This window comes from Miniopterus natalensis, chromosome X (assembly GCF_054644295.1).
Source record: "Miniopterus natalensis isolate mMinNat1 chromosome X, mMinNat1.hap1, whole genome shotgun sequence".
NCBI lineage: Eukaryota > Metazoa > Chordata > Mammalia > Chiroptera > Miniopteridae > Miniopterus > Miniopterus natalensis.
The window spans coordinates 103,983,670-104,270,983 of NC_142103.1; the positions used below are offsets into that span (position 1 = coordinate 103,983,670).

Sequence of the window (287,314 nt, forward strand, 5' to 3'; positions counted from 1 at the left end):
GGCTCTCACGGTGAACTCCACGCTTTATGTGGAGATAGCTGGGTGTCGGGGGACTTAACTCTTGAGAGAAAGCCCCTGGGCCTCTCCCAGCGGTGAACGTATCCACCCAGGTGGGAGTGGTGACTGTCGAGCGAAGGGAAAGCCAGGCTCATGTGGGAGGCAATCAAGTGATGTTTCTCTCTCACATTGATGTTTCTCTCTCTCTCTCTCTTTGCATCCCTCCCTCCCACCCTTTTACTCCATCTAAAATCAATGAAAAAATATCCTCGGATGAGCATTAACAACAACAACAAAGAAATCAGGTCTTACAACTCTCCTTCCCCAGCTTGGCTCCAGGCCCCTCTGCAGCGCAGTCACCTGAGCTGATCCAGCATGAGACTCTCATCGGCAGCAGCTTCCTCCCCAAGGTGATTCTGGCCACGGATCCCTGGGCAGCCGGGTCCCCGGAGCACGCAGGCTGCCACACGGGGGGCAGCCGGGTGGGTCTGTGCAGCTTGGGCCCAGGGCAGAGGCTGAAAGGCAGGGACGCCTTTGCAGGGAGCGGCCACCCAAGCCCTCGGCAGTAGGGCAGGCAGACAGAGGCTCACTTTTCATTTTCATCTTTCAAAGCGCATTCCACACACTCCCCTCCAAAAACAACCTCTGCTTTCCAAGAGCAAGACAAGAGGAGATGGACGGTCCAAACTAGTCAACAGGCTCCGTGCTTATGAAAGACTAGTTTGGAGAGCAGTTCCGTGGGGTTTTCTATTGTTTGCACGCAAGTGAGTAACAGGGAAGAGCGGTGAAGGTTTGACAATGTCGGTCTGTTCTGGGCTCTATCAAAGCAGCTGCCGGGCTCACAGGCAAGTGGGGTCGGGCCCTTTTGAAGTGGTGGCCTTCATGGCCTTTTGTTACGGGCCCTGCTTCCCATCTGGCAGCTTGGGCCCGTCTGCCTTCCCCCAGCAGGTAGGACGCCCGGTCCCCTGGTCCTCAGGAAGAAAGCACAGGCGCAGAGCCCAAAGCTGCCTCAGGACCGCAGACCGCGAAGCTGGGGTGGGATGTGGGTGAGCCAGGGGCTGGGAGGGCACCCGAAGCGTTTGCTCTTAAGTGTTTAATGAGAGGAGACAGAGGAGGACACCGTTGGGGACGCCTCGCCGTCAGCTGATGGGAAGAAAACCCAGGGAGGGGCCCATTGACGGGGGGAGAGGTCAAAGGGTGTCTGCTTCAGGGTTGCCAAGGGGCAAACACTGTTTATTGATGATGATAAATCTAATAGACGTGGGGGTTTTTTGCTTTTGTTATTTTATTTTTTAAAAGTATGTTTTTACTGATTTTAGAGAGAAGGGGAGATAGAATCATTGATGGCTGCCTCCTGCACGCCCCCTACTGGGAATCGAGCCAACAACCCCGGCCTGCGCCCTGACCAGGAACCTCCTGGTGGTGCTCAACCACTGAGCCACACCAGCAGGGCTGTGTTTTTTTTTTGTTTTTTTTTAAATAAAGCTTTGGTTAGTCACGCCATAACCTGGAGGCGGCTCTTTCATTTTTCAACCATGAAAAGCTTTTTTCTTTTTAAGCTTCGCTCTCATTAGTACTGATACAATATCTCATTAGTACTGATACAATATCTCATTAGTATTGATACAATTTTGAAACTTTTATGCCTATAGAATCAAGCACGATTTCCAACGTATCATGAAACACGTAGAAACAGTATAGCAGTTAAGAACATCTGAAAACACTTGAATAGCATTTCTTTTTTTTTTCCTAAACAAGGTTACTCTTGAAAGTTCCTTGAGAATGTCAAAAACAGAACCCTACCTGGTTGAGCTGAGTAAAAAATGGAACAGACCTGGAAGGTAGGGTGCAAATGTGTGTGTATGTGTGTGTGTGTGTGTCTCGCTAGGCCAAGCAGTCTCCCCTTCCTTTCAGATTCACTTGTTGATTTTAAATGAAAGTCGACCTTCTGTGGGATTGTTTCCTTGAGGGAGAGGGACCATAATGAAGCACTATTTTAACACCAACCACACCAGCCGCAGTTTAGGAGCGTGTGTGGCGCCTGTAATGCATTAATTTAGGGACCTCAGAGGCCCATCAGCGAGGCAGGCTTTTCTGGAAGATCAGCTGAGACGAGCTGGCAGTTTGGGGGCCCCGATTCCGGAGAGTTAAGCCGCTGGGCAAGCTTGGTGAGGGGAGGAAGCTGACCTCCGCCCTCGGAGCGCCTCCGCCCGCCCCCCTCCCCGGTCCAGGCGGCACCCTCGTGAGGCCTCGTGGCCTTTGCAGAGGGCGCACAGCCGCACCGAGCCCAGAGGCCTTTCCGCAGCTCGGGGGAGGGGCGGGGGCCGGGCGGGAGGCAGAGGCCAGAGCACATGATGCCCCCCGCCCAGCCGCCAGCACATGACCCAGGCGGGCCGGCGGGGTCCTCGGCAGACCTGGGCCGCGTCCTCCGGCACAGGCCATGGCCTCCCCGCGCCTCGGGACCTTCTGCTGCCCCACGCGGGACGCCGCCACGCAGCTCGTGCTGGGCTTCCAGCCGCGGGCGTTCCACGCGCTGTGCCTGGGCAGCGGCGCGCTCCGCCTGGCGCTCGGCCTCCTGCAGCTGCTGCCCTGGCGCCGGCCCGCGGGCCCCGGGGCGCCCGCCGCCTCCCCGCCCGCTGCGTCCCGCGCCCCGGCATCCACCCGAATCCTACGCGCCGTCGCCGCCTGCGACGTGCTCGGCTGCCTGGGTAAGGGCGCACGGCCCGGGGCCCTGGTTCGCGCCCACTTAGGGGCGCGCGGCCCCTGGGTGGAAACCTACCTGGTGCCTGGGTGAGGGCGCGCGGCCCGCGGGTTGCGATTTGCCCGGAGCCTGGGTGAGGGCGGGGGGCCCGAGTGTTGAGATCTGGTTGGAGCTTTGGTGAGGGCGCGCGGCCCGCGGGTTGTGATTTGCCGGGAGTCTGGGTGAGAGCGGGGGGCCCGTGGGTTGAGATCTGGGTTGGTGCCTGGGTGAGGGCTGGGGGTCCGGAGTGTTGAGATCTGGTTGGAGCCTGGTGAGGGCGCGCTCCCCGCGGGTTGAGATCTGGTTGGTGCCTGGTGAGGGCGCGCGTGGCTTGGGTTGAGATCTGGTTGGAGCCTGGTGAGGGCGCGCGGCCCGCGGGTTGAGATCTGGTTGGTGCCTGGTGAGGGCGCGCGGCCCGCGGGTTGAGATCTGGTTGGAGCCTGGTGAGGGCGCGCTCCCCGCGGGTTGAGATCTGGTTGGAGCCTGGTGAGGGCGCGCTCCCCGCGGGTTGAGATCTGGTTGGAGCCTGGTGAGGGCGCGCGGCCCGCGGGTTTAGATCTGGTTGGTGCCTGGTGAGGGCGCGCTCCCCGCGGGTTGAGATCTGGTTGGAGCCTGGTGAGGGCGCGCTCCCCGCGGGTTGAGATCTGGTTGGAGCCTGGTGAGGGCGCGCTCCCCGCGGGTTGAGATCTGGTTGGTGCCTGGTGAGGGCGCGCGGCCCGCGGGTTGAGATCTGGTTGGAGCCTGGTGAGCGCGCGCGGCCGGCGAGTGCGCAGGGCATCTGCGTGCTCGGGGAACCGGCTCCCTAGGGACCCGGCAGCAGGACCAGAGGGTTTTGCGAGACGAGGTGGTCCACAGACATTATGTCGGAGGGACAGTCGTTCCTAAAAACCAGTTTATTGTGTTGGTTCTCGCAAGTTCACTACCAGGGGGCGGCGACCCTCCACCAGCTGAGCCCCAGCGGCCAGGGCTGGTGTGCAGTTTAACAAAAGGTACTGTTAGCTGACCAGGGACCTCGGTCTGTACTCTAAGCTTGTGTGTTTTTGAGAATTAGGTATCTGGGTCTCATAGGAAAACAAACAGTAAATGTCAGAAGGAAATGACCCACAGCTAATGGGTGAAAACCTTCAGTGTATTTGTTAAAACAATGAAACAAGTGTCTTTTTAAACTCCAAAAGTGTGTTTTTTCAACCATTCCTTTTATTTTATTTTTTTGTCGAAATAAAAGTTAACGCAGACATTAAAATAGAGCCGAGAAGTGCTGGTTGTTATTTACATAATCACTTCTTAACGCCAAGTAAACACAAAATACAGGGACACGGTTATCGCTGCTGATAGTTCAGTAGACATGCCAGGGCCTGGATGTGTAGTTGTTTTCTGAGTAACTCTGTCTTCTGCTTCCCTCCCTTCCTCCCTCCCTCCCGCCTTCCTCTCTCCCTTTCAATCTACTAATCAATCTATCTGTCCACCCATCCACCCACCCATCCATCCATCCATCCATCCATCCATCCATCCATCCATCCATCCGCCCGCCCGCCCGTCCGTCCTTCCGTCCGTCCGTCCATCCATCCATCATTTTTACAGAGCGACAACTCAGCTTTAGACCGGAATTAGGACCAGGTACAAAGGATGGTCTCATTCTCGCATCTGCTTCTCGCTTAGGTATCGTGGTCCGGTCGGCGGTGTGGTTAGGCTTCCCTGATTTCGTTCAGAACGTCTCCCCCGAGAACAGGACGGACATTTGGCCTGCGGCCTTCTGCGTGGGGAGCGCCGTGAGTATGGCCCCCTTTGCTCGCCCCTCCCCCCTCGCTGTGCTCCCGGCAGGCTGGGGTCCTCACAGAGCGGTCTCACCCCACCAACCCACCCAGGAATGCAAGTCCTCAGCTTCAGCTCCCTCCCCAGGCCTGATGACCAGGGACCCTGGGTGGGGGCCTGGGCGATTTAGTGCCGTTTCCCACTCCCCTCCCCTTCGGCAAACAGGTCCAATCCTACAAGCCTGACCCCAGGTAGAGCCACAATCAGAACCAGCCGCCAGAAAAACAAAGCTATTGACTTCTCGGATGTATTTTACTTAATGAACTACAGATCCGTATCTATCTAGATTGCTCTGCCCACCGAGTGAGCGCTCCAGTGAACGCCCCCAGAGCCCACGGATGCTGTGTGGACCCCACTGTCTGTAGCACAATTGCCAGCCTCTCCCTCTGTCCCCAGTGAGCAGCTGCTTCGGGCCACAGCGGGAGGCATCCTGACCCCTGCTGTTTCTCACTAACACAGAGCCCTCCCTCCCTGCCTCTGGGAAGGCCCATCTGTCTTTCCTGCCCGCGCTCCTCCGCTCCCAGCTAAAGAGCCTCCTGTGCCCACACCCTGGGAGCCCTGGAGCCAGTTTGAGCCTCACAGCTGAGACCCTGCCCTGCGTGGTACCGATGCGTGGTGCCCTGCATGGTGCCCTGCGTGGTACCGATGCGTGGTGCCGATGCGTGGTGCCCTGCGTGGTACCGATGCGTGGTGCCGATGCGTGGTGCCCTGCGTGGTACCGATGCGTGGTGCCCTGCGTGGTGCCCTGCGTGGTACTGATGCGTGGTGCCGATGCGTGGTGCCCTGCGTGGTGCCGATGCGTGGTGCCCCGCGTGGTGCCGATGTGTGGTGCCGATGCGTGGTGCCCTGCGTGGTGCCCCGCGTGGTGCCGATGCGTGGTGCCCCGCGTGGTGCCGATGCATGGTGCCGATGCGTGGTGCCCTGCGTGGTGCCCTGCGTGGTGCCCTGCGTGGTACCGATGCGTGGTGCCCTGCGTGGTGCCCTGCGTGGTACTGATGCGCAGTGCCGTGTGGTGCCGATGCGTGGTGCCGATGCGTGGTGCCCTGCGTGTACCAGTGCGTGGTGCCCTGCGTGGTACCCACGCGCGGAAGGGGAAGGCAGGGCTCGCTAGTGCAGTCAGCCGAGCAGGTGGGAGACAGAGGCCGCGCCTGTCCCGGGCCACACCCGCCCTTGGTTCCCAGGGCAGCCCGCGTGTCCCAGGCTGTCCTGCGCGGCCTCCAGAGGTCGGGGCGGCCGCAGCTCCTCTCGCCCCTGGGCGGCCTGGCGCCCACGCCCCGCGCTGATGCCCGCTCGCCCCGACCGCAGGTGTGGATCCAGCTGCTGTACAGCACCTGCTTCTGGTGGCTGTTTTGCTACGCGATGGACGCCTACCTGGTGATCCGGAGGTCGTCGGGACTGAGGTAGGCGGAGGAAGGGGCGGGCTCCCTGCCCTGGTCCCTGGTCCTGGGAAAGGCGTGCAGAGCAGTTCCAGCCGCCAGCCCGCCCCACTGAGCCAGCCTGGGACACGGCCACGGCCACGGCCGCAACCATGACCACGGATCTTAATCAGAGGCCATCGGCAGAGTCAGAATAGTGAGGATTTTAAAACCCTGACAGCGCATAATTCAGTACATTAAATATTTGGACAAATACCAAAAAGGAATTGGCTTGAACATAAAAAAATTTGATTGAATCTAAAGGTTAGAGGGAAAAGGTCTTCAAGGTCTGTATTGTCACTTTATGTTCAATACGGACCCCGAGAATGCTGGGGCCACAGGGGCTGCCTGGTGACAGGTGACCCGGTGGTCAGTGCCTGGGTGCCCGTGGGTTTGGGTCCTTGCCCAGCGACTGTTGGCACATTGCTCAACCTCTCCGGCCTTCAGTGTTCTCCGCTGTGAAACCATCCCCGCCTCAGAAGGCTCTGGAGGAATAAGGGTGACAGTGTGGGTAAGTGGCCAAGCACGATGCCTGGCATGTGGCAGGTCTCCATGGCTGTCAGCGGTGCCCACGAGCGATGGGACAGAAACGTAGACAACGTCAGTGACAGAGAAGCAGGGGGACGGGGCAGGGTGTGTGTCCCGGTCTCCTGGCTGCTGGCTGCAGGTCTGTCCCTCACCAAGTTCAAGGTCCACTCCCATCAGTTCCCCTTGGATGGAGCCCTGCTTGCTTTTTAAAAAAATAGCTTCATAAAGTCTGCCTGTTTACATGTATAAGATCCATTGTCTGAAATTTTAGTGTTTTCACAGAGCGTGCACCAGCACCATCATCTAGTTTTATGACACTTTACACCCCCCCAAATCTCCATCCTAGTTAATAGTCATTCCCCATTCTCCCCTTTTCCCCAGAGCCCCGCCAACTACTAATCTTTCTGTCTCTAGATTTGCCTGTTCTGGACGTTTCCTATCAATGGAATCGTATAACATATGGCCTTTGGTGTCTGGCCTCTTAAACTCAGCATGACATTTCCAGGGTTTATCCACGTCGTTGCATCTGTTGGTACTTCACTCCTGTTCCGTGCTGCGTAATATTCCACTGTCAGGACCAGGGCACTTTATCCATTTATCCGCTGCTGGGCATTTAAGATGTTTCACTTCTTTGGCTGTTAGGAATAATGCTGCCTTGGAGATCTGTATGCAAGTGAGGACATGTGTTTTTATCATATGCTCAGGGTGGAAGCTAGGAGTGCAATTCCGGGGTCACCAAGTAACTGGTATAACCTTGTCAGGTGCTGCTGAGCTGCTTTCCAAACAGGCCGCACCGTTTTCCTTTCCCGCCAGCAGCGAGCGATGGCTCCGGTTTCTCCACATCTGTGCCCACAGCACGTGCTGTTTTCTGTGTGTTCGTCTGGTTTAAGATGTTTAGCCATCCTAGTGTACGTGAAGTATCTCAGTGTGGTTTTGCTTTCCCTGCTGGCTCACGATGGTGAGCGTCTTCTCCTGCCCTTCCTGGCCACAGGTGCACCTTCTTTGGAAAAATGTCTGTTCAATCCCTTTGCCCATTTTTTATGGGGCTCTTGGTCTTTTTATTATTGCTCTGTAGGAGCTCTTTATATATTGTAGCTCCAAGGACCTCATTATACGCATGGTTTACAAATATTTTCTCCCGTTCAGGAGGTTGTCTTTCCACTTACTTGATGACATCTTTTGAGGCACAAACGTTTTTAATTTTGATGAATTCCATTTTTGGGGGGTGGTTGCTTGTGGTTGTGCTGTCATTTAAAAAACCACTGCCTAACCCACGGTCACAAAAGATTTATACCTGTTTTCTTCTAAGAGTTTTATGGTTTGAGCACTTTGAATGAGGCCTGTGATCCATTCTGAATGGACTTTTGTCTGCAGGTGAGGAAAGGCCCACCTTTATTCTTTTTTTATGTAGATATCCAGCTGTCTGAGCACAATTTGTCGAATGAATTCACTTTTAAAACCGAGTAATTGAGGACACCATGAAGCTGCAGAACACACTGGGCGATCTTGGTAGATGCCTGCTCCAAAATTGATATGCTTTATGTCTATGACGTCATTAACTTTGGTCTCGCCGGCCTGGAGCTTAATGCTTGTTTCACGTTTGTGCTTGTTACTTCCACCTTTTTACTTGATTTCCACGCTCGCAGGCATCTGCATAGAACCTACCTGTCTCTGACTGTGAAACTCTCTAGCGAAGATTGTTAAGGGCAAAGGTAGCCAACCAGGCGTGTCAGTGAGGATTAGTTTTGGTTCCACAAAATACATGATGACTCAAACGAGATAGGAATTTCCCTCTGATGCTAAAAGGGGCCTGAGGTCGGCAATCCAGGCCTCGCCATGGACATTGGTAGCCCAAGCTCCTCCTATCTTCCTGCTCCACCATCCTATTGTGTGACTTCCACCCTCAAGGTGTCACGGCCCGAGGTAGCTGCTGACGCGCCAGCCGTCGCATCTGCATTCCAGGCAGCAGGAAGGGGAAAGGGAGCAATGCACCACCTGCCTCCCTCTCAGCAGCCTCCCTGGGAGCCTCACACAATCCCACTTTCACATTATTACTTTCACGGCCGCGCTGAGCTGCAAGGGGAGGCAAGAAATGTAGTCGGTCAGCCAAGCGCGCTGCAGCTGTGTGTGCCAGCCAGGTTATGTTACTAAGAGAAAAAGGGAGATCAGAGCTATGACTCAAGCGGAGATGTACAAACCGCCAGTATGGAGATAAGAGGAGCCTTTGAACACTGAAGGGAAGCTTGAGAAAGTGGCGCCGTATGCTTCTTGGAGGGTGCACTGCTTCACCCGCACCCTGGGGGGCTGGGGCGGGACAGGGCGACCCGAGAGCTGTCTGCGTCTGGGGATGGGCAGAGCCCGAGGAGCCCAGACTGGACACCCAGGAGAGTGCTAAGAACTCACCCGGGGCCTGGGTGTGGGCATGTGCCGGGCGTGGCTTCCAAGGGGGCCCACCCATGATGCGGGAGGCAGATGCCCGCGGATGCAAACCAGGGGGTCGTCTCCAAAGGGCAGGAGCAAGGGCGAGGTGAAGTTAACCTGCAGGTGGCGAGGAAGAGACGGCAGCTGGCGAGGAGGGGCCCTGGGGAATCCCCGGGCAGTGGGCCAGGCTGCAAGCAGTGCCGGACGAAACCCCACATGCCCTTCTCGATCCTTCCAGGCCTTGGCTGCTTTCTTTGTTTTAAAACGGTTAGCTTTATGTTACGTGAATTCCACCTCAGTTAAAAAAAAAAACCCCAAAAAGCTCAGAGGCAAAATAGGGCCCGAGTGCTGGGCGCGGGGGGCGTGGGGCGCCCGCGGCCGGCCCCCAGCCCCCCGCTGTGCCGTCTGCCCCCAGCATCATCGCGCTCTACCACGGCATGGCCTGGGGCCTGGGCCTGCTGCTCGGCGCCGAGGGACTGCTCATGCTGTACCACCCGGCCCTGTCCAGGTAAGCGCGCCGGGGACCCCCTCCCTGCGGGGGACGCGGGGGCTCCCGGCTGGGCGCCTCCCCGGCCACGTTCCCACCCTCACAGCACTGCGTTTTCCTACCCAGTTTTTGGCATCTCCTGCCGTTGTCCCCCGTCGGGCTCGACCAAACACAAGAGCCTTTGTTTCCTTTTTTTGTTATTCCACCTGCTGTGGCTTTTTTTTTTTAAAGAATAGTTTATTGATTTTTAGAGAGAAAGGGAGGGAGAGAAACATCCATGAGACAGAAGCATGGATCGGCTGCCTCCTGCACGCCCCCTGCTGGGGGTCGAGCCCACAAGCTGGGCACGTGCCCTGAATGGGAATCGAACCTGCCACCTCCTGGCTCCTAGGTCGACACTTGTCCACTGAGCCACGCCGGCCACGGCCCCAATCTGCTTTTCCATCTCCTCCTTGGGCCTGAGCAGTCCTCCCCCCTCTGCCCTCCAGTTGTTTCCCGGACCTTGTGCCTTTCTCGCCTGCTGAGCTCCTACCTGGGCAACACACCTGTGTGTGGCGCTGCGCCACGGCCTACGGGGTCCTGACCCGCCAACAGGCGTCCTGGCCCCTCTCCCAGAAAAGAGGCACTGAAATGACTTCTCGTTAACCACGGGGACCGCTGCCCACTGAGGCATGAAGTCTGGTATCGTGGTTGCTCAAGGACGGGACCTGGGCCTCTCCACGGTGTCGGCCGGGTGAGCCCGGCACCGTGCACAGGACACGCTCAAACCCTGACCAGCTCATGCAGTGTCCTTGTCTCAGTGCAGTTCTGTTTTTTCCTCTTGGGCAGAGCCCGTGGGGGAACCCGCCATCCCAGTGTCTTTCCCTTTCTTTCCCGCTTCCCAGGGGGACTGTGGAGGCTCCCCCGGGGGCAGCCTTAGACGGCTTCCCACGTACGAGACAAATAGAAGATCCACGTCCCTGTGCTTCTGCGACTCGTTGCAGGTTCACAGGCCTGAGATCTGAGCCAGGCCCGTGCTTTCTGCGGAGCCGGGAGATCCGTGCCGGTCCCTGTTGCTCATGAGCCCGGCTGGGCGCAGGCCCGCAGGCATCTCCCGGAAAACTCGGTCTCCCCCCCGCAGGTGTGAGAGGGGCCTGGAGCACGCCATCCCCCACTACGTCACCACGTACCTGCCGCTGCTGCTCGTCCTGGTGGCCAACCCCATCCTCTTCCGAAAGACAGTGACGGCAGGTAGGTAAGAGACCACGGGGTGACCACGGGGATGGCCGCCCCGTGGGTCCAGATAATGACAGGTGTTGTCCTTCTGGGATTACCTGGGACCGTGGGCCCCATTCATCCTCCTCCGGAGACGTAAGCAAAACACAGCTGCAGAAACGGAGCAGCTTCCAGACAGGAGGGGGAGCGAGCGGGCTCAGCCGCGGGCCACGCAAGGCCTTTGCCGCGCCTGTGGGCTTTCCCCTGCGCCCGGGCTCATCCCGGGCCCACCCGGTGCGACTGGAGGCCCCGGCAGTGGCCTCGGGAAACGGGCCTGAGGCAGGAGCAGGAGGAGAGGAAAGGGCCCAGGAGGGTGCTCTGGGGGCTCGGGGCCTGCTTACTCCTGCAAGGAACCTGGCCCTGGCCCGCGTCTTTGCCCAGCGGAGCAGGAAACAGGAGTAGAGAGCGCAGGAGATGAGTCCGACGCAGCAGTGAGGACCGGGGCAGAGGGAGGTTGTGGGTCAGCAGGACGCGTGGGAACACATCTGGGCTGAGGCCAGGGGACATGCATTCCAGCCCCACCCCGTCCCCCAGGCAGCAAAGCTGGGGTGCGTCTCCCGCCTCCAGCCGCAGGAATCTCGCAAAGTGAGGACGGACTGGGAACACGGACGGACTCCGAGTAACGCAGCCTCCCACTGAGAATAGCAAAGGATCACGGCTCTTGGGGTCACTCTTTCCATCTCTACGTTTTATAGTAGTGTATTAAATATAGCAATTTTTTTATATGTTTATTGATTTCAGAGAGAGGAGAGGAGAGGGAGAGAGAGAGAGAGAAACATCAATGATGAGAGAGTCACTGATCGAGCCCGCAACCCGGGCCTGTGCCCTGACCGGGAATCGAACCCCAATCGCCTGGATCCTGGGTCGACGCTCAACCGCTGAGCCATGCCCGGCCGGGCAATATAGCAATTTTTAACAAAATGGCATAAAAATAGTCGGATTCAGTGACATCAAATGAAACTGACAAGCAAAAGACAGCAAAGAGACTCACTATGATGCTAACAGTTGCTGCCACGTGGACCGTGGCTCATTCATTCTTGAAACTTTTTTAAGTCTTCCAACTTGCCCATAAGGAGAAACTCTAAATCTTTCCACGTTTTATTTATTGTTAATATTTTTATTGATTTTTGCAGAGAGAGGAAGGGAGAGAGGGGGAGAGACAGAGAGAGAGAAACATCTGCCTCCCGCACGCCCCCTACTGGGGATCGACTCACAACGCAGGTCCGTGCCCTGACCGGGAATCGCACCTGGGACCTTCCAGTTCGCGGGACGAGGGCCACCCAGCTGAGCCTCACCGGCCAGGGCTACGTCTTTCCAGGTTTTAAAACAAGCGCGCATCATTTTTCCAATAGAAAATATAAATCTTTAAGAACACGGTCCCTGAACTAGTAAAATCCAAGTAAAATCTGCAGTTTCATTCGCGGTACGGTCCCGATGTTCATTTCTTTCGGGGACCTCGGTCCCCACGGTTGCGCAAGATGTTAGCTTTGGGGGCAGGCGGGTAAATATGCACAGAAACTCCCTGTGCTCTATCTGCAAATGTCACGTCCGTCTAAAATTGTTCCAGCCCGGCCGGGCGCGGCTCAGCGGTTGAGCATCGACCTGGGATCCAGGCGATCAGGGTTCGAGTCCCGGTCAGGGCACAGGCCCGGGTTGCAGGCTCGATCAATGGCTTTCTCATCATGGATGTTTCTATCTCTCCCTCTCCTTTCCTCTCTCTGAAATCAATAAAGATATATTTTTAAAAATTAAAAAATAAAAATAAAATAAAATTGTTTCGCCCCCTGCCCTGCCCCTCGGCGGGCATGTCGCCAACACTGCGTGCCCGCCCCTCTCGTCTTCGCAGTGGCCTCGTTACTGAAAGGGAGGCAAGGCGTCTACACGGAGAAGGAGAGGCGGATGGGAGCCCTGATCAAGACCCGCTTTTTCAAAATCATGCTGGTGTTCGTGGTCTGGTAACGAGCCTTCCTCCTGCTCACTTTCCCCGTCCCGGGAAGGGAGGTGCAACCAACCTGCTCCCTTGCTTGTCCACACGGGGCCTGCGAGTTGCGAAGGGCAAAGCCTTTGGCGAGGAAACCTTGGAGTCCGCGCTAGGAACCCTGGAGGGAACGCACGCGGGACCGCGAGGCAGGTCCGCAGCCCCCGAACCTCTGGGAAGAGCCAGGCCTACCGAATGACACGCGAAACCCTTGGCACAGCCGCCCCGGGGCGGCTCCCACGGTCCCGGCCACGCGTGCCCCTTGCCAGGGTTACCACGGGAACAGCCCCGGGCCGCCTTTTCACTCCGCCCGCTGGCATCAGTCCTGGCACCGGGATCCCGGGCGGCCCAAGGGCAAGGCCACGTCCTTGGTGTGGCGACTCAGAGCTCGGGCCCTTGGGTAGCAGCAGCTCCCCCGCAGGTTCGCCCCCCACGTGGGTGCCTTCGGAACAGACCTGCCACCCGCGCGCAACAGACGGCTCAGAGAGCCCTCAGCTGCCGCCACGGGGTGCTTCTCGGGACGGGCGGGTCAGGGACCTGACACCAGGAGGTTCGGACACTGTCCCGCGAGGGGCGCCCTCTCTCTCTCTCTCACGCCCGGCGCCTGCCCTGTCCGTCCCACTGGCCCCCAACCGCAGCAGCGAACAATGCGAACATCCCGTGTCAGGATGAGGCTCGCCCTGGCCTCCCTCCCGACGCCAGGCTGCTCTTCAAGGGGAGGCCCCGGGTCAGGCGGTGGGGGGTCTGTCTGTCTGTCTGCCTGAGGCTGAGAAGCAGCCACAGCTCTCCCGTCAAGTCCCCACGTGCTGGGCCGTCCCTGCGGCCACCCCTGCGGGACCCTTAGCGGTTGGACGGCCCTTCCCCGGGCCCCGGCATCTAACAGCACCCCTGCGGGCCGGCCCCCCCGCCCGCGGGCCGTTCTCCCCCCAGCTGGCTGCCCAACGTCGTCAACGAAGGCCTCCTGTTCTACCTGGAGGTGCAGCCAGACATCAGCACGGGCGCTCTGAAACGCGCCCGCAGCGCGGCCAGGGCCACGTGGTTCATCATGGCAAGTCGATTCCCCGTCTTAAGTTTTCTTCTCGGGAAAAAAAATCAGACCGGGCCTGGCCGGCGGACTTCGGGCCCAGGCACCCGAAGGTTGCTGCTGCTCTTCGGGTCAGGGCTCAGGCCCGGGCCGCGGGCTCCATCCCCAGCAGGGGCCTGCGGGAGGCGGCCGGTCCATGTCCCTCTCCTCGACGTTGCTCTCTCCCTCTCCCTCCCTCTAGGGGTCAATATTAAAAAATATTTCTCCTTGAAAAAGAAACCAGAAGGAACAAAACCCCACTCATAAACATGAGTCGAGCACGTCTCCCGACACCACAGGCACGCCCGGGTGTCACTCATTGTTGGGGACGTTATTAAATGGGTACAGCTCCGGTAAATCGATTTGGTGCAGGTATCAAGTCTCTCGGGCAGACTCGGATCCCAGGGAACTGTCTCAGGCTGTGGAAAAGCCGTAGGGCTGATGGTCTCCCTTATGAAATTGTCCGTAATTATAAAGCATTAGAGCCCCGAATTTTACAAAAAGTAATCGTTAATTATGGCCTTTCATCTCGATGGAATATTATACAGGCGTTAACAATAACAATTAGGAAGTCTTCAGTATTACGTGAAAAATGCAGGAAATAAAAATTATACTCGCCCGGCCTGTGTGGCTCAGTGGCTGAGCGTCGACCCATGAACCTGGAGGCCACGGTTCGATTCCCGGTCAGGGCACGTGCCCCGGTTGCAGGCTCGGTCCCCAAAAGGAGGCAAACCAACTGCTATTTCCATCTATCTCTCCCTCTCCCTTCCTCTCTCGGAAATCAATTTAAAAAAAGATTATAAATTTTAAAAATTATACTGAATACAGGTACATAACGTGCATAAAAAACTATTGGCTAGGAATACATGCAGTGATCCCCTCCCAGTGTTTCCATCACATTGCATTTATAATAAAAAATACGTTCATGAGCTGTTAGTGCGGAGGCACAGGGACCTGCGTTACGTCCCACGGACCTGCCGCTCACGCGAGGCAGCCAGTGGGCATGCTGCGGGCACGTCGCCGCGAGCACCCGGGCTCGGAGCCTGCTTCCCGCGCTCACCCGAGGTCTCCCCCCCGCAGGGCGTCCTGAACCCCGCCCAGGGGTTCCTCCTGTCCCTGGCCTTCTACGGCTGGACCGGGTGCCGCCTGGACTTCCAGCCGCCCAGGAAGGAGCTCCAGTGGGAGCCCGTGACCAGCTCAGCCGCCTGCGCGCCCCGTGGCAGCCCGGCCCCCAGGAAGGCGGCGCGGGCCGGCGGGCACACCTCGGACGAGGCCCTGAGCATGCTGTCTGGGGGTAAGGCTGCCGAGGCAGGCGAGCCGCGGGGCCCTGGGCTCCCCGGGAGCCCTTTAGCAAACCCGGTGACTGGGGTGGAGGTGCTATCCCTGACATCCGTCCCGCAGGTCCCGGTGCGCACGGGGCGGCCGTGTCCCTCGCTGACACTCACCTTGCGTTTCACCATCCGCCTCTCCTTGCAGATTTTAATGGTGCCTTCTGCTTGGTCACTGAGCCTTGTATTAATTCTAAATGGGCCCCCGGGCTGGATGGCATTTTGAATAGATCCGTTGTCACGGGGACCCCTCGGGAACATCTGCTGGGACGCGGTGGACAGCAGGACCCGCCCCCTGTGGGTCACAGCTGGTTTGGTTTATCCCCTCACCTGGGGGCATCGAAGAGAAGCCGGTGAGCCGGCGTGGGCTCCTGAAATTCGTTTTCCCCGATCGCCCGGCCCTGTGATCCTCAAATTGTGCCCTGCGGAGCCCCTAATGCGCCCTCGGGCATCTAGGAAATGACTCAAATCCCATCCAAACGTCAGATGAAAACCTGTGGGAAGTGTGTTGGGATCCAAATACTATCCCCGGATCCACCAACCCTTGACCTGTCCGACCAGGGTAGCTCAGGCCTGGAGCTCAGAGTGGCGCTGGCCCCCCCGCGTCGTCTTGGTGACCATCCCGATGGCACCGCGAGCTCCCCAGGACCCTTACATTTCAGCTCCTTGGCCGTTCACAACCAAATTCCCCTCACACGCTGCAAGGAAATAAAAACACAAGCAGCTGGATGTCTGGGTTGCTGGAGACATCTCCGACACCTCCAGCTTTGGGGTACCGTGTTTCATGCCGGCTGAAGCAGCCCTACTAGTTATGATCACATTTGTTGTTTCCTACAACCCACGTTGTAACTTACGAAACAAACTCTGGCCAGTGGGCTCCTCTCTTCTGTTTGTTAGGGGTCCCTGTAAGGTTTCGTCTCGGCAAAAACGTCTTCTGATGACACACGTTTTGAGAGTCACCGCCCTGACGTCCGTGAAGTTTTAACGGACTGCCGATTTGGGAGGGACAGGCAGAGTGAGCCCCGAGAGGGCGTCTGTGGCAGCTGTAGTTCTAGGGGAGCCCAGGGAAAAGAGGTTTTGGGAGGCTGAGAGTTAGGGTGATGAACGGCGTGTCCAAGGGGTTGAGGCGGCTTTTCCTTCATCAGCTGGCACTGGGTAGATGGACCCGAGTTCTCTGTTCAGCCCCATACCCATCCCGTCTCTGCCTTCGAGCGGTTCTTGCGCTCAGAGCTCGGCGATTCTCTGGGGCAGGGTGTCCTGTGCACTGGGGGGTGTGAGCAGCACCCCTGGCCGCCACCCACCAGATGCCAAGAGCACCACTCCCAACTGTGACGACCAAAACTGTCCCCAGACAGCAACCAGCGTCCCCAGGGGAGCACAGTGACCCGAGGTCACGACCAGTGTCTCAATAATTAGGCTTTCCAAAGCTCCAAACCCCAAATTTCCTTTTCCCATGTTGTCTGAGCTAAATGCATTGAAGGGCGGTTCGTGCTCAGGTGACCAGCTTGGTTTACTCTCAGGGCCCAAAAATACGGTGACAAATTTGACTGCCTCCCAGAGAAGGGTCTGGTGTGGTTGCAATCGGCATCTGGAGGGGAAACAGTAGTTGTCGCTGAAGCTGGAAGACAGAGATCGTGTGTTTACCGACCATCTACCTCCTGAAATCCTCCCTCGAGGATGAGGCACCCACCGAGGCAATTGCTGTTAGCGTGGTGCCCCCTGGGGAGGAGCAGAACATTTTATCTTGAAATATTAGGTCCCCGTTATTTGTGGCTTCCATCTGTGCATCCCCTACAAGCAGCCTAGAACCTGGCACCCAGCGGGGTATTTGCAGAATGAAGGAGCAATTCTGACACCTGCTCCAAAGGACGCGCGCAGGTTCTGAAGGCAGGCGGGTTCTTGGAGTGATCACACAGGCCCCCAGGTCACTCTTAGCAGGAGGAACGTTTGCTTTTATTCTACTGATAACCCACTACCCACCCCCCAAAACCATGCAGCAGCATCATCTATGGAAAGACCACTCAGAGGTGTTCCAGCTTGACAGAGGGTGTCCCCCCTGTCTTTGGGCACCTCCTGGAGTCAAACGCAGGCCAGGCAGCGACACAGTGCACTGCGATCTCCTTCCTCAATGCGATATTGCTGAAGCTGTGAAACACCTTCCAGGACATCAACACCATCATGATCTTTTCTCTTCCCCTCTGCAGGTTCCGATGCCAGCACAATCGAAATCCACATCGCAAGTGGGTCCCGCCACAGGAACGACGTCGAATCTGTTCCAAAAGTCCAGGGAGACCTGTGAGAGGGACATGGCAGGGTCCCGACCCGATACCCTCCCACTCCGCATCGCTCATTATTCAGAATTGTGTTCTCGCCTTCCCATCTCCGCTCTGTCAGGGAGTATAGCGTCCCCCAATCTCACTCTCTTTGTGAAAAGAGAGATGACCCATGAACGTGCACTTGGGAATGGAAGACTTCTTTCTAGAACAGTGATTTTCAACCAGGGCGCCACAAGAATTTTTAACACATGCAACACCTGACTATTTAGTCAGGGGCACTGATCTCTTTTCCCTTAGACTGTCAAATAAAAAAATGACAGCCAGCACAATAGCCACTCAGTGTGCATGAATTGAAATTATACCTGTTTTTATGTCAGATCTGCAAAAAATATATTTTTTGGTGTGCTGTAGAACTTTAGTAATTAGTTTAGTGCCACGAGATGAAAAAGGTTGAAAATCGCTGCTGTAGACCAAATGCTCAGCAGCTTCTGTAGACGCTGTAATGTAATGCCAGGTCCAAATCCCTGGGAAAGTTAATAAAGCTGTTGTAACCAAGCTCCCGGTCTCGCTTAGATTCTGTCTGAAAAGCACTCCCAGCAAATGCTCTTGGGTAAAGTTACTGATGATGCCAAAAGGGCGGCAACGTGGAGAAGCAGCTGGTGAGCAGGGCACATGGACTGGCTGTGCTGCATGTTCTTGGTGCATTACAAGAGGGCACAGAAGAGACAATTCTCATCAGGAATTCAGCCTTTGGTCCCCACAGCCCTGCACATTCCTTGTGCACAAGAGGGCATGGAACAGACAGCTCCCATCAGGAATGCAGCCTTTGGTTTCCAGGGCCCGGCATGTCCTTCATGCACCACAAGAGAGCGCAGAAGAGGCAGCTCCCACCAGGAATTCAGCCTTTGGTCTCTACCTGGTGCTGCAACTCCTCAGTGCGCCACAGGAGGGCGCAGAAGAGGCAACTCCCACCAGGAATTCAGCCTTTGGTCTCTACCTGGTGCTGCAACTCCTCAGTGCGCCACAGGAGGGCGCAGAAGAGCCATCTCCCACCAGGAATTCAGCCTTTGGTCTCTCCGTGGTGCTGCAACTCCTCAGTGCGCCACGAGATGGCGCAGAAGAACCAGCTCCCACCAGGAATTCAGCCTTTGGTCTCTACCTGGTGCTGCAACTCCTCAGTGCGCCACAGGAGGGCGCAGAAGAGGCAGCTCCCACCAGGAATTCAGCCTTTGGTCTCTCCGTGGTGCTGCAACTCCTCAGTGCGCCACGAGATGGCGCAGAAGAGCCATCTCCCACCAGGAATTCAGCCTTTGGTCTCTCCGTGGTGCTGCAACTCCTCAGTGCGCCACGAGATGGCGCAGAAGAGCCATCTCCCACCAGGAATTCAGCCTTTGGTCTCTACCTGGTGCTGCAACTCCTCAGTGCGCCACGAGATGGCGCAGAAGAGCCATCTCCCACCAGGAATTCAGCCTTTGGTCTCTACCTGGTGCTGCAACTCCTCAGTGCGCCACGAGATGGCGCAGAAGAGCCATCTCCCACCAGGAATTCAGCCTTTGGTCTCTACTGGTGCTGCAACTCCTTAGTGCGCCACAAGAGGGCGCAGAAGAGGCAGCTCCCATCGGTTGGGGAAAAATACCCATGTTGGCAGAAATACTGTGCCATGCATTGGCGTTGTTAGCCAGCCAGGTGTGTGCAGCAAGGCGAGAGCATTTTCTGAGGACAGTGCAGGCAGCTCTGCCACGTGAGACCTTTTACACGTGGTTAGGACCTGCTTTCACTTTGGAAAAGCTCTGCACGGAGCTTCTGGATTTGTACTTCTGGAGTCGCGTGGCCCTAGACGGGGTCAGGGCACTGCCACCACGCTGCCCAGGCCTGCACATTCCTAAGCTGGGAGCTGATCCAAAGGGACAGGGATGTGCGAGGGAGTCAGTTTTGCTGAGTGGCATCTGCATTCGCTCTTAAAATTTTGGGGTTTTCTTAGAGGAAGGGAAAGGAAGAGAAACATCAATGAGAGACATCATTGATCACCTGCCTCCTGCATGCCCCCTACTGGGGATCGAGCCTGCAACCTGGGCATGTGCCCTGACTGGGAATTAAAACAGTGACCTCTTGGTTCCTGGGTCGATGCCCAACCACTGAGCTGCACCGGTCAGGTGGCACCTGCATTCTTAATCTGTGTTGACCTTGTCTGCCCCCAGCCGCGAAAGCCCCTTCCATCTGAGGATCCCCCACCTGAAGGGGCACAGCCCCACCCTCACTCCAGAAGCAAAGTCACCAGCTGCTCGCCTTCCCAGCCTCCTCTGTAGCTAGAGGAAGGCACAGGACTCTGCAGAGCCCGTCAGATGTGTCTAGAATCCAGTGCCCAGAGCGAGAGGGGGGGACTACCCATGGCTACTCCAGGCACCGAGCTACTCCCGGGCACTGGGACACACACGAGCATCGCGGACATAGTGTCATCACGCCGGGGAAGCTTTGTTGTTCAGACGGCAGGTAGCGGAAACCGCTGGGACGCCGAGGACAATGAAAGCCATGGTGACGGGACCAGGGGCAACTCCGGAGGGAAGCTCTTGAAGAGCGACCGAAACCCGGGCCCCACACAGGAGTTTCAGTCGACAGAGACACGCGCAGCTGGGGTGGAGTTTGCGTGGTAAGATGCACCTACGGGGTAGCTCCCACTTCGTTTTAACTTGGTCAGTGCCTCGCACCACAGAAGACTCTTGTATTGTTATTGTTGGTAAGTCTCCCCCAAGGATAACTTTCCCATTGATTTTCGGGGAGTGAAAGGGAGGGGTGAGGGGAAGAGAGAAACACTGACGTGAGACGCCAATTGGTTGCCTCCCGCACACACCCCAACCGGGCCTGGGACTGAACCTGCAGCCTTGACGGGGAATCGAACCCGTGACCCTTCAGTGAGCAGGTCAGTGCTCTAAGCACCGAGCCACGCCGGCCGGGGCCGTAAGTGCCTTTCGTGTGAGGACAACCATTGCCACTCAGCGCCCCCATTTTCCAGAGCAGGGTCTTCGGGTTTCCGAGGACGTAGCTCTGGAAAGAACCCCGCCCCTCCCTCTGCCCTCTGCCCCCCCAAGCCCCCCGGCGGCCAAGCCCCCGTCCAGGTGGAGCCCACCCTCCTGCCTCCCTTCCCTTGCAAGTGGATGAGACCCTCAGAGAAAAAAAGAGCCGGGCTGGGGGAAAAGACCATGTGGCCACATCCTGAGTGTTCTGTAGAGGCGCCTGCTCCCCCGCCCCCCACGCAGCTCACAAAGCGACGCCCGGGTCCCCGCGCACAGTACCCAACAGCCAGCCCCAGGCGTCACCTTCCCATGAGCACGAAGGACATCCGCCATCGCCCGCAGGGACAGCACCGAGACGCGGGCCACGGACAAAAAAGGCCTCTGCTCAGTGCAGGGACCGGTTTGCCTGGCGCCCAGCGTTTGCTACAACTTCCACTCCCTCCCAGGGCCCCCCGGAACCTCCCCCCAAACCTCCCCGTGGGACCGGGCTAGGTCCACAGGGCAGGGGTTAAAGGGAAGCAGAGTGAGCCGCACCCCAGACAGCCTGGGGCCAAAGGGGCAGGGAGGGCCCAGGGCCAAAGGGGCAGGGAGGGCCCAGCCCCCAGCCCCCAGCCCCCAGCCCCCGCTGCAACCCGGGTTGCAAGTCGAGGAAAGTGACACCGTGACCAGCTCTGGGACTCACCTGCAGAGCAAAACGGAGCCTGTGCCCCCGATACCACTGTGTCCCCCGCCCCAGGGCCGGATGCCCGTTAACCAAGGAACCGACGCTACACCCACTGGCGACGAAAGGGGCGTCGATGGAAACGCCGGCAGAGTCGGGGGCAGAAATGTTGGCTCAGCGGCCGTCGGCACCGCGGTGCAGGAGTCAGCGTCCCGAGTCCCCCGAGCCTGTGCTCTGCAAACCACTGAGTCCCGCCCGGAGCCCACGCTCCCAGCAAACCACCCGCGGGCACGGGGAAACTCACCCACTTGGACTTTTTCAAGCAGCCGGCCGGAAATACCAGCATAAAAAGAAACAGACTGCAAAACACACCCCTCCGCCCGCCACCTTTTATATCCCCCGCGCTCCGGTCCTGCGGCCCCAGGGACGCGCGAGACCCCTTCCCGCCCGGAGAACCCGCCTGGCTCCGCGCCTGGGTCTCGGGCCCGAGCGGGACCAAGAAAGCACACCCGTCACGTCCTCTCGTATCAAAATAGAGCAATTTATTCAAGACACTGAATATGACCTGCTGATTTCCTCTCGAAACAGATGGGCTACGACAGGCAGGTGGTTCTCTTTGCCGAGAGCGTGAGGGCCAGCGGGGCGGGGGGACAGGACGCGCGACGCGGACGGGCGGGGTCGGGAGGTGCTGAGGGACGACATCTGGCTGGCACGTCTGACACAGACAATAAAAACCGCAGAAGCCAGAATCCAAACCCCCGGGGGGCGGCGGAAGGAACTTTTCTGCATTGGACAAAAGACCATTTAAAAAAAAAGGTGGAAGAGGCTTAGAAAGAGGAGACACCCCAGAGCGAAGCCGACACTTGCGGTGGACAAAGTGCACGTCCCGTGGCCGTGGCTCCGTGGCCGATGTCGACCCCGTGGCTCCGTGGCTGATGGCCGACCCGTGGCTCCGTGGCTGATGGTTGAGAACAGGAGGAAACTCGAGTCCCCGGGCCGTGCGCGGTCACCTGCCCTCCTCACCCTCCGTTTCCAGGGCGCGCCCTGGATCCCTTCAAACCCAACCGAGGACACCGGGGCCTTCGCGTGGGACACCTGCTCAGAACCAAGGTCCTCTTTGGCCGCTAACAAGGAAGGGTCACTCGCAAAGGTTAAGAGCTCTAAACAGGGCAACGGGTCACAGGACACGCGGGGCCCCTGGGTCACACAGGTGGCCCGACTTTCCCAGACAAGTGCTCCTGGCGCGGGCGTCTGAGGGGGTCACTGTGCCCAGAACAGCGGTGGACGCTCACACGTGGTCCCCCGTGGCCACGGCCAGCTCTTCTCTCACGGCCAGTGGTCCGGGAAGCTGGGGAGGCGACCGTCGGCCTCCATCACCGCTGGGCTCCCCGCCGAGCACGGGATGGAGCCCGTGGGGCCCAGGGCCTCAGAGACCTCGGCTCCAACCTCACCGTGGCCAAGAGGTTCGGGTTTATCTGGCGGCCCTGGCTCCCGACCTTCACGTAAGGAGCGTCTCCTGAAGCTCTTCCGCGCGGCCCACAAGTGCCGACGTGTCTGGACCACGGGCCGACCCTGGGCGGCGATGCTCCGCAGACCAGCACGTTTCTACCCGAGGAGGGGTCGGGATGGTGGTCGCCTGCACCTCCACAGACTGCACCCCAAACCTAACGATTTCTCAGGGCCGAGCGATCATCGCAGCGGGTGCCGGCCGCCTTCCGAGATGACGTGGCGCCTCCAGAGAACTCGGACCTCCGCCAAGCTCCAGGCCACGGGGACCAGGTCACACACCCAACTCGCACACGGCGCGCTTCTCGGTCGTCTCCGCCAGGACCCGAGGAATCCACGTGTCCCGGGGAGCCCGGCGGTGACCAGATGACGGGGGCCCTGGTGTTGCAGGTGGTCCCGGGACGGCCGCCACCCTCCAAACAGCATCCTGCCTGCGGCTGGAACAGAGGCGGCCGTCGCTGCCCACGGCCCGCACCCCGCTCGGCCGCCTCCCGCCCCGGCTGACCCACAGGGAAGCGACCACCGCCTCCCGGGGCTCGTCTCAAACACAGGTTAGGACAGTGCAAAGGGTCACCTCAGCCAAGGCAAGGAAACTCCCTCGGGAACAAATACAAAGCCATTTTAATTTCTTAAAAATGGTAAAAAGATTCATTGTTTAAAAAAAGAAAAACCTCCCAGTGTCTCGGCAGAGGAAGGAGTGACGGGCGCGGGGCGGTGGTGGGCCACACTCTACCCGAGGGCCTTCAGGATCGAGGGCCCTCCCTTCCCTGTTCATTTCCCTCACCTCCGGCCGCGTGACACCCGGGCCGTGGGGTCAGCTGTGCAAGGACTCGCCCAGCTGCTCCGGGGGACTGACCGTCCCGTGAACAAGGTGTCGCCAACGGGAGACACGGGGCCCGGCGGCTTCGTCAGGGCCGCCTGGTTGGGGACGTGCTCCTGGTCGGAGTTCTCCCTTTTCATTTCCCTCCCGTGGCCACAAAGGCAGACACCGAGGTCCCACGGGGCCCTCCGGCCGACAGCGGGGACTTGTCCCTCCAGCCGAGGGACATTCGGCTGCCGTCCGGGGGGCCTGCCCGCCACCCTGCGCCCGCCCACCCGTCACGCCGCCCGAGGCCACGGGAATCGCCCCGCCGGCCCTGCCTGCGTCTGTCTGTCTTCCTAGAACATTTAAAAAATACGAAACCACACAAAGCTCTCTCTGTCTGATGGCCATTTTAGGATTTTAAAATTGTTTTAACATAAAAATATTTTTTTTTCTTTTTCCAAAAATACTCCGGGCTCTTCCTCTTATAAGTCATTTTTTTTTTTTTCTCCTGTAAAAAGCCCCCCAGCCCCCTGCCTTCTTACATAAAGCACTTATTTCTCGCTGAAAGTGCCCGTGAGACCTCAGATCTGAAGCAACTTTGAGAAAGGAACCGAGAGAAGGGGGGACGGGGGGGGGGGGGCGAGAGCCGTCGGGCAAAGATTGAGTCACCGCGCCCCCAAGGCCGCATCGACAGCAAATCGGGACACACGGAACAGAGGACGGCCGGGCGAGGACAGGGCAGGGGGACAACGCGAAACCGGCCCGCGGACGCAAGGCCCGGATGGCTCCAGCCAACACAAACGCCACCGGACAACGGCCGCAGGAAGCGGGACGTGGCGGGACGACAGCCGCCGCTCCCGGCTACGGGCTCCTCTCTGAGCTTCCTTGGCGAGAGCGGCGACCGCAGCGTCCCAATCGCCCGGACACACCCGGCCCGCGGAGGAGAGCTTCGCCGCCCCACTTTCTGTTTTTGGCACAGCTTCTTCCCCCCGCCCGTCTCAGCCGTCAGAGCCCGTCGGCGGGAACCGGACCTCGCGCCCCGCCGGCCCGTGGCTTCGGGCTTCCCAAGCGGACTGTCCCGTGGAAACCATCTCCCCCCTCGGGCAGGACTGTGTGTGTGTGTGTCTGAAACTTTTGGATGAGGACTACGAGAAACAGAGGCTCCCGCGGCCGGGGAGGGGTCGACTTCAGAGTCCACGCCCACGCGCCCGCCAGCCCGCCCGCCCGCGCGGGGTCCGGAGCCCGCGGGTCGAGTCTCAAGGATGCCGCCACCCCCCACGCTCGTTGCTGGTCCGTGAGAATTCTCTTCTTTCCCGCAACATTTCGGGCTTACTTCCGCAGATCTAACACACACACCTGCAAGCGAAGAGAGGGCCCGTTAGCTTCAGAGACAACAGAGCTGAGGCCGGCACATGATGCGGCCCGAGGGCCGAATCAGGCCCACCGGTTGTGCTTTATAAATAAAGTTTTATTGACACACGGTCATGAACGTTCAGAGGCGCTTTAACAACAGGCTAGCGGCTGAGCCTCTGACCGACCCACCCACCCCACGTGAACAGCACAGACGTGAGGAGCCAGGTCAGGGGCAATGCCGGGGGCCAACGTGGTGACAGCGGCCAGGGCAGGTATCACGGCCCAGACACCGAGTGGCTGGGCAGATGACAACCGAAGCCTGAGCTCGCGGCCTCTGGGAACCCGTGGGGGCGACATGGACACTCGGGAGGCAGCCCCCCCAACCCCGGCCTTAGAGCTCGTGGCATCTCAAGCGCAGGGGAGAATCGAACAGCCGGGCATCTCACGGGGACCACAGTAGGGCCCGGGGACCCAGCGGCCCGCGGAACGCAGTCCGGGCCTTTGTCAGCAGAGGGCCCGGGCTGGGGGCACACACAGGGGGCCGAGACGGGAGCGAGTGTCTCAGCCTCGGCATCCGGGGTCAGCGACCTGGCTCTGCCCCCCCCCCCCGCCCGCGCCCCCCACCCCCAGCGAACCCCGGGCGCTTGCTGCTTACGGAGCCGTCGGACGCACTGGCGCCCACTTTGTCCCCTCGGGCGTTCCAGCAGACCTCGAAGATGCCGCCGGTCCCTCGGTAGCTGTGCACGAGGCTCCCGCTCTGCAAAGCAAAGCGGTCGTCACGGTCGATGCGAGGGGCCCCCCGGCCCCCCAACACGGTACCATGAAAACTGTCAAACACGCAGGAGGTACGGAACCTCCAGCGAACACCGTGGTGGCCGCAGAAACACGTCTCTCCGACTGCCCACCGCCTGAGCGAGGCCGACCTGTGACTGCCCGCGGACCCGCCTCTACCTTTCAGCCGGGGACACGCCTTCTAGGGCCATTCCCAGCCAAGGACTGATGGCAGTCAGGACACTGAGGTGGCCAGGAGCCGGGGAGGGAGCCAGGCAACAATATTATATATATTTTTTTATATTGAGAGGAGCCTTCCTCTCACTGAGCATGAAAGAGGTTGTGATTTATAAAAAAAGGGCTGAAATAATTGGATGCAGTTTTGACCTTCAGCAGCACCCAATGTCATTTTTCTGCGAGGGCGCTTTACAAATCCACCACCACCGTCTCTATGAGCAGAGACGCCCGCACCTTCTTCCGGGGAGGCGCGCCCTCCGGTGGCGTATCCGCTCGGGGGCAGGGCCCGCGTGAGGCAGAGCCTGGGGAGCCCCAGGTCTCAGGGGCCTCGTGGCCCCCCCGGGGGGGGGGGAACCTGGCGCACACACTACCACCCCTGCCACAAGGGGGCGCGGGCTCCACGCCAAGGCACCTGTCGACCCAGCCACAGGGGCTCAGGAAGGCACAGTGGGTTAAGGGGAGAGGGGAGGCCATCGATGCCACCCCCAGATCACACAAACGGGATCGCTGGCTGCCTGCATCGGCTCCGACCCCCTCCCCCCATCAGCAGAACCAAGGGCTGGCCCCCGGGAGAGCGTGAAAGGCATGGCACTTGTCACCCCAACCTGAGCGCATCTCTGGAGAGAAAAGATGGGTCACGCTCTTCCAAGGTGACGGCTCGTGCCCAAGAAAAGGCTGAGGCAGGAAAAGTAACAGAGAAGGGTGGGCGTCCCTGCGGGCAGACCCCTGGCCCATACGGAGCCCAGGGCAGACCGCACCCGGCCTGCGGTCCCGCTGGGGAGTCCGGTGCCTCACACCCATTCCCCGGCACAGACCCCCCGGCTGCAGTTTCGAGCCCGGCCACCGAAACGGGAGCGGGCGTTGCTCGGGGAAAGGAATCGGGGCTCACCTGCGTGTTCCAGATGTGCACGCACTTGTCGAAGGAGCCGCTGGCCAGGTGCTTGCCGTCGGGGCTGAAGGCGACGCTGTAGACGGGCTCCTGGTGCTTGGTGAGCGTGTGGATGCACACGCCGCGCTCCACGTCCCACAGGCGGACCGTGGAATCGAACGAGGCGCTGGGGAGACAGGAGCAGGCGTCACCACAGGCACACGGCGTCCCTGCGGCTCCCCCCGAGCGCTCTACCAAACACCACTGCGTGGCTTTCCTTTCGCAGCTTGTACATTTCCAGAGACGACAAACAGGCACGCTTTGTCCCGTCTAAAACGTGACTCAGAGCCCAGCCGGTGGGGCTCAGCGGTTGAGCACCGACCTACAAATGAACCAGGTTGGTCACGGATCGATGCCCGGGTTGCGAGCTCAATGCCCAGTAGGGGGCGAGCAGGAGGCAGCCGATCAATGGCTCTCATCATTGATGCATCTATCTCTCCCTCTCCCTTCCTCTCTCTGAAATCAATAAAAACCTATTAAAATGGGACTCAGATGCATCGACGACAAAGCCATTGGGGAGCTGCCATCTGCCGTTCTCTCAACGGGGACTCACCAGGCGCTGCTACGTCCGTTTCACATTTGTCGACTAAAAGGACAATTCATGCTCGTGACGCAAGAGCACTGTGCAGGCCACCAGAAGGTGATTCTGCCATGTTCTATACCAGTCATTCAAGTGGCTTTTCAGAAATTACGGGAGACCAGATACATCGTGGCCTTTGTGTTCCAGGATTCGGCCACTCAGCTCACGCAGGGATTCCCTCTTTCCAGCGTTTTCTAAGCAACGGCCTCGGGTCGAGCCATTTCTGCAACAAGGGTCGTTGCCGCGAAGGCTGCCAGGCCAGTGCCACGTGGCAGAGACGGAGGGTCCCTCCTTATCGCCAGGACTGGGCCACCCGCCTCCTGTCCCCATCCTTCTCTGCAGCTGCACAGAATAAACCACCGCTGCCTCCTGGTGACCAGACGTCCCCCACAAATGCACTGTTTCCTGGCTGAACACGCGCACACGTGTGTGCACCACGGACTCTAGAGCCCCAGGGAGTCCGGCACCAGCTCAATCTCTTTAGCTTGTTTTTTTAAACATTCTTATTAAACCGCAGGAACGAGAGTGAACGCTGTATCCTGACCGGGGTCCCGTGAGCACAGGGGCGAGACAATCCCGTGCCCGGCAGCTGAAGCGGTGTGGCTCGGGGCAGCCCGCGGGCCACTCACACCCCCTTTCCCCAGTTCTGGGAAGAGCCTGAGTGGCCAGTCCGCCCCTCCAATGCTGCTGCCTTAGGGGTTCCCCATATAAATGGCTTGGTCAGGCCTGGCCAGGGCGGGTGGGGGAACGCTTTACGGCCCCTCAAAACTCTCGCCACCTACAGCCCCAAGCTGAGGTAACTAAACCAAGGCCACGGTCCAAGCTGAACTCTGCATCCTTCTCTGTCGTAATGAAAACGTTCACAAAGCCAAACGCTGGAAGCCGGACACATCACCAGCCCTCGCAGGGCCTGCTGGTTACAGGGACCTAACTGTACCTGCAGCCAGGGCTCATTTCATAGCTTGTCTGCGGCCCTATCAAGGGGAGCTACCCTTGGTATTGCCTGGAAGAGTGTAAACTCATTCACGACACACCTTAGCAAGACTTTCTGTTTCCTTTGATACAAGTAACATTTACTGGCCACGTTTCTGTCCTCTCCAATACAAGTAACATTTATTGGCCACCTTTCTGTCCCCTCGATACAAGTAACATTTACTGGCTACCTTTCTGTCCCCTCAATACAAGTAACATTTACTGGCCACGTTTCTGTCCCCTCCAATACAAGTAACATTTCCTGGCTACCTTTATGTCCCCTCGATACAAGTAACATTTACTGGCTACACTCCTGTTCCCTTCGATACAAGTAACATTTACTGGCCACGTTTCTGGCCATAACTTTTACAGAATAACTTTTCTGTTCCCTTGGATAAAATAACATTTCCAGTCACAGCGAGCAGGGCTGCTTTGGGGAGTCGTGTTCGACTAGGCCGCCGGCCACCCCCCGCTTACCTGGCGAGCATGATGCTAGAGTTTGGGTTGCTGGTGGCTGGCCCGGTCGGACTCCACTTTATGGTATAGATCTCTTTGCTGTGAGCTTGCAGGTCGTGGACACACGTATCCTGCTTCATGCTCCAGATCTAGAGGACACAGCAGGGAGACCGTGAGCCAGCGCTGCTCCTCCCGCCATGGATGGTTCAACATCGGTCACTCTGTGAGCGCTCATTAGGTTTGGGGCCCTGGGGGAGCTCGCCGACCAGCAGGTTGCTGCCCAGGCAAAACCCTGGGGGCGTCAGTGGGAAGGGGAGGTTCTCAGCTCGATCCTCAACTGATCAATAAGCGTTAACTGGATGACTGTGAGTCATCGAGTCGCAACGGGGAAAACTTATAGCAGCAGGAAGAGTGTTTGTTATAAAATTACGGGCTAGAGCAGCCGTGAACCTCAGACCAGCACTCAGTACGCGGGGCTGCCTGGGATCAAAGAGCACATCCTTCCCGACCATGACCACGACCACGACCACAACCATGCTACCTTTAACGTCATGTCGTCCGAGCAGGATGCTAGCAACATTCCCGAGGGGTCCCACTTGATGGCGTTGACCTCATTCTGAAAGAGAGCAAAGGATTTTACAAAGAAATAAAGGCCCGTGAGTAGGTACCGCAACCGTCCAGCAGGGGGCAGGAGCGCTCCACCCTCTCTGCAGAGTTAACTCAGCCACGCTGGGTATGGACCACCCCCCTATGGACCACCCTTCGTGGTCTTACTCTGCCTTCCTCATTTATGCAAAAGCAAGGCCACATACCGCGCAAGGCCAGTCACCCGCATGCACATTTCTCTAAGCAAAATCACAACCAGGGAGGCCATGCGTTTACACGTAATAAGCGCAGCCCAGAAAACCAAGACGGCCACAGGTGCTTGGAAACTGACAATGAAAATCCGTTTCCTATGCACTTGCACTAGCTCAGTCCCTGTACATTTGTAGAAGGCAGTTCTCTTTCCGTCGTGAGTGGAGGGGGAGGGGGAAGGGGGGTTGGGGGGAGTCAACACTGCTTAAAACACTGCAGCGCAGCAGAGTGGAAACCTCCAGCAGACGGTGGGGCGTCTATGGGGGGGAGGCAGCAAGGTAAGAGCGACTGGCAGCCTTCCCGGTCCAGGTGCCCCGGAGAATGAAGGAAAACACGCTTCATGGAGAAGAGAAAGGGGCTCCCCCGTTTATACAGGCGCCGCAGTGTGGAGGTGGGGACGGCGTGTGGAGCATGGAGAGCTGGGGAATAAGGTAGGAGCAGGGCGGCAGGTGGGGGGGCTGCTCCCAGGGCCTTCCTGTGGGGTCCGCTTTGCCCAGGACAGCACCGCTCGTCCTGCCGCCCGGGCCTAACAAGTTCACACTCGCAATGAGTCTCCACTGCCACGGGCTCTGGTTTGCATGGTCACTCTACGGTCGCGACACCCGCTAAGGACACGAGTTTGGAAGGATACGAATCGGAGCGGTGACAAGGCCACACCTGTGTTCCAGGTGGTGCCCAGGGTGGACGGCCCGAAACAAAGGGAAGAAGGAAGCTTGGAGTCCACGGAGGAGGCCACTGGGGACGTGGGGGGGGGGCTGGAAAGGGCTGTGTGAGGGACGTTACGAGTCGGAGGCGGGAGCGCTGCAGGCGGGAGGTGCTCACGCAGGACGCCCAGGCGCGCGGGGACAGGGGGTCGGACACCACAGGGATGGGCCCCAGGGAGGCCCTGCGGAGCCTCGGGTGCCGCTCCGACGAACTCGGTGAGACGCCAGCTGGCGCCTGAACCGCCTGGACTGAAGGTTGCCGTTTCCCACCAAATTTGGGAAAACTGAACCCTTCCTATGATCTCTTTCGAGCTCGTTAGCCTCAGTGCTGCAAACTGCGATCTGCCGTGAAACCCGCCCATTAAGATTTTCATTTCAGACGTTATTCCTCTCAGTTCTCAGATTTCCATTTGACCGTTTTAAAAAATGTTTCCTTTCTCCGACGACATTCCCCATCTATTCACTCACTACAAGCATCCCTTCCTGTATGTCCTCAAACATGTGTCTAATAGCCGCTTTAAGTCTTTCCTCTAAAATCCAACATCTGGCTCCTCTCAGGACCTGTTTCCTCCACTGCCTGCCTGTAACTGGGTTAATCCAAGCACCTGAGATACCACAGCAGCCCAAGCAGCAAAGGGCTGCAAAAGAACTGCTCCGTGGCCCCACCGTCGGGACTCGCGCTTACCGTGTGTCCTTGGAAGGTTTTGACAGGGCGGTCGCAGCTGAGCCTGCAGACGTGAATGCACATGTCTGTGCTACAGGAGGCAAAGGTGGTGTTGTTCTGCCAATCCACGTCGAGAGCGGGGGCTGGGGGCACAGAGGGAGGGCGTCGGCGTTTACTAACCGCACGGAGCTCAGGTGATTAACAACCATTAAAAGCATAGTCAAGCCCGGCCGGCGTGGCTCAGCGGTTGAGTGTCAGCCTATGACCCAGGAGACTGTGGTTCGATTCCCGGGCACCCCGGGGTGTGGGCTGGATCCCCAGCCGGGGGCGTGCAGCAGGCAGCTGATCAATGACTCTCATCATGGATGTTTCTCTCTCTCTCGCCCTCTCCATTCCTCTCTCTGGAATCAATAGAGACATTTTAAAAATAATAATTGGAAAAAAAAAATGAAGAAGCACAGTCAGGAAGCCTTGCCCAGCCGGTGTGGCTCAGCTGGTTAAGCATCATCTCACGCACCAACGGGTCGCCAGTTTCATCCTGGTGGGGGCTGTGCAGGGGGCAGCCGATCAATGCTTCTCTCTCATCAATGTTTCTCTCTTCTCTCTCAAAGCCAATAAAAACATATATATTTTTAAAAAAGTGTTAGAGGAACCTTATTGCTGTTTACCTTGGGCGGGTGATTGTCTGAAAAACAGCAGCCAGAGCTCCCTGAATCACAGACACCCCACGCCTCAGGATCGCACACCTGGTGTAACAGCCTCAGGATCGCACACCTGGTGTAACACAGCCTCAGGATCGCACACCTGGTGTAACACAGCCTCAGGATCGCACACCTGGTGTAACAGCCTCAGGATCGCACACCTGGTGTAACACAGCCTCAGGATCGCACACCTGGTGTAACAGCCTCAGGATCGCACACCTGGTGTAACAGCCTCAGGATCGCACACCTGGTGTAACAGCCTCAGGATCGCACACCTGGTGTAACAGCCTCAGGATCGCACACCTGGTGTAACACCCTCAGGATCGCACACCTGGTGTAACAGCCTCAGGATCGCACACCTGGTGTAACAGCCTCAGGATCGCACACCTGGTGTAACAGCCTCAGGATCGCACACCTGGTGTAACACAGCCTCAGGATCGCACACCTGGTGTAACACAGCCTCAGGATCGCACACCTGGTGTAACAGCCTCAGGATCGCACACCTGGTGTAACAGCTTCAGGATCGCACACCTGGTGTAACAGCCTCAGGGTGAAGGTTCCCACCATTCCCTATCTGATAAGAACTTCTGTACCAAAACTGTGTGGACAACGCAGTTTACCCTGGTTTCCTCGTAGGAGCCTAGAATGTGGGTACAGCCAGGCAGACAGTGCCCGTGGGACCGGCCCCCAGTTACTGTCCTGGACACTGAGTCTCCACGGAGCTTCCCTGGAGGATGACCCTCCACGGGGCCGTCACCACTTGTTTCTGGGGGAATCCGGCCTGTCCTGGGGGATTCCGCAGGGAGAAAACCCTGGGACACGCTGGATTTCGCCCTGTGCACCTTTCCCCCTTGGCTGATTTCGCTTGGTGATAAACCTGAGCTGTGAATCGCCAGATCTGGGGGGGTCTCAGGGACTCCCAGCACAGCCCCCGTGGCTGGCAGGAGAAAGGGGTACACACTGGTCCCGGGATAGGTTCCCTGTAGTTTTTTTTAATGTTTCGACACTGGGGAATCTGTATCTTGTAGGCCTAAGAGCAACGCTCACCACGCTGGATTCCACAGACGAGCTGCTCCGAGCATTCAAGGTCACCTTGCGGGACATTTCACAGGGACCCTGAGTTGTTATTTTCACGTTACAAAGGAAAACAAGACTCACCAGAATGAAAGGGAAACTGCTGTTTGGCCTCTCCCGTGTGCGCGTCCCAAATGATCGTGGTCTGTGCTCCGCAAACAGAAAGGACACGTTAGGGACCATCCTTCTTGCCAAGGTTTTTCCAGGAAAATTCATCATATGAGACAAGGCAGTGAGTCCCTGCTCCTTCCTCAACGCATAAGACAGAGGAGAGTGTGGGTGACACTTGAATTAGAGCCGCTCGGCAGAAATCCAACGGTCGTCCGGCGAAAGGCTCCATCCAGTGTGCCAACCACAGCATCTCCGCTTTTCATATTAGATCTGAGGCTGCCAGTGTGAACGAAGGGTTGATTGGTTTAAAGAGAGAGAGAGATAAAAAATGCACAATTTGCCCTGGCCTGTGTAGCTCCGTGGTTATGGGGTCGGCCTGCACACCGCAGGGTCTTGGGTTCAATTCCTGGCCAAGGGCACGTACGTACTTGGGTTGCAGGCTCGAACCCCGGGCCCAGTCCAGGCAGGTGCAGGAGACAACAGATCTGTGTGTCTCTCTCACATCAATGTTTGTCTCTCTCTCTCTCCCCCCTCCCTCCCACTCTCTCTAAAAAGTAATGGAAAAAATATCCTCACTCCTTGAGTCAAGATTAAAAAACAACTCACAATTCACTGCCTAGTGTGGGGCTCAGCAAATTTATTTTTTCACCAAGGCCCAGGTGGTCACCATTTCTGGCTTTGAGGCTGCCGCTGACTACGCACCCCACGGGAATGGGGGACCTCCGCACAGGTCTGCGGAGCCGGGGAACATGTTAAAGAGATGCTGGGCTGTGAACGAATGGCGAGGTCACAGCCCCGAAACCCACCAAGCGCCGCACAGGCTGCCTCCATTTCCTAAGGGGGAGCAGAAAGGCTCAGGAGGCCAAGAAGCCGGTGCCCTCTGAGACGCAGAGCCAACGGGCACCTACACTGGAGCAGATACTCGCCTTGTCCACACCCGCACTCAGAATGTAGTTCCCCTTCTTGTTCCACTTCAAGGCAAAGATGGGGCCTTTGTGTTGGCCCAAGGTGCTGGCCAGGTTGCCTGTTGCGCAAACAAATAACAAACACGCTGAATTCAAGGTCACGACCCGTTTGCGCCCCGATTCCACCCCAAAGCGGCTCCCGTGCCCCCCCGGCGCGAGCGAGCAGGGCTTACCGTCTTCCGTCCATATTCTTGCAAAACCGTCGTAGGAACCGGTGGCCAGCAGCGTCCCATCGCTCTGCGGGGCAGAAAGAGACGGGCCAACAGGGAGCTCAGCAGGGACAGCTCTGACAAACCGAGGGGGACCCCTTACCCAGGGCTGGGCCACTCTGACCTCATCACTCAGCCCCCAGTTAGGGACGCACCAACTCCATCTCCCTGCTTATCTCACATAAAAATATATTTTTAAATACATATTTTTTATTAATTTCAGAGAGAGAGAGACAGAAAGAGAGAAATATCAGTGATGAGAGTCTTAGATCGGCTGCCTCCCGCACGCCCCCGACTGGGGATCGAGCCCGCAACCCGGGCCTGTGCCCTGACCGGGAATCGAACCGCAACCTCCTGGATCCTAGGTCGATGCTCAACCGCTGAGCCACGCCGGCTGTAAGGTGCCACAACCAAGCAGAGGAGGGGGGCAAGGAAAACGCGTTGAGACCATTCGCCCCGATGACAGAATTAGAAACGCAGGTGAAAGTTATAATGGGGCTTTGGAGACTTTAGTGAGCTTTAAACAACGTGATTATATGTACAAAAGAATACAGTTTGTGGCCCTGGCCGGTGTGGCTCAGTGGTTAGAGCACCGGCCCGCACACAGAAGGGTCGTGGGTTCGATTCTCAGTCAAGGGCACGTACCTGGGCTGCAGGTTCACTCCCCGCTCCCGGTCGGGGCAGGTGTGGAAGGCAACCGATCGATATGTCTCTCTCATATCAATGTGGTTTTTTTCTCTCTCTCTCTCTTCAATTTTCTCTCTGAAAAGCAATGGAAAAAATATTCTCAGCTGAGGATAAAAAAATAAAAAGAACAGTTTGTGATGAAATGACAGAATGTGCAGAAACGCTACGAAAGGCAAGAGAGAGTCAAAGGAAGGAGTAAAGAGCAGGGTGTCCCCCGCGTAAATGCACGTAACACCCGCCGTGGAAATGTCAAAGCGGACAGCCCCGTGTGCTTGGCCGCAGGACACGAGCGGCCACGGGGCAGCCAGCTAGCTGCCTGCCCGGCATGACCGGCTTGGTGCTTGGGCACGAAGCCCCCACGACACCCGCAGCCCGGACGGTCGCGCTTACGTTCCAGTCCAGCGAGGTGACGTCCTTGTTGCTGGGCACGTCGTGGCCCCCTTCTCGGATACAGTGCCGCAGCACGAGCTGGGTGGAGGCCCCGTTGCTGTTCTCATTCAGGTTCCAGATCCGGGCAGTGGAGTCTCCGGACCTGCGGGGGACACGCTGCACTCGGCTTCCGGCCCACCCACGGGGTGTCTCTTCTTCCCACTGGGCCACGGCTTCAGTGCCTGCGGCCACGGCCACGGGCAGAGGCCAGTGTGCTCTGGCAGGGGACACGGTGAGGGGCCCGGGGGTGGGCTGCGTGAATCCAAACCCAGTACTTGTTTGCTACTTTCACCCCGTCTTTGCTGCACTGAGTAATTCTAATGCCGGCATCAGCCCCCACCCAGGGAGAAAACAGCTCTGCACGAGGCCTTCTCCACAATCTGACCACAGCTGGAGGTACCCAAGGGAGGGTGGCAGGGTCCCCCAGGCCTCGGTCTGCACACCTGGGAAGGTGTCCCCGGCAGGCGAGAGGGAGCAAGCTCGTGGCTCCACGAGCGGGAACTTGGTGCACAGCGAACAGCTCGGACCCGGGCCCTGGAGCCCCCCCCACGCTGCTGTTCTTACCCGGAGGCGAGGAGGTCGCTGACAGGGTTCCAGGCACAGATGAAGACCTCAGACTCGTGGCCCCGGAGGACCGTGGCTTTGTTGGGTGGGATCTCGACGTCCCCATCGATGTCCATCGGCTTCGAATGATTATCTGCCGTAGGAAACAGGAGAAGACCCGTGGCCGAGCAGCCCAGGAGCGCGGTGCGGGCCCCGCAGCTCCACAGCCAGCCTCTTTCTGGGTCACGTTGCCTCTGGCGATCACCACTGAACCACGGCTGGCGTCACTTAGTGAATACGTTACCTTCACTTACCAAGGACAGGGAGGGGCAAAGGAGGTCGACAGTTGTAAACACGTGAAAGTTTACTCTCGTACGATTATTTAATTACTGTTTTATTTTTCCATACAAACTATAACTCACTTTTGCCCCACCCTGTATATTTATTCCAAGTTTGTTTTTTATTAATTGATTTCAGAGAGAGAGAAGGAGAGGGGGAGAGAGGAACATCAATGCTGAGACAGTCACTGATGGGCTGCCTCCTGCACGCCCCCTGCTGGGGACCGAGAGCATGAGCCCTGACTGAGAATTGAACCGCGACCTCCAGGTTCATAGGTGGCTGCTCAACCACTGAGCCGCGCCGGCCGGACTCTTTATTCCAAGTTTGACAGAGGAAGAGAAACAGTTATTTATTCTCTGTACGTAGGTCCAGTCAAATATCTAACAGCCACCGGAATTAAAGGGGACAGCCAGCTGGCTTGAGCCGAGCCCCGAGGCTCCTGTCTCTTGATGAGACTAGGTGTCCCATCTGGGAGCACCTTTCTGAGATGTCACCTCGTCACCTGTGAGGCTGAGCGTCAGATGCCACCAGTCTCTCAGAATGCCTGCCCCCACGCACCTCCTGCCTTCAAACGCCCTTGTTTCCTTGGGACTCAAGTGCCGTTTTCCGATTGGGGCCACCTTCATATCAGACCTCTCACGCCCTGCAGGATCGCCAGGCTTTGTAGCCGAGGCAGCCTGTCCTGGAAGGACCCTGGTGGCCAGGTCCCGGGTTTCCGGGTGGGCATGGTGACGGAGCAGACATGCAACACTACATGACACCCTCGAGAGAGCATCTTAAAGAATGGCTGTTTCCCCCCAAGTGGCAGAAGGAAAAAAAGATTAATGAAAGTGAGAATGAAATGTCGGTTCGGATACCCGGTCTGGCTGTAGCTGGTCTTACAGCGGTTGGAGCCAAAGGAGACAGGCCCAGGCCTCAGGGAAGATGTATATGATATATTCACATCTACACGTACACGTGTACACACATGCACACATCCGCACGCACCCACACATACACATATGCACTCAAATGAGCACATGTACCCAAAGGCACAACTCACATGTGCATATTCACACGCACACACACATTCACACACGAACATAATACACACTCACATGCACACACACATATTCACATATACATGCACACTCATGTGAACACACTCATGTGCATTATATATACACACACATATACATACACACACACACATGCATTCTGAACTCAGACCCAAAGCCGTCCCTGAATGTATAAGCAGCCTGTGGAGGTGCAGTCGGGTTCTCTGAGTAGAAATTTGGCTCTCTGACCTATTTGCCACGCACTTTTGGGCAACCACCTAACAGGGATGAACCTCCTGGGATTTGCAAAGACCAAGTAAGCCGGCACCCCCTCCCTGGGGCCTGGGGCCCGCTCAGTACCCAGGAGCTCAACTGTTACATGAGACTTTGGCCGAAAACCCTCCCACAGAGACGGGATCGTGGACTGGGGCCGACACCACGAAACTGTATGTCGGATGCGGATCACGTGGTACGTGTCCCTGTTACATGCAATCAGTCCTCAGAGCAGCAGTTTCCTAAAGGTGGGGGCCTCATGCCTGAGGGTTCTGAGGAGACTCGGGCGTGAAGCCCTGCGGGCCTCAGGGGAGCAGACGCTAGGACGCGCTCGGAAGACCGTGCAGCCGGCAGATCCCGGCGGAGCCTCCGGACTCAGACCACAGAAACCGCCAGAAGCTCCCAGAGCCCGGGGCCCCCCTTACTTATTGCATGTGCTCCGTTCTCCTCGCCGTTCACCGTGGCCTCTCCGTTCTTTGGTGGGTTGGGCTGGGAAATGGCCGCCGGGGTGGCCGTGGCCGCCGTGGGCCCCGTGGCCGCCGCCGTGGCGGCGCTGGCCTGCTGCTGAGCGAGCTTCTCCCGGAAGGCCTGCTGCCTCGTCTGCACCACGTCGGGCATCACCGCGTCGATCAGGGACAGGGACTCTATGGGGCGGCCATCAAACACTGTGCCGTCCTGGGGAAGCCACGGGAGAGCCATCAGCCCTGCGGCCCCAGGCAGGGCAGTCTGCACTCCGGGCAGACAGGGGCGGGGCCGGGGCGCGGAGAGGGTGGCACGCAGGGGCCTGAGGCAATGCCAAGGCGCTGGGCCGACTGGGGCGGGCGGGGGTGAGCATGGGTGCAGGACAGGGTAGACCCGCTGTCCTCAGTGGGGGCACAACACGTGGTAAACACCACACTGAGCTGGGCCATGAGGGACGTCTGCACCCTTCTATCGTATTTCACATAAAAGGTGCTCTCTCAAATGCAATGATTCTCAGGGAGGCAGGGGCTGTGCCCCCTCAGGGGAGTGGCAATGCCTAGAGACCCTCCTGGTTGTCACCGCTGGGGCAGGGGATGCTGCTGACATCTGGTGGAGACCAGGGATGCTGCTCGACACACGACAGCGCACAGGACAAAGAATGAACTGGCCCCAAGCGTCCAGAGCACCCCGAAGCCTGCCCAGGTGCCAGGACAGTCCCTGCGAGTAACTGCCCTTCGGCGTGGGAGACCGTGTCTCAGAAACCTCGAGCCCGCATGAGCGATTCCTGCACCACAGGGGACTTGGCTCCGCGAACACCCGTCCAGCTGACGGAATGAAACGCCCACGAGCGCCCTTTGAAATGCCTCCATGCCCTGGCCGGGTGGCTCAGTGGTTGGAGTGTGATCCCGGGCACCGAAAGGTCATGGGTTCGATTCCTGCTCAGGGCACATACCTAGGTTTCGGGCTCGATCCACGCTTGGGGCACATACGAGAGGCAACGGATGGCTGTTTCTCCCCCTTCCTCTCGCTAAAATCAATACACACACCCTCAGGGGAGGGTGAAGGAAGGAACGGCCTCCGTGGGTCAGGGAGGAGACGGGACACAGCCTCGGCCCGCCCACGGCAGCACCGTTTACTTCTGATCCCCCCTTTTCAACTTCCCTTCGTCATCTCTCTCTCCATCCACAGGGAACAGGTTCCCACATGCTTCACAGCGCAGGAGAAAGGTCCTTCCTTAGACAGTGCCCCCGGGTCAGCCCCCCAAACCCAAGGCCTCGGGCCGGCTGCTGGGAGGGGAAACCGTGCCTGTGTGCTCTCGACAGGAGCCCCAGGGAGAAGGGACAGCTGCGGGGAAGCTGGAAACACAGCATTTCAATCACCCATCACCCTGGTTGCCTTCCGGGCTGGGCCTGTTTGCAGAGCCCCGGGGGGGGGGGGGCAGCCAGGGCCAGGTCTCCCCGCCCCGCCGGGGGCGCACCTACCTCGTTGATGCTGATCTCGGCCTCCACATACTGAAGCCCCTTCTGCAGGATCGATATGAGCGCGGCCGGTGGCACGAGCGTCCCGTTGATGTTCGACTGGCTGATGTGGCTCTCGATGCCGAACGTGAACGCCGAGTGGGAAAAACCTGCGGCGACGGGGCAGGCGGCGTGAGGCCTGGACCGCGGGCGGGGGACGGCCACGGGGACCTCAGGGGGCACCGCTGGCCTCAACCGCGGACGCCCGGCTTCTGGTTTGGGGGGAAGCAGGCGGGACGGGGGGGGGACGGAGGGAGATGCAGACCCAGGAAGGCCCACGTTTCCACAGCAGGAAAAAACAGCTCGAAGGGCACAGCCGGCTCAGCATTATTAACAAACAGGGGACAGAGTCTGCCCGGTTAGATGTGTCTGTGGCTGAAAGCTGGCCCCGGCTTCCCCCTGGGCGCCCACCACTCCTGGGAGCTCGGTGCTGAAGCCTCTCTGCGCGCATCTCTGAAAGCTCTAGCGCAGGGCGACGCCCCGCACAGTTATCGATAAAAACCACAACAGCCTCCCTGCCACAGCACCTCCCGCTGGCCAGGCCTTGCTCAAGGAGTTCACAAGTCCACTGAAGGCCCAGTCACCACGCGCAGGCATTTCCTCAACACCGCCTCTCCCTTCCCCAGAGGAGCTCCGGGGTAGCTGACAGGCCCCAGTCTTCCAGCGCGAAGGGCCGGGGCTGAGCGCCCAACTCGGACAGCGGGCCGCCACGCCATGCCACGCCACGCCACGCCACGCCACCCAGGAACAGCCACCGAGAGCCGCGACTGGAGCACAGCATCCGTGGCTGACAAGGGCTCCTCGCAATGAAATCTCTGTGGCCGGCGACGCCGCTGGGGAAGAAACCTCAAGCCGCTTAGGTCGGCTTAGCTTACGTATGTGCCCCGGGCCTCCTGGCTGCTGTAACAAAACGCCACAGACCAGGTACCTAAGCAACACACGTTTCTTCCCCTCGCTCCTGCAGGCCGGAAGCGCAAGGTCAAGGTCAGGGCAGATTACGTGTCTGCTGAGGGCCCCTGCCCGGTCCGCAGACGAATGTCTTTTTCCTGGTGAATCGGAGAGGGGCTCCCTGGGGTCTCTTTCATACAGACACCGACCCCATTCATGGGGGCTCCCCCCTCAAGACCGAATCAGCCCCCAAAGGTCCCTCCTCCTAATCCCATCACACTGGGGATTAGGTTTCAGCATATGACTTTCTCGGCCAAACATTTACAGGAGTGTCTCCCTCCCTCCCTCCTTCCTTCCTTTATCCCCACGAGCAACACCGGGCCACTAAATTGCTTAAGGCCCACGAAACACAAGAGATTCTGACCACAGGACCCCCTTTAACCAAAGCCGGGCACTCTGCGTCCACCGTCTCCGTCGGCACAGCCGCCGTTCAGACTCGGCGCCGTTACTGTTTTACACACGAGGAGGGCAAACATTGGGGAAACCGGATCACTCGCCCGAGGTTCACACCTGGGACGGGAGGCCCAAGGAGGCCTTCAGCTCTGGACCGTGTGAGGTTCGCCTTCCTACCCTACCTACCTTCCGAGACCCGCAAGCACAGGAGCCAAAATTCTTAGGTTCTCCGGGCAATGCCAACTGCCCGCCCTCCCAGCTGGACCCCCCGGCGGCTCTGACCTGCAGCAGCCAAGAATGCAGCTAAGGCAATTTGCCAAAAAAAACCCACAACTAAAGACCAAGGTGCCAACCCACTTGTCATCCAAGGCTGGACACAATGTCCTTCGCTTATCTTGGTTTACAAACGTTGCGTATGCAGTTTGGCGCCACAACTCTCGTATCTCGATACGATATCGCTGTTCAACCGCTGACTCTGTTTCTCAAGCAAGCCCATCACGGCGTTCGGCGAAGGGGTGCTGCGAGAAGGGGTGAGGGGTCCAAAGCAGTCTGCTCCAAGCATCCGCCCGCCGGAGCGAGTGGATGGATATGCAGGAGAAAGCTGTTTGGGGCACTGTGACCTTGAACGTCCCCGAGTACGCGCTGTTCCGGAGCCGTCCCACGTCACCGCTGGAAGGAGCCCTCCCACGGTGCAAACTCACGGGAGGCGCAGAGCACCGCCCTCCTCGGGCGCCAGGAAGGACCAGCGGGCGCAGGAGAAAGACCCCTGAGGCCGATTTAAATCAAGAAACTGAACCAAACCGAGTCCTCGCTCCTCTCCCAATGAAAGACTAAGGGCAGGAACTGAATTAAGGATTCAGGCCGCCCCTGAATCATCAGAGAGCGGCCACCGCCGAGGAGTCCGTCCGACTAAACCCACGTGACAGATGGGGGAAACCGAGTCACAGCAAGGGGCCCGCTGACCAAGCCCACGCTCTCAAACCCACACGCCCCCGACACGGATTTGCAAATCTCTACGTGACCCAGGAGGCGCCCTTTTAAAGAGGCCAATGGAAATGATTCCTGAGCAACACCGCTGACGTTTCTCAGCACGCAGTGAGCTTCAAAGAAGCCCAAAGCCAGCCCGAATCCTCTCCACATTAAAACGCCAAACGCAGGCCAATTGCCCATCCTGACTATACTTGCATGAAGAGGGCTGTGTCAGGAAGGCAAGAAACACACAGAGCAGTGAGGGAGAAGTTGGGGGCCTCTTTGGGCTCATAGAGAGCCGCCTCCCCAGGCACCCCGAGGCCTGGGAGCTCTCATCTGCTCCCACGTGTCCTTCTCTGCCCCACGAATGGGCGGACGGTCCCCCGAGGTCGCCTCAAATATTCTCTGGAGAGAAAAGAAGGACCTCACTGCCCCAGGGAAACGCACAGGATTTTAATTTATGGGGGCAACCGAGGGATGACACGCAGGCCTTGATGCCACTGAAAGAAAAATCGATCACTTACAATTCCCGGGAGGAGGGGCTGTGTCACCCTCGCAGGGACAACACCGGAGCCTGATCACAGGCAGGGATCAGGGAGCCGAGGCAGGAAGAGGAACTGGGACGGGGCCCTGTGAACACAACCGAGGTGAGTGGCCCGGCGGGGGTGCGGCCTCTCGGTCAGGGGCCGGGAAACCAGAGCGCACGCTGGAGCCTGCGGTCGTGAGGTTCCTAAGGTGACGCTCGCCCGCCCGCTGGGGCTGCCTTGGGAGGGACGGGGAGGCCCGGGCCCTGGCGTGGTCCTGGCTGAGCAGGTGCCAAACAGCCTCCTGACCACTCATCCCACCGAAGCGGCTCCAGAGACGGCAGGTGCCCACGGAGTCGCCCTGAAAGCAAGGCCGAGGCTGCTGCTCGACACCCGGGGCCTCCCTCTATCTCTGCAAATCCGCACGTGCCGCCCAGAGCCGGTCCTGTCCTGTCCGCGGCGACGCCTGGACTGTTGGGCTTCCCGCGCCGGGATGGCGGGGGCGGGGGCAGGGGTTCGAGACGGTGGGCGTAGGGATGTGCTGATGACAATAAAGGCGGAAGGGAGGCGAGGGGAGAGAGCAGGTAGCTGGGTCAAATACACCAAACCTGGGAGCGGACGCGCACACACGCAGTCAGAGCAAAGGCAGGGAAATAAAATTCCCCTGCCTCTGCCCTGGCCGGTTGCTCCGCGGTGAGCGTCAGGCCCCCGGCGGAACGTCCCGGGGTTCCACGCCGGCCAAGGGCACGCACCTCAGGCGCAGGCCTGACCCCCGGCCCCAGCTGGGGCATGGCCGGGAGGCAACCAGTCGATGTCTCTCCCTCACATCCACGTTTCTCTCTCTCTCTCTCTCTGAAAAAAAAAAAGCAATAGAAAAAATATCCTCAGTTGGGAATTGAAAAAAAAAAACACACCAAAAAACCAGTTCCTCCTCTTTAGGGGCCATTGTTTCATTACTTCTTTCTTCTGTTCAGAGGGGATGCGTGAGTCTCACCAGACGCCCCGATTCCCGCCCGGGGAAGCCAGTCCTAGCCGTGAATTCCCGCCGGCCCGCGGTAGGAAGCGCACAGGGACACGGGAGCCCTTCTGGGTTCCCCAGGCTGCACGGATACGCGGGCTCCCGCCGGCTTCCCGGTGCCAGGCGCCCCCAACGACGCACCCTCCACACCCACGCGCCCCCTCCCTGCGGGGCGGCCGCCCTCCGCCACGGAAAACCGAGCGCAGGGGAAGGTTCTGGATGACCCGCCAGAACAGGGAATTCGCTGGAAACAGAAACGCCCTGGCGGGTGCCCAAACGAAACCCCAGAAGGACCTCGTTAAAACAGGGTTTCGCTTTCAACGTCTGGCCCGGACCAGGGGTGGCAGCTGAGCGTGGCTGGGCCGCGATTGCAGAGCTCGAGCCCCACCGAGCCCTTTAAAGTCCCCTAAAGCTCGGTCACGCCCGGGAGAGGAAGCATTAGTCAGGCTGTAAATCAAGGCTGCGACTTCTTCCAGGGCCAACAACCGGCTGGGGCGAGGCAGCTCCCTGGGGGCTGCTTTCCTTGAATCGCTGGCTGGGGCGCTGGCCGGATGGAGGAGCCAGGAGAGGCCTCAGCCCAGCTGGTGGCCACGCAGGAAAGACAGGCTCACACAGGCCCCTCCGGCCCCTCCGCCCCCCCAGTTGGGAACCCTCGGGACCTCTGGACTTGACATTTGGAAACTGGGGAAACAGACGCACAAACTCCAAACTGGGAGATTCACAACGGACGGTGCCATTAAAAATTACGGTAGAAACTGACACAGGACTCCAGGAAAAACGGAGAGAGCAATTTGCAAGACAGAGGAAATGACTCATATCACTGAACACTTGACACAACTCCCCTCCCAGGGGGAGGTTTCCTCCGGCCCCTTTCCCCACGCACATGCGTTTTCACACCTCATTCTGTGGTCCTAGAATTCGGTGTCCCTGCTCTTTTTTTCTTTTAAATTAATTTTCAGGGGAGCGAGGAGGGGAAAGACAGAGAGAGAGAGAAATATCGATGGGCTGCCCCTGAACGTCCCCTATTGGGGATCGAGCCTGAAACCGGGGCATGTGCCCTGACTGGGAATCGAACCGGCGACCTTTCCACGTAGGGGGCATGAGGCCCAACAGACCGAGCCACACCGGCCAGGGCTACGTCCCTGATCTTTCTTTTTTCATCTGAGGATGTTTTTTCCATTTATTAAAAAATATACATATATATCATTTATACATATACATATATATATACTTAGTTTTTTAAAATTATTTTTAATATGTTTTTATTGATTTCAGAGAGGAAGGCAGAGAGAGAGAGAAACACCAATAATGAGACTCATGGATCGGCTGCCTCCTGCACGGCCCCTGCTGGGGATCAAGCCACAACCTGCAAGGCCACTATCAGCGTGAACCTTCACGAGTGTCCTGCGGAAACACAGGGTGTCCCACCAAAATGCAGACGCACTTTGAATGACTACAAAGTCAGTGTTCGTGACCACGCAGTTCATTCTCAACATTTAAAAGAATCTCCAGAAATGAATGATTATTTTGGTCGACGCCTGTTTTCAAACGGACGACCGTTCGGGTCCAGGCCCTGCTGACAACGTGGAGCAGTGGAATCGCAAACATAGGGAAGCATCTCGTTTGGTGCCTGTGTGCCCGCAATGCGTCGACGGTTGCCAGGTTTGGGCCGTAAACTTGATCTCTTATGTGTCCCCATAAAAAAGACTCTAGTGGGCACTTTAGGATAAAATTTCTTTGTCCAAAGCTTAGTCTGGCTTCAGCCATTATTTCAAATCAGTTAAACCTGAAAAGGGGTGAAAATTGAGTGAGTTACCAGCTGCTAGAGTGTGTGTACATGTTTCTGGGACACCCCGAATGTGCCGGGGCTGAGGCCTGTGCCTCCTTCCCACACGCCCCCTGCTCAGAGCGCCCATCAGCCCAGAGGCGCAAGTCAAACCTGGAGACAAGCCGCCGTGTATGAGGCCTGCGGCCCCGTGAGGAGGGGGTGCAGCGGCTTCCGATAAAGTGAGACCCACAGGGACACCCCCCCGCAACCCCGACTCCTAGATACGGGCCCGAAACGAAAACCTGTGCACACACAAAACACCTGTACACGGACATCTCTCACAGTTTTAGAGGAAACGGTCAAAACCTGGAAATAACTCCAATGTCCTTCCACAGAAAAATCGAGAACCCACGGCCATGTATCCTTAGAAGGGGATATGACTGAGCAATAAAGAATGAACTAGGGTCGTCCCCACTTATTCCCATGTCCCAAGACCCCCAGGGGATGCCCAAAACAAAGGATAGGACCAAACCCTGTAAATACTGTTTTTTCCTATATAGACATACCCATGATAAAGCTTAATTTATAAATTAGGCACCGTGACAGATTAACAATACCTAGTAATAAAATAGAACAATTATAACAAACTGCAATAGAAGTTCGGTGAATAGTCTGTCTGTCTGTCTCTCTGAAGATGTCTTCCTGCACTGAACGTGCCGCGTGGACACGCTGGACAGAGAGAGGACTCCCGGGCCGGCCGGGAGGCCAAGAGACTTCATCATGCTAGTCAGGTGGCACAACATTTAAAACACATGAACTGTTTATCTCCGGAAGCTTCCATTTAATATTTTTTTTGTACCTCGGAGAAGGGGGACGGGGCTACTGTCTACGGTTGGGCGAGGGCCACAGAAGAACCTACGAGGACGTGGATTCTGCCTCCCGGGGGCGGAGGAACGAAATAAGCCCATTTTTGAGACTGTTTCCTGAGTGTGAAGAGATGAACGCTCCCAACGCTTCGAGGGAGGCGCCTTCCCACCCTCGGAGACGCCAAGTGTCCCACCGGGATTCTCGCACCCGCTGCCCAAAGCACCCTGCTGACACAAGTGCCTGTGTGTAGGTGGGGGTGGGAAACAGCGGGCAAAGCTGGGGGACTCAGAAGGGACAGGAACCATGTCCCCGGGCCCCGAGCAGAGAAGCAGGCCTCTCTCCACCAGGTCGGGTGGCTGGGACCTGGACACCGTGGTTCAGGGGACGTGTCCCTCCCGGCACCCTTAGGTGGGGAACGCTCTGGGCCTACCCTGGTGGGTGACGCACACCGCAGGGGTACCACAGAACCAGCTGCCTGTCACTGCGAGGCCACCCCCGCCCCCCGTCTGTCTCCCTCCCTCTAGCCCCACTTTCTTCCGCACACAACACAAAGCAGAGGTGGGACCCGGCCACCAGGACCTGCTGGCTCCTTACGGTGGGGAAGGCAGGCTGGGAGGAGTCACGGACGCAGCACCTACGGGAACCTGGGGCTCACTTCCAGGAGTCTGACGGTGGTGAAGATGAGATCACGCAGATGCCTGATGGGAGCCCTGACCAAGGGACAGGCTTTCTCTTTTTAAGCTAGAAAAAGACCTGCAGACGGCGGAGAGGGGCCTCCTTGCACTCGGAAGGAGCCCAGTATTTGCTTGACCAGCCCTTGAGAATTTGAGATACACGTATAAAACCACCCTCGAACGCGCATTAAACATCGGGCATTTCTTCCCTCCCTTCTTTAGAAAGCGTCCCCTGGGGTCCTCCGATCGATCGCGTCCAGGGCGCACACAGGCCTCGCAGGAAGGTGCAGTGGTCTCCTAACACCCAGCCAGCCCGTGGGACTTACCCTCAGCGCTCTCACCCACGGGGCATAACTGGCACTGAGGAAATCCTATACGTCGGGGCCTCCCGGCTCCCGCTAGGTTGCCTGGTTACTGAAACCATCAACACAGGGAGACAGAAGTTCACAAACACCAAATAAGGAAGGCCCGCCCGGCCGCGTGGGGGAGGGACGGATGTTTGGGTGAATTCAGAGGCCAGCAACCGGTCCTGCGACGCTCGGCCTGGGCCCAAGGGACCAGGCCCCGCAGAGCCCTGCACCGACCTCTGTCTCACACCCTCTATTTGTCCCGAGGTCCACTAACACGGGAATAACAGCGTCACTAGTGATGGGTTCACACCCCTGGACTGTACTTGTGCCGTGATCTCATCTTTATGTGGAGGTGTTTCTAAAAAAAAGGGGTCTCATATACAACGCTGAGCCCCGCCCAGGGGAGCGGGGCTGGGTGGGTGGCATTTTCATTGGCAGATGTTGCTGGGCAGCTACGAGCTCTGTGACAGGAGGACACCTGTGCCCCAGGCGAGCCACTTCTGTCAGCTCCGAGGCTAAGGTTTCAGAGCAGAGCTGGTCATTGCCCTGGTTCACAATTTGGCTTTGTGTATCGGTTTCTTTTTTTTTTTTTAAATCAAGTGTTTTAATTTATGTATATACATATACATAGATATTTACTGATTTTAGGGAGTGAGAGAGATAGAAACATCAATATTGAGAAAGTCATTGATTGGCTGCCTCCTGCAGGCCCCCCACTGGGGATCAAGCCCATAACTGGGGCATGTGCCCTGACCGGGTATCGAACCACAGTCTCCTGGTTCGTAGGTCGATGCTCAACCGCTGAGCCATGCTGGCCGGGCATTGGGTGTCAGTTTCTTGCACTATGTTCTGGCAACAGCTAGGCCACAATGTGCCCGTTCCATGCACGAGGCTAACTCAGGGCACAGAGACCCAGGCTTGACTGGGAGAGGCCTTTGTTCATAATGAGGGACGTCACCACTCTGCCCAGGGTGACCCTGTTCAGCGGAGAAGGGGAGTCTCCGATGGAGTAAGTGACTTGTTCGAGGCTCAGAGCTTGAGCCCTTGGCTCTGGCTGCCCTGCCGGCCCAGCTCGCCCTTTCACAGGCTCAGAAAGAGCCCGGTCTCCGGGCTCACGCGGGTTCCCCTCCATCTCCAATTAAATACCGTCAAGTTTTCCAAGTTAAAGGAGCCTTCGCTTTAGAAACTAACAAAAAAAAAATGAATAAAGTAAACGTAAAAAGAATTAAGACTCAAGAATTTAAAAAGACACTCACAAGCGATTCTGTGAACTGGGTTTAGGCGGCACTGTTGGGGGCACCCCGATATTGTATAAAGGGGAAATCAAGGCGAGGTGGCATCCCAGGCGCGTTCGAGGAATCCTGCTCGAGCAGACAAAACCGTGCTAGGGCCCAGGCCCCGTGGCACCCTCGGTCCCTGTCCCTGCTCCCCGAGGACGGCAGCCACTAAGCACAAGGTCCCCTCTGTCGACACCTGGCCTGCATATCACTCACCACCAAGGAAACGCTTGGTCATAATCACCAGTATTGGAAGAAACAAGAACTATTCTCAAGTGTCAGAAAATTGCACGGGGCCCCCGTTTTTGGGGGGAGGGGCAGTGTAGCCTCAATAAATCAAAGGTCCTTAGTCTAAGGGGCTGCTACGCACACAGCAGCCCCTAACTGCCCTCACGATGGCCGGGGCCAGAGCGCCCCCTGGCGGCGGCCACATCCACCCCGGCAGCTCCAGCCTCAAGTCCAGCGTGATCTCGTCTGAACAGAAAAGCCGGGGGAAGAAAGACCGCAGTCCCTCGTGCCACCCGGGGACTGGACGGTCCCAGAGCCTCCCCTGTGCCCTCGAACACTCCAGGTCCCGCCTGAACCCTGGGTCTCCCAGCCGCGGTCGATGGCTTCCCCTCGGCCAGGCGCACGCACGGCCCTTACCTGACTCCTGGAGGTAGCGATACACCAGAAAGTTCACCTCGTCGCTGGTTACGCTCATCTTAGCCTCACCTGGCGGCGATGAGGGCCTGAGGAAGCGGGGGCCACCTGCTGTGAAAAGCGAGAGCAGAGGCTTTTCAGACGCCGCCTGCGTTTCTCCTTAGAGGCGACCGGAAAACACACACGCCCGTGACGTTAAACCCAAAGCTACCGCAAGTGGGATTCGAGTTATACTCTGATCACGTACTACGTACAAATTCCGTTATTATTTATACAAAAAGGACACATCCACCCCGGCCGGTGTGGCTAAGTGGTAGAGCGTTGGCCTGTACACCCAAGGGCCATGGGTTCGAGTCCCGGTCAAGGGCACCTACCTGGGCTGCAGGCTCATTCCCCGGCCCTCTGTCATACTTTTTCTGTGCTCAAGGCAGATGAGGTTCGAAGAGATGACAGAAAAAGTGACTGAGTGCCAACTATACTGAAGGCGTGGTGCTTGGTTAACCACCAATCAATCAATCAATCATCAATCAATCTCTCTCTCTCTCTCTCTCTCTCACACACACACAGTGCGAGACTGATTCTGACTTCTAACCATGTACCAAACGCCCCCCTGGCCCTCGGGGCAGACAGCCCGCCCTCTGCGCCGGCTGTCGCTGTGTACGGTGTGGGGGAGACGGTGGCCTGTGTCTTCTCTTCAGAAGGGGTTTAGTGAGCACGTGATGTGGAGCCCGAAACACCCGTGCTGGCTGCAGAGCTGGGGCAAAAGACGGGGGACCTGGGGCCGCGTGCTCAGAGCCGGCCAGCCTGACCTCTAACCAGCTCTAGACTGGAGGGCAAGCTACGCGACTCCGATTTATCTCCGTATCAAGGGCACTAGCAGCCCCCGTATGCGGGAGAGGGCGCGAGGTAAATGCTTGATATCCAGCCCCAGAGCAGACGGCAGGCACAGCAGGTGCAGAACCAGCGGCTACGCACTTTGCTCGGCCAACTGTGCGCATCCCCCAAAGAGCGACCTGCAAGGACCTCCGGGGGGGTCAGTGGACACACCACCTTTGCAAAATCCACCCAGAGCTGGTGGCCTTGGAATACTTCACCCGTGACCGGACCACGCAAGCCGCACGTACAGAGCTCATCAGGAAAAGCACTACCGCCCGGCTGCTGTGGCTTTAGTGCATCATCCCCTGCACCCAAAGGTCACCAATTCGATTCCGGGTCAGGGCACATGCCCGGTTGCAGGTTCGATTCCCACCAGGGGGTGTGCAGGAGGCAGCTGATCAGCGTTTCTCATCACTGACGATTCTCTCTCTCCCTCTCTCTCTGAAATCAGTAAAAGCATATTTTAAAAAACAAAACAAAAGAAAAGCACTACCCCAGAGGCTGCATGTAGGTACATGTTCTTTGAGAGGGACAGCTGGGTTCCGAATGCCACTGTTCCCAGCTCAAGGAGACGCTGTCCAGCCTCTCCCAGCCTCTCCTTCTGGAACAAGAGAACTTTTGCAGCAACACTGTGTACCCCTTGGCCTTGAATAGGAGGGAAAACCAAACCAAACCCAGAACCCCAGGTCTAATTAGTGAGCTGTGATTATTTTATTTTATTTTAGTTTAGTTTAAAATATTAAGAAATTGATTTTAAAAGCTGCCATCCTTTCCCGGGAAGACCCAGAAAAGTTGATAACAGCTCATTCAGGACCCAAAATTCTTGGGAGGCAGGTAGAGTCCAATTCCTCATGTAGAATGGGTGATCCAGCCCATGACGACTTAACGGTGCTCTAGCTACCCTACCTTCAAGTTCAGCAAGGACAAAGGCCTGCATCTTCCTCCTGACAAAAATCATTATAAAACGGAAGGCATGCCCTGGCTGGTGTGGCTCAGTGGTTGGAGCGCCAGCCCTGTGCACCAAAGGGTCGTGGGTTCGATTCCCGGTCAAGGGCATGTACCTGGGTTGCAGGTTCAATCCCTGGTCCTGGGCACGGGCGGGAGGCAATCAATCGATGTGTCTCTCTCACAATGTTTCAAAAATATCCTCAGGTCAGGATTAACAAAAACAAAGAAACGAGAAAAACAGAAGGCACCCGGTTTTGGGAAAACGCAGTTAATCTTGCAAGCAGATTTCGCGTGTAAAAAGACAGAGACCCAGTGGCGGGCGGGCGCTTACCTTTACGGTGACTTCATGTGTAGACCAGTGGGCTCCCCAGCATCCGACCATAGAAACTGCAAAGCGCCTGCCTGGCGAGAGACGGGGAGACTTGTAAAAACAAAAACAAAAACAAAACCCAACCTTAAAAACCTTCGGAAACGATTCCCCTCTGACCGCTCCCTTTCCTCTCTTTTCTCCTTCAAATCGATGGCAGTGTTTTTCTTTTTCTTCCTCACTCAGACTTAACCCAGTTTACGGTTTCACCATCTCCGCGTTCAACTCAAACGCGGACGATGTTGTTTTATTTGCAAAGCGAGAGGAGAAATGAAAGCGGCGAGTCAGGTTATTATCGTTCGTGTACAAATTCTGCAAGCAAAGAGCCTCCAAGGAGAGCCAACTCCTTTTAGCTCCGATGTGACTACCCTTTACCGATAAATGAACGCGCCTCTGAAATATCTTTAAGAACCGTGCCATAGGCTCCGGTAACCTGGGCCCCACACACCCTCCCGGGAAGCGAGCGTGATCCAGCGGAACTTCAGGCCCGGCCCGGGCGTGTTAGTAACAGTGACAGGCACGCTGCGGGTGTACATCCACCTCACACACGCCGCGCTCAGAGAGACACAGAAACCCAATGCAAATCTTTGTTCCCCTTTGGCCGCCCTAAAACACAGCGAAAGAAAGGCACTGACACGTCTCAACCTTGCATTTGTGTGTGTTTTTTAAAAATCGATTTCAGAGAGAGGAAGGGAGACAGATAGAAACATCAATGATGAGACAGGAACATCAGTCGGCTGCCTCCTGCCCGCCCGACTGGGGATCGAGCCCGCAGCCCGGGCCTGTGCCCGGACCGGGAATCGAACCCCGACCTCCTGGTTCATGGAACGATGCTCAGCCACTGAGCCCCGCCGGCCGGGCACAACACCCCGTCCTTGTGCTCACGCACTTGCGCTCCCAGGGCTTCCGTCTGGGCTGATTGCGGACGACACCAGGCTTTCATCTCGCGGTAACCCTTCCGATCAGACCCATCTCCCCCTTCAGTCAGGCCACGCTCGGGCCGTGAGCGAACCCAGCCTCCCACCGTTTAAATAGTCTGTGCTCATGAATCTACAAGCTCGAGAACTCAAGAAACGAAACGCCTGCCGTGTCCTCCAAATTCTCCTTCAATCCTCTTAAGTGATTAAAAAAAAACAAAAACAAAAACGGGTGCCAGGTTCAACAGAATTCGAATCCATACGCATGAAGGTGCCTCTTAGGAGAGAAATGAGGCGGAACCTCATGAAATGTTTTAAGGCAATTCGAGTTCTTCCCGCCCGGCCGTGTCTATAGTTACGCTGTTTAAAGAAAGGAGATTTAAAGGGTAACACAGTACATTTAAAATAAAAACATCAGCTCTGGCCGGTGTGGCTCAGTTGGTTGAGCGTCGTGGGCTTGCGCCCCGAAAGGCTGCTGGCTCGATTCCCGGTCAGGGCACGTGCCCAGGTTGCGGGCTCAAGCCCGGGTGGGGGGCATATCAACACTCTCACATCAATGTTTTTCTCTCTCTCTCTCCCTCTCCCTTCCTCTCTCTAAAAATCAATAAAAAAATCTTAATAAACATCCTCTAATAATAACAATAATAAAAGTATATATAAGGCAAAAGAAACGACCAGGGCAATTAAAAAAAAAATCTACCACTGGGGGAAAAACCCCCACACAATGATATTTAAACATTTGTCTACAACTCTTAGACTAGAAATTATGATGAAACTGCTAAATACCCTAAAGTGTCAAAATATGAGCAGATGTCACCACGCTAAAGCCCCAAATTGCTTGACAATGAAAACACTACAATCCATAATAATTCAATAAGTGGTTAATATATAAACAGCTCTTATTACAAGCTGTTTGGGAAAAAAAGCTTCAGAATCAAATTCTTATTCTTCGGTCCAAAAACAGATGGCAACTCACAAATTAGAGTCTTGGACGCGAAGACTATCTTTTATATATGTTTTCAAACTCATTAAGCGCAATTAACATCATCTATGTCTTATAAATGCCAAAAAAAAACGGGAAACAGGGCTTTGGTTAATGACATTCTTCTGGTTACGCAACGCATCAAAATTAATTAGTTTATTGCTAGAAACAGTATGTTAAAATGCGGAATCCGGCCGTCCAATCAGTCACTGCTGATTTGCCCGCTATTACTACCCAAACAGAATGGCTATCAATAAACAGTGCCGGCAAAAACTTTATGTGCTGCTGAGTATTTCTGTGAAATGCAAGACACTCTAACAAAGGCAATATAGTCGTTATTCTTAAAGATATTCAATGTACAAAGGACGCCTTTTCTGGTAGCTGTCGCTCTTGGCACGGCCTGGCGCACACGGAGGCACTATAAAGCCCTTGGCACGTTAACAACGTTGTGCAAATACCTCCTGTGTCAAGTTCCAAAATAGCTCCATCGCTCCAAAAGGAAACCTGTACCCATTAAGCAGTCACTCCCTAATCTACCCCCCCACCCCCGGCAGCCACCAGTTTGCCTTCTGTCTCTATAGGTATGCAGATAACACTGCATATAAATGGAACCGGACAATCCCTTTTGTGTCTGGCAGCCAGGATCAGTACCCCGCTCCTTTTCCTGGCTGAGTAATATTCCACCGCGCAGATGGACCACCGCTTACCAGCCACAGGGCATTTGCTCGTGTCCGCCTTGTGGCTACAGTGAGCAGTGCTGCTCTGGGCATCTGCTGACCAGCACTGAGCCCGTCTCCCATCCGTCGGGGTAACACCTCGCGGGGGAACCACCCTGTTTACCTTTACCGTCCTCTCCAGGACTGAGAGACAAAAACAGGGCGGGTGGAGGGAGGCTGAGCTGGAACAGGCCACGTGACCTGGGAACACAGGGACCTGGGGACAGAAGCTCACCGTCTAGCTCGTGGCCCACAAAGGGGAGGGCACCGGGAACTCGCCAGTGTCAGAGCCAAGGCCGGCCAATGCGCGAGAGCCGGGAAGGATGGGTAACAGCGGACAATTGCCCTACCTGGACCCAACCGCCTGACTCTGCACACAGAAGCTCTTCAAAGCCGGTCAGGCAACCAGGGGCGCTGGATCTTCTATTTTACTTTTTTGCCTTCAGCCCCGGCGGCCATTCAAACCCCCACCCCCACCCCCACCCCTGTGGTTTTAGCACCAACGTTTGAGTTGCTGGTTGGACAGTGGCTGTCCAGGTACCTTCCGACACTGCGATTTTACCATGACTCACGTATGTAATCCCTCAGACAAGCACAGGCTCACTGCAGAGTGTCCGCACTTGAACACAGCGGTTCTCAACCAGGGACAGCCGCGCCCTGCGCGCCAGGGGACATTTGGCGATGTCTGGAGACACTGGGCACAGCTGGAGTGAGGGATGCCACGCTATCGAGTGGGTAGCGACCAGGGATGCCACTAACCAGCCTACAACACACGGAGTAGCCTCCCTGCGAGAAAGACTGATGGGCCCCAAAACGTCAATAAGGCCGAGGCTGAGAAACTTCATTTTATATTTAACAGAACGGGTTGGAGAATCGCTCCGTCTGTCTCTTCATGACTTCTGCCTGATTCTCACTGGGAAACCTCAGAAGGTGAAATAACACTTTCTTTCCTACAGATCTTAGATTTAGGAAGAGCTGTCTAAGGAATATGTTCGTAGGTTGTTACAAAGCTCCCCTCTTGCTTGCCCAAGTGGAGAAAACAAAGCAAAAAGCTCTCAGGAATCACTAAGTCAAAAGGTTAAACATGCCCTTTTACTGATCATAAATGAAACGCGTAAGTCTATAAATATCGACTCCATCTCTTGCTAAAATAGGATCAAACCTGCGTGATGAAATCCCCTTAGCTGCCCGCGGAGAGGCCAGCGTGAGGCCGTGCTAAGGCCTCCTGCCTACAGCGGCCCCACCGCCCCGCCAGGCGAGGGAGCCGCCGAGTGCACAGTGCACAGCCCCCGTCAAGCCATCAGACGACAGCAGCCCCAGCGGACAGACGCCTTGTCTGCACCCTCAAGAGACCCCCAGCCAGAACCACCCAGCGACGTCACAGCAGCACCGCCGACCCTCAGGGTCTCACACGTTGCAAAGGACGGGTGGGAGAGATACCTGGGGACAGAGGCTGTTTCCAGCAGGGCCTCTGCATCATTCCCGAGGATGGGGCACCGATGGGCACGGGGCTGCCAGAGAAACCCAGAGCCAAAGGAACCCCGAAGGCAAGCGACTGGAGGTTCAAAGGCAGGCAGGCCCTGGCCGGTGTGGTTCAGCGGTTGGAGCGTCAGCCCTCGCACTGCAGGGCAATGGGCTCCGTTCCCATCAAGGGCGCACACCCAGGTTGCAGGTTCGATCCCCAGCCCCGGTCAGGGTGCGTGCAGTAGGCAACCAGGCGATGTGTCTCTCTCACATCGATGTCCTCTCCCTCCCTCTTTCCCTCGCCCCACCGCTCCCTTCCACTCTCTCTAAAAAAAACTCAATGCAAAAAATATCCTCGGGTGAAGATTCACCAAAAAAACCCAAAAACCCACACACAGAGTATGTCCACCAAGCACAGCTCCACCATGATATTTCCCAGGTTGTTAGCACGCATTTGGTAAGCATCACCTGAAAATGGTTCTGAAATCCAGCGGGATCAGTCACGCCAGCTTAAATAAAGTTATTAAAAACCAATCACATAATTATACCGACTGTCTGCCTGGCTCTGTTCTAAGAGCTTGAAAGTCATTTAAATCCTTCGAATAAATGCAAGAACTAGGCTGCCGGATTGTCACGGTGTGTTTGCCCGGATGTGTCCCAGGCACGACCAGCCACAGGAGCACACAGCAGGGACCCAGCCACAATAAATGATCACACAGCCCTGGCCCGTGTGGCTCAGCGGTCGGGCATCGACCCATGAACCAGGAGACTGCAGTTCGATTCCCGGTCAGGGCACATGCCCAGGTTGTGGGCTCGATCCCCAGTAAGCGGTGTGCAGGGGGCAGCCGGTCAGTGACACTCATCTCCCTCTCCCTTCCTCTCACTCTAAAATCAATCAAAACATATTTTTTAATTTTTTTTTTTAATATATCTTTATTGATTTCAGAGAGAGGAAAGGAGAGGGAGAGAGAGACAGAAACATCAATGACGAGAGAATCATTGATCGAGCCCGCAACCCGGGCCTGTGCCCTGACCGGGAATCGAACCCTGATCGCCTGGATCCCAGGTCGACGCTCAACCGCTGAGCCACGCCCAGCCGGGCAATAAAAACCTATTTTTAAAAAATAATAAAATAAATGACCACGCTACTGTTACGGTCTTCTCACGGCTCCGAGCCACAGGCCCAACTTTTCCGGTTCGCTTGGAGCACACCAGTCACTCAGGACACGGGGGTTTTGCGTTGGGAGACGATGTCGTCCAACAGAAATATTAAACCAACGCGCATTTCTGTAGACACTGGAAGCTTGTAATCTAACGACAGGACTTCGCCGAAGCAAACGCAGGCGTGCCGCGATGGTAACGAGCTATAAAAATTCACGTTACTTGAATACTGCGGGGGTGTCAGGAAGTAGGGCAGTTCCGGCCGCGCCTCCCTCCCACGGGAATCAAAACCAGGACATCGCCTCCTTTCTCTTCTCTTACCGGTGGATCTGGGCAACGGAGCCTGCGAGGTGGAGGTCACCACGCGCTGACCACGTCCTCACAGCTCACCGCCGCATCTTTTAAATAAGTGTGCCTCGCCCAGCCGGTGTGGCTCAGTGGTTCGAGCGCTGACCTACGAACCAGGAGGTCGCTGGTTCGATTCCCGGTCAGGGCACATGCCCGGGTTGTGGGCTCCATCTCTAGTAGCGGGCGTGTAGGAGGCGGCCCATCCAGGATTCTCTCTCATCACTGATGTTTCTATTTCTTTCCCTCTCTCTAAAATCAATAAAACATATATATTTTTTTAATTAAAAAATGTGTGCCTAGCCTTAGCTGGTGTTACTCATTGATTAGAGCGTCGCCCACAGGGCATCCGAAGGGTCACGGGTTCCAATCCCAGCCCCGGTCTGGGTGTGTGTGGGAGGCAAGCTATTGATGTGTCTCTTTCTGCCCCTCCTCCCCTTCCATTCTGTCTAAAATCAATGGAAAAATATCCTCAGGTGAAGATTAACGAAGCAAACAAACAACGTGTGCCTGATACTATTTGTTTGACGGACCCGCTGAGACCGTTGAGCAAGCTCGTGTGCACACGGCCAACAGATGTGAATGTTCTTGTCTGACCTGCGACTCGTCAAACCGGAGGTTGGCCACCTGATTCTCAAAGGGTCAGAGACTAAACACACTCGGCTTCTTGGGACACACACGTCTCAGTTACGATCGCGCGATTCTACGTTTGCAGAGAGAAACGGTCACGAACACGACACACGTCTATGGGTGAATTCTGTGTTTCAAAGAAACTCTATGTACAATGACATTGCAGTGTCACAGAATTTTCAGGTAATCCTGACATGATTTTTCTTTCCCTGTTTTTTTTTTTGGTGTTTTTTTTCTAACCATGTACAAATGAAAAATCCACCCCGTAGCTTGTCGGCTGTACGAAAGCAGGCACTGGGCTGAATCTGGCTGGCGGGCCACAGTCTGCTACCTCTTTGTCGGAGAACTTGAGTCAGGCTCAGATTCCATCTCTATCCTATCTCGCAGGGACTCCTCAAAAACGAACTTCAGGAGAACAGCACGAATGTTCCTCAAGAAATTAAACACAGAATTGCCATGTGATCCACCCATCCCACTTCTAGGCACACACCTACAAGAACTGGGAAAAAAAGGGTCCCGAACAGGTATTTACACCCAAGGTTCACGGCAACATCACTCACAGTAGCCAAAAGATGGAAACCACCCCGATATCCACAGACAGGTGGAGGGATAAAGTGTGCTGTGTGTATGTGATGGAACGTTATTTAGCATTTAAGAAGAATGAACTTGGCCCTGGCTGGTGTGGCTCAGCTGGATGAACATAATGCCATGCATCCGGAGGCACCAGGTTCGATTCACGACACAGGCCTAGGTTTTGGGCCCGATCCCCAGGACGGGGTGTGCAGGAAGCAGCTGATGGATGTTTCTCTCTCATCGATGCTTCTCTCTCTCTCTCTCTCTCCCTAAAAAACATCAATGAAAACACTTTTTTTTTTTTTTACAAAAATGAAATTGTTAGCTACCAAGTAGAACCTTGAGGACATGGTGTAAACTGAAATAAGCCAGACACAGAAGGGCCAATCTTGTATGATCCCAGCTATGGGAAGTGTCTAGAATTGTCAAATTCAGCCTGGCCAGGCGTGGCTCAGCGGTTGAGCGTGAACCTAGGATCCAGGCGATCGGGGCTCGATTCCCGGTCAGGGCACATGCGCGGGGTTGCGGGCTCGATCAATGACTCTCTCATCATTGATGTTTCTATCTCTCTCTCTCTCCTACTCATTTCCTCTCTCTGAAATTAACATATATTTAAAAAAAAAAAAAAATCTCATTAGAATCGTCAAATTCAGAGACAGGAAGTAGAGTGGTGGGTGCCAGGGGCCAGAGGAAGGCGGGACTAAGAGAGCTATTATTTAATGGGGACAGAGTTTCCACTCGGGAAAATGAAAAAGTTCTGGAGATTAATATAGTCAGTGCCACTGAACCGTACAGTTAAAGATGTTTAAGAACAGTAAATATTCCCTTACGTATCGGGAGTGCCCCCAAAATGCATATGCACACTTTCAATAACGATAAAGGCAGTATTTATTAAAATACGTTTCATTTTCAAAATGGAGCTATCAGCTGTTAAAGTGCGTGTACATTTTGGGGGGACACCCTGTATATTTCCCTATAATAAAAAAAAAAACTTGAAGAAAACAAACCCTCAGTACAAATCTATTTCTTTCAAAGGCCCTGCTGTTGATTAAAGGAAAACTCAGAAGGATGTGGCTGTGACGGTCCAAATGGGCCGCCCGCCGATTCACTCCACAGCCTGCGCGTCGGGGAGCAGCGTCGCTTCCCGCATGAGCCAGTTTCGCCCTTTGTCTGTGGAAGTCGGGGCGCTCTCAGCTGTCTCATTCACAGGCGACGCCGGGAGGCTGCTTCTCAGCAGAGCCCGGGCCTTGCCTGGGAACAATCTCAGAAGCCCGGGCGCTTCTGGGGGATCTAAACGGGAGTGAAAGCGGGAAGCCCGCGGGCCAGCTCCTGACCCGGCAGAACCCGGCCACCCGGGAGCAGAGTGATCCATTTCGGTTAATTAAATCCACATTAATCTTTGCGGTTGGGAAATGGGACGGACGTTCTTGCTGAATCAAGGTTAATCATAAAAGTCGTTCGAAAACGGAACACGTTCCGCTGCTGCGTGTCCTTGTGACCGGCTGTCGGCGGAAACGCTGGGAGCCCGAGAGAAGGGACAGGTAGGGAGGCCCACTGGACCTGGGCTCAGCCACCGCTCCCCACCTCGGACGGAAGCCATGGGGTCGGACGAAAGGAAACTGAAGCGTAACCCTTAGTGGAAGCTGTTTTCCTTAATTAAAAAAAAAAGGTAGGGGGGCCCTGGCCAGCGGGGCTCAGTTGGTTGGAGCATAATCCCATGCACCGGAAGGTCTCGGGTTCGAGTCCCAGTCAGGGCACTACCCAGGCTGCGGGCTTGATTCCCGGTCAGGGTGCATATGGGCGGCAGCTGGTGGTTGTTTCTGTCTGTCTCCCTCTCCCCCACTTCCTCCCTCTCTAAAATCAGTTTTTAAAAAGGGGAAGGGCAGTTAGTAACGTGACATTAACACATTTTCTCTCAAAAAGTTCCCCGGATGGCAGACTCACCAAATTCTGATCTACGAGCTTGAAAATCTAAGACAACGCAAGCTGTTATCTAACGACTTGGACACTTTGGGGCACTTCTGTTTCTGAAAGGCATCTCGGTGACTTTCAGGCACCTCCCGTGGGCTGCGAGGCGTGTCTCCGGGCAGGACCACGCTTCTGCCCACCTGTCCACGAAACTCATCCAGTCCCTCCCGGCGCCACACGCCTGCAGGACGTGTCCACCCAAACATCCAACGGGCATCTCCAACACAGGACATGGACATGGAGCCTTTCGCCCACCCGCCCACACCCACATCCACACCCGCAGGTCCCTCCTCCGGTAACCAACACCTCCCTCAACTCAGTGCCACACCCAGGGTCACATGCCAGAGCCTGGCTCCTTGGCCCAGGGCATTTGCCCGTCTATATGTGCCAAAGGCTGCCCTGAATCTGCTTTCTTCTTGCTCCCTCTGCCCAGCTACCTAGTGGGACGGGAGACTGCATCCTGCCTGGGGCCTGCCTGGAGCAGCCACAGTCCCTCCCGCTCCCAGCAGCCAGCCGCCTGCCAGCGGGGCGGGAGCCACTGCGTGGTTCCAAGTCCAGCGTCATCACTGCTAGTATCATGTGCCGCAGAACCGTGTGGCCGGTCCCTCGCACACGGCTGGGACCCGCCCTTGGCACACGCTGTTCCCTCTGGTTCTTCCCAGCTGCGTCGTTCAGACTTCAAGTCATGTCTCCTTCCCTCTAGTGCGCGGGACCCCCTCCAGCCAAGTCCCTCCTGTCGCCGCCCACGGAACATGCGTGACTACCAAAGTACCTCGCTCCGCGTTTCCCTGTTCCCCGCGTCGCCCGGGGGGGGGGCAGCGGCCTCCACAGCGCCACCCTCAAAGGGGGGCCAGCTCCCTCTGTATCCACAAAGCGCAGCTTCGTGTCCGACGAGAAAGGGAACTTAATAAACAGCTTCGTGCGTACAGGTGAGTGGGCAAATACGTGAACTTAAAAAAAACGCAGACTACAGTAAGGCGTGCACAACCCCAGGACGCCACTGAACACCGCATTTCCGCCTCGATGACGCCTGAGCCACTTTCAGGTCTCTCTGGGCCTGTATTTTAATTTAATTTTTTAAAATTCTCACCCGAGGATATTTTTTTCCCATTGCCTTTCAGAGAGAGTGGAAGGGGGAAGGGGGGAGAGGGAGGTGGGGCGGGGAGAGGGAGCGAGAGAAAGGCGCTGGGAATCGAGCTGCCACTGAGTTAAGTGCCCTTGGCTGGAATCAAACCCAGGACCGAGACTCTACATAAAACTTCCAGCCGAGTGAGTCCAACACATACGCAGTCACTAGACTCCGTCTTTACTGAGAGGCCGAAGAAGCACAAGATCAATGGCAACCAGTTCTAGTGAAGGCTTCTGCCCGGGCCAGGGCCTGCTCGCCGCCTCCAGGCCCCGACTTACCCGCGCCCAGCCCAGGGAGCGGGCGCAGGAGCCCAGGTAACCCGCACGCGCGCCCTCGCTCGGCAGTCCTCCGTCCAACACGCTTAAAACCAATAAAAACATACATTTTTAAAAAAGGGTATCTTGTACCTATTCATTCACCTCCCCCATTGCACCATTCCTACTGGATTTTTAAAAAATTTTAATGGTTTTATTGATTTTAGAGAGAGAGGAAGGGAGAGGGAAGGAGAGAGGGAAACATCATCAAGAGAGAAACAGCGATCGGCTGCCTCCTGCACGCCCCCGACTAGGGATCAGCCCGCCACCCGGGCCTGTGCCCTCACTGGGAAGTGAACCGGGGACCTTTGGGTGCACGGGATGGTGCTTAGCCACTGAGCCACACCGGCCGGGGCATCCTACTGGATTTTAACGGCTGTTCGTCACAACGGTGTCATATAGATGACGCCCACATTTAAGCACTCGTCCTAGACGGTTCTGCTCACACGTGCCCGCCAGGGGTGTAAAAGGCCACCCTCGCCTGTGACGGGGAACTCACCGCCTGCAGCACCCTGGCCCCGCGCGGCCTGCCTGCATGTATCTCCTCCAGGCCTCCGCGGCCGGACCTCCGCGTGACAATGCCATTCTCCCTGAGTGGAAACTGATCACAGCCGCTGGTCAAGGGGGCCGTTTAGAACCAATAAACTGGGTGAAAAGAATTACGGTGATTTACGAAGCTCCCCGGGAAGCATGACTGCAAACGGCTTCCTGATAACGTTAAGTGTTCCATTTGCGTAAATTGTAACCGCACAGCCACGGTGAGAAAACAGTTTACGTGTTCCTTATTGGGCCAGGACGTGCTATTAAAGCACAATCGGGGCCTCCGATCAATCCGCTTCGCTTTCCTAAATCGTTCTCCACCCATCTCAACCTGCTTCAATAAACCTCTCAGAAGTTCAAATGCAGCCAGGCTCAGGGAGAAGCAGCATGTGGGCTCATTTCTACACAACCTCAGGACGAATCCATTTCTACACAACCTTTCTAATTACCAACGGTGCGCTAAAAGGTTGTTTTTTAAAAAAATATTTTTTTAATTGATTACAGAGAGAAGAAGGGAGGAAAGAAACATCAATGATAAGAAAAAGTCATTGATCGGCTGCCTCCTGCACGCCCCCGACTGGGGATCGAGCCCGCAACCCGGGCACGTGCCCTGACCGGGAATCGAACCCGCCACCTCCTGGTTCATGGGTCGACGCTCAACCACTGAGACGCACCAGCTGGGCTTGTTGTTTTTTTCAACCAAGTACTATTATTATGTAAAGGAAAACATCGTTTCCATCTGTCTCAAAAGCAAACAGGAATTCAAATGAATTTTAGTTTTCCCATTACAGAGCTCGACATTATACACAAATAATTCAAATATACCATAATGACATAAAAATATTCAATCAATACTTCAACACTCTTACTGGACTCTTCTTTGCGGGTTTTGGGCGTGCGCAGGATCGTTAGTAGCTGCTTTTTGGTAAATAGTGCCGATCTCTGAAAATGATAAAGTGCAATAAAAATGCAAATATCAACGGAATTTCACGTGCTCTCATTTCTGGCACCAACACACCCACTAAACCATACAGAGCCCATATTTCCACACAGCAGAATGGAAGGGTGCTTTGTCTGGTTCGCTCACTGCCAGACTCCTGAATCCAGAACTCCGAATGCACGCAGTAGGTGCTCAATAAATACCCGTGGGCCCTGCCTTGGGGGCTCCGTTGGTTGGGGTGTCACCCTGTACACCAAAAGGTTGTGGGTTCGATCCCTGGTTGGGGCACATACAGGAGGCAACCGATTGGTGTTTCTCTCTCACATCGATGTTTCTCTCCCTCTCTGTCTCCTGACCCCCCCCCCCACTTCCTCTCTCTCTAAAATCAATAAAAACATACCTTCGTGTGAGGATTTAAGAAAATATCTGTGGGTTAGCTGAGTGTTGGGTTTAGTCACCAACCGAGAGTCTGTCACGTCAAGTGCTACTTCCTTCCTCTGTTAGGTGAGAACTGTGATGGAGATCTGAGCTGTCCAACAAAAACGGAAGGTGCGCTTATATATGGTTTTAAAATTTAAAAACACAGACCCGTGTGAAGTGAATTTTCATAATATATTTACATTTAACCCAAGAGATCCCCAAAAGCATAATTTCCACATGTACTCCCCATAAAAAGTTACTGAAATCTTCTATATTCCTATTTCCTGTGCACTCTTCACAAATCTATGTATTTTCCACTTAGGACACAGCTCAACTAGAAAACCGAATTTTCGCTGGAAACACCTGACTGCTACCACATAACGCCTGGACGCAGACAATAGCGAGGTGGAGGCCGGGGGGTGCAGGGGAATCCATGGGGGAAAAAGGGGGACACTTGAAATACTTTCAACAGTAAAGATAAATTTAAAAAGAAAACACAGATTCACATACCCATGCGGTTCCCAACAAGCTTAAAAAGCTTCCCAATGACTCAAGGAGTGATGTTGAAATTTAAATCAATTAAAAGGAAATAAAATTTTGCAGTCTGTTCCTCAGTGACACTGGCCACATTCTGGGCGATCCCCAGATCCCCGTGGCCCGCGGCCACCGCAGTGGACAGCACAGGTCACCGTGGTTACTAAGAGGCCCCAGCAGCTAACATCCTTTGATCGTATCTGCAGGATGGAGGGAGCCACGCAATTCCGCTTTGATGGGTCCCCATGCCAATCTTTTAATCGTGTGCCCACATTTTTCCCCGACCAATTTCAAACAGATAAATACCCACAAACTGTCCAAGTTTAAAATGATCCCTTTCTAAAAACAGGATGACTCTGCTTGAAAATTATTTTTGAAATTATGAATTGATTTCCCTAATTGTAGACTGACATTGGAGCTTGGTGTCTCAAGCCTGGACTGGCCGATGTGATTGAGACATACCATAAATTTAAGTTACGCACAATTTCGCAGACAGTACAAAAGAAAAGAAAGAACACTTAATATATTGTGTATCTTATTTAAAAAAATAGATCACTTGTCAAAATGATTTTTTTTCTATACAGGATAAAACAGAATACTTGATTGAGTTGTTATATATTAAAATACATATTGCAATAGTAACCTGATGTAGATTAAAATATATTGCAATGTTAATTTCACTGGTTTGTTTTTACTTTTTTTTGTCAATCTTCACCCGAGGATATTTTTTCCATTGATTTTTAGAGAGAGTGGAAGGCAGGCAGGCAGAGAGATTGATGTGAGAGACACATGGATTGGCTGCCTCCCGCACACGCCCCAAGTGGGGCTGGGGATCGAACCTGCAACCCAGGTACATGCCCTTGACCGGGAATCGAACCCGACCCCCTTCAGTGCACGGGCCAACTTCTGACCACTGAGCGCAGGGCCAGGGCTTGCTATTATCTTATATTAAATCTCCTTTCAGAGGTAACGTCCCATCCTCACCTTTCCAGCTGCCACTCACTCTCAGATTTCATTCAGTCCCACCCCCCATAAGCATCGTAAATCACGGCCTCCCGATGGCTGGGCATCGAGCACCCGGGAGCGGCCTGCATCTCACCAACGGTGACACAGTCAACACCTGACCGTCCTTGTTTGACCAAGAGGAATATTATGACCACTGTGACTTCTCTGTTGAACTAATTTAAAAGCCACCCATAAGACGGGTTGGCATTAAGGAGAAGCAAGTCATTGCGTGGGGTAGAAATTTATGCAACACAGCAAGAGCGCTTTTTACTTTTTCTGTGCATCTGGCACAGGGGAGAAAAAAGAAAACGATTCTGTGGGGGGTAAAATGCATCCTGAGTCCTGGGAAGATGCCCGGTATTAAAGAAATAAGAGCATTTCTCCAGGGCTTAGCTCATTTACCGAAACCTGGCAGGAAATGATTCCTCCCAGTCCTGGCTAGAACGCCACCTCGTCAACATACCTGCAAGCAAAAATAGACAAACATCACGAAGAAGCTGCACCTGCTATTTGGTAAAACGACAGGCACCCCACCCCGAAAGTATCACGGCACTTGTTTTTAGTAAGTATCAACAGTTTCTGAATCACCTTCTCCCTCCCCATCCATCTCAAAGCTTGGAAAGCTTTCTCCAGAGAATTAACAAAAAAATAAAAAATAGTCTGGCCGGTGTGGCTCAGTGGTTGAGCTGACCTATGAACCAGGAGGTCACAGTTCAATTCCCGGTCGGGGCACATGCCCGGGTTGCGGGCTCCATCCCCAGTGGGGGGCGTGCCGGTCAATGACTCCCTTATCATTGATGTTTCCATCCCTCTCTCCCTCTCCTTTCCTCTGTCTCTGGAATCCATAAAAGTAAATAAAAATTAAAAATTATACTTAAACACTACAAAGAGAGAACTGGAAGATACTCGGAAAGCTCTGGGCGTGACGTTATAAACCCGTAAAGGGGAATGTAACAGCGGAGGCGGGCAAGTCCGAGTGATGACCGCAGAGCCTCGCAGAAGACAAACCCTCCTCTCCTCAGTCAACAACTCGATGCCTCAAGGACCGCCCGGGGCTGTCACATAACAGATGCTGAGCGAACTCATGTGCACAACAGGACGTATGTCACCCACCCCCATTGGTACACGAGCACACAGGCCTGGGAAACAGTCACCTTGGGATCATGACAACTAGGAACACAGAAGCTTGCCAACTGACACTCACATTCTTTTTTAAAATCTTTTATCGGCTAACATAATCTGTGCTTTTCCCCGCAGCTCTCGTTCCACAAAAACACTGTCTTTTGATAAGCACAGTACCGAACACATGAGAGGAGCCAACTCCACGCACCCGCATGCCATTCAAGCGCACCCGGTCCCGTTAACAAGCGGTCACAACGCTCCACGGCGCCGGTGCCTTCAGGGAGAGGCGGCCGGACACCCGAGGACACGCGCCCCTGGGAGCAGGACCGCAGTGGCCGGACGCCCGAGGACACGCGCCCCTGGGAGCAGGACCGCAGTGGGGGCTCCGCGTCGGAATCCTGAAGTGAAACCGCAAAGTGCGGCGCGCAAACTGAGATGTGCCTTTGAGCCAGACGATGTAATTCACAGAAAACAAAACGTGAGCGACGGACGCACAGGAGGAAACATGCCACCTCGTTAGCAACCAGAGAAACAGGAAAAAGGGATGCCCCGCGGTCTCGGCAGGCTGGCCACAGCCACGGGCGCTGTCTGCGGGGACCGTCCCCTGCCCCCGGCAATAGGAGACAACTGGCACAGCCTTTCTGGAAAGCCATTCGGCGACGGGCCCTGGCTTCCAGCGGCCCAGCCTAAGGTACAGACCGGAAGCTGTGTCTGTAACTGTCCTTGCCGTGCTACACAGACGCGGACGCAGGCTCAGAAACACTTCCCGTAGACGTTCCCAGGCGGTGAAACGCCGACTGCGAGGTTGAGGGGAACACAGGTGCTATAAGCCGAATACACAGTTTGTCACACACACAAACATACCAAACACGGATGGGGAACCGCGATGGGGGGGTTTAGGGGGCGTCGCTTTCTTTCCAGGCTTAATTTTTTGTTTTGAAATTGCTCACAACGCATTATTTTTATTTTTTAAAAAAAATACATTTATTGAATTCAGAGAACAGAGAAGAGAAAGAGAGAGATAGAAACATCAGTGAGCCCGGCCGGGCGTGGCTCAGCGGTTAAGCGTCGACCTGGGATCCAGGCGATTGGGGTTCGATTCCCGGTCAGGGCACAGGCCCGGGTTGCGGGCTCGATCAATGACTCTCTCATCATTGATGTTTCTGTCTCTCTCTCCCTCTCCTTTCCTCTCTCTGAAATCAATAAAGATATATTAAAAAAAAAAAAAAGAAACATCAGTGAGACGGTCATTGATCGGCTGCCTCCTGCACACCCTTGACTGGGGATTAAGCCCGGAACCCAGGCATGTGTCCTGACCGGGAATCGAACCGGGACCTCCTGGTTCATAGGTCGAGGCCCAATCACTGAGCCACACCGGCCTGGCTAGCACATGAGTTTTAAAATCATAATAAAATTTAAAATTAAAATAAAATAAATAAAATAAATAAAATAAAATAAAATAAATAAAATAAATAAAATAAATAAAATAAAATAAAAATAAAAATAAAATAAAATAAAAATAATAAAATAAAATAAAATAAAATAAAATAAAATCAGGAAAGAGTTACGAAAGCCTGGCAAGCAGAGAACAATCACGGACTCCTCCTCTGGCCAGTGTCGATGGGGCAGCTGTGGACCTAGTCGCTCCTCTACGGCCGCCAGAGAGGCCGTCCCTCCACGGGGCGCCCCGCCCTGCTGGGGATTCTTTGCCCCCGCAGGTACACGGACACTCACCCACCTCCGAGTCACCTCCTTACGGTTTTAGGATGCTAACGTCTATAAACACAACATTAAATATTTACGGTTGATATTTGCTGCTTCTAAAAATACTACGTGAAGGACGGCTCTCAGCACGGCCCCCCCCCCCCCGACCTTCCTGCTGAATTAACCAAGACGCCGATTCTGCCGACGCGCTGACAGCCGCCCACCGGGCCTGGAGCTCACGGGGTTGGCGCCCCTCCCTTCCCGGGCCCGAGGCCTTTCCGCCTGATCCAGTTACCTGCTTACTTCAAGGTGTCGGGGTGTCGCCTGGCCAGTGCTGCCCAGTGGCCGCACGCTGGCCCACGCACCGAGGCTGCTGGTTTGACCGCCGGTCAAGAGCACATACCTGGGTGGCAGGTTGAATCCCTGGCCCTAGTCGGGCCTCGTGCGGGAGGCAACCAATGTGTGTCTGTCCCATCTGTGTCTCTCCCCCTCCCCTTCCAGTCTTTCTTGAAAAGCAATAGGAGCCCGGCCGGGCGTGGCTCAGTGGTTGAGCATCGACCTAGGATCCAGGCGATCGGGGTTCGAGTCCCAGTCAGGGCACATGCCCGGGTTGTGGGCTCGATCCCCAGTCGGGGCCGTGCAGGAGGCAGCCGATCCGTGACTCTCTCATCATGGATGTTTCTCTCTGTCTCCCTCTCCCTTCCTCTCTCTGAAATCAATAAGGATATATTAAAAAAAAAAAAAACAGGAAAAAACATATATCCTCAGGTGAGAATTAACAACAAAAAAACACTTAAAGAAACAAACAAACAAACAAACAGACCAAGGTGTCAACTGGCCCCAAACCCGCTCACACCAGTGGACGTTTTTACACGTGTGGATTCTGCCCGAGGAGGGTTTGGCAAATCTCCTTAAACCCCCCACTCGACTTTTCCGAAACCAACCGTGGGAACTGCCGGGGTGCAGCCTGGGTACAGGGCCTGAGGAAAGTTGGCCCCAGACTAGAATGATTGGATCCACAGTCCAAGAAAAAGCTCCCGGTGTGTAAGGCGGCCCGCACACACTTTCACGTAAAATAAAGCCAGTCCCGGGGGGGGGGCCGAGTCTGGGCCTTGAAGGGCAGTGCATGGGAAGGAAAACCCGTGACGTGAGAGCGGAGACACCGGCTCTCATCACCTCACGCAGGGATCAAGTTCAACTCCTCAGAGGTAGGTCCTGCTGACAGCATCCCCCCAGATATGAGGTCATCAGAAGGCACTTGGTCCCCAAACCCCCTTCACCCCAGTCTAATCGTGTAAAAACAGAGGCCCGAGCTGAGGGAAGGCCAGCAAAACTCATGACCAGGGCTTCTTGGAACGTTCGGGGTCACGAAACACAGGGACCGCCTGAGAAACCGGCCCAGCCCGAAGAAACAAGGAGACGTGACGCCTGCATTCAAAGGCGTGTCCTGCATGGGATCCTGGGACAAAACAAGACATTTTGGTAAAATGGGTGAAACCTGAAAAAGTCTAAAATATTGTGTTGTTTTAAATTGATTTTAGACAGAGAAAGGGGGGCAGAGAGAGAGAAACATTGATCGATTGCCTCCTGCATGCGTCCCGACTGGGGCTCGAACCTGCAACCTGGGTATGTGCCCTGACCGGGAATTGAACCCAGCACCTTTTGGGGATCCAGACGATGCTCTAACCAACTGAGCCACACCGGCCAGCGCTAAAATATTTCTAATAAAATTTTAAAATCACGTAACTGTCATTTCTATGTGTCCCTAATTTACCCCGCGCCTTCTGAGGAACTGGGTAGCGACGGGTCTCAGTCTTCCAGCTGAGCCGGCTGTGAGCAACTCTGGGGGACCCGTGGCAGAAGCCGCGGTCCCCGGGACCCACGCAGTCGCCTGCTTCTCTGGATAGGACGCCCGGACAGGTAGATAAACAAACCAACCCCATCCGGGTCAACAGCTGTTACTGTGGCAGAACCAACAATAATGCGTTTGCATCGCCGCAAATCTTCAACCCGTCGAAAATCATTAGCCTCGGCAGCCAGGAGGAAACGCGCACACACGGTACCGTGAAGCCGCGACCTTTCTAAAGCAAACGCACAAACAAAAAGACCCGGCCAAGAAAGGGATCCATCCTGCCACCATCAAACACGTCTCGTTTGGTAACCTCTGGGTCTCAGTGGGGACACCGTTCACCCCCCAGATTTATGCAGCTTAGGAACCAGACTGGTATTTCCCCCGAAACACCCAGCAAATAACGTCCTCCCCTCGGCGAAACACTCCCGTGTCCAAACGGGACAGACGGGTCTTTTTATTAGACGAGAGGAAAGTTCCTGCTTAAAGCTGTTGATTTACCAGGAGGTAAATCCTAAACGCGCCTCATTTACTTTAGCAAATTCCTGACCTACGGCTGCGAGGAGCTGTGGCCTGTTCTACATTCCCAGGGGAGAGAGTCACCTGAAAGAAGAGTCCCTTTGCGGCTTTAAGCTCCTTATATGACCTCATGTAACAGAGTTTAGATTTTTTTTTTCCCTCCAAAGCAGAAGTCCAGTTTCTGTCTGGTGCCACGAGTCTGACGTCACTGCGCGAATTCCAGGAACCGCCGGGTGCGCGTGTGCTCGCCCTGGACCCGGTCTCTGCACATGCGCGAGTCCATTCAACGCACCCAGGCCCCGGGTGGCGTCTCCTCGGTTCATGGAAACGGACGGGAGGAGGGATGCTGTACTTCGGTTAACTTAGCTCCTTCTGCGAAGACCCTCTTTCCACATGAGGCCGCATTGTGGGGTTACCAGGGGTTAGGACTGGGACGTCTATTGGGGGGAACACAACTCAACCCATAACACTGTGAATGAGACGGTTGTCTCATGGTCGACGGCACACGGTCCGGTTGGCAGAAGTGCCCTGCAGGTGCCGGTGGAGGGGGGGCTCTCTCAGTGGGGTTCGGTCGCCACAGAGAGAGACGCAGGGACACACAGAGCACGTGGCTCCCCTGGCCGAGGCTGTGAGCCCCGCGCCTGAGTTTCTCTAGGGAGCCCACTGGTCATTTTCAGACGGTCCCCTTGCAAGTCTCTAGTCTTCTTGCGTTTACCGTCTGCTCTTTCCTTGTGCAAACCTCTGGCCGAGTCACCGCGTCCGGCCCAACTGATTCAATGACTTGTCTGTAACCCAAAATTTGGTTTTGGATATAGGGCTCCCCAAACCTTAAAAAAAGATGATTCCCCATGAAGATGGTCTACACTTTGTCCACAGATAAGAATACGTGAGTGAGTCAGTGGTTAGAGCACTGGCCCGTGCACCGAAGGGTCTCGGGTTCGATTCCCGGTCAAGGGCTCATCCCCGGCCCTGGTTGGGGTAAACGTGAGAGGCAACCAGTCAGTGTGTCTGTCTCACATCGATGCCCCCCCCCCCCCCCCCCGCTGCTTCCCTCCCTCCCTTCCACACTCTCTAAAAATCAACGGAAAAAATATCCTTGGCTGGGGATTGACGACCTCAACAAAAGGACATACTGGGCTCAGGGACTGCTTGAGCGAAAACGTCCCCATACATTTTCGGCATGTTGTGCATTTCTTTCTTTCTTTTTTTTTTTTTTTAAATAAAAGCACTCTGTCCCTGCCGGTGACTTTTGCCATTTCGGAGGGATTCGGGGCAGTGGGTGGCTGATTATGCGTGTGGGCGGGAGGGCCGTGAGACAGCGGGCACTCACTATTGTCCCAAATGAATATCTTGGGAGCAAAAACACTCACGGAATTTCATAAAGAAAACGAAAGGCCAGGGATTCGGTGGCGTCAATGGGAACTTGAGTGGCAGAGGCCCCGGAAACAGATAAACCCGCACCGAAAACAAAGCGGCAGCTAGGCATAGAGCCCGAGGCTTTTAAAACACACTTCCTCTCCTTGGATCGGCGTTGAATCCGGACTTCTAACTTGTTTTCCCCTGAATCTTCGGTCTACTTAGGTCTCAATCATCTTCTGGTTTTTTAAATTCTCATTCAAGGGTATTTTTCCCATTGTTTTTTCAGAGAGAGAGAGACACATCGATAGGTTGCCTCCGGACCGGGGCCAGGGATCGAGCCCAGGACCCTCAGCCGGCGACGCTCTAACCACGGAGCCAAACTGGCCGGGGCTCAGTTCTCTTAACGACTAGTCTCATTTATGACTTTTTCCTTATAAATATTTGGGAAGCAATGTCACAAATTGACAGCCTCTCCCCAATTATTTATAACTGGATGCTCCAGCAACAGCGAGGGTTACAGGAAACCACAGGCCACGGGGCCTCTTCCCACGTCTTCCCCAAAAGGCTCAGGGGACACGCACGGAGACTGTTCGCGATTCCATCGGCTCTCTGCCAGGCCCGGACACCCGCACCTCGTGTCACTTTAGTGAGGGGACACACGGCGGCAGGACAGCTCGGGGCAGACTACGGGTCATTACGTGACCCTTGGAGATCACCTGGTCTGCACGTGGGCTTCCATCAGCAAAGATCTATGACGACTTTTCATTCTTCTCCACTCTCGTGCAAGCATACGTCGCGCGTCCACCCGTCTCCACGAACGACTTGAAGATGGCATCTGAGATAACGTAAGACTCACGCAAACCGGACAGGCTACCCTGAGACGCTACCCCTGTGTGTTTCCAGAGACCACGACGGAACCGGGGCGCTGAGTCCATGGAGGGTGGTCATGACCTTGAGGCACGAGAACTCGGGGCGCTATCTCTGGCCCTGCCAGCTCAGAGGGGCCCCTTTACGTCGCTGAACTCAAGAGGCCAGGGTGAGAGCGGCTTCAGAGCCTTGGAGTTTAGGGCGATGGTTCCCAAACAGGGGCGAGTATTTCGGGGATGTCTGGGGACACTGGGGGTTGTCACAGTGGCACAGGAGGGTGCTCCTGGCCTGCACTGTGTGGGTAATTCTTTGCAGTGGGGCATCCTGTGCCCTGTAGGATTCCCAGGCAGCCACCCCCTAGATGCCAGCAGCACCCTCACACCCAGCTGTGCCAACCAAACATGCCTCCAGACATTGTCCCCCTCTAAGAAATGTCGGTCTAGGTGAACGGTCAACTTTGCCGACTCTTGTTTTCTGTGGCTACTCATCTTTAGAGGGTTGGCCACATGGGAGCCTCTTTACTGCAATACTTTCAAGTTGTTGTTTTTTAAACTTCACGCCTAGCCCTGGCTGGTGTGGCTCAGGGGTTAGAGTGTCAGCACTGGGCCTTGAGGGGTGTCCGGTTTGATTCCCAATCAAGGGCATGTACCTGGGTTGCCAGTTTGATTCCTGACCCCAGTCAGGGCACACGTGGGTGGCAACCAATCGATGTGTCTCTCTCACACCTAAGCTTCTCTCTCTCTCTCCCCTCACCCTAAAAATCAATAAAAACATATCCTTGGGTGATGATTTAAAAAAATAAAATCCGATGACCAAAATAAAATCACAGCTGTCCTTCAGGTGACCAAGTGACTTGGTTTTATTCATTAATAAAGGAGCAGGCTGGTCCCCCGCCCATCCTCTACGCCAGCCCTGATCCCCTGGGCATTTTGCCTTGTCCCAGCTACACCACAAAGAGCCCATTTCCCAGACATGTCCTAGGAGGTCACACTCTCAGCCAAGGGCATCGTCCTCTGAACTCCAGAAATCTCCTCTTCATCACTGTGCTCTGGCTTAGAGGGACCTCCCTAAGGCCAGCAGGCCGGTGCAGCCCCAGAACCCACCCTCACACAGCAGGAGAAGCCCAGGGTCCTCCAGGCCCAGGGGAAGGGGCGTGGCTTTGCAGAAGGGGCGTGGCCTTGCAGAAGGGGCGGGGCTTTGCATCCCTTCATCACCTAGCAGAAGCCAAGGTCCTCCAGCCCCAGCAGAAGGAGCTGGACTTGGTGGAATGGGCAGGGCTTTGCATCCCCTCATCACCCAGTAGGAGCCCAGGTCCTCCAGGCCTGAAGGAGGGGCGGGGCTTTTGCAGAAGGGGCGTGGCCTTGCAGAAGGGGCGGGGCTTTGCATCCCCTTATCACCCAGTAGGAGCCCAGGTCCTCCAGGCCTGAAGGGGCGTGGTCTTGTGGAAGGGGCGGGGCCTTACAGGAGGGGCGGGGCTTTGCATCCCCTCTGGGCACCAGCTGCTCTGTTCTCTGCACTCCCACTATCATTTCAATAGCAATAACCAGCACAAAGCCAGCAGTGAGCAGATCATCCTGGAATGAATACACACATTTCAGGATAACAAGGATTTATTGTGAAAATACTTAAATATATCAACAGTAAGAGACAGCTTACATCAGCTGGGACCAGGAAAAGCAGTAAATTGGGACAGAGATCATGACATCTGAGAAAAGAAAGGCAGACAGCGGGCCGTGCCATTCGGGGATCTGCTTTGCGTTATCAAACGAGGACGGGCGGAGGATAACATCATCGAACTGGCAGAACATCTGCTGAAGCGCCCGCCAGCACTGCGGGGCGCTTTCCCTGGACAAGCCCGTGGAATCCTCCGAGGGCGGGAAACTGCTCGCAAAGACACCTGCCAATAACCCTAATCAACGTAACGTGGGCCGCGCCGGGCGGTGTGACCGTAACATGGGAGATACTCTTAAAGCTACCAAGAAAACCCTCTTTAAACCTCCACTTGCTGCTCTGAAGCAATAATTAAGGGCCTGACTATCCTGGCTGGGAACCTTGAAACATTGCATCAGTGTAACTGAAGCCCCAGTTACTGGTTACAGGCCTCCGGCAATGCTCCGGGAAATGGTTAGCCACATTCTTGCAAAGATGTTGACATTTCTTGATACATTTATTTAGCAAAGGCTCCGCCTGACTCTCGTAATCCCTCCGCAGGGAGTGCTCGGCTCCAGCTTACCGAAACTGCACTGGGAAGAAATGAAATCGGGCATCCTTCAGGAGAAGCCCGGGTGGAATCGGAATGAAAAAAAAAAAGAAACACAGCTAGGACCGTGAGGCGGGGGCCGGTGGCCTCCCCAGCTCTCAGGGGAGTCTCATTCCTTCTGCGTGCAGTCGGCTTCCTTTGAGTTGACCCTCAGATTTCCAACTTTCTTTCAGAATCTGGATTCCCGCACCTCTGGCTGGTCCAGGGACTTGGCCCTCACCAAGGAGACCATCTTTTGGCAGATAACAAACGCTTCCTACAGCGCCAGCAAGTGACAAGTACCCTAGAGCAGGTTTCTCGGCCTGGGCACCACGGGCCTTTGGGGCCAGGTCTTTCTCTGCGGAGGGGGATCCTGTGCACTGCGGGCTGGTGAGCCGCAGCCCTGGTCTCCGCCCACCAGGTGTCAGGAGCACGTCCCCAGCGAGGACAACCAAACACGTATTTCGACATGGCCAAGTGTTTTCTGGGGGGCAAAAATCCCCCTTCCATGCAAACCGGAGTCCCAGAAAGCTCCTCACTGAGCATGTATGTGACTTTTAAAAAATAGGTTTTTATTGATTTCAGAGATGGAGAGAGAAACATTGACGACAGAGAGACATTCATCAGCTGCCTCCTGCACTGGGGATCGAGCTCACAACCTGGGCATGTGCCCTGACCGGGAATTGAACTGGCAACCTCCCGGTGCGCAGGATGACACTCAACCAACTCAGCCGCACCGGCAGGGCCATATATGTGACTTTTACTGACTTCACAGCCAGGACTAGCAAGGTTCTGTATCTTCAGGAACCCACAGGAAGATTCCCTCAGTCATCTCTGTCTCCCCCGCGTGCTTCCTGGATTTCCTTGCAAACACTGAAAACCCAGCAGCAGGAAACAATGACTCTGTGTTCCCTCCTCTGGGGCTTTACCCAGGGGAAAGGGCTGGAGGAAATGTGCAGAAACGAAAAGGCAGGTGCTGGGAGGACACAGTTGGAAACAGCATTCTCGTTGAACCCGCTCACTGGTCCTCCCTGTTGCACGCAGCTCAGCCTCCCACCGGGTAGGAGAAAACACAGAATTTCCCCGGCAGTGGAATATGAGGATGGGACGTGTCCCTGCTGGACCCTGCGCTGGGTGCAGGAACAGGACAACAGCCCCTCGGCGGTCACTCCCCACGGGTCCCCCCGGGCCTCGCAGGAACACTCGGGCCTGCTTTCAATTAACTCCCTTCGGAGCTCACGTAGGGCGTCTGCAGAGCCAATCTCATTATTCTGGTTCCAATTTCCAGCTCTATCAGTGAGCACTGATGCAGGAAACGTGACAGCCAGGCCCTCCAAGAGGCAGAGCTGAAATCCTGGGGCCTTGCGCCTGCTGCCCACGGCCAGGTGGCCTGAGGCTCCCACCGTGCCCAATTCAAGGCCAGTGCCTGCACCCCGGCCAGCGTGGCTCCCTTAGCGCGTCGGCCCAAGCACCGAAAGGGCACGTGTTCGATTCCCGACCAAGGGCACGTACGTGGTCTGCAGGTTCAACCCCCGCCCACAGTCGGGGCCCATGTGGGAGGCAACCAATCGATGGGTCTCTCTCTCTACTCCCCTCCTTTCACTCTTTCTAAAAAAATCAATGGAAAAAATATCCTCGGGTAAAGATTCACCAAAAAAAACCCAACTAAAAACCACACCAGACCAGGGCCTGCGATGACTCCTCTGAGAGGGTCCCGCAGTCACACAAGGGTGCGGGACACAGAAGTTGCTCATTTCAGACCTGTTACACTTTCCTGCGTCTTTCTGTTGTTGAGATGGATTCTGTTATAACAGGATGCTTCCACTCTCCGCTGAAAAGGAATTTATCCCTCCCCTTCTCTGTGGTTTTACTTTCTGTGGTTGGCACACAGGGTAATTCACATACTCGCAAATATTTGGCGGGGGGAGAACAATAAACTGCCTGAAACCATAACAAAGTGCCTGCTCCGAGGAATTTCGCGTTGACTGTGATCTGAAATCCCCCTGGGGCGTTGGGTTTGCAAGGGAGCTTACTTTGGGGAATGATTTCAATTTAAGCCCCAGGAAAACTGTCTTATTAAGTTGTAGGCACATCGGTCCTACTTAAACCTGCGGTTTCTGCCAACAGGATAAAAAATGAGGTTCGTGGAACAAAAGCATCAGGGTTTTCATTTTTTCATTGTCATCGATATTATTGGTTTTGCAAGCTGTCTGCGCACCCTGATAATAGATGCAGTAAAGATGTAATCTCCTAAAAGCAGCGGCCGATTCTACTCCATTAGGACAGGGCCCCTGTGCCTGCCAAACCCGTCCCTGCATCTGGTCACAGGCGACCCTGTCCCCCTGCAGCACCCCTTTTCACCTCATGGCCCCCACGGAGCTCCGGTTCAGCCCTCCACCTCTGGGGGTCCTGTCTGCTCCCACTCAGTTCAGCTAAATCGCAACCTCAGCCTCAGACGCGTTCGTATAACTAATCAGGACACTGATGACTCGCATGTCCCAGCGTCAGGGCCACCTCGGCCCGCAGTGCTTTGGTTTGGGGGGCTGGGAAGTGAGAAGTGGGGGCAGGTTTAGTGGTTAATATTAAGAATTTCATCACTTCACCCAACATGAAGTCTGTTCTGGCCAAGTTCTGGGAAGGGACCACCCAACAGACCTGGGGTCCACGCTGCAGGCACCACCCACAGACCTTGGGTCCACGCTGCAGGCACCACCCACAGACCTTGGGTCCATGACGCACTTGCCCTGACCAGGGCCGGGGATCGAGCCTACAACCAAGGTACATGCCCTTGGCTGGAATCAAACCCACGACCCTGTAGTCCACAGGCCAACGCTCTAACCCCGAACCACTTTGCCACCACTTTCAACAGTCCTGCAAGGCCTGCTCACCTGCCTACATTCTGTAGGTACTAAGACCCTCCCTCACTGGGGGGGGGGGGCCTCTCCTGCAACCCCCCAGCTGGCTGCCACGGGGCCCAGGGTACAGACTCTCTTCAACCTCGCCAGACTGAGCAGACCCGAGATCTTGCTTTTCCACTGGGCACCTGGACAGCCTTGCCCGGGCCTGGGCTCCCAGGTGACGTAGGCATCTACCATTCCTCTCTCAAAGGGAGCCTCGCCTTGCAGTCACTGAGGATCAAACCCACACCAGAGAAGGCACAGGGAAAAAATATCTCCCTGACAGCATGATGCATTTTGTGGCAAATCTGGCCGCGCCAGCCCTTGCCAGCCACAGCCTGGAATTTCTTTCCTCAGAGGTCGACAGCTCCCCACAGCTGCTGTTCCGAGGTTTCGAGCCAGAAACCCATCTGCTCCCTGCTTATCTGCATTCATCCCGGATTAATATTCCACCTCCATCTGCTGACAAAGACAAATGCTTATGGAGTGCAAAAGGATAATATTCTACATAAGTCAACACCGTGACAAGGACTCCGCAGAAAACGTGACATTTGCAGCTAAAACAGGGCTTTCGCAGGCATATATATATTCCCTAAACCAAACACTGTGGTCACCGGGAACAATGTCTCTAGGGTAGCTGTAAAAAGTATTAAAGGCCAGTAAACACGCTGGCCTTCACCGCTGAAAACGCAGGGCCTCCCATGTGAAAACCTGTAACAAGCAGCCAACGCCGTTAATTTGCAAAGAAACGATAAAGGTTTGAATCACCTCAAATGAATCGGGAATATTCAGACTCAGCGCAGCCCAGCGGCCGAGCCAGAGTCCTCCTGCCGTGAGCACGGGCCCGACGCCCGAGGCTCCGCTTTAGGTTTTGCGAAACAGAGGGGACCACAGAGCTTTAGTGACTTAGAAATAAGTAACAGGGTAGATGTTGTTTTGAAGGATGTATAAGTGCCACGGAGCTCTATGTGGACTGACGTAAACTGCCACAGATAATAGAGGTTTTGTGACAGGGTGTTAACTGTCTCAATGAGCTCACTTCAAGTCCCACCCTGCCCCCTACCTATTCCATCCCCTACCAAGAAGCAAGTGAAATCTTTTTATGTTTACTTTCTGTTAATCTCCACCCGAGAATATTTTTTCCATTGATTTTTAGAGAGAGTGGAGACAGAGAGAGAGAGAGAAAAACGTCCGTGTGAGAGACACATCAATTGGTCGCCTCCCACACGCACCCGGATCGGGCCTGGGGACTGAACCTGCAACCCGCCAGGTACATGCCCTTGACCGGGAATCCAACCCGAGACCTTTGGGTGCACGGGGCGACGCTCTAACCACTCGGCCACACCGGCCAGGGCAAGCACCTGAAATCCGTGCCGTGGCAGGGCTCACGAAACACTCGGTCTCCGCAGAACAGGGAACAGGTAAATCAATGCCAATTCTCTTGGCCGGCTTTGCACCCAAATGTCGAAGAAATCCACTCGAGTCTTCGGCCTCGGCTTATAAAGTCCTCAGGGCCGAGCAGCCAGCGCCCTTGAGTTCATGGCAGCCGCGTCGGCATTAAGGCCGCGCCGCCCCAGGACAGTCGGACCCCAGCGCTGGGCGGACGCTCCCGTTACCCGCTCACATTTCGGCGGGACAGGGACAGGCCCTTCCCCTAAAGACAAGACTTCACCACGCTGATTGCAAAGTGTCTCGAAAGTTTATAGGCTTTTTAAAAAATATGTTTTTATTGATTTCAGAGAGGAAGGGAGAGGGAGAGAGTGGATGGACGCTCAACCACTGAGCCACACTGGCCAGGCAAAAGTTTATACACTTTTGAGCCAAAGTCCCAGCATGTGGGAGGCAAATGCAGGGGCTCACGGGGGGCTGTTCCACGGGCCCGTTACCGGGAGTTGTGGCCACAAGCTAAGGCATGAAGACGAAAGGAGCCCGTCGAACCCTTGCTGTTGCTCACAAATCAGCCTTCTGAGGAAAACCAAGCACCCCAAGCGCACACGGCAGAGAACACACGGTGCCTTTCTAGGGAGCACACATTGCGAATGATCGTCTCCACTGTCTTTCCTGAGACTTCTGACTTCCGGGAGCTAAATGCCGCATCTATCGCGACGAGCCGATGCCACCAAATCACCCAGCACAAGAAACCAGGGGCACTGTTTCCGGCGCTCGTCACGCAGTGAGAAAGCCCTCCGCAGCTTCACTTACTCAGAGCCGGCCGCGGGCGAGCCCCTCCTTCCTCCCAGGGTCCGTGTTCAGGCCCGTTCTGTCTACAGCCGCCTGTTGGTGAAAAAGACCCAACGTGAGTCAACAACGGCCACGCAAACAGGCTGAAGCACATTCTGGGCGGTTCTGCAGAGCAGGCAGACGTCGGAGCTGGGGGTACAAGGACCGGAAATAACACCCGTGTCAGGGGGTAGACACCGCCACTCGTGAACGCCAGGCTCACGTCTGCATACAGAACACGCGGACATCGCACGCACAGCCGTCAACACTCTCGTGAGACCGGGACTGATCACATCATTTCAATAACTGAAAACTCTGCTCCAGCGACAGGCACGTTTCCCCCGCCATCCCCAAGCGCGCTCAGTGACAACAGGCGCTTCTAGATTCGGCACAACCCGGCCAACTTTCACCGACGACAATTCCTCCTTCCGTCGCGTGGAAAACGGAAACGATGTTCGATGCCGCTCTGGGGTTGGGGACGTCGAAGGTCTCTGGTCTTGGGGGATTACCCGTCTGGCTGGCAGTGAGAAGGGGACCTTGGTGACGGAACAGCAAGGACAATAAACTGTATGCACATGCACAACGGGATCATGTAACGTGGGAGGCGATGACAGTGAAGCTGGGTAGGGTGCCAGAAAGTGTCAAGGGGCAAGGAGTGTGCAGTGGGGGCTGGGGCAGAGCACCTGCACGCGGTGAGAGACGCCAGGCTGCGGACACAGCAGGTGCAAAGGTCCTGCGGTGAGCACGGCCTTGAGAGGGAGGAAGGCCGGGGGCTGGGCAGCAGAGGGCGCGAGGGCAGGTCCTGGATCAGAAAGGGCCTTGCAGCCTGTGGGGAGAGGAAGGGGGAGTGCACGCGTGTGTGATGGACATGGGAGGAAAGAACTGGGGCGGCTGCTAGGTTCGGGCTTGGGCTGGCGCTTGAAGGCCGGGCCATGCCCTGGGATGCGGGAAGGAGAAATGAAGACGTTTCTTTTTACGTGATAACTTTGAAATGCCCATTCCACCTCCAAGTTAATTTGGTAATTAGAGAGATAAATCCACAAGTCTGAGCAAGGGGGAGAGGTCGCCGTTTCCGCTGAGTCTGGGAGCCATCCGGTAACCACAATCGTTAAAGCTACGCTCCCGGCCAGGAGCCAGGACCAGAGCAGGTTTCCCATGCCCAGCACCACCGACATTTCAGATCACGTCACTCTCCGTGGAGGGGCCGTCCTGTGCATTGTAGGGCGCCCGAGCAGCATCCCTGGGCTCTGCCCACTAGATGCCAGCAGCAATCCACCCCCTCCCAGTTGTGACAATCAAAACCAACCACACACACTGCTCAGTGTCCCCTGGAGGGTGCATTCACCCTGCTAAGAACCACTGGTCTAAAGACTAAGTTGAGGATCAAAGCCCAAGAGAAGGAGCTGGCCAACGAGACAGGCAAGGAGTGTGCAGGACGTAGGACGCAATCCAGAAGGGCAGGGTGTCCCTGTCTTCTAGTGACAAACGTCTCTCAAAAATCAGGGACTGACTAGCAAGTGACTGCCGAGAGATGAATCACAAGGTCTCTTCTTGGCATGTCTGTTGCGTGGAAGAAATCTAGAGAGGCTTCCTGGAGGTGGCGGCACTCCCGTTGGTGCATGAAGTCAGGCAAGGAGCTAAGAGAAAGGGGCAGCACCTTGTGCTGGAGGCAACAAATGGGGGCAGGAAGAGAGCACTGAGATTTGTAAAAATGCCGGGTGATGCTCTCATGGTGCTCGGGAAAGAGGATTCTGGTGGCACAGTTACCGGAAGGCTGGTGGGTGGACAGGGGCTGCCCCGTCCAGCAGGGGGAAGAAGGAGCCCCCTGGGCAAGGTGGCCCTGCAGATGGCACACTCCCGGCAGGGACGACTCCCCAATACAGGACAACCTGCAGAATTCCACCCAAGCGACAGCCAGGGCCCCCCCAGCTGGGCCAGCCCATAATCCCCCATCTGCTGGACCATGTGGAGCAGGGAGGCTCATCTCAGGGGAGCAGACAGGCTGTCAGGATGCAGGGACAGCTAGGAGGAGCTCCCGGCTGGACCTCACGGTTTGGGCCCCAGTGTGAGCAGCGGTGACGGTGCTGACGGCTGGCGGAGACCTGGCTCAGCCCTTTCTGACCTGCACCTCATCAGCGGAGCCCCGAGCCCCCAGAGCGGTGCAGTCAGGACCAGCAGGAACTGGGCAAAAGGGGTGCTGCATGGAAAGGTAACAGCCCTTACTCTTCCTGCCTTTTTTAAATTAAAAAAATAAATGTTTTTATTAGTTTCAGAGAGAGGAAGGGAGAGGGAGAGAGAGACAGACAGAAACACTGATGAGAGAGAGTCATGGATCGGCTGCCTCCTGCACGCCCCCGACTGGGGATGGAGCCCGCAAACCGGGCACGTGCCCTGACCGGGAACTGAACCATGACCTCCTGGTTCATAGGTCGATGCTCAACCGCTGAGCCACACTGGCTGGGCCTTCTTTCTGCCTTTTTCCTTTCCTTTACTCTAAGCAATCAAGGGCCCATGCTCCCCGCAGAGCACGCTCAGAATACCTAACTGGGAGGGGGCGGACAGCCTCGCCAGATGCCTGGCCCGCGTCTCTGCCCCATTTGGTCTTCACGCCACAGCCTCACTGCGCGCATACGGATGGCATCAAAACCAGGAAAAAGTTAAAGGAAAAAGCGGAGTCATGGGCCTCGCTCTGCTCCTAATTAATTACAAGAAACTCTCTCTGGACCAGAGTGTCCTCAGCTGTGAAATGAGGGTGTTCAATTATTCATGAGGTTTCAGCCACATCACAAAACCCAAGGCACCGTGTTCCTGCCTACTCCCCTCGTAAATTCAAGGCACGGCACGCGCGAAGACCCGAAGCAAGAACTTGCAAAGCACGGCCCAAGGAGGGGGGAGACAGCAGGGACGTGCGTCTCTGTGTGTCCTGAAGCAGCTGGGCACAGGAACACACCCAAACGGGGCGACATTTCCCCCCATTGCTACCATCGATCATGATTAACATTCCCACTCCAGAGAAATTCAAGCTGTAACATCACAAAAACAACGTGAAAAACCAAAAACGAGTTTTCAGAACCACTGAGCATGACCTCTCGAGAAGCTGCAGTTCCCTCCGAGTCCCCTTCTGTGTTCAGTGAGCCCTGGGCTAACTGGGCCACGGGCCAAGGCTGAGACGGTGACTGGCAGGTGACCGGGCGCTCGGGGGCGCGGAGATTTTGAGCCACGTCACTGGCTACAGGTCCAGGTCTGCACCGCAGCCTGCGTTCCAGACTGAGATCCCCGCAGTAACAGATTTTCAATCCTTTCAATGAGCGGTTCTCCAGTGGGGCTGATTTTGGCCCCAGGGACACTGGGCAATGTCCGGAGGCATTTCCAGTTGTCAGGACTGGAGGAAAAATGCAAAATCTCCTACGGCACACGGGACAGCCCCCCTTAGCAAAGAACCGTCTGGCCCAAATATCAGCATTGCCAAGGGTGAGTCATACTAAAATTTCTCTAATTTTACAGGAGGTATACGGCCCATATTCTTTCATCTTCCAAGCCATTTCTATTCTTTGCAAAGCAATACACGTACAGAGTTTTAAAAACAAAAATACAGTTGAGGCACAAGGCTCCTCTTTTCAATTACAAGCTTTTTAGCACCACTGACCCCCATTTCTATTCCCCAAACCAACCGCTTTCAAACCTCAGAAGTGTTTTTATTACCGGCAAGGCTCCCTGGTACTGATTCCCATGTTTCTAAACAACCTACTTACACGATTCCCTACCAGCTTTACGTAGGACTTACTTGATTTTCTCACACAGAGATGGGGACTTTGGTTTTTAAAATTCAATAGAGCTCCCTCCCCCATTTTCCCAACAGTATAAGTGTTCAGGGTTAAATCCATACCCTATCCGTGCTATTCTGATTATGGAGCGGACCCTGCAGAGAAAGCAGTATAAATAGTACGATTCTGATTCCCTTCTTATACAGCTTTTGTGTTTTCCTGGAGTTATGAGTTGCCTCTGTTTTCATTCCTTAGTTTCCTTTGTATTTCTTTGGTAATTCTTCCAACATTCTCCACAATCTTTCAATTTAATTTTTGCCCATGATCAAAACTCTCACATAATCTGTCAATTCCATGTCTTTCTGCCTGTATACACACACACACACACACACACACACACACACACACACACACACACACACTAGAGCTTCCTCCTGGAATTTCTTGTCTCTCGTCCACTAATGAGCCCTGAAGCCACACCAACGTCTTGAGGATTCCTTCTGTCTCTTTCTCTTTCTGGGATCCCAAACGTCCCCTTTCTTGGGCTAGCTACTCTCTCATTTTGGTGGGACACATTCTCGAGTAGCTTCCTGACAAGTGATGTGTGAAAAGCTGAATTTTACTGATCTACTCCATACAGGGTGGGGCAAAAGTAGGTTTACAGTTGTTCACATGGAAAATAAGACAACAATTAATAAATATAAACTGTTTCACGTACTCACAACTGTAAACCTACTTTTTCCCCACCCTGTATATACAGATAATTTTATTCGATCTTAATTAGCAACTAGTAAAAGAATGACCTAAAAGTTTTGAGTGAAAATTATTTTCAGACGTCTATGTTCCAGCTGTTTTCCAACCTCCAGTGTTGCTGTTAAGAAATCTGATGTCGCCCGGCCAGGGTGACTCACTGGCTGAGCATCAGCCTAGGATCCAGGAGATCGCGGTTCGATTCCCAGTCGGGGCACATGCCCAGGTTGTGGGCTCCATCCCCAGTAGGGCCCATGCAGGAGGCAGCCAATCAGTGTTTCTCTATCACTGATGTTTCATTCTCTCCCCCACCCCTTTCCCTTTCTCTCGGTCTCTAAAGTCAATAAAACAAGCTGCTACCTAGACACGCTATTAACAACGACAGAGAACAGAAAACCAGCCGCAGTCCTGTGCACCTCACAGAGCCAGGAATCTCTTATTTCCTCGGAATCACCAGGAACCACTTTCATTAACGCTTAGAGTCCAGAACACAGCAGGCACGTAATACGTGAGCATTTAAAACAAACAAACAGCAGGATCCAAACCACAAGAGAGCGACTCCTTTTTATTTCAACTTTGAAGAAAAACATACTAGCACTGTAGGTATAGAGAAACAAACGTTTGGGGGAAACGCTTCATTTTTTAAGTTAAGGATCAATGCAAAGACTCATTTTCCCTGTCTATTCTTGAGACAAGTTACTTACTATCCATTTGTTCCTGCAAAATATGCCATTTTATTATGGGTGTAGGTTTTACGGTTCAGGGTACAAGTATGAGCTATTTAAATAAAGAGAAAGAGAGCGACTTGACAACACATTTGCATGGACTCAATTTCTTCTTTAATGTATATGAGGCTGACTAACAAGTATTTCACGCTTGTTCAAGTGGCAAAGTCAATCCTTATAAACGTGCACTGATGTCCATGAACGCACGATACAGACACGTGTACCATTTACGCACACCCCACGCCACCAGGGACGTCTGCCACACGGGACAAATAAAACCCACTTCCCAGTTCACACCAGGAAATGCCAGATAAATTCCAAGTAAAAAAGACCAAGACGTGACTTGTCACATGGAAATCTGGCAGGAGATGAGGTAATAGCATAAGCCAACTGGGCTCAAAATTATATAATCCATCTGAGCTAAAATTAAGGCAGGAAAACCAAACACAGGGCGAATTTTAATCGGTTAGCCGCCGCACAATACTTGTTTCTAAGCATTTGTGATTATTTCCATTAAGAGTAATACATTACACTGTATTTAGTGGCATGAAACTAATCTTCAGTGAGAGGAAAAGAATGGAAACACTTAAAGATACATTAATATCAACAGCAACATTAACGTGCCCAGATACAGTGCCCCGCTATATAAGATGACGCTCGTGACACTAATCACATTTTTGTGTCTGGACGACACAGTCCACCTGGACACGGGAAAGAATCCTAACTGCTCTCTTCCTCGACTCCCAAAAGCACTGTCTCTACTTTCTACAATGAACATTACGCCTAATTTTTTTTGTTAATTTTTTTTTTAGAGAGAGGGGGAGGGAGAAAAATATCGATCAGCCACCTCCTGCATTCCTCCTTCTTGGGATCAGGCCCATAACCCGGGCATGGACGCTGACCGGGAATCAAACCAGCAACCTTGCAGTGCCTGGAACGACACCCAACCAACTGAACCACAATGGCCAGGGCAGGCCTAATTTTAAATTATTGACTCACTGAAATTATGGCAAAAGTATGAGAACACCGTAGACAGCTCTGGTGTGCTCCCAAAACTTTATCCTGCAGTTCTCAAGTGGGGGTGGCCGTGCCCCCCTAAGAGAGAACTAGCAATGTCTAGAGATATTTTAGGCTGCTACAAATGAGGGGCGATGTTCCTACAAATGAGGGGCATGTAGTGAGTAGAGACTAGACGTATTAGGCACAGGTCAGCTCCTATATCACCTCAAGAACTACAGAACTCATGGGGGTGGCCAATGGGAGGAGTTGAGAAGACAAGTGGGCAGGTGTCATTTGAGGTCAACAGGAGGTGGGACAAACATATCACACTTGTCTTTCCCTGACTGGCTTATTTTACTTGGTATAATACTCTCCAGGTCCCTCCATGCTGTCGCAAAGGGTAACAGATCCTCCTTTTTCATGGCTGCATAGTACTCCGCAGTGTACATGCCCCACCGCTTTTTTACCCACTCATCTATGAACGGGCAACTTGGGCTGTTTCCAGGCCTTAGCTACTGTAAACAACGGTGCAATGAACACAGGGGTGCATAGATTCTTTGTGATGGGTGTTTCGGGATTCTCAGGATATATTCCCAGAAGTGGGATGGCTGGGTCATCAGGCAGTTCCATTTTTAATTTTTTTGAGGACCCTCCATACCCTCATTTTCATTTCCTGCTTTTTCAACCAACATTATGAAGCATATTGAAGTCTCTGGGCCTGGCTGGCAATGGAGTTTAGAGGACACGCCTCCTCCAACCACCCTGACAGAGACAGAGCGAGAATGTCCGCTCCATTCAGTGCCTTTGAGCCCCAGAATTTATTTTTAAAATGCCCCACCGCCACCTGCTGAGCCTCAGTGGTTAGAGAGTTGTCCTGCTCAAAGAAGGGTCTTGAGTTTGATTCCTGGTCAAGGGCAGGTGCCCGGGTTGCAGGTTTGATGCCCAGCCCCAGTCCGGGTGTGTGCAGGAGGCAACCAAATCGATGTGTCTCTCTCACATCAACGTTTCTCTCTCTTTCTCTCTCTGCACTTCCCTCCCTCTGTTCAACTCCCTGTAAAAATCAATGGAAAAAATATCCTCAGATGAGGATTTAGAAAATAAAAGCCACCCCAACCCCCCCAGTAAAAACCAATGACTCAGGAGCTTTGCTAATTGTTACGCATCTTTCTTCCCTAAACCGACTTTAAAGAAATCTCGTTTCAGACCCCAAAGGCCTCGAAAGCTGTGCCCTGGCTCTGCTCCCAGCCGCTTTGCATCCAGCCCTCGCCGCGCTAAATTTAGAAACGCACGCAGTCCTGACGCACACGGACAGGAAGAGGCGCGTTAAAACGAGACGCCGCTAACACACCCGGACCCAAGTCACTGCAGCCCACAGGCCCCAAGGATCCGGCCGGCCCTCCGCACGGAAACACTAACCTCCCCACCCGGGAACAGGCAAGGGGAGGAAGGTTTCGGGTGGGTTCCAAACCACACACATACAGCAGCGAGTATCAGACGACGCCCCGGCTAGGTCAGGCCAGGCAGCCGCCGTGGCACAAACAGGAGGCGGCGCTGCGGCGAGGACGGGACCGAGGCCGCCGTGCAGTGGGCCTGCGGCCGCTCAAGACACCCGGCCACGGGGCTGAGCCTCCTGCGCTCCTGCTCCAAGGGACAACCAGGCCGGGCGCCTGGGCCACAGACCCAACGGGTAGAACAGACACAAGCGTTAAAAACACAGCTTCCAGCGCGTGCACGCACAACTCCTGCCACGGCTCCCAGGGCGTCCAGCGGCGGACAAGCAACATGGTGCCGGCGGGCGGCTCCGCAGCCTGCTTGCCCCCGAGGACCCAGCTCAGAGGTGCCCCTAGTCCCAGCCGGGCCGCGGGTCCCCTGGGGCCGCAAGAACACGTTGCCTCCAGCGCAGACACACTTCGGTGCCGGTGCCCCCGCCGCTTCTACAGCATCGCTTCAACGGCCGCCTAAGGACCACTGCGCGGGCCAGGTGACACTCAGCGCCTTCTCCAGCGCCTTCACCTCCTTGCTATTGTCGGCAATGCCTCTGTTAACAAGACCCCCCACTTTTTTTTGGCTAATCTTCACCCAGGGATATTTTTCTTTTTTTTTTTCCTAGAAAGTATATCTTTATTGATTTCAGAGAGACGAAGGGAGAGGGAGAGAGAGAAACATCAATGATGAGAGAGTCATGGATCACGCGCCCCACTGGAGACAGAGCCCGCAGCCCGGGCATGTGCCCTGACCGGGAATCGAACCCAGTTCTCCCGGATCCTAGGTCGACGCTCAACCGCGGAGCCAAGTGCCCTTCCTCTAATATCAAAGCATAACTCATTAATGGAAGTTGGTAAGGGGCCTACGGAATGTCTTTCTAATTCAAATTACCCCTGAACAATAGCTTTCACGGAATGGAATCCTACTGGCACATACCATGGTTTTCAGCCGGTTTAGGATGAAAACTGAGACGCGTAAAACATTTCTTGCTACAGTCACCACAGCATCCGGGAGACGGAGCTCACGGAAATATGTCCTTATTGGGAGTCAGACCACCAACATCTGCAGCCCGGGTTAAGCGGGCCTCTAATTCAATATGACTGGGTCAGGAAATCCAATTGAAATTCACTGTCGTCACCCGTGACGAAGGCTTCCAGCGTGAGACAGGGAAATATGTTTCTTAAACAGGCAGCTGCTAATGAACCTGTTGTACAGCTTTGTCCAGAGAGCGCTAGAAAGGAGCCGGGACTCAGGTACCTGAACTTCAGCTCATCTCGGCGAACACGCCCTTCCACTTGGGACTGAGCCACTGTAGAATCAGAGTTTCGTAGGGCTGTGATTTTCCCAGGTCCTTCCGAACAACGTGCCCAAACGTGGCCCGTGTTGGTGGCACATGTCATACTGGTGGGATGAGGGTCCGTGGAAACAAAAATCGTGGCACGTCTCCCCGTCGGGCTGAATTTCTCGCTGAAACAGGAGGGGCCGGCGAAAGTCCTGGAACCCGACCTCCGGCCAGCCGCTTGGTGGCCACACTCCCTCGTCCGGGGGTATCAACACATGCAAAACGAAACCACGTGGGAAACGCCACGCTAAAGATCCGAACCCTGCAAGCTACATTTCCAAATTATGAAGTCAACTCTACTTGGGACGCTCGAGCAGGACCAAAGGGCGCCCGTTGGTCTGACCGTCGCTGTCACCAACATCATCAACACGGCATATGCAGCAGGAACAAGAAGTTACAACCCCCTGAGCAAATGTTGAGAGTTCATTTCAGAACCGGATCCCGGGCCCGGCCGGGCGCGGCTCAGCGGTTGAGCGTCGACCAGGGATCCAGGCGATCGGGGTTCGATTCCCGGTCAGGGCACATGCCCGGGCTGCGGGCTCAATCAATGACTCTCTCATCGATGATTCTATCTCTCTCTCTCCCTCTCCCTTCCTCTGTCTGAAACCAATAAAGATATATTTAAAAAAAAACAAACAAAAAAAACGGATCCCGGGGCACAGTCCCAGGCCACAGCCGTGTGTGCAGAGAGCAGTGTGTGTGTGTGCGTGTGCAGGTATGTATACGTGTGTCCACACACATATAATGTGTTACATTGAAAAACCAACTCATGGCCCAGCTGGTGTGACTCAGCATCAACCTATGAACCAGGGGGTCACGGGTTCGATTCCCGGTCCGGGCACATGCCCAGGGTTTGGACTCAATGCCCAGCGGGGGGCGTGCAGGAGGCAGCCGATCAACGACTCTCCCTCATCACTCATGTTTCTATCTCTCTCTCCCTCTCCTTTCCTCTCTCTCTGAAATCCATAAAAACGCATTTAAAAAAATACACTTAAAATACTTTTTTTAAAAAAAGGGGCCACAAATCCGGCCTCACGCTTTTTTTGACCTACATTCTGATAAAATAACCAAAACCTAAGGCCCTGCAGAAGAAATCTATAGAAGTCATTTTCCCCCCCACACACAGTCAATATTTTCCCAAGATGATTTCAGATGCCATCTGTTCCCCGTTGGACCGAGATTTCTGTAGGTTACTTTAAATGACTGTTTATTTTAACTCGGCGGTGGACAGAGTCAAGTGCATTGCCGGGAACGGAGACTCCATCACAGCTTGTAAGTGCTCCTTTTAACTAACCCCATCGAGGATTTCCCTGCTTCCCTCTCTCCCCGCTTCCCTCCCCCCCCTTCCCTCTCTCTCCCCCCGCGGTCACCGCTGGAACCTGGAGGCAGAATCGGAGGGGGGACCTCTGGCCTCCTAGGCCGGCTGCTCCTCCTGAAAACAGCTGAGATCAGAGGTAAAGGGGCGCCTGGTGGTTCCTCAGGCCGACTCTCCAGGCTGGGCATGGAGCGAGGGGCGCCCCTCGCCTGCCCCTTGGGCCCTGCATCCTCGGAGCGCGGTGCGGCCTGGGCCGCCTCTCTCCCGGGCACGCATCCCCACGCTGCAGGCCGGGCCACAGGAAAGCATCCTCTATGCCGCTTTTAGGACCTGAGCAGAGGGGGGCCGACTCCGTGTCCTTGTTTTCCGAACTTCCGAAGCGAGTTAACGCTCTGCATCGCTACGCCCAGACCTCGGGGTGTCCAAGGACACCGGACACACACATCCCCACGCTCAGGAGCCACTGCTGGCTGAAGGCGCCACAGGCAGAACTGTGCGGAGAGCCCAGCGGATGGGCCTCCGGCCCGCAAGGCTGGCTACAGAGGGAGCGGACGAGCCCTCTTCTCTTCAGTCGCGAAACACGAGAACTGGAGCGGCGCTTGTAAACAGCCGGGGACGCGCGCCCGGACATCCCTTCGGAAGGTCTCATTCCAGAGCCGGGGTCGGCGAGCTCTGTCTTTGGAAAGGGCCCCTCGGGAAATACTTTAGGCTTGGCGAGCCGAAAGGCAAAACCAAAAAATGTGACGTAGGCCTGGCCAGTGTGGCTCACGGGTTAGAGCACAGCCCCGATACGCCAAGGTTGCAGGTTCGATCCCCGGTCGGGCCACATCCAGGAATCAACCAGTGAATGTATAAATAAGGGGAACAGAGATTCGACGTCTCTGTCTCTAAAAATCAATGAAAACATATCCTCAGGTGATCAAAAAAAAACCAACCACCATGCACGACCCCTTTAAACAGGTGAGTTAAACCTCAGTGAGGTGTGCAGAGCTTGCAGTCATCAGCTGTTCCCACTCAGGCCTCTAACCTGAGTGCCTGCGGTTCTCCTCTTGGGGAAAGCGCTTCCTCTAGACAAACCCAACAATCCCGCAAGGCTGGACAAGCCCCACCCCCTGGACGTGAGGAGGGGTCCGTGTTGGGCGCTGCCCTGGGGAGCAGGTTGTCCCCCAGACCCTCACGTGGCCTTCAGCTCAGCGAGCCCCTGGCTTCCCTTCAGTTCCCCCCTGAACCTCGCAGCTGGGCGTGGAGCGCGCACCTGGCTTCTCCTGTCTTCACCCTCGCCGGGCGCTCCTGCCGACTAAACACCGAATTTCCCAGATCAGCTTTTACTCCTCACGATTCAGGTTTCTCCCAACGCGCTTGGCTGGACGCGGCGCCACCTGGACAGCTTCTTCCCACGGCGGCTCCGAGACTGGACGCCGAGACGCGGCTGTGACCGGGAAGAGGGTACACGGCTCCTCGTTTCTGTGCTAGGATTTTATGGGAGGAATGTTCCATTTCTCGCTGCAGGCACCATACCGGGCACCCAGGAGATTTCAGGGAAGCTCAGCCAGATAGGTTACTTATCGGAGTCAACGCGCAGTCCCCGTATTTGTCCCGTGCCACCGGGAAGGCTGCCGAGGGGCCTCACCGTCACAGTCAAACACACAGTCCCAATACTTGTGCTTTCAGTTTTTATTTACTGATTTTTTAGAGAGAAGAGCGAGTGAGAGACCTAGAGAGAGAGAGAAACATCGATCGGCGGGCCCACTGACCGATGCCCTCACTGCTGATTCTTGCACGTGCCCTGATCGGGGACGGAACATACAACCTAACCACCGAGACCCCGGCCAGGACCCGCACTGGCCCTTATCACCGACGGTCACCCTGAGAGCTGCAGAGCCGCGAGGCGGTGACCTCACACCTCACGGCGCAGGTGGCACATTTCAGCGTCTCTGCTTCCTCCTCCCAGCCTCTAATGTTTCACTTTCAATCCACTGGGGGGAAGAGGGGGCTTGAATACCCCTCGGGGGTGTAAGCGGGCAGGAAGAGACCGAGAAAGGAGCCCGGGCTCACCGTCGGGAAATCACAATCTGATTCCCACGTCCCCCCGCGTTCCCGCTGCCCCCGCCGTGAGACGCACAGAAGGCTTTACACTGGCCAAGAGGGGACGGCAGACGCACCCAGACTCCCGGCCTCCCTTCGGCAGCTGGTGTCCTGCTCCGTCCGGCCCCAGGCCCTTGCTCTCTGCCTGGCCCTGCTCCAGCCTGCAGACGGGCCCGTGACGACAGCTCCGCCAACTGGATGTGTCCGTCACGTGTGCGCTCTCGGACACACACGTGCGCGCACGCCCACGCCCCTTGCGTGCCGGAAGCTGACACAAGAACAGAAAGGCATCTGGAGTTTCTTCGTGGTCTCGGTGACACCTGGAGATGGTACCCAGGCCAGGTGGTTCCCAGCGCCCTGAACGTCACTGCCACCTGCTCCACCCTGCAGAGCTCCCTTGACGCCTGGGGCTCCAGGCCGGGCCTATGCCCTCTGTCACCTCCTAGGGCCCATCCGTTCCAACAAACTCACTCAGCTCCAGGTCCTGCCGTTAAAACCCGAGAACCGCCCTGGCCGGTTTGGCTCTGCGGTTAGAGCGCCGGCCGGCAGACGGAGGGATCCCGGGTTTGATTCTGGTCAAGGGCACGTATCTCGGTGCAGGCTCGATCCCAGGCCCCAGTCGGGGCGCATGCGGGAGGCCACCAATCCATGTCTCTCTCTCTCATCGATGTTTGTCTCTCTCTCTCTCTGTGTCCCTTCCACTCTCTGAAAAGCAATGGAAAAAATATCCTCGGGTGAGATGGAACAAACAAAGAATTAAAACCGAGAACCTAACGGGCACGCATTTGATCTACGAGGGGATACATATGACTACCACACCGACATCCCAGATGCGCGTGCACTTTATTTATAGCCCGGCTTAAATCCAAGCTGTAAATAAAGCCCGCGCGCTGATAACAGCCCATCAAACATCTGGAGAAAGACACAAGCCGGTTTGAACGCCGGCTACCCTGGGAAGTGAGATTAAGAGAGAGAAAGCGGCGTTTATTTCTTACTCCTACCCTCCCGCCGTCTTCCAACTTTAAAAATTTTTAACTAAATAAACGGCATGTGCTGTAATAAAAATAAACAGATGCAAACCTAAGAGGCGGGCCAAACCCGGAGAACACTGTCTCGCCCGTGAGAAACGCTCCGTCTCCCGCTGCATTGTGTTTCCTTTCCTTCTAAGGCAACTCTCGGGCAACGTCCACCCGCGGGCCCCTCCGTCTCAGGGCTAAAGGCCATCTAGCCACCCCGCGTCCCCACAGGCAACGCACAAACCTCTCCCTCCGCCCAGACGCACAGACCCGCGTTGCCAACTGGGGCCCTGGCAGCTCAGGCCCAGCGCTCCGACATCCCACACCCGGTCCTTCACCCCGAGTGACCAGGAAATTCACGAATGAGGGGGTCACACGCCACGGTGGCCTCAGGATCCCGTTTCTACGACACGGAACCGGTGTGGTGACGGCGAAACCCCGCCAAACACATGGCTGCCTCTCCGCTTGGTTTGGTTTAGCTCTACCGCCTGATTCCCAGGCCCCCGCCTCATCTCGGCGAGCGAAGTTCTCCCTCTAACTGTGCCCTTTATTTCTAACTCCTGCCTTCATTTCTAATTGGAAAGCTGGACGTTGGAAGAAAATTCATGCTGCAGTCGCATGATTAAAATGACAGAAAAGGCATCCTTACAGAATCTTAAACAAGATGAGATGGACACAGGAAAAAAGACCGGATGTCAGACGGGCTCATAGTAACACTCCCGGGCCCATCACTCAACGGGAGGTTTCCCAAGGCGCACCGCAGGCGGCCGTGGGCGCAGGGGCGTGTTCCCTCCCACGTTTATTCTGAATAACACGCAGCGGGAAGACTTCACCTTCAATGAAGCGGCCACCGCCGGAAACACAGTTCCTCTCGGGCTTGTTTCCACCTGCCAGATGAGGCCTCTCCAACGCGGCCGGGGCGGGGGAGGGCACCGGGAAGGCCCGGGTGCCCGCCTGGCTCTGACCTGTGGCCTCTGGTGGTGACCGGGCGCAGCAGGACTCAGTCACCACCCGGACTGTGAGTTCTTCTAACTTGCCCTCCATGCCCGAGTCTCAGTCTCGCTAACCCAACTCTACACCAGACCCTCTGGAACCTGAATCCTGCCTGGCACATAGTAAGTGCTCAATTAAGTGTCAGCTCTGCCCCGGCCAGTATTAGGCATTGTCCTGTGCACCACGGGGTCACTGGTTGGATTCCCGGTCAGGGCACATACGCAGGTTGCAGGCTCCATCCCCAGTAGGGGACGTGCTGGAGGAAGCCGATCAATGTTTCTCTCTCTCTCCCTCTCTCTACAAATAAGTAAATAAATAAAAATATATATATTTAAAATAAACAACAAATTATAGTCTTAATCTTAAAAAAAAAAAAGAAAGAAAACAGGAACAAATACCACCCAGACACAGAAAGCTAAGACAGAGCCAGAGCCTCCCATCAACCCTTGACAACAAGAGACGTAATGTAAGAACCGGGGGTGAAATTATGAAAAACTAAAGAGCAACACGCTTGCCCCTGAGACCTGAACCTGGGAGGGAGGAACACAACACACAAATATTAACCAGACAGATTGCATCTAACCTCCACGAATCACTGTGTTTAAATTATTAACTGAGCCCGCAGACATCAAACAGCACAAACCTCCCGAGCCGTGAACCTGAACAAACTCCTCGAATCAGCATCCCGGCTCCCCCCCCCGAGGCCCTCGATGCCAATGACCCTGATCTCAGCTGCCCTCTGACCACCTCAAAAAGGTGCACACGGGCCTGCTTGTGGTCACAGAGAGTCGCTTTCCCAGGACCCTGCCCTCATCTCCCAACGAGCCAACTCCCCTCTTACCGGAGGGAGAAAACATCTCTTCTAGGCCGTCTTCTCTCCAATCCATCAGGGCGCTGGGCAAACTGCTTCGGGCCAGGACCAGGTAATAAGAACAGTGGCCTTTCTGGATCACACACAGTTTGTACATTGCTCTTTACTTCTTTTACAACTCTTTAAAAATAATAAAAACCAGCCCTGGGGGGTGTTGCTCAGTGGTTAGAGCCTCAGCCCGTGGACCGAAGGGCTGCGAGGTCGATTCCTGTCAAGGGCACGGATGTACCTCGACGGCAGGCTCGACCCCCGGCCCCAGCCGGGGCGCGTGTGGGAGGCGACCAATCGATGTGTCTCTCTCACATCGATGTTTCCCTCTGTCTCTCCCTTTCCTTCCACTCTCTCTAAGACAAAATCAACGGAAAAAAATATCCTTAGGGGAGGGTTAACAAAAAAATAAAATAAAAATATAAAAATCAGTCCAGGTTCCGGGACGCAGCACACCAACTGTCAGATCATTCTTTCTCGGGTTGTTTTTGAAGTGTCCCTCCCCCGTCCAAAGAAACAACGCCCAATGGTCCCCCCTCTGTCTACAGAATATGCCCCCTGCTCCAACGGCCGGCCTTCAGGACCTCCATCCACCCTCTGAACGTCCCAGCTGCCTTTTTACCTTCAAACATCTGTGACACCCGAAGCAGCGCCCCTGCGCCCGCTCTGTGCCCGCCTGCCTCGGAGCCCTGCCCCCTGGCGGGTCTAGCGCCCCGGGATCGCTCTTCCCTGTCACCCCATGGCTACTCGGCCACAGCCGACCTCTCGCGCCGAGCCCAGGCCAGCCACAGACCTTTGCCTGCAGTTGACGTGACCTTCCTGTACTCACACTGACCCGAGATCCCTCACCTGCAGTCCCCTCTCCCTAAGACACCGAGACTAGTGACTCCTGGTACCTGGAGCTGCTCAGGTTTCCTTAAACAACGAGAGCTCTCCTTTCGAACGTGGCGTGAGACGCAGAACAAGGAGCTGTGCTCGCCTCGATCACCAGCAGCCACCATCGCGGCAGGTTTGCACGCAAGGACGTCAGAGTGCAAATCTGAGAACCGGCTTCGCTTACCGTGTCCACTGGGCTCATCTCCCAGGACGTAGCACGCCTGACAGGTCATCGCCAACGTTGTCTTATTCTGGTTTTTGGGTTTTTTGTATAACCGCTGCTACGGACTGAATGTGTCCCCCCTAAATTCGTATGCTGAAAGCTAATGCCCAATGTGACAGTATTTGGAGGTGGGGGTGTGTCTTTGGGAGGTGATTAGATCATGAGGGTCGAGCCCAAATGAACAAAGTTAGTGCGTTTATAAGACGCCCCACAGAGCTTGCCCCTTCCACGATGTGAGGACACACCCAGGAGACAGCCAACTGTGCTGGTGTGACCCGGTCGGTTGGGCGTCAAACCCTGCACCGAAAGGTTGCCGGTTGGATTCCCGGGCAGAGCACATGCCCCGATTCCTGGCTTGATCCTCAATGGGGGGTATGCAGGAGGCAGCCAACCACGAACTGGAAAGCAGGCCCTCACCAGACACCAAATCTCCCAGGGCCTTCATCTTGAACTTCCAGCTTCCAGAACCATGACAAATAAAGGCCTGTTGTTTATTATAAGCCACACGATTCATGGTATTTTGTTACAGCGCCCAAATGAACGAAGACAACCGCCCCTGAAGGAATTCGAAACTCTTAGGTGTTTGTACATTAATGTCACGAGCAGTGGCCGCAAAATATCAAGGCAGGTGACAGATTTCACAAGGCAATACAGGCTGCCTCCCGGTCCACGATACTGTTCCATGCACTCCCACCTGGAACAGCAAATTCTGCGACGTGCCCAAACAAGAATGCCAGGACGTTTCTGTGGCTAACAGACCGCTCAAGACAGTAGCTCTCTCAAGGGCAAGAACCAAGATCCCTTAGACTCCCCGCCCGCGCACCACACTGTGCTTCGCTCAAAGTTATCACTCCATAAATGAATGGAATCCAGTTCCGAATGATTGCACGCGGGTCTCTGGTCACTCTGGAAAGAACTAGTGGGCTGACCTCCCCATAATTGCTTCAAGACTGAAAAAGAAAGAGCAGTAACGTCGTCTCAAACCCCCTCTAGGAATATTCATAATAAAACCTCCAGCAAACAGACTTGGCACCTCGGTTTCTGTGAGAGGGAGACCGCTCCTGTTGCAACACCAGAAGAGAACTTAGAGTCACGGCCTCCATGTGACAGCTGGAAAATGTTGTCTTTATCGTGAAAATTCAATTTGCAGCCTCCGACCTCCATATCGCGGCACACGCTTTACTGTGCGGCTGTGTTTCCTGTGTGGGGAGGCCAGACACCGGGCTCTGACTTAACAGGACGCCAACACGGCTGCTGGGCCACCGTGTACACTCAGACCCACGGAAATGATTTTGAAATTATTACCTGCCCATAACAAATGGAAGTGTATTTATTTATTATTTTTAAAATATATATCTTTGCTGATTTCAGAGAGAGAGAGAGAAACATCAGTGATGAGAGAGAGCCATGGATCGGCTGCCTCCTGCACGCCCCCGACTGGGGATCGAGCCCGCAACCCGGGCATGTGCCCTGACCAGGAATCAAACTGCAACGTCTTGGATCCCAGGTCGATGCTCAACCACTGAGCCAGCCACGCCGGCCAGGCAAACGGCATGTATTTAACTGCACAGGGCACTGTGAATATCATGCTTAGGCCCTATGGTAACAGAGCTCAATTCTTTTTTTTTTTTTCTAAATCCCCACCTGAGGATATTTTTTCCATTGATCTTTAGAGAGAGTAGAAAGGAGGGAGGAGGGAGAGAGACGGAAACATCTACGTGAGAGACACACATCGATTGACTGCCTCCTGCACGAGCCCCCACCGGGGCTGGGGATGGAACCTGAAACCGAGGCGTGCCCTTGGCCGGAATCGAACCCGTCACCCGTCAGTCCTCTGGGTCCACACTCTAACCACTGAGCCAAACTGGACAGCCAAGAGCTCAATTCTGACGCCGGGCAAACAAGAGTCGTCCGAGACACAGTTCCCTCGCTCTCTGTAACGGCCGCGTAACGCAGGCTCACCAGGGAGTTTAGACACACAGCAGGTGCGCATAAGTCATCCCGGGACGCGAGGACGCCTGTAACTATGAACTTCACGTCGCCGTTGTTGCTCATTAAAAACCACGGGGCCCCAGCACCCGTTAGGGCTGCAATTCGGACCCGCAGCCACATGGGCGGATTCAGCCACGCAGTCCTCCCGTGAGGAGTGACTCGCTCAGAGACGTTCAGGGGACGCAGGGCTCGGCCCTAAGCACTCGCGTTCCCTCCCGTAATTCCACCCACCTTGGTCACCGGTACCCGCTGTGACCGAAACTCCATTGCTTTATTATACTGTGCCCATAATTCCATTAAAACATCAAACTCCAGCCCGGCCGGAGTGGCTCGGTTGGTGGAGTCGCCGGTTCGGTTCCTGGTCAGGGCACATACCTGGGTTTGATCCTTGGTCGGGACACACGGAAGGCAACTGATCCATGTTTCTCTCTCTCTCCCCCCGACCCCAAGCATATCCTCAGGTGAGAATAAAAAAAAAAAACTCACTGCTATTTTTTCACAGTAACACTGTAGAGAGACTGCTAGAGAGTGAACCTGGATCTAGCCCACACCGCTCTGCTCTTACCGCTGCGGGATACCAAACGTCAACAACGGGCAGGTTTGTGTCTAAACAGATAACAGCCCGGCCGGGCGTGGCTCAGCGGTTGGGCCTCGACCTAGGATCCCGGAGATCGGGGTTCGATTCCCCGTCAGGGCGCAGGCCCGGGTTGCGGGCTCGATCCCCCGTCGGGGGCGTGCGGGAGGCAGCCGGTCAGTGACGACTCCCATTGATGTTTCTCTCTCTCCCCCTCTCCCTTCCTCTCTCTGAAACGAATAAAGATATATTTTAAAAACAATAATAATAAACAAACAGGTAACATACAAAGGCCGCTGTTCTCTATCGTTAATTCTGACAAGAAATCAAAGCCAAGTCCCACCATGTGGGCATACTAGAAGAGCACATGGTTATTTCCACAAAACCAGAGGTATTTTAACCAAGGATAGGGGCAATTCCCTGACGACCGCGGTGTATTTTCCAACTACTGCGCACTCATTTTCCAAAACCTGACCTCTCCCCAGCCTCCCGCCTCCACCTGGCCCGCGGGGAAGGGAACCCGTGCAGGGCGCGAAACCGCTTCCCCAGCCTGCTCCCCGCGGCCTCTCATCTCTAGAATCTCAGGGAGCCGCTATCCCTGGCCCTGACATGACTCACACCGAAAGCCGGGGGTCTGCACGGATTCAGCGACCAACAGGTGTCTGCAAAATCACCAAGTCAACGGACCACAGGGCTAACGGAGCGAACACGAACCCGAAGCACGAAGCACAGCTTCCTCCCAGAACCCGCAGGTTCTCAGACGCGCCGTCTCTGGACCAGGACAGCGGGTCCCACGCCCGTCCAGGTAATGGGGGGGACGGGTCTGAGGGACGGCCGGGCCCGAGTCCCTGCGCCGCCAGGAACCCAGATCTACACGGTCAACAAGCGGGAGGCCAGAGGTCGCAAACCGCAGGCCTCCGCTAAGGATGCTTCTCGTGGTTTTTAAATGCCTGGATCGGAAGACGAAGAATCTTTCACGAGGTGTGAAAATTATATGAAACTCACATTCCAGGGGCCCTAAATGGACATTTCCGGGGCCAGTGCCACACCGGTCTGTTTCCACAGCCCTCGGCCGCTTCCCAGCACCAGGCAGGGCCGAACGGAGGCACGCAGGCCGCCAAAGGCTGGGTACACGCGGTCCTGCCCTCCGCAGAAAAAGGCTGCCACCCCTGCGTAGATGAGAGGTCCCCGGGCGGCGGGACAGTCCCGGCCTGGCCCCAGCTCTGCCTCTGAGTGACCCGGCGGGTGGCGTGGCCTCTCCCGCCCCCGTCTCCACGTCTCCGAAGGAAAGAGCCTGGACCAGGCGGCCACCAACCCTTCTCCCAGCTGAATCCTGTCCGATTGGTTCTGAAACCCATCTTCCGCTCAGAGAGGATTCAAAACACAGAATGGGGGGGGGGGGCTGAAACGCAGGCTTAATCTAGAAAAGACCTCGGCTATTCCGCTATTTGTATTTATTCCGAACGCCACGTCCTGTCCCAAAGCTGGTTGATAGAGACAGTGGTCACTCTCCCCCGTCCGTCTCTCTCATCTCGATCTCGCTCGGCCACAGCCGCCCTCGTGACTCTTGCTTCTTACACCGAAAACGGAGCGAGAAGGAAAAACCAGGCAGGAAAGCTCCCGGCCCAGTTCCAAAAATTATTTTCTCCGCGCAAATTAGAAAAGACACAGAGAGAGGCGCGCAGGCCCAGAGGTTGGACTTGGGGACCGCTGGAAACGCCGGCCAAGTCACCGTGTCACGTACACTTTAAATAACAGCACCCGCTTTCACGGCAGATGGAACGGGTTGTTTCCTCCTGCTCACGGCCAGCTCGCACACGGGACAGGACCGAACATTCCGGGGACGATGTTTCCGTCACCGTCAGGATAACGTCTTTTTCAAAAGCAAAGCTCTGTCACGCAAATGTCGGCAAAAAAAACCCGCCTCCGCGTTAAGCAGTTCCATAGCGCTGGGATGCTCCAGAGACGGACGCGAGCCGAGTTCGCAGCGCGCAGGGGCTCCCCCGCGTTCGCCGTTTCGATCGTTACCGTTACCTTTTCGCTTCATCACGGAGAAATCTGTGCAAACGCCTAAGAACGGCAGATCCCCCAAAAATGAAAAATAAAAGCATACACTCAGGTCAACAATTAGGCACAATGTTCTGAATTATTCAAGGAAAGAGCCAGCCTCTGATCCGCGTCTAACGGGGCTTTGGAAGGCGGCGCACGCGGGCCCGGCCGCGCCCTGCACGCCGGGCCTGGCTCCGGTGCACAGCAGGTCCAGGGGGCCCGCGAGTGGGGCGCGGGCGGAGGGGGCAGGGAGCAGCGACTCTATACTCGCTGACCGCTCCAAGTCCACTAGGAACACGGGCAATAGGCCCCGGGGCCGAGGGGGCCGGGCCGAGGGGGCTGCAGGAGCGTGGGGGTCCCCCAATCCCACGGTCACGGGTGCGGGGGTGAGAGGGAAGGGGGGAAGGCACAGGCCGTTTCCTCGGAAGGGATCCGGTGACAGGGAGAATCACAGAATTAGGGCAATAAGCCGCCGGCTCCGGTGGAGGCTCTGCTGACTTTGGGGAAGGCTCTGCCTGTGTTTTTTCAGCGCCAGACCACAGGCAGGTGTGTGCAGAGGACAGAGGTGACCGTCAGCTTTGCTTTCCGTACAAAATCCGGTTTTTAATTAAATCCCAAAGCACACGAATTCCTGCTGAGCTCAGAAAATGAAGGCCACGCTTTCAACCCGTTCAGAAAACCCCGCTCAGGGGCGGAAACTCTTGAGATGCCTTTTCCTTCCCCAGAGTTAATGTCACCAGAGAGGGGAGAGGCTCAGTAAGAGCGCTTGTCAGGGGCGGGGTGGGGAGTGAGGGCGATGGAAGAGGCGTTCCTGCCGCGGAGGGGGTCGCTCGCCCTTCCCCAACCCTGTCATTAGCGTCGTGGGATGAGCAACTGACAGTCATCAAAGGGCTGCCGACGGGATCGCTTTCCCAGGCGAAAGCGATCAGGGCTTCGTCCAAGAATGAAAGGAAAAAAAAAACCCACAAAAAGTCACATAGTCCCCAAACAGTGTAGTTAGTTAGTAATAAAAAACAGAAGTAGATCAACTATAGGGAGCTCAGCGTTGGGTCATGGGGGCCTGAGCACGGGACCTTTTCTCTGCCCTCACGGTGCCGTGGCCAGGTCCCCACGGGCCACGGTCAGCCCAGCCACACCACCACACCTGGAGGCGCTGCTGACAGACTGACTACCTGCTCAGACAGACAGAGGCTCCCCCGGCCTTCTCATCAGAAGCCCAAACAATCCATGGCCACACAGGGCCAGTGTCCCCCACATTGGCCTGTCCTCATAGGGCCAGGGCCCCCCATACTGGCCTGTCCTCATAGGGCCAGTGTCCCCCACACTGGCCTGTCCTCATAGGGCCAGGGCCCCCCATACTGGCCTGTCCTCATAGGGCCAGTGTCCCCCACACTGGCCTGTCCCCTACTGTGGACATGGGTCATCTCCATCTCGGTAGAAAGTTCTACTGAACAGCATCACACCAGACCCTCCTTAAGACGGCCTCAGTCCGCCCCGGTGCATGCCCAAGTCCGTTGCTTTTTAAAAACCAAACGAATTCGTTTTCATAACCTCTTAAAACAGAAAGCATGTCTAACGTTGACTAAATGAGGCCTCTAGAGCGGTGCTGGAGACAGGGGAGCGTGTCGAGCAGAAAGGGGAGTCGCCCTTGGCCACCTCGCTCCCCACCCCAATCTCATCTCATCCCAAGCACAGGCTCCGAGCCTGGCGAGCCTGGCGAGCCTCCGGCATCCGCCCATCCCTCCCTCTCGCGCTTTCTCTGAGTGGCAATTCCCTGCTGCCTTAGAAAACCGACCCCTTCGCACTGGGCCGCCTCTGGGTAAATCTCAGGAGAACCACCTTCCTTTCTGCTTCCAAAAATTCCACATTTTCCGGCCTTTGTATCTGGGTCGAAAGAACTGTCTCCACTGGTCTTTCTGCAAGGCACAATTTTCCTCCTGCAAGAGCCCGACCCCTCCTTTAACCTGTGACACTCTCCCTTCCTGTTACTTTCACTCAACCATCACGTCTGTTCTCTAAAAACCTTTCCAGCCACTGCAGCGTCCCTGCCCAAGGCTGCCCGCCTTGTCCATAGCCTCAGGGCGGGGCCTCCATCCATCCATCCATCCACCCACCCACCCATCCATCCATCCATCCATCCATCCATCCATCCATCCATCATCGTCCCACAGTCTCCACCGTCACCCCCTGCAGACACCCCGTGCCTACACTTAGAGCCAAACGTGGATCCTCAAGCCCCCCACGGCTGTCCCACCGATGCAGCCCTGGCCACACGGTCTCTGGCCCCCCCCCCCCTCGCGACTCCTTGGGCTCCTGCAGACGCCTCCTTCATACCTCACCCCCAGGCCCCCCATCGTTCAGCTCTGCCTCTCGTCCCAGCCATGCCATCAGCTCTCAGCCCGTCATTTCAAATCCCATCCCCAGAGCCCCCGGGCACTTGCAGGTAAATGAAACTCAATCCCTTCAGGGTATCGCCCAACGAAACCGCCGGCCTCTTGGGGTAAAATATGTGTCTACTTATCCTGGAAGAGCAGGCCCGTGATAAACAGTAACCAATGCAGTCCAGCCCCAGCCGCTGGGGCCCAGTGGTTAGAGCATCCACCCGCACACCAAGGGGTGGCGGGTTCGATCCCCGGCCCTGGTCGGGGGCGTGTGGGAGGCAACCAATCGATGTGTCTCTCTCGCATCCACGTCTCTATCCCCGACCCCCTCCCTCCATCCTTCCACTCTCTAAAAAACACACAAACAAACCCACACAAAAACAAACGCAGGCCCCTGGCTCTGGGTGTGAAGGCGTCATCTGTCTTGCCTGGGTGGCCTGCAGACGGAATATTGAGAGAGGCAGGCCATGGAAACCAGGGACAGACCCACTAGGTCCACGGAGCAGGAAGGGGACAGCAGCCGCCCACCCGTCCGCTGCAAGCCCCCAGCGCTCACCGAAGATCACCGAGTCCCCGTGGGCCCTGCTCCTGCCGAGATGCCGCAGGCCGAGGCGGTCCACGGGCCCTGCCCATCTCCTCAGTGAGTTCCTTTCAGACCCTGAGAGGGCAGGACGGGGGATACGGGAGGCTTCCCATCTCGAACTGCGCTGGGTTTGAGCCTCCAACACGGGTTAGCACGAAAACCGACCCGGCCTGTCGCTGCGGCTTTTCAAGTCCAGCCAGTTTCGATCCCTTCTCCTCCCAACGCCCTCCCCGTGCCAGTGCCCAGCCGCGGAGGGGACCGCCCGCGGCGTCTTTTCATCCCGCTCTCAGGCGCCAGGGAGCGCAAGCCAGCGGCGCAGCGGGCCCCACGGGCAATGCGGCCTCGGCCTTGTCACTGTGCGCAGCGCAACAGGCGTCCGCCCTGGTCGCTGCGGCTCAGTGTTAGGACGTCGGCCCGAGCACCAAAGGGTCCTGGGTTCGATTTCCGGTCAAGAGCACGTAGCTGGGTTGCAGGTTCGATTCCCGACACCAGTCAGGGCCCGTGGGGGAGGCAACCAATCGATGTGTCTCTCGCATCAATGTCTGTCTCTCCCCCTCTGCCCACTCTCTCTAAAAGGCAACGGAAAAAATATCCTCAGGTGACAATTAACAAAAACAAAAGAACAGAACAAGTTTAAGGAAGAAACCTTGAAATTAAACCGGCCTCCAATGACCCGTGGGACCCAGCCCGAGTCCTCACTGGTTTCTTACTCGGAAACGTCTATCTCCTGGGTCCAGGACGGCCTCATAAAGCTGCTATTGAAACTGCAATGCAAACGGGCCGTGACAGACAGACAAGGCGGACACCCTGCTGTGCCCGTCGCAGGGGGCGGCATGTGCACCTCAATCCCGGCGCTGTTTCTGGGGGGCGATGGAGATTTTCCCACATACGGGGATCCACGAACCACAGGCGCATAGAAACCGCGGGGCATGTGCCACACGTCTCACCCCTGGCTAGGCTCTAGCAGGAGCCACCGTCGTAAACAGTGGCTAAAAAAGGCCAGAAATGAGTCATCGCCCTCTGCGTGCTAAGCCGGCATTCCACAGAAGGTGCTAGAATGTAGATAAACACCAGGGGATGCAAGACTATCCCCACGAGATCCCCTCCGCCACGCCCGGCTGTAGGCCCTGTCTGACAGCTTCGCCCGGACCAGTCACGGCCGCAGCTGTCGCCTTTGGTGCTGGGGCACCCTTGGGGCCACGTGGCTCTGGTAGCGACCGTTCTCGGTGAAGCGCGTACCTGTGGACTTTGCCCGGCGACACTTCCAGCCTCTGGGTGACTGCCCGGGGTGGGGGAGGGAGGCAGACAAAGTGAGCAATGAACAAACAAAGGTCACGTCTGGGTGACCCAACCTTCCCTTTTCTCCCGCCACACACAGGGGCATCTGTACCCCCTCATTTTATGCAGAGCCCTGCTCTGCTCCAACAGAATCAGCACCAACCCCTCCCACCCTGTGGAATAAACAATTGATAAGGTTTCCTGCATTACCTGCCCCCTGTCGATCAGCATTCTAACTGTAACAAAGTTCACGTCAAAGAAGTGACTCTCTAATAGTAAAATACCTGGCATCCGCCAGCAAGGTGAGGTGGGAACAGGGTGCAGATGAAAAAGAGATCAGGAGGAAGGGGGAGAGTGCAAGTCGCACCTGGAAGGCGGCAGTGCCCTCGAGCGGGCAGGACTGCGCTCGCATCGGTAAGAGCCGGAGATTAAATACCTCCGGCTTCCCGGGGCCAGAGGGGCTCCGCTGCAACATCGTCTGTATCAAGAGAGCGACCGTACGCACACGTGAATGGGTGCAGCTATGTTCCCATAAAACTCTGTGGGCCCTGACATTTGATTTCCTATCATTTTTATGTGTCACAAAAGATTCTTTTCTTTTTGGCCATTTAAAAATACGCTCCCAGAAGGCCCAGAGACAGCTGGCCGGCCTTCAAGGCAGCCAGTCTCACGTTCTGGCTCAGAGACCGTCTCGCAATCAGACACCGTCATTTTTTTTCCGGGTTCCCAAGCACACAACCCTGACCTCTACACACTGAGCTGTCCCCTGCAGACTCCCGACGGGGCTGTGGGATCCTGAGGCTGAAGAGTGCCATGAAATGGGGGGACACGGGGGGCCGTGCAGCACTGGGAAGCATAGTCGTGCCCTGGAAAGAACATGGGTTTTAAAGTCACACGGAGCCACCTGCCACCTCGGTCCTCAACTACACAGAGCAGAGCTGTGAACCTGTCCCTCACCGCCTTGGCCTCAGTTTCCCCTCCTGCAAGGCAGGAAGAGCCTTTCCACGGTTCCAGCGTGCCGTGCAGGCTCAGAGGTAGTAGAAAAAGCACCCAGTACGCGGCCCTGCAGAGCGGACACCCTCCAAGGGACCGGCTCCAACACTCATCTCCCCGCAGGCCGAGCTGCAGTCCTGCTCACGCCCCAAAGTCCAGGTTCGGGGGTCGGGCTGGGGATGTGGCCCGAGTCCCGGGAATGGACCGGGTCCGGGTGAACGAAGCCACAGTTCAAACAGCGAGGTCAATGGCCGGACCGGCCGCTCGGGTTTCGGCGCAGAAGTCACAGAGATGTCCCCTCCCTGCAGGTCAGACTCCAGCTCGGAAAAGGAGCGCGGTCCCACGGGGGGCGGGGGGTCCCCTTACCCCTCTCCCCGGCCTCTTCCCCCCACCCTGCGCTGTGTCCCCTCTCCGCACCCCAGCCCCTCTCCTAGTCGCCCCTGCAACTATGTGCAACTACTCACGGCCTGCAACAAAGACGCGCACCACCTGCGGCAACCGTTACCACGCGCGGTAACAAAGTAGCAGAAGAGCTGTTTAGACGACTTCTTTTTTTTCTTTCGGGGAAACTAAGCGCTGATGGTTTTCAAGCTGAAGTGCAATTTCAGTCCGTGTTCATAGTTTAACTAAGCCCGGGGCCAGTTCTACAAAGCTCAGGGCAAAAGCACTGAGCACTAGGAAATAGTCACTACCTGCCTGGATGTCGTAAGTTTAAAAAAACAACAAACAAAACAAAAAAATCACTTTTTCACCAGCACTGTGCTTTTTATTTCACTACGTTTACGAACAGAAAAATGGCTCGTATTGCTGAAAATGATGGGCTTCTGGCCCTGGCGGGCATTCTCAATGGTTAGAGTTGGCACATGCACTGAAGGGTCACGGGTTCAATTACGGTCAAGGGCAGGTACCTGGGTTGCAGGTTCCATCCCGGGGGACGGGGGGGGGGTAACCAATAGATCTGTCTCTCTCACATCAATGTTTCTCACATTCCCCGGACCTCCTCCCTCCCTTCCACTCTCTTTAAAAAAAAAAATCAACGGAGCCCGGCCGGGCGTGGCTCAGCGGTTAAGCGTCGACCTGGGATCCAGGCGATCAGGGTTCGATTCCCGGTCAGGGCACATGCCCGGGTTGCGGGCTGCAGCCGATCAATGACTCTCTCATCATTGATGTTTCTAGCTCTCTCTCTCCCTCTCCTTTCCTCTCTCTGAAATCAATAAAGATATATTAAAAAAAAAAAAAATCAATGGAAAAAATATCCTTGGGTAAGGGTTAACAAAAACAAAAAACAGAAACAAAAATCCCCCGACGGGCTCCTGAGCATCGCCGAGCAGGGTTCCCGGGCCAGCAGCACAGGCCGGGTGTCCGTGAGCGAGCCCGCGGGCTCCTGATTCCTCCGCCGTCTCCCTCAACCTCTATCAGTTCCAGCAAAGATGCCTCGGGTGATCTGAGGGGCCAGATCTTCCCAATTCCGCGCCGCTCTGACGTTGCCCTGAGGCCCTCGGAGGTGCCCTTCGCCGTGACCGGCACCGTCCTAGGCCGGGCGCTCAGAAGCTGCGAGCGGCTGCTCCTCCCATTAATTTCCCTCCCGAAGCGTTGGCTGCGCCCCTCACGCCCAGGGTGGGGTACAGCCCGCCCGCCGCGCCACGGGGTCTGTCACGCTCTCGTGGGCTTGTCCGGGGGGCGGTGGACAGAAAAGGGCACCTGTGAGTAAGGCCCCGCATCCTCTGGCACCAGCTGCCTTTCACTGCTCCCTGGACGCGTCCTCACGGGGGCGGGCGTGACGGTGACAGGCCGGCCACGGGTTCTGGACCCGGCCGCGCCGAGACTGCTCTCTCTTCACCCTGCACGTTACAAGGTGTCCGCGCGCCGGACGGGGCGGCGACCGCAGGAGGCCCCACGAGGCGCGGGGAGAGCAGCTCGAAGGCGCAAAAGCAGCGGGGCCGAGCCCTTCTAGAACAGCGCTGCTGAGACACGCATCGCACGCCACACGGGTCCCACGCTGCCACGGCCACGCGACCGCCTCGAGAACATCGGAGCCGTGCACCAGCAGCAGCACCGTCGGCCCCCGAACACTGTCACCGCCCCCGGGGAAGCCACGTACCCCGTCGCTCGCTACCCTGCGCGGTCCCGAAACCTCAGTCCTGGGCAACCGCCAGCCTCCTCTCTCTGTTCAGGCCCCGAGCCTCCGTAAATGTCGGACCGGCTCTGGGCACCGGTGACACCGAGGTCGAACTTCCAGTCTTATCGCATCTCCCAGTGCGAGCCCGGAGCCGAGGTGGCCGCGCATGCTGGGAGTCCCCAAGGTGTCTCAGGGTCACCCCGGGCCTCACGCCACGCGGCTGCTCAACCGACAGACCAGCAGCTCCTGTCCTGTGCTCCTGACCAGCCTGTCCTAACCCGGGCAGGGACGTGACCACGTGGCCCTGGGGACCCAGCGAGGCCACCCCCCACGCTGCGCCACACGACCCGGTGCCTTCCCACCATCGCTCACCATCCCTGGCACACAGACAAGCGGGCCGGGAAGGCCACCCTGGCACGCTCCGTGTGCCCACTGCAGGAGGCGTTCACATGCCCACTCTCCCGGCAGGACAAGTGGCAACCGCCCAGCAGAGGAAACAAGCTCCAAAGCGAGGTCTGAGGGGTGGACGATTCCCTACGCAGCGTGTGGACCATCAAGGGGGACCAGGGCCGTTTCACCCACTTACCAAACGTGACCCCTCAACCTGCCGTGGCCAGTGATTCCAGCTTGTGGGAAACTGGGGTTCCCCACCTCCTCGCTACGCGCTCGGTCAGTCGGCAAGGAGCTTGGAGGGGAAATGGTTTCTCTTATTCCCGCATCGAAAGGAAAAGGAGCGAGCCCCTGGCCCCACGGGTGGCACACATCCGCTTGTTAACCACGGAAACAATCTCCCGCCATCTTCAGCTCAAGGGGATGCTTCCTGAGGGCCCGGGGGTAGCCCGTCTCATCCCTACTACTCACGCTTGTCTCCAATGCGACCCCGCGTGCGCGCAAACGGGGTGACGGGAGGGCCGCGGCAAGCGCGCTGGCTCGAGCCTCGCTGCCTCCGCCTAAGGTTGCGGGAGACGCCGCGGGACGCGCACAGCCCCTCTCGGCACTATCTGCGCAACTCCTGGTGAGCCTACCATGAACCAAAGTAAATCGTTTACAATAAAACACGATTAAATAAAATTTCCAACACCTAACACAGCCCCTGCTCCTGGGGCATCCCCCTGGTGCTTCAGAGAACTAACACCGGCAACCACGCGGGACACAAGTGAACCCCATAAAAGATAACTGCCGCAAACGCAGGCCATGAACCAGGACAACCTCTTCCTGTGATGCAAACAGATTTTTCAACACCAAATAAGTGGTCCATTTATGAGCCTGAGCAATAGTAAAGAATTAATAAAAACTTGAATTAATGCAACACAAAGCAAATGATTAAAACAAACAAACACAGAAACCCTAGAAACCTAGCCAGGACCCCTGAACCCGGCTCCGCCTCCAGGACCATGAGATTAGAAAGAAGCTGGTCTCCCATCAGCATCAAATGCTCACAGGTGACACCAGGATCCCTCGAGTGGCTACAATGCAGGATTTCAGCCACGAGTGACTACAAAGGCCTTTCGGGACGGTTCTTTTATTTGGCTGTTCCCGGTACCTGAGTCCGCGATCCATTCACCCGGCCACCCGTCTACTCCGTCCGCCAAGCACGTACTAACCTAACGTGCAGGCCACGGCTATCAACAGCCGGGAGCTGGCCTCGCGCCCACGGCGAGGCTGTGGCACCCTCCCCTTAAAACAGGAACAATTTCCGAGACCTCCGCCTCACCCCGGGACCCGACTCCCTCCCCCCTCCCCCAAACCAATGCACAGGAAAAACAAACACACAAAAGGTAACCGAACTCCTTGCTTCCATTCAGATGGTGCGCCTGAACTTGACTTTCTCTGATACGGCCCGAATCAGCCCGTCCACCAGCTGGCCGCATCTGCGAGGTGCCCAGACCTCACCCTGAGGCAACCCTGCACGGCGGAACCTGCTGGAACGTGGGCCTTTCCTGCTCCTGTTCCAGGCAGTTCAGTCACTAGGAGTTGCAGTGAACACAATCACTACAAAGAATCCCCTATAAGGGTGTGAGAAGGTCCGGGGACAGCTCTCTAGACCCTCGGTGGCTCCATGTGTAATTTTTACCCCCGTGACAGCCGCCCCACTAGTCCCAACTGGGGGCGTGGACAGTCTTGGGAATCGACCCATCGCGTTCTGCTGAACCCGGAGCGCGTCTGGGCCAAGCCCTCAGCTGTCGGGAGAAAGGGGACATTCCTCTATTCTCTCGGGGCCCGTGTCATGTGGACAATTAATGACAACATTAGGGCTAAAATTCAACAATTCTGTTCCCACTCATCGCTTCCTTCCAGAAAAACATCAGTGTAGGCTGGACCCAAACAATGATAACCTACCATTCCACGGGCCTATTCTGATGTAATCCAGTAGGTCTCAGGTGAGGTCAGGCACTGACTTATTACAGCGGCTCAAACAACCCCGACGACCACACAGGAGAGCCGACGTATCTCTAAGTCTCCATTTCCCCTTACACCCGTTGCACAGGTGACCACGGGGGCAGGGGCCCTGCAAGACGCTGGAGTAGGCAGGAAAGTCGTGGAAATCTCCCAGAAAGGGCGCTGGAGACTGCTTCTCTGACCATGCCAGTCCCAGCTTCCTACGGCCCCGTGAAGCCAGAACCACCTCATCTCCGAGGAGCAGAAAGAGCTCCGGAGAGTCCTCTCTACAGCTGAGCGGAGACACTGCCCCGGGGCGGACTGAGGCGAATGGCCACGGGAACCTCTCTCCCTGGATCACAGTCAGTCACAGGTCACAAACCCAGCCGACCGCCAAACTGTCACTGTTTGTCCTCACAAACACGTCTCTAATGCATGCCTGCACTCACTGCCAATGGTCACACTGGCCTGTCCTTTTGTCCCCTTAAGGCACACACACCCTACTCCCAACCTCAGCAACCTTCTCAGCGGGTGAATGATCACAGGAAGCCCCTCCTGCTGCGGGGCCGGATTCAATACTCACAACGAGGGGACACAGGAGGCAGAACACGATGAGAATTTCTCCGAGTGGCTTCCAGCGCAAATGGTTGGACGCAAGTGGCATTCCAGGTGCCTTCAAGAGGGACGCACCCGCGAGGCGGGGGTTCCTCTCCCCAAAACAGACCCTGGCTTTCTAACTGCTCAATTTCTACATTTTAATACATATTTCGTTCTAGACCGAAACAAGGTTGGAAGTGACTGCGTCGCTAGCATGACGAGAGCCGAGACGGCTAGGCCTGCACGCAGCCAGGTCAGCATCCACGCTCTCCGGAGCCGCCGCCAGCCCGGGTCCCGTCCACATGCTTCTATTTCCATCTCCCCTCTTAGTACGTGTGACTGTCAGGTCATCAGCTTGTAGACACACCAACGTGGTGTCCAGACTGTGTAGGAGATGAGAAGCAAGGCAAGATGTAGGCAAAGAACCACTGAACTTGTAGGTACAGAGGACAGACCGGGGGTTGCGGGGAGATGGTGGGGAGAAGATGGGTGAAGAGGGTCTAAAAGAACAAATGTCCCGTGATAAAATCAGTAAGTCCCTGGGATCTAGTGCACAGCACGGGGATGACAGTTCACAACACTATTTGAAAGTTACAAAGAGAGTACATCTTAAAAATTCTCATCACAAGACAAAAAAAAATTGCAACTATGTGTGGTGATGGATGTTAACTAACTTAATGGAGCGATCCTTTTGCAATGTATACATAATGTATCAAATCATTATGTTGTGCACCTGAAACTAATACTTATGTGTCAATTGCATCTCAATTTAAAACATTTTTTTACTGTTGAGACTATTATAAACGACCCCCGTTTCCCCCCCTTTTCCGACCTTCACCCACCCCCACCCATCCCACACCTTCACCACATTATTGTCTGTGTCCACGGGTTACACATATATGCATATAGGTTCTTTGGTTAATCTCTTCCCATCCCCCCCGAACCCCCCTACCTCTGCCATCTGTCATCTGTTCCATGCATCCATGCCTCTAGACCTATTCTGCTCATCATTTTATTTTGTTGATTAAATTTCACATGTAAGTGAGACTGTGTGGTATTTCTTTCTCTGCCTGGCTTATTGTGCTTAGTATAATATTCTCCAGGTCCCTCCATGCTGTCCCAAAGGGTACGAGATCCTTCTTCTTTACAGCTGCATAGTATTCCACGGTGTAAACGTCCCACAGCTTTTTATCCACTCATCTACGGATGGGCACTTGGGCTGTTTCCAGATCCCGGTTATTATATTATAAATAACGCTGCTATGAACGTAGGGGTGCATACATTCTTTCTGATTCATGTTTTGGGTCTCAGGATATATTCCCAGAAGTAGGATAACGGGGTCAAAAGGCAGTTACTTTATTTTTTGAGGACCCTCCACACTGCTTTCCACAGTGGCTGCCCCCCATCTGCATTCCCCCCAGCAATGACCAGGGTTCCCCTTTCCCCACACCCTCGCCAGCACATGTCCTTTGCTGATTTGTTGATGGAGCCATTCTGACAGGTGTGAAGTGACACCTCATTGTGGTTTTAATTTGCATCTCTCTGAGGATTAGTGACTTTGAGCATTTTTTCATATCTCTTGACCATCTCTGCATGTCCTCTTTGGAGAAGTGTCTATGTAGGTCCTTTACCCATTTTTTAATTGGATTTTTGGTCTTCCTTTTGTTAAGTTGTATGAGTTCCTTATATATTTTGGAGATTAGCCCTTTATCAGATGTGTCATTAGTAAATATGATCTCCCATACAGGGGGCTCCCTTTTCATTTCGTTAATGGTTTTGTTTGCTGTGCAGAAGCTTTTTAGTTTGACTGTCAGTATGCTCAGATGACATGATACTGTACACACAGAAAACTGTAAGGACTCCACCAAAAAACTACTAGGTTTAATAAATGAATTCAGCAAAGTAGCAGGATACAAAATTAACACCCAGAAATCGATGGCATTTTCATACACCAATAATGAACTCTCAGAAAGAGAAACTAAAAAATAATCCCATTTACCACTGCAACAACAAAACAACTGATAATAATAATAATAAGGTACCTAGGAATAAACTTAACCAAGAAGGTAAAAAACCTGTACTTGGAAAATTACAGGACATTAAAAAAAGAAACAGAGGAAGAGCATAGAAGGGGGAGCATATACCACGTTCATGGATTGGAAAAATTAACATCATTAAAATGTCCATACTACTCAAAGCAATCTACAGAGTCAATGCAATTCCTATTAAAATACCAACGGCACATTTCACAGAGCTAGAATATTCTGAAAATTTATATGGAACCAAACAGAGACCCTGAATAGCTGCAGTCATCTTGAGAAAGAAGAACAGAGTGGGAGGGATCACATTACCAGATATCAAACTGTACTACAAAGCCACTGTAACCAAAACAGCCTGTACTGGCACAAGGACAGACATATAGACCAGTGGAACAGAACAGAGACCCCAGAAACAGAACCACGCCATTATGGTCAGTTAATATTTGACAAAGGAGGCAAGAGCATACACTGGAGTAAAGACGGTCTCTTCAATAAATGGTGTTGGGAAAATTGGACAGGTACATGCAAATAATGAAGCTAGACCACCAACTTACACCGTACACAAAAATAAACTCAAAATGGATCTTAAATGTAAGCACAAAACCATAAAAATCCTAGAAGAAAACACAGGCAGTAAAATCTCAGACATCTCTCATAGCAGTATTTTCGCCAATACATCTCCTAGGGCAAGGGAAAGAAAGGAAAAAAATAAACAAATGGGACTACATCAAAATCAATTAAAACATTTTTAAAGAAAGAACAACTAAAGGATTCCCGCCCTCCCTCCCTATGGGCCCCAACCCTCTCCCTGCATCCCACCAGCCAGGGAATGGCTTTTCCCACCTGTGGAATCCGGAAAAACAAAAGCCTTGTGCCCACACTCCTGTACCACAGATCCACACACAAGAACCATTCCAGTTCATCACTCCTAAACCGAAAAAGAAAGTTTTTTATAACAAAGTTGCTTCCCTAACTTGCTGGGAGAGGCAACACTTGGCTGATCTGGTCATAACAAACTCCAGGGCTGCAGCGTGCTCTAGACAAATGCTTCCGCGCTGTCTTTTTACAGGAAAGTGTGTATCCGCTTGCTCTGGGCAGCGGCGGTGGGCACAGAGCTTGAACTCATCGCATGGCTCTTTGGTTGTCTTGCCAGCGAGTAATCTGCCTAATTTTTTTTTTATATCGCTCCAATATTCCCATCTCTAAAATCAAACAATGTACACGCAAGAGGAGAAATGAGGCTGTGGGCCTCTCCGGGCCCGGCTCCCTTTGGCTAATGAGGCCAAAGATTTCTTTTTGCCACACACCAACCTGCTGAGCATCAGCCGTGGAGACAGGGAGCACGATTTACAGCAAGGTACAAAAGGCTGGTCTGTGGATGCCTGATAAATGACCCTTAAACACAGTGGGCCCCGCGGATGGCTATGGATACCCTTAGCAACAGACCGTGAACCCCATACTAATCCCGTGCGCGCACTCTCGCACACAGCAAAAAGCAAAGGTTTGGCGTGATCTCTGCTGTAAGAACTTGCTAGTGAGGGAAAAGAAACTTGCTTAAAAGACAGAGTTGGCAAAAGGCCACCTGGAGGGAAAACACAGTAAGCTCATAATGGAAATCTAATAAAAAACAGATTTTTCGACACCAAATAAATGGTCCATTTATGAGCCTGAGCAATAGTAAAAAATTAATAAAACTTAAAGAATTAATGCAACACAAAGCAAATGATTAAAAAAACAAACACAGAAACCCTAGAAACCTAGCCAAGACCCCTGAATTTTAACTTGCATCTACAAAGCGATCCATGAGACACTGCGCAACGCCCATCTCCTCACAGGCCTGTATGTCTTTACACAAAAAGATTGCCGATTTCCCTTCCCAGGCCTGCAAGATGTGGTTCTCCTACTCCAAAGTACATGAGAATCACCTGGAAATCGCATGTGTGTGGGGGGCGGGGGGGATGTCTCACGCACCGTAAGATGTTTAGCCGCATCCCTGGTCTCCACCCATTAGATGCCAGGAGCCCCTCTCCTCTAGTTAGCTGTGACAGCCAAACAGGTCTGTAGACATTGCCAACTGTCCCCTCGGGGGCACAACTGTCACCCTGCCCCCACCAGGTGAGACCCACTGTTCTCAGGTGGACCTAAGGAGGCCACCTATCCAACAAGTACCTGTGCTTCCCACATCCACCTGCAGAGCTCATGGATGCAACTGGGTGAGTCCAGTCTCACCCACCAGATCATCTTCCCTCCCACACAAACCCCACTGCCTCCCTCCCTGTGACACAAATATGGCCTTGCTCTCTTTGCCATGACACCTTGCAGGCCCTCCCTTCCCTACCCCACAGATGTTGGATATGGCCATGCTTCTTGGTCAATGGTATGCTAGTGGGTAGAGGTTTTAAATGTGCCTGCATGATTTAACGTGGCTTCTCCTTATACCAGATGGGAGAAGGCATGACCCAAAAATCCACTGGCCTCAGAATGGACAGGTTTGGCCCCAAACCCAGTCCAGAACCCAACCAAGCCTTTCTGATCCCACCCAGCAGAGCCCAGGAGAGCCAGAGCTGACCCACTGACTGGTAAGCAAGAAAGAAGTGCCCGTTTCTACAGGCCTCTGATTTGAAGGGCTGTTTGTTACTCAGCATTACTGTAGCAGAAAGCTGACCGATACACTTGTAAAATACTTTTAAACCAAAATGCTGATAATTGTGATCCTACGCAAACAGAGGTTTATGAACTGAGAGAAGCAAACAACTCTACAATTGGGTTATGGTGTAAGCCGGGGTCCGGGCTTTGGGGAGGCCCAAACCCCACCACCTGAGGGCTGGAAGGCACTTCCCTTGGGAAATCCAACCCGCCCACGTCTTTTCCCAAGAAAGGCGCCCTAAAGCCCCACCCAGAAATGCAGTGCAGGAAAGGGGTCCGCAGGTGCAGGTGAGATGGACCAGAACTGTTTCCTCTGGTGATCTTTAGGGGAAAGACGGAAAAACTAAAGGGAGACATTACTATTCAGGCTGGGCTGGAAGCCGAGCTGAAATCGGCTGTGTAAACAAGGCTCCATTTGTGAACCATTTTCCATTTTAAATGTCATCTGAGAGGAGCGGCCGGGTCTGGTTCCCTGGGCCCGTAACATTCTCCCACCTCGATCCCGCACCCCTGACCCCAGGCCTTCCCAGATTACCCATAGTTTCCACAGAAGCGCAGCAAGAAATGGGAACACGGGCTCCAACGTGGAAGAGCCTCAAAAATAACACATGAAAGGAGCCAGACACAAAGACCAGGCGTAGTCTGACTCCATTTATAGGAAATGTCCAGAAAAGGCAAATCCTCGGAGAGAAAGTGAATGGGTGGCTGCCAGGGGCCAGGGGCAGCGGGAGATGGGGATGGATGGCTTCCTGGGTATGAGTTTCTTCTGAGGTGATGCAAATGTTCTAGAGAGTGCTGGTGGTTGCACAACTTCATAAAAATACCAGGAAGGAGCCCTGGCTGGTGTGGCTCAGTGGTTACAGTGTCGGCCCACTCACGGTCACGGGTTCGATTTCCAATCAAGGTCACATACCTGGGCTGCAGGTTCAATCCCTGGCCCCAGCCAGGGCCTGTAAAGGAGGCAACTAATGAATGTGGGTCTCCCGCCCCCCCGCCCAGCCGTTCAAATCTCTCTAAAAATCAACAGAAAAAAATATCCTCGGGTAAGGATTAAAAATATATATACACCAGGAACCAAAGTTCTCGATGATCCACTTTAAATGGGTGAGTTGCACGGTATGTGAATTATACCTCAATAAAGCTGTCACATTAAAAAATAGAAGATGAAGAAACGGGGATATTAGCCAATGATTCTGTCACTGCAGATTTAAAAAATTTAAGCACGCCTAGGAGGTGAGTCTGAGTAACGAGCTTGGAATCTGCACAGCCACTGAGGCCAGAAGCAAAGGAAGAGCAGAGGAGGCCGAGGGGGCGGATGGGACGCACTCAGGGGCGCAGTGCAAAGACCTGGGGCTCGCAACCAAGCCCGGGAAGACGCTCTGGCAAGAAGAACCGCTGGCCGTAACGTAAAGCTTCTCTCTAAAATAAAAGTAGCATCTTTCCCCCTAAAATAAAAAAAAATCATCATCATTGTAACAAATACACTGGCTGTGGCAGTAAAGGTCCACCGGGAACGTCAAGCTGCTCCAATGTAGCCCACAAACTGAAAATCAAATGAGACCCATTTGCTGGTCTGGGCTGGATGGTTTCAGGGGTGGGAAGGTCCCGCCTCAGGGCCGAATCACTGGGTCTGGCCCCGCCAAGGCAACCGCAGGTGGGACTTGACATTCAATAAATCTAGGAGCTTTTTTCATAGCTAATTTTTAAGTTGATAATTCTGTATGGCCAGCGAATGATGTTATAAACATCCAAATGGCCCTTGGCAGAAAAAAGGTTCCCCTGGTTTAGGTGGTGGGGGAGGGGAGGGAAGAGAAATTTGGCTTTACTGTGAGAGTAAAGGCAGAGAAGCGGGAGTGGCTGTGCTACTTACTCCCTGTGGTCCCAGGGGACCCAGCAGCACCGGGAGCTGGGCCCAACCCAGCCCTATGTGGGGCTGAGGGCAGCCCCATTGATGGGGTATCACGGCTGGCATTTTGGTGGCATCGGCACCTGGCCCACCGACCCCCTGTGATTCTTGGTATCAGCCCCTAACAGACACAAAGGTGTAACAACCGTAACTTAGAAACACTCCCTTAAGGCAGGGACCCTCCAAGTGTGTGCAGTCCTCCAGCTGGGAACCCACAGAGGTGATTTTTATGGCATGAGATTTATACCTCGATGCAGTTTTAGAAAATCAACTTGATTTTAGGCCAGGCTTCCAGTTCTGCTAAATTAAACATCACCGCAAGCTGGCACCTACAGCAATCCGAAAGCAAACACCCATGACAAGCGCAAATGAAACCAAGTAACACACAGCTTAGAGACGCCCAACCCAAGTCTACACTGTGTCTACCTCAATCCCGGGAGCCACCAAATGAGTCCACTACGTATCCACCTCTACCCCAGGAGTCTACAACGCCAAACCCTAGAGGCTGCCCAACCCGGTGGTGTGGACAGGGAAATATTCCGCTCCGATGAACATCTGGGCCATCAGAAACTCATACAGAAAAATACATTTGGTGTCCAAATATAGAACAGTCAGTGGAAAAGCAAACACGACGGGGAATTGGAGAAGGCTGAACATTTACGTTCAGATAGTGAACTATGAATCATGCCCGAACTTCCCTTAAAGCAAACGCCACGCAGGAAAACGGGACCCCTAGCTCACCTGTCTGCGTCGCCAGGCGTATAATGCTGTGTGCGTGTAACATGTACACTGAGAAATTAAAATTCGCAAAAGACAGCTTGTTACGTGCGCCATTGTATATTCAAACACGAATTGGGGAAGACTGAAAACATCCAGTCTTGTTTCAACTACCTTTTCTGAAAACATGTCCAGGATGGTAAAAAAGTTACAAAATGTAACTAGAAATTATCTAACGATTGGGTGGATATGAGCTGTACTGGCTGAGATAAAAATGAAACATTTCCATGAGCTAATCTCACTCTATATTTAGTTTTGAGTCGACTAATGTAATTAACCAGGGTTATATAATTTTGCTGGCTTCAAATTTCCAATTATAAAGCTTCACATACAATTATTTGAACTACAATTGGTTTTTTATTTCCGTGGAAAAAAAATGAAGATAGCTCATTTTAATAACCCAATCTTCCTAACGAGAAGTAACTGCCTTCCCTGATATAAATTATGTAAATGGTGCTTCGAGGATGCTCTAACCCGTGGTTCCCCTGCTCTCTCTAAGCTTAGCGCACTCAGACAATGGCCCCCTGGTCCCCGCCACGCCCAGTTCCCAGGAATTACACACCTAAACCTGCACTTGACAAACACCTGACACACGCATTTGGGAGACAGAATCGACTTTTGCGAGGGTTTCGGGCCATTCCTGGGACACCCTCTGAAACATTACATACGGCAAACAATCAAATGACAATGATTTGGGTTGTCGAGCGACAGGCTTCCCGCCCAGGGTCTGGTTGACCTGCAAGGACGTAGAGACCGGGACAAAAAGCCGGTGTCATTTCCCTTTTCTCTAACAGGGGCAGGGCGGGGACAAGTAAAGGGCACTCCCAAAGGCCCTCATAATTCAGTATTATTGGAGCTCCTGTGTATTGGTCTCCGGAGAATGGACGAAAGTGCAGGATAAGATGATTAAAAAAAAAAATTCAACTTCCTGTTTCTGTTCTCTTTCCAGAAAGTGCCTTCTGAATATTACCATAAAGAGAAGCAATTTATTTCAAAGTAGGAGATAAATGTTTCAATTTACCAAAAGACACACAGTGAAATGCAGAGGTAGAGCCTGGCCGGCGTTAAACACGTGCTTAGAAATGGACAACTGTTACCTTCCTTTCACATACAAAGTTACCCTGCAAACTCAATAGTCAACTGTTACCTTCTTCTTATAGACAAAGTTACCCTGCAAACTCAATAGTCAACTGTTACCTTCTTCTATATGCAAAGTTACCCTGCAAACTCAATAGTCAACTGTTACCTTCTTCTTATAGACAAAGTTACCCTGCAAACTCAATAGTCAACTGTTACCTTCTTCTATATGCAAAGTTACCCTGCAAACTCAATAGTCAACTGTTACCTTCTTCTATATGCAAAGTTACCCTGCAAACTCAATAGTCAACTGTTACCTTCTTCTTATAGACAAAGTTACCCTGCAAACTCAATAGTCAACTGTTACCTTCTTCTTATAGACAAAGTTACCCTGCAAACTCAATAGTCAACTGTTACCTTCTTCTTATATATACAAAGCTACCCGGCAAATTCAGTAGTCACAAAGGCAAAAATAGACGTGCACACCAAAAGTTATACACGAAAACCAAAGCCAACATATCCACCATTTCAAGTTAAACAAACAGACAAAAAGGCTGGCGTGGAAACCCTACAACTAGCTGTAGTTGCCATTCAGTCTCATGAAAAGCAAACCTTCAGCCACAAGCTCAGCCACAAGCCCTTCCACTGGGAGGTGAGCCCTCGTCTCCGTGTCCACAGCCCACAGTGCGGTCCGAGCCATGAAGACCATCTTTATATTTATTTACCGTAACACCAGCAAGACAGCATCAATTCCAATGACAGTTTTCTCTTTAAAAAGCCTCTCATGTGGAATGCAAAAAGGAAAAAAAAAAAAAAAATTAACAACCATGATGGATGAAATACGTCTCTGGAAAAAAGAAAGACAACAAATAAACAGCCAGACTGAAGGCACCCAAAGACTTTTATCACAACCCGGTTCCCACACTATGTCATGTCGCTGTCTTTTAAAGCTGGAACCACTTCTCCCACAAAGAGCCTGGCTTGAGAGCCCCGAGGGCTGCATCCATGAAAGCGGCTGACTTATAAACAGAATTAGGTGATTTCGAAAACTCTGCAGAGTTATGAAATGCTTAAAAAGCACAGCATCATTGCAAAGTGTCTTTGTGCACCTGCAACGCAGATATGGTCATCTGGTTCAAACACACAAATAGTTTTTCAGCTTTAGAAACAGGCCCAATGCGGCGGATCTGAAATCTGCACAGACCCTGCCACTGCGCGGCCCTCCTTCCCTCCGTCACGTCACTAAGAGCTGTACCTCTGGCGCGACGGCTCATCTTAGGCTGGAAGATCTGTCCCTGAGCGCACGTAAGCACACGCGTGCAAGCAACCACGCGCACACTCACCTTGGCAGTGAAAGCAGGCGACAGGGACTACACCTGTGTCCTACTTACATTAGGGAACTTTAATGCCACCCCCTCTCCCCACCTGTGGGGACCTAACCAATGATCTCTAAAATGTTTTCTCATTGTGAATCCTTCTCGGTGAACAAGTTTTAAGTCTGTGTCCTCAGCTCACGTCATTTATTTATTAACTATACACAGCACTCAACTAACATTATATGAACTTTTCATAGATCACAAAAATAGCTTATTAGTATCAGATAAAAAACGAAGTGGACGTTTTAATAGTCTCTTCCTGCACTCCAATAAATCCCACGGTGCTCCTGCCAGGTCATGAAATCTACTCGGGAGACCACTTTGGGAACTAAAACTGGAGACAAGACATTTCTGTCCTACCCCTTCCACCCCCACCGTGCACACACACACAAAAAAAATGTGGAGACTACTCTTTAAAGCAAATGTCCTCAGAGGTCCATGAAATTTATCAGGCAACTCAACCACCCACAGGCCTGTCCCCTTGCTCTCACAGGGCTGACACTCATTACTGTCACCGTGAGCAGTGCACACCTGAGATCCGAAATTCTCAGTCGCATCTACCTCTCAGCTGGGGGCACCTCCAACGTTGTCCGGCCTGGCCAGGCTTTTTGAAGTTTTACACTACAGACGCCTGAAATGGTTATAACTGGCATAGAACCTCCCGTGTGTCTTAGAAATACAAACCTAATGTGATACTTTCTTTCACAATCAAATCAGGAGTTAAACCGCCCCGTGTGTCCCAGACCAACCCGCGAACGTCAGACCCGGCGACCGTGGTTTTCAAGGCGGTGACTGTGAACACCTGAGCCTCTACCGTCGCGGAGTTAGCATCCAAGTTGCAGGGGATTAAAACGCCTGATAAGGTTCTGTTGGAAAAGGGACGTCAGGCAGGGACCCACGTTTCACTGCCCCCTGAATGAACCCCACGGTAGGGACACAGATTCTCTACTCAGGGGCTTTTCTCGAATACATCGCAACACTGCGCCCGCTGGGGACTGTGTGGATGCTCCGAGCCGCGCTTGTGTTCTGCTGACACGGACTTCTGCACCACACGACTTTGGTGACAGACCCCGCTCCTCCACTCTGTCATCTGTCCACCTCAAATGGATGTCACAATGACAGGATAACCGGAGGGTCACCCACACCGAGGCCTTCGGAGTGTCACACACTGCTCAGCTGCGCTGAATTTCGTTCCACTTCTTTGGATGACACGCACGGTCTTACCAGGTTACAGTGTTTGTTATTACTGATCTAAAAAACAAAAAGGCGCCCGCCGGGCATGGCTCAGGGGCTGAGCATTGACCTGGGATCAGGGAGATCGCGGTTCGATTCCTGGTCAGGGCACACGCCCGGGTTGCGGGCTCCATCCCCAGGAGGGGGCGCGCAGGAGGCAGCCGATCAATGGCTCTCATCATCGATGTTTCTGTCTCTCTCCCCCTCTCCCTTCCTCTCTCTGAAATCAATAAAGATATCAAAATAAAATGAAATAAAATAAAATAAAATAATAAAGTAAAATAAAATAATAAAATAAAATAAAATAAAATGGCATCACGTACAGGAAGCTTCTTTTTGCCCAAATTTCCAGCTCCCAGGAGGTTGAAACAGGCAGAAATGTTTGCAGAATCAAACAGCAGCAGCTGTTCCCGCAGACGCTAAGGCCTAATGACAACAGGGGCAAGTCGATGACAATAGTGATGAACAAAGCTTGCAGAGAGGGGGACGGTGTCCCCCAGCCTTGCTCTAACACGGCGATGCTGGGCCGCAGCTCCCAGCAGACTCGGAGGGCGCCAGGGTGCCCAGGCTGGAGCGCGGCCCTCGGCTGCTCCTGCGCCGTCATCTCCCGGGGCGGACGGGGGCAGTGGGCGTCGCGTGGGCACCGCTCCTGCCAACCGTACAGGGTCTCCCGACACAGGTAAACTACGACGCGCCTCAGAACCATTCACGGGCACCCACCGCGTGACTCACAGCTCACTATCTGAAAGTAAGAACTCAGCCCGTCACCACTGCACCTGCTGGTTCTGCGGGGTGGGGCTGTCGCTTGCATTACAGAAAGCTGGGCAGGCCCTAGATGCCAGGAGCGCCACCTTCCCCTCCCCCAGCTTGCGACAACCGAAAATGTCTCCCCCAACCGAGGACCATTCCTGGGTCAAGAAGCTGCCTGGAGGGCACATTCCTTAATTCCTCATTTCCCCTGGGGATCTGCCGTCTTTCTCAGGCCAGGCCCTCTCTGTCCATTACGAACACGATGACTCTGTTAGTCCCTTCTCACAGCCAGTGTTTATTCAGGTTTCGGTGGGTCCCCTTCTGCCGGTGTGGCCAGTGCGGTCCACTTGGTCAACCCCACAGCGAAGATGGAGAGGAGGGAAGGGCCCAGGAGGGTAGGACCCGAGGGGACACTCACATCCAGTCTCGGCTCCAGGGACCAGTGACTTCCTCCAGACTAAAAATACTTATGGAAAAAAAAGTTTATCTTTCCAACTTAAAAAAAAACCGAAGTGTTTACAAAATGATTGCAGTCTTACTTCCGGATTGAAACTATTTTTGAAATTTCTTTGGTGGTGGAATTTTAACTTATTGGACGCAGTGTTTTGTTGTTTTTTTTAAGGCGGAAAGAAGGGGTGGGTGGGAGGTATGGGGATACAGGGCTGGGCTAGGCTGATCTCACAGGCACAGCGACTGTGACTGTCGTCTGGCCTGGGTCCAGCTGGCAAATGTCTTGTGTGGGGCCTGGGATCTGGGGGCCCCCAGGGGAACATCCTGGGATATTCCTGGGAAGGGGGCGGCCCCAGGTTTGAGCTGGGTGTTCTCCTACCCCCAGGTGACTGACACGCGGAATTCCCCACGCTCAGGTCCTAGGTACCTGGGTTTTCTGGGCCTGGCCTCCCTCTGCAGGGACCCTCTGCCCAGCCCTGGGAGAGAATCTCAGACATCCAGGTGTTTAAATCCTTTCGGCCAAAGGTCACCGGAGTCCTGAGAGGAAGCAGAAGTGGGGAGCAGTGACCTGGGAAACCACCTCACTCGCAGACACAAAACTGGGTCTTTCCTCATTTACAAATCAAATTTCTAACCTGTTGCTATAAAAAAAAAAAAAAAATACAAAGAACTATGCAAAGGTAATAAAACTAACATCCTGACTCAGGGACTCGGGGTGGGTGTACAGGAAACAGAGCACTCGGCTATTAGGAAGCCTCACTCCGTTGGAAGGGTTCCTTGCAGCCTTTTAATAGGGGAGACTCTGACCTTGAGTGATGGAACCTTAATCCTTAGGACTCAGCCCTGGCCCGTGTGGCTCAGTGGTTAGAGCGTCAGCCCGCACAGGGAAGGGTCCCGGGTTTGATTCCCTGTCAAGGGCAGGTACCTGGGTTGCAGGTTCCATCCCTGGTCCTGGTCAGGGTGCGTTCAGGAGGCAACCAGTGGATGTGTCTCTCTCCCATATATTTTTTTTTCTCTCTCTCTGCCCCCTCCCTCCCTCCCTTCCTTACACTCTCTCTAAAAAGCAATGGTAAATATATCCTCACGTGAAGATTAAAAAAAACAAAGACTTAGGACTTAAACCTTGAGGGGAGGGGGGAAGCCCAAGGTACCCAACGCAAGCAGGGATCTAAACCTATGGGAGCCACCCTAACTCTCAGTCACCCGCACGGGGCCTCAAGGATAGTGATACCTGGGGCCCCGACCATCCCCAAGGGATGGTCACCACCTTCCAGGTGGGCAGGCCCTTGGGGACTGACGATGCCATTTTTCAGATGGGGAAACTGAGGCACAGAGACACTAAATGCCTTGCCCACAGTTAAACTCGCAGTGAGGGCCTCCAGTTAGAGTTCATGATTCAAAACCAGGCCAAAGCACCTCACTAGAGCCACGCCATCAACTCTCAGGTTAAGAGTCCCCTCGCTGAATCCACTCCCCCAGGGAAATCGCTGGCTGGAAGGGGCCTTTTTTTTTTTAGGTCTACCAGTAAATTATTTCAAACTTTTACAGCCTCTCCCCTCCCCCCACAAAACTGTACTGTGTTCTTTTTTTATTGATTTCAGAGAGAAGAGAGAGAGAGAGAGAAACATCAATGATGATTCATGGATCGGCTGCCTCCTGCACGCCCCCTACTGGGGATCGAGCCCGCAACCCGGGCCTGTGCCCTGACGGGAATCGAACCCCAACCTCCTGGTTTATAGGTCAAAGCTCAACCACTGAGCCACGCCAGCCAGGCTATACTATTTTATTAATGTGTCACTGCAGTAACGATAAAAGAGCACCTCCCATAGCACTTTCTGTGAGCTCTGGACTATCCAATAAGGTGGCCACCAGCCACATGCGTCCATTCAATGCATGAGTTATGGTGACCCAAAAGGACAAGATTGTCAACTTCATTGAACTTTTATTAATTTGACTCTAAACATGCACAGTGGCTACCACATAGGGCAATGAAACTAGAGAGGAAAACAATCGCTCACCTGTGGTAGGTGTTTCCTGATTCGTTTGAGATTTGTGTATATATGTATACAAATTTCAATGGAGATTTCTGTTTTGCAAGTATGTGTAATTTTTTTGTTGTTAATTTTCACCTGAGGATATTTTTCCATTGATTTTTTTTTTAGAGCGAGCGGAAGGCAGGGAGGAAGGGGGAGGAGGGAGACACACATCGATTGCCTCTCACACACACCCTGACCTGGCGGGGATCAAACCTGCAACCCAGGTACTCGCCCTTGACCAGGAATCGAACCCACCACCCTTCAGTGCACAGCGCAACAGCGTAACCACTGAGCAACACCGGCCAGGGCTGGTGTATATAATATAGAGAGCTTCTGTCTCCAAATGGGAAAATTCATAGTAGGTAGTCAGGAAGGCAGGATAAGGCCAAGCTTTCAAGCTGGGCTCCGGGAATGAGACAACCCTCCCTCCACTCTGTACCAGCAAGTGACTCGGCATCTTTCAGCACCAGCGGCCTCGGCTGTAGAAAGGAAATAATAGCTGCTTCGCATAGGGTGTCAGTGCCTGTAAGTTCCTCGGGGCAGGGCATCCGAGGAATGGACAGACAATTATTCCATCTGCACACAAGCAACTTCCAGAATCGCACGGCCTTTACAGTTTTCAAAACCTTGCGCATACGGCCTTGTCAGTCTCACACTGCCCAGTGAGCGCCTTGACTTCATGTCCTTACACACGTGGAAAACGAAGCTCAGAAAGGAGCAGGGCTTCAAGGTCAACGGTGCAGCAGGACCTGCAGGCCCGTCCCCTTCGCTAGCTCCGGCCCAGGGCGGGAGCACACAGGCTGCTTTGCCGGCGAGCATCACCTGTGGTGAGGGACTTGGGACTCCGGGGCTGTATGTGCCACTCTGGGAGCCACAGGTGCCCTGAAGCTCTCACAGCAGCCCCGGGCTGACTCACGATGCCCTCAGGCAGGTGCGAGGAAACGGAAGCTCCCACAGGTCAAGGTGAGATTTGAGACGAACCATTGAAGACACCGAGTGCTATTCCCAACCCAATGCCCAGCCTTCCAGGAGGCACCGGGGTGCGGGGGATTCAGGAACCCACGTGTGAAACTTAAGTGGGGGTGCTGACAACGCCTGGACTGACCAAGCCCTGGATAAAAGCACAGAGCCAACCCCACAGGCTCTGGTGACACACGCCCTGCTCTTGGCCAGTGGGCCCCTTCCCACCGACCCCTTGCTCCTGGTGTCCTGCAGGCCTAGCAGAGTCCCTGGGTACATTTTTAAATGATTATTTACCCATCACTAGGCAACGGGAGGGATGCCACCGATACACCTGATGAAAAGACCCCAAATTCTGAAACCCTTCTGGGTGACTATAATGATTATAATTTCTTCTTTAAAACTACAGCCTGAGCAGGAATCACTGAGCCCACCAAGGGGGCAAAATGCACAACACCCCATAAAACGCAAAAACCTCCCTGTCTGTCCCACAGGTGTGTGCTGATTTAGGCGCAGGATTCCACCCCCTGGAGGGGCCCTTTTAAATAGGTGGGTCAACTAAGGAACTTCAACTTTTATCCCGGGATTACGTTTCCAGCTGGGTGGTTTCCCACCCAAATCTGCAGCACACTTGACACGTGAAAAAATTCTTTAAAATAAAAACATCATCTTAAGGTCTTAATTGGCCCGCACTCCACATTCCTATTTATTTTTTTCCCCCTAATCATGTCTTTTCTAGGAATGCCTAATTGTAAAACTTTTTATGAGACTGGCACAGCCATTTGTACCCCGAAGGCAGGACTTGGGACCTCAGCCCAGCACCTTCCTCGCCCGACCCCCCCACCTCGGGGTCTGGGGTCCCGCCCCCCTCCGCCTCCAGGTTAAAGCCGGGCCCAGGGCTGCGCGTCGCAGAATTCATGCAGAAGTCAGTCCCAGCCGCATGTGACCACGCCGAGCGGGGACAGCTGCAGAGGCGACAGGGGCTGGGGTTTTGTTTCGTTGGGGGTGTTGCTCCAGCTCACGGCAGCCTGGGGAGAGGGGCGCCTCCGGCTCTAACTTTGTGGAATTTCCAATGCACTTGGCGGGGACACGCGCGGCCTCCGGGGACCGAGCCCGGGCCGGGCCTGGCGGGGCACAAGCGATGCCCGCGAAGCCCCGGCCCCATCCCGGCGCGACCCCAAGTATCCCATTCCCCGCGGACACCGACGCCCGGAGACGCGCGCTCCCCCCTCCCCCGTCGGAGCACCGGCTCTCGGTGGAGAAAGTCCCCTGGGGAGCAGGGCCCCGGACACTGATCTGGGGTCACCCCGAGCCCGCGAGCAACAGGTCTACACCCTCCCGGGCCTCCGCAGAACAGGGGCGCCCCCGCCCACCCATGTCGCCCCCAGCGCAGTCCCCTCGCTCGGGCGCGGGGTTCCCGACTTCCTTGGCAGTTTCTGCGCCCCGGGCACGGGGCAGCCCCCCCGGGCGCTCCCTCCGCCGCGCGCCCCGGCGCGGCCCCCGGGTCAGGCGGGCCGGCCCGCGCCGCGGATGAATGGGGCTCCCCTCCCCCACGGGAGCCCGCGGCGCGGAGGATTCGCCCACCAGCCCCAGGGCCCGCAGACAAAGGGGGTCGGGGGGCACCTTCAGCGCCTCCCCAAACTTACCGGCCGCCTCCCCCTCCCCAAAACAAAGGCGCCCCCCCAGGCTCCGCGCGCACACCACGCGCTGGCACTTTGGGGAGCGGCCCCATCGCGGTATTGTTCAGCCTTCAGGGAGCGCGCCGCACCCCAGCCCGAGCCCCGGGGACAGTTGGGGACCTGCCCCTCCAGAGCCCTGGGGGCGGGCGGAGCGGGTGGCGCCCCGAGCCCCGGCCAGGCCCCCGCCCGAGAAGTTTGCGCCCCCCCGCCCCGCGCCCTCCCGCGCGCCGGGCCCGCGCACTCACCTCGCCGCAGCGCAGGGCAACTTGTGGGGCGCCGCCGCGGGAGCCCCTCCGGCCGGCCGTCGCCGCGGGCCGAGCCGCGGCCGAGCAGGGCCCGGCGCCCCGGAGCAGCCGCGCCGCCCCCGCGCCCCCGCCCGCCGCGAGTCCCGAGAGGCGCGGGCGCTGGAAAGTTTCGCTGCCGAATGGCGGCCGAGGGCGCGGCGGCGGGGCGGGGGCGCGGGCGGCTCCTCGCTCCGAGCGCGGAGGCTGGGGGGGGGGGCGGGCGGGAGCGGCGGCGGCGGAGGCGGGACGCACGGCGGGAGGGACCGGCGCGGGCGCTGACCTCCGGGGGGAGCGGCCGCCGCCAGAGCGCCGACCCCGGCCGGGAGGACTGCCAGAGGGCCCGCCTCGGCCGCCGGCCCGCCCCGCCCCAGGCCCCGCCCCGGCGCCCTGGGGGGCCGCGTCCCCAGCCGGCCCCTCCCCCAGGAGGATAGGGACCCCAGGCCTGCCCCTCCCCCACGGCGGCCGGAGCGCCGTCCGCGCCCCAGCACCGGCCTCCCCCGGGGCCCCCGGGGAGGACCCGCGCCCAATCCCGCCCCTTCTGCACCGGAGGGTAACCTGCGACCCTGCGCGGTCCCTCACCCCAAGCTCTGCCCTGCCCCCCATGTCCAGGGTGGGTGAGGGGAACCCGGACCTCTCCCTACTTGCTCTGAACCCTGTCCCTTCGCGTGGCCTCCAGGGGGGAGAAAGGGAACGTGGACCTACCCCCACCCAGTCCCAAACCCAGCCTTTTCCCCACTGCCCGAAGGGGGCTGGAACCCGAGACCCCCCCCCTCCAGCTTTCCACAGGACGCGGGAACCAGGCCAGTCCTGGAGTGTTACCCTCCCCCACCTCAGAGACGCCACCCAGCTGCCCTAACAGAACCCTCTGCAACCTGCCCAAGGGGCACCGCCCTCAAAATGGGCCGCGTTGAGGACACCCCAGTGGTCTCTCTGCCTCCCCAAAAAGAGGAGGGGTCCTCGACTTTTGCAAAATACCTCCTGGGAAGAGCCAGAAATGCTTGGGGAAAAAGAAACTCAGACACACAGAGTTGGAGGCCAGGAGTTGGGGTGTGCAGGCTCCGGGGATTGGGGGGGGAGCCTCCCCCGACCCTTACCCTCACCCCCACCCCCACCTACAGGCTTCAGGCCTCGCGCATTTCCAAAGTGTTTCTCGTTGCAATGGCTTACTCGGCCCAGCCCTGGAGCACCCAAGTCCTCAGCGCCCCTTCCTCCCCTCCAGTTCGGTGACTAGTATCCCACCCCTCGCGGCCTTAATTCAATTAAACAGACATCCGCGCGCACCCCCTGCCCCTTGGGGGTCTGCTTTGTTGAATATTTAAGTATGTTCGCCCATCCCTTTGGTGTGTAATGAGCTTGGCGCTAAGAGCCCAGTACACTCAGCGTTTCAAACTGTAACCTCACTTGCTCTTTTCTCGGACACTGGACCATTTGTTGTTCTGGCTGCTGGGGGGGGGGAGGGGGCCCGAGGTGAGTTTTTAAGGGGCTGGTCTTCCATCAAAAAGGCGGACCTAAAAATTGACCCGGCCGTAGATGGCTGTAAAACGTCAATGATGTAAAACGACTGTTGCTACACCACTATCATAGAGCACATCAATAAAAAATACACACTTACACAGTCTCCATACTTGTGAATCAGCAGAACAGATTGTGTCCTATTATCTATCAGTTGCCATCAAGGCCCCCCAAAAGGACGTGGTGGGGCCTCCCCTTGAGCCTGCCCGTCGTGGCTGCCGGGCTCCCTGGGCTTGAGCGGGCCGACGCTGAGGTCTTACGAGCAACCGAAAAACCGAGGGTGCAACAGAAAGCCCGAGCGAGCTCATGATGCAACCCGGCCCCGGTTCCACGTGCTTCCCTTCCCCCACCGCCGGCGGAGCGCTGCGCGGCGTTTTTTCCGCCTGTAGGGTCACATTGCGGTTGATTGATTCTCCTTTCGCCCTGCTCAGTCATTCAGATTTGGAAAGTAAATAACAAGTTGACAGCAATACAGCTCCGGGCCTAACCGGGACGCGGCCCTCGGCTACCGCACACTCTCGAGTAGCCGCGCAGCACGCTGGCCCGCTAGGCTCGCCGGCCCGCCGGGCCTTCAGCTGCCTGGAGATGCCCACCTGAACTCGGTGTAAAGGCCTCCTTGTATGTTCTCATTCCTTGGCAGGTGCCAGTCATTTTAAAGTATGACAAAGTGATGGAAATCCTCAGTGCAGGAGAGCTCACAATCCTGCCCGTTTGACAATGTCCCAACAATCCCACCGGTCTACTCGCAGATTAGGAGTGCAGCATTTTTATCACAGACTCACAGCACCCCCCCCCTCCCCCCATAGAATTTAGGAAGACCTCAGACGGGAAAAGAGGCCCCCTATGTTTATCATAATAATTCCTCTTTCTGCAATGCTAGATGGGTGGTAGGTGGGTGGTAAATAAGCCTATTTTATTTTATCTGTTTTGCAGATTTTTCAACTGTGCAGTCCTGTAAGTAGGGAGAAAACAAGGTAAAAGGGAAATAGGCAGAGGAGGAAAGGGACCAGTGCATTCTGATAAAAGCGAAGGTTAATATGAGCTTGTGAGCAGCAGTCATTTCCACAGGTACTTGCTACACAATATCGACGTTTTGAACAACTATTTTTGGCTGCTGACTGGAGGAGCTGGAATACAAGAATCGGCTTGCAACCAGTGCTGTCCCTATTACCCCTGAACAGTGGCCAAAATTTTAATTAAAAGGCAGGAGGAACCCATACAAATATATTCAACTAATAAAGAATATTCTTTTAAACAAATGATACTAAAAAAATTGGATATCCATATGCAAAAAAAAAAAAAAAAATTAATCTAGACACAGATCTTATACTTTTCACAAAAATTAACACAAAATATAAAAAGCAGCCCTGGCTAGGTAGCTCAGTTGGTTAGAGTGTGGTCCTGATATGCAAGGTTGCAGGCACATATAAGAAGCAACCAATGAATACATAAATAAGTGGGACAGGTCGATGTTTCTCTCTCTCTGTCTCACTCTGTCTCTCCCCATTTCTCTCTCTCAAATCAATAAATAAGAATTTTTTAAAATTTTTTTAAAAAATGTAAAAAAGAAAATAAAACTTCTTGAATATAACATAGAAGAAAATCTAGATGGCCTTGGGTTTAGTGATGAATTTTTAAATACAACACTAAAAGCATGATCCATGAAGAAAAAATGTTGATACATTGGACTTCATTAAAATTAAAAATGTCTGCTCTGCAAAAGACACTATTAAGAGAATGAAAAGACAAGCCAAAGACTGGGAGGAAAATATTTGCAAAATCGATACCTGATAAAGGATTGTATCCAAAATATACAAAGAACTCTTAAAACTCAACAGTAAGAAAATAATGAAATTTTTTAATGGGGCAAAAGATCTGGAAAAAAACAACACTGAGACATACAAGTGGCAAAGTAGCATATGAAAGGATGCTGAACATCATATATCAGTAGGAAATTGCACATTAAAACAAAATACCACTACACATCTATTAAAATGGCTAAAGAAAAATTTTCAATGACAACACCAAATGCTAACAGCGCGCTGAGTGAGCAGAGGAGTTCTCATACGTTGCTGGTGGGAATGCAGAATGACCCGGCCCCTTCGGAAGATAGCTGTGCAGTCTTACAATGCTAACCAGTGTCATCACACAGTTCAGCAGTCATGCTCCGAAGTATTTACCCAACTAAAATGAAAGTTTATGTTTACACAAAAACCTGCACAGGAATGTTTCTAGCAGCTTTATTCATAATTGTCAACACTGGGAAGCAGCCAAGATGCCCTTCAGTAGGTGATGGGTAAACTGTGGGCCATCCAGACAATGCAATTATTACTCGGCGCTAAAAAGAAATGAGCTATGGAGCCGCGATGGACACGGAGGAACCGTAAATGCGTCTCACTGAGAGAGAAGCCGGCCTGGAAAGGCTCCATGCCGTCGGGTTCCAGCCATGACATTCCCGAGGAGGGAAAACGAACAGGGCCAGCGGCTGCCAGGGACAGAGCAGGGGGAACCTGGGGGATTTTCAGGCCAGCGAACTGCTACTTTGTCTGATACTGTAATAGTGGATACAAGACATTTTGCTCTTGTCCAAACATGTAGGCTGAACAACAGGAAGAGTGAACTCTAATGTCGACTATGGATTTTATCAGTATTAGTTTGTTTATTTTTTTACTGATCTATATTGATTTGAGAGAGACAGGGAGAGAAACATAGATTTGTTGTTCCACTTATTTATATATTCATTGGTTGATTCTTGTATATTTTCTGTCCCGGGATTGAACCCGCAACCATGGCTTAGCACATTGATGCTCTTCAGGGCAGTATGTTTGTTTATTGTAACAAATGTACCACCTTTAGCAAAGGTGTTAGTTAGCCATTAATGGGAGCTGTCTGTGGGGGGTGGTAATATGGAAACTGTACCATGTGCTAAATTATTCTGTGTCACCACATAGGCGGAAATTAGCACATGGACACCGGAAGGAGAAGGCTGTCTATAAGCCAAGGCTTGCAGAGGACTTGGGAGGAAAGGGCCCTGCGAACACCTTGTCCTACAACTGCCAGCCTCTGGGGTTGTTCGGAGGTACATTTCTGTGATTTCAACCAGCCAGTCTGTGAGCTTGGTTAGGGCCACCCTCGCGGACCAACGCACGTGAGTCGTTGCCATGTTTTTCCGTTCGGAACAACCTGTTCAGTTCACACGGTTTGATCACTGAAAACACCTTGCATGTGCCGTGGGAGGGGGGCCGTTCATGCTCAGTATTGAACCTGATCCTCCCAGTTATGCTGGAGGGCAGGGACTTCTATCTCCAATATTGAGAGGTTAAAAAAATGAGGGAGCCTGGCCGAGCGTGGCTCAGCGGTTGAGCATCGACTTAGGATCCAGGCAATCAGGGTTCGATTCCCGGTCAGGGCACATGCCCTGGTTGTGGACTTGATCAATGACCCTCTCATCATTGATGTTTCTATCTCTCTCTCCCTCTCCTTTCCTCTCTCTGAAATCAATAAAGATATATTTAAAAAATAAATAAATGAGGGAGGGAGGGACTTTGTAACCATTCCTTTGCCACAGACCTTCTTTGCCAATTTAGTGAATATTGTCTCTAAATGCATAAAGTGATACATAAAATAATATGTAGGATGGCACAAAACCCCTGATGTTAAAATAGTTATCAAATGTTTGAAGAATTCTGAGTCATGCATGCGCTCCTTTCTCCGTACCTCCAATGGTGAGCCCCAGCAGTGATCCTAGGACCTTCTGCCTTTGCAAAGGAGGGGGTGAGAGTAAACAGAACCTGCTCGGAAAATGTTTATTGGCGACACATTGGTAACAAATTAAAGATACTGTTAATGCTACTGGCATCCATTCTCTAGATTCACAGTTGTCAGAAATGCTACATTTCAGCCCTGTCTGGGTAGTTCAGTTGGTTAGAGTGTTGTCCCAATATAACAAGGTTGCGGGTTCAATCCCGGGTCAGGGCGCATACAAGAACCAACCAGTGAATGCACAAGTAAGTGGAACAACAAATCTATGTTTCTCTCTCTCTCTCTCAATTCAATCAATAGAAATATATTTAAAAAAAAGAAATGTTACATTTCAGTCAGTGGTTAGTGACCACCAAACTGCAGGGCTTCCCTGTGTAAGTTCTCTCACCCCAGAAATCCCTGCCTGGGACCTTTCCACTGAGGAGGAAGGTGCAGGAATCCAGGGGCCTCTACTGCCCCCCTGCCTACCTGGGTTCATTCATGCCACCACCAGGGCCCGCTCCCAGGGAACACGGGCTGGGACACTAGGGTGAGCTGAGTTTACCAGGCCACCAAAAACTCAGTCATCAAGATAAACAACACTGTAATGCCATATTTTAATACTCAAAATACCAAAATGTTAGATAAAGACAGGATGCGACCCTGCCAGGCATACCGTTCCAGACGGGCAGAATTCCCCGCCCTGTTATGGGACAGCCCGCAAGCTAAGGATACATTTTTAAACAATTGGGGGAAAAAATGGAAAGAATAATGATACTTTGTGATGCGTGAAAATTATATGAAATTTGGATTTCAGTGCCTGTGAATAAAGTTTCAGCACAACACGGGCGACGGAGGCAGGTAGGCGCCCTCCCCGCCGCACCCCTGGCGCTGGTCACTAACGCTCACCGCCTGGCCTGGTGCAGGGAGTTCGCGCCCTTGTTTCTAGGAGACTGAATGGTTCCAGATTCCTCACATAGCTTGCTCACGTCTCTTCGTAGGAAATTTTTTTCTTTACTGATGTATATTTTCAAAAATAATTCAGAATAAATTAAATTAAGGAATGCCTTTTAAAATTCATGTTTAAGAAAGAGTAGGAAAATTATGGTGGGAAAGAAGACTGTCTCCTCTTGTTTGTGGATGGCGACGGATTCTGGGGACTCGGGCACGTCGCCCACTCAGAGAGGGCAAAGGTCACAGAAGAGCTGGGAGCAGACACCAGTGAGCGAAGACGGGAGAACTAAGGTGACAGCAACTGTATGTTTTTTCTATGTAACAAAGTTTCCTTATAGTTTAAGAAACATTTTCAAAGAGGACCTCACCCGTCCTAGCAACCTCGGGAGTGGCTGAGGAGATACAGTCTCATCATCTTCATTTTACAAAGGAGGGAAGTTGAGTCTGGGGGTGTAGGGGCCCCATCAGCTTCCCGCGCCGCTGGCCCAGGTGGCCGCACACGCAGTGGCTCGGAACCAGCGCATCCTCTGGCCGCCCCGAGGTCAGAAGGCCCGGGTGGCTTCCGCGGGACTCTCGGCGCCGAGCCCCGTTCCTTGGCACGTGACCTCCTCCGTCTTGTCCCTCTCCCTGCTGTCATTCCTGCCTCCTCTCCTCCCGCCTCCTTCCAGCCGCCTGGGATTAGATTAGATTAGGTGGGGCCGCCTGTGTAATCCGGTATAATCCCGTCACTGCACTTTAGTCACATCTGTGAATCCCTCCTGCCAGGGAAGGTGGCGAGACAGGTTCCAGGTCGTCGAGGTGTGGACATCGGTAGGGGGCCATGCTCTGCCTTCCGCAGTGGCCTTGGACGATGTCTTCTACTGAAAGGGGGCACAGGCGACTCAACTCCAGCTCCTCTGATTCCAAACCTGTGGCAGGAAACGATTCCTCTCACTCGGGAAATACTCTCAGAGCCCCCAGCCCCGTCCCAGCACAGCAGAAAGCGCTGCCTGCCTCTACTAAGCTGAGGCACATGACCTGCAAGAGTTACAACTCCCCCCAAATAACACCCAGCTGTTACAGTTACAAACTAACAGGAGTGTGAAGTTTTCTAAAGGCTGCCCCTCCCCCTTGCTCTTTGGTAACTGTATTTCACTGTAACAAGTTAGGTGCCTTTTCCCCTCCCTTCGTTTTCACTTCTGCATTCTGTTTAAAACTCAGAGACAGAGCCTGGAAGACAGGATGACTTTTATAAACAATTGTTGCACAGAATCCTCTGCCCCATCTGCAGCTCGATGCCACATTGACAAAGAAAATCCAGCAGGTTCAGGAAAAGCACAGGTGAATCGGCCTGGAGGGGAAATGTTTGCCTTTTCCTCTGAGGCCTTGGTCATAAAGGCTTTTGATGTTGTTTTCATGAAATGAGCAGCCACCTGATAAGATCAGATACATGTCATGTGCACCCCAGAGATCCCCTCCTACATACAGACCCAAGAGAAACAACAAAAAAATAGGTTCACACAAAAATCTGTGTGCACGCAGCTTTATTCGTGGTTGTCAAAACCTGGGAACAAGCAGTGACATCAACGGAAGAACGGAAAACACGCTGAGCCTATCCAGAGGGTGGGGCCCTCACATCGATGTTTCTCTCTCTTTCTCTCTCCCTTCCTTCCACTCTCTCTGAAAACGAATGGGTGAGGGTTTAAAAAAACCACAACAAAACTTATTGCACTCTACTGTGTGGGAATTATACCTCAATAAATTTCACTTAAAAAATAAGAAAAGCGAGGCCCTGGCTGGGTAGCCCAGTTGGTTAGAGTGTTGTCCCGATGCACCAAGATTGTGGGTTTGATCCCTGGTTAGGGCACATACAAGAAAAAGCAATGAATGAATAAATAATTAAAACAAAAAATCCATTTTTCTCTCTCAAAAATCAATAAAAAATTATATATATATATTTTAAAGAAAAGCTAGCAGATTTGAGGAACACACTGTAACACTCAGAGGAATGAGACTAGTACCTGTGTGAGGACTTCTTTCTGTTTCTGTTATTTTCACTAGATCTCAGCCATTTGATAAGATGAGATGCAGGTCATGTACAATTCTTCAAATGTCCCTAAGGGAGTGGGGAGAGAAAGGACATTTGAAAATACTTTGAGATAATATGAGAACCGCTCACATTGCTAGAAATAATCATTGGAATAAAAGGCCCCACCCACAGCAGCACACACCAGCACCCAGAGGCCCAGTGGCTTGGGTGCCAGGCTGACTTTCTCCAAGGGGTTGTCTGGGCCATGGCTAAGAGCACTCAATAGTTATTTCTGGCAAAGTTTTCACATACAAGCCAAGAATAGGCAATGCTGGCTGCATCTCCCCAGCTCCCTCTATTTTTTTTACTTTTTATTTATCTTTATTGTTGACAGTATTACAGATGTCCCCCCTTCCCCCCCCATTGACCCCCTCCACCCCGATTCTGCCCCCTCCCCAGGCCTTCACCGGTGGTTATCTGTCCATGGGCTATGCATATATGCATATGTTCTTTGGTTAATCTCTTCCCGACCCCCCCTTCCCTCTGAAATAGGTCAGCCTGTTGCATGCTTCCATGTGTCTGGATCTCTTTTGCTCATTTTTACAAAGGCATTCCAGCTACTGCTTGAGACACATGCCTTTCATTTCAAAGTCTACTAAAGCTTGTTGACACATTATAACATATCCAACGAAATGTAAATAAAAACCTAAAGTCCAAAAATCCATAAGCCCATCTGATCTTGAGAAAACCATCAGACAAACCCAAATTGAAGGACATGTTGCAAAATACCTCACTACCTGTCATTCCTCAAAGCTGTCCACGTCATCAAAAACAGGGAAGGAGGGAGCCCCTGTCACAGCCCAGGGGAGCCTCGGGAGGACGTGATGACTACTGCCACATCATGTCCCCAGTGGGACCCTGGCACAGAAACAGCTCATTGGTGGCGAAAGTGGGGAAATCCAGAGTCCAGGCCTTAGTCCATAGCGGTGGGTGGGCCCAGGTTGATTTGTCAGTTGAGACAAAAGAACCGAGGTGACCGAAGGCATTGATAATGGGTGGCACTGGGTGAGGGGTGAGTGGGAAACCTCAGCCCAACCATCTCTAACTAAAACTAATCTGAAATTTGAAAAGCTGGCTGAGACACATCGGAATGCTCCGTGTCAGTCTACTTGAGAGGGGGTTATTTTAAAATACGAAGCACTTCTATTTGAACACAAACACACAAACACATTAAGAAACCAAAAATGAAATGAATGGAGAGTCGTAGTGACCGCGGGGAGGAGACAAGGAAAACTTTTCACGGAAAAAATTCAAACCAAGCAGACAGAGAATATACACAGGCATGTAGTAGTTCTTGTGTAATTAAAGCGTAATTAAAATTAATATGAAGTAGGAGACTCTATCCCTTCCCACTTTCTGCACAGGTTTGGTCCTGCCCACCCACCGCCCTGGCCCGTGCTGTTCCCTCCACGGCTCTGGCTTGTTCCTGTCCTTCTGGAAGGTTCCTCCTCCAGTTTCCCAGGCCCCTCAGGGCACTCAGACCTCTGTCAAGATGTGGGCCCGCCCCTCCATCTCCATCACTCGAAGCAAATGTGTGTGTTCATTTGCTTTCAGCATCTTCCCCACCCACCAGCATAGGAGTGCAGTGGGGGGAGGGGGGAGGATAGAGGGACTTCGAGCTGCGTTAGCCTGTGATGTGTCACCTGACCAGGCCACAGCCTGTAGCCATTCACTCAAACACGGTGTCCATTTCCTGCTGTAACAAAGTATCAAAAACTGGGTGGTTAAAAACAACACACATGTGACCAGGCCTAGTCTGTAGCCATTCACCCAACACGGTGTCCATTTCCTGCTGTAACAAAGTATCAAAAACTGGGTGGTAAAAACAATACACATTTACTTTCTCGCTATTCTAGAGGCTAGAAGTCCAAAACCAAGGTGCTGGGAGGGCCATGTTCCCAGTGAGGATCCGGGGAAAACCCCTTCTCACTTCTTCCCGCCACGGGTGGCAGCCGGCCTTCCTTGGTGCTGCGTGTGTTGTAGCTGCCACGCTCGCCTCTGCCAGCCTTCCATCTTCACGTGGCCTCTCCTTCCGTGTGTGTGTGTGTGTGTGTGTGCGTGTGTGTGTGTGTGTATGTGAATCGCCCTCTCCTTTCTCTTATGAGGATGCCAGTCATTGGCCACCCTAATCCAATATGACCTCATCTTATCTTAATTCCATCTTCAAAGACCTGATTTCTAAATAATGTCACTTTCATAGGTCCCAGGGGTTGGGACTTAAATATATCTTTTTTGTTGTTGTTAATCGTCACCTGAAGATATTTTTTCCATTGATTTTCAGAGAGAGTAGGAGGGAGGGAGGGAGGGGGAGAGGGAGAGAGAGGGACAGAAACATCGACGTGTGAGAGACACATGGACTGGTTGCTTCCCACACGTGCCCCAACCATGTCTGGGGAGTGAACTCGCAACCCAGGTACTTGCCCTTGACCAGGAATCGAACCTGAGACCCTTTGGTGCTCAGGCCAACACTCCAACCACTGAGCCACACCGGCCAGTGCAGGACCAGTATATATCTCATTTTCAGGGGGACACAATTCAACCCATTGCAAACACGAATCTATGAGTTGCTGAGGAGTTATTCTGTAGATGTGATTAAGGTCCATAATCAGTTGAACTTAAGCAAAGGACGTTAGCCTGAGTAACATGGGTGGGCCTTATGCAATCAGGTGAAAGACCTTCAGAGCAGGGCTGAGTTTCCCTGAAAAAGAAGGAATCTCCCCAGGGACAGCAGTCTCTGTCCATCCCAGGGGGATTCCCACCCACCCTTCTTAACTGCATGCCCTACAAGTTTCATGCTTGCTACATCAGAATTGGGAATTGCCTTGAATTTATCAGATACACATGCATGGGACTGAAAAGGAGAATTTTTGTTTTGTCACACTAAATTGCTTGAAAATGTTTACGATATGACTTAAATATCATCTCTCCTGGCAGACAAGATAAGGGGGAGCATCCACAACCATGACTGGCATTCAGGGTGTCCAGGCACAGTCCCCATTAGCAGAGTAGCATCCTCAATAACAAAGCTGTGCAGTTTGCTGACACTGGGGAAAATGAGGGCAGGACAGAAGAGGTGGCCTTGGGCTGTGGTCCCAAAGGTCAGATCTCTGCCCTTCGTGGTCACAGCCTGACCCTGGAGCTGTGCTGGGGGTGCCCAGGTTCAGGGAGCCTCCTACCAGGCTCGGCAGGCACCTGGCTCCGTCAGGCCAAAGCCACCTGATCTGGGTCTGATTGTACCCAGAAGCCATTTAATTATTTATGGGAGGAAATGGGCAGTCAGGTGTCTGCTGTTCACTGTTGGCTGCTCCCGAGGACTAGTCAGCAGCCTCTCTTCCCTTGGCTGCAGGAGGTCAGTTCAGTGGGTGAGCGAGTGACCGCTGTCCGGGCAAGGGTGAGGGCCCCTGGCCTTCCCTTTGAACTGAGTTGTCGTGATCCGGTTACTCCTTTGGCATACGTACTCAGGAAAGCGTTTTTCAGGCTGTGAAGGATCCAGCTTCAGTATTTTACCCCAGAGCGTGGAGCCGGCTGCCTGGATCCCTGCCTGTGCCCCTGGAGAGCCCGGCAGAGCAGGCCAGGCCGCGAGCCCCCCGGGAGTAGGGAGGGGAAGTAACAATAAAGCAGCAACACCTTCCCAATTTGCACCGCATTGACGCAAAAGCTGCAGTAGGCATTCTGCATAAAGTGATTTAGCTCAAAAATATACATGTGCTCCTCCCCCCTCCTCCCCTCTGAAGTCTATATCTGTGTCAGAGTCTACACACGCGGACCAGACGGGGTGTTTCTCCTTTAGACGATCCCCCTACAACCTCGGCAAAGCATTCAGTTCAAACACTTATCTCCTCTTACCTGTCGGGCAGCTGTCATGGACACAACAGCTTTCCCAGGGCTCCCGCGCAAATCCCCAAGTTGCAGGGGAACGGCAGGAACAGGCAGGCCGAAGCCTCCTGCGGCCGACGTCATCTGCCCCGCAAAATACGCTAGAAAGGAAACACCAACTGGGTAAATTTAAAAAGCAGCTAAAATTCCCCCCGGGATATGTTTATACTAAAATCATCAAAAATGGAAACTTGTGCAAAAAGGATGACCCGTATTTCCTTCCAAATGCATTAGTTGTTACTTCTTCCTGGATCTGGACACTTTAGGATTTATTTCACTTAATACAATCGTGACTTGCTAAGCAACAAGCCACTCTTAAAATAGCAATTCGGGGGGGTCGTCTGGCAAAAACAAACACGCTGAAAACAAAAACCTTGTAAGGAATATCGATTTCACTTTGTCAAACAAATACTTTTTTCAACTGCATTTGATGGATCTGTGAGGGGAAAATGAAACATTAAGACACAGCCCCACCTTCTAGAAGCTTATACTCTGGGAGGGGACAAAGCTCAGTCCAATAAAAGTTGTGAGGTAAGTGGTAGAAATGAGTGTGTGTGTGTGTGTGTGTGTGTGAAGGTTAATTATCTCACAAGAACTCATCTCTTTTTCTTTTTTTTCTTTTTTTTTTTGGTGCCCTGACCGGGAATCAAACCGGCGACCTTTCGGCGCACCCAACAACGCTCAAGCCGCTGAGCCCCCGGGGCCAGGGCTGATCTGTTCCTCAGCTTGGACTGCTCGTGAGTGCTCTAAAATATGGCAATTCTGTATTTGCTTCTTTTTGAAATTGCTCTACTTACAATTTTATTCAATGAAATGCAGAAATATTTAAATAAATGTTAGAAAAGCGTGTCTCTTGTGACTTTGTGACAGCCCTGCACTGGAGGCCACTGAGGAAACCGCGTTTGCCAAGCTGGCAAGTTAGTCCGAATGGAGGGGCCGGCCTGAGAAAAATCAGAGTAGCATCGACCTGCCACGTGGCTTGGAGCCTTTCTCTCCACCGCATCCAGCCTCAGCCTGGCCTGGTTGCTGCCGGTTTTCTGTGGAATTCCAGGGGGTTGGTTTATGCGCACTGCCGGCCAGCAATCGCCCACGCCCTCCCCTCCCACAAATAAACACGGGGAAGGGCTCCTCTCTGGCCCGCGCGTGGGTCCAGGTTCCCATCTTGGACCCAAGTCCATGGCTAGAGGAGGACCCCTGAGATGGGGGGATCCTCCTGAGAACCCCAGCAGGTCTGTGAACAGGGTTTGTCACTTTGTTGATGTGCGGAAACCTGGGCTAGAAGTGGGCCCCGTGGGCCCCGTTAGCGTGGTCTGACTGCAGCTAATGCCTATGAGCCTGTGCACAGAGACATGGAACACGGGGGGGGGGGGGCACACTGTAGTCCCTCCCCGGGGACCTCAGAGAGCTAAGCTTCCATAAGCAGATGTGACAGGTGTCACGCTCCCTGCCAGCAGCGGCCTTAATCCGTGTGTGTGTCCTTGGCTGGCACCTTTTCCCAGCACCAAGGAGCCTTAGGGACTTGAGGCGGGGACCTTTCGACGCCCAGGAACGACCGGCCCAAATCACACCCTCCGCCCCACAAGGAAGCGCTGTCCCCATTTCCAAACTTCCAGGTTTTGTCAGATAAATAACATTCTCCCAGTTGCATAATCTCTGTCCTTGAAGCCATCTGCGGGGACCTCTCCACCAGCGGGGGACCTGGGCCACTCCACCTTGGGTGGCCACCGAGCTTTCTCTGGCCGAGTGGGAGGCCCGTGAGGGTCCAGCGGGTCACCTGCAATTCCCAAGGTGCACTTGGGCAGGGAACAGGCGTCTTATTGGATCGAACAGTTGTTCCAAGAGCACCACACGCTTGGTGACGGTGCCAGGGAGGGAGCCGCCCCGTGTGAGGTTGGAGAGCTGGCTCTAAACAGTGAGGGACTTGTCGGGGTGGGAGAAGGGAGGGGACACCAGGAGCAAAGCCTCCACACACAAGACCTGTTGAGAGAGCCATGGGGTCCAGCGAGGCAGGATGGGAAGAGGGGCATGATGGGAAACTCCCTTGCTTTTCACCCCGGAAGCCACATCCCACAGCCCTGGGAACTGGAGCGGGCGGGGGGAGGTGGGAAGGAGAAAGGGGGGCTGCTTCCCTTTCACACGGACCAACCATGACACCCACTTTACGCTCATTGCCCAGAAATCCTGCCACTTTACACAAAATGGCCTGTGCCCTGGCTTGGCTTGAATTCTAGCAGCCAAGTCTTGGCTCCCTTTAGCCACGAAGGCTCTCACCCCCCCTCTCCAAGTGCCCCCCCTTTCCAGCAAGTCTGACTGTACCTGCAAGGCCCCCATTTCGGGTGAGATGGCCATGGCCATGGCGGGGGCTGTCACCACCCAGCCTTACGGGGCTGCCCCTCCCCCTGCAGAAAGCCAGGTGCTCGGTGCTGATTCTTACGGTAGCTCTTCCTTCTGCGTTCATCTTTTTTTTTTTTCCCCATTAATCTTCACCCAAGGATAATTTTAGAGAGAGTGGAGGGAGGGAAGGAAGTGGAGATGTGAGAGACACATCGATCGGTTACCTCCCACATGCCGCCCGACTGGGGACTGGGAATCCAGCCCGCAGCCCAGGGACACGCCCCGGACCAGGGATCAGACCCCAGGCCCCTCAGTGTGCTGCGGACGCTCTAACCGCTGAGCCACGCTGGCCGGGGCTGCATTCGCCTTCTTTCTCTCCTGGGAGGGTGTCGGTCTGTCCAGGGCTGGCTCTTTTTCCACAATAACCATAGGGTTCTGTGTTTTGTTTCCTGGTGTGTCATCAGTTCAAATAACAGTTCTAAAGTGGCGGCTGAGGTTCTGGGGGAAGTGGACGCTGCTCTGAAGAAAGGTGAAAGGGGGGAGACTAAGACCCCCAAAAATGAAAGTCGGAAAGTCACAGGATCTGCCTGTCAGGGTTTCATGTCAGACTGTGGCGTGGGGGTGGGGCACCCATGAGCTTCTGTCCTGCGATTACCAGGCGTATTTCAGAGATAATATCGACTTTTACATTGTGCAGTACAGGGCCTCGCACACAGTAGGTGCTCAATCAATAGCTGAACCATCCAACGAGTGCTTAAAATAATTATTTTTCACTTAAGAGTGTTTTCATCTAAAAATAAATTTAATGAATTACTGATACGTGGGTGGACCTCAAAAATATGCCGGGCGAGAGAAGCCAGAGGCAAAGGTCACGGATCGCATGATTTCCTTCATGGAAAATATTCAGAATGCGAAAATCACTAGGAGCGGAAGGCAGGTTGCTGGCTGCCTGGGGCTGGAGCGGAACACGGATGCAACGAGGACTGACGGCTTAATGGGGACAGGTTTCCCTCGGGAATGATGGAAACGTTTTGGACCCAGATAGAGATGAACGTTGAGCTGTGAATGTGCTAAATGCCACTGGGTTGTACACTTTATGGTGACTAACTGTATGTTATGTGATTTTCACCTTAAAGTTACTGAAATACAGGGTGTCCCCCCAAAAATGTACACATTTAACAGCTGATTTCTATTACATTTTGAAAATGAAATGTACTCTAGTCAACACTGCCTTTATAATTATTCAAAGTGTGTGTATACATTTTGGGGGGGACGCCCTGTATAGAAAGCTTTCTTTTTTATTTTAGTTTATTTTTAAAATATGTCTTTATTGATTTCAGAGAGAGGAAAGGAGGGGTAGAGAGAGAGATAGAAACATCAATGATGAGAGAGTCATTGATCGGCTGCAGCCTGCAACCCGGGCATGTGCCCTGACCGGGAATCGAACCCCAATTGCCTGGATCCTAGGTTGACGCTCAACCGCTGAGCCACGCCTGGCTGGGCAAAAGCTTTCTTTTTTAAAAAAAATAAAATTTATTTAATATTCTAAAAGTAACCAAAAATTATCTCCCCACTAAGCTGCAGAAACACAGAAGGCCCTTCCACTTGGAATCCAGCTGCAGGCCCATTTCCGAGCGAGCAAAGGGAAGCGCGTGCACCGAGACCCGCGGAATAGCCACGTTCCCGGGCAGAGGCCAGACCCCACCTGACATTTGCCACCATCCCCTCCACCAGCCGGAGAGAAAGGGAGGGCCGATTGTCTGAGTGTCTTGGGGCAAAGAACTGTTTTGTTTTTTCCTTAAGAGAGACAGCAGATAATAACAACTCAGCTGATACAAAAGCGATACGCGGTGCCAGATTGTGTTTGCAGCAGCTGAAAAGCTACAGGGAGCTTTTCTGTTCCCAGAAATACAGCCAGCAGCCCAGCAACTGTAGCGCAAGCGCGAGCTTGGAGATACATTTTGTATCTATCCCTCTACCCTGAAGGGTGGAATTAGAGCAGGTTCAAGGGGGGGGGTGCGTAATCTGATACTAGGCTGCTAAACTGCTACATCTCTGCGCCAGAAGCTGGTGGGAGGAGAGCGCGGACCCCGCAACAAAGTAGCTGCGAAGCAGAGAGGCAGGTGCGGTGGGGGCGGGGCGGGCCCAGGAGGGGCGTCCGACAAAAGAGCCCCGACCAGGGTCTAAAGGCCTTTGTTGACTTTGAGTCACCCGTCCCCAGTCCTCCACCAGCCTTGGGCTGGGCGGCACTTCAGCCTTTAGACTCTGAGGAATCACTTGCACACAGTAAGACGTGTGTTTGACCTGTGCCTACACCTGCCTAACCCTCCGCCACGAGACAAGGAACGCTTCCAGAACCTTCCACCTCGGTCCCTGTCTTAATGCACAGGCCCCCAGATGACCGGTTCCGACGTCCCTCGCCGCAGATGAGTTTTACCAGCTCCAGCTCGGGTTTTAAGGAGGGTTCCAGCTCCCAGTGACCCCGCGGCAAGAGTGCGTTCTGCCCGTGGCTGCAGGGGTCGCCCGTGTCTCTGCATCTCACAGAGGCGGCTTGCTGTCCTCCACCTGCATCTTTTTCATCACATCCATTTGGAAAAGTCTGATGAGTTGTTGGAAATCAACAGATGCAAAAAGAACCTGTAGTCCTGGCCGGCGTGGCCCAGTGGTTAGATCGCCCGTCGAGGTTTCGATTCCCAGTCAAGGGCTCGATCCCCGTCGAGGTTTCGATTCCCAGTCAAGGGCCAGATCCCCGGCCAAGTTTGGGCGTGTGCAGGAGGAACAGACCAATGCATCTCTTTCACTTTCACATTTCTCTCTCCCTCTCTCTCCCCTCCCTCCCTCCCTTCCACTCTCTCTAAAAATCAATAGAAAAATATCCTGGACTGAGGATTGAGAACAACAACAACAAGAACCTGTAGCCAAAAGACAGAAGGTGGACGCAGGCAGAGTCTGTAGATGCATTTTCCCTCCAGGGCATTTTCTCTCCCCCTCTGTTTAAACAGCCCCAGATCAATAGGGGGGAAAAATGACAGTTAATGTATATTACACGCGGGTGGCTCTTCCTCTCTCTTGCAGAACGCTTTCTAGCTACCTAAGAACATCAACCCTGAAAAGCATCCCGCGCTCGTTCCCGCCAGGAATAGTGCGTCAGGGTTTATTAGCCCGTGAGAACGTCGAGTAATGGGAAGACCGAGCCCCATAAAGAGGCGCCCGCTACATCTCTGAATTTAGCGCCGTTTTATTAAGAACCCAGAGCGGCCAGCTGACAGGTCGGCCAGACAGGGTGACCTGCGTCGCCTCCCCTAAGAGCCCCGATGAAAACGGAGTTCTCGGCATGGATGAAAATAGCTCCAAAAATTATGATCCCTCGCTGCAGGTTCACGGGCTGGAGCGGGGCTTCTGACGGGACTGAACGGTTTAAACACAACGGCAGGTAAAAATAGAGCAAATGTAAACAGCGGGATTTCCCCCCAGTTATTTTGGGGCTGAAAGTTGCGGGTGGAGGACCATGACGCAGACCTTCCCCTGGATCTGGCTTCATCCGAGCCCCAGCGGCGACCTCTCAGGAAAACTCACGGCTCCGGTTGCGGGGCCGTGAACGGTCCGAGGACACATCTCGGAGGTTTGCTGGCTGATTTCGGGCCAATTCAGACAAACTCGTGACGGAGTAAAATCTCCCCACGACGGTTCTCCAGGACTGTTCCTCCCCGATGTCCGCACCCAAAAGTGTGTCCCACAGGCTCCAGGGCAGCCCCGAGGTTCCCCGCACCCTAGGAGCTCATGCCCCGGGACGTCGGCAGCCCTGGGACTCCCTTCTAGCGAGATTCTTCTTATCCGAGGTACCTGGAATAGGCAAATTCATGGCCACAGGCGGGTAGAGGTGACCAGGGGCTGGGGCTGGGGGCATGGGGACCAGTGTTTCACGGGGACGGACTTTATGCTGCGGTCATGGCGAAGTTCTGAAGACGGACGCCGGTGACAGGTGCATGACATTGTGTGAGCACTAATGCCGCTGGCTCGCACCCTCAGGATGGAGAAAAATGGTAAATTTTGTTCCGTGCGTTTCAGCACAATGGAAACATCCCAACAAAACTGGCAGCGATTACGGCTTTATGTCTCCCGCAGACTTGGCGCGTCCTGAGCAGGGACGTTTTGTAAGGCCCCAGAATGATTCACAATCGCCAAGGGGTGGAAGCAACCCAGTCCCCATCGGTACATAAACAGAATGGGGTCCAGCCACACGATAAAATGCAATTTAGCCTAAAAGAGAGTGAAATCCTATCACATGCTCCCCCGTGGGTGAACCTCGAGGGCATGAGCTGGGTGATATAAGCCAGTCACAGAAACGCTAATACTGTGCAAAAGAGTCCACTTATATAGAAGCAAACACTGTAAGATTCTATTTACAGGAAACAGCCAACGTACCCAAACGCAGGATGGACCTGGAGGGGGTTAGGCTGCGTGAAACAGGTCAGGCAGAGAAAGGCAAATGCCTTATGATTTCACTCGTATGTGGAATCTAAAAAAAACAAAATAAAACAGAACAGAAACAGACTCATAGATACAGAGAACATTTTGATGATTGCTGGATGGGAGAGGGGTGAAAAAGGTGGAGGGATTAAGTACAGACTTCTAGTTACAAAGTAGTCTCGGGGATGTAAAGTAGCTGGGATGTAAAGTAGCCCAGGGAACATGGTCGGCAACATTGTAACAACTATGCGTGGCGATCACTTCACACGTTATATAAATGCCTAACCATGGGGTTGCCCACCCGAAACTAATTAACATTTTACATCAACTGTAACTTAAAAATAAGAAACATTTAAAAAATAAAGTCCTCAAATTCAGAGAAAGAAAGTAGAAGGGGCATGCCTGGGGCCTGGGGCCCGGGGCTCGGGGAGGGGAGGGGAGGTGTGTAACTGCGTCGAGTTTCCCGGGACGGAAAAGCCCCAGAGGTGAGTCTCGCAGCCAAGCCCGCAATCTCAGCATCATCGAGCCGGCCGCTTACAAACGCGTAAGATGGTCGACCTTATGCGGTGGGAATTTTATCACAGTAAAAAGATGACCGTGCAAACACCCGCGTCCCAGAGACTTTGCCCTGTTTGTAAACCGCTTCTCGTGTCTGCGGTGGCCCCGGGAAAGGACCGCCAGGCGGATCTCCCCGGCCCCGGAGCGGGCGGTGTGTCCGGGCCCAGCCTGCTGTGCGGTGTCACGCGCCCGTCCCTGCTCAGGGCCTGCTGTCCCACACCCCTGCTCTCCGCCCCACATTGATCAAGTCCGCAGGGACACCATCGCGAGTCCACGCAGGGCTCGCGGGATGGTCACGTCGGCCGAGCGGACGGTGGCCCCTTTCCCTTTCAGACACTGAAAGAACACAGGTGTTTCCTTATGTCCGGGTGTCAGACGCCGAGGGAGGGATCCAGTCCGGGCCGCCGTGGCCTCAAGGCCCTGGGTAATGTAAGCCCGGAGCTCAGCTTACCATTCCATCCTGTGTGTCTGTCACCGTGAAGGCCACCACTGTGGGACTCTCAGGCCTCAGCCCAAGGATCGAGTCCCCCCCCTTTTCTGCCAGTGCTGGGGGTTCCCCTGGGCTTCTCTCTCTCTCTTCTTTCTAAAATCAATTGACCAAAAAAAATTTAAAATTAAAAGACTCCTGGCTGGGTGGCTCAGTTGGTTGGCATCTCATCACGTGCACTAAAAGGTTGCGGGTTCGATTCCTGGTCAGGGCACAGACCTAGCTTTTGGGTTCGGTGTCTAGTCAGGGTGCAAACAGGAGGCAATAGATCAATGTTTCTCTCTCATATCGACGTTTCTTTCTCCCTCGGTCTTTTTTCAGTCTTTACCCAAGGAGTGCGGATATTTTTTCTATTAATTTCTTACAGAGAGTGGAAGGGAGATTTAGGGAGAGAGAGAGAGAAACATCAATGTGAGAGACCCATCAATTGGTTGCATCCTGCACGCGCCCCAACTGGGGCTCTGGATTGAACCTGCAACCCAGGTATGTGCCCTTGACCAGGAATCGAACCCCAGACCCTCTGCTGTGCAGGCCAACGCTCTAACCACTGGGCCACGCCGGCCAGGGCTCTTTCTCTCTCTCGCCTTCCCTCTCTCTAAAAAAATCAATAAAAAAAATATCCTCGGGTGAAGGTTAAAGAAAATTAAAAGAAAAACCAATGCCACTTCTATCATAGTTAACATAGAATAACCCAGTTTAGGGTAATCAGTCGTCATCTTAAGGCTGTCCTGGGAGGGCCTTGCTTTAATGAACAAACGAGAATAATTCATAATTAGTGTGGCCCTTTTTCGGAAGCTTACAGGGGAAAAAGAAAACTCAGCGAAATGAGGTCCTAATTACCACGGCAGCACCCGGGGATATATGCGGAATATCCAATGTCACAGTTTTCATCGCGAGCCACAAAACATCAGCACCACCGTAAGGGAAAAACCAATTTCTAGGTATCTGATGTTGACTAAACGCACGAAAAATAATTTATTCATCCCGTTCAAAGTCGAATCAAGAAGAGACGGTGCCGATGAACTTACCCGGGCTCGACTTTAATAGACTTTTGAAAACACTTGTCCCGAATGAGTCGGTCATTCCTAGATAGTCACTGGAAAGTCGTAATAAAACTCGAAAGCCACATCCCCGCGTTCATTCATCTCCTGACACGCAGTTCAAAGGTCGTTGCCGTGGCCATTGATTTTCAGAGAGAGTGGGGGGGAGGAAAGGGGGGGGAGAGAGAGAGAAACTTCGATGTGACAGAGACACGTGGGTTGGCTTCCTCCCGCACACACCTGGAGTGGAAACGGTAACCCAGGTACGTGCCCCCTTGATTCGCACCCGAGATGCTCTAACCACTGAGCCACACCGGCCAGGGCTACACTTCCTCCCTCCTCAGCAGGCTCTGCACCCGGGGTTGGTTGTCAGACGCTGGCTCCAACATCCCGGGGCTGTCGAAAGGCAACGTAGGACGTTAAGAGACGGAAGGCACTGGACCCGCTCCTAGAGGCTCTGGGGACACCACGGCCCGGCCGGCGCAAATGTGACATCAAAGCAAAAAAAAATAAGAGGACACGTGCGTTGCCCAAGGATGGGGTAGCTGAACCGTCCCGAAAAGCAAAGATGGGACGACATCATCTCGTGCACAAGAGCAGGAGCGAAAGCATGGTGTGGGCGCAGAGGCAAAAACGCGCGCCGCGACCTGGAAAGCGGACTCGTCGGGTTCCCGGGACGCTGCGCCCGTTAAAACTGATCAGGCGGCCTTCCCTCCGCGGAACGGGGGCCCGCTCGCCCAGCTTCTGTCAGAGCCGGCGTGTAATGCAAACGAGCGGCGTCCAGAACCATTAGATCTTGTGAATTATGAGCTCGCTGGCTCCGGGAAAGACACAGATGTGGGGCTGGAAGCTCAGCCCCGAGCGGGAGCCCCGTGGGCGGGAGGGGGGAAGCCGGGCCCGTGTTCCCCGCGGACAAGCCGCAGGCGCTCCACGTGGGCTGGGGTGGGACAGAGCGGGGGCTCGCCATGCAGAGCCATGGCCTCCTAGCTCCACCAGGCCTCCCCTGGGGCCTGCAGGGAGAGCGAGGACGAGGGAGCCTGGCTCCGGGGGGACCGGAGAGGCTCAGCTCCTGCTCAGGATGGGAACGCTGAGAGCATTCGGACCTCCAAGCTCAGGCTCTGGGCTTAAAACCACGCTGCAAGCTTCAGTTCGCGGCCCGCGGGCTTCATTTGCGGGGGGTAGACCATTTCGTGGCGAAACACCCAAATAGTTCCCGTCTACCTGTGCGGTAAGTAGCCCCAGGGGGACAGGGAGCCACCGTGAAGGGCCGAGAGCCTTGGGGTTCGGGGACACGGCGAGGGACACATTGCTGCTCCTCGCTGAGCCCTCTGGGCCTCAGTGTTCTCATCTGTAAAATGGGGGTGGAGCAGTGCCTCCTTCGTGGTGGGTTAAACGAGGTCCTGCTTGCAGAAGTGGTTAGAGTGGTGGCTGCCGATGGGAACAAACATCTCTGCCACGTAGATGTTTGATGACAAATGGAGGCCCGCCCTCGATTGCTACTTTAAGGTGACAATGAGAATGTTTGCCGCCTAAACAAGCAAAAAGGGATTATTCTGTTTAAGCCTGGTAGGGGCCTCTGGGTCTTGTCTGTCTTGGGGATTTGGGGAGGGGGGAGAGATAGAGAAATGAAGAAACGGGGGGGGGGTGAGCATAAGGGCCCCTGGAGTGCTTGGTGTCCCAACAGCAGGGGAAGGAGACTGGTCCGCCCACTCCCTGTCCCGCCCTCTGCGCCTCCGCCCCTCCCGAAGCCTGAGCTCCACCTGGGCAGGCCCCTGCCCTCTGCCGGCTGCACCCCCAGTTTCCTCCTTGCCTGTTAACCCAATGAAGCCTGAGCAGTCGCTCCTTCCAGGAATCACCGGTTCTGTCCCAGGAAATGTTGAAGATGAAGACTCCTCCAGGATGCCAAGAACCCGATTTCGAATCTCAGGCCACGTGGCAGGGGCAGGAGAAATCCCGGGGCAGTGACAGGGCCGGTGTGCGGTGGCCACGTGGCCACGAAGAGCCTCTCGTGGTTGGGCTCGAGGTTGCAGTTACACGTGGGTGTGTGGGGTCCAGACTGTGGGCACAAAACCCGTCACGTCTGAGCTGAGGGGGTGGGGAGAGTTGAACTGGGGTCGTTACCTCCCCAAAACTCAAGTACTATAATAGAAGTTGATGAAATGACCAACATTAATAAATGAAGAAATGCCAGTACATGCATATGATTCAGAAATACGGAGGCAAGTTCCAGAGGAAACCGGTAAGAAAGCGAGGAAAGGTGTTGCTTTGGGGGTGGGGTGAGGAGCGAGCGAGCAGGGCATTAATAGCTGATATTTTTAAATTTAATTTTGTGCATGCTTTAGGTGCCTCGAATAATTCATTTTTCTAAAATACACACCGTTTCCTTTGATGAAATAAATTTTCGCCAGAATTTGGCTCTTTGTTGTCCGTGTTTCCTGGTACAACGTAAGGAAGCATTTCACAAATTATGACGCTCTTGCAAAGGCACTGCCGAGTCAGTGGGCTGGGGGCATCCTCTGGGGGCCCCTTTCCATCCCCCACTCGCGTCCGTCCCTCTGCTTGGAGGTGACACCACACCACCCAAGCCAGCAGAGTCCTGCTTTCCCTGCCTGCCCCCTCCACTCACACCCTCCCGCCACTGCCCAGCTATTCGGGTCACCGGAGGCCACTGCAGACGGTGGGGGTGACACACTAGGCACACTTGGGATAGCGCCCGTTAAAAGCAAAAACCTGTGCATGCAAATCTTAGCAGGAATCGGGGGGCATAAGGTGGGCACACAAGGGGTCCTCTCTGCTCCCCTAGTTTCTCATCAGCGCGAGGAAACTTGTCTCTCAAGGCAGCTATTTCTCTACCGAATCGCGTCATTCCCCCCCGGCTACATTTTCAGAGAAAGCGCCCCGCATCTTGGGTTTCACAGCCGACCGTCTTCGCCCTGTATTCACTAGGGGCAAAGCGAAAAAAAAGTCTTTTCTGTCGAGATGTGAGCACGTGGAAAAAGCCAGATCCTTACAATGTGGTAGGTTTTTAGAATCACCGTGTTTTTTTTTAACGGCTAAAATCAAGGTCTCCTATTTATAGCTCCTCTCTCTCTCTCTCTCTCTCCCTCATTTGCAAGCTCAGGTCGTCTTGTACAATTAAATCCCAACCCTGCAGATACTCGCTGCAGAACCCAAGGTGCCCAAGGAGATAAATGCAACACTGTGGCGACAGACGGTGAAGGGCCCGTGGATACAATTTGGAAACAGTTTGGTGGCTATTCCTGCGGGAGTAAAAAGCAATTGTTTAACCAACGTAAAGGTCGCAGAATTGAAACAGTGTTGTCTGGCAAACATTTGTTTTGTGTGAGCCCCTGATGGAGCTCATTTGAACATTAATTAAAAGCAAGTGAGGGAAGACTGGGAACTGGCGACCCCTTCCTTACACAGAAGTGCCATCTCAAAGGGAAACGTCTCAGAACGGTCATCCATGGGATGCTTTTGCTGATGGACTTGAGCTCTTTTTCAAGCCGCCCTGCCCTGCAGCGCAGCGCAGTTGCTTGAGCGTCCGCCCATGTGCCAGGAGGTGGCCGGTGGGATTGCCAGTCAGGGCACGTGCCAGGTTTGGGGGTTCCTTCCCCCGTGGAGGGGCGTGCAGGAGGCAGCTGATTGGTGGGTCTCTCGTCAATGTTTCTTTTTTTTCTTTTTTTTAAATATATCTTTACTGATTTCAAAGAGAGGAAACAGAGGGAGAGAGAGAGACAGAAACATCAACGATGAGAGTCATTGATCGGCTGCAGCCCGCAACCCGGGCACGTGCCCTGACTGGGAATCGAACCCTGATCCCCTGGATCCTAGCTCGACCCTCAACCACTGAGCCACGCCTGGCTGGGCTCTCGTCAATGTTTCTCTCTCCCTCTCTCTGAAATAATAATAATAATAATAATAATAATAATAATAACAATAATATAATAACAGAGACACTTCAATGAGTGCCTCCCACATGCTCCCTCACCAGGGCCAGGGGTCGAACCTGCAACCCAGGTATGTGCCCTTGACTGGGAATCAGACCCAGCCAGCACGCTAGGTACATTTAATTTTTTTTAAAAGTTTTTTTTAAGGATTTTCTTTTTTTTAATCCTTGAAAATGTTGCTTTTTTGAGTAAATGTTGCTTTTTGGGGGGAATCATTCTCTAATCATGAGCCTTGTATGCTCATTAGAGGAAACACAAAATTTAGATTCCTCTGAAGTATTTGTTATTGGTCAGCTTTTGCTGTTTTGACAAATGGTTCCAGAAGTTAATGGCTTAAAACCACCAGCATTTATTTCGTCCACGGTTCTTGGGCCTGCAACTCGGGTTGGGCTGTGGCAGGTGATTTCTGGCCTTGGCTGGGCTCAGCCATGTATTAGCATCAGTTATTTATTTTTTTTTACAGACAGAGTGACCCAGGCTCCCATTAGCTGCAGCTGTAACGCCCGATGAAAGGCGAAGGGTATGGACTGTCATGTCCAGGGGGATGCTACCCACATGAGGACCCCAAATAGGCATGATGTTGGCGCAGAAACTGAGATGGTTTCACTGTCCTCCCGAGTCCACACTGTCTGCCCGGAAAAGGGGCCCTTCTCAGGTTGGCGTCTCTGAAGCGCAATTGGAAACTACCCTCCTGATGGTAAAAGCTCACTGCTTTGTCCTGCTGGGCACTTGCGTGCAGCAGAAACGCACGCTTGACGTATTTCTGCAAATACACAAGCAAACGCCCGCGGAGACTCGTGCCAGGAGCTCAGGCTGGTGCGGGAAGCACAGGGTGGGATACTGAAAATACCAGCCTCAACTTAAACAGCACCCGCTATATATATTTTTTTAGTACGAACGTGCATTCGAGTTTGATAATCGCTGAACCAAAAAGGGTTCAAGCGGCTGAAAGGAACCATCGTTTCAGGTCATCGTCTGTGAAATCATCACGTAGCCAGAGCCCGCGTTCGGGGGCCTGCTGCCCCCAAAACCCAAACAGATCTTTGAAGTCTCTTTTGAAGTCCAGTTGGTTGGTTTTTGTCATTTATCTACTATACGTCACACTGACCCCTCATCCGTTACAATATAAGCAACTTGTGTATTACAAAAACCCACCGGAGACTCGGAGATAAGATTCATTTCGGCCTGTGTGTGTACGTTTAACGTTCAATGCTAACAGCCAATAACTCTGACATTTGCATTCCACTTGCACTTGTGCAAAGATGTATTTTTTTTCCGCGGGGTGTGGGCAATCATCGCCTCGTCGGGGACAGTTATGGCAAATGATCTCAGTAAGGTGGTTCTTCCAAAAATCACTTACTGTACAAAAGGTGCAGGAAGTTGTCATGGCCACGTAGTGGGACCCGAGCGTGTCCCCTTCCTAGGGAACAAGGTTGCAGATGCAGGGGACAGGGGAAGTGACATAAAGACTGCTTCTCCCCCCGCCCCCACCGCGGATCAGTCAATATTTAATCTCTCCCGCTTGCCAGCGCCGGTCCCGTTAGCCACGTTCCTGAGGCTGGGAGGTGCCATCCACGCGTTCCCTTCTCTGGCGCTCTTTTTTTTCCCGACGAAGAGATGATTTTCTGAACGGTTTTGTAGAGCAATCGATTTCGCTTTCACATGGGACATTTATGAAGCAAATAGAAAAAAATAAAAAAATTAAACCTCGATTACATCAAAGGTGTTTTTTTCCGTGCTTGTCGAAGCTGCACCCGCAAGGCCGCGGGTGGCAACGGTCTGTCGATTTCTGCGGCCGTGCGCTTAAAAGCCCATCGCCGGCTGCACTGCCCTGGCTTTAAGATATGAATCGGTGCCCGTTTTCTCCCTGCCTCAAGCTGGGCTTTCAGTGAGCTAAGTGTCCGGATGCAGGTTTCCCCAAAACCGGCCCCCGAGACAGGGTCTGAGCCCAGGCGGTTGACGTGTGAGGGTCCCCGGGGTGGGCAGGCTGAGCGTGCTGTTTTCTACGTAAAGGGAGGCCAGGAAATTGGGACAGAATCCAGCAGCATCGGCCACAGCACCACCACGCCGGTCCCACGGGAGCCCTTGGCTCAAACACACGTTTCAAACCCACAAACAAAAATCAATGTCCGCTGACCGCCTGGGACGGTGTGGACGGGTGTGAGGCCGGGCTGGGGCCGCGAGGGACCGGCGTCGGGGGCAGTGCCGGGGGCTGGGTGTCTGGGCAGGCGGGTCTCAAGGAGAGTCTTGAAAGGTTACCTGAGGCTTAAGACAGAGCAGCTGTAACAGCCGCAGCTCCTCACGGGGCGGCAGAGCCTCGGGACCGTCCTCAGCGGGGACTTCTGACCCCTCCAGCACTTCCCTCCGCAGGTGCCGCCCGGGCTCCGGGCCGAGGCCACCGGCCCGGGCCTGCCGCCTGCGGGACGTGCTCCCCGACTCTGGGCCGGCCGGTGGCCTTCGTCCGTGTTGCGGGCTCCACCCTCCATGCTAACTCATCCTTCGTGGGAGTAACTCGGTCCCTTGTACGTCTTGGGCGTAGTCACAATTTCTCCTTCAAAGACTGTTCTGACATTACCACTGATACTAGATAAAATGGAACCCAGGGGATACCAGCTCCCCCGTCCCCCAAAGAAATCTAAGAAAACCCCACGGGCTTTTGATCATGTTTACGATGGCAAACCGACCAGTTCATCCACGATAAACGTGGAAATCGGACAGCCTTGGCGAGCATGCTGGCACCCGGGGGGGGCTGTTCTACATACACCATGGTTTCCAGAGCATCCCCCCTGCCGTGGCCGGCGTGGCTCGGTGACCGAGTGTCCTCCCTGCACCGGGAGGTTGCGGGTTCGATTCCCGGTCAGGGGCACATGCCTGGGTTGTGGGCTCCGTCCCTGGTGGGGGGGGGGGGCTGGAGGCAGCTGAACACGTGGCTGTTTTCTCTCTCCCTTCCCCTCTCTGTAAAAATCAACTATTTTATTTTCTTAATCCTTACCTGAGGATTTGGGGGAGGGGGTGTTATTGCTTTTCAGAGAGGGTGGGAGAGAGAGAGAGAAGCTTTGATGGGAGAGAGACACATGGATGGGTTGCCTCCAGCACTAGCCCTGGCTCCGGTCACCCTTGACGGGACTCAAGCCCAACACCCTGCAGTCCGAGGGCCAGCGCTCTAACCACTGAGCAAGCCAGGGCTCAATAAACTAGCCTTTAAAAAAAATAAAAGCACCCGTCATTCAAAGCACTCTCTGGCCATTGGCTTCTCTCCCCCCCCCCGGGATCGCGGGGCGCACGCAGCTCCCTAGAAGCACCGTGTAAATGCAAGGCAAGCATTTGCCCTTGAAACGTGACTTGAACGCGGGTCCAGGGCCGGGGGGAAAGGGGATTTCCCAATTCCAATGATCAGGTTGGGGAAAGGTCAACCGGGGCCGCATCGTCAGTGACGCAAGTCAGAAGCTTGGTGGTTTCTGGGAGAAATGGTTAAAACCACCCGGTCGTCCTGCCTGTGAATTCCTGGGCCTCAGAGCTTTACTCAAAGGCAGCCTCTGTCTACCCCTCCCTTGCAAAACCATTTCCTCCCCTCCCGCTCTGCTTCCAGGGAAGGTGGGAGCCACAGCAGGCAGCTTCCAGAGGGAGATAGCATTTACTCCCCAGCCAGAGAGAAGGCACGGATGTGGAAACCCGACCAGTTTTCAACGGCCCTGGGTCGCGTCTGGGCGTGCGGGTTCATGTGTGTAAAACTGGGCCTTGGGTGACTATGAAATGCCATTTCCCGTGACGTCACATTGAAATAAATCAACCTGGCATCCAAAAAACAAAAAGCAACAACAGAAACACCTTGAAATAAATTCAATCTGCACTGTACCGAGAAAATGCCCAAGCTGGGTTTTCCCTGCCGGCCCAGGGTAACAGAACCGGCTGGGCCTCTTTCCTCCCGTCTGTTTGTCTGCCTTTCACACACCGGGCCACGTCCTCAGAGTCTCTCCCACCCCCTGCCCTCCCGTCTGCTCCCCGTGTGGCTTCCTCGAGGCTCCTTCTCCGTCCCCGCCTCGCCTCTCCCCCACCTCCCCCTCCTGCCCCCTCTCACCTCCCTTTCATTCCTTCCCGACGCGCTCTGACCGTCCACACTGCAGACGCTCGGGGCAGATCGTCACCGCCGCCGGGGGACAGAGGCTGCTCCCACCAGGGGAGGGGACCGTGGCTACACCTGAAATAGGACCACGGCCTGAGGCGTGAGGCTGAAGGTGCTTGAGACACTCGGTTGCGCACGATCCGACCTTTCCTCATGAATAAGAAAGTGAACTCGGGGACCGGTTTTGCACCAGTTGCACACCTGTCTCCCAAATCCCCACGCACGCTTATGGCGAGGGCCACACCCGCTCGCTGGCCGCGGTTCCGAGGTCAGAAGGCTGGGTGGGTGCGGCCGGCTCTCCCACCCGGCTGCAGGCTGTGCGGGCCCCGCGGGGACCCTGGGGTCCTCACCTGAAGGCCCGGTTGGCTCTTTTCAGTTCCCGGCAACCGTAAAGCTCAGGTCCCCGTGTCCGAGCCGGCTGTCAGCTGGAGGTTGCTTCCAGCTCCCAGAGGCCACCTGAGTTCCTTGTCACAGGGGTCCCTTCATTCTGAAACCCCACAGCTCGGCCCCTCTCAGTCTCTCCTTCCAGAAACAGCCCAGTCTCCTAATCAGATCAGACCCACCCGCATCATCCTCCTTTCTTAACCTCAGCTGATTTGGGGTTTAATTACACCTGCAAACGCTTGCCACCGAAGCACCTGGGTTCGGATCTGATTAATAAACCGGGGAAGTGATGTAAATTAGTTCATTCAGCAGGTATCTGTCGAGTCGCAGCTATACTTCAGATGTCCTTACCGGTGGAGGAGACGCCACGGTGAACTGTCACACCAGCGTCCTTTCCGAGTCTAGGGCAAACGTTATCTTTTGATTTTTTAGTGAGATTATCGGGCTCAGAAATACAGAGGCCCAACCGGCCGGCGAGAAGCTAGGCGGAGACGCCCATGCCTTCAGCTCTGCCGAGAGCCGCGAAACTGGGTGGCACAGATGGGCGCCCCCCCCGGCTGGAAAAACCGCGCCGCTGGTAATCACCTCTGGTTCTGCCGTCTGGTCCTCGGTGTGCCTGGCACTCCCCCAGATGATAAGGCCTGACCGGCACTTCTGTTTCATAGTCTTGCTTTGAAACCCGGGAAATACCTGCGTGTAGCCGGGTCAGCCGGAGCCCCAGGGGGGCGCGGACGAAACGTGGATGCCTGAGTGTCTTCACTGAAACCAGTGCCCCGTGGAGCCCTGCTCGTGAGCGAGCACACGGGGGCACTCGGAGGACACCGGCGCCGGCTGCCCCTCCCCTGCTCGCTTGTCCACCAGCAGTTCGCAGGGAGCCTGGTTTTCATGACACACAGGATTTTGCCATTTTTTAAAAGCGTTTTTTATTGATTTTTAAAGGGAAAGGGAGAGGAAGAGAGAATGAAACATCAATGCGAGAGCGAAACATCGATCGGCTGCCTCCCACATCCCCCCGCCCAGGGGATCGAGCCGAAGCCCCCCCTGTGCCCTGACGCCCAACCCGCTGAACCACACCGGCCTTTTGATTCTAACTCTCACCCCCACCCCAGCCTGTTTCCCGAAGAGAAAGGACCTGGATGAACCTAAGAATGAGGGCATTTAAGGCCTTTTTGTGGGCAGCTATTTATGCCCCACTGGGCAACAAAGATACTGGGGATGGAGGAAGCGATATTTTTACCTCTTGGAAATGTGCTGCAAATATTAGCAGCCTGGTAAGGAGTAATTCGGGGTGGCTCTCCCAGCCCCAGGTCATGTGTACATGGTGGGCCCCGAATCCTGTGAAGCAGTGGGGGGCAGGTGGAAACAGGGGGGACAGGCCCTGAGCCACAGGCCGCCTGCAGTTTGTGGCAAAAGCCGGGCTTCCACCAGGGAAGACTTTCTTTCTTTCAATAGTTAATGCTGCCTCCTCACAAACAAGAAATTAATGACTTTCTCCTACGTTTTTTTCTTTTTCCATTTAATAAGCTTGGCTTGCCTTCCCCCCCCTCCCCCAATCCCATCACCTTTTGCATTTTGAATAAAATACAGAAATAATAAGGCTGTTTTGTTCAACATCAATGAGCTTCAGCTATGTAAACCTTATAACAAAATCAGAATTTTTTCTCATTGCCGTAACAGCTCCGTCTCTATAATGATCGTACGTGGTTTTCCACTGCGGCAGGAGACGGGCAATTATTTTACCAAACAACGAAACACAGGTAGCTTTGTGAGGAGCTGGAGAATCGGACGTTCAAGGTTACATGTTCAGGGCCAATATTTAGCCAGACTTTCTAAAGCTTAAAAACAACAGCCATTCAGGCATGAAGGCTTGTGTCAAGTGAGAATCTGATGGAAATTTTTGGTTTTCAACTCTTCTGCACCATTCATCTTAATAAGGTTGAATTTCTAAAACCACAATGGAAGGGAATGTGATCAGGAACATAGAAATAAATTGTATTGCAGATTGCAATCTGGTCTGGCTAGGGACTTGCTTTGGGCCAGTAGAATGGGACAGTAGGGACATTGCATCAGTTGAAGGCCCCGAGGCAAGAGGTCTCCTGCCCCCGGCTGCCTGAGGATGGAAGATTCTACGGGGAAGAGATGAGCCATATCTTAGGAGCAGTCTCTCTCCAGCCCCCCTGAAAGCTAACTGCATATTCATGACTGAGCCCAGCCAGGACCAGGAGATCCGCTCAGCCAAGACCAAATCAAATTTTTGACCCACAGAATCATGAGCTAAATAAAGGGTGGTTGTTTTAAGTCATTACGTTTTGGGGATGTTTGTTACACAGAAAAAGCTGACCGATACACATATTCGAAGGGATCTGAAATTTTAATCTCATGAGCATACAAGAGTAGTGACCTGAAAATCACTTACTATTTCAAAACAGCAGTATTTTCAGGGATTTAGAAACATTTTTTAAAAATCCTTAATTTAAGAAATATTTTGAGTTTGGCAATTTCAATCGTATCTTGGGTGGAGCAATGAGAATTGTTAACCTTTGCCCTGTGACAATAAAAGCCAATGCATTTCTGCTTTGTGGCTAGCAACGGGGTTGGAAATCCTGAGGGGGAGGTGTGGGAGGGAGCCCCTGGCAAGGACTGGAATCACCAGGAAATACGGAAAAATGAAACAGAACAACACACTCCAAACAGCTCTGCTCTCCCCTAGGATTTGCATTCTGCAGCCAGAAGGTCGGAGTCAGAAAGAGAGCTTGTGCCATAGTTTTAGCCGGGGTCGGGGGGAATTTTCCTTCAATAAGAATCGAGAACCTTTGACAGGAACCTCTCGACACTGTTTATGTTTGTGAACACGGTCCAATATGTTCAGCCATCCTGATGAGAATGGACATTAGAGCCGGACCCTTCCAAACTACAAAAGAGGAAATGCTTGCGAAATGGCTTTAATCGTGAATTACATCAAATGCATTGTGAGCTGTCTTAAAAAATACGTTTTTATTGATTTCGGAGAGAGGAAGGGAGAGGGAGAGAGCGATGGAAACATCCATGATGAGAGAGAATCAGGGACCAGCTGCCTCCCGCACGCCCCCTACTGGGGATCGAGCCTGCAACCCTGAGCATGTGCCCTGACCAGGAATCAAACCGCGACCTCCTGGTTCATGGGACGACTCAACCGCTGAGCGACACCAGCCGGGCATTCGTTGCTTAGATGCTGTGGTCACTTTTAGGGAACTAGATCCGTGCACCTAGCTGCCTGGAGTCTGTGCAGCCGGGGACACTATGACAAGTACAATTTCTCCGACCCCAGGAACTCAACCGTGGCCCACCCTACAGGAGGCCGCGGGGCTCACAATACTAGCCCAGGGTAGTGTCAGAGTTTCTATGTGTGTCCTCCCCAACAGGCATTGGTATTTTGTAACCAAGAGGAGCCCACTCCCTGGCACAGATGGGCTAATTGGCGTGACTCGGGTCCGTTTCCACTGCTCTTGCAATTTCTCTGCAGCCCTGGAAGTTGTCTATTTTTGGCTGGTGCCCTTGGCTGCCGCTCCCCTGCACCTCCAGATCCTTATGATCCTTATGAGAAGTGACTCGGTGCAAAGAGGCATCAGCTGATGCACTCAAGGGTTTACTGGAGAGCCCCGGGGCTGCACAGCCAAGGCAAACAAACCCGTGCACCTGACCTTGAATTGCTTTCCTGTGTGTCTCTTTCTTATCGAGACGCTCCAAGGAGTCCTTGCCTCTGAACAGAGTATCCTCGAATCAAACAAAGATCTCCTAATAGAAAGAACAGGACAAATGTTGCCTTTTGCTTATTTCCCTCATCATGAGTGTTCCTCGGAGTCCCTTGACATTTCCTCTTTGCTAATAGAAGAGAGCAAGAAGTGTGTGGGGGAGGCTGGCGGGGAGCAAAGAGAAAAAGAAAGACCAGTTGCCCCGAGACTGTGGGGAAGAGCCAGGGATTTTTTGATTTTTCTAGCCCCCCCCCCCCCGCCGTATTTTGTTGTTGCTGTTGTTTCAAAGAAAGCTGTGTCCCATCAGACCTGCAAGGACCTCTTTGCTGGAGGGTAGGAGAGAGGCGGCTGGGGCATCTCTGTTACTAAGTGTGCAGGTGACATATGACTCTGAGCCCCCCCCAGGGCTCTGGGACATGGCACAGCGACACACTGGACCGGGGAGGCACCCGAGGTTTCACTTCCTGCTCGTTTCTCCGAAACTCTTTGCCAGGTTGTCCACCAACCGTTCTCAGCATCCTGCAGAATTTACAGAAGCGTCAGAGCCGTCGTCCGAGGGACCTTTTACATTGGCTTCCCTAGCTCTAAAAAATGTCCTTTACTTTGGAGGCCCTGTGATTGTCTTTTTAAATGTGTTCCGTTTAAATAGTGCCACCATCACATCACCTGTGGCAAAATGAACATCTCAGGGAAGGCAGGCAAAGCTTTGCCAGATGGGGTTCTTATAATAAAAATAAAAATAAAAATAAAATAATAATAAAAATAATAATAATAATATACTCATGAAACAAGGACCAGCCTCTTCCTTGAGTTTCCAGGAGCCGACAAGTCATCATATGTACATGGCTTGATAATCAGAAGTGATTGGAAGATGGTATTTTAGACATTCAGAAATGGACACAATGTCTCTAATGTCTAAAATTAATTTCCTCTCCCCAGAAAGATGTTTGTAATTAAAGTGAAAGAATTATGTTTATGCCCTGCCAGTTTGGCTCAGTGGTTGCAGCGTAAGCCTTTGGGCCATAGGACACTCACTGGAGCCAAGGTGCGTGGGGGGGGCACAGGGACACTCATCGGAGCCAAGGTGCGTGGGGCAGGGGAGGGGAGGCCAGGGCCCTGTCATCGCCAGGCCTAGGCCGGAGGACTGGAGAGTTGAGAGGGGTGTGGACAGACTTGGCCTTCACTTCAGAACAGTTTTAACCCAAAACCATAGAAAGGAGGCTCAGGCTCAGCTACAGGGCCCCACCCTCTCCCGGAGCCCAGCCATGGAAGGCGGAGCCCGTCTAATTAGGGCCTGAGTCGGGTTCCTAGGGGTGTGAATAGCCGCCTACAGGACCTCCGTTGACCCAGCCGGAGCAAATCAGCCCTCAGCCGAGTATTGGTGACGAGGCTGGAGCCCCACCCCCTGAGCTGATGTCGGCTGGGGACCTAAAGTGTCTGCCCAGGGTTAATGAAAATAATGAAGATATTAGGGGACTGGAAAGAGGAGGCAGGAACTAGGTGACTTCTATCTGTTACTGAGGATTTTCCTGCCTTATTTACTCGTGAACTACAGGCCCCGTCTCATGGCCACTTTCCTAAGTTGAGACCAGTCTCACAGCCCTGGCCCAGCGGGTACTTGTGCTGGGCGGGGCGCCCTGTGCACAGTAGGGTGCTGAGTACCCTACCTGGTCCCCAACCCACAGGTGCCAGGAGCACCTCCCTCCTCCTGTTTGTGACAACCAGAGTATCTCCAGACCTTGCCTCATATCCCCTGTGGACCGATGTTTTTCAAACCAGGGAGGGAGGGACTGTCTCTCCAATAATTACTTGGTTGTGAATTCAGCAGAGTAGGTGGTGCCCAGCATTGAAAACACGAACTGAAAATGGGTAAACAGGAAAATGACAGAGTTTGTCCCACACAGAGAGGGGCAGGGTGACCTCGGGAGCATTTGGTTTGGCCACACAGAGGCGGGAGTGAGTGGGGGGGCTGGGTTCCGAGGGCGCCTGTGCTCCCGCTGGGGATGTGGTCTCCCTGGAAGGCAGCGTTCAGCTAGCTGGGTGAGGGGGGTCCAAGGGAGCCTGCTCTGCTGCCTGGGGACCTGGGGCGAGCTGCAGACCCCCCGCTGAGAGAGGCGCGTGGGTATCTCACAGGGCACGTGGGAAAGGCAGCGAAGCGCACCGTCGGGCAGAACGCAGGCAGGCGGGAGACTGGAGGACTCGCCCAAACGCAGGCACGGGTGCGGGGCTCAGACCCTGTGGGAGCAGGAACCTGCCTCAGAGAAAGCCAGTGTCTGACAGGGATTCATCGGGCATGTGCCGGACTTAGGGTGGCTCCTTTTGAAGGGATTTTGTCTTGAATTGGCCTGTGTTAGGGACCCTTTTCACTTAGAAACAGTGCCTGCAAAAACTGTTACACTGTTGCATTAAAAAAAGATTTTATTGAGATAAAATTTACATACCATAAAATTCTCCCATTGTAAGTGTACAACTAGGTGTTGCTGTTGTTTGTTTCTTAGTATATCTAGAGTTCTGCAGTCATGACCACTGTCTAATTTTAGAATGTTTCCATCAGCCCCCGAAGAAACCTGGTATCCATCCATTTGCCTTCACTCCCCACCTCCCCTCCCCCGCAACACCAGGAAGCTACTTCTTGTTTTTTTCTGGAAATTTCATGTAATATGTATCCTCGTGTGTCTCAGCATAATGTTTCTGAGCTTCAGCCACTCTGTAGCACGTATCAGTAACCCATTCCTTTTTTACGGCTGAATAATATTCCATTCTGTGATGGACCACATTGTGCCTGTTTATCTGTTGATGAGCATTTGGTTATTTTCACTTTTTGTCTTTTATTGTCAGCAGTGGGAAAGCGGCACCAGGTGTCAACCTCCGTTCAAAAACTTTGGCAACTGAGTTCTGGCTGAGAGAATTCAGAGCCAAGACTCCAATTATGAGAGAAAGTTTATGTAGCAAGCCATCGAGGCAGAAGAAGTGAGCTATGGAAGAAATGGGCCCAGGAAACAAGTGAGAGCAAAAGAAGGGCCCTTGGAGCTTAGGAGAGAGGGAGAGAAAGAGAGCTGGGGAGGGGGGGGGAGAGAGAGACATGCCTAAAAGATGAAGGTGGGGGAGGAGAGATTCCAGTGTGTTGGGGGGCACCCTGGGGAAAGGAGGGGCTGGAAAAGGCTGGGGCGTGCTCCATAGGGAAAGCTGCAGCTGTGCTGGGTCCTCCATCCTGAGGGCTTTCACCTGAGGTCTCAGCGGGAGGCTCTTAAAACCTCGATCAGCTTTCCTGGTGTCTCCTCTGGGCAGTGGGTGGTCTCCACTGAATGGTGGGCGCCGGAGAGGGGATCGCTGGTCACTGCAGCCGGTGCAGATGTCAGCCGTGGCCTTGCTCTGCACGGTTTTGCTGCTTAACTGGAATTAAACCCGAGGCCCTTCAGTCCGAGGGCCAATGCTCTAACCACTGAGCCACACCGGCCAGGGCACCATCAGTCACATTCTAACACTGAAGCTGTTAATTAAAACAACAACAACAAAACCCCAGCTATGCGCGTGCTGTGAAGTGCTACAAGACAAGATTAGTTCTCATCTGCTATGAAGATGGACGCTGAAGGTGACACTGTGGAAAGGAACGTGTGTTTTCCATGCATTTCTTCTTTTCACACCCAGTACTGAGGTGTGGGAAAGAGGGGGACCTCTGCAGAAGGACTGGCTTGTGATGGGCGCAGAAAGCGGGAATCCCTGGAGCCCGTTGCCGCGATGCCTCCTGGGCCCGCAAAGTTCATCAACGGGGGGTCACTGCTGTCTGTCACCCAGGGGCCTCCATGGTGTCCCACCACGCGCATAGACATCCGTGCCCTTCATTGAAAGCCACTCAGTGTATATGTCATCGGCCATCTTCACCATCCTGCCAAAATGTGCGTGTGCGTGTAAGTACCAAACACTCGGTATTGAGCGGAGAATGTAACCGGAGGGAAGCTTTGCGCTCTGCACCACGGCGGTTAGGCTTGGCCTGGTGGCCAAGGCCGGCAGTGCTGGGGCTTTTCATCCCGGCCCTTCCACCCCGGGATGTTCAGATGTTGCACAAGAAGCAGCTCTAGGTTGGACACTTGGTCACTGTTTTCTACCTTTAACACGGAAAAGTTTCAAACAGGAGCTCCAAATCATCACAAGAGGACAGCCCAAAGCAACATACTTACCTTGGGGAAGGCAACAGTCTTCACTTCTTCCAGGAGAGTCGGGGAGGAAAAGGTCACTATGTAACCACCTCAGAGAGGGGCTAATACAATGTTTCTTAAGGGTTAAACACAAGGAATGTTCTGCAACAGGGATGGCTAATTATTTCTGGCATATAAAATTCCACCAGTGGAATTTTAAGCCATCATGAAAAGTATGCCTTTGAAAAATATTCAGTGACCCGGAAAAATAGTTTTAAGACTAGGTAACGACATCAAAATGCTGAGCTATTTATACAGCGAGCCCGGCTTCACCATTCACCTCCCCCCCCACCAAGTCCCACTGTTGGAAGGAAAACATTTTCTGCCCAGAGAAAAGCGACAGGCATGTCATGCATGCCCACGTCAACGCGGGTTCTCTGGGAATCTGGACTTTCTGGGACCGAAGGCCGCCCGGCTGTTATATTGGGAACAGTGGACATTCTTTCACTTGTCCGTGGTGGAGCCGCAGGGTAGAGACAAAACTCACCAGGTGGCTGGAGCGTGAAGCCCAGGGACCTCTGGTCACTTCGGGAACCCTCTCGCCAGGATGACAGGGTCCCCTCGCCAGGGTGGCACACCACCAGAGGCCTCAGGTTGCATTTATGGGGCGTCCCACACTCAGTGGAGCACAGTGACCAGCCTCCCGCGTGGTCTTGGGGAGTCTGCACGGCGGGGAGTCCGAATGTCCTAAGTGTGTGCCCGGTGCTCCCTTCCCCAGATGCCCCACCTCCACCTCTCAGAGTCCCCCCAGGCCTCCCCTCCCCCAGAAACGGGGCACCCCCTCTACGCTTGTCCCCCACATCCCCTGTCCCCAGGCCTCCCAGTGCCACCCTTTTCCCGTTTCTCAGCGTCCTCAGAACCCAGGCCCGAGGGTCCCCGGGGGCAGTGTTGGGGGAGCCCCGCACGTGGACGAAGCGGGCGCGGGGGAGGGGCGGGGAGCGGAGGGGGAGGGGGAGGGCGAAGGCCGCGTGCGCCGCTTTTCCAAGGTCGTCGGTAATCGCTCCCCGCGGAGCCCGGGCCGGCGGTGACCTCCTAACAAAGAACAGGTTTGGCCGCTGCCCCTCCCCCGCCCCGAGGCCGCGGGACTCGGGACCTTTGCAGGCCGGTCCCCTGCCCCCGCCGGGTGGGGGGGCCTCGGGGAGCCGGGCCCGGGGTGGGGGAGGGGAGGGGAGCGGGAAGAAGGGGGAGGGAGCCGGTGGCTGCGGCGGGAAGGCGGAGAGGGGGAGGGGACCAGAAACGGGGGGATGGGAGCGCGGGGAGGAAGAAGGGGGGATGGGGCATGAAAGGGGAGGGAGGGGTGGGAGGAGGGGTGGGCGCCCCGGGGGCGGGAGCTGGGGGGAGGGTGCAAAGTCCGGGAGCGGGGGATGGGCGCAGGCGGGGGATGGGAGACCAGGCGCTGGAGGTTTGGGGCTCCGCCCCACCCCATTCCTGAGACTCCTTGGAGATGCAATTGCCAACTTTCTTTTTTTTTTTTTTTTTTTAACCAGACTGTATAAATTTACAGTTTCCTTTTCAGCTGAAACAGACAATGTTAAAACACGTAAAGCTTTTTCGGTTCTGGAATGCAAAGGAAACGTAGGCTGAGCTCTTGGAAGGCGTCATGAAGAGCTTCAGAAAATGTGGGGCTTGAAACGGGGGTGCTTGGGTACGGCCCAGCCTGGCCTGGTGGACATGGAGCCTTTATCTATTTATTTTTTTGGGTTGACTTAAAAAGAAAATTGCTTAATAATGAAACAGCCCAAGTCTTCCTCTAGCATAACAGGAAGTAATGCTTAAAAAAACATTTTTTTTTTAAAAAAAGCAACCACTTGTCCACGGTCCGGAGGGGGAGGGTGTGAGGTTGGGGTTGGGTGTCCTGAGTCTGGGAGCAGAGCTGGGCACAGGGACCCCCCCAGCCTGCTCACCCTGCACCCCGAAGGAGTTGGAGCCCAGCAGTCTGGGAGCCCCCCCCTCTGGTCTAGGAGCACTTTCCTTAACAGCCTGTAAGTAGGAGCCTTTCTGTGCCCCATCTTCCTTCAGTCCAAATCAAAGGCAGCCCCACAACCAGCCAGAAAAAACCCCCTCCCCAGACAAAACACAAACAGAACCCACCCCAAACGGCATCAGCTGTTTTCGCTCATGTTTTGTGAGCTTCGTGGGCTATTTTCTACTCTTTTCTCTCCCCTGGGAGATATTTACGGCCTTTAAAGGCCTTCTGTGCACACACAGCTTAAAAAACGGTCTGGCACAGGGGGAGACTTGGCAGATGCATAGTTCACAATCTGCTGAGGCCACGTGGAAAGGGGATTTGGGTTCCGGGTGTCGGAGCGCTAGTGGGGGTGGTGGGGGAAGGCGGTGGTCCTGCAAACAGCCAACTTTCAGTTCACTGCACATTTCAGCCTAAAGAGCGGAAGTCGGAAAAGGCATGCTGAAAACTTTCCGTGGGGTCTCTGCGTTCTGAGCGCTGGGTTGGGTCTGTATTAGTTTCCCAGGGCTGCCCAATCAAAGTACCTCGGACTGGGTGGCTCCAACAACAGAAATTCATTTAATCATAATTCTGGAGGCTGGAAGTCAAGATCAAGGTGTGGGCAGGGCGAGTTCCTCCCTAGGCCTCTCTCCTTGCCCTGTGGTCATCTCTCCCGGGGCCCTCACAGGGTTGTCCCTCTGTGCTGGTCTGTATCCTAATCTCTTCTTACCTGGACGCCTGTCCTATTTAATGAGGACACACCCTAACGACTTCATTTTAATTTTAATCACCTCTTTAAAGACCCAGTGTCATTCCTACGTGCTGGGAGTTAGAATTTCAACCCATGAATGGGGGTGGGGTAGTTCAGCCCCTAACAGGAACGGGGCAGGGTGGGGAAGGAGGTCCCTCCTGCACCCTGGCCTGGGATGCCCCTTGGTGCCTGGGCTGTGCTGTTTCGAGGCAGAAGTGGGCCAAGTAGGGGAGGGGCCTCGAGGGCAGCTGCTAGCTTCTGGCTGTATTTTTTAAATTCTCTTTTCTGGGAGATGAGAGATTTTAAAGAGAGATTACTTCTATATTCCGTGTTCCCCACAGCCCGGGGGTCATCCGAAAACGCTGCCAGGGGCAAATTATTTCTGAGTAATCTCTTCTTAGCAGGAGCTGGGCCTTATTAAGGTTTGTGTCCCCAGAGCTCACCCTCGCGGGGCACCCGGGAGGGAGCCTGAGGTCTGCATGAGGAATAGTCAGAGGGGTTTCAAGATGTTAATTTACTCTTCATGAGCGAACCGTGTGTGACAGAAACCACAGAGCCTGTTGTTGTGACATGATTACTGGTCATGATTAAAAAGAGACAGTTTTCTTCTTTTTGCTCACTTTACTCGGGGAGAAATACCCAGGCTGTGGATATTATGATGCACAGTTCCAGAGGCTAGTTTGCTGGAGCTTCTGTTCCAACGGCCTTTATTAACTTTAAAATATATATATATATATTTTATTGATTTCAGAGAGGAGAAAGGAGAGGGAGAGATAGAACCATCAATGATGAGATGCATGCCCCTGCCAGCCCCCGACTGGGCATTGAGCCCACAACCCGGGCATGTGCCCTGACCCGGAATTGAACCCGTGACCTCCTGGTTCACAGGTCGAAGTTCGACTGCTGAGTCATGCCGGCCCAGCTGGCCTTCATTAACTTTTGATCTGAAAGAGTGCCTGTGGGGGTGGGGGGGCTGACCTCAGGATGCTTCTCTTTTTTAAATTCTCACCTGAGGGTATGTTTTTATTGCTTTTTAGAGATAGAGGAAGGGGGAAAAAGAGAGAGAGAGAGAGACATTGATTGGTTGCCTCCCATACCACGGGTCGAACCCACAGCCCAGGTATGTGCCCTGAGCGGGAATTTGGTGGGTGGGACGCCGCTCCAGCAGCTGAGCCCCCGGCCAGGGCTCAGGATGCCTTTCCATTTGCACAGATGGTCTGGAAATCCAGGCTGGACAGTGTCACACCCCCAAGGAGCCCTTAGCGGCGGTTATCTCCGGGGCTGGCCGGCTGGCTCACCGTCAGAAGCCGTCCTTTCCTTCGGGGGATTCCTGTTGTCCCCGACACTCCTGAGCCATCCCTGGTCCGCCCTCGCTTCACTTCAAGGAGCACTCACATTTCTGTCTGTCCCCCGAGGCTGTGGGGTGGAAGTTACCGGTCACTGGGCAGAGGCTGAGGGAGTTGGGTCGGTGTGGCTCCCGTCCCTGTCCTGCCAAGTAGAATGTCACATTCTCTTCTGGACCTGCCAGCGGGAGTCTCTTACCAGCGCGTCTCTAGAAATCACATACCCTGGCTGAGGCAATGCTTTGGCCCAGGCTTCCAGGAGGTAATTCACGAGAGGCCAGAGGCTGGGGGCAGTGAATGGGATGATTCACTCCTCCTTTGGATCCTTTGGCTTCCTTCTAAATTCTTGGGTCTTTCTTGTGTATTTTGTTGATTTTGTTTGACTTTGCTCTTTATGTGGGCGAGGGCTGGACAGGAAAGGAGGTGCTTGAAATATAGGAAATGAAATTGCTGCTTGGGGATAGCACAAAGAGAGGTGGAAATGTTTGTAGAGGACACTGGGCGAGGGGGCAGGGGTTGTCTGTCTGTGTGTCCACTTGGCCTTTTGGTTAAAACAAGTGAAGTTTTCTTTAGGGAACACCTGGCTGTCACTCACAGGCCCTGTGACACACAGCTCCAGGGCGAGCTCAGGGACTAGGCCTTGGCTATAGTGACCGCTTAGGAAAGAATGTGTGACCCGTAATGATCCAGAGACAGCCAGACGTGGGCTTTTGCTAGAATGACTGACAGAGAGGCTTGTTTGAATATTTATTTGCTGGGGTTAGTAAGCTGGTAGCATGCAAACCTAGTGATGATAACATCCATCTTCTTTATCAGTCTTTGAGGCTGAAACTAGCACTGAGAAACATGGAGCCAAGGGGTGTGGAGAGACAGATGCCATCAGGTAGCATTTGAGCACCTGGATCCAGCCAAGCCTGAAGGCCATGCATGAACTATTCAGCTATGTGAAACAATGTGTTCCTTTTTTTTTTTAGCCAAATTTGATTTGGGTTGCTAATACTTGCCACTGAAAAAGAGATTCCTGACTTATTATAATACTAACTTCTGTTTTGTAGAAAATTAAAATGATGCTTGAATGCTTCTAGAGCCACAGAGAATTTCCCTCCTCTCCTTTCATCTTTTATTATGACATGTGACCAATGGATATAAAAGGGCACTCAGCGTAGACACATGTTAATGGATAACCGAAAAGGCACAGCCAGTGATCACCCACCCATCTTTCTAACTGGAAGTTACGACTGTTTTGTCTGGCCAGTGTGGCCCAGTGGTTGAGTATGGTCCATGAATCAATACGTCACTGGTTCAATTCCCGGTCAGGGCACATGCCCAGGTTGCGGGCTTGATCCCCAGTAGGGGGCACGCAGGAGGCAGCCGATCGATGTTTCTGTCGTCCCCTCTCCCTAAAAATCAATAAAAACACCAAAAAAATAGAAGTTACCACTATTGTCACTTTTGGGGGAATCCTCTCCTGTTCTCTGTAGTGTTCTTCACGTCTGCACCCTAAAGAGAGTGAATTTTGTATAATTGGAATCACACTGCGTGCGTACTGGGGGGCCTTGCATCTGTCACTCAACCTTCGGTGACGGTCCTCTCTGCTGTTACTACAGCTCCTGCATTCTCTTGGCTGGCGTAGCCTGTGACTGTCCCACAACGTATCTACCCACCAGGGAGTGTTTTCTGTCCCCAGTGTTTACAGTGGAGAATTGTATCGAAGTCGATCAGCCCACAGCGCCTACTGGAAACGGACTGAAATGCTCTGCACCTCTCTCTGAGGAAGCCCAGGCCCCAGTCAGCCGCCATCTGCCGCCCTTGGTCCCCAAGCCGCTGGTGGCCGCCGAGGGAACGTGGCTCAACCCAGTGAATTCACGTCACTACGGACCCTGCTCTTCAGCCCCAGCAGCGATTCTGTGCGGAGGCCCCCTTCCCTCCCTGCCACCTCCGGGCCTGACTGGGCCACCGTCTCGCCTCTGCAGCTCCTTCCCTGCCCAGGTGACCTTGTCTGATGGAGGTCGCTAGGCAGAAGGTCGTTCCTGTCCCATCTTGGCAACGGTGACTCATCTGATCAACACCTCGTTCCCTGCGTCTCTGGGGCCGGCTGCACCTGTGCCCTCCCCGCCCCGTAGCTCCGCCCTCCGCAGCGCGGGGAACAGTGTGACCGTGCCTGTGAAAGGCCTTGCCTCTGGAGCCTCCCCTGCACCGTCCCCGCCCGGCACTGGGTTGTCCGTTCTCGCCTGGATTATTGCAACAACAGGCTTCCCGACGGAGCTCCCTTGAACCCGCGAATCTTACAGTTCACGCCGTTTTCCCTGCAGACGCCAGAAGAGTGTTTGTGAAACGCAAATGGGATGATGTGAATGCGCGTCTTTCCTAGGGCGGCCACAGCCACAGACGGGGGTGGGAGTGGGGGGGGCATTACAGCAGCGGCCATGCGTCCTCTCAGCTCTGGAGGCCGCAGGCCTGGCATCCGGGAGCCTGCAGGGCTGGTCCCTCTGGAAGCTCCTCTCTCAGCTCCTGCTGGCTGCCAGCTGTCCTTGGCTTATGGACGCACCACTCCAAGCTCTGACTCCCTCTTCAGAGGGCCTTTTAGCTCTGTGTGTGTGTGTGTGTTTAAAAATATGTTTTTATTGACGTCAGCGAGAGGAAGGGAGAGGGAGAGAGAGTCATGGATCGGCTGCCTCCTCAGCCCCTACTGGGGATTGAGCCTGCAACCCGGGCATGTGCCCTGACCGCCCAACCAACTGTGCCACTCTGGGGGGCGACGTGTATTATTTATATCATCAAAAGTACTCTTTGAGTGGTACTGAAATTCAAAATCCATAGTTATATAAAACACAGAAAATAGTAATATAACTGAGTTTATGACTAACGATAAAACAATATTCCGTTTTATTCTCTGACTAAACCGTATGCCGTTAAAACTGCTTTGCAAGTGATACGAGCCTAGGCCCAAACGATCAGTCTGGCGATTTCTAAACCCTTTGTCGCCTTTCAGAGATCGTGGGTGGGGTTTTTCTCTCGGCTGTTGCCACTGGCAAAAACGTGATGCTGGGATCTGATTGCGGCAACTGCGCTAGGCCCTTCCAGGGATGTTACAGGCAGAATGTTTGTGCGTCACCCTAAAGTCCTGTGTTGAAACCTAACTCCCCAGGCGATGGTATCAGGAGGCGGTGTCTTTGGGAGGTGATTACGTCATGAGGGTCAAGGCCCCAGGAATGGGATTAGTGACTTTATAAAGGAAACCCCCAGAGAGCTCCCCTTCCACCCAGTGTGCTTTGCCCCATTGCAGGTGGTGTGTGTACCTGTGTGTGTGTTTTTTGCCCCATTGTAGGTGGTGTGTGTACCTGTGTGTGTTTTGGCCCATTGTAGGTGGCATGTGTACTTGTGTGTGTGTGCTTTGCCCCATTGCAGGTGGTGTGTGTACCTGTGTGTGTGCTTTGCCCCATTGCAGGTGGTGTGTGTGCCTGTGTGTGTGCTTTGCCCCATTGCAGGTGGTGTGTGTGCCTGTGTGTGTGCTTTGCCCCATTGCAGGTGGTGTGTGTGCCTGTGTGTGTGCTTTGCCCCATTGAAGGTGGTGTGTGTGCCTGTGTGTGTGCTTTGCCCCATTGCAGGTGGTGTGTGTACCTGTGTGTGTGCTTTGCCCCATTGCAGGTGGTGTGTGTGCCTGTGTGTGTGCTTTGCCCCATTGCAGGTGGTGTGTGTACCTTGTGTGTGCTTTGCTCCACTGTCAGGTACCTGAGCTCACGAGAAGCTACTTGGCTCTGGGTGACAATGATCTCAATCTTGTTTTTTACAAAGTAAGGTCATTCCTTCCTGCGTTCTTTCCAGCCATAAGGTCACTGCAGATGGGCGTCATCGATTTCCATTGAGAAGTGCCCCTCCTGTCCCATTACGTGAGGGACTGTTTCTTTGTATTTGCGCACCCCCAGGGAAACACCGGGCACTCGCCCCCGAGGTGCACACTTCTCCAGCTGAAGTTACTGAAACGATTTCGTTCAGTTTCCACGAGGCACAGCCTTCAGTGGGACCTCAGGCTCAGGTGTAGGATCAAAACGGATCTGGGAGAGAGGCCTAAGAGCACGTGTGTGGATCTGGGAGAGAGGCCTAAGAGCACGTGTGTGGATCTGGGAGAGAGGCCTAAGAGCACGTGTGTGGATCTGGGAGAGAGGCCTAAGAGCACGTGTGTGGATCTGGGAGAGAGGCCTAAGAGCACGTGTGTGGATCTGGGAGAGAGGCCTAAGAGCACGTGTGTGGATCTGGGAGAGAGGCCTAAGAGCACGTGTGTGGATCTGGGAGAGAGGCCTAAGAGCACGTGTGTGGATCTGGGAGAGAGGCCTAAGAGCACGTGTGTGGATCTGGGAGAGAGGCCTAAGAGCACGTGTGTGGATCTGGGAGAGAGGCCTAAGAGCACGTGTGTGGATCTGGGAGAGAGGCCTAAGAGCACGTGTGTGGATCTGGGAGAGAGGCCTAAGAGCACGTGTGTGGTTCCTCTGTCCTGAGATGGGGGTGGCGGGAGCGCAGGTTGGGTGACGCATTACGGGGACGTGGCCTGTCTGTGCTCGGTCACGATGACCGCGTGTGATTCAGGGCCCAGCGCGAGCTGCGCCGGGAAGGTCAAGCCTCTGGACCCAGCCAAGACCCCCCCTCGCTAGCTTGTCAATCAGGCTCCAAAAGCACCGGAACCTTCTGCTAAGTTAGTAAAATACCAAAAATCATTACAGCGTGTAAAACAAAGAACAGAACAGCAGTTCAAGTCCCTAAAATATGTTTTGCTTTTCTTTCCGCGGCCTCTCTCCCTGGACTCCTGTGCGAGTGAGGAAGGGACGGGTGCGGGGCGCCCGTCAGACCCAGACTGGTCGTAAATACGCCGCATTTAACGTGCGCTGCGGAAGCCGGGCGTAGGGCGCGCTAAACCGCCAGGTCACCCTGCAGCCTCAGCTCGTTGCTTCCCCGCGACTGACCAAATACCTGGAATTCTTGCAAAATTGGTTAATGTCTGCTGGGTCCTGAACGCTTCACACTCGATTGGCTCTGTTGGTTGGAGTGTCACCTTGTACAGTGACAGGTGGCAGGTTTGATTCCCGGTCAGGGCACATACCCAGGCTGTGGGTTCGAGCCCCAGTCGGGGCCCGGATGGTAGGCAGCCGATCAGTGTTTCTCACATCAATGTTTCTCTCTCTCTCTCTTTCCTTCCTTTCTCTAAAATACATTAAAAAAACCATATCCTCAGCTGAGAAGTAAAAAAAAGAAAATTTTTAATATAGGAGTAATAGATTTTTGTTGATAAGAATTTAGGAAACACAGGAAAATATAAGTCAAGAAAATAAAATATGCGTATCGTTCCCCGACCCTGAGGCTGAGAATTTCAGTTCAGGGAACACCCCCAGCACTGGTGCCGCCGAGTTTCTTACAAAGTCCCGTTTTAAAGCCGTTCGCCCTCCGCGGCGTCCCTCGGCGCGGAGACGCACCCCGGTCGCACAGCCGCCTCCCTGTGTGTGTCCGCACCGTGTCTCTTCCCTGTGCATGTCTCTGCGTCCAGATGGTCCCTGCTCATAGGGACACGGGTCGTGTTGGGTCAGGGCCCACCCTGGGGACCTCAATTTAACTCGATCACCTCGGTTAAGACCCTATTTCCAAAAATATCTTTTTTGGGGGGGTAAGGGGACACAATTCAACCCATAATAAGTTAAAGATACAATTTCTTTTTTTAAAAATTGACGTTTATTGTTGAAAGTCATACAGATGTCCCCCCTTTCCCCCCACCATCGATCCCCTCCGTCTTGCCCCGGGCCTTCACCGCACTCTTGTTGGTGCCCATGGGTCATGCCCGGGCGCATAAAAACTCAGTGGTGTCTTCAGGTATGTCCTGCTTTGCCGATTTATTCTGTTTCTTATTTTTCCCATTGCTTTTCCGAGAGAGTGGAAGGCAGACAGAGACACACACACATCGATCGGCTGCCTCCCGCATGCGCCCCAACCCGAGCCAGGGATCCGGCCTGCAACCCAGCTACGTGCCCTTGACCGGGAACCGAACCCGGGACCCTTCGGCGTGTGGCCTGACTCTAAACACGGAGCCAGACTGGCTAGGGCTGTCGCGATACTTTTAATTTCTGATCGCTGGCGGGGCTGAGCACCCATCTTCTCGCGTCCTTGTCAGGTTGGCCTGTTTCCCGACCTGAGGCGGCTGGTCCCCGCACCTTTTATGTGCTTGTCCTGCCGAGAGGCTTTCCCGCTCATCTGTGCGCGTCCTTTCGATACGGAGCATAGTCACCTCTTTGTGGTTTGATTTTTGCAAGGCTTTTCTTTTAAATTTTACATTTCAAACCCGTTGAATGGGACACAGTGAAATGTATCGTAAGATATTTTTCCTGTAACCGCTCCTGGTGCTTTCACGCACAGCAGTTCCTTCCACGGTTGTCGAGGTATCTGTGGCTTCTTTCTCAACATCTGGCACGTTCCTCCCTCCGGCCCTTTTGTGGCCGAGTGTTAGCGGCGCTGGTCTCCACGGACAAGACCAGGGTGGATGACCTCTCTCTGCGAAGGGCCAGATGGTCAGTACCTCAGGCTCTGAGGGCCATATGGTCTCTGTGGTGGCTTCCTAACTCTGCCATTGTCTCCGGAAAGCGATCACGGACAAGACCTAAACGGATCGGCACGTCTGTGTGCCAATAAGACATTTAAAAAAAATTTTTTTTTTCATAGACAGGCGGCAGGCTGTCCTTTATCGACCTCTGGACTGGACAACTGCCAAATCTCGCGCTCAGCCGGCGACCTTTCCTTAGAGATAAGGGATGAGCGCGTCCGGTCGTTAGCGTTGCAACACGGAACGGCCGCGGCCAGTTAATCGTTAGCTGCAGAGCAGATTTTTGCGTGCGTGATAAATGCATAAATACTCCACAAATAATATGACTGTGAGAGCCTTGGCCGATTTTGCTCAGTGCTTAGACCGCCGGGCCTCAGACTGAAGGGTCCGGGTTCGAGTCCAGCCGCGGTCAGGGCGCCTGCAGGAGGCAACCAATCGAAGTGCCTCTCGCATCCGTGTCTCCCTCTCTCTCCCCCCTTCCACTCTCTCTGAAAAGCAATGGAAAAAATATCCTTGGGTCAGGATTTAAAAAAAAAAAAAAAGTATATATGGCGACGAGAACGCACGTGAGGCCTGTGTCCTTCTAGGCGTTTGGTTCCGAGGTGCCATCTTTTGTCACAAGACGCGTGGGTGCCTCCAGGGAGAGGAGCCTTGAAAAGGCCGCGCCCGGGATCTGAGGGTCAGTTTTGCAAACACAAGGTGAGTGTTTCTGCGGCTCCTGGGTCCCCCGGCTACCGTAGGAGCCCGATACAGCTTGTCGAATGAATGAATGAATTCCTGGTCCCACGTGAGTCTCCTGAACTAAATTTTTCGGCAGGGGGTGGGGTGGGGCATGCCTGGGAATCTGCATTGGGACGAGACCCTTCGTGGTCCTCCCGAGGAGTCCGCACCCCAACGCTAACTCGCCGTGAGGGAGCAATTGCAGGAGCTCCTCTCAGCTTACCCGCTGTCCGTGAAGGGCAGACAGTCCTGGTGTATTTACGTCTGATTGTAGGAAATGACTGAACGGAAGAAGTGACCCTAGGCTTTCCACCCGTGTTTGTCTTCTGGTCGCTTCAGCCATATCGCAATCGCGTCTTCAGAACGTTCCGATGGTGACTAAGACCAGGATTGTCCCTGACATTAACTCGGAGCATGATGTTATTCAGAATCCCTCTTAGTAATACCAACCTGAAATTATTTAGCCAAAACAAAACACACACACAATGGAGCAAAAATAAACACTCTTTTTGATTAGCATTAAATTAAAAAAAAAAATTTATTGATTTTTAGAGGGAGAGAGAGAGAGAGAGAAACATCGATCGGCTGCCTCCTGCACGGCCCCCGCTGGGGATCGAGCCCACAACCCCGGGCACGTGCCCTGCCCAAGGAATTGAATGGGCGACCTTTTGGTTCATGGCACAACACTCAGCCAACAGAACACCACCAGCCAGGACTTCTATTGGCATTTTTAAGAAAGAAAAATTCTGCCCGGCCGGGCGTGGCTCAGCGGTTGAGCGTCGACCTAGGATCCAGGCGACCGGGGTTCGATTCCCGGTCAGGGCACATGCCCGGGTTGTGGGCTGCAACCGATCAATCACTCTCATCATTGATGTTTCTATCTCTCTCTCCATCTCCTTTCCTCTCTCTGAAATCAATAAAGATATATTTAAAAAAAAAAAAAGAAAGAAAAATTCTGGGCCTGGCTGGTTTGGCCCAGTGGTTGGAGCCTCGGCCCGCGGAGTGAAGGGTCCCAGGTTCGATTCTGGCCAAGGACACCGCCCCGGGTTGCAGGCTCCGTCCCTGGGCCTGGTCGGGAGTATGCGGGAGGCAACCGATCGATGTGTCTCTCTCACATCAATGTCTCTCTCTCTCTCCCTCCCTCCCTCCCTTCCAAACTCTCTGTAAAGCAATGAAAAATATCCTTCAGTGAGGGTTTAAAGGAAGGAAGGAAAATTTTGCACCCCTGTTGATGGTAACACAAGACTGAGGCGAGGGGCCAGTGAATTACCTGCCTATTTTTTTCTCTGGCATGTCTCTTCGGAGGGTATTTTCTTAGCAGCGTCGCTTCGGAGGGAAATGGTACAGCTCGCCCCTTGGACGTGGCCCCTTAGCAATGCAATTGCCCGGGGTTGCTGAAGCGTTTTCAGACTCTGTGATCACACAACGCATTTCCTCAGCGTTTGTGTGCACATCAGTCTTCCTAACGGGACCCTCCGCTGCTCAAGGGCCGCTCGCGCTCGCGTCCTATTTGTCTTTCTGGAGCTACACCGAGTGTGACGGCTGCCGGTTTGTGCACATGCCCCAAAGCACGGATGTCTGTGTGCGGGAAACTTCCCGGCGGAAAATCCCGGCCAAGAGCCGCACACCAGCTGCCTCTCCTTTAAAAGTGCGTTTCTCCTGCCCAAAGACGAGACGCACTCTGTGCTTGTTTCAGGCTGAGACACCGGATGCCACAAGCTGCCCTGTACCCGCAGGGCCATGCCCACGGCGAGCCGCCCGCATCCAGGGGGCTGTTTGCATGCAGCTGATGACTGCTGATTGGCAACTATCCTGCTGATTTTTTTTTTTTTTTCCTTGCGTGTGCTCATGTTCTGGTTCCCAAGGGTTGGATTTCTGTTTCAGTTTTGACGGCTTAAGAGCCTCAGAGATGCATTGTTTGTGCCATGAATAAGAGAAGGGAGTCCAGCTGGCGTGGCTCAGTGGTTGAGCGTTGACCTGGGCCCCAAGAGGTTCGATTCCCGGCCAGGGCACAGGCCCGTGTTGTCGGCTTGATCCCCAGTAGGGGACACGCACAAGGCAGCCCGTCAGTATCTCACTGATGTTTCCATCTCCCTCTCCCTTCCTCTCTCTCTTTCTAAAAAAAAAAATCAATAAAAAACATACCGGAAAAAAAAAAAAATTAAAAAAAAAAAAAGGGAAGGAACGGGTGGATTCACAGTCTATGGCCGACAAAGATTGCTTGGCCATAAAACCAGCAAGAAACAGAGAAGTAAAACTGCAATCCACCGAGTCTCAAACGCATCTCCTCCAGCCCCACCAACAGCTCAGGTCTAGTGCTGACCTGGGGCACTGCCAGCTGGAGGTGACTTTGTCGAGGACACGGGTAAGGTTCTCCACTTCTCTGGGAGTTTTTCAAGTGAGTCCATAAAACACAGCTGACCCTTGAACCACGTGGGGGTTACGGGTGCCCGCCTCACGCACAGTAAAAAATCCACGTGTAACTTTTTAAAAAATATATATATTATTGATTTTAGAGAGAGGAAGGGAGAGAGAGAGAGAGAAACATCAATGATGAGAGAGTCATGGATCGGCTGCCTCCTGCTGGCCTCAACTGGGGATCGAACCCAGAACCCGGGCATGTGCCCTGACTGGGAATCGAACCGCCATCTCTTGGGTCACACTGACCGGGCTCCCCAAAGCTTAACTACTAATAGCCTGTGGTTGACCAGAAGCCTCACTGATAATATAAAGTCGATCAACACGTATTTTGCGTGTGGTATTTACTGCATTCTTGCCATAAAGTCAGCCGGAGAAAAGGAAATGTTACTAAGGAAATTATAAGGAGAGAACCCTAACCCTAACCCTAACCCTAACCCTATAAAGAGAAAAAACAAACAAACAAACAACAACAACAAAAAAAGGAAATTATAAGGAGAGAAAATACATTTACGTTACAATGGGTAATAAAAAAATTCCACATGTAACTGGACCCGCGCGGTTCAAACCCACGTTGTCCAAGCGTCAAGAGCAGTTTGAAAGGCCCTGTTTAACTTCCGATAAACCATGTAGCTCACGCGTTACACAATCACCACTCGCAAATCGTTCTCTCAAACAATAAAATGCCTCTTGATAAAATCTCATTTCAAATCAGTCAAAGAACTACGGTATTTTGGTGGGTTTTTTTCTGGAGTATCTATTTTTTCTGCTTTATCTTTTCTGTTTGTATGTTGAGATATAAATTGCACATAGCAAAATTCATTCCTTTTTGAGGGTGTAGTTCCAGGGTCTTCAATCTACATAGAGCTCATATCGTAATATCTGTGTATGGTGACAGATGGGTATTAGATTTATCAGGGTGATCACTTTGTAACGTATCTAAATGTGTAACCACTATGTTACACATTTATGTTACAATGTGTATTTATGTTACAATGTGTAACCTGAGACTAATATAATATTGTATGTCAACTGTAATTAAAAATAACTTAAAACACACACACAAACAAGGGGAAAAAAACGATATGCAGCTCAAGAGTCCCGTCCGGCCCTCTGCTTGTGTTTATCAATAAAGTTTTATTGGAACACAGCTACTCCCATTCATTTACATATTGTGGATGGCTACTTTTACCACCGCAGACTTCAGTTGCAACAGTTCTTGGTCTGCAAAGTCAAAAATATTTACTCTGTAGCCCTTTACATAAAATTGGTCGACTTGGCTATAATGCTATGCATTTTGACCTGCTTAAGACAGTCCTGCAACTACCACCACAATCAAAATAGAAAAAATTTCCATGATCCTTAAAAATTGAGGAAGCCACCATTTGAGGTAAGAAGTGGTTTTAGAGAAGTAAAACCTTCTATTTCACATTGACTTTAGGTTGCTGACGTTTTAAGTCAATTAAGTACACGAGATACGTTAGTCACTTGTGCTTTGCGAGCCCAGCAGGGATATCCATTCCTCTGCTCGACAGAACCCCGATTTCCTCTTGAGGACTGCAGCTCTCCACCATTTCGAAAAATATGTTTTTATTGATTTTAGAAAGAGAGGAAGGGAGAGGGAGAGAGAGAGAACCATTGATCAGCTGCCTCCTGCACGCCCCCTACTGGGGATCGAGTTGGCAACCCCGGCACGCGCCCTGACTTTCGGAAACCCAAGTGGCGAGACCTCTTGGCGCATAGACGATGCTCAGCCAACTGAACCGCACCGGCCAGGGCAATGCCTCCACCATTTTTGTATCTAACACGTGGGTGGGCTGGATCCCAGCTGGAGCTCCGTACATCCCTGCTGGTCCCCGTGATGCACCCCGAGATTGCCACCCACAGCAGAGCCAACGGGGTGCCAGGGCTTCTGGGGAAGGGGAGGCTTACGTATGCTGCCTGGAAATACTCCTCACTGCTGGGCTTGAATAAAGAAGCCGCCGGGGCCCAGGAGGGAGACCATGTGGAAATGAAACTTCGGCTACTGGTCTGAGCTGAGGACTGGAGAGAAAAGCCAGGCCCTTGGTCAGCTTGGTTTTTCAAGCCCCGGTTCAAGTTTCGTCTCTCACTAGCCCGACTGCCCGACCGCTCTGGTGAATTAGTGTATAAGTTGGTGGGAGGAGGGATTCCTGCTGGTGGTAACTAAATATACTCGAAGTGATGGCTGCTCTAGAATATCCAGGGAACTGCGGAAACACCTCTGCTATCAATTTGAGAACATTTCCATCAGCCTCCAAAAGAGAACCGACGCCTATCAGCGCCCCCCGTCTGCAGCCCCTGGCACCCACTCAGATGCCCTCGGTCTGTAGGTTGGCTCGTTCCGAATGTTTCATCTAAACGGACTCGGACGCTACGAGGCCTTGTGTTTGGCCCGTTCCCCTTAACGCAGCGTTTTCAAGGCTCATCCACGCAGCAACGTGCCTATTTCTGGGAAGCTGTTTAATCCACCAATAACCGATGTCGTAGCTGCCACCGAGTGGGAAGCCACAGGTCAGCCTAACCCGCAGTGGCCTAAACAGCTTGGATTCTGTATTTGCGTCGAGCGTTCGCGGTTCTGTGGAAGTTTGACGAGAGTCTTTCTTAAAAATTGCACCTGTTGGGGGCCTCAGGGGTGCCGCTCTACAGCTCATCACCTGTCCGCTGCGTCGGCACCTGCTCCGCGCTCTGTTCTTCCTGCCCTCGGCGGTTTGCGAATACCTCCAACGACACCCGGCGTCCCGCCATACCCAACTTCCCCACGAAACTGGGGACGGGGAGCTCATTCGAAACTGTCTGGGAACGTTTGAGGACGTCCGCAGTCTCCTGTCTTTTTCTCGTTTCTGCAAACCGGAGATTGCTGTTCCCCCTCCTTCTGCAGGGCTCATGAAACCAGACAAGTTAAAAGGACATTTCGAGAGGCCGACCCCTGTGTGGCCGGCGTTGGGTCGGCAGGAAAGCAGAAGTGAGACACACGCGTGAAGAACTGGCTTCCCCGCTCAGCGGTCTCAGTCGGCAGTGCTTCTCGGCGGAAACCCTTGTCGCTGGGCGTTCAGGTCACCGTGAGGGCTCCGACGCGTGACTGCTTTTAATTTTTTTATTTAATTTATTTATTTAAAAAAATATATCTTTATTGATTTCAGAGAGAAGGAAGGCAAGGGAGAAAGAGAGAAACATCAATGATGAGAGGCCCCCGACTGGGGATTCAGCCAGCAACCCGGGCATGTGCCCTGACTGGGAATCGAACCCTGATCGCCTGGATCCTAGGCAGAAGCTCAACTGCTGAGCCACGCCAGGCCCTGCTGTCTTTTTAAATTTTTTGTTTAAAAATTTATTTAGGATATTTTTTTCCATTGAGGATATTTTTTTCCCATTGAATTTTAGAGAGAGTGGAAGGGAGGGAAAGAAGGGAAAAAGGAGAGAGAGAGAGAAACATCGACGTGAGACACATCGATTGCCCGCCTCTTGCACACGCCCAGCCTGGGGCCGGGCACCGAACTTGCAACCCAGGTACGTGTCCTTGCCCAGGAATCAAACCCACGACCCTTCGGTGTGTGGGGCCCACGTCCTGACCACGGAGCCACACCAGCCAGGCCGTGGCCGCCGTGGTGTAAGGACCAGCCCGTGGATCCGCGCTCTCCTGGTCCTCTCTTCTCATGACGCAGGAGCGCGGGAGAGCGCTATCTAGTCAACTTCTGCTCCTCAACTCGCAAAAATAGGCTTGACTGTGAGTTTCCAAATTCTGCTCTCGTAGAGCGTGAGCGCTTTCATGCCTCTCGCTGCGTTTCTGGGGCACCTTTTCTCCTTCCGTTGGCGATGTCCGGAGCCTTTGCCCCCTGCGGTGACGGGCGGCCACGGGGCGATGACATTTCTCTTGCGTGGGGCTGTGGGTGTGAATTCCGTGAAGACAAGGTGACACCACGGACGCCGTGTAGCAACAGCTGTGCGGATGGAACATCCCGGAGGCTTTTTTCGTCCCGATGTTTTCCATTTTTACACGTGCGAGGAAATGTGTGCTTAACTGAACTCAGCTGTCTGGAAATTCACGGACGGGACGAGACGATGCCTGTCGTTGCCACTGAAGCCGTTTTAAGCGATCGCAGGAAAGACGCGCTCGGTTGAGCAGCGTTTATGAAACGCACGTTTCGCAACCAATCCTGTGCCGAGCGCCCAGGGAGGTTCCGAAGGGCAGTGTTTAAATTCTACTGATACGATAAGACGTAGGTTCCTGAAACAGTGTGAGGTTTTTTTCCTAAGCGTGAGAAAATGAAAGACCGCGCCAGGGCACTTTCATGCCTCGTGGAGGGGGTGAGTTTCGAGCTGTGTTTTCGAGGATGGATAGACTTCTTAACAAATGTGGACAAGTACATAGAGAAAGCGTGTGCTGTGTCTTCAGTGTGCAGCTTGGTGACTTTTTTTTATTTTTTATTTTTTTGTGTTAATCTCCACCTGAGGATATTTTGCCCATTGCTTTTCAGTGGGGAGAGAAGCATTGATGTGAGAGAGACACATTGAGGGGCTGCCTCCCACACGCACCCGGACCAGGGCCTGCAACCCAGCTGCGGGACCTTGGCTGGGATTGAACCTGGGATCCTTCGGTCCGAGGGCCAATACTCTAACCACTGAGCCAAACTGGCCAGGGCCACCTCTAGGTCTTCGAAGGGCATGGGTTAAGGGCACCATTTCTGTACTTTCTTTGCATGCAATGACCCCAATGCAGGAAGCATCTGTCTGACGTGAGAGAATTACGCTCTCTTGTGTAGCTGCTCTGACCCATTGTGACGTCAGAGGCGTCCCTGTGGCTTCGTGTGGCTGCGGACTGCTCGCTTTCCTCTGTCACATTGATCCATCCCATTTTAGGGCACTTGGACGAATGTCGCTATGGACATTGCAATGCATGTCTGTTGGGTCTGTACTTATCCAGGAGCAGGGGGAGGTCCCTTTAGTAGATCCCTAGGCAGTCGTCCCAAGCGGCCCTGTCAGTTCACACTCCCACCAGCAGAGGGCGACGTTCCAGTTGCTCCTGGGCCTCCCCTGGACACTTTGGTGGGCGTGCAGGCAGGAAGCCGGGTGCACGCACAGGGAAAATTGCATCAGCTGGGACAGGGAATCCCCAGAACCCAATGGTCAGATCTTCTTTGGGGAGCACTGAGAAATTAGGCCGACAGGCCATGGGAGGATGGGTGGGCGGGGCTGGCTGCTGCTCCCCTGGCAGGTGGCAGGGTGTAGACTGGCAGGTAGCGGGAGATCATGATGCAAAGCTGATGAGCTTATGGGCATCTCCGTCAGGGACTCTCCGAGGGTTGGCTGCTTCCAGTGAGGCCTCCTTTGCAAACTGGGCATCACTCCTGTTCCAGGCAGCCCGGTGAGACCGGGCAGCTTCACGCCGGTGGTCCCCATGGTAGGAGGGACAGAAGCCTCCTCCTGACACTGGGCCAGAGCTTCGGGTGGAGACCCCAGGCGGGCTTTCGTCTCTGATCTTTCCTGTGCCGCGTCTCCCGCGGGGAGCTGATTATAAGAAACTCCAGGACATAGTACAACAAGCAGCTTTTAAAGATAGCTTGACATTTTTGAGGTTTGAGTTTCTTGCTATCTTTGGCAAAAGGCAATAAATACTTTGCAGCCTGTTTTAGCCTAAATCACTCCAGTAGCTTGAGAGAGTCCCTATCTCCAGACTCTGCTGGAAACAATTTGGGCTCAGTGTTGCCCAATACCATAGCTTCTAGCCACGTGCGGCGATTTAAATTAGCCCTGGCCGGTGTGGCTCACTGGTTAGAGTGTCGGCCTGGGTAGCAAAGGGCTGCAGGTTTGATCCCCAGCCGCGGTCCCCGTGCGTGCGGGAGGCAATCCATCGATGTGTCTCTCTCACATCCATGTTTCTCTCTCTCCCCCTCCCTCCCTTTCACTCTCTCTAAAAATCAATGGAAAAAATATCCTCTGGTGATTATAATAAATAATAAATAACAATAAAATTAAATTAATTAAAGTTCTTATAATAATAATACATTAATAATAAAACTAAAATGAAGTAAAAAATTCAGTTCTCAGCCACGCTGGCCACATTTCCAGGGCTCAGGAACCGCATGTGGCTCGTGGCTGCCGTGTCAGACAGCCCAGAACATTTCCTTTGCTGCAGAGTCCTCGCGGGCCACCCCGGATGAGGTGATAAATGCTGCAGAGAGAAGTGAGGATTGGATTAGCCGTGTCCCTGGGACACGGCATCCAGTTTAGTGGTTGCCATAAAAACGTTTGGTCCGCGATCCGAGCTGCGTGGCTGTGGCTGTATCCTTTGTTCCGTGCGTTTCTTATTTCAGCCGTGTTTCCGAGACGTCTTCTGCACTTTGTTTCCCTCACACATTATTTTCATTTTTCCCGGCTGTGAAATACAAGCTGGGTGGTTAAGGCATTTCCCACAAACTCAAACACCCTTGCGGCTCAGTCCTACATGTTGATTTACTGTTCATGTGCGAACAAATAAGTTGTCCGGGAGAGTGTTGTCGGTAACGGCCTGCTCCGGGCCGCCCTGCAGCCGGGGGCGGGATGAGGTCAGCCTCAGGCCCGGCCACTCCTGTCTGGGGGCCCGCTGCCCAAAACCTCTGGTCAGTTGGTCACCGAGGGCTGGACAAGACACTTGTGATTAGAAAAATATACTAATTTTGCCCAGGGGATTTTTGCATGTTGTTGGAAAAAAAACCCAATAACATATTTAGCTCTGCAAAGTATTTTTTTTCTAATATGTTTTTTTAAAAGTTGATGTTAGAGAGAGAGGAAGGGAGAGGGAGAGGGAGACAGAAACATCAATGAGAGAGAAACATCAACATCAATCGGCTGCCTCCTGCAGGTCCCCTGCTGGGGACCGAGCCTGAAACCCAGGCCTGGGCCCTGACTGGGAATCGAACCAGCAACCTCTTGGAGCAAGGGGTGGCGCTCAACCACTGAGCCACACCAGCCAGGCTGCAAAGTATTTTTAAAAATCAGAATAAAACAAACTTCTTTGGGGGAGCTTAGATCAATAGAAATTATTACCCCAACGGAGTCTCTTCTTCTTCTTAGCCGTGGACTCTCTCTCTCCTTGGTTCTGCGTAAAGTGATGATGAAGTTTCTATCTCTCTCTCTCTCCCTTCCTCTCTCTGAAGTCAATAAAAACATATTTAAAAACACACACGCAAGAACCATTGCAAATAGACACAGAAAAAGCTGGCATAATTGGCCAAGACTGAGCTGACGGTTCGGGAGATGTCAGGCGGGTGGGCCCAAATATTTTGATTTTGTACAGGAAGCCGTAGGAAAAGAAGTGGTGTGAAAGAAAACGGCACAGGCTTTGGGGTCAAGGCCTCCGGGTGTATTTCCTGCTGTGTTAGACATCTGCGGCTTCACAACAAATCACCCTCTACCCCCTTAAAACAACAAGCATGTGTCATCTCGTGGTTTCTCGGAATGGGGATTTCAGAGCAACTTGGCCGGGTGGTTCTGGCCCAAGGGCTCAGGAGACCACAGCAAAGACTTCAGCCCTGGCTGAAGTCACCTTGAGCCTTGAGGCTGGAGGCTGGGCTTTGACTGTGGCTCACTCACGTGGCTTTCGGTGGGCGGCCTCAGTTCTCCTGTGGCTTTTAGCAGAATGCCTCACCCTCACCCAGTGGACTTGTCCGATGGGCTGCTTGAGTGTCTTCAGACTTGGCAGGTGACGTCCCCCAGAATGAGTGACCCAGGAGAGAGCCAGACGGGACCCACCTTGCCTTCTGGGACTTGGTCTTGAAAGTCAGAATCCTTCCCGTCACCCTGATTCTACTTAGAAGCAAGTCATGCAGTCACAAGAAGGAAAATTGGGTCTCATCTTTTTTTTTTTTTCTTTTCTTACCCGAGGATATTTTTTTCCATTACTTTTCAGAGAGAGTGGAAGGGAGAGAGAGAGAAAAAAACCCCAAACATTGATGTGAGAGAGACACATCGATCAGTTGCCTCACACACGCGGCCCTGGTTGGGCCCGGGGATGGAGCCTGCAACTGCGATACGTGCCCGTGGCCAGAATCGAATCCGGGACCCTTCAGTCTGGAGGCTGACCACTGAGCAAACGGGCTAGGGCGGGTTTTATCTTTTGAAGGGAGACGTATCAGAGAATTTGTGGGCATATATATATATTTAAATGTGGTTTTTATAATTGATTTTAGCCCAGCTGGTGTGGATCAGTGGTTGAACACTGATCCATAACCCAAGAGGTCACCGGTTCCATTCCTGGCACATATCTGGGTTGTAAGCTTGACCCCCAGTAGGGGGCGTGCAGGAGGCAGCTGATCGATGTTTCTCTCTCACCAGTTTCTATCTCTGTCTCTGTCCCTTCCTCTCTCTCTCTAAAATAAATTAAGAAACCCACATATATTATAATGTAGCTTTTAATATTCAGGAGTTTAACTCTTCTCCAATGCAAATATTTGACAGACCCCTTCTAAATATTATATCTCAATATTTTCCCTCAACTCAATGACGTTATTAAGTTTTCTTTTGCAGACAATTTAAACCATGCTCTACATAGTCTCAATTTGATTCGTGTTTGTCCGTTAAATTATACGCAGAATTTCATAGCTCACATGGGTTGCTGACAACCATGTCTGGACGATTATGGAAAAATCTGGAGAGGCACACAGTCTGCCTCTGCTCCCTTTATCCGAATAGGCTCATCCTTGGAGCAGGAGCCGTGTCGGTGCTCCTCACGTAGGTAGAAGACTGTTTATCAACTGCCAGGATTGGCGCGAACCCTCCAGCTTAAAACAACTGGGTGCAAATGGATCTTGGCAGTGTCCTTGCTGGTTTTCTTCTTTATTGACCCTGGCTTTCGGGAGCAGCAACGTGTGAAAACGGGGAGGGTGGTTTTGCTCATGAAAAACAACTTTCCCAAAAGCAAAACAAAATACCCCCATTCCCAACTCGACCGCTGTAATAAGAAACTACAGAGAGGCGGGGAGTCACGTTGGGACGATGCTTTTCAAAGATTTAATAGTCATTTGTCTTTAAGTAGCCAAAATAAGATCTGCAAGTGAGATGCTATTTTTAATGAGATTTTTGGGATGGATTCCTGTCCAGGCTCCATTTGCCAGAGGCTTATTTTTATCCTGGTTCCTCCTTTTCTAAAACCCTTGGAAGGAATGGTTTTCTCGGGACATCAGCGTCTTGGCTCCAGCTCCAACCAGACAGGCTGCAGCACTTTTTTTAAAAAAAGTATCTTTTCTTGTTTCCCATCTTTTATTTCTCAAAATACACACGCTTTTTATAGATATGAGAGCAATTTTCCGATCCGGCTCTCTGAAAATAGTTTCAATTAGAATGTATTAGGGGGAAATAATAATTTATCCGGAGAAGCATGTCATGTTTTATTTTATTAAAAGCAGTACTGAGAGGCTGCAGGCAGGGAAAAAAATGGGGTGGAGTTTTTTTCTCTCGGCCGTTATTTAAGCCACAGGTTTGTGTATAGGAATAGTTTTTTAAAAAAAATATGTTTTTATTGATTTCAGAGAGAAAAAGGGAGAGGGAGAGAGAAACATCAATGATGAGAGTCATCGGCCAGGGGCCTCCTGCTCGCCCCCTAGTGGGGATCAAGCCTGCAACCAGGGAATCAAACCAGCAACCTCCTGGTTCATAGGGCGATGCTCAACCACTGAGCCACACCGGCCGAGCTGTAGGAATCATTTTTAATGGACGCATTCATTCAAAATACATCACAGTGAGCATTAACCAAGCAGGAATTATTTCTTCTCACCTTACAAAAGACCCAGACGCAGCTCGTCTGGGGCTGGGGCCTGTGACTCCATGTCCTCACCACCACGCAGGGTGTCCCCTGTCCCTCTCTTGTGTTCAGCATGTCCCCTTAACTCTCATGCTCGCTGCCTTGAACTTGCCACATAGCTTCCCCAAATGTGGATGTTCAAAGGAGGGAGGAAAGGAGAGAGGAAGGCAGAAGGGCAGGGAGGGGAGAAGGAAAGCTGCCTCCGTCAGGAAAGCTAGGACTTTCTGACGTCTCTAGGAGCCTCCTACTTAGGCCCCACCATCTAGAATGCTATCCTGGGAAGACGAAGATGTGAACCGGGCACCTGACAGTGGTGAACGAGGTCATCCTTCCCTTCCTAAAAACGATGGCGGGAATGGGGCGCTCGGTATCCGCCACACGGAGTCAAAGGCTTTCCTTAGAGGCAGTTATTGAAGGTTTTACTTTGTGCATGTCAAATGGGGGCACGTTAATCTCTTTTCCCCCTAAAATCCTCATTTTTTTTTTTTTTTTTGTTTTAAATGGAGGAACTGAAAGAACTATTGTTCTGGCACATAGCCTCAGGGCGAAATTGTAGTAAGGTGTAACTCTGGGAAAGCCATGGGTGCTAAAACAGAGCGGAATAAGGGGTTTGTGGAAGACGCCGGTGCACAGGCACGTCCTGCGTCTCTCGCTCCCCTCTCCGTCTCCACTTTCCCAGACTCTTTCGGAGCTGAGGGTGGTCTTACCACCTGTCTTCGGACAAGTAGGCATCCATGGGAACCTTCTAGGAGCCTCCAAGGAATGGCTTTGCTTTTTATTATTATTATTTTTTTAAAAAATATATCTTTATTGATTTCAGAGAGAGGAAGGGAGAGGGAAAGAGAGAGAGAAACATCAATGATGAGAGTCATGGATCGGCTGCCCCCTGCATGCCCCCGACTGGGGATCCAGCTGCAACCCGGGCATGTGCCTGGACGGGGATTCGAGCCCCGATCTCCTGGATCCTAGGTCAATGCTCAACCGCTGAGTCACGCCCGGCCGGGCCAGTTTTGCTTTTTAAAAAATTTATCTTTATTGTTGACAGGATTCCAGATGCCCCCCCTTTTTTCCACTTTCCCTCCTCCTCTGCCTGGAACACAGATACCAGGCCTGGGTGACAGAGGCCCTGGGCTAAAACTGAAGGTCAAGTCCCCGAGAATGCCAGGAACGTGCCAGTCAGTCAACGCCCGCCCCTGCGCGTCTCCGGAGCCTCGTTATGGAAGAAACAAGCCTCTTAGCTGAGCACGAAGCCTCCCCGTTGATATCGAGACATCAGCGAGCACGTGCCCATCAGGCCGGTACCACCGGGGGTCCGCAGCCGCAGGTGCGCCGCCTCTGCCTCCCGCCAGAGACTTCCGCTTCCGGTCCCATCCCACTTCCGGTTCAAGATGGCGGAGGTGGCGGCGGCGGAGCGTTCGAGGCTCTGCCCCTCCACCCGCTCGCGGAGGCCGCGGTGCCTCAGGAAACGGGGCCTCCTCAGAAAAGAACCACGCGGGCGACTCCTGCACCTGTGGGAGAGGCTGGGACGCGGTGTCACCATCAACGCCACCCCGTCACGCGGCCTCGTCAGAGGAAGCCGGGAGCTGCTCCCCGAGGTGCGAAGGGCGGGGGCCCACGCCAGGCACCCCGATTTAAAAAACCCGGGCCTGAGAGAGCAACCCGCAACACCTTTGGGTTGGAAGGGCAACCGGGCTCCATCCAGGAGGCCCGCCAGAAAGGCTTCCATTTTTTATTATTTTTAAATTTATTGTTGTTGAAAGTGTTACAAACGTCCCCATTTTGACCCCTCCCCCCCCATTCCTTCCCCACACCATTGTCTGTGCCCGTGGGTTTTGCATAGATGCGTAGAAAATGGTTAATCTCCTCCTTCCCCTCCCCCCTGCCCTCTGAGCTCCCCCAGTCTGTTCCACGCTTCCACGTTTCTGGGTCTATTTTGCTCATGAGATTCCACCTGTGACTGAGATCGTGGGGTACTTGTCTTTCCCTGCCTGGCTTCTTCGCTTAGCACCATCCCCTCCAGCAGAAGGGTGGTTAAAGGGCTGTCCTCCCCCGGGGCCTACTGGGGTGAGGGACACTGGGAGTGTCCCTGAGGGACAGGCATCTGCTTTCACACACCTGGGGGCTCTTCTGGGGGTCTCCGGCCAGCAGACTGGCGGCCACCCGCTTGCTTTCTTTTTTTAAACTATAGATCCAGAGCTCTGCATGATGCGGGCTGACCGTTACCACACCATCGGCTGTTATGGAAATGATGGGGTGTGACTTTCTTGTCCCTTGTGCCTCGGATCACTTAGGGGGAAGCCACTTGTCACGTGCCACGAGGACAGTGACGCAGCCGGTGGAGAGGTCTTTGCGGCCTAAATTAGTGCCAGCAAGCCAGCACCAAATTGCCAGTTCTGCCCACGCCTCATCCTGGAGTTCCGCCTCCGCCAGCCCCAGGCAGGCCTTCAGATGACCACAGCCCTCACCAACGTCTTGACTGTCACCTCACAGAGACCCTGAGCCAGACCACCCAGAGAAGTTGCTCCTGTAGAAGCTGTGGAAGGTAAGGGCCACATTCTTTTAGATTGATACATTTTGCTCCACTTTGTTACATAGTAGCACATAATTAATACATAATAGTTCAGGGCCCAGCCGTGGCCGCCAGTAGTTCCTACGCACTGCCTTTTGCTGGACTACAATGTTTCTACGACCAAATGTTGTTCCCATATATTTCCCATTTGTGGCACGAATAAGTCATTTTCAGTACTTACGCAGTACTTGTTATGTACTTTGATACTTATCAATGCTTACGTACTTTCAGTATTAATTTGGAAAAAATCAGGATGGTGTGACATTTCAAAGAAAAATAGTATTTAAATAATATTTAAAAATGTCATCGATATAAAAAATGTAATTGAAGTTAAAAAATCAAGAATGTCAAGGAGGCCAACATTTCCCCACTGAGCCTATCTGAGACTCTGGCCGGGTGCAGTAGGCTGCTGTTTGGGGGCAGCCATGAGGCTGCTGGAATTCCGTCTCCGTCTTGCTGTGCACCTTTGGAAGATGAGGTTTCGTTCCTTAATGCTTGTAAAGAAATAATAGTAGAGCTGCCCAGGAGCCGGAATGGAGATGTATATGCCTTAGATGAGAAATCACATGTTTTCGTCTGCAAACAGTGAAGGATTCACAGATAATGTATACGAGACAGGGGGGCTGAATGGGTAAGCATCCAACCTGGTTCGGTGGGGTCCTGGGTAAATCACTAATCCTCTGCATCTGTATGGTCATAGGTAGAAGAAGGTTCTTGCTAGGGTTCAACGAGATAATTCACCGGTGTCTCCTCCATTCTGTGCAGTTTTTGTCATGATTATGATATACAATTAAAATGCATTAAATAATTGCATTATTGAACACAAATGAGGGACAGGTCAAACAGCCCATGTTGCAATGCAGATAGAAACTGAGCCTGATGAAACTCAGTCGTGAGTTAGTGGGCACATTCACTTAATGTGATTAAAAAATTAGGTCATTTAATACACCAATATCACTTTTTTTTTTTTACCTGTACCATTAGCACAAAATATGTTTTCACTGTGCTTTTCAATTATTGTTAAAACATAATGAATTGTTCCTGGGGTATACAAGGCCAGAGTGAAATATAACCTTTCCTTTCATCCCTGAGAAAGTATGGACAGTGTGTAAATCAGAAGGGTTTCTTACCCACGTGCACACACATGTGCACACAATCAGTTTTGAAAATAAAATGCTTCCATGCCTTGGCTTTCTTTTTCTATTGATGATGGCGTAACAATTTAATATTAACCCCTAATGAACATCTCTTATGTTTATCTTATTAACTTCTGAAGATGTGGGACAGAAACGGAGTTAAAAATCGACAGAACACTCTTTGTAGAATGATGGCTGTTAGACATTGGGGCCTGATGGATCTAAATCTCTCATGCTTGTCCCATTGGGTTAAAACCATACCAGTAAACAGGAGGAAAATCTTTCCATTTTCAACTTTTGACTCTAGAAATTAGGTTTCATTTATAGGCTAATTTGTCCTGATTACTCACAGTCATTGGATAGAGACCAGGAGCAGAAGCCTTTCTGAAGCCCCTACTTAGCTGTCCCCCAGGGGACCTTGCCTTGCTGCTAATCCCCTTCTGCTTGGACCCTGCAGATCAGGCCACGTTTTAATAAGGATGTTAAAGGTGTTTGTCAGGCTCCCAGGCAGCCTGAAGACCTCTGGCTGGGTTACAGTGCCCTTTTACTGAAACACAGTGGTGCTTGGGGGATACATTTACATAACAGTAAAGGCCTAACCTGAGACGAGAAAGGCAATTTGCCTGTGAGAGTTTGATCCTGTCAGGTGTCCTGACAACCTTTAATGAATTGTTCTTTGCTCACACCAGTGGGCTGACTCTGTCCTGCAGACAGGGACGGGGTAATACTGTTTGCTCCACTCGCCTACCTGAGCACTACCCTGCCTGCCAGGAGGCCCCAGTTACTGGTGTGATGGACCAGGGGCAGAGAGGTCCCTGTCTACCGCCCTCGCAGAGGATCTGATTTGATTTTATTGGTTTTCCAGGTTATTTTTGCTTTATACTCTTCTAGCTTCAGCTCAAGCAGAACAGGACATGTCCCTTTGTTCAGCAGTAAACTTGGAGATACGTCAGGTTGGGGTTTATATGTGAACTGTGGTCAGCATGGTACTGGAAGCTTAATAGGAAGATGCAGCGGCCATTGCCTTTCTCTGACGGGGTTTCCAGTTACAGAACACTTCCTTCTGCTTTCTGGGGGCTTGTGACGGCCAGGCTGTCATTAGGATGAGAGAACACACAACAGCCACCATTCATGGGGCACCTTATGGGAGGATGGGTGATGAATACTGTTGGCCCAAGTTCAAAATCTTGGTCTGTATAATGTTTTTGCCTCAGCTCACAGCTTTATGTATTTTATATATATATATGTATGTGTGTATATATATATATGTATGTATGTATATATATATGTAAAATATATTTTCATTGATTTCAAAGAGAGGAAGGGAGAGAGAAGTAGAAACATCAATGATGAGAGAGAGTCATCCATCGGCTGCCTCCTGCTTGCCCCAATTGGGGATTAAGCCTGAAACTCAGGGCATGTGCCCTGACCAGGAATCGAACCTTGACCTCCTGATTCACGGGTCAACGCTCAGCTACTGAGCCACGCTGGCCGGGTTCAACTCACAGTTCTAAACAGTGACCTCTGCCTTGAAAGATACCTACGATAACATCTGGTGTTCATTCATTCCTCAGAGATTTGCCACTTTAATAGGTGTGGGTGTGCGTATATGCACATGCCTGTGTGTACATGCGTGTGTCTGTGTATGCACGTGTGTCGTTAAAAGATAAACTGAGGCCTGGCCGGGCATGGCTCAGCGGTTGAGCGTCAACCTAGGATCCAGGCGATCAGGGTTTGATTCCCGGTCAGGGCACATGCCCAGGCTGTGGGCTCAATCAATGACTCTCTCATCGTTGATGTTTCTATCTCTCTCTCTCCCTCTCCTTTCCTCTCTCGGAAATCAATAAAGATATATTTAAAAACAAACAAAAAAACCCACTGAGGCATGTTAAGCATTTTGAGTTGATTTGAACAAAAATTCATTTCAGTTGGGCAGTGCCAAACCAGAGGTGATTAGGCATTCCACCCTCAGGAGCAGGAGAGAGAGGAGACTGTGGATTGGTTGTAGCTGCAAGCCCAAAAGGCTATTTCTGAGTGGCTGTCCTTGGCTTTTTGATTTCATAACCTTGCGGCATTTACTGGCTTGGGCTTTGGTTTGCTTACATAGACCTCCACTGCATTAGAGCTGCCTCAGTGAAATGGCTCCCCGTTTCTTTAATTTAGCAGGGTGCATGCATGAATGTGTATGTGTGCAGTGCACATGCGTGTGCATGCATGTTGTAACATCTTTCTGTGTACATGTGCTTGTGTACTGTGTGCCTGCATGTTTGTGCATATACACATACTTATATGCACCCATGCATATGTATGTGTGTAGTGCAGCTGTGCACACGTATGTGCACATGTGTGTATTTACGTTTGCATGTTTATATTTAGTCACTGTACATGACCTGTGGTAACCTTTCCAGTACTCTGTTCTCCCACCATCTCTGCTCGCTCTAATGTTTGCAATAAAAAATGAACATGAGGCCCAAACACTAGACTGCAGCTTCCCAGGATTAATGGGTCAGGTGGAGCATGCTGATTAGGGAAGAGAGGTTATGTACATGTAACTCCTAGCAACCAGGGATGCAGGAGGAAGGAAAGGGGAGCCGTGGTCCTGAGCAGATGTCCCTGCTCAGGATGTCTGTTGCCTGGAGATCAGGGCTCAGGGCTCAGGGAACAGAGCATGTCCTGGGACTCCGGTGTGGGTGAAGGGCAGCGGCTTCCAGGCTGAGGTAGCTACTGAGCCTTGCTGGTCTCCACTCCGAGCTGGGGTTTCATATTGCTGTGGAGATGCAGGGACAGCCTCATATTGGTTCTGGGACACAATAACAGTACACCAGGTCACCCCACAGTCCATGTTCAACTACTAAATGAATACCAACTGGGGCTTTGAGGCCTCCCTCCCTCCCTCCCTCCTTCTTTTTGAAATCTCACCCAAGAATATTTTTTCCATTGATTTTTAGAGAGTGGAAGGAAGGGAGGGAGTAGGAGACAGAGAGAAAAACATTGATTGGTTGCCTCCTGAACACCCTGACCAGGGCCGAGGATGGAACCTGCAACCCAGTTCCGTGCCCTTGACCCCTCGGTGTGTGGGCTGATGCCCTAACCACTGAGCACACTGGCTAGGGCTGTGAGTTCTTATTAGGCTGTTCCACCGTATAGTGAATTCATGAGGAGGAAGTAATTCCATTCCCTGAAGCCTCCTGAAGATGTGCTACACCAGAGAACATTGTTTCAGTTGCCACTACCACCCAGCTGAGACTTGAGAAGACAAAAGAAACAATTTCCTATGGTAATATTAGCACGTGCATCCCCTATAAGCTCTGCTTTCGGGCTGTTTGAATGGCATTATCTCCTCTCCTATTGTTGACTTTCATAAAGAACTTTGCTTTACAAAGCAGAGGAAATTATTTCACACTCGCTCTCATCGGAAATCTGGAAATCTGGAAATCTGTTGAGGTGGTTGAGCCGTTCAGTGTATTCAGATGTGGTTAGCTTTGCTCCGGGAAGCTAAAGACCATCAAATTGTCAGCATAAGTCAGGAGGCCCCAGCGCCGTGTTGAATACTTTCAGATGGATTTACAGGGTTAGTTTAAATGTAAGAAGGTCAGAGATGCTGTGAATAGAACGCACGCCCGTTGTTTGTTATTTTAGCGGTCTTCTAATGTCATGTCTCTTACGCGTCATCTGACATCTAGATTACAGAAAGCCAAACTGTGGTCTCTGTGACAACCATCTGGGCCATTGACTCACTGTTAGGATTTAGCTTGGATTAGGTGCTTGGCTACATTTTGAAATGTTTGGTCTGTGTTTTAGCTGAAGACCATGTGGTGATTGTTTGCATTACTTCCAGTTTCTGGATCTGGGCAGCTCCTGTTGCTACTGTTGCTTCTTTCTCTGCCCTCCCATGGAAAGAGTTATTGCTTCTTAGTAGCATCTGTAACTTTATGTAACAGGAATTGGCTCAGGACTGTGTGTATGTGGGGTGGTGGTGGTGTATCTTCTGCTTAGTTATAATAACTTTAAAAAATATCTTGGGGCTTTTAAGAGATTATTGATTGATTATATCAAGCAATTGCTGATCAACGCGTGGCATTATGGAAACTTGCATAAGAGAAAGAGTAGTTGGCTGGCCACATGGAGGTTACTGCTGGCTGAAAGAGGAAAAATGACCTAAAATTTATGAAAAACACGTAGCTTCACCCACTAGCGGTCACTCAGCAATGACAACAGAAGTTGTCCACAGCACAGTGTGTGCCCAGTGTGATGTGGGAGCTGAGATGCCGTGCAGTCTTGGGAAGCTGTGGCCTGCAGTGGGCTACTGTGGGCTGCAGAGTCAGGCCAACCTGCAGAGGGATCTATCTGCTGGGCAGGCTGTTGGGGAAAAGGGGTAAAAATTACGATAATTGGTGTAGTTACTATGGAAAATAGTATGGACGTTTCCTGAAAAATTAGAACTAGAACTACTATAGGATTTAGCAGTTCCGCTCTGGTATTTATCCGAAGGGAACAAGATCACTCTGTCAAAGAGATATCCACACTTCCATGTTCATTGCAGCATTATTTACAATATCCAAGGCATGGAAACCTAAGTGTCCATCGACAGGTGAGTGGATAAAGAAGAGGTGGTGCACGTATACAGTGGAATACTATTCAGCCACGAAGAGGAAGCAAATCCTGCCATTTGTGGCAACGTGATGGACCTGGAAGGTATTGTGCTAAGTGAAATAAGTCAGGCAGAGAAAGACAAATACCATCTGTCCTATATGTGGAATCTAAAAATAAACACCAAACTCACTGAAAAAGAGATCAGATTTGTGGTTGCCAGAGGCTGGGAGAAGGTGGTCAAATGGTACAAATGCCCAGTTATAAGATAAATAAGTCCTGGGATGTAACTTGAAAGACAGTGACTATAGTTAACACTGCTGTATGGCATATTTGAAAGTTGCTAAGATAGTAGAACCTAAAAGCTCTCATCACAAGGAAAAGAAAAATTTTTTTTGACTATGTGGGGTGATAAAAAACAGGAAAACATGATGAATTATAAAACTTCATGCAGGTGTAAAGAGGTATTCAGTGTTCTTATTAGTTGTAGTATTGCTAAATCTCATTATGTTAACTCTAGATACGAGTAAGTGAGGAAGTTGAGTCTAGGAATTAAAGTGTGGATTTGAGCCCTGGCCGGCTTCGCTCAGTGGTTAGAGCGTCGGCCCACGGACTGAAGGGTCTCAGGTTTCATTCCTGTCAAGGGCATGTACCTCGGTTGCAGGCTCCGTCCCCTGCCCTGGTTGGGCCATGTGTGGGAGGCAGCCAATTGATGTGTCTCACATCGATGTTTCTCTCTCTCTCTCTCTGAAAAGCAATGGAAAAAATATCCTCAGGTGAAGGTTAAAAAAAAAAAAAGTGTGGATTTGATGAAAATTAAAGAGAAACCTAGACACTTTGTTTTGGGCAGGAAAAAGATCCATGAGTCAGAAAATGTGGAGTGGGACCGGTGGATCTATACTTGGTGATGAGGGGAAGGATAGAGTATAGGTTCCTGGCCTCTCATCGTGGGACAGAGACAGTGCTGGGGAGATGGGCTAAGGAATTATTTTGTGCTTTGCATTAACACAGACTTGAGTAGGTGCTGGCTTTGACTTTGTGAAGGCGGCCCTAGGAAGCCTGTGTGGGGTGTGTATACAATAGTGAAATAAGTCACCAGTGCAGGAAGTCATTGTGAATCCCAGCTGCTGCAGCGGGGGCAGGCGGTGTTTACAACTGAAATGCAGAAACTGGTCATGGGGGAGTGCGCTCTGAAGACACTGGGAAACCTTCCAGATATTATAGAGGCCTGGGGATTCCTTTCTTACCTTAAAACTTTGAGGTTTAGAGCATCTTCCCAGTTCATGCATGGAAAAGTGGGGGGCTGCCAGTCATCTGAGGTCAGATAGCTTCTGTCCCTGCCGAGGCTCCAGTGTACAGTGGATTGATGAATAGATGAAGAATTGCCAACCTGTTCCTTGGTTTGGACAGAAACACAGCAAAGCTTGGACATTGCATCTGCTGCACCCTGAGAAGAGAAGACATGGTGTGTTTGACAACAGCTTTTTTTTAAACTGTTTTTATTGACCTCAGAGAGAGGAAGGGAGAGGGAGAGAGAAAGATATAAACATCAATGATGAGAGAATCATTGTTCGGCTGCCTCCTGCACACCCCCAACTGAGGGTGACAAGGAATCAAACCCTGATCTCCCGGTTCATAGGTTGATGCTCAACTGCTGAGCCACACCAGCTGGGCAAGTTAAATCATTTCTTAAAAGCTCTCCTCTATGACTTTTCTACTCAATTTAGTTGTTTCTGTGGTTCCTACCTGGGCCCTTGGGGCCAAGGCTCACTGCCCTTTCTTTTTCTCCTGGGCACATTTCCTAGTTTCCCTGGCATGCAGGGTGGCCACCTGGCTGAACTCTGTCCAGTCTAATGTGGCTGAAATGACCTATGTGACCTCCAGTCCTCAGCCAAACAGCCTCATGTGCTGGGCTGCATGCTCTCTGTCTTTTGTCCCATTGGTGTGTGTGGAAGGTAGGTTCTGCACAGCCCTGGAATCGGGCAGATGCACACTTGGGAAGGAGACATGCCAGGAGCACTGTGAGACCAGGGACTTGTGTGTTGAAGTGCTGTGTGAGCAGGAGGTCAGTGTGGGTTGTGTTAGAGCATCTGCACTGTTTGCTACAGCAGCTGTCCCAGCCTGACTCCCCTGTGTCCACCTTCTAAAGATGGGATACACTTCACACAGTGGTTCCTGCAGGGAAACAATTTCAATGGCCATGCCCTTGAGCTTGGGCCTAAAAATGTCTACGCATCCAAACCCCTCACCTCACTGCAGACTTCTGGCTGTCCCTCGTGGTCACTGTCTAGGCCTGTCCTGAGCTGGTCACCTAGTGGTGTGTGTGTGCCCCAGTCCTCACCTGCCACTCCATTGTCTCTCTTGTACCAGGTTCTGTCTCTGAGAGCCATTGGCGATGCTCAGGTGAACTCTCTGTGCAGTTTTCCTTCATGTTCCATATGTTCAAGTGAATGATGACTATGTACAGAGATACCTTTCTACAAATGCATATATTTATAATTATATGGTTATTATGTAGCTTATTATATTATATATAATTACAGAACGTACAATGTTATATAGTAAGTATATATGACTGATGTATATATAGACATGTATTTTATACATAGTTTATACATGGCTTACATAATTATGTAGTAGTGTATGAAATTATGTAATTTTATAGTATACATATGCACATACACATGGTTACTGGCATCTGTTCTATAAGACTGGAAGGGGAGGCGGGACGTCACAGGTGGAGGGGACAGGAAAGGTGAGGGGTGCCTTCCACTTAGTACTTCAAACATTGGTGATCTTTACAGAGTCCAAGAAGTTGCTAAACCTCCTTCATATCAAAAGAATTCTAGATGTATCCCGTTGTCGTCTGACATTCTCCCTCCATCTACAATTTTCCCTTAACTTGCGTTGAGTTCATTCTGAGAAAAGTCAGAATCTGCAATGCAGGCCAAGATCCACTGGGCCATATTTTTCTTTGAAACACAGTTCTAATGTGTACCAAGTTTTTGTCACTCATAATTTCTCTGGAAAAGAGAGGGCTGCTAAGTGAGAAACAGGAGTCAACTGAGGGGGAAATGATGGAAGGAACTGACGTTTTCCCTCATTTGTTTCAGTTGATTGTGTTTGTCATTGTTGGGTTTTGGCATCCCTGGAGTGGCAGGTCCCGCATCTTGAGAAAGGTCGTGTAGTATTTGTTTTTGTGTGGTAGCCAGGACTTCCTGCAGGTTGGTGTGGCCGTGTGGTTGGACAGGGAAGCTGCAGGGCCATTTCACTGTTGACCTCAGCTACTCCAAGTTCACAGGTCCTGAAGTTCACGGGTGTTGCTGGGGGGCGTGCTCTGCTCCCTTCTGCCAGCAGGCAGCCCCCTCTGCTCGCCCCTGGCATAAGCACCCTGGGGGCATCCATCACCGCCTTGTTTCCCCAGTTACAGGGGATTAACTCTGTGCTTTTGAATTTTGAATGTGAGTGTGTGAAATTGCATCCTTGCCTTCTGCCTTGTTTTGAAGCCGCTCGGCTGCCTCTAGACAAAACATCGTCTCAGTGAGATTTGCTCTCAGTATCTGGTGTGCACGGGGAGGTGGCAGGGGAAACTGGATGGTTCAGATCATGGAAAATACATGGCACGGCTGAGGCCTGGTGTCCGGCACACTCATGGCAAACCACATCTTGTTATAGTAACCGGTGCTAAGGAGTAAGCGTTTCTATCTGAACTCTCATCTCAGAGTGGGGTGAGCCGTGTCAGTTTCCACAGCAGCATCTGTTTATTTTATCATTTCCCTTCCTGATCCCTCTTCCTCCAGCTCTCCAGGAGACAGGCTGTTTGGCTTATTACCAGCTTATCTGAACTTGAGCAGTTTGAGTATGACATGGTACCATTTGTCCTGTGTCCCCAGCCACATTTGGCAGGGCCTTTGGTACATAGAACTGCACCAAAACTCCAAATGCCAGGGTCTGAAAAGAACTGTCTGTGTGCAGCCTGCAGAGATTTAGTCTCAGCTCGTTCCAGACTCCGAGCTCAGCATCTGTGGAGCTGGTCAGCGCATTGGCGCCACTGTCTGATGTAGGCTTTGCTCCAGGCAGAGTTGGAGTGTGGGGGTCCATCCTAGTGCCTCCCAACCTCCCTCATCTTCACTCTGCCTTCCTGGAGGGGCTTCTCCTTCCCTTCCTTGGGCCATGGGTGTCTTCCAGCTACCATTCCACCACCAGATAAAATTATGTGCCAGTTGATAAATGATGGAAAGGACCCTTTGTGTGTATGTTCAATAGACTTTAAAAAAATATGTTTTTTTTAAATTGATTATTTTAGAGAGAGGGGGAGGGAAAGGGAGAGAGAGATGGAAACATTGATGAGATATCAATGGCCTGCCTCCTGTACACCCTGTACTGGGGATCGAGCTCACAACCAGGGCATGTGCCCTGACTGGGAATCGAACCGTGACCCCTCGGTGCACGGGATGATTCCCAACCAATGAAGCTACACCAGCCAGGCTAGACTTTATGTTTTTAAAAGGTACAGAGATTTTCTATACACCCCCCGCCCCACCCCCACGATCAACATCCCCACCAGAGTGGCCCATTGGTTACAACCGATGAACCTACATCAGCACATCATAATAGTTTTTGTTAGGGTCACTCTTGGTGTTGTACATGCTGTAGATTCACACAAATCTGTAATGACACAGTATTTTCACTGCCCTAAAAGTCCTCTGTGCTCTGCCTGTTCATTCCTCCCTGTGCTTCACCCCTGATCTGTTTAGTCTCCATACTTTTGCCTTTTTCAGATTGCTATATAGTTTGAACCCTACAGTACGTACCTTCTCAGGTTGGCTTCTTTCACTCAGCAATATGCATTTCAGGTCCTTCCATGTCTTTTCATGTCTTGATAGCACATTTGTTTTGGGTATGGAGTAATATTCTACTGTCTGGATGGACCACAGTTAAGTTATTCATTCACCTGCTGAAGGACATCCTGGCTGCTTCCAGGTGTTGGTGATGATGACTATACCTGGTACAAGCATATGGGTGTAGGTTTTGTATGGACATAGCGTTTTCAGCTGAATGTGAGCAAATATTAAGGAGCACAAATTACTGGGTCATAGACCTTGATATATTATTGTATTTCCCAAAAGACCGAGATCTTGATCTGTGGCTATTCAAGGTAAAGGAATGACAGTCTAGCGAGAAAGTTCATGAACTGGACTGTGTTATGGGGTGTGGTAGATCTTCCTCGTGCTCTGAGGCCATTCCTGGGTGAGACTGGCCTTGGGTAGAAGTTGGCTGCTCCATTGGTTAAATGGGATTTCATCACAAGCTTTCTCAGGAACACAGCCCCTCTCTGGTCTCAGGCTGTGCTATCCTGACCTCCCATCTCTGGCTTTCTCTGCTCTATTTTCGGATCACTCACACCAGGCTTGGCGGTAGTGGAATGGAGATTGTAGACCCATACGTCTCATTCTCTGAGTGCAGGTCCTACACTGCTCCTCCTCAACCCCCTCCCCTTCCTGCCCGTAAAGTCCGCAGGGCTGAGTGGTTCCTTTTCCTCTGTACTTACCACCCTACCCCCCAGCATTGGTCTGCTCTTCCCAGCTCATGTAAACACACATCAATTTCATCTTATCAAAGCTCTTCCTTGACACCTTCCTGCAGCCACCGCCCCATTTCTCTCACCTTCTCTGAAAGGGATGGCTGCATACTCCCCAACATGCATGCTCCCCTTCCGGGGTATCGAGGTGTTGCTGGGAAGGGGGCACCTAGTTGCAACCCTTGGAACTTGGGGGCATGGGGACTCATCCCTGCCGATGGGATGTGAGTACCCCTCTGGGAAGAGGTGAGGGAGAGTGGAGCCACAGAGGACGCGCCCTGGGTGTGCAGATGTCCCTAGAGGAACCCCTTCTGACAAGTAGGAATACTGGGCTAGGTGGGATTGTTTCAAGAGCAAAAATAAGCTCCTATTATAACAAGCTACGGAGACATGTGGACTGACTTATTACAGCAGCTCATGTTACTTTCACTCAGGGTTCAGCAGCCTACAACCTGCAGGCCACATTGGGCCGTGACCTGCTTTTGTAAATAAAGTTTTATTGGCACACAGCCACACTCATTCATTCACATATTGTCTGTGGCTGCTTTCCCACCAGAAAAGCAATATTGAGCAGCTGTGATTGAGACCATATGGCTGTCAAAGCTGAAAATGTTGACCCTTTGCAGAAGAAGTTGGCCAACTAGTGCTCTAACTAGTATTTCAGGCTGAAATGTCTGTTGAGAAGGCAAGACCAGGTGGGTGAGAGATACCATATCAGACAGCAGAGGGCAGAGGACAAGCACCCATGGATCTAGCCCCTTATTTCTGACCTGAGGTCCCCCAAACCCCTAATTCCCCACCCCCAGTAAATCTTAGGGGAGAGAAAATCAAGGGAGGAACACGCTATTCAGTCTACCTTAGGTTACCCCAGGAATTATCAATCAGTGAGTCTCACACTGGACTGTGTGTAACAGCATCTGCAGGGCTTGGTAAGTACAGAATGTAGGGCTTCGCCCTGGGTTCCTGATTCAGCAGGCCTTGGTGGGGCCTGAGACTCTGAATTTTCTACCTGCCCCCAGGTGGTGCTGGGAGCCACACCTTGGGGACCACTGGATTGGACACAAAGTTAAACTTTTTTTTTTTTTTTGCCCATCGGGGGGGTCAGAGGAGAGAGCTTGTCTTGGGAGGAATGCGTGATTACTTAGGGTCTCCACCGAGCGGTTTCTCTGCTTACCCAGGTTGTGTGGGTGCTGTGACGCTGCTACTGTAAAGGTTTAAACTTTAATCTCTTTAGTCCTTGTGATTTGATGCCATGACAACCTGAGACTAGTTAAAACCACATAGCAGGACAGTCACAGACAGTTGCTGAAGGCCGAGCTAACTTCACAGCAGTAAGCACAAGAGCAAGGGCAGGGCCCTGCAGGGTAGCCCAGGCCCCCGGGGGAGTGTCCGGTGCCTTGTTGGGTAGCCAGGCGCCTGGAAGCTACCACACCTGTGGGTGCAGGACCGTCAGCTCCAGGGTAGCCAGGGTCTTCTCCTTGGGGCCCTCTCCTCTTTCCCACCTCAGCTGCTGCTTTTCTCAGCTAGACCCTGTTTTGCATTGGGCAGGTTTTTGCTCTAAGAGTGACATGGGGTGGGTCCTGGAGGTCCAGGTCATTTTGAAAATCTTCTCATTTCTGCCAAAACCCCAGGTGGCGGCGTCTCGTTGGAGGTCCTGCAGTCCAGGAAGTGCAGGTGGTAGACGTCAAAGTCCAGTGCTGGCAGAGGGAAGGGGGGAGTGAGAGGGAGTGCAGGTGTGGAGGTGGGCGGTCCTATTCTACACTCAGTGCATCTGCCCTGTGCTGGGCTCTGCCCTGAGTCCTGCCCTCACACAGCCCTGCAGCAGCAGCAGCCCTGGCTGTAGTGGAAGGCTTCCCATCCCCATCCCCATCCCCATCCCCATCCCCATCCCCATCCCCATCCCCATCCCCATCCCCATCCCCATCCCCATCCCCATCCCCATCCCCATCCCCATCCCCATCCCCATCCCCATCCCCATCCCCATCCCCATCCCCATCCCCATCCCCATCCCCATCCCCATCCCCATCCCCATCCCCATCCCCATCCCCATCCCCATCATTTCCTTCCTTCCTTCCTTCCTTCCTTCCTTCCTTCCTTCCTTCCTTCCTTCCTTCCTTCCTTCCTTCCTTCCTCCCTCCCTCCCTCCCTCCCTCCCTCCCTCCCTCCCTCCCTCCCTCCCTCCCTCCCTCCCTCTCTCCCTCCCTTTCTTCTTTCTTTCTCTGTTAATCCTAACCTGAGGATATTTTTCCACTGATTTTTAGAGAGAATGGAAGGGGGGAAGGAAGGGGGAGAGAGAGAGAGAGAGAAATATCGATGTGAGAGAGAAACATCAATTGGTTGCCTCCTGCACACCCCTCGACCAGGGCCGGGGATCAAACCTGAAACCCAGGTACCTGCCCTTGACCCTCTAACCACTGAGCAACCCCAGCCAGGGCCCCACTTGCCTTTCAGTAGGGGCTTCATGGGACTACTTCACATGTGACTTGAAGCAGAGCTCTGGATAAAAAATTGTGTCCTGAAGCATTAGTGAATTATGCTGGCAGTGCTGTGTTCGGCCCTCGCTAATCACATCTCCGCCTGTAAGTTGCATGAGGGCAGACACTGCGTTTCATTGGCAGGGTCCTTAGGGCAGAAAGCAGTGCTGGACACCAGGGAAGTTAACTTGGATGAGGGCTGAACACTGGTGTGGTGATTTTCATGACCTAAGGCACCAGACAGATCTGTTATCAGAAGGACCTTCTACCTTAGCATTCAGGTCCCTTCCTGATGCCGTTTTACAGGGCTATGGTCTCTCTCCCCTCCCCCCTCAGTGAAGCCTGAGATCAGGGCCAGTAAACATTTTCTGTACAGTGCCAGAGGGGACATACTTGTAGCTTCTCCATTCTACCATGACAGCGGGAAAGCAAGCAGACAAATTCAGGGGCTTGGCTGTGTTTCAAAAAAACTTTATTTATAAAAACAGGCTGGCGTCGGATTTGGCCCGCACACCAGTAGTCTGCCTTCCTCTGGTTTAATCTGTGCAGATCACCCGGGAACCTGTTAAGGTGAACTTTATGGCTCAGGAGATCCAGATGGGGGAGAGATTTCGCATTTCCAGCCAGCTCTTGAGAGAGGCCGCTGCTGCTGGCCCTTAAACCACACTGAGTATTGAGGCTTGGATAGCATCTGTTTTTTTGTAAACAGATTTCACAATTGCAGTGAACCAGGGGAGGCTGGTGTGGATTTCAGTGAGCTGCACAATTTTACGGAATTTCAGAGAGAACCCGAGAAGCTGTGTCTAAACTCAGAATCCTGTCTGTGGGGATGAAGCATTGTTTAGACGAGTGGTCTAAGCAAAGCAGACCCGTGAGACTTGGGTATCCTTGCTATGAGTTCAGTCTTCCTTCAGGATTCCTGGAGCTCATTTACTTCTAAAACTGCCCCGGGGGAGTCCAGGTAATAAAAAGGGAGCCTGGTTTTCTGCATGACCTTGGATCCATCGCTCGACCTCCCACCACTTCGGGCTCATCAAATGGTGTCAAAACAGCCTCTCACTGGGAAACAGATGTTGGGCAGAGTTTTCCCACCTGTGGGAGAGCTGAAGCCCTGTAGGTGCTCACAGTCAATCATTAATAATAAGGACTTTTCCAAATACCAGCGCCTGAATGTGGAGGGCTGCTGATGCTTAGATTTGGGAGCAGCCACAAACTGCGGTGTGGCTCAGCTCATCCCAGTCCTGCCCGCCTCCCCCACTGCCTCTGCCCCTCCCCCTCCTGCCCGCCTCCGCTAATCCTTCCCAGATGGAAATGGGAGGTTGCAGAGTGTGAGAGACCCCCTTTTTTGGGGCTTTGCTGGAATCAATTCCAGGTGCGTAACTTACCAGCAGTTTTCCCAACATGTGGCCCAGGGGTCTGGAATTATTTTAAGTTTCAGGTTTTAAAAATAGCAGCCCGTTTTGACCCTCTTGGAGGATTTGCGACTACTGGACGCTCTCCCGGGACATTCAGGTAGGAATCCGGTTTCCCTCCCACCTGCCATCTCAAAGCGCCCTCCCAGGGCGAAAGGCTTTATGTGGGCGACTGCTTGTACAAGGCACTTGTTTTGGGCGCCCTTTCCTCAGTGGTGTTAATGGTGCATCAGGAACCGGCTTCTGTGAGGAGCTGCCTAGGCATGAACATCTACCGGTTTGTCCTTCCAGGTGTGGGCTGCCTGGAGGAAGTGTGGCCTCCAGGTGAGACCCAGAGAGGGTCCCCACACAGATCCAGGGCTGCCTCTGTGTCTGATCCACTCGCCCTCCATGTAGCCATGTTTCATTGTGTAGAACAGGCTTCCCTCTTACAAGGGTGTGTGGGAGGTCAACATGTGGGTATTTATGGTAGCACAAGGACCTGCAGATGCCCGGCTCTGGGATGCCCCTCAGAGGTGACAGATTGCCTTCAACATGTGTTTCTAGAGAGGAGGGGCACAGGGGGCGAGCAGAGTTTCCACAGAAGAGACACAAGTGCTGAGAGGCCCCCGCAAGAGCACAGAGCTGTTTTGTTTGACTTTCCATGGAGTTCCTTGTAGACCAGAATGAAGGACATGCTCGTGGCAGTCACAGGGAAGCTCCAGGGATGTGCCACTGGTGCCTTTGGCTTTCTCTGAGAGTTTTGGTGGTGAACGCTGCCCAGGGTCAGGCTAGGGGAGTATTGAAAACATGTTATACTCTTGAAATTAATTCTTTATGTGTATTTAATCTTGACTGCTCCACCAATATTTAAATCCCCTTTTCACATTCAAAAGATCTACTTTGATCCTGGGCCAGTTTGCTCAGTGGTTAGAGCAAACTAACCACTTAAGGGTCAGACTTAAGGGTCATGGGTTCGATTCCCAGGCAAGGGCAGGTACCTGGGTGGCAGGCTCCATCCCTGGCCCCAGTCCAGGCACGTGGGAGGCAACCAGTTGGTGTGTCTCTCTCACATCAATGTTTCTCTTTCTCTCCCCCTCCCCCCTCCCTCCCCTCTCTCTAAAAAAATCAATGGAAAAAATATCCTTCGGTGAGGATTGAAACAAGATCTGCCTTGAGTAGTTCTGAGAGGGAGGGTACAGGTGGAAAACCCATGGGGTACTGGGCTCTAATACACAGTAGCTGCTGTTTATGACATGATGGATTCATTACATGCCACTCAGAGGACTTCTGGGGAACAGGAGAAAAGATGGCGGTGTTGCTTCCTCGCACTCTGCTGATTACTCCGTGGTGTTTCTGAAATGAGTTGCCTGCGTGGCAGGCCGTCTGGGCTGGAGTGTGTGGGGTATGCGCACTTACGGTCCTGGCTGGTGTGGGACGTGCGTGCGTCATCACTAAACATCCTGCACACGTGGATGTGAGTTTGAGGGCTTCTCATGAACTGAGGAAAGGAGGTTACATGCTTTCGGGTGGTGGTCACAGGAAAGGAGCAGCTCCTGGGGGGCCTCAGGAGGAGCCCACCATGCACCTGGCAGGCGTATGTTGACACGTGTTCTGTGTTGCCAGGTGGAGAGCAGGTGACATCATTCCTGCTGGCGCACAGGCTCTGCTCAGCCTTCCCCACATGGCCCGGAGGACGGGACAGGCCACGTTTTTCCAGTTCTAAGCGTACTCTCTCTCAGGGTCTCATAATTGTGCCGTCACAGTGCCTCTCGCAGTCAGCCTCGTCTTGTGATTATCCATCTGCTTTTCTCCCTTAAATGTGTCTTACAGTCGATGCCCTGTTATATCTGGTGGAATGTGGAAGATGTGGGCTCCTGAGGGTGCAGTAGAAATGCAGTGACGTGGGTGGATGAGTCCTGTACTCGGGAATCGGAGGGCAGAGAGAGAAAGGAAACATCAGTGCCTTCCTCAGCCCTGATTTCTGCCCAAGGCTGAGAAGACAGGTCAGGCTTCCTCTGTCTACAGCTGTGTCTCTCAAGGGGGGGTTCCCCAGCCAGCAGCATCAGCTTCAGCTGGGACCTGGGGAACCAGAAACTGGGGCTCGGACAAGCCCGCCACGCGGTCCTGATGCGCGCTGTTTGAGAACCACTGGACCCAGGCTCCTGCCTCTGGACCCGGGCTCCTGGGCGATGTTGTCAGGAGCGTCCGGTGTGGGGCTTTACTGTGCCCCTCTGTTCTTCTCTCAGACTGAGGCCCTTCCCTCCTGTGCATGTGTCTCTCCACACAACAGGAGCTCTCCTCTCTCGCCCCCCCTCTTCAGCATCTGTTTGCAGGCTCCACCTGTGTTCTGGGGCCTGGCCTGGATATCTCCTTCTTTCCTCTGCATACTCTCCAGCCAGCCCCCCTGATGCCGGTGCTCTCAGTCCCCTTCTGCAGCAGGAGCTTCTGAACTTGTGTCCACTCTCAGGGTCTTTGGTGCCCCACCCATCACCCATGGCCATTCCCACGAGCCTCCCACTCAGCACACTGGAACCGGGCTGCCGTCTCCCTCATACGTGTCGTCTTCCTCTGATTCCTTTCCTAGTGAGGGGGTCCAGTTTTGCACCTACTGCTTAGCTGGAAATGTGCTTATGTTTCTGTAGCTCTTCCTCTGTGTCACGACGACACTCATTACCCACCATCACTTCATCCCCACCTCTTCATATCTCCCCAAGATGTCCCCTCTACGGCCCACAGGCCTCCCTCAGCCTCGGTTATCCATTTTGGAATATTGCAGGGTCTCCCTCCCTGATTTTTCTTTTTTAAAAATACGTCTTGAGAGGAAGGGAGATGGAGAGAGAGGCAGAAACACCAATGATGAGAGAGTCATTGATCGGCTGCCTCCTGCACGGTCCCTGCTGGGGATTGAGCCCAAAACCCGGGCATGTGTCCTGACTGGGAATTGAACCCCGACCTCCTGGATCCTAAGTCGATGCTGAGCTGCTGAGCCACGCCAGCTGGGCTCCTTCCCTGTTTATTTGTTTTTGTGTGTGTTTTTTTAACTTCCTCCAGACTTCCATCCTGTTCAGCCAACCATGCTGGTCACATTACAGTGACATTTCTCATGAGCATATCTGCTGATGAAATTCCTTTATCTATACAACCTTTAATGCCGTCTCTCTGGCTCAGCCACATTTCCCAGTGCCACCCCTCTTGGAGCTGTTCTTACGAGGTTGTCACCTAGGCTTGGAAATTGCTGCTCAACATTTTTCCTCTTGGAACCTCATAATGACCTTTGGCATTTTAAAATGTTTTGGGAAATCCTGTGGTCAAGAAACTCACTTAGGTTTGAATGAGCGTTTCCCATGGTCTTGCTTGACCCATTGCCTCTCGTACATCGACCCTCTAACATCCTGTGACATCTGTGTTCTCAGTGCATGTGGGAAAGGCCGTCCTTTCCACGCAGGGCTTGTTGTGAGCTGGCCCCGCTCGCTCTCTCACACTCGTTTCCACAGCTGCCCAGATGATGTTTGGTTGATGATTTCAAAATTCAATTTCCTAAAAATGTCATGTTCCTTTCTGCCATGTAATTTGGTTTCTTCCGGTAGCTGTTTTTAGCTCTGAATGAAATGTCTTCCATCTTCATGCCCCTGGAGAATTCCCTCTTGTCATTCAGGGCTCAGTGCAATGACCCCCCTCCTCCAGGAGGCCTCCCCTGACTCCTCTAGACACATCTGGTGCCCCCTGTGGTGCCTTGGCATGTCATTCCCACATCATTGTCCCCTCCTGACAGACTGTACCCTTCTGGGGAGTGGTGACATGGGTCCGGCAGTGTCCTCACAGCACAGGTGCGCACTGAGCACTGCTCTATTTAAGACCTTTGCTTTTAAAAGTATCACAGGACAGCCCTGGCCACTTTGGCTCAGTGCTTAGAGCGTTGGCAACAAACTGAAGGGTCCCAGGTTCGATTTCAGCCAAGGGCACGTACCTCAGTTTCAGGCTTGATCCCCAGCCCTGGTTGGGGTGCGTGCAGGAAGCAACCAGTCAATGTCTCTCTCTCACATTGATACCCCCCCCCCCCCGTGCCTGTCTGCCTCTCTCCTTTCCACTCTCTCTGAAAAGCAATGGAAAAAATATCCTCAAGTGAGGATTAAAAAAAATAAAAAATAAAGTGAAGGTATCACAGGACAGAGCCCTGCAAAGTTTTCTCAGGTTCCTATTAGAGACATATTTGGGTGCTACTTACAAATAAAAGTATTTTCTCCCAGCTAGTGTACAATTCAGTTCTAGTTTTCACAGAAAAAGACATATTCAGTCTTCCACCCTTTCTTCAAAATGTCATTTTTTTACCGATGAAAGCAGGGGGTGGGTGTCCCCTTCCCCACCTCTTGTTCTTGGGAGTGGAATTCTTGCACTATTCCGAGACAAAGAATTTCCTGAGACACACAGGAGAGTGAGTGGTTTTTATTCCTGTAGAATCACATCCCTGAGTTTACAAGGTCCCCTCTCCCTTGGTCCCGCCATAAAAGAAGTGTAGTTGTGGTTTCACTTGGGCTGGAATCAGAGTCAGTGTCCAGAGCTGCTTTTCCATGTTGGAGTCCAGTCCAGCATCAGGCTAGCTTAGCTTGTGTTCCCCACTGCAGTCCATCAGTTCCTTGTATGCGGGTCTGGAGGGAACCCAGGTGAATGCAAGGAAGCAGGAACCAAAGACCCCCATGAGCCAAGGGCCAAGTGCAACAAGAGAGAGAATTCCTTTGTTTAGGGGATTATGTATTCCCAACATTTCATGGGCTTGCCGTGGCCCTTCCCTTTCTGGCCCACCATCTCCATCCCCAGATGTTACTGACAGGTGAGTGCCTTCCCTGTGTCATGCCAACTTCACTGTGTATGTGTCTATGCCCCCTTTGTTGGACCCCTTCCCCCAGTGGTCTGCAGGGAATGGGCCCGTGTTTTCCTGGGGAGTGTGACATTGCAGCTTCCTGGTGAAGCTGCCCACATGACATGCTGATGCTGTCTGGCCTCTCCCCTTGCTCCTTTCCTGTTTTTAATAGCTAGCTAATTACAACACTATCACTTTCGTTGCATCTGTCTCCCTTGTCCTTAAGAAAAGCAATTAATTTAAAATACTTTCAAAACACTTGCATGCCTGCACATTTTATATTGTGTTGTCCAATTAAATATCAAGCGAGTTTGTATTTACCGTCTGAATTTTAAAAACACTAGCTGGTTTGAGCAACTGTTGGGTTTGAGGAGTTTTTATTATGCATGGCCTTTGGGGGTAAAAAGGGAATTTCCAGCTTTTGGTCAGCATTCAGCAAACAAGTCTGATTAGTAGTATTGTTTTCCTTGTGAAAATGTTGGATTAAGTATTTGAACAGAGCTAACGGGCAGTTAGTTTTCATGTCATGAAGACTGTGTACACACATGCACACACACACAACCTCGAGAGAGTGTTGGAAGAGAATCTATCTGGTTCTTTACTGTGACGTCAGTTGAAACCACCGTCCTGACAAGTAGCAGTCAGCAGGAAGGAAGGGTTTATGGAATCAAAGGCAGACAGCTTATTTTTAGAATGAACAACGTGCACTTTGAATAGGAAAGAAACAGGCTGTCTGAGCTGAGGTGTGAGGGGAGGTTAAGCGAGGAGGAGTGGCCCAGCGCCCGCCGTGGGGAGGACTTTATTTTCCTCTTGGGGTCTGGGGGTCACTGCTCTCGCCCTAGACACTGGGCCTCCTCAGAGGAGACGAGGTTTTGTGCCAGCTTTTCTTAGTCTGTTCTTCATGCTGTTGTTTTTGGCTGGCAGACAGCAGCTGCCCGCAAGGGTTCACACACGGTTCTGCATATTTGACGTAAAGATAAAGTCTGCCGATTCCTGAGCCTGCATATTTTGCAAAAATATCAGGTACCAGCATCTTCTTTGTAGTTTGGAATGGATCCAGGAAAATGTCCTTGGCTCCGGAATAGCTTTGAACAAGGTTTGGACGCTCCGGGAGGCAGGCTTGGCTCCGGCCTCGTTTCCCTTCGCCCCTTCCAGGTGAGGAAGGAGATCTGTGGGCAGCGGGGCCTTCAAAGGCCCAGGCCTATAAATAAACAGACAGAGCTACCTTTTTTTTTTTTTCATGCTACCTGGCCCTGAGCCTTTAGCACAAACAGAGATGTGTCGCCCGAAGGTAACCTAGGAAAGTCAAATGTGAAAAGAAAAACAGCGAGGAAAAAATGCTTGCCTTGCCAAGAGAGTCTTGCTGAGGTAAGAGCTGTTCTCTCCGCCAAGGTTTGCAGCCCTGCACACTTCTGTGTCCAGGCTGCCTTCATTTTTAGGTACCTGTGGACTCCAGAGATAAGACAGGAGGCTGGCTTTCCAGGGTTTCTTGCAAGTTTCTGTGTAATCCTGCCCAAGAATTTTATCCTAGTTTTCCAATGATGCTATGGATGTGTGCATTCAATACTAGGCGTCCCATGGCCTGCTGGAACAGGAGTGATGGGTCACCAGCTACTGCTCGCCTGCTGCTCTCTCCTTCTCTCTCCATGAGCACTCAGCAGGCCTTTTCCTCTGCTCCTCAGGCCTGCCTCACTCGGTCCAGTCCCCCACCCTTTGCACTTGCAGTGGCCTCAGCCTGGAGCCCTCCCCCCAGATACTCACACAGCTCACTATTTTCCCAGGAGGACTTCCCGACCACTGCAGCTCAGCTGGCCCCTCTCTGTGGTCTCTCCCCTCACTGTGCTTCGTTTTAATTCATAGCATTCATCTTGACTTGCCGTAATATATTTTTATTTATTTCGCTGTCTGCTCCATTAGAATGTAATCTGGATGGGAGCAGGGAAGTTGTTTTGTCCCTTGCTTTTGACTCAGCTCCTGGTATAGCCCTTGTAGGTCAGCCTGGATCTGACAGCTTCGTCTTCCATAATCCCGCAGTGGAACAGGTGGAGGAGAGCTTGCAGGCGTTGTAGCATCTGCTCCTTGCTTTGCATGAGTTTGTGTCTTGCTCAGAAATTGATAACCTATAAGAGATTTTAAAACTGAAACTAACTCCAGCAGGCTCTGGGTTGTTACATTGAGACCAACTTGAATGAAAATCCTGCCAAACAACTTGAGAACAATTATAGGCTGTTAATTTGAAAAGACTACTCGTCCTCTTGATCTCTGTGTCTATAAACAGTTTTCAGCAGAACCTGTGTAATTCTACTGAAGTGCATGTTCCATGAGGCAGGGATGAGGCCCACTTTCTGCGCCACCAGACAATCACCTAGTGCGTCGCTGGTGAATGGGTGAATAGCTCTGAAACTATTGCTACAGAATCAAAAAGTCCTGCAACAGTTGCAATCATTTACTCATTACTTAGTAATTCATTGGGCATTTATTAACTGTTATCCTCATGTTATGCATTGAGACTTGGGCTGGGTCTAGCTGGGAGATATGGTTCCCGCCCTTGAGGATGCTGTCTGATGCCACTGAATTGGTTTGGCTTCCCTCCCTCACGTCTCTCTTTCCCCCAACCATGAATAGACCAACTCTCAATTGACCAACAACTCCGGGGGCTTCAGTGTCCACCGCTGGTGGTGGCTGGGGCTGTGGATGTGCCAGCCAGGGACCATTTGTTTCTCCGGTGGCCGAAGCCGTGTTACTTATCCTTCCGCTCTAGCTGGGTGGTCAGAGAGGAGTGCTGCGGGGCCTGGGGAGCAGGAGGAAGGCCCTGCAGATGGTTCTACACTGAGCATCATCCGAGCAACACTCCACGTGGCACGTTCTGGGAGTGAACACACTGCTGTCTCTTCTTTGTTTGCATCTCAGCCTGGTCTACAGCTCGACACAGATGGAGAGAAACCCTGGATCCTGAGCCTAAGCTCTTTGGGCAGAGAGAGGGCAATAGTGTGAGGTGAAGGGGACATTTCCCCTGGGACCTTGTCTAGCTTACTCTGTGGACACTTCCACTGACACCCAAGTGCATAGTGACCCTCCCTACACAGTCACCGACGGTTCCTCCAGTTCTTTTTTTAAAAGAATGTTTTGTAAAGAAATTGATTTTCGAGAGAGAGGAAGGGAGAGGGAGAGAGGGATAGAAACATCAGTGATGAGAGAGAAGCATCAATCGGCTGCCTCCTGTACGCCCCCTACTGGGGATTGAGCCCACAACCCGGGCATGTGCCCTGACAGGGAACCAAACTGTGACCTCCTGGTTCATAGGTCGACACTCAACCACTGAGCCAAGCCGGCTGGGTGGCTCTCCAGTTCTGATTCCACACTCTACTGAGCGGAAGCAACCAGAGAGCCAAGACTCTCTCTATTTTAAACTCCTCACTTTCGTAACCGAAATTCCTGCTTAAGGAAATTCCATCCCTCAGTGGTGCTAATCTCCCACAGGCAGTTTCAACTAATTAGGGGAGCGATGTCCTAATTTACAAGGGAAAGCACAGTTGTCTTGAGAATAATTAATTTCTGCTATGAAAAATGCACATATTAGCGTGGTTACCTTCAAGAATTAATTACCTTGTCTCTGGCTATTTGTCTCTTTCTGGAATGCTGCTTACTTCAGAAATGTAATTAAGATATTTAGCACATAACAAATAAAAATCATTGCTCTGCTGTTTCCATGCCTGTGTGCAGGAAGGGAAATACCAGTTTGTAAAGAGACTACCACATCTCGTTTTAGTTTCTTTCCATAGGGTGCTGGCTATATATTCTGAGATCATAATACAGGCTGTCTTGGAGATAATGTGGGTTTGCATCTAGACTGCTGCAATAAAGGGAGTATTGCAACAAAGTGTCTCATAATCTTTTTGCTGGTGGAGGGTCATGCCTTCAATTTGTTAAAAAACAAAAAGCACATCTGTGAGGTGCTATAGTGTGAAACTCAATAGAATGCAGTGCGCCTGTGTCTGTTTTCTAGTGAATTTGAGGTTGAACCGCCCAGTACTAATGCTGTGGGCAGGACTTTGCAGGACACATAATGACCTGGTGGCCTTGGAGATGGTGGGGTGCGTGTGGCAGCAGAAGCTTGTCAGAAGAAAAATGGCACTAGTACAGTTGGGGTCACGTGAGAGAAGGCTTAAAATTCCACGGGAGTGAATGCAGTTTTATTCTCTAGGCAACTGGAGTCCATAGCTGAGTTTGAGGTCCAATTTTTAAAATCCTCACCCAAGGATTTTTAGAGATAGTGGAAGGGAGGGGGGAGGTAGAGAGAGAGAGAGAAACATCAATGTGACATAGACACATCGACTGGTAGCCTCCTGCACCCACCTTGACCCATGGATGATCCAACCTGCAACCCAGGCATGTGCCCTTGACCAGGAATCAAACCCGAGACCCTCCTGTGCACAGGGTGATATTCTAACCACTGAGCCACGCCGGCAGGGCTGAGGTTCCTGTTAGATCTGCTTGGCAGTGACTGGGTGGACGCGGTGGATGGGAGGAGGCGGATGTATAGTCTGCAGCGTGTGTTCTTGTCACTCATTCACACTTTTCTTCCCTGTGTGATGAAGCCCCCGAGGGCCTGTGTTCTGCTTCCTTTGCTGGAAGCTCCTCCTTCCCCCGCCCACAGGACATGTATTCTCTCCTCCCCTGCCCTGTGTACAATGGATGCTCTGGACTTGTCCTAAGTCTGACAGTTCTCCGATGCCAGAACCATGAAGCCCCGTAGATTGTGCAGGAGACTTCAAAGGGCCCATGAAGGGACCGAGCAGTGCAGTGTTCCAGGGCAGGTTTGCAGGAAACATTGGTGTGCATGCTGAGCCTATGTGATGACGGCTGCCCGCCCCAAACGATGGTCTTCAGTGGTCCTCACAAGGTGCTGACCGTGCTGACCTTCGGGCTAGGACACCTTTGTACAAGGCCCACCACACACCACTCCAGGTGCTCCTGGAATAGCTGTTGGCAGTTCAGTTATTGGATCTGTGGAAAGTGTCATCTCCTCCCGACCTCCCAGCACCTGAGAGAGAAGACTCCTGCCCCCCCCCGCCCCCGCAGACCTGGCTGATGCCTCTCTGCACCATGGAGATTCACAGTATTTTAACAAGGAGCGCAGCACTCACTCACCAACGGAGCAGGTGTGTCTCAGCTTTGTGTCAGTTGCCACAGCAACGTGACTCGGAGCACTTCCCCCACTCCCTCCCTCCCCTCAAGTCTGCTTCAGTAAATTGTCCTAGAATAATGGTGTCTTTTGCTCACCGAGAATGTCATTATCTTTGATCAGGTGAGCGCAGCCCCAGAATGAGATGCAAAGAACATTGCTTTGAAGAAGTAATATCGCACAGAGGATTAAATGATCTAAGCGGAGTTTTCCAGCCCAACAGGTTTCTTTTTAAAAAAAAAAAAAAAAAATCTTTATTGATTTCAGAGAGAGGAAGGGAGAGGGCGAGAGAGAGATAGAAACATCAGTGATGAGTCATTGATCGGCTGCCCCCTGCACGCCCCCCACTGGGGATCAAGCCCACAACCCGGGCATGTGTCCTGACTGGGAATTGAACCGAGATTCCCTGGATCCTAGGTCGATGCTCAACTGCTGAGCCACGCCCAGATGAGCCCAACAGGTTTCGGAAGCCAAAATACAACCCTTCCTTGCTTATGAGGGAAGAAATGAAACCAAGCCCTCTGGCCCTGGGAGTATGTTTCCTGGAAGCTGTGGTGTCCAGCTAAGAGTTGTTGAGTGCCCTGCTCATTTCTCTCTGCCTTTGGCCCAAATGTGAACAAACAACATAGGGGATCTATCATTTGTTGTTCTTTCCTGGTAGCAGAGTCTTTGCAGAGCTCTGCATCTCATTAAGCAAGGCTATTTCTGAGAAGGCAAAACCGGTCATGCAGCCTGGTTGGTTGTGCATGAGGCCAAACACCCAAGGGCCAGCTGATGAGTCACTCTCCTATACTAGACACAGTGACACATGGAACGTGTTAGGGCTCTTGGGCTGGGGAGCCACTGGGAAGTCCAAAGCTGTGTCTCTATCCCAAGATTGATGCGCTCAACACAGGCACAGTGCTGGGGGAGCGGAGATGAATGTGGATCTCCTGTTACCTCAGGCAGTCATTCCTGTGGGTGCAGATGCCTTCTGTGTGATAAGAACTCCTGGGATCCTGGACATCTCAGAGCTGGAGAGGGTCTGCAGATGTGTCTTGTCCGAGACTTTGGTTTACAGAGGAGTACAATGAGCCCAAGGGAAGTTGAGTATTGGACGTGAAGGCCAGTGGCCTCCTGATGGGCACGTCCATCAGGAAAGTCGCTCCCTGACATTCCTCACGAGTGCCCCAGGCTCACCTGCCTTTGTTCATGCACTGAAGACGAGCAGCACAAAGTGTCACAAACTGTCCCTTAGAGACTTTCTCTTCTTGCCTCACAGATCCCAGGGGAAGGACCAAAGCAGTGGTTACCTCTGACTTACTACCAGCACGCTTGGGGTGTGGCCTGTGGTGGTGACACTCATTCCTGGCCACTCAAGTCCTTCCAAGTCTCTCTCTGTTTTTCTGGTTCAGATGTCTGGTGCCTCTACAGGTGATCATGTGACTCGCGGAGAATGAGTCTGCCCTTGGCCTGCAGGACCCAGCCAATTTGCATGCCTGATTTAGCTTGTACTGCCCCCTGCTGGAGCCCCCTGGTAGGCACCTCAGACACGCCTGTGCCCCTACTCAGAGCTGCTCTTTCATGAGCTGCTTCGCCCTCTGCCATTCTGTCTTCTTACCTGGTAGTCGGAAAGCACGGAGGGGCGTGGCAGCAACACATACGGCCCCCGTATCCCCCCAACCCCCCTTCAGCAGCAGGGCCTCCCAGGCTCCATCCCGTATCTTGGTAGCTTTTAAAAATTCTTCTCATGTGTTGGGTTCTTTCTGACTCATGAATTCACTTTGGAGTGGAGATGTTTGTCCTTTGCGGCTTTTCATTTAGAAACTAATGTCAGAGGTTCACGAAGCAGTTCCACTGTTTGTCATCCCTCGGCCGAAGGGAAGGAAGATGGTAGGCGAGGGATGTTCCAGTGAGGAGTGTTGACTCGTGGTTTCCGTCGCCACCTGGGGACGGAGGGGTTGGTTTCACTTGCACATGCAGGACCATGGTGACCATCTCTTGCGGCCAACCCTCTGAGCGAAGAAGCCATAATTTGATAAATTTAACATCCAAGATGATTTTATAGAAACGGGGAACCTACAAAATCAACTTTTTATGTTTGTTTTGGATAAATTAACATATGGCATATATGTTACAGAATATTTTGGTCATTTATTATTTATTTTTAATCCTCACCGAGGATATTTTTTCCATTGCTTTTCAGAGAGAGTGGAAGGGAGGGAAGAAAGGAGGGGGTGGTGAGAGAGAGAAACATCGAGGTGAGAGAGATGCATTGATGGGTTTCCTCCCCAACCACAGCCTGGAATTGAGCCTGCAACCGAGGTACGTGCCCTTGGCTGGAATCGAACCTGGGACCCTTCAGTCTGTAGGCCGATGCTCTAACCACTGAGCCAAACCAACCAGGGTGATTTGGATCTTTTAAATGATAAAGTGGTTAACTGTTCGATGAGGAATATTTAGAAAATAAAGACAAAAAGAGTAAAATGAAAACCACCGAAATCGCATCACCCTGAGAACATTATGGGCATAATTTTGCACAACATGATAGATGCATATGTATTTTTATATAATTGGAAATCCTGGTGTGTTCATCGATCACCGTGTCCCCAGCATTTTCCTGTGCCACTACACATTGTTCAAAGCCATGGTGATAAATGGCAATGTACGATTCCACTTTAAGGATGCACTGTTTCAATTAACTACTGTTCCTTTGCTTGCCATTTAGGCAATTTCTAACTTTAGAAAATGCGTCTTGAGAACTTGAAAAGAACACTTAATTTGCTAAGTGACTATTTAAAGGAAATGTATGGGTTGTGGTTCTCTAACTTTTGACACAGTTCCCATTTTAGATGAGATTGGGCGTGTTCAGGGTGATATGACCGTAGACAACACAGCTCCCATTTTAGAAATCACCAGTAGAGACTGACGGGCTGATGCCTGTGATTGACATGGGCATTTGGGCTTGGTGATACACTTCTAACTCCAGCAAATGCCAGGCTGGAGAGATGGCTGACTGGTTCATGGTCTCCATGAATGTTGGCCCAGAGGGACGTGACACGGCCAAGGAAACAATCAGGCAGCAGTGTGTGCACTCAGATCCTTCCCGCAGACCCGTGTGTATGTCCGCTTTTGGTGGGCTCGAAGCACCCTAAACATCTGAGGCCGTGAATCTCTGGGTTGGGGCAAGATGGTTTCACCGCCACCCACTCCAGGATATCCGGCAGTGTGTGGGGACATTTTGGGGAGGTGTGCTGGTGGTATGTGCGGGGCGGACACCGGGAATGTCGTAAACATCAGTGCCTAGACAGCAGCTGCACTGCAAAGAGCGATCTGCTCCCAGGGTCACGGGTACCAAGGCGGAGAAACTCCAGGAAACGGGGTACCACCTAGGGCTGAACTGATTGCCTCTCGTTTTACCTGAGAAAGATAGTCGGTGTGCCTCACTTCTGTGTGTGTGTGTGTGTGTGTGTGTGTACATGCAACTAGGCATTTGGAGGAGAAAGCATTTGTATTCCTGCACTCCTGCAGGGAGCTCCTTTTCATTTCCTCTCCCTTTTCAGCGACCCAGGCTCAGCACCCGGTCACTGCAGATCCAGGCCTTTGAGGACACCTGCTTGCAGACAGGGCCGGGGCATCGTCACATGGCTCTCGCTTGCCGAGCACAGACGCCTGCAGGGGGCCCTTCTCCATCCACGGCTCTCTGATCTCTGTGCTCTCTCCTTCATAGCGGTTCCTTTTCTGTAGCATCAGGAAATGCCTGTTCTGTTGACGCCAGTGGCTGTTGTAACTACTGTGACATCTGTCCTCCACTTCCCTCTGTTTGGTATTTCTAAGCACCGTGTATTTTTGTAAACTATGCAGTGACGCTCCGAGTTGCCTTCCGGACGCTGCGTTTGTGTGCGTCTGCTGGGCAGTGGATGTTTGTGGTTCGACACACCCCTCGCTGCTCTTAGCTCCTTTTCAGATTGGCTGCTTTGGTACCGAAGAGTAGTGTTTACATTTCTGTTACATTGTATTCTGCTGTTGTTCCTCTGTAAGCTCAATGGCAAAGAAAAAGGAAGGTCTAATCGTGTGATCAGAATGATCAGTTTCACAGTCTAATGATCTGCGATCGCAACCCAAATGAAAGCAACGAGGCGGCTCCAAGCAGAGAATCTCGCCTTCAGTCAGATGCCCATCAGCCAGTTCTCGGTTGTGGAATGTATGGGCAACTATGACAGAAATTAAATGTCATGGACGTGTGCAGCACACTGAAAGTGTATTGGTGGAGATGTGGCTGAAGGATCCAGTGTCGGCGTTTCACAGGTTCCCCTCTGAAGGAGAGAGGCCCTCTTGCATCTACTACAGAGGTCTTTTGCCCAGTTGTTCCCCCTCGGCGTGTTGAACCTCAGTATCCATTCTCAGGACCAAATTGTGTGTAGAACTAGAGGCCGGCTTTGGTGGAGAGCCCTCCCCAACTTCCATGCCTGAGACTGTCTTTGGTCTGTGAAGCAACGAGGAAAGGTTAGGAAATGTGGTATTTCTGCTTTGATTCCCAGGGGCAGGCAGGGCATGAATGGTCCTAAATGAGGCCAGTCTCCAACTTTCATAATCCGCTGCTTTTCATGACTTTCACAAAACGTCCACAGGGAACCTACATGGTTCCTCAAACATAAATAGTGTCTTACCAAGTGTTATAGAAACGGGGAGCTAGATACACCACACACACACACACACACACACTCATACCACTAGATAACAGATGATGTAGTAAATGCACATCAGTAACAAGTGTCACATAGAGGACGTCTGGACACACACTCACACTCACCCCCCCCCACTAGACAATGGGTGATGTAGTAAATGCACATCAGTAACAGATATCATATAGAGAATGCCTGGACACACACACACACACACACACACACACTGAGCACCATGTGTGGCCATGAACACTCACCAAGTTGCCTGAGGAAGCACAGGCAGAGCTGCCCCCAGCTCCCAGCATCCCTGCCCTCTAACTTACAGAAGCGCTTCGCTGGGCAGTGTCAGGGACATCTTGGGCAGGACTCCACAGTCCTGCAACACCATGGATTTAGAGGGGAGTGGGAGAAGGGACATAATAACTGGAGCCCCCTCTGAGACAGCGCCCACTCAGAAAGCACGGCTTCAACCAAGCAGTTACCCCTCACCCCATGGCTTATTTGCTTTAAGTTTCAGTGAGAGTAGAATCGTGTCGAAGCCAAAAAGGAAGGAAAATGGATTCACCTACAATTTCAGAACTGAACTGTTTTGGGGTACAGTTTCAATATCTGTTGAAGCTAGTGGGGTGCTGGAGATCCCAGAATAGACTTTCACTTAGTGGTCAGGCATCGAGAGAATGACTGTTGACAAGGCCCACGCTCTAGCCAATCCCGGACAACTTTCCCTTCTGCATGCCCATTCGCTATAGTGACAGGGACCCACGGCCGTGTTGATGTGCAGCCAGAGGCACGTTGACTGGACGTTTACTGGAATTGGGTTTTCATAGGTGGATGGCGCGGGTAAGTCAGATCAGAGCTGACGTTCCTTCGTAGCTTTCATCACCCGAGCAGGATCTGGGATATCTATAGAAAAGGCTGCGGGAGGGGCCAAGGGGTGACGACTCCATTTCTTGTACGAAGAAAAGACATCCTTGTTATAAAGATCAATCCAGAAACTGACAAAGAGTAAAAAAAAAGCCTACCCAGAATCCCCACCTAGAAATAAACATCCCTGATGGGTACCCATCCTGTCGAACACTTAGAAGCCCGTATTCAGAAAGGAGGAGGGAGGTAGAGACAGGCTGGTAGTTACACCAGAGTATGTTTTCGTCTGCGTGTGTGTCATTCATCCCATTGCGTGAAACTACTCAGCTAAGTTCACTGGGTCTCACAGAGGGGGAGGACGCCGACTTGGAGCTGAGAGAATGGCTAAACTTCAAGGGGATCCCCCCCGCAGGAGAGAGATTATGTCCAAAAGGACTGATCCAAGGTTAAGGAAGTGGATGAGTAATATTAAGATGTGGGCGACCTTATACGTCTTTGAGTCATAGTTTTCAACTTTAGATCATGTTGATTGGCTCCCCGCTGTGAAATTTGAGGACATTACTAATTTCACACTCCTTTCCATTGTCCTTGCTGATTTTCTCCATTATTCCATTATTTTCATGCTGCGATACTATAGGTAGCAGTTACATTACGCTCTGCAGCTAGACGCCTCGCCATTGCTTAATATTAGTTCTGTTCAAAGGGATCATCCGCTCCTGGCCTGTTGTTCCGCCAGAGATTCTCCCTCCTTGCTGTGTGGTCTTGTCTCTGTGACATGCCTGGACTTCGTCTTCAAGCAGTTTTGTGAAGACACTCATGGGTTCTGTGCAGTCTGAGCTCCCTCATGCTGGAGGGTAGCTCTGTGCCGCCTCTTTGCTGGGTGACACGTCGACTGGATTCATGTGGGTCTCGTGCTTTCCTTCAGAACCACGGTGTTTGTCCCCTCGTCTGTCCGCGATGCTGCGGGAAGGCATAAGACTTATTATCTTCCTGCCCTTTGGGCTCTTTGCCTTTCCTTCCGGAGGGTCTCAGCATGACCCCCTTATCCTTGACGTCTTGCTGACATCCGGTCTCGCCGAACCGCTGGAGAGAAACCCGCCTTTACTGCTCCCGTTCCCGCTCCCGCTCCCGCAGAGAAGCTGACAGCCGCATGTCTGAGCTGACGACTGTTCTGCGTTTGTGAAACCTACAGAGTAATCCCAACAGTTGTCGTTTGCTGGCTTCTCTGAGCCAGACCCGTGCTGTTCGAGTTGGAACATGATTTTAATCCTCTGGTAGATTTTTGGAGCAGAAGCTGTTACCCCGCTTATAGGAGGAACCGGGCTTCTGAGATGCTAGGTAATTTGCCAGGGGTTGCTAGCTGCTCAGTGAAGTGTGTGTGGAAAGAGGTGATTTTCCCTTTTCTTTATTCATGTTCTGGTTTTGATATTGTGCGATAGATAAGATGTCACCACTGGGGGTAGGTGGCAGATATGTACACAGGACTCCATGAACTATCTTACATCCCTCACAATAAAATTATTGCAAAATCAAAAGTTAAAAGAAGAAAAAAACAGAATGAAACCTGAATCAACTCATGCTAGACTAGTAACATATTGGAAGTGATATCAGAAACAGAGGGACAGCGTGACAACAGGTATCTCCTGGGGCTGCAGTCCTCTGAAGGCTCACCTGGGGCTGAGAAACCTGTTCGCAGGGTGGCTCACTCACGGAGTGGTGCTGGAAATTGGTTCCTTTCTAGGTAGGTTCGCCGCATGGATGCTGGCATATCCCCGTGACATGGTGGCTGACTACCCCCAGAAAGAGCAGTCATGACGTGCACATGAAAGCTGACCTGGCCTGCAGTACTGAATTATCAGTCAAGCCATCCCTGCTTGGACGTGGGAAGGGGCTACACTAGTGGGTGAACATAGGAGGCAAAGGCCATTGGGGGCCACTTTGGAAGCTGGCCTCTGCAGTCCTTGACGGAAGAAAGTCAGCAGGACTGTGGGTGTTTGTGGATATGGCTAATGAAGAGGAATGTGGATTCTTTTTTTTAAAACAATATGTTCTTTTTTTAAAAAAAATTTTTTTAAACGTGGATTTTTTTTTTTAACATGTTTTTATTGATTTTCGTGTGAGAGGAAGAGAGAAAAGAGAGGGACATCAGTGACAAGAGAGAGTCTGATCTGCCTCCTACATGCCTCCCACTGGGTATCAATTCCACACCCCGGGCATGAGCCCTGACTGGGTATTGAACCAGCGACCTCTCAGTACATGGGATGATGCTCAGCCACTGAGCCACACCAGCCAGGACCCATGGAGTCTTTTAGGTCATGGAGCTGGTGGTCAGAGAACAGAGGTGCAGTAGTCAGGCAGGTTGGGAGGTGGCTGGCTTTGAGAAGCTGAGCTACTGTTGTAACATGTTGACACTGAGATGACCTGTGGGCCAGGCTTTCTAGACTGACCCACAACTCACCCCCGGTTGTCAGTCCCATATGCGGCATCTCTCCTCTCCAAATGTCCCTGGGATGTGCTGCAGGAACCGGCTCAGTCACCCCTGGCCCCTGTTCTGCCAGAGCTGTGGCATTCAACATACTCGTTCCTGCTAGCCACGCACGTCTGCTTTCCCTCCAAAGCCTTCCGTTGGCCTCTTGTCTGCGGTCGTCTCTTTCATTCTCTAAATCCTTCTGACTGTCTTTTTATTTCTTTATTCTCATTCTGCTAAGCTGTCGGAGACGAGCAGAGATAAAGGCATGGGTAAGGTTAGCAGTGTTGAACCAGAAGTCAAGTCATGTTTTAAAAATTGGACTGAGCCCTGGCCAGTGTGGCTCAGTAGGTTGGAGCATCGCTCTGTGCACTGCAAACTCTCAGGGTTTGATTATTGGTCAGGGCACATACCTAGGCTGCAGGTTCGATCCCCTGTCAGGGTTTGTGTGGGAGGCAGCCGATCAATGTTTCTCTCTCTTTCTTCCTCTCTAAAATCAATTAAGAAAAATTGGTCAAGTCCATATGATGCAGAAATTTTATATAATCAGTGAAAAATTTGTTGAAACACATTATATTTTGGGTGTGAAGTAGGTAAAACAATTTAAAAAGTGATTTTTCATTGTATACATATTGTCTGCTAGAGACGTACTCAACTTCCCAGTCCTTTTGTGAAGCTAATAGAGCCAAGACTACAGTGTTCACTAGAAAGTCTAATAATAAAACAGCAGGTGGGTGTCATACGAGATTTTCTCCCCACAAATTTCTCTTGGGGTATGAGACACTAAATCAAACCAAAGAGGTATATGTGTCTAGTGAGCTAAAACCAACAACACTAGAGAACTCTCATGCAATTACATTTCCTCTCGAGGATTTCAGGATTTTCCTGAGTACTTTAAATGATGATTATCATTTTGATCTACATGCAGAGCCTTTTTTGAAATTCTTTGATGAGGAATAAAAACCATTAGCAGGCCGACCCAATAAACATTTCTATGAAGGAAACCCACTGCTCATTTCAGGCAGGTAGTTACATACAAAGACCTAGCATCTTCGCAACGTGTAGTCATCTTTCCAAAGACTTCCTTAACCCTAAACAGGACGGCTCTTTCTAGCCATTCAAACGGTGGTCTCTGGTATACAGGTGCCCACCTGTCCTCTAAAAAGCCACCTCTCTCCGGCGATTGCTTCTGGGTTCAGCCTGATTCATTCGCTCCCAAGATACCTGAGACGAGGTCACTCTTGTGTTGTACATTCTATGGGTCTTGACAGTGACCCGTGTTCACCCTTATAGCATCACACAGAGTGTTTCACTGCCCTGAACATCCTCTGTGTTCCACGTATTCATCCCTCCCCCAACCCTGACAGCCGCAGAACTTTCCTATTGTCTCCAGAGTGTCATAGAGTTGGAACCAGGCAGTATGTACCTTTTCAGACTGGCTTCTTCCACTTAGCCATGTGCACTTATGGTTCCCCCGTGTCTCTTCATGGCTCCGTAGTTCACTTCTTTTGATTTCCCTTTGTATTAACTTAAAGTGAATCATTAAGACTCTCTTCACTTTACAGATTCCCTCCTGTTTGCCCTGTGAACATCCTGACCCTGGGCATGACACCTCATTGTGGGGCCTGAGGGGAGGGAATTATATTGGTCTTGCACAGCAGGGGGGTAGGGATCCTGGGGCCGTCTGAGGAGTGTGTTTGCCACACCTGAGAAGCAGGGCGGGCCAGGACTGGCAGTGCCTTCCAGGGTGGAAGACCACAGGGGCTCTGCTCTGCCTAGCCATGCACTTCATGAGCCACGGAAGGCCACCGCCTAGAGGGTCCATCAGTAACTTATTAATCTACCTGTAATACTTGCAGCGGGCCAGTGCTTGTCCTGGTCTCCTCACTCCGTGGTTTTTCTTCTAACCCATTTAAGAGGCAACATCAGCACAGCATGATTTTCCAGTTCAAAAAGAGTGGATGAAAATTCCAAGTCTTCTTAGTGTGTGGTCAGCGCAGTGGCCTGCGCTAGCCTTGCCTCCTGCCTGTCTGTGTGTGGCTCACAGCCTAAGGATGCTTTTGGCATTTTGGGGGGGGGGGGGGGAATCAAAAGAAAATATTTCCTGTAATGTGAAAATTAGATTAGATGGGTTTAAAGAAGCGGGTTCAGTGAATATCTTTGAAATGCTGCAGAACTGAGTTTTTCTGAGTCCATTTTGTTCAGTTGGTTTGTACTGAGTAGAATGCCCACCCCCTCACCAGCTTCAAGCAATGGATGCAGTTAAGATTCAGTCAGCTGTGTCCCTGCTCGGGAAGTGATTTTCCGAGTGTACCTGCTAAATTTCACTGCTGGGAACCATTCTGCACATGCAAAATGTGTATCAATGTCTACGTAGAAACATAGCCACTTAAATAAAATGATACAGAAAAATACAAAGTGTATAATATGTAGTGTATTATATGTGTATCTCTATATGATGTCGTGAAATTACATATTCATGTTATCAGTTACATCCTGATAACCATGTAACTCGTGTGACATCTCTGTTTTTTCTGTTATATGCAGTGTACACATATGTTTCAGATATAGCTTTATTAAATATAGGAGATGGAGCAGATACATAATGAGGACATGTTTATGCTAAGGACCTCCCTGGTTTGATTTGGAGAGTTTTTTGTGTGTTTTTCCCCCCTAAAGCTGAGTAGGACACAGGAGTTTAATGGATTTCTGGAAAGGAGTTGCAATTTGAATAAAAAATAAACAGACTTTCCCATTGGGGTTGGAATGTAATTTGTAGTGTAAATTTTGGGGAACGTGGTTATTTTTCTTGTCTAGGAACCTAGACAACTTGTTAGGAGAGCCCTCTGCTCCCTTTGGAAAGTCATGGACACGAGGCAGTCACTCAGAAGGGAGATTGTGTTCAGAACAAGGGAGTTGCACAATGAGGACACCCCTGAGGTGGCAGATGGCAGGGAGGGCCCCTTGTAACGGCCTTTCTGACGCTCGCCAGTGCCGTCTCACGCGCAGCAGAGGGCAGAGCTCCCTGGTCAGCGTCTTTCTTTGGGCCCAGAATCAAACCTACAGAGAGAGAAAAGCATCATAATGGGAGGAAACCTCTTCACTTTCCTTCAGTAAGTACAGTGTGTGTATAATACTAGGTCCAAAATTTAAAATGTCCACAGTAGGACGTAGACATAATTGACTTTGTTCCCTGAACTTGACAGCAAATGAAAACCGTCTGCAAAGCTGCCAGCTCTTTTCCAGTTACCATCTCTATATTTATTTCATTCTACCTGAGTTTCTGGGTGGTGGTCACCCAGATCATCCCAGGGAGCCTGGTCCCTGTCCCTGCCTGCCTGATGTTCCAGTCTGGGATGTGGCTGCCTCCCATACTTTCCCCAACCGGGGCTCAAACCTGCAACCGAGGTACGTGCCCTTGACTGGAATTGAACCCACAGCCCTTCATCATGCAGGCTGATGCTCTAACCGCTGAGCCACACTGGCCAGGGCCAGAATGGATCTTTTCATCCCATGAGTCCCATTGCCATGAATGAGAATATAACCCATTACAAAGCACACCTAGGGAACATTCAGCCCTGCCTGTTTTCGACCCCCTTGCAGTCCTAGAGTGCCCTCGGGATGGGGTCGCCAGTGTGACTTACGAGAAAGCTCTCCAGGGAACATGTGGATTTCATTTCAAGCAGGAGGGGAACTCCTGGTTCTTTCTCGATGCTAGAATCATCCCTACCAAAAAATACTGGTCTCCCTAGCAACACGCTCTCAGAGGAGATGCTCATGAGTTCCCCCACCTACTGATGTTAAAAACGCAACGAGGCAGATGGTTTGGATAATGCAGGTATTCCAGGCCCTGATTTACGCACTGTCGATAGAAGGAGCATAAATATTGAAGTGTTTGCTGTCTGCAGTTTTCACAACTGCCGTCTGACAACTCTCTCAAAGACGAGAGCTCTCCAAAGACCCAGCCTCTCCATCAATTACCCAAGCAGGATGTTGGCAGAGAAAGCCTCGGAAGACCTAGATCCTCTGGCGTGTGGGAAGGAGCTGGAGGGCATAAGCTACAGCACGGCTGGGTACCACAGGGTGAGATGCGCAGGGCCGGCAGGATAGCTGGACAGAAGCACAGGCCCAGCGCTCAGAATGCGCAGCCATGGGCACTGACTGGCAAGACATCTTTCCAAAGCTGTTTATTCATTCAATTTAACGTTGGGCAGCGGCCTCTGATTTCAAATGGCGTCGCTCACCGGGGCTTCGTTTCCGCATCTCACAGGCTTGGCCGTTGCTCTTGGCCCAGCCCGGCCATTTTCACGGTGGAGATGCTTTTTTTGGCTTCATGTCTGTAGCGACTTGACAGGCATGCACAGAAGTGCATGAGGAGGCAAGTAGCCTTGCTCTCAGGTGGAAGAGGACGAGTGGATGAGAATTTCCACTCACAGGACAGAAACAAGAAAAAAGCTCCTGTCCCTTACGGAATAAAAATTTCTGTTCCTCGCCCTGGCCAGCGTGGCTCAGTGGTAACAGTGTCAGCCTGCATGCTGAAGGGTCACGGGTTTAATTCCTGGTCAAGAGCGCGTTCCTGGTTTGCAGGCTCGATCCCCGGCCCTGGTGGGCACGTGTGCGGGAGGCAGCCAATCGATGTCTCTCTCTCACATCGATATTTCTCTTTCTCTCTCCCTCTTCCACCTTCCCTCCCTCCCACTCTCTCTAAAAGCAATGGAAAAATATCCCCAGGTGCAGATTAACAACAACAAAAAATAAATTTCTCTTTCTCTTATATTTCTTTGGTGCCTATGACCTAGATTCATGCTGTGCTCAGACAAATAGATGATACACGGGTGAATTATTTTAAATTAAGCAGTAGAAAAGTCAGGTTTGAAATTTTGTAAATAAAATTGGGCAGCGTTTGTATATGTGTGTGAATGGAGTATCCACCTTGATCGTACGCATCTCTTTCTGAGATACACAGATTTATTTCCCTCATGCACAATAGAGATAACACACTTGAGCCCATTCTTCAGTTTAATCCAGACAAATGACAGGAACTTATCAGCTGGTCCTTGGTCTCTGATGGGAAGGAGGCTGGGCTGGCGGGCAGGATGGCTGTGCTTCAGCTCTCGTCAGCTCCAGATCCAGCTTTAGTCTCTTGGCTCAGGTTTCCCTTGTCTGGTGACTGTGAGGAGGCTCTTGCTGAGATTTGCTGCATCCAGACTGTTTCCAGACAGTTGTCAAGTCTGACTGATAAACACCATTTAGCCGCCTCTCTCTGGGAAAGAGCTTGAATGTGTGCTGATACCCAGGTCAAAATGTGCCAGTTTAACACTGCACAGGGGCTGTGGTACTCATTGTGGTCTGGCTGTCCAAGAATTCCTGCCTCTCAGCTCCTTGTGGGCAGGGCCTCATGTGGTGGTGCCTTGCCTGGGAGGACATGCTGTGTTGTTCAGCCCTGATCAATTGTTTATCAGGCGTCACGGTGAGAGTGTTGAGGACTAATTCTCCAGATGGTGAGTCTTCCAGTCTAGTCTTGTGAAAGCGCCTGGGACGCCTCCAACTTGTATTTTTTTTTAAAAGGGATCAAAATATTATTTCATGGATGAAACAAGACTTGGGACTGAAGATAAACTAATTCAGTACAACCCTTACCAGCCACAATATATGGTTGAAGGTCCCTGGATGGCCCTAAAATCTCTCTTAATTAATAGGCGATAGATGTCTTTTTTCCGCTCTGAACAAATTAATGTATAAAAACGAATTCTATTTGCAGCTTGTGTGCGGGGATACTTGTATAATAGGCCTGATGTTAGATCCATAGGCTGGCATTCCATTTAGGCTGTTGTGAATACCTCTCTTGGCTAGGGTTGCTCCGAGATCAGAATGCAAAATGCAAAACGATGGATTGTATGATGAGGATTCAGTTATGCAGGAGAAAGACATGCCTTTACACGGGCTCTGAAGATCATTTTCCATATGCATATCAAGGCTCCATTCAGAGATCGTGCCTGCCTAGGGTACCGTGAACGTCATTCAGGGATGATTTCTGACATACTTGAAAAAGTACTGTCAAAAAAACTCACCTGGCCTGGCTGGTGTGGCGCAGTGGTTGACTGTCGACCTAGGATCCAGGAGATTGCAGTTTGATTCCAGGTCAGGGCACGGGCCCGGGTTGTGGGCTCGATCCCCAGCAGGGGGCGTGCAGGAGGCAGCTGATCAATGACTCTCTCATCATTGATGTTTCTCTCTCTCTCTCCCTTCCTCTTTCTGAAATCAATAAAAACATATTTAAAAAAAATTGACCTGGAAGATGTCTGGGGCCATGACATTCCGTAGCACCAGGCAGTGGCCAGAGGAACTGAGAGGGTGTGATTTGACGCAGTTTTCAGAAATTGCCAGCAGGATCCAAGGTCATGCTACGTTGTGTGAGTTCATTTTTTTATCTCTTCCAATTTTGCTCCCATTACATCCTACCTCACAAAAGAGGGCCAGCAGAGGTTTGCAGCGAAGCCGCTGTCTAGGATTCGATACCCCCTTGTAGAATTCAGCTCTCACAGGGGGTCAGGCCCCCTCTTGGACTTTCGTGTGCCTGTGTTACTCTTCCATGTGTTTTAACTGTGGTTGTCTTATTGTCTGAATTACAATCTTCAGTATTTGTTGCCTCGTTTCAGTTTTCTCCTTCAGGAACTTCTTTGTCAACATGTTGGATCTTCTTTGCTCTTTAAATATTTGTCACTCTCAAATCCATGCTGTCTTCAAATTTTTAGTTTCCTGCTTTTTAGCTTTTACATCTCACAAGTTTTTTACTTGTTGTTTATTTTCTCTTGTGTACAGTATTTTTCTAGTTTTTTCTGAAAAAAATTTCTTACACTTAGTCTTGAGTTTTGTCGTCTGGTTTCTGAGAGTGTCTGCTTCTGAATAGAACTTAAGTTCTACTTTCATGGCATCTGCCATTTTTATTCGTGTCTTTTAGCTCTTTTTGAAATTGCAAATTATCATTTCCAAGGGATTTACAAGATTGTGCTTTCTGGCAGGCTTTTCTCACCTGTAGAATATCACTCTGCTCCGTGCTCTCTTGTCTCACAGTACATTTAAATCAGACTCAACTATGATCTTTTTTTACTGTTCACTTTAACATTAAATTCGTTTCTCTAAACTTTTAGACGTAGCTGTGTTCAGAATAGCTCTGCTACTTCACAGAGCTCCTGGTTCCATTGTTTTTATGGAGACTAAAAATATATATATTTCCTGCAGGTAAAAACTATATATATTTATGAGCTTGCTGGCCCTGTTCTTTGTCTCTGTGGCCCCCCGCAGCTTGATTTGGGGTCCTGTCCTGAACGGAACCCGGGGCCAGTTCCAGGAGTGTGTGGGGCGGATGCCCTGTGCTCACTGGCTGCTGAGTGGAGCAAAACCTTCCCAGGTCCGGCAGCTGTCCTCACACTGGGTCGCCCTGCTGGCCTGGCCAGGCCTGGTGGCTCTCAGGGCTCTTCTGTTTCTCTGTCTCCCTGGACCTCTCTTGCTTCCCTTGACGTCTCCCTCCCACATACACAGTGGTTCCCTGGCCTCGCCATTGGGGCTCGTGGATATGGTGCCACCGCAGCATGGTGACCACAGGGCATGTGTTCCTGGTTTCGCTCCCTGCTTATTCTGTTCATTTGTATGTGGCTATTTCAAGACATTCAGTAATTACGCTGCTGCCACAGCTGTTTGCCCCCCACGTCTCATCGGGATATAATTAAACAGAGACCACGCATGAATTTAACGAACACAGACACAGTGTTTCACAAAATGAGTCGAAGCTCCTTCCCACAGAGGCTGTAACCTGGTAACATTAGGCCCTGAACTCGGACAGAGGTGTGGCTCAGGGACGAGTAGCTGGGCAGACAGCGATGCAGTGTCTGTGGGAGTGCGTGATAAAGGAGGGGGCGCAGGTACAGCTCAGAGGGCCCTCAGGGCAGCGACAAAGTCATGGAGCTCAGCTCTGTGCCCAGCACCGTCCTCTAACGCTGGTGACACACTGATGAGGGACTCCGCCTGTGCCTTCCATGTGCGCTCAGCCTGAGAGGGAGCAGAAGGGGGAGTCAGGAGGACTCATTAATGCTCAGCAATGCAAGGAACAAACTGTCTGTTCCTTTCCCCCAGATAGCAGTGGAAAGAATTATAGAAAACAACAACCCCGGGCACTCTGCTCTGCTGGGAACTTAATTAATCCCTTCCTGGAGCCGTATATGCCTGTGTTTCTCTCTGTGGTGAAAGGAGTAGGATTTAAGGGCACAGGAAGACACCCCTTTTTATTCCTGGTGACCCCAGAGAGATGGGGAAGGAAGGGACAGACAGTGTAGAGCAAACCACTACTGAGAAATGCTGCTTCTGCTCAGCATTGCTCAGACCCTGTTTGGGAAAATTAAATATGCTTGTGTGTGTGTGTGTGTGTGTGTGTGTGTGTGTGTGTGTGTCCCATGCAGGTACATGTGTTCGGTAGGGGGTATTTGGTGCCACAACCCAATAATTATCCATAGAAAAAAGTGTGGACTAGGTGCCCTAGACATGGGGGGAGAGAAAGTACTGACTGGTAGGCAACACAGTCCGGGGAGGGAGGATTGAGAACTGGCCGTGGGGGCCTGGGTATGTCGCTGGGGTCAGAGAGTGGACGGCGGCCCTGGAGGAGTTGGAAGACACATCTCAGAGGAACTGGAGCGAATCGGGTCTTTAAGATGATGTCTGAGACCACAGGCATGTGCTCGCTCAGTGAGATTTATGATTTCACGTAAGCAGCAAGCTAGGTAGAGCCTGAGCCCTAGAGATGAGACTCAGGTTCCCAGCTAGATGAGCAGCACAGTCGCCTGGCCTTCACTGACCTGCTGAATTAGGATTTGGGAAGTTCCCCGCGAATCCGGGAGAGGAGGCGGCGGAGGAAGCCACTTGGGGTCAGAAGAGGCAGCGATGCGGGGGCGGGTGCCCAGGCACCTGTTCCAGGGCTGTGCTCCGGCCTGGCCAGCCTCAGAATTCCTTGGCTCTGTTCACTCTCTCTCTCTGAAATTAAGCAATGCCTTTGATGCTGCTGTGTTAGTGAAAGAAGGCTCACATGGCAGGTTCCCAGGACATTGACCTCAGCGATATGACCCCGTGGGCTGCTTCCCCAGCGATGGCAACAGGACAGGCACAGGTCTGGAGACGCTCATGAATCTCAGTGTCCAAAGTGTGGGCCCGGTGGGTTCAGCCCAACCAGGCTCTCCCCTGGGATTCCAGAAGTCTAGTGCTCAGGAGTATTTTCTCTAGTTCATAAGTACAAAGTAAAAGAGAAATGTAACCAAACACATGCAGCACCAGTGCCTTGAAAAGTCTAATTGAATTTAAATTAAACACATAAGCATAATTCTCTGTTCAAATGTCAGCCACAGTGCAAAAATTTTCCGGAGTCTCATTTACATGCCAGTGTAAACACAGATACAGATGGGAAATTTGTCTAAGGTCATTCTCCGAGTTTAACCGGATGCCACTGACATTTCTAGGCCATTTGCTCACACTTATGTCTTAATCATGCCGTGTGTGATCAGCCACGTAACGACTTTCATTCAGGCATCTCTTGATTAATGGCTGCCGAGTGACCCGAAGCCATCGATTTTCACCCACCAGGGTGTCTTCTGTGCAAAAAAAGAGAAAAACACTGCTAACCCTTTGGAATTATTAGTTTGCTTTTTAATTTGTTTTTTGAAATCCTCATGGGAGGATATTTTTTTCCATAAAGCTTTAGAGAGACTGGGAGGGAGGGAGGAATGGGGAACAGAGAAGAGAGAGAAACATCGATGTGAGAGAAACACATCAACTGGTTGCCCCCCGCACCAGGGCCAGGGATTGAAACCGCAACCCAGGTATGTGACCTTGACCAGAATCGAACCCAGGACCCTTTGGTGCACGGGCCGACTCTCTAACCACACTGTCTGGGGCTTATTAGTTTGCATTTTTATAGTTGGCAATTAAATTATTAAAAGTGGGAGCTCAAAGCTGACTCTCTGATACAGACACAGATTTAATTTTAATGCTGCAAATGACTCATTGGATTTTTTTCGTACTCTTACTCCTGCTTGTTGAGTTGTGTCAGCCAGTGGGACACACACTAATCATTCTGACCAAAAAACTTTCAAGTACTGAATTGTGGTTTTCCCTTTGGCTCTATCAGGGAAATAGCTCTGAGCTCCTGCTGGTGCCCAGTCCTGAGCTAGCCGAGATGTCTTTCTGATCTGGCCATGAGTATTTTAAAATGAATGCTCAGAGGTCGCCTTACACACAGCAGCACTCAGGTGCTGTAGGTGGAACTGTGGTCAGGACAGAAATCACCTGATGACTCATTACCACCCCCCACCCCCTCTCTGTTGTCCTCTCTGAATCATGGGGCCGAAAGAAGCCTTTCATCTTCCAGAAACCCACTGACATGATTTCTTGGAAAATCGCACTCACAACAGTGGCCGGTGTGGAATATGTGATTGTTGTCCTTTGCAAACTCCTCTTTTGTGTGGCTGTTAGGACGTGCACCGGGGTGCTGAGCCCAGTGGGGGCAGGGCCGGAGGGAGGGAGCCGCACGCAGGCTGAGGGCCCCCGTGTACCGGGTGCGTGCCTGTGTGCCTTGAGCCCAGGCAGGTCCCCGGGCGGCCTTCCCTGAGGCCGAGTGCCTTGCTGAGCAGGGGCAGCGATGGGTTGGAGACAGGCCCACTGCTCTTCAGACACGCGGCAGACATAGAGCTGACAGGCAGGAGACAGGCACGGTGATAGCCCCTTGTCCACTCCCCCACCATCTTTTTTAGGAACGACCAGTTGTTCTTAGTTCTTCACAGGTTGGGCCCAGAAAAAATACGAAGGGAGTAGTTGTAGGTGCCCCAATTACATTCTCACGTCTAGAGAAATATGGTTGGACTCTAGAAGCAGTTCCTAGTGGAAGCTGTGAAAATTGCTTTCTGTGTCTAGAAAACTGACCTTGGGGAAAATTTCAAGTTCAGTCCTGCCCATAGGGGTTGGAGAGCAGAGCCGATGACCCCACGGTCCCAAGATTCTCTCGTGGGTCTTTGTAAAATGACTGCCTATGACCAGGATTCTGCTTTGCATTTTTACTTCAGCTGGCCCTGAATTTGAGGTTGTCGATGCATTGTTTATCATGTATTCCATCATGGCTGCTGGTCCGTCTTCAGAAGTAAGCTAAAATAATCAATTTCTAAAAATACCCCCCGAGCCTGGTTGCTCTTGGCGAGTCCGACACAGGCAGGCGCCCCTCTGGAAGGCTGGGGTGCTGGAGAGCTCTGGAGACCTGCTCCCCCCGAACGTCCCCCCACATTCACTCCCTCTGGCCAACCTCTTTCTTTCCCACTGTGGTCAGGGAAATGGAAACAAATGGACAGGGACCACTCGTTCCGGGAAAGGCGATGAGAAAGGGAATAGAGGTGCAGATCTCAAAGAGGGAATGGTGACGTGCGAGCCGCTCCTGTACCCCTGAGTCCGCGGGCGTCTGCACTCGCAGCGCGGGCAGAGGGGGCGTGAACGAACCTGCGTAGAGAAGGTTGTCCGTTAGCACCACCAGCCGCGGCACAAAACGCCAGGCGGCTCCTGACTTCGTGCCCGAGCAGGATGCAGCTCCTCCAGGGGTGTTTCTGCCAAAAATGCGTAACCTGAATCTAATGACAGCTCTTGGGCCAGCCCAAATAGGGAATCCACAAAACCAGTGGCCTGTCCTTGAGGAAATGCCACTGTCATCCAGGACAAAGGAGAGACAACACTAGGTGCGGCGAGGGTCCGGGGAACACTCCGCATAAGCAGTGTTACTGGGAAAACTGTTGACCTCCGAGTGTGACAAAGATGGCATCAGTGTTTAATACCAGCACTGCCTCCGAGTGTGACAAAGATGGCACCAGTGTTTAATACCAGCACTACGTTTCTGCAGCCTGATAATCACGTGGTTCTTAGAAGACACGCTGTGAAGTGTTCAGGGGTAAGAAGTAGAATGTCAGTAACTTACTTTCCAGTGGTACAGAAAACACACAGATGATAAGCGAATGGGCCGACGTGTGTCCAGCTGGTGAATTTGCTGAGGGCGCACAGGAATGCTTTGTAGATGTCTTGTGATTCTTCTAGAAATTTTAGTCTTTCAGAATAAAAAAATTAAGAATTCTTTACCAATATTCTTGATGCTTGAAAAGGCTATGGCAGCATAAATTACCAAGAAATCCCTTACCCCCCACAGCCTGATATGTAACTAGGATGAACTGTAATTCTTAATTCTTTGGCATGAATTCGTAGTTAAAATGACCTTAAAAAAAGAACTTCCTGCCCTGGCCAGTATAGCTCAGTTGGTTGAGCATCGCCCTGTGCACTGAAAGGTTGCCAGTTCGATTCCCAGTCATGGCACATGACCAGGTTGCAGGTTTGGTCCCTGTACGGGAAGCAACCAATTGATGTTTTTCTCTCTCCCTCTCCCTTCTTCTCTAAAATAAAAAAATATATATATTAAAAAAAAGAACTTTCTTAACCTAATAAATAATTGTTTAATCTTAGCTAATTTCTCAAAAGAACCCATGTTTAAGAAATATTTTGTTTGGATTTGTCTAATGACAATCACAATTTTAAATTAAAAAAATCAATTAAAATAGCTAATATTAATTTTTAAAAATGTCAATTGCCTGTTCAGCCGAAAGGTATAACATTAGTGGTGGGCTGATCGACATCTGAGTAGTTGGAATTCATAATATGACAGAAGATTTTAACCCTTGACATGCCCATCCCCCCCACTCCCCCTCCGCCGTCTTGTCTGCACTTGACTTGGCTGCTGCTAGATTGCTCTTTTGTTGTTGTTGAAACGACTGCATTAGAAAAAAAGTTGTTGGGTAAATTAACTATCAGTCAATTTTGTGATCTCCAAGTTAGTAAATATGACTGCATTTTCTGTGTGTTTTGTCATGACTGTAGGCATTTTTTCCTTGGAAAAAATATCTTTATAGGTAAAAGAGAACTTGAAGATCTTTAAGACATCCACAAATAATTTCTTCTGTGACCTCATTATTTAAGGGGCAACCGTATTGTAAGGAACGCCTGCTGGAAGGGGCCCGTTCTCTTATATAGAGACAAATAAAATCTTTCTTGTCCTTCTTGATGCTACCAAGGCTCCAAGGCTAGTGCTTTGCTGACCTCCATGAATGACTGGTTTAATGCTCAGCAGTATGTGCCAGGGCAAGCTTCCCGCGTAGTTAAATTATTGAAACGTGTCTGGAGGAATTGGTCATAACTGCCGATCCCAGCTTTTAAGGGCCCTCCCATAGCCCTGGCCTCTTTTCTGGCCACTGAATCCAGCCACTGAAGAATCAGGGCCGGGCGTAGCAGACAACTCCCAGGACCTAACTGGCATCTCATCTCACGGATGGTGCCCTGTCAGATAGCTTCAGTATGATGCCTGCTCCACGTGAGTCCATACGCATCTCGGAGATGGGGCAAGATGAGAAACAGCTTTCAGAAAGGAAGAAGCGAATGAAGGATTTAGTTAAATCTTTGAGTGACACGTGTCTTCAAAGTGGCTTACCTCCTTGGAACCAGCTTGGAGCTTGCAGCGGCAGACTCTGGATTTAGATGGCAGGAAGCCAGGTCTCCCCTTGGCTGTGGTTGACGTGATGCTTCCATTCAGGAAGAAAAGCATCTGTGGAAGCTGGGAGGCAGCCTGGTGTTCACCGCTGGGGCGTGTTTTCTCTTGTTGAGCAGAAATAAGTTCACAGAACACCAGTGTTGGACAAGGCCACTCAAAACCACCGTGGTCAAGAAAGAAAGGTCACCCCGTAATCATGTCTGAACATGCATGAAAACACAAGACAGTCTTCCACCCACCAAAAAGACCAGACATCGTACTTTCCTGGTGACTATGAGTGACCACTCTTCCTTCCTGATGACACCTTCAACCTCGCTTCCTGCCTCCAGACAGGGTTCATCAGGATGCGTGGCGATGCAATTCCTCTGCGTCCAAGACAGAGCCCCTCCTTCAGTCCTCTCTCCGTCACCCACCATAAGTCTGACATCTATTATGTTCTTCCAGAACCCACTGGTCCCCAAGACGTGAGTCTCCTGGTTGCAGTGGATCCATAGACACAAGAGCTGTTTTCCCATTGGGTCTTTGGCAGGAAGACATTGACATCACCATGACTCAGCAGCACCCCAGACACATTCTTAGAGAGCTTGGGGTGAGGGGTAAATCAGACTTACAGATCTTGTTTCAATCTCCATGTGATGGGGAGATTTTAAAGGCACTGTCCTTTGACCCCTGAAAGTCAGAAAAACTAAGGTCACTGGCCACTGTTTTGTTACGGGGACTTAGGCTCACAGAGGCTTGGGCATCTCTGACCTTCGCAGGCTTGTATTTAGGTAGTTGCAACAAAGTAAAAGTTAGATGGATTCTTTCCCTATGTCTTTATTATGTACATTATTTTAGCCGATACATAATGGTAGAGATTAGATGTATAAGAAACAAGTTCTGTTTTCTCATGAACATTATGAAAAGAAACATTAAACATAATTAAAAAGCAGTAATTACTCGGTGGCTTTCTGCCTGTCATAAACAGATACATCATCTTTGTGCTGTTTCTGAGAGACGTACTGAGAAAACACAGTGGGAATACTGGTGGAGGTTTATCTGAAAGGAACATAAATCAGATGTCAGTTTACATAAAAGATGGAAATAAACATGTGAGCAAGTGAACCTGGGGGATCAGACAGCTGCTTTGAAATGGTAATTGTGTAATGCTCTTAAATAGTCATTAACCCTGAGCATTTTGGAGCAGACCTTAAACATATTCTGCTTGCTCTACGTATTTGGAAAGTATTAATTAAGCTAGTTTGTAACATTTTGGATTGGGAAGCAACCTGAGCATGCCCTGATGTGGCAGGTTGTAACCTGAGGCCTGGAGACGTCCAATAGACAAGACCCTGATTCTGTTTTGTTGATCTTTCCACCTCACCAGCATGCAAAAGTTTCAGTGGAAGATTTATTTCACTAATTCACATGGACCTTTTCCTCAATGGGCCCATCACACCTAAACATATGTTGTGTTGTTGATTTTGAGTTTATAACATGACTGGATTGGCTGGACTGGGTTTCCTCAGCTTCGGCACTGTTGGTATTTAGAGCTGGGTAATTCTTTGTGGGGTCCTGTACTGTGCACTGTAGGGTGTTTGCCAGCACCCCTGTCTCCAGCCCCTAAATGCTAGTTGCACTCCTGCAGCACCCACCCCAGTTGTGACAAAGTCATCTTCAGACTCTGCCAAGTGTCCCCTGGGCGGGGGATCAGCTCCAACCACTGGTCTAGACTGTGTCTACGTCACTTAACTCACTGCAGGACTCGGGGTCTCTGAAGGCTTGCAGGGAGCTGGCTGGATTTTCATAGCTTTTCTTCCGATTTGTTATTGAAAGGGGCCTTTTTTGGTCCCCTCCTCCACGTTTTTCTCCATGTTGGAGTCCAGCATGGAAGACCTGCTCGTTGGTGACACACAGGTGGGAAGGCCGGAGTGCACAGGGCGCAGAACCAGGACCCGTCAGCTCCCTGTAGCAGTGGGGCCGTCCCTACGAGAACACCGTCTAGAGCGGGCTGCCCGGGTTGAAATGTTAGTCCTGCCTGCCGTGACTTCTTGGCTCATCACGTAACAACTCGCCCGTCCGCTCCGCTCCCGTCTGTGAGATGTTGGTGATGTTAGCGCCCACTCCACAGCGGTTAAATATTAGGGAAGCTCTCGGCTTCTGGCACTGAGGAGCCCTTCAGAAGTATGTGTTAAATTAGAAAAAACATCCTCAAAGAACTGGCAGAGCCTGATAAAATGTAACAGGGAAAATGCCAGGCTTGCTACTGAGTATAGAAACTGAGCATGTTTCAGGAGGGCTGGTTAATACAGATGTTCCTGGGGAATGTAAGTGTGGTCTGAGCCTGACCATGTCGTCTGTCATGTGTCACATCCTGTGGGTCCCTGTCCCAGTTCCTCTGGCTGTGTCAGGCCATTCCTGGAGGGCGTGGGCTCAACTTTACAGTCACACAAAACCGAGGGGTGTGGGGCGACGGGTGTCACTGCAGGGAACCCGAGCATCCTATCATTTGGAAATGTGTGGACTACATGGGGTTTTTAGTCTGAAGGCCGTTTAGCAGGACGAGGGACAGATATCCACGATTTTGAGGGTTAACATTGGCAGCGAGAGGATGTCGTCCTTCTGACTTCAGAAGGGACCCTGGGACTCCTGCATGAAAGTTACAAGCATGGTGTTGAGTTTAATGTGAGGTGCTTTCTAACAACGAGCTGCATCTCTCCATAGAAAGGGCCGTGCTGTGGGTCGGACTGTGTGCCTGGGCTGTGAGCCACATGCAAGAAAAGATTGAGATTTTATAAATTCCTGCTTCCATTGGGATGTTGGACCAGGAAACTGTTAAGATAGCTCCCAATATAAAGATTCAATTGATCTATAATGCTAAGTTAAAGGTAGAATTTTTATGATAGGATCAAAATGTCAAAGGAAAATGCGGTGTTTACTATGAAACACAGTCCGTTGGCCCACCCTTAATCCTTTCTGCTTTTTCTACGGGGTGATTACTCCACATTTATTTTTGTTTTTATTTTTTTTGATGCTACCACGTTGAAAACAACGGTTTTAGAACCCTCCTTCTGGATGCAGCAAATGCAGACACTGCGCGTGCTTCTGGCGGGGAGGGTTGGTGATATTCGCCACTCACCGTCCTTCCACCCGTCTTGCCCATCTTTCCAATACACATTCATCACTTTGCATAGTTACCGAGGGCTACCGAAGAAGTTACCACCAGCAGGTGACAGATCGCACACATATTAAGGTTTCTTACTGGCACACCTAACCCAGTTTAGACAAGATGTAGTTTCTTATAGCTCTGAGGTGCGGCCAGAAATCCTGCATTTCCAGCAAGTTCCCAGAAAATGCTGTGATTTGGGAAGCAGAGCTCATAGGAAAGAGCAGGGCCCAGGAGGCTGTGGGCAGAGCTGGGAGCTAAAGGGGAAGCACAAGACCAGTTGGAAGGTTTGTAAATGGAGCTGATCCGTGGGATGCGTCAGTCTGAACAGGATGACTGAGAATCCAACTCCATTTCTCTCTGGTTCCTGCTCTGAATCTCTGTCCCACTCCTGGTGACTCCGCAGCTCTGCTGAGCAGACATAAACCCAGGGGTCACAATCTAGTAGCAAAACTGCAGTTTTTCCACCCAGCGTAAGCATCTTCCCCACCCCAGCCTGGCATTGGCCGGGCTCAGCCCCTGCGGGGGCAGAGGGTCACAGTCACCTTCATTACTTTAAAAAAAATGTTTTTATTGAGTTTTTTAGAGAGAGAGGAAGAGAAAGGGAGGAAGGGAGAGGGAGAGAGAGAGAGAAACACTGATGAGAGAGAAACATCCATCACACTGTGAGCTGCCTCCTGCACGCCCCCTACTGGGAATTGAGCCTGCAACACGGGCATGTGCCACAACTGGGAACCGATCCTGTGACCTCTTGGTTCGTGGGTCGACGCTCAAACACTGAGCCATGCCAGCAGGCACCTTCATTACTTAATTCTTGCCTTTTCCTCCCACTGTTCCCGTCACTGGCCTTCTCATTCCCTGTCACGCCCCAGGCTCTTCTCTCTAGAGTGAGTCCCCTTGATTTTCAGACATCTCATTCTGTCCCTGCCTCTACCTTCTGATGGCTCCTTAGGACAAGAGCCACAGCCATCTCCTGGGCCTGCCTTTCTCTGCTCTCACGAGTAGACGCTGCTGTTGGATCCTAATTATTTCCCCTCCTGGGCTCACTGCCGTGCTTCCTGATAGCCAATCCCGTGGAACGAGGGGGCACAGGACGCCAGTTGTGTTCTTGCCAAGCTAACATTTCTCTGTTCTGTTCTTACGCTTGCCTGGTTTCATTGCATAGTTTCACTTGCTCTTTTAAATCAGAGCTTTGATGTGCTAGTCATTGTTTTTGGCATGCCACGGTCGATCACCATTCCTAGAATTTCTCAGGGTGTGGGGGTGAGACCGCACGACTCATTCCGCTCAGAGCTCCACGAGCCCCTGCGATTTGAGGCACTTCTTTGATTCTTGGAAACTTCAAAATAAAACGACTTCTGGGCACACTTCCTCTTCCCACTTCTCTGCCATGTGCTGGGAGCTCCGTTAGTTAGTGTCATCTGCTGGATTAATCTGTCCTTTTAGCTACCCCACCAGTGTTCTCTTATCTTCTGATTGAAAAAGACTGTTTATTAGAAGGATTTTGGGTTTTGTTTTGAATGAAATGTCTTCTAAAATGAGTCTCAGCATGGTCATTCGATTTTTTCTTTTTACCCTTCCCACTACCTTGTTCGAGCTTTTATCTCCATCTCTGCTGTGTCCAGTGTTTATCTCACTGTTTCTCTTTCATAAGCCACGCTTTCCCCAAACGCCTCCCAAGTCTTGCCAAAGCCCTTGTGCGTTGGAAAGGAGGTTGGGGGTGCTGGGCATGGGAAGGAACTCGCTGGCAGGCTGTGGTTTGGGTTGGCAGGGGTTCCAGTGCGAGAATTTTGACACTCACCCGAGCTGATAGACCTCTTTGTTCAGTTTTGTTGGAGGAGCACTCTCTCCCCTTAGGAATGGACATGCTTGGCTGTGCTTCTGCCTCCCGAAGTGTGTGTATATATATATGTACAAGTGTGTATACAGGTGTGCGTGTGCATGCTTGCACATGTGTGTACCTACCTGTACCTGAGTGTGTACAAGTATTTATGTATGTGTGCCTGTGCATACATGCACGTGTGTACCTGTATCTGAGTGTGTGTGTACAAGTGTATATGCAAATGTCATCTCTCTCCTCCTGGGACCCTGACCCAAACCCCACCTACTCAACCCTCAGTCTAGTTTGCTCTGTGTGACATCAGTGCCTTCAAGTAGCACGGCCGCCTTTGCAGTTGCATAGATGTAGTTCTCACAGCAGAGAGGGACTCACTGTGAAGGAAGAGGGAACTGGGAGATGTGGTCCCACAGCACTGGGGAAACAGGAGCCAGAAGGTGGGTGCTTTAAAATTATGATGAAGTGATATTAATAGAATAGGTGTCTAAAATTAAGGGGTTTACATGTCTCAACACTCTAAGTCCCCACAAAGTAAGTGCTCATATCCAGAGGGCACTGGAAAACAACAGAGAGGTTATGAACTCGCCCAGAACTGCACAGCCAGTAAATGGTAGAGCAAGACATTTAATCTGATCTTAATTATTATGCTGTGCCATTCCCAGAAGAAAATGCCTAATACTAATTGAGTATAATTTTAAAAATAGGAATAGAAACTGGGGAATGAATAATAGGGCAGAAGGGAAGTTTAAGGATGAGACCGAGAGGAGACATTTGCATAAGAAATGAGCTCATCATCTCTTGTTAGCTCCTGAGTCATTATGCAACATCTTTGCAAGTGGAACAGGACTGTGAACTCTTAAAAATAAAAGCTTAACCACGGCAAGGGGTTTATACTGACCTACGGGACCTCGAGTGGGAGGAGTGACCACATTCCTTCCCCTCCGGCTCTCAGCATCCTGGTCCCATGGGGGCCAGTTTCCCTGGACACCACATTACTGGATGTGAGTAGGTGAGGTCTGCACATTAGAGCCTTGAACATAAATCAGTAGGACCCTAGTTCTAACAAATTCTACATTCCTTTTCCATTCCCACTTGGAGAACGGCATTTGTGGTGGCTGTGTTGCCTGAGGTTCGCAGGTGCTGAGGTTTGGGGGAGTGGGGGGGACAGGGACTGGAAGGCTGCAGAGGCAAGGAGGCTGGGCTTGTGCAATTTGGCTGGAGCAGAAAGTTTGGAGAGAGAAAGGCCAAGCCTTCAACAATGGATTCAGTTGCTTTCCCCATTAGGGGGCGAGTTTGAGTGTAGGAAGAACCATGAATTCCTTTTCTTTACTTTCCATTGTGAAACGATGTGTGTGAGTTTAAGGAAGCAACATCTCACACTGGTTCCCTACAATACTAGGCATAGAACGCTTTCTCTTAGCCGGAAGGATCTGGTCTTCGGGTTTGGAGAAGGTTTGCTCCTTACCGTGATACCCTTGCTTTGGGTCGCCGAGAATATGACACGCAGGTGATGAGTCAGGGGTTGTGTTCTCCACCTCGAGGAGACTTTCTGAGAGAAAGTCAGTACTTGAGTGTGTGCTTACAGGCACACCTGTGGGCATAAAATGAGCCCATTGGTTCTCCTGATACCGTGATACTTGATATTTAAGCAATCTGGATGTAAACTGGGTTTAAATGGAGGGAGTTGTAAGGATGATTTTATCAGCACAAGAGCCCTGGAAGGCATCAGCTTGTGAAAAATAAATGAATATAATTCTTTCAAATTGTGATTTGTTAAATTTGATTGACTGCTTTGTAACAATGTGTTCTGTATCAGAGCCACGTCAGAAGACAGAATCCGCTACAATGTATCTGAGCTTACAGAGCATCATCAGACTGTAGACCACCGAGCACGTGGGTGTGTGGAGTGGAATGAAAACCATTTCCCTTGAACAACATGGAGAAACCCAAACCTTGCTAGCGATGACCTTGGCCAGCCGCAGATACGTCAGCCCAGGAAAGATTTCCTGATGTTTCCGAAACCCCTTGTTATTAACTTCTCAGTGCATTCTGTCATTATCCACTTTCTCCTATATCAGCTCTTATTTATCTATAAGGACATTTTCACATAAATTTTACTTCATCCAAGGCTGATAAAAAAGAACCTTGAATGAAATGACGTTCATGTGAGTTAGAGCCTCCAGATGCTAGAACCAATTTTTCTCTGCTGCAGGATGTCTAGTAATAAGTTTGGGACTTTAAAAACTGTGATAACTCTCTCAGGCTGAGGAAGGCAGTAAATCCAGGGCAGATCAGTCTCAAGGTGCTGGGCCAGGGACATTGAACGATCCAAACACCTATGATGGAGTAGCCACAGTCACTGGATCTGAAAGGTATCTGGGGAGCTGAAATTTACATATCAACGTAACTGGAAGTAGTCACAGCCTTACAACACCACAGACAGTGGCAATCTACGTGGAGGTCAACGGACAAGGGCACATTTAAATATGTGAAAAAATACAATGCAATGTGATAAAGCTCCGAAAAGGGCAAACATGGGGATTCCTCAGCTGTGTAAGAAAAAGTATAAAGTTGGGACATAACAAAAGATGAGTAAAATGAATGCAAATCTCTAAAAAATGTACATGGAAATGAGTATTGACAGTTAACAGACATCTTTTTTTCCTGAAAAGTGATTTAAACATCATAGGCATGTTGGAGAGGACAGGACACTCCAGGTGAGGGAAATGCTGAGAGGCAGGACTGGGGGCAGGAAGACTGAGAACCGGTGCCCACGGACCCTGCACAGAGCCTGTGAAAGGAAGAGATGAAGCTGTTTGCTTCTGTAGCACGTGGTTCCTTAACATAGTTTCCTTTGTAGCACACAGTGCAATTTGTAACTTTGATTGACTGGTTTACTTGTGTTAGGGGTGGGCTGTTCTCCTCACTAACATATTCTCCATGTGGGCGTGTTGTATGTCTCCTTTTTCCTGCTCGTTAACCCCAGCACCTAACCTGGTTCTCAGCAATGGCTTTTCCTCTAGCACATGTTTAATAAGTGGAGAGAGAATGCTTGATATCAAGTGTAGCTAGGCTTTTTAAGGTTAATTAATTAAATTATTTATTTATTTAATTATTTTTAAACTTTATTGAGTTTTTTTTATTATTTAATATATCTCTATTGATTTAGAGAGAAGGAGGGGGAGGGAGAGAGAGAGAGAAACACCAATGATGAGAGAGTCATTGATCCGGATGCCTCCTGCACGCCCCCTGCTGGGGATCGAGCCACAACCTGGACATGTGCCCTGGCTGGGAGCTGAACAGTCATAGGTCAACACTCAACCACTGAGCCATACCGGCAGGGCTGGATTGTCTTATAAAATTTCATTGTTAGTCCCTGCCTCCTCCCCACTCTTCCTTCGCCTCTTTCCTCCTTCCCCAGGGCCTTCTTTCTCTACATCACTGTATCAGCTGACCGGCCCTGCCTGGATCAGCATCTCAGGGAATGCCGCTGGGGAGTCCCCTGAAAGAGTCTCCCGGGCCCTCCACACCCCAGCAGCAGCCCTGTTCTGCTGGCTCGCCAACCCCAGTGACATGACCAGGAGGCACCTGGATGGTCTCTGGTGACTTTGCTGTCCCACCTGGAGCATGAAGGGCTTGACTTGGAGCCAGATACCCACTCTTTCTACTAGGATGGGTGACTTAGAAGGAAGTAGAGACAGGGTGGTCGGCTTCTCAGGTGGTCCCAGAGATGCCTCTGCCCTGGTGTGTGCACCCTGTGGCACCCCTGACGGCAGGGCCTCTCACATCATAGGCTGTCACTCCCGTGACTGGGCTGCTCATTAGCTGCCTGTGCATTAATCAAGAGTTGGGCGGGGATGGGACTGGGCTGCCCACGTGCACGGCATCTGCCAGGGGGCTCCCGGGAAGCTCTTGCTCCTCTGATGAAAAGACAGACTCTCCCGAGTGCCCATCCCCCTCTTCAAGTGTGGGGCCTTGTGGGCCACAACCATTGTGACCATGAGGCCACATCTCTGCGGGACAACAGACGGAGGCTGAGGGTGAGGGGCACAGACAGAGAGGGCCCCGGTCCCCGAAGGCATCGGGGAGCAGATCCAGCAGCCCCTGCCACCTACCTGCTGGTTTATTCGAAAAATAAACCCCACTGTTCAGGCCGTTGCTTTCTCCTGCTGCATTTTCTCTTCCCAATGCCGACCTGAAGGCTGTTCCATATCTGTAGTTTCTCCTACTGGGGAGAAAAGCTGATAATTGTTCAGTCTCCACAAATAACAAGTAACGGCAAAAAAGTCACCTGAGATGTGGCGAGGCAAGATCAGAGTAGGTGGCGGTGTAAAACACGTAGCGCTAAGGCCGTCACACTCTTGTTTCTTTATCAGAAACAGGAAGATTGGAGTTAGCTTTCCCTTCTTAACAGCGGCTGGTATCTGAGTTTTGATCAAATCTTGGGTTATTTGCTTTGCTGGGATAAAACAAATTGCTTTGACTTGTATGTGTTATGTGCCTAAGCCGGCATCCCTTGTGAATGGGGCATCCGTAATGGAATTTCATTGTATGTAAATGAAATCTAATTATTGGCACAAATTCCTGCCAAGACCACCACAGAGGGGTAAGGGAAGCTGTCGGTAAAACAACTCCAGAACATTATATTCTGGGCTGACTCTGTGCTCAGCCTCAAGGCTGCCATATTTTGTAGGAAGAAATCCGTGAGATTGAACAGAAATATCATGATTAATAATTTAGGCCCTTGAGTTGCTGAAAGACACAATCTGTAGAAAGATCCATGGAAAGAGAGTAAAGTGAGGAAATAAATTCAAGGGCCGACAGGACGTAAGAGGAAACAGGCCCAGCCGATGGGTCTGGAGGGAGCTGCGCCTCAGAGTGAAGTAGGGACCTGTCACTGTGAACAGCGGCACTGTGGGGGGGAGAGGACAGTCAGCGCATCACTGGGTTTCCATGTGTCTGGGCGGAACTGCTCATTTCTGCAGTGAATATTTATGGAGTGCCTACTGTGGGAAGGCGTTGCTTTAAGCTTCAAAGACACCGAGGAGAAAGACTTTTTGCCTCGAGGCGTCCGTGATCTGTCAGAGAGTCAGGGAATGAACAGGCAATAAAAACAGGGGGGCCAGGAATGAGTAAGTGCTGACAGGCGCGCAAGTGCAGGAGAGCGGAGCGGCCTGGGGTGCGAAGGAAGGCCATGGGGAGGCGGTGCCGGGGTTCCCAGTCAGCTAGGAGGAACTCGCTCTGTGGCAGAGGGGAGACGTGAGGCTGTCAGGTATGCGGAGGAACTCATGTCATTGTAGCAAGGAGCAACAGACAGCAGAAACCACCTGCTTTTCTGCCCTGGCCGGGCAGCTCAGTTGCTTAGAGCGTCTTCCGGATATACCAGGGTTGCAAATTTGATCCCTGGTCAGGACACATACAACAAGCAACCCACGAGAGCATCAATAAGTGGAGCAGCAAATTAATGTTTCTCTCTCTCCTTTTTTAAAATCAATAAAAAAAAAGTCAAAAGAATCAGTGGAACCCCCCCAAGCCTGCTGTTCCATAGTGTTCATGAGCTGCAGCTGCCTCCTGTCCTGTTCCCGCTGATGGATTTGAGAAGGCCGCGTACCTGCCCATGATCGCCCTTGGCTCCGTCCAGCACGGACAGTGAGATGCCGCCGCCTCTGAACCGCATCTCGTCAGGTTCAGGATGCTGAGGCAGGGCCCTGAGGCCTGCGTGCCACACTGGAGGCCACCCATTGGGGAACTCTGAGGCAAGCGTCCATTGGTCCTCAGGGACCGGGATCCGTGACCCCCGCTAGGATGTTTATGACATAGGACATTGTGTCCAGTGAGCAGCCTCCACAGAGGCTTTGTGCTAATGTCCCTGGCAGTCACCTGCTGCCTCCTCCCTCCTTCAGCAAGCCTCTTGTGGAGACACAAGGCCACAGGAATCCTTTTGTCCAGTTCAGAATGTCACCCTTCTAAAATGGGAAGATGCCTGAGTGTTCTCTCAAGATCAGCCGTGTTCTGGTGCATGCAGAACAAATAAATGGCGCCTTTTTCTAGGTCAGAAAAGGAGAGATTTCTTGGAAGCAGCATACGCCCTGTACTGTTTTCGCTCTCAGTAGCTTATTTTAAAGCAACTTGAAATGTTAAACTGAGCCATAAGTTATAAATAGTAAAGGGCACGCAGTGTGCTCGTGGTAAGTGTACAGCCTGATGTGTGTAGGCCTGTCTGCACCTGGGCAACCAGCACCACCATAGTCAGGAACCTCTTGTGTCCAGCACCCGCCAGCCCCTCCGTGTCCGGGCTCAGTCTGTCTACACCGCAGGCGCTCGGCCTCTGGGTGTCTATCCCTGTTTGTTAGTGTCTTGCTTCCTTAGCGGGAACTCCTCCAGGTCTGGCTCCCTCCCTCAGTGTGGTGTCTGCGACCGTCATCGGTGTTGATGGGTGGATGGAGTTCACTCTGTTTTACTGGAAAACACCTTCCATTTTTATCTTGAACAACGAAGTAGAGAAGTAGCTATAGATGTAATATTTCTGCAGGAAACCAGTCTCCATAAGGAAAAAACCCCAGCAGCACAACCGTATGACAGCCTGGAGCTTGGGGGATCCTGGTGACCTCAGGGACAGTTCCCTGTGTGTACTTTGTATCGGGTGACTTTGCTGGAGGACACAGCAGGCTCCTTTGTGATTCTAAATCAACTGTGTAAAGGCAAAGGCAAAGCCAACCAACCTTGACTCATTAAACAACAGGGTAGAAGGCAGAGAGACCCTTGTCAAGAATCAGCCATGCCATTTAAAGGGAGCTAAGAGGGAGGCAGGAGGGAGGCAAATGAGGGAAACTGTTTTAACCCAGGGGCCCAGCTGCTGCCTGGTCCCTGGGATTCGTGGCTTTGCCTTCATACGCTATTTCAGTCCCGGACGGCTCCTCCAGAGGCAGCTCCTTCCCCTGCGTCCCTGACCAAGACTGGGCGTAAGGGAGGCTGTGCTTGGAAGGAGAGCTGGACGTGAATGCCCAGACCCCGCACCCCGAAAGTGGCCCGCCATTGCAAGCCAGCTGTGCGGTTCGGGGTCATTCCCACCGCTGTTGGCTTTGGCTGGCAGGGTTCACCAGGAGCAAGAAAAACACTTTGAGGTGTTTGGTTTAGAGACCAGGAATGTGAGTGGGAGAGGACTTCAGAGGCCTCCAGCTGGCCTCCCACCCAGTGGGAGAATCCTCTTCCACGGTCCCTGCAGGCCACCCAGCCTCGGTGCCGTGTCCTGGCGCCTCAGTGTTCCCAGGGCCAGCGTGCTCATGGGTCAGTGTTCTGTTTGGCAGCTCTGTCCATTGGGAAGGTTTTTTTCGCCCTGGTAATCTCACCCTTTTTGCTCTGGTTTTCCGCTCTGAGCTGGAACAATGAGAGTGTCCATACAGTGCAAGGAGAGGAGTCAACCGTTACCTTGCTGAGACCATTAATAACCTAGATCTCTTTTACAGCACCCTGACCTCCTTTACCTAAACACAAACTCCAAGTGCATTCTTTTAATATGGTTTTTAAAAATTGATTTTAGAGAGAGGAAGCAAAAGGGAGAGAGACAGAGAAACATCAACGATAAGAGAGAGTCATTGATCGGCTGCCTCCTGCACGCCCCCGACTGGGGATCGAGCCCGCAACCCAGGCATGTGCCCTGACCGGGAATGAAATCGTGACCTCCTGGTTCTTGGGTCGACACTCAACCACTGAGCCACACTGGCCGGGCTCAAGTTGCCCTTTTTATAGCTATGCCCTGAATACACTGATATATTTAGTTTGCAAATTTAATGATTCTTTAGTTCTTGTATGAAGTTTAATGTGACCCTTACATTCTTGCCTCAGTGTATCATGACTAGAATGGAAATAATCATATATTTCTTTGAGAATCAGAATTACATAGATAGATCTGTAAATATCTGTAGAGGCCAGGAAGTCTTCTGATCTCAGACATGACTATGTGACATAGAGTAACTGGTGACCAATTCCCTGGGGAACCAGGAGATGGAGAAAGATGGTAATAGAAGTGGAGTTAGACTAAATCTTTGTCTCTGAACCTTATGGGTACATTGTAGCAACTTTAAATGTTTCTGTAAGGGAGACTGAACAGACCTGCAGGCTCGGTCAGGGTTATTTTAGGACTGATTGTCTCTTGTGGGGGATGATCGTGTCATGTCGATGAGCCAGACTCACCATTTAATTTCATACCGATCCATTTGACTCAAGCTCAGAGACTAAAGGGAGACGGAATGAAATTGCTTTTACCGAGCTTTCAAAGAGAAGCCTTCCCTCTTTAATCAGCAGCTGAAGGTCAGAGAGACTCGAGTATTAAAATGCAGGCCAGGAGTGACTGATTGAGTGTGAAACTAAATTTGAATCAGTTGCTTAAGTTGCTAGATGGATGATGTGACCTCGTTGATTATGTTTGTTCTCTAAACAGGAGTTACTCTATGTCACAGTTTATTTTCCCAAATCTTCAATCACGTCTGTGCAATTAGTGTTTGTTTTAATGGTTTTAGCCTAGTTTTTAAACAACAGATGCTAGGCCTTTGCATTTTATTGGTGACTGTTGCTAGAGGTACTTAGAGCCTAGACTGGTTTCTACGTTTCTGTGCTGACTTCTCGATACTTAAAAATACATATTTTTAAGCACTTAGGAGGGGTAAGTAGAAGGGTGGAAAGTGTCTTTTGTTTTGATACTTGGATCAGGAGTCCTTTCCCTAAAGTGTTTCCACTCTAGATAAGAGGTGGTGGTGAGTGGACTTGAGTTTCCTTCTGCTTTGGTAGTGTCAGGATGGCAAAGTCTTCTGAAAGAAACAGATTAATCTTACTTTGACTTGGCGTTTTTATCATCCACACCCTGTATTAGCTTTCTATGTCCCTCCTGACTTTGCAGATTGGTTCATTTCTGCCATTGCAATACAGCCACTTGTCTCCCCACCACATTTAAACAGGGAAACAAGCAGACTCGGGTTTTGTCTGATGCATCCTTGCCCGAGATCACAGTTCATTAGACGTGGCATCCGAGTCCCCAGGGGAACATCCTGCTATTCTTGTCCCACCTTTACCAGAAGCATTTCTGATGGGGATTTGGGTGATCCTACCACCAGGAGGTTTCTTCTAGCAGAAATTTACCTTCCTACTTACAGATATAGTCACAATAACATCGTCCCCTGAACCAGAGCCAGGCACTGTCAAACTCCCTGTGTTCATTGAAATTAAACACAATGTGTCATAACAGGCAAAAGAGACTGTTGTCACCCTCCCGGCATCTAGGGTATATTTTCCCAAAGCTGATTTACATGTTAACAGAATAGGGGAGATTTGTAGCTTAACATTCCGAAGTACTGTTGTTTAAATGTCTAAGGTTTAGTATATGCAGTTAATTATTTACTCTTGCTACTCAATTATTAGCAGCTTTCCAAGATATCTATTGCTAATTAAAGCCTAATTCTCAGGCAGTGTGCCCATGGGCATTTTTAATTCTGTTTCACTGTACCTGCAGCTGTTTAGCTGTGTCTTGTTTTGCTGAGTCACCTAACATCCCTCACCTTTTAATTTACAAATATCCTTTCTCAAGTGAAGGGCATACATAACCGAAATTGCACCACAGCTGTAGCGATCCACATGTAGAGTGTGGTGTTATTTGTGGAACATGCCTTGGTTTTTGTATTTTGCAATCCGCATCCAGCCAGGGAGGAAGTGTCCACTACCAGCCATGCAGGCGCACTCAGTAGGCACCTTGCACAGTCCCGGGCTCCACTTGCTTCATTTCTCCTGTGCCAGCTGTGTGGGCAGGCGAGGGAGGGTCGTGTATCAGCTCTGTAGAGCGACGAGGAGGGTCGTGTGTGAGTTTGGGAAGTGCATCCTGGATGTGGACCCTGGAATGGTTTTATCATCTTCACACTTGGTTGTGGATGGATTCAGTGGAGCTCTGGGCCACGGGACAGTCCAGAGACCACCTCCATGTGGGATTTAATGAACTTAGAGGTCATTTATGAGGGTGAACTAGAAAGTTCACCCACAAAGAAGGCTGAGTTTGAAGGAAGCGAAGTCCCACATTCAGCGGGCTGTATCCAACGCCAAGTAGACACATTTGCAGCATTTCAGTTTCCATTGTGTTTCCTTAAATCTGATCACGAAAGGGCAGGACCCTAACAAAGAGCTTCTCCAGGCTACAGCACACCCCACTACCGCAGACGTGACAGGCAAGACAAGCACCAGTCACAGTCACAGTCCCCCTCCAAACCCAGGAAAATGACATACGGCAATGATCTGGGGCTGGGAGGAGCCTGGGATTCCAAACGCCGAGTATACGTCTTAACAGTTTCACTCTATGTCTAAATGCCGTTGCTGTGTGCTATAGGTTCCATTGTGCGAGCCCCCACATTTATATGCTGAAGTCCTAACCCCCCATCTCTCAGAATGTGACCTTTGTTGGAGATTGAGTCTCCACAGAGGTTATCGATGTAACGTAAGGTCATTCGGGTCGGCCTGATCCAGTAGGACTGGGATCCTGATAAAAAGGGGAAATTTGGCCCTGGTTGGTATTGCTAAGTGGTTAGACCATTGGCTCATGTCCCAAAGGGTCGTGGGTTCGATTATGGGTCAAGGGCACATACCTGGGTTGCAGGTTCCATTCTTGCCTCAGTCAGGATACATGCAGGAGACAACCGATCGATGTCTCTCACCCACGTTTCTTTCTCCCACGTTTCTTTCCCTCCCTCCCTCCCTCCCTCCCTCCCTCCCTCCCTCCCTCCCTCCCTCCCTCCCTCCCTCCCTCCCTCCCTCCTTTTCACACTCTCTTAAAGCAATGGAAAAAATATCCTCGGTGAGGATTAATAAAAAAAACAAAAAACAAAAGGTGAACAAAGACACAGACGCTTGCAGAAGGAAGACAGCCATTGACTCGACGAGGAAAGTGGCCTGGACAGATCCTCCCCACAGCCCTCAGGAGGGACCAGCTCCACCTCCAGGACCCGGGGGAGGCAGGAGACGTGTGTGCTCCAAGCTCCCCGGTTCCTGGTGCTTTGCTGTGGCTGCGCCAGCAAACAAATGCATCAGGGGAAGTTCTCCTGTTCCCAGTGCGAGCTGACAAGACGGTGGATTATCTCTGCCTCCGCCTGCCCTGGCCTGGCAGGGCCGCTCCATGTGGTGCCAGGTGGAACGCACGCATGGAAGTGTGTTAGTCACCTGTTGCTGCGGAACAAATATCCTCACACTTGGCTGCTCAGAACGCACATTTACTCTAAGTTTCTCTGTCTCCATGGGCCAGGGATCCACGTGTATCTCAGCTGGGGCCTGGCTCAGCGTCTCAGGCAGGCTGCAGGCAGCGTGGCCGAAGGGTCTCCAGCTCCCATGTTCCTTCAGGTGGCTTGTGGCAGCATTTAGTGCCCTCATTCTGGCTTCTCCTCTGGTCTTTGAAGATCAGCCATGTCTGTTACTCTGAGGTCCCGGGCTGTCTGGTTCATCCAGGCCCCACAGTGCCGAGGAACTTAGTCCCTATTTAATAAATGCATCTAAGGGATGAAAAGACGTTGTTTCCAGCACAAAGGGCTTGGCCATGGATACAGATTTTGAAGTCAATTGTGTGCACACAGGAAGCAGGTTCTTGCAAGTATCTGGGACTGAGCAGGGAGATTGACAGCAACCAAGGAATAGAATTCTGACCATGAACAATGTCAACATGTAGGAAGGAGGAGAGGCAGGGCAGAAAAGGAGATGCTGTCATAGTAGATGGGAAAGGGGTTGGAAATACTGGGGGCTGCCCCAGGACAGTGAGGAGAAATGCTCAAGAAAGGGGTGCTCGATGATACAAAAGCCCCAGGTCAAGGACATGCGACGATGCTCATGACGCTAGCTTGCAATGAATTGGGAGGTCCAGATGGCTTAGCTGAGCTTTCGCTGAAGTCGTACATGAAATGAGTGCTGGAGCTGGAGAGCGGGCATCAGGCGACCTGGCAACGTGGCCATGCCTGGCGTGTGGAATTAGGATCCTCGTTTGGGGGGCAGCAGAGGGTCAAGTGAGGATTCTCTTAGGAAGGAGAAACCCATGTCCTTTCCATCTGTCGGATGATAAACCCTGTAGGTTTGGCCATGACTTAATCAACGCTCTTTATTTTCTCGGGATGCCCCTTAGGGAGTTATTACCTGTAGGAATCCTCTCGGTGCTTCAAGTTGTAATGGGTGCATGAAAGACCCAGGGAACAAATTAAACGATTATAGGAGCAAAGTCTAAAAGCAGTGAGCAGTTCAATGAGTCGTTCAAAATTGGACGAGAGGCCGTCTCAGGGAGTGTAGCTCGTGTGTCCAGCGGGGGCCGGGACTCGGGCGAGGCGAGCATGAGCTCGCCCCAGCTGTGGCTTTGTAAATTCAAGGAATCGAAATATTTCTCCCTGGGATGACTGCGCTTCATATCACTGGGGAGACGTGGCCATTTGCTAGTGTTTCAGAAACATATTTCTTTCTTCTTTAATATTCTCTGTCCTCTTAGTGCCAAGTCGAATATTTATCTCATGCTGTCTCCGTTTTTTTTTTTAATCATTGAAGATAAATTTTATGACTGCACGCTCTTTCCAGAGGGAGTTACTGCAGAAATAAGCAGCAGTGCTAGTCTGTCTGCGTCGGGAGCAAGGCCACCTCATGTCCACTTAGCTGGCCTGTGTGTTCAGCCTGTGACGTGTCACACCTTTTGGTCCATCTCTGGAGGATGGATGCTCCACAGTGCCCAGCGAGGCTTCTGAGAGACGCACTCAGAAAGCCGTTCATTCGTGACAAAGGCTGTGTTTACATGGGGGAGGGGGCTGGGTATCTGAAAAACCTGCACAGCATCACGTTGGAATCTCTGCAGTGCCGTGGCTGCTTCACTTTCCTCTAAACCTGGCTTAGCCTCAGCGACTACAAAAACAGAGCAGCAGGTGACTGAGGTTGTCAAGGGGTTTCAGATCCCGAGGGAAAAACATGTATGTTTTTCTGGCAAATGAGGCCATTGACACACTTATTTTGATCACTAGGAGAGAAATCCCAGAAAAGCATTTTTAGCAATTTCTAAGAACACATTTACCCCCGAAACATCAACAACACAATTCCTGTTAAGGAAAAAACACCGTAACAATTCTTTTCTGCCTCGGAAACTGTTGCCTTGAGGTCGATGTGGTCGAATGGCTTGCATGTCCTTCCAGACACCACAGTCTCACCTCTCATTTGTTTACACATTTAAAGATGCCCCTTTACGTCCCAGCCATACTTCTGATTTATTTTATCCAAAATGGAACATTTTTGCCTCCAAAAATGGAACATTCTTCCAAAAGTGTGTAATTACTAGTTTATTCTTAGATTGGCAAAGAAGAGGATGTTTACAGATGGAGGTGGGGGAGCCAGGGGTCCTTGGGAGGGCATTTGGAAGAGAGATTGGGTGGGAAAACCAGCGATCCATGGGGATAACAATTTGTGTGTGTGTGTGTGGTACCCTACATACATCGACCTTAGTTATTACATCTTACAGAAAAGCAAGGATGAGTCGGTTTTCCGATTTCTGAAATTAAATGTAAAATGTATGACCACTGAGAAGAGAAACTCTTTTGGTGACTCTCCTATGTCTTGCAGATTCATTTAGCAGGTATTACAAAGCCCTCACATTTTCATTTTACTTTCCCCAAGTTATATCTCTTAGTAACTGGCAAGCTTTTGGTTACCAGGACCGTAACACACGTACTTGCATTATGGCCCCGCATGGCTCAGTCCAGCAACTTCAGTAATAATCACACTACCCTTGTAAGGACGCTTCGTATGTCCTGGACTGTGGTAAGTTGTTTGTGGTGTTGTTTCTGCTTTTTGCACAACAACCCGGGTGGTAGACTCTTACTATTTCCCAGTCACAGAAGAGGCAGCTGAAGTCCAGACAGGTTAGCCCCTGGGTAGTAAGAACGGGTGGAATCGGAAGCCAGGCGTGTCTGACTCAGGAACATGTGTCCTCGGCCAGCACGCATTGTGGCGTCTGAGCATTTCTGAGCAAATTTGTTGACTCATCAACTGACTGGTGGTCCTTTTCGGAACATGGTTTATTGAGTAGATTTCAGGAGTAATTAGGTTCTTCTCGGGGTAATTAGGAACTTAAGGAGTAGTACCCAGCCTCTAGGGATGGCTCATCCACCCATTGCCATCCCTTCAACCCATGAGAATGTTTTCACGTTAAAGGATTTTTAGTTTCATGGCCGAGTAATGACAACTGAAGAGAAATGGAGTGTCCTGCGTCCTCATGCGTGCGAGGTCACATCATGGAAATGATACCAGATAAACCACAGCAGTAACGTCAAAGAAAGGAATCCAAGTGTGTGTGCAGGGCTTTTGGTTTTCTCGTGAGGAAAGGAAGGATGGCCAGCGTCACAAGTTAAGATGGAAATCTACTCGCTCTAAATTCAGCGGCTGTGTTGAGGTATTTCCCACATATTCATTTTCAGTCTTAGGACAAACGCACTGTGCCCTGAAGACCAGTTTCTGAGAGGGCGCTGGGATAGGTCCTTAGACCTGGAGGCATTGACGTTGGTGCATTGTGGAAGGTTTTATACACGAATACAATCAATGATATTTAAAGTGTGTTTCTCGCTAGACTGCAGATTCCCATGCGTGGTGCTGCCTGCAGGTATTGAGTGTTTCCTCCCCACCTCCCGCCGCCCCTGGGATTTCTTTCCATTGCTAAATGTCGTCCAAAATCTCATTTTATTTTAACTGCTGGCTTCATGAGGCTGGAGTGAGCGTGAGACAGAATCAGTGGGAAGCTAATCATCAGTAATGAGAGGGATTTCCCACCTTCCAGAATAAGGATTGAAGCAGAAATGCTTTTAGGTCTCTTTGCAATAAACTTCATTCTACCGTTTAAGTGAAAGCCAAGAAGGGACATGACAGTTGTCCCTGGTGGGGTGTTTGCGTCTTCCGTGGAAGCCTGGAAGTGTTATCAGAGAAAAAGGTGCCTCATCTTCCCCTGTTGCTGCTGGGGGTGGAGGTCTTGGGGCCCCTCTGGAATAAGTACTTCCTCCCCACGGAAGGGTGGGATGTGGTAGGAAGCTTTATTTCCATGGAATTGTACCCCTGGGTTCCCAAAGTCCCATTTCCCTTAGTCCAGTCATAGAAGTGTAGCTGGGGTTTCAGCAGAGCTAGAAGCAAAGCCAGTGTCCAGAGCTTCCTTTCCATGTTGGAGCCCGGTCCAGTTCAGCCTCAGGCTAGCTACAGTCTATCAGTTCATTGTGTGTGGAGTCGTATGGCCATGGGCCACGCAGGAGAATGCAGGGAGGCAAGTGTGAGCCGTGAGCCACGTGTGCCCAGAGGAACCAAGAGAGGAAACTTCTTTTTCTTTTTCTTTTTAAAATATGTTTTTATTGATTTCCGAGAGAGGAAGGGAGAGGGAGAGAGAGATAGAAACATCAACAATGAGAGAGCCATAGATCAGCTGCCTCCTGCATGGCCCCTACTGGTGATCGAGCCTGCAACTCAGGCATGTGCCCTGACTGGAATTGAACCTTGACCTCCTGGATCCTAGGTTGATGCTCAACCGCTGAGCCATGCTGGCCAGGCGACATGGCAGTCATCTTGACAGCAACCCCGAGTTTGGTTCAGGTTTTGTTTTTCTGTTATTGTTGTTACTCCTAAACTGAGGATATTTTTTCCATTGATTTTTTAGAGAGTGGAGAGAGAGAGAGAAGGAAACATCGATGTGGGAGAGACACATCGATTGGTCTCCTGCACCCGCCCCCACTGGTGCCAGGGATTGAACCTGCAACCCAGGTACATGCCCTTGATGGGGGAATCCAGCCCGAAACCCTTCGTTGCACAGCCCAACGCTCCAGCCACTGAGCCACACCGGCCAGGGCCATATTGTCTTGACTCCTTGACAAATTAAATACTTTTTAGAGATAGAAGAAGAAATAACTTGCATTAAGTGCTGCCTTACTTTGCAGTGTTGATACTTTGTCTAGACTTTGAACCTGACATAGTTGCAGCCTGTTTCCTATTCCGTGAGGACCTTTAATTTGTAAGAACAGAGGGCACCGCTCACTTCCCGGGCTTGGGGCTTGGCCGGTCGGGATGCTCAGCCTGTGCACAGCCAGTGAGGATTTGCTTAGTAACAGCGGTGCACGGAAGAATAGGGGAGTGAATAGTTTGTGAACTCTTAGAACCATTTGCATCGGAATCATGTGGCTGATAGCTTCTACTCCATAGATATCAAAGGAACCAAAGCGAATTTGACGTCTTATTGGTTTCCTAGGGCGGCCATAGCCAAGTGCCACGAGCTCTGTGGCTAACCCACAGACACTCGTCCTCTCACAGTTCTGGAGGCCGGAAGGCCAAGGTCAAGGTGTGGGCAGGGCTGGCTTCCTCTGAGTGTGTGGGGACGATCTGGGTTATGCCTCTCTCCCAATTTCTGACAACTTCAGCCGTGCCTTGGCTGGTTGACGGCTTACTCCCTACACTTTTATAAGGACAGAGGACATACTGGATGAAGGCCCACCCGAATGACTTTATCGTAATCATATAAAAGACTGTGTTTCCAAATACAGTTACAGTCACCGGGTGGGGTTTAGGATTTCATCACCTTTCTGGGGGCACAGTTTAACCCACAACAAACTCTCTGGGGAAACTTCACGCAGTTTTAAAACTATGTTCGGTGTGACAGGAGTAGTTGTGGAAACAAGAGGAAACTTGTGGTTAATTATGATTCTCATGCTGAATCAGCCTCAACTTTCCTCTCGGCAATTAGAATCAGACTGAAAAAGCTGAGATCTTTATCCTGAATGCTCTCAACGTATGATTTGGGTGTTCTTCTGCAAGTAACAATTATATCCAATGTTGAGAGAAATGTGCATATTTTAGAGCTAGTCCCTTTCTGGCTTAATTGTCTGAAATAACACCTTAAAATATTTCACAGAGATTTAAAAAAATTAGTTCACTTGTTTTCCTCTTGGTTAAAAATCTGCAAGAAGAAATCAGAACATCATGCCCTTAAATTCTGACCCTGAAATCAGACCCCCGTGGCTGTCAGATGCACAATACTGACCAGGATATTTGAAACTTGTCCCTGAATGAAAAATGAGTGACATTCTCATCTTAAGTCTCAGTTCCTTCTCCAGCCACACCTCCCACCTGTGGAAGATTTTAAACACAGTCCTGTTTCTTGTCTCCTCACATCCAGTAACATCAGATCCATACCAGCACTGTCATTTAACTTCGCTGACATAAGTAGTGGGCAGGACAGTGCACTGGGCAAAGAGCAGATTGGAAATTCTGATCAGTTATTGTTATAACCCCCGTTCATGCAAAAATCAGACAGACACGTCATTGTCATCAGACCTGTACTGACTGACCATGTCCCATCTGTAACAAAAGTAAGTAATGTTTGTGTGATGGAATCTAACTCAAACGCATGGAAGAGATGAGCAGGACTGCAAGAAAAATTGCAGGATCCATGACCACATCTTGCTTCAGGAAAGCTGACCCAAGTAAAGCCAAAGGAAGGGAATTGCATTTTTTGCAAAGGTCTGTGGATCACCAAGGATCTGTATCAAATTACTATTTGTTCAGCACTGACCAGGGATGGCGTGGAAACTCATACCATGGGAAGTGAACTTTTAGGACTTAAAATGAGAGACTCCAATTCAATTGGAATATTTTACAGTTTATTGCTTGAAAACCGAGTGCATGACATTAAAGCATAGCAGGGGTTAGGCAGGTGATATTTTGTCTGTTTCATTCCCAGCCTGTGCCCGGTTTGTCCAAATTATGGTTTTATGCAGCTGCTCAATCTCTTTGTTAAAATGAGCACAGCCTGCCTTTGTTGTGTTTGTTACAACAGGGTGTGGCTCATGGTGTAGGCCGCTGCTTATGGAGTCCCAGTCCTACCCCTGGCCACTCACGCTCATCTGTGGACATCACACAGTTATTTAAGGAACTGCAATAAAGTCAAGTCAATACTACAAACAGGGAGAGAAAAAGAGGCCTCCGCAGGATGAAGCAGGGGGAGGGAGGACTACAAAGAAAAGAATAAACATACCGGGAAAAGTGCCACCAAATTGCCGAGCTAGGGAAAGAGAAAACATCTCTTGTCTCAGTAGAAGGCAGAAACACAATGTGGGCAGGCAGGTAAAAGTGGAAAAGTAGCAAGAAATTGTTAAAAAAAGAAAAGAAAAGAAGGTAAACTAAATGACAGGAGTAAAAATAGAATGGTAATTTCTTTTCAGAAGATGGATTAGAGTCTAGAGAAACAGTTTCCTTCCCCAGGCTCTAACCTGACAGTGCTGATACAATGTTGCTGCTGGCCTGGCTCTCTTTCTACAGGTGCACTTGGTAAAGATGACTCCTGGCAACCACAAGGAAACATTCTGAAACAAACAAACAGAGTGGAGACCTGCAGCTCTGCAATTGATACATTTACAATCATTTCAAAATAAGAGGCATGGAGCCCCATGGGGGAGATACTGATGTAGGATTCCAATGTTATCACGTTTAACATCTGAAAATCGATGGCATTTTTATACACCAACAATGAACTCTGAGAAAGAGAAACTAAAAAAGCAATCCCGTTTACCATTGCAACTAAAAAAATAAGATACCTAGGAATAAACTTAGCGAAGGATGTAAAAGACCTATACTCGGAAAACTACAGGACACTGAAAAAAGAAATAGAGGAAGATTTAAACAAGTGGAAGAATATACCATGCTCATGGATTGGAAGAATTAATGTCATTAAAATGTCCATACTACCTAGAGCAATCTATAGATTCAATGCAATTCCTTAAAATACCAACAGCATATTAGAACAAATAGTCCGAAAATTTATATGGAACCAAAAAAGACCCTGAATAGCTGCAGCCATCTTGAGAAAGAAGAACAGAGTGGGAGGGATCACATTACCGGATATCAAACTATACTACAAAGCCACTGTGATCAAAACAGCCTGGTATTGGTACACCACCAGATATATAGACCAGTGGAACAGAACAGAGACCCCAGAAATAGACCCAAACCATTATGGTCAGTTAATATTTGACAAAGGAGGCAAGAGCGTACAATGGAGTAAATACAGTCTCTTCAGTAAATAGTGCTGGGAAAATTGGACAGGTACATACAAAAAAATGAAACTAGATCACCAACTTACTCCAATGTTATGTTCATTAATATATGTTGCATAAAACCAAGGAGCTCACCAAGTCTAAACAACTTTTTTTTCCACAATCTCTACTTGAGTGATACATTGTGTCATGTTTGTAAAGTGAATCCCACAAGCATCTTATTGAATGACTGGGTGTATCATGTGCAGGTTGTGAAGATGGAAAAAAGCTTGATTTTTCACCTGGCTGTTGTGGCTCAGTTGGTTGAGTGTTGTCCTGTGCACAAAAGGGTTGCTGGTTCCATTCCCAGTCAGGGTGCATACCTGGGTTGTGGAGTTGGTCGATGTCTGTCTGTCTGTCTGTCTGTCTCTGTCCCTCCGTCTCTGTCTCCCTCTTTCCCTCTCTCTAAGCATGTCTTCAGGTGAGGGTTTTTTTAAAAACTCGAACTTTGCCCCTAGGAAACATACAGTTTAGTGGTCTGACAGTTGATACTTTTTCATGAGAAGAGTGGAAAGGAAGTTTGGTGATTAGACTGCATTTGTTGCTGCTGGAATTAGGGCACTGGTGCCCCTGGCCAGTCCAACAGAGAAATACTTTATTGCTGATCCTTGAACATGGATTGTTTTTCTGCCCAGCTTTCCACACAGCGTTGCTTGTGTTGCTGCCAAAAGAAAGGACAGTGCATTCCTTGTCCCCTCTCTTCCTGAGTCACGTCAGGGGAACTTAGTGACCTGGTGTCTTCGAGCCAGTTTTCTGATGGATGTCGCACACTGTGGGGAGCATCTAATTAGAATTCGGGGGAAGCTAAGGACTCACAAGACAGATCTTTGCATGCTACTTTTTATTCCATAGGGATTGTGTTCTTCAGTCCTGTGCTTTATATACGGCTGCTGCTGCCCTGAGTAGATACAGTCTCCAGACAGAAGAAAAAACACCCTTTTTTACTTAAAAAGCAGTTTTAAAAAGCACTTGGTCCTCTGCAAAACATATCAGATGCTGTATTTATTTTATTATTTTATTTTATTTTATTTTATTTTATTTTATTTTATTTTATTTTATTTTATTTTATTTTTAACAAAGATGCTAGCTCATTGTATTTTGGTCTGTTCTCTGACATTTCTCATCACAGCTGGGTCTTCCTTAATGACGTTAATTACTCAGTGAATAAGTGAAGGTTACTTCATTTCAGTCACATTTATTAATCACCCACCGTCTCTCCTCATTAACGCTTCTCTGTCTACGTGAAGCTGGGCTCCTCAGTGATTCTGTGGGAGGCATTAAAATGTTAACATCAAGTCTGGCTGTAGTAAACAGAGCCCTCGGTGAAGGCAGTGGGAGCTTTCTCACATCTCCTAAATTATGTTTGTTTTCATTGGGTGAGTTTTATAATCTAGGCCAGGAACAATCCAAGGTCTAATGGGGCACAGACTACCTGTTACCTGTGAGAAATTAATCTCTTACCCTTTTGGAGCAGGTATTGCTGACAGATGCTATCCTGTTTGGACCACACAGGATTTTTCTGGATGATTCTGTAGGTCCTTGGTACCTGGGTCACTGAGCAACAGTAATCTTTTGAAGGCTAGACAGACTGTGTTTGGGCCCATTAGGAGCTGCTACCTCAACTTTAAAATAGCAATAATGTTTCTTTAATATGTAGCTATACCAAAAGTATATCAGTAAACAAGAATTTAAGTAACACTTTGGATGATGTCCATGCAGACTTACTGTGTAGTTCCTGGAGATACACACACACACACACACATACATACACACACTGGTAGGCTGCCTCTAAGACAGCCTCTGGTGATCCTCACCCCTTGGAATTGTAAAACCACGCACTGGACACTTGTTAAAGTGACAAGGAGGATTTTATTCAAGACTACTGCAATAGGGGAGAGAGATCTTTTTTTGCTGTTTGTATACTATTTTAATAATGCATATTTCTGTGTTGCAATAATACATATTTTCTGAATGCTTCCAAAGTCCATGATGGTGCAATCAAAAAAGTATTCAGAACTAGGAGACCCGGAGATGAGTTCTAATGACCAAAGGAAACTAGTATTATTTCTCTCAGGCTCAGTTTTCCCATCTGTAAAATGGAGATAATAATTGAACCTTTCACCCAGTGTTGCTGTGAAGAATAAATAAGATTATGGGTAATCAGCACAAAAATGTAATACATGGAGCATAGTGCATGGCATACAGTAGGCCCTCCAAAAATCTAGATATGCAGTGATTTTTCCTTCCTTACGTGGATGGGCTGTAGTGACTGAGAGAAGGGAAAGATTTCTCTGGGTGTGGACACAAGGCTTGGAGTCAGAAGCTCTTCTAATAAATGCAACTGTTCTTCAGTCCCCAGCAGTTAATGGGAGAGATTGAACTAATTCAGCTGAACAAAGAGTGGGAGGTATTTTAAATGCTGGTGAGCTAGTGGAAAAGTATTGGAGGACAATGGGGAGAGCTTGGTCAGCTTGAGTAGGCCATTGTGTTTGCTAATTGGAAGGAGGTAGGCTCCTACCCTCCCTCAGAGACTGAGAAGTAGGGGCCCATCTCCCTTGGTGATTTCAAAGGGAGGGCTCCCAGGTCCTTGATAAAGGCTTTGCTGGGTTGTAAAACTGGCCCGAGGCTGGGAGAGGGTGTCCATCTCAAGGAGGTAGAGAAAGAGTTTGCTATTACAGTTTTCTAAAGTTAATGCTCTAAGAAAATGGAGGTCAGGGACCTTGAGTCAGGAGGAAATTTAAGCTTCATCAAACTGAGCATGGTCTTTGGGGTCAGTATTTGTACCCCCTTAACCTCTTTCCCTGGAGTGTTGCATAGACCTAGCAACTTGGTAGGAACAAGTACAATATGGCAGAGGTGATGGGCCGTCACTCAAGGTTAGGATACAGGATGGGGGTGGGTGAATCTGTCTTGCGTGCACGCATCTCTTGCAAGATAATGCCTCAGCCCTGGCATAATTAGTAATAACAGGCTCCAGGTCTGCATAATAAAATTAGAGGGCCATCTTTTAGAAGTTAATAAGGGCAGTACTGCCTAACATTTATTGTCTATTTTCTCTTTGCCAAGTACTATGGCTGAGCAATGAACACATTTAATCTTTTATAATTCTATTAAATGGGACTTCACAGAGGAAGAAAATGAGACTTGAGCACGTAAGGTAACTGGTCCGAAATTACAGATCGTCACATATTTCTAAGTAACTTGTCTCTGGTTTGATCGTCAGCTTTCAGAAAGTGGGTGTTGTTTTAGGGTGTGTTTTACTATTTCCATAAATGCAACTTTGGAGTCTGAATGAAAAGATTTTCAATGAATTTAAAAAATGCTAGGAGGAAGGAGGGGGGGTGGTGAAGGTGGGAGAGGGCATAGAGGGGACAAATGGTGATGGAAAAAATTAAATTAAGAAAAAAATAAAATATTGAGGCTGGTGTGGCTCAGTGGTTGAGCATGGACCTATGATCCAGGAGATTGCGGTTTGATGCCCGGTCAGGGCACATGCCTGGGTTGCGGGCTCCATCCTCAGTAGGGGGTGTGCAGAAGGCAGCTGATCAGTGACTCTCATCATTGATGTTTCTGTCTCTCTCCCCCTCTCCCTTATGTCTCTGAAATAAAAAAAATAAAAAATATTAATAAAGTAAAATATGGTTGGAATCAGCTTCAGATCTCTGATGAGACAAAAGAAAGCTGATAGGCAGAGCTAAGGCCTGTGGTCTTGAGTGACAGAGACCTCTTGCAGGCACCTGTGGGATGTGGTTCCCTAGCACTGAGTCCCAGGATGAGTGTGGACCACGCTGTGCTTGCTCCACGCTGATCCTGAGACTCAGCCCGCCGGCAGAGGGCGCTCTCCACCCAACGCTCTGTGGTCACTTTGTGCATTAATCTCAGCCTCTGGTTCATGAAGTACCCCCGCTGGGGTGGGTTGCTATGTAATAATGTATCCGGCCTGACCTACAAGCGCAGTGCCTTCAGCCTAGTGCATGTGCATGTGATGGCGGCCCAGAGGGTCCTCCTTCAGGCACTGTTCTCTCGGCACAGCTGCGCCCTGGCAGACCCACCGCCATCTTCACTCTCCTGTGGATTTGGAGGTCCTGAGGCACATGCTATGTGTTCCAGCTGCACTGATGCCTCTCTGTTCTTTTAAAAAAGTAACCTCAGTGTTATGTACTCAAATCTATTTCTGTTAAGACAGTCCATTCGATAGAAGCCGTCTTTTGTCAGTAAGGGGCTTGTGGAATAAGATTATGCCCTAAGGCAGAGGGTGTTCATGCCTGACTCATATCCTTGGGACCTTGACCATGTATGGTGCCAGTAACTCCCAGGACCGCGGCAGGCTGAGCTGCTTGTGTGCGCCAGGGTCCCCAGAGTTCTGGGCAGCATCTTCCATGGAGGCAAGTGCGAGCTGGTATAAAACCCCCCAGCTTCCTTGCTCCCTGGGTAAGATAATTCCAGACCTGCATTTTGCACCGTTCTCTGAGGTTGGTTTCCACGAAGCTGGCTCAACAGTGCCCCCTTCGATGGGTTCCAAATCCATGCCCTCGTTCCATTTTGTGTTTGATAAACTGACCCAGATTCCAACTCCTGTCTGTTCTTTGCCTTGATTTCACCTCGTGTACAAGGTTTTATTCTACATGGAGGCTTCATCCTTACTTGCTTCAGTTTTCTGCATCATTACTGCTATCTCATCTCTGTGTTGACATCTCTCAGTTCTACATCTTCACCCCATGCTCATATTGTACACTAGGGCCACTCCCTTCCCCAGAGTACCCACGGGTGAGGGTGGGGGTTGAGCTTATACATGTGTCGTCAAGACAAAGGAGGCCTGTTTGCAGAGCATGAGATAAAATTAACTTTTCGTGGGTGAATTTCAATTTTTAAAATAGAGTACCTACTTTTAAAAATACAAACTGTGTCCCATTTAAGTTTATTGCAATTAACTGGAGGAACCTGGGACAGTAAAGTCGTATATGTGATTTCCAAGGGTCCACACAATCAATTTTCAAGCAAAATAAGCATCAATAAAGAATTTTATACTGTATATTAGAAATTTAAATTATTTATATTTTTTATAATTTAAAATTGATGCTTGCTTGAACATTTTTCTAAGTCTGTTTACACTGACAACAGAAGGTGTAGCATAAACATGTAGCCACCAATTATATTTTATAAAGCGATGTTAACTTTGATCATCTAAAATACGTACACTCAGAGAATTCCAAATTTCCTTTCGAAGTGAATGTAGAATGATCATGACAGATCATTATGAAATCACTTAATAAGCCAGGATAATTATAAAACTCTTTAGTCAGGTAGCATATAAACACAGGTATTGTATTTTCATAGCTGGTTGCCATGGCTACCTGATTTTTAATATGCTTGGAAATGACTTACATTGAAACAGTGTTGGGAAGTTCATACAAGAGACATTTTTAACACCTAAGGGAGATTATGACTAATTAGAGCTGGTAGAACTGGGACCACAAGCTCTAATGTGGGGCATAGGTTGTGCTTTAAAGTAAATATATATTTCCTACCTGTGAAAATAAGACCATGTTTGCTAATGAGGCCCATGGGTGCTGGGCAGACCACCACGTGCATCTTTTCCTTTCTCACCATTTCTGTGGGTCTGGGGAACAGTGTGACAGAGCCTGAAAGGTCCCCAGCTTTGTGTCTCTTCAGAGACAGCACTGAACTCATTAAGAAAGTCTGGATGTTTGAGTTCAAGATGTTTGTCATTTTAAGTGAGAACCCAGGAGCACCAGCCCAGACACTCTGTATCTTTACTTGTGTCTATACCTATGTGTCTGTGGATCTACGTCTATAACTGCTTACAGTCACATCTGTTTCTAAACTGTGTTTTTCTTTGTCTGGGTCTGTGGCTCTGACTATAACTTCAATTATGACTCCATTGACCCCTATCCCCATGCCCATCTGTAATTATCTCCATAGCTTCACCTGTACCTATACCATATCCTTCTACATCTACATGTATGACTCTGCCTATATCTGCAACAATACCTGCATCAAAGCTTACATCCATATATCCTCATCCATGTCCTACATGAGTGTACCCTCAAGGAGTGAGGCTGGCGTGAGGGAATTATAATGTCCTCTCCCTCCATCATCACCATCATCATCATCATCAAAATCATCACCATCATCACCGTCCATCATCACTATCCATCATCACCATCACTGTCATCACTATCACTGTCATCACTATCACAATCATCACAGTCACTACCATCATCATCAAATCATCATCACCATCACCATCTCCATCTCCATCATCACCACCACCATCATCATCACCACCACCATCATCACCGTCATCATCACTACCACCATAAGAATTATCACTGCCATCATCACCATCATCATCACCATCACCACCACCATCGTCATCACCATCATTACCATCACCACCACCACCATCATCACCACTGTTGTCACTGTCGTCATCATCGCCATCATCACCATCATCACCATCATCACCGTCACCATCACCACCACCATAAGCATTATCACTGCCATCATCACCATCACCACCACCATCGTCGTCATCACCATCACTACCACCGCCATCATCACCGTCTTCTTCATTACCATCACCATCATCATTCTCACCATTATCATCACCATCATCATGATCACCATTATCATTATCATCTATTAAAATAATAGAACAATTTCTTGACTTGAACTTTATTTGAGAAAGACAACCTAATCTTATTTTAGATCCACATTGCAACCATACCTTTGAATCAGTAGCACTAATTGCATTTTACACTGTAGACTTGTCACCTTAGATTCATGCTCTGCATCAGTCCTTTACATTTTTTAGAAAATGTTAATCCTGTCATCTAGAATCTGAACACCCTTTTCCCCAGGGTGGCACCATATTTACCTTAGCAGAGCGTCTGGAAATTTCTTACAGTGCACTGTTTAGACATTGATCAAATCATTCCATTTCTGTAGTCACTCTTGTTAAAACTTTGGGCATAGCCAAATAGTTCTGCTTCTAGAAAATATTTTTCCTTCTGCATGCCTGTCAACAACTCCAACCTGTCATTCTGATGGAATTTAAAAAGCCTTGTGGGCTGAGCAACATTGCCTGTCTCATACTTAGTTCTTAAGTATAAGAACTTGGGTTTCTGCAGCTGTGTGTGCAGAAGAATTCTCAGAAACGGGGGGCAAGAAAAGCAAAGGACATGGGCTTGTGTCCTTACTCTGTCCCAGCTACATTATCTTCAGGGGCAACTTTTTTTAATCATCCAGGGAATGGCATATTTTTGCAGTGTTTCAAAATAGAGCATGTGTGTGCATCATTAAATTTCATGAGCAGGCTATTTGCATTTCCCAAATTCTCACTTTTTATCAGGTTGACAGGTATGCAAATGGGGAAAAGACAGGAAAGAACTTAAGTTGTTGCTAAGTCTCCTTAGCATTGCACTGGGCTAGACGAATGGTAAGTCATGTATAAGAAGTGAGCTGTCTCCTTGCCGAGCATCATCTGGTCGAGCAGAATGCTTGCAGGCACTTTGGGTGCTGCCACATGACACATCCTTCATGATTTTTTAGTTTCCATTTCTCCATGAACAGCTTCCTTAGGCTATTTAATAATGAGCTGCACAGTGACATCTAGTGTAGGAAGCAGAGAAAAAATTACAGAGGAAACACAGGCTGATCTCCATTTAACTCAATGTCCAAAAGAATGTAACAGATGCTTGTCACCTTGACACCATGCCCCCTTTTCTAAACCATGCTCGTCTGCCTTGTCTTCTGTTTTTCTTTTTTGTTAATCTTCACCTAAGGATATTTTTTGCATTGATTTTGAGAGAGTGGGAGGGAGGGAGGGGAGGGGAGAGAGAGAGACAGAAACACTGATGTGAGAGAGACACATCAATTGGTTGCCTCCCACACAAGCCCCACCTGGGGCCAGGGACCAAACCTGCAACCCAGGTACATGCCCTTGACCGGGAATTGAACCCGTGACCCTTCAGTGCAGAGGTCAATGCTCTAACCACTGAGCAACACTGGCCAGAGCTGCCTGCCTTTTCTTCATTAGCACTGATGAGTAACATCATGGACAGTCACCCACTTAGGATATCTGAGTCATAGCAGGGGGAAATACACCTGTCTCCGTTGGTGTTGTCCAGACTAACCCCATTATCCAGCTGAGACATTTTCACTCCAGGAGTTTTCTTTTAAAGAACAAATATCTGGGGATATTTTGGTCATATTAACCCACAAATAGAATGTGTTTCTGGTTGTGATGAAAGCCAGTGACTCAGAGCTGAGCTCTGTTCACAGAGGAGTGCTTATCAATCTTTGGGTGGTGCTGCTGTTTGCGTGGGGCTGGCCCTGGTGACAAGCACAGCGTGAAAGGAATGAAGCTTGTGTGATGTGCAGAGGGAAATAGCGGGCAGAGAGAGGAACAGAGTGGCCATCGAGGCAGACTTGGCTAACTTCATTCTGATGGAGGGCAGGATAACTCAGGATCATCTGCTACCTGCCATCCCCAGCAGGAGTATTATGTATAACTGAAACCATTTTAAAAAGACCCACTTGCAGGCGGCATTGCAAATGCAACACAGTGTCCTGTGTTTTCAGGAGGTAACGGAGTGAGTGGGCTACAGTTCATCTTCACAGCTCTCCTGTGTGAGGTCTGCACTGGCATCCACTGGCCTTCTTTCTGCTGCTCAAACCCACCAGGTGTTCCCTTTGCAGCAGGCTGGTCCTTCTGATTCCACGGGCCTGGGCCAGGTCACTGTTCTGTTCTCAGCTCAGATTGTCCTGTAGAAAAGCTTTGTAATCAGCCTGCTAGGTAAAGTAGACAGCCTTCTCCACATTACCGTGCCATTAAAAAAAAAACAGGCACCCTTATTGAAATGCTTTATTTATGTATCTGCTCACTAAACATGATAGCAATGTGGCAGCCCCAAACCACTGAATCTCCTTTCCTGCAAAGTGAAACATTGTTGAGAGTGTTGGTTCATTTGAACTGAGATGCTCAGAGAGATGAGCTAGAGAAAGACGGGGACAGTTTCTAAGCAGAATTTAGAGAGGTGATGTAGAGGCCAGGATTGAACGAGAGGATACAACTGTTTCCCACCCCCAGTTTCCCCTGGCAACACTCATATGCTCTGTGTCGCCTTGGACTTGCTGTTCTGGACATTTCATGTAAATGGAATCACACAGGCTATTTTTTTTTCTTTCATTATTTTTGTTTGCTTTAGGTACCAAGGTAGTGTTAGTTGAGGTGTTTTCCTTATTTTTTTTTAACTGAAAAGTACTGTATAAGCTTAAAATACCTGCTCTTTAGGTAGTTAAAAAAAAAAAAGTTATCTATATAATTATTGTGCCTGCTGTTTTTTTTGGTGGGCATATTTTTAACCATTAATGCTGTGGGATCATTCTTATAGTCGAGATAAGACTGTCTATCCATCTAATCAACTTCATTAACAGACTTATGGGGGAAACCCCATATACTTTTGCCGGTAAATGCAGGAATAATGCAATATTATTAATCTAGGATCTTAAAATAAATCCCCTGAGAAAAAGGAATGTAGTAGAATACCTTTAGCTGATAAATAGCCTCCAGAATTCTGTGGCCGAAGTTGTACTCGAGGAATCTGCCTTTCAAACCGTGAAGAAAACAAGATGCCCGTGCTAGTTTCTGTACGACACTGTACCGGCGGTCCCCGAAGGGGAGGGGGACCGTCTGAGAATGGGAAAGAAGCAGCTGCCTCCATTTGCAAATGGTGTGACTACTTACATAGAAAAGATAGAAGAAAACAAGACAATATCAGCAGGAATAGGGCACTTTACTGGCTGCCACAGAGAAGGTTAATCTACAGACACTCTGTTTCTCTGCATCAGTAGCAAAACTTGTTTCACACACATACAACACATAAGCACTAACAAAAGCCATCATGCAAGGATTTCCCGTGTGTACATACAGACAACACATAAGTAAAAAAAAAAATGCAAGGATTTCGCATATGTACATACAGACAACATGTAAGAACTATAAAAAAACATGCAAAGGTTTTCCATATGTACTTCTGCAGTGCTGGTGCAGAATTAGAAACACAGGATACTTCCAATTATGCAGTTTGGCTTGAGTTTTAGTTCTGTGTCCCCAAATCTGGAGGCATGTAAGTGAGGACTGGTTTAGGAATGTTTGGAGACTGTTTTCTGCTTTTCCTCGCTCCCTCTAAAGCCAGGTCAGATACACATAGTTGTCACCCTCCCGAGAGCATGTTTTCTCTCTGTGTTTTCTCCCTGAGGCTGCTGGGTTTGGGTCATGCAGGAGTCTCAGCACTGAGTTGCCCTCCAGCTTGGCCCTGTCTCTTAGGAGTGAGGACCTGGGCTCCAGGCCAGCAGGAATCCGCCGGGCTGTTAGCAAACTCTAGCTCCAGGTCTGCCTGCCCTTCCTAGGCCATGCATTCCTGCCATTTCTGGCCCCCAGCTGTTGCCTGACATTATGTTCAGTGTAGCTAGTCTTCCAAAAATGTCTGCAAACATGTTTATCCAAAATATATGGATGTTTTGCACCAAGAATGCTTTCTGGAAATGAAATTCCCCTTTTCAGTTTAAGTTGTACAGATTTGCTTTCTTTATTTAACTAACTCATGCTTAAGAAATATGCATTGTATAAACAAATGGAGAGAGCTCAATCTTAATCTCAGTTAAGATAGCCATTGGGCAACGATGGTGCCCAAGTGTCTATTTGCATGACAGTTGTCATGTACATTCTTGCAACATTATTTTCATAAAAGCCTGTCTCATTTAGCTTTTCATGTTAAAATCTAACCTTGATTGATAGAGCGGAGAAGACAGCCATGGTGGCCCCTGCTCCTGGCGCTCACATCCTTGTGGAAATCTCTCCTGAATGTAGGTGGGACCCAGGACTTGCATTTAACCAATGGAGCATGGCTAGGTTGGTGGGATATCACGCCATGGTTGCATCCCATAGCACCCGGACCTCCCTCTTGGGAACTGAATTCTGCCAGCAACCATGTGCGCTTAGAAGCTGCTCTGTCCCCACTCAAGCCTCAGATGAGTCCCTAGCCCAAGTTTACTCCCCGATGGCAGCCCCACGAGGGACCCTGAAACGAGGCCCCAGCCAGACTCTGCTGGACTCCTGAGCCACAGAAACTGAGGTTATCACTGTGTGCTGTTTTAAGATTCTCAGTTTGTGGTTCTATTGTTGAGTGGCGATAGATAACTATTTAATACAGTAAGTGGGTCAGTCACGGAGAGTGTTCAAGTAGAACCCTCAGTTACTGTAGGTGAGGATGTTTTGAGACACAATATTTGGGTAATTGATACTAAATGATAGTAGCTTCAGGGTGACACCTAATGCTGGCAGTTCTAAACTAGGTAGAATTGCTGAGCATGGAAAATTCAGTCCACAGTAATCTTTTTTAAAAAACATATGTTTTTATTGATTTTAGAGAGAGAGGAAGGGAGAGGTAGAGAGAGAAACATCGGTCAGCTGCCTCCTGCACATCCCCTACTGGGGATCTAGCCCACAGCTAGGGCATATGGCCTGACCGGGAATCGAACCGGTGACCTCTTGGTGCATGAGATGACCCTCAACCAACTGAGCCACACCAGCCAGGGCCACAGTAATCTTTATTTGCAATCCACCAGATCACAGGTCTCAAACATCCCCCAGACTTAATCAGACTTATCTGCAGATTTGAGACAGATGAATATCTAGACCATTGCTCTTTATCTCTCCCTTCCTGGCTTATCAGGAATGCTGACTGTGAGTTTCAGTCCTGCAAGGCTAGAGAGGGAAATTAATGGGGGCAATTAGGAAAGGTGAAGGCGGAAGGCGGGTAATCAGGTTAAGATTGAAGACTGGACATGAAATCAGAAAATCACTCAGCTCTCGTCCCATCTCCTCTCTTCTCCTCTCTCCCTTGACAAACATACCAGAGGTTCCTCCACTGGACAGGCATTAAGCACCAAGAAGACCTAAATCGTATATGTCTTATTTAATAAATGACACACACTCTTATCTACTAACCTGCGTTTTAAAATCTCTCACTCCCGAGTCCTGAATGGGCACAGAAACATGATCAAACAGTTGTTACAACGGGGCAGATGCTCATGAGACCCTGTACAAAATGCTGGAGGCGGCCGGAGTTACACTGAGTGTGCGCCCCGTCTCCATGCTCGTATGAATGTGCCGCGGCTCTGCCTGGGAGACTCTGCTCTCCTTCTTGTGATGACACCTCAAATGTCATTTCTTCCTGAGTGGTGCCAAGTGCCTCTATCACATACCCTCAGCGTGCTGTGGAATTTTCCAGCACAGAACTTGTAAATGGTCCTTTGCTTGGGGATTTCTTGATGAACATCTGTATATCGTCATCTGCATGGATGTCAGCTCCCCGACAGTAATACCCAGGTTTTAGTTGGCGCGTGTCCGCGATGTTGAGTAGTTTCTGTCGAATCAGGAGGTGAAGGCTGCGATGATCGCAGGATGCCTTTGAGTCATTGGGCTTGCAGGGCACGCGTTGGTTACTTTGTGGCAGGACAGTGTTCTTTCCTTGTTTAATATTCTGGTTGGTTTCTTTGTCACAGCAAGCATTAGGATGATACAGTCTTTCCCCCTTTCCCTAGAGTTTGAATGAAACTAAGCAATGAGCAACGCCTGCTAAAATCTGACTCTTTAGGGTTCAAGACCAAGGAAAAAAAGGACACTAGGAATTTCACACTAGAGTAAAACCCATCAGTATTCATGGCAGGGGAATATCAGATAGGAAAAGCTTAAATTAACTTCACGTAAGTATAGAAAGTGTTCAATCCATTAAAATAACTTAAAATCATGAGAAAGGCTATATTATTATGTGACCATGGCACTTCGCCCCGAGGGAAGTCTTTGTCAATTAAACAAGACTGGTTGTATTCAGGGCTCCTGCTTTGTCATGCTGTTTCATTACCTGCAATGACCAATTTGCTGATCATCGTTAATATTTACTGATCTTCTGTGACACCTAACGCTGCGTATTTGCTTACATGATGATAAACTGCGTCGTGTGTAAACTTAATAAGCGAGGAGAGGAGTGTTGGAGATCAGTTCACACAGGAAGACAATGTCCAGGGGTGTGTCGTCCAATGTGCCAGCCACTCATATGGCTGTACAATTTACAAAGAGATTAATTTACAGTAAATTAAATAAAATTCCATTCTTAAGGTCCATGAGGCACATTTCAGGTGCTCCACGGGTGGTTGGTGGCTGCTGCACTGGATGGGCAAGACAAGGACTTTTCCATGACCCTAGAAAGTTCTAGGCTTGTCTAGGGCACCTGATTAACTGCATTCTCTATACAAACAGGTAGCATGCTATGTTGTTTCTTTTAAAAATAGTTAGCCCTAGCTGGTTTGGTTCAGCAGTTAGAGCATCGGCCCTCAGACTGAAGGGCCTTGGGTTCAGTTCAATTCCTGGTCAAGGGCATGTACCTGTGTTGCAGGTTCGATCTCCCGCCAAAGTCGGGGTGCGTTTGGGAGGCAATCATTCAATGTGTCTCTCTCACATTCATGTTTTTCTTTCTGTCTCTGCCTTCCACTCTCTCTAAAAAGCAATGGAAAAAATATCCTTTCATGAGGATTAAAAAAACCCAAAACTTAAAGTTGATTAGTGGGAGTTTAGTAGGCAGAGAAGAGCAGTCACAGTTTCCCAGGGCCCCTCTCTGCTTCTCAGTCATCCAGAGGAGTCATCGTCAAACTGCACCCATTACCTGTGGTTTGTTAGAACACAGCCACCCTCATGCACATATGTGTTGTGTCTGCTTTCGCTCAGCAACGGCGGAGTTGGCTACTTGTGGTAGTGACCGTATGTGTGGCTTGCAAAGCCACAGCACTAGCTGTTTCCTCTCAGAAAATGTTGGCCGGCCCCTGATTGAGATCACTGTGCCCACTCTAAGTGGAACCTGGCGGGCTGGTGACCCACCAGAGAGTGAGAGTGGCATCAGCAGTGTGGGCCCTGCTTCTGGAGAAGGGATATCACCCATGTGAGGCACCTTCAGATGCTGGAGAAAAAGAGGGGAAGACAGCAGGGCAGCAGTGCTGATGGGGAAGAATTATGGTCAGTATGCGGGGGACAGGTTTGCAACACCTGGGCTGTTTGATGGAAAATGAAACAGTTGCTGTTAGGAATTGGTTAGAGCCTCCTTACTGCACAGGTGGAAGCCAGAGTGGAGTAAGGTCTGAGGGGCGTTCATGGAGAATTCCCATCCTAGTAGAGATGGTGATGTAGCCTCCCAGGTGGACAGTCTGCTGAGCAGATTCACCAAAGGCTTCGATGAAAACCCCTTTCCAAAAGAAATACAGCCCTGAGGACAGGCACAGCACCTTCCACGAAACCAGTTCAAGAACCTTCATCTGTGTATTTAAATTTTTTGTTGTTGTTGTTAAGACAGAGAGGAAGAGAAAGAGAGATGAGAGAGAGAAACTTCAATTCATTGTTCCGCTTATTCATGCATTTATTGGTTGATTCTTGTATCTGCCCTGACCAAGGATCGAACCTGCAACTTTGGTGTATTGGGGTGATGCTCTAATCAGCTGAGCTACCCAGCCAGGACCAAACTATATATTTCTTTTTATTAAAAAACAATTAAAAAAAAAATCTGTGTTTATTGATTTCAGAGAGAGGAAGGGAGAGGGAGAGATAGAAACATCAGTGATGAGAGAGTCATGGATTGGCTGCCTCCTGCACGCCCCCTACTGGGAATTGAGCCCAAAACATAGGCATGTGCCCTGACTGGGAATTGAATTGGTGACCTCCTGGTTCTTGGGACAACTCTACTCAACCACCTGAGCCACACTGGCCAAGCCAAAGTATGTATTTCTTAATGCTCAAAGAATTTTTCCATTTATCAAATTCTATGACATAAAAATATATTAGTCATACAATACCTACACCTACTGTGCAAGTGCCTTAAACAACATTGTTCTAATTTTCCTGGATAGTTTAGCTGTAAACTTAAGGTAAAAATTCCAATTCCAGACCCGGCCGGTGTGGCTCAGTTGGCTGAGTATCATCCCAGGCACCAAGCGGTCCCAGGTTCATTCTCGGTCAGGGCACAGGCCCGGGCTGCAGCTTGATCCCCAGTAGGGGGCGTGCAGGAGGCAGCCGGTCAGTGACTCATCATTGATGTTTCTATCTCTCCCTCCCTCTCCCTTCCTCTCTCTCTAAGAAATCAATAAAAACATATTATTTAAAAAGTAAATAAATATAAAAAATGTAAATTTCTGAGAAGTGGAACGTATGTGAAGCACCCATATATGAGCAGGTGTTTTCTTACGGTTTCAGCCACTGATTTTTGTTTAGGGTTACTCTAATGACTGACTTTACACCCATCCTCAAATCTTACGTCTCTTTCGAAACTTCTACCTTCTCCCCAAGGTGTTATGTGGGATACTGTTCACTTCTCCTTCCATTCAAAAAATACTTTGACTTCCTGTGTGGCTTCGATTTAAACCTAGAAATTTTAAGAAGGCCAAATCAAGTACTAGGAAAATCCACAAATGAAAAGTGTCTTAATATTGTTATGGGCACTTATTACATATCCATATCATATCCCACGGAGCCATAATAACACCATTATCCTCTGCAATTACACACCTCAGCAGCAGCTCACCATGCATTCACTGTAATTACACCATTGGACTAATTACCGCAATTATGCCACTTAGCGGCCGCATTCTTAGCTCTGAATTCCATTGATTGTGTGGGTTTACTTTGCCCATCATTCCAGCAGGCTCTGTGCCTCAAATTGACTGAATGTAGACTCGAATTTTGTGCTGCCAGTTTGTCTCAGTTTCCAGTAATGCCTTTAAGTTTTGGAGACAAATGCATTGTTTACATTTTTATTAGCACTTTACAACATCTAAAGGAGGCCAGATCGTTGCTTCCTGCCCCAGCGCTAAAACTGCTGGTCTGTTGGGTTAAGTGCTTGTCTCCGTACCAGGGACTCTTGTCTGTATCATTTCCGAGAGCCAAGTGGTTGGATTGAAGCAATGAGCTGCTTAGTGAAATGAGAACTCAGTTTGGTAACTTAGTAAAAAAATAAGTCACTGGGCCCAGCTGGCATGGCTCAGTGGTTGAGCGTCAACCCATAAACGAGGAGGTCACGGTTCGATTCCCTGTCAGGGTACAGGCCCGGGTTGTGGGCTCCATCCCCAGTAGGGGGCGTGCAGGAGGCAGCCGATCAGTGACTCTCATCATTCATGTTTCTATCTCTCTCTCCCTCTCTCTCTGTAATCAATAAAAAAAATAATCCATTGGTTTGATGCTCTTTCATCCCTCTGACCATGTGTTAAGCTAAATGGATAAAATAGGTTTCTTTTTAGTGTCGTACAGCTAGAGTGTGAAGGAGGGCAGTCAGCAATCACTCCCACGTCTTGCAAATACAGGTTCACCTGCACAGTCAGTGGCATATATCATCAAATGCCTGTTTCCACAAGGCTCTGCCCCAGCCTCTGAGCAGGGAATGTGAGCATACAGACCCAGGCCCCATGCTCAAAGTCTGTCCCATAGTCTCCTCATGTCAGCTGGGGAGAGTTAGACCTCAGTGAAAATCACATAAAATACATTCTCAATCCCACAACTCAGCTTTAACTGCTGTTTACCTTAGAGAAGAAATGAAGTCATCACAGGGGTTGGGTCATATTTTCCACTTATTTCTTCAGTAACAGCATTGCTGGCGGGTGGCGTGGAGGGAACCTGGCCTTCATTTGGAAGGTCTGGAAGCAATCCGAGAGCCGTTAGACTTTGGAAAACTCTCCAAATGTCCAAACGTCAGTGTCCTCATGTGTAATGAGGGAATTAAAAGTAGCAACTTCACAGGATTTTATGAGAGCTAAGTGAGAATGTGAAAGCTCTGGGTAAACTATGTCTTATGCAAATATATGGAAACTTTGCCTCCCATGTTTTAAAGGAAAGCATGGACTTTATGAAGAAATTCATGCTCTTTCCCTAAGAGCCAGAGTTCTTAGATGTGATGCGATTGATTGCATCACGTGAATATCTAGAACTTTTTAGAGCATTTCCCATCATAGTTTCATATATTAAAATAAGAAGCTTTAAAACCGATAGCTATGTGGAGTTGAGTCTTTTTTTCAAAATTGGAATACAAAGAATTAGATGACCACATAAAACTACTTGGGGCTTGAAAGTAGATCTTAGGAAAAGTATCAAATATTTACCAGTAATCAAAATTTTATAAACAACCTGAGAACACAACAGGATGTCACCCTATATCAACTTTAGCATCTGGTGTTTAGGTTGCAATTTCTATTTCCACGTTGTCTTCAGTCATAAATTAGTTATGAAGCAACAGAGTATTATAATAAGATGAGAGGAGCAGGAGAACAGGACACACCTGTTGTTATTGGTGAGGTATCCTCTGTGTCCACCTATTGCTGGTGGAAGTGGAGCTCTTGGGGTACCGTGGGAATAAGAACTTCCTGAAGCCCCACAGGAGTTTGAGGTATCATGGAAAGCTTTATTGATGATGTAAGAGTAAGGGAGCTCCCTTCCAAAGTCCCCTCCCCCTCTGTCCACTGTGGAAAAAGTCCCATGTTAGCAGGGCTGAGATCAAAGTTGCTGCTCAGAGTTTCCGCTCCATGTTGAAGCACAGTCCAGTCCAGCATCTGGCTAGCTTAGCTGTGTTCCCAGCTGTCGTCCATTGCCTGTGGGGTCTGCATGGGCCTGGGCTTCTAGGGTCACGTGATGGGCTAGCGTGGGTCACAGAACACACAAGTGCAAGGAAGCAGGAGCCAACCGAGAGGAAGGAGAGACAGTTTCTCTGATTTTAACTAGGAGCTTAACCAATGAATCCTTCAGGATGTTGTGTGCTTGCAATGGCTCTGCCCTCCTAGCCAATCCATGGTTCCTCAAGCTAGACTGACAGGCAAACATTTTCCCTACGTCACCCTGACTTCACGGTATATGCGCCCATCTCCCCCTTTGTTGGGGCCCTTCTCCCAGTGATTTGCAGGGAAGGACTGGTGGTTCCCTGGTGAGTGCAATGTTGCAGCTTCCTGGTGAAGCTGCCCAGGTGACCATGCCTATAATGTCTGACCTCTGTTTGCTTTCTCCCGATTATTAATATTAATTAGCTCATTACGACAGTGACAACAGGTCTCTTTTTAATTTGATGGAGCGGTATTAATAATAATCATTGACATTAATGGGTATCCATAAAATAGTTATTATTTCAGAATATTCTGAGCAGTAACTTATGATGCGATTCATTTGATGGCTCTGTATATCTGATTCAACAGTGGCACAAATTATGAATCTGTGTCCTGCATATTTATTGGTTTCTTTTGGCTACTCTAATCCTCCTAAGAGCTCATTTTTATTGGGTTGAGCTTTGACACAGCTCTTTTCAGCATCCCAGAAGCCTTCCAGAATAATCAAAGTGGCTTTACAGGGTTATCTTTAGACTATGGTCTTCCTCTTCTGCCAAGCACATAAAATAGTAATTCCCAAATGACAATAATGATTGAAATAGGCCTGGTGATTCTATAAGCCACATAATTGTGAATTTAAAAAAACAACAGACAATGAAATGGTATTTCCTCTAATACATCCAGCAAAACTTGTTCTCATTGCCCAGGAAGTCATTTGAGCAATGATTGCGGAAGAAAGTAGAAGGGTTACATTTTGCTCTGTTGATGAGTAGCCAAGTCTCACTTCAGTGCGAGGAGTGTGCCTCTGGAATGCCGACCTTGGAATCCACCCTAGCGTCCACTGCTGCCACCACGGTTGGTCTATTTTCCCCTTTCTGGCTGAGTCAACATTTGCCTCCACACTCCCTCTCAACACTCATGCCCCTGTACTCAGCCAGTTGTCGCCCACTTGAGGGCTCATTTCCTCCAGGTCCTTAAACACGGCCCCCAGAATGGGACTGTATTCTTGCCGTGGCTTGTCAGGCATAGGATATCATTGCCTTTCTTTCAAACAGACGACACACTGTGGATCATGTTTTCCTGCAGACCCACGTTGAAGACATTTCAGCTACAACAACACAGGACTGTGGAGCGTCTCTCTGCTTCACTTAACACTGTTTCATCTGCCCCTAGCGCTAGCTCTCGACCTCCTTGGCTCCACTCTTTGTTTCAAACATAGCTTTCAGATTCATTTCCCTCTGAGCATTTTCCCCAAACCTGTTAAGTGATTCCTGGGATTTGCCATCTGGTGTACTATTTGGAGTGAGGAGCAACAAACAAACAAGCAAACAAAATCCAAAAACATTGTGGCCTCAGCCGGTTTGGCTCAGTGTACATGCGGGAAGCAACCAAATGATGCTTTTTGCGAAGTGGGATTTATTTTCTATGGGTCCAGAACCAATGATCACTAGCTCAGTGGTCATCAAAACAACACAGAGGCCTGTTTCACAGTTTGCAGAGCCAGAGGTCCAGGCTCAGGTTCCTGGGTCTCTGCCTGGTCTCACCAGGTAGGAATGATGGTGGTGACTAGGCTGCCTTCTGTTCTCATGCTCAGGGTCCTTGTCTCAGCCCAGAAAGTTGCTGGCAGAATACATGTCCCAGTGGCTGTGTGCTTGAGGTCTCTGTCTTCCCACTGACCATCTGCCAGGGCTGCTTCAGGTCCCAGAGCTGCCCTACGTTCCTGCCATGTGTTCCCATGGGTATCTCACAACACGGTTCCAATTTCTCCTTTGAACAGGGCAAAGGAGAAATGCAGAGCTGCTGCTGCTTAGCACTTTTAAGGGCTAACCTGGGTGGGTCAGGTCAGCACAAGTGACCTCCCTTGAATTCAAAGTCAGCTGATTAGGGACCTCACAATGGAGTGACAGGTGTTGCATCCACTGGCCCTGCCCATCCTGAGGGGAAGGAGTCCCATAGGGTGTGCACACTAGGTGCTGGAACTCTTGGGGTCCTCCTTATACTTCTGTCCAACACAGATGGAAAAGAAGGGATGGGAGGGCATAGATCTCTGACGGGGAAGGCCACAGGATTCCACCTCATACGCCTAGAAGTGGCTGCCTGGAGAGGACTGTGAGGCCACACCAAGGCGTTGCTGGAAATCGTGCCACCAGGAGAGAAGGGAGGTATTTGCACGCTCACTCGGGCCTTTTGTGGTCAGTCACGGCAGGTATCAACCCATGGATCGTGAGTCTGCAGGTGCACCAGAGTTATTGCCAGGAGGATATGCATACATATGTGCATTGAATGAGTGCCAATTGAATAATCTATTTTACCCTAAATTTGCAAATTAAATTTTCAAATGTGTTAGAGACTTCCAGCGACTGCTATGACAAATGACCACACACTTAGTGGCTTAAAGCAACACAAATTTATTATCTGATAGTCCTGAGGGTTAGAAGTCCAAAATGGGTCTCGGACTAAACCCAGGGTGTGAGCAGGCTCGTTCCTCTGGTTCCGGGGGATATCCTTTCCCACTTCTGGTGATCAGAAACCTGCATCCTCGGCTCCTGGCCCCTCCCTCTGGCATCAAAGGCCATCACTTCCAACTCTGCTCCCACTGTCACCTCTCTTTCTTCTGACTTTGACCCTCCTGCCTGCCTTTCGTGTGACCCCTGTGATCACCTCACTCAGATCACCCAGGAAACACCCCCTCACTTAGCGTTGACTGATCATGCACCTTAATCACAGCTACAAAATACCTGCCCTGCACCACTGAGATGTGCATTTGGCTGGATAGTTGGGAACTATTACCTAGTTGGCACGTAAAACTAACCATCACAATGGAATGAATAAAACACAAACCTAACCAAAAGCTTTGCTGAATTTGAAAATAACGTAATTCATCCGTTATGACTCATGTCTGTTGTCATGGGCGAGAGGACCCCAAATTCTTTCGAAGCTACACAACCGTGTTCATGCTGCAAAGAATGGAGGCCCTGATTGACGAGGAAGGGCAGCTCGTAGGGCAGTGTCCTGGGGTTCTGGGAGTTAGCAGCAGGGCACTGGGGACTGACCCCCCTCAATTAACTAGAAAACAAGGGAAAGCACACAGGTGGGAGGATGCTGAAGGCAAATTTCGCCCAACTCCCAGTTCTGTAAAAGTTAGTCCCAACTTCTGTAGCCTTAGCCTACTTCATAGTCATCCTTTCTCTTTCTTTTGGTCTTGGCTCAAAATGAAATTTGAGGCTGTCAACAGAAATTTAGCTCATTAGCATTTGGTGTCTTCAGAAATTTACTGCCTAAAAATCACCAGTAGAACCATGAGAACAACGATTTCTTGCCACCTCTACTGAGTGATGAAATGATGAATGTGTTACACACAGTGGTGGGTGTTGGAATTAATACGCTGAAATGTCCGTGCACGACTGTTTGTATGCTTGACATCGAATAATTACACCATTAATCATAAAAATATTCCGCCCTTAAACAGAGAGCATTTATAATGAATTTTCCTGCCCTGGAAACTCCAATCCGTTCCACACTCAAAAAGAGCCGGCACTCATTTCTCTTCTATCAGCCGCGGGCCACAAGCTAATGCATTAAAATCAGAGCATTGACAATAGCAGACTAATTAAATTATTTCCTCCAATGTCGTGGAAAAATGCATGGAGCTTATGTGCTTAATCAGTCACCTCTGTAAATGGCACTTAATTCTCCTTGAAAGTCAACGTCTTCCCAGTGGCAACTTTAAACTGGCAAGTGGGATGAGGAATTTGGGTTGCTGGAGTGATAAAGAATATTGACTTTTGCATATCATTACGGCTAATATGCTTTAAATGAGACTGATGGGGAACTCATTAAAGCAACACTTTCCAATAGATGAGTTTCAGTCATCAGCAAGAAGAAATGATCTTAACTCTAGACAATGAGCAGAGTGTGCAATGTGTCTGCCGATACACTTTCTGCGAAAGGTGTAATTCAGTAAACAAGGTACATAGTTTTAAATAGCAACACGGGAGCGTCTGTGACAATTTACCACTGCAGGGCAAAATCTAGATCGCCAAGGGCACTAGGAGTGAATGCAAGGATATCAGTTTTGAACGTGCGAAAACAGGGCAGAAGAAAATAACTTGTCTAGAACAGCTGTTCTAAAAATATGAGTCAGAAAAAATGGCAGTGGTAAAGACGAATGAAAGATGTCTACATGCGTCTGAATGTGTCAGTTACGTAAGCAGATGTGGAAATGGGATATTTTATGCACAACATAATGATGAGAGTGACATAATGACACAAATCTGTTTCAGGGTCTAAACACAGTAAGAGTAGAGATATTCTTTTGGTGTGTCTGGGTTAAGATCCAAAGGCAATTATCTCATCTGGTAGAAAAAGGCTCTACCAGAAAATTGTGCACTAAAATGTCCCCCCAAAGCATGTATATAAACACTTAGATACCACACACACACGCTCCCGCACACACTCCCTCCGTTTCTCTCTCCCGCGCTGTCTCACACTCAGTGAGCCAGAATCCGTGTCATAGCTCAGAAATTTTTATTGATTTTGGTTCATCAGACATGACTTTGGAATATGAAATTTAATAAGTCAACCACCAGTTTCACTATCCCAGAGAAGACAATCATCGATGGACCCTCAGAAGACTTTCCTTGCTACATACATTGCAACAGTTGTTTCTCTTTTGCTAACTTTGACCTGTGTGTTTGGCAGACGTGGGTAGAGGTTGTAGAATTCAGCTGAGCTTATATATTCCTTAGAAAGTCCAAGTAAAACAAACCTTGGCCAGCTTATGCTAACAGTTGATATTTCAAATTCCAGGTGCAGAAGGCTTGACTCTGAGTTAGAAATGATTTTTGGAAACTCTTGCTAAAATGAGTATGTATATTATATATTACATTTTATGCCAGGAACATAATCAATGTGTTTGTGCAAAAAAAGAAAGGAAAAAAAGAGCTCCTGTGCCAGTTTTAAGATTCTGTTACAGGCTGTGATTTAGAGAGCTCAAAAGGCCATCCTTCTCAATAAACCTGAAATCCTTTAGCACGTGTTAGCTCGGTTTCAGGTCACAAGCATTCTTCCGGCGTGTAAGGAATTTGCTGTGGAATGAGCTGAGCAGTAATAGGCCTTGCTGGGCCCTGAACGGTACCGACCATGCACATAGAGGGAAGCCAGTAAAATCGCCTTCTCCGTTATGCCTGCGTTTCAGAGAAGGGGTGTTTCTGCGGAACAGCGCGGGGGGTGGGTGCAGAAACACGCTTTAAGGGAACCAGGGACGACAGCTCGTGGTTTCCTGTAGACTTGGATACTCCTGTATATGACCCATAGATACTGTTTCCTCAACTCAAAGATAAGGAAATATTTTTACTTTATTGTTTTCCCTGTCTGCATTTTTTTTTTTTTTCTGTTTCAAAACCCAGGACACATCTGTTTGATGTCATGGGATTTCTTCTCACTCTCCCATTTTTGCTGTAATTGACAGCTGGTGGCATCTCAGGATGAAGGAACGTTGTGAACAACACTGAGAATTCTCTACGAGAGGCCTGTTGTTGCCGTAAAAACTGCTCACAAACTTAGCTGTTTAAAGATTTTATTTTTAAAATAAGTTTTTATTGATTTTAGAGAGAGAGGACGGGAGAGGGATAGAGAGACAGAAGCATCGATTAGAGAAACATCTATAGCCTGCCTCCTGCACGCCCCCTACTGGGGACTGAGCCCTCAACCCAGGCATGTGCCCTGACCAGGAGTCCAACCGGCGACCTCTGGGTTCAAGGGTCGACACTCAACCAGCTGAGCCACACTGGCCAGGGCTAAAGCAGGCCTCTTAATCTGGGCTCCGGAAGGGTCTTTGGGGGCCTGTGTCCCTCTCACCTGGCACTGTGTTCAGAATATACTAGAATTCAACCATGGTGTTGTTGAATTGTGAATGAAATTTGTAAAGCTGGGAATTATAAAAATAGGGTCCAAGTTCATAACTGAAAAGAGGATTATCTCATTAATTGAAAAAGAGATTTAGCACCAGACGAGGTCATTAGGGACTGTAGAATGTGCAGGGAACCCAATAAAAACTAAAGCAAAAGGGCATTTTTAATAATGACGTTCTGCAAGTTTACCGCTTGGTGAATTTTCACTCCCGTGAACTGGCGTTTGTGACCGCCAGTCAGGAAAGCCAGAGGATGACCCCACCCACTCAGACCCGCCCTCCTCCTCCTCGCCCTGGTCCCTAACTGCTCCCTCCCCACCGCTCACCTTGAAATTGGCCTCTGATTCTCTCACAGGCTTTCGTCTGCTCTCAGCTTTACATGTACGGTGTCACCCACTCTCTGTGCCTGTCTTTCACTCCCTGCAGTTTGCAAGATCATATGGTGCTTGCCTTTCTCTGTCTGGCTTATTTCACAAAGCTAAATGTGCAACTTGAAAGTGGTTCACAAAGGGCAAGGACACATTGGTGCTGAGTGTCTAGAAGCTTCTCACTGATCTCAGTGGAAATTAGGTCATGAGACTTCTCCTGTGGGTCAGGTCTCGGGAAACTGTGAGGAGGAGAGTTTAAAGTAAAAAGAGACGGGATTCAGAGGGAAGGAAACTAGAAGCATAGTGTGGTTAGGCGACTACAAGGCTAGATGCAAAGGACATAAAGTAGCCACTTGACAAGTTAATGAGCTAGAGTCAGGAAGAATAGTAACAATGTAAAGACAAAGGCATGCAGGTGACTTTTACTCACAGAGTGTGCACAGCATTCTTGGCAGTCATTTATGGGATATGTACGAATAAATCATGGTCCTTTCTCAAATGCATGTATAATTTTTATGACATCTACAAATGGCTACAAATAGTCACCTACCTATGACCAGTCATGTATACAAGTATATTAGGCTCAGGTAAAGTAACATGGATTGTTATTCAAAGGAAAAAAAAAACCACACTTTTAATTAGCCAAAATTTGCTGATATTTTATGCTAGCTTGGCAATTTTATTGAAAAAATTTTCCTGCCTTTTCCTATTCCCTCTGTCACTATTAGTATAAGTAATCTACGTTTGTACAGATGCTGCTTTGGTAAGCAGGAAAAAAATCATTGTGTGCCGCTTTTCAAATGAACTCTATGGGGACAGTGAGCCACGCATCTAAAGCATGGAGAGAACTTCCAGATGTAAACATCTGTACCTGCTGCAG

General features: G+C 51.5%; 2 protein-coding genes across 4 annotated transcripts; one reads left to right on the forward strand and one right to left on the reverse strand.

The window, feature by feature from the left end:
• The first annotated feature begins 2,422 nt into the window (after nt 1-2,422).
• On the forward strand, nt 2,423-17,400 carry GPR143 (G protein-coupled receptor 143). The gene is made up of 9 exons (XM_087829282.1): nt 2,423-2,705; nt 4,397-4,506; nt 5,855-5,949; nt 9,329-9,421; nt 10,521-10,630; nt 12,501-12,609; nt 13,563-13,680; nt 14,776-14,989; nt 17,228-17,400. Exons 1-9 carry the CDS (start codon nt 2,438-2,440, stop codon nt 17,320-17,322), a joined length of 1,212 nt encoding a protein of 403 aa, XP_087685408.1. The 5' UTR covers nt 2,423-2,437; the 3' UTR covers nt 17,323-17,400.
• A 6,841-nt stretch (nt 17,401-24,241) lies between these two features.
• On the reverse strand, nt 24,242-127,809 carry TBL1X (transducin beta like 1 X-linked). Of its 3 annotated transcripts, none has more exons than XM_087813476.1 (17): nt 127,736-127,809; nt 79,167-79,238; nt 50,735-50,805; nt 48,583-48,687; nt 39,114-39,259; nt 37,596-37,845; nt 35,543-35,675; nt 34,940-35,081; nt 33,827-33,890; nt 33,615-33,712; nt 32,662-32,722; nt 30,824-30,945; nt 29,121-29,195; nt 28,601-28,728; nt 26,533-26,698; nt 25,291-25,392; nt 24,242-24,638 (listed from the first exon to the last, which is right to left on the reverse strand). In XM_087813476.1, exons 4-17 carry the CDS (start codon nt 48,638-48,640, stop codon nt 24,612-24,614), a joined length of 1,572 nt encoding a protein of 523 aa, XP_087669602.1. In that variant the 5' UTR covers nt 48,641-48,687; nt 50,735-50,805; nt 79,167-79,238; nt 127,736-127,809; the 3' UTR covers nt 24,242-24,611. The 3 variants fall into 3 exon arrangements, with proteins under 3 accessions (XP_087669602.1, XP_087669600.1, XP_087669601.1); XM_087813474.1 differs by having other exon boundaries at nt 48,583-48,690; XM_087813475.1 differs by lacking the exon at nt 79,167-79,238 and having other exon boundaries at nt 48,583-48,690; nt 127,736-127,754.
• Nucleotides 127,810-287,314: the final 159,505 nt, after the last annotated feature.

Bases quoted from the DNA above. Each gene is read 5' to 3' on its own strand.
- GPR143 (XM_087829282.1), top strand. From the start codon at position 2,438: ATGGCCTCCCCGCGCCTCGGGACCTTCTGCTGCCCCACGCGGGACGCC. The intron at 4,507-5,854 runs GTGAGTATGGCC...CCCCGACCGCAG, and splicing joins CCTTCTGCGTGGGGAGCGCC to GTGTGGATCCAGCTGCTGTA. The intron at 5,950-9,328 runs GTAGGCGGAGGA...GTCTGCCCCCAG, and splicing joins CGGAGGTCGTCGGGACTGAG to CATCATCGCGCTCTACCACG.
- TBL1X (XM_087813476.1), bottom strand. From the start codon at position 48,640: ATGAGCGTAACCAGCGACGAGGTGAACTTTCTGGTGTATCGCTACCTC. The intron at 33,713-33,826 runs GTAAGCCCTGCT...TTTGCGCAACAG, and splicing joins AAGAATATGGACGGAAGACG to GCAACCTGGCCAGCACCTTG. The intron at 32,723-33,614 runs GCGAGTATCTGC...TGCGGAGCACAG, and splicing joins TGAGTGCGGGTGTGGACAAG to ACCACGATCATTTGGGACGC.